The 288,358-nt window shown below is 33.2% G+C and overlaps 3 protein-coding genes across 6 annotated transcripts; 2 read left to right on the top strand and 1 right to left on the bottom strand.

The window, feature by feature from the left end:
* Window positions 1-87,876: 87,876 nt before the first annotated feature.
* On the top strand, window positions 87,877-155,778 carry LOC118180502 (uncharacterized). Of its 3 annotated transcripts, none has more exons than XM_085821607.1 (4): window positions 87,877-88,033; window positions 125,383-126,738; window positions 131,550-131,779; window positions 155,260-155,778. In XM_085821607.1, the coding sequence occupies exons 2-4, from the start codon at window positions 126,408-126,410 to the stop codon at window positions 155,647-155,649; spliced, it is 951 nt and encodes a 316-aa protein (XP_085677733.1). In that variant the 5' UTR covers window positions 87,877-88,033; window positions 125,383-126,407; the 3' UTR covers window positions 155,650-155,778. The 3 variants fall into 3 exon arrangements, with proteins under 3 accessions (XP_085677733.1, XP_085677732.1, XP_085677734.1); XM_085821606.1 differs by lacking the exon at window positions 87,877-88,033 and adding an exon at window positions 108,848-108,977; XM_085821608.1 differs by lacking the exon at window positions 87,877-88,033 and adding an exon at window positions 108,934-108,953.
* Window positions 155,779-160,506: 4,728 nt separating this feature from the next.
* LOC118200642 (F-box only protein 21-like) lies at window positions 160,507-250,517 on the bottom strand. Of its 2 annotated transcripts, none has more exons than XM_035372606.2 (12): window positions 250,168-250,517; window positions 222,949-223,191; window positions 216,663-216,787; window positions 215,821-215,979; window positions 214,307-214,449; window positions 209,304-209,437; window positions 205,905-206,043; window positions 202,724-202,903; window positions 192,962-193,090; window positions 173,499-173,569; window positions 169,446-169,603; window positions 160,507-161,696 (listed from the first exon to the last, which is right to left on the bottom strand). In XM_035372606.2, exons 1-12 carry the CDS (start codon window positions 250,359-250,361, stop codon window positions 161,527-161,529), a joined length of 1,845 nt encoding a protein of 614 aa, XP_035228497.2. In that variant the 5' UTR covers window positions 250,362-250,517; the 3' UTR covers window positions 160,507-161,526. The 2 variants fall into 2 exon arrangements, with proteins under 2 accessions (XP_035228497.2, XP_085677731.1); XM_085821605.1 differs by lacking the exon at window positions 250,168-250,517 and adding an exon at window positions 225,878-226,907.
* A 24,072-nt stretch (window positions 250,518-274,589) lies between these two features.
* SmD1 (small ribonucleoprotein particle protein SmD1) lies at window positions 274,590-275,328 on the top strand. The gene has a single exon (XM_035374208.2). It carries the CDS (start codon window positions 274,708-274,710, stop codon window positions 275,059-275,061), a length of 354 nt encoding a protein of 117 aa, XP_035230099.1. The 5' UTR covers window positions 274,590-274,707; the 3' UTR covers window positions 275,062-275,328.
* Window positions 275,329-288,358: the final 13,030 nt, after the last annotated feature.

The following is a 288,358-nucleotide window of genomic DNA, read 5'->3' as shown; positions in this document are numbered from 1 at the left end:
AAATCATCAGAAATCACCTGGAAAGCCATATCTAAAACTTAGTGTTATCCAGTTTTTCAACTTGAACGTTCAAGATTATCATTTTCACTAATTGCATATAATTTCAATAAAAAAAAAGTGAAAAAAAGCATAATTTTGCTTACCTTGTTTTCCACCAAAAAAATACACACATTCGACCTATTGTTTAACCTGTACATCTCGAACTGAATTCCTGGGAACATGGAAAACTGGGCCCATAACCTGTTGTTTGCTTTTCTTAGGTCGTTAAGATTTGCTTACGTAGTGTGAAATATGGTTGCTACCGCGTTACCTGCTTTGTAAGTAATTCTCAGTCTCCCCAAAAACAAAATAACAGTTATGATATACAATTGGTAGACTTGCAGAACTTAAATTATAATTTAAAACATTGCAGTCCGCAAGGCCTAAGTATCACTGCTACATCAATTGCAGAACTGATATGAGTTTTAACTTTAAAAAGTTTGTAGTATCAATTATCAACTTTAAAACCTTACAATATAAATTATTTTGAAAGAAACATATAACGCCTCCATAAATTCAGGAATATTGGTTTTGGCTAGCTTTCGAACTTAGAAGACTGTTTTCCATGCAGCGTTCGCACAGTGTTATCCGGAGTCAGCAACCAGTTCAGCATACTTCACACTACTCATTTTATTTTGTGTGTGGCTTGGCTGAGTCCTGTAATCTCGGTGTTTCACTTTGGTCCCAATCACATTATGTTTCGGCTACGCGGGACTTGACGTCGAAAGGGACGATTCTCAGAACCCGCTTAATTCCAGGAAACACACGTAGCTAGGTTACCATTCTCACTTACTACAAAGATTTGAACGCCAAACAGTAATCGATTATCGCTCAAATTGGGATCACGTGATCCTTCAGAAGCAGAACTTTCGTCTTATTGGTTGTCTCTACCCAAGACATTTTCGGTGAGATTTGAAAAAATCCCGCGTAGCTGCAACATAGCTTCCGTGGCTAGGCGGGACTTCACCTCCAGCCAGTGCTACCAGAAACTCTTTTTCTTAGAAAAGTCCCGTCTAGCAGTGACTATAGCCATATGTGATAACCTCTTTACACACATCACATAGCAGAAATATCTCCTAACCTCAAAGTATTTTTGTTTAAGTAAAACGCAATTAAGCTGTAAACTGAAGTATTCTAGAGTCTAAATGAAATCAAATCCAGAATCGTTTTTCAACAGTAGGAGCTTTTACGGACTGAGCTACACAGGACTAGCAACAAACTCTTGACATTTTGTACATAGCAATGAGATATGAATGATATCCATTTTGACATTAAACTTATCTGTACTGAAACAATTTTTACAGCTTGCTGCTCTGGAAGATCAATCTGTAATTAATTCTTGTAAAAAAAAAAAAAAAAAAAAAAAATCATCGCATTCGTATATGCGTTCTTCAATAGTATAAACAGTTAGCACGTACATCTGGGAAATCGGAATATCAGCGCTTCGAATCCTGGAGAGAATACAATATTCCCACCCCCTTCGAACAACTTAATAATCTCTACACTGGCGCCCGAACTAAAATGTGGTAGACGCATACTCATCACCACTTGGATTTGTTCGACTGAGCCTCTTGCCTTTTTCTGCTTGCCCTTTAAGTGAGTTAGAATGCAAGAAATTATTGCATTTTCCCACATATGTTCTTTTGGAGTGAGTGTGTCCAACCGACAAATTGGAAAATCCGCTGTTCGAATTTCGGCGAGGAAGCAACTGATTTTTCACACATTCTCTTTCATATAGACTGATAGTATTTACAGCTTTACCAAATCTAACCTAAGAAATATGAGGTAATTTGCTTTTCAGATTTAAATTAACATGTTAGAATGAATTTCAAAAACTGAGTTTAATTCCTACAGCAGAATATGGTGCAGAAATTATAATACGAGGAAATTTATCACCTGCTAATACCGTAACCTTAAGTATATTGGTGATCAAAAGGATCAGTACGTATATATGAGTATTTTATAGCAAACTCAAAGTAGAAAACTTCAACCGCAAAAATATTCCAAACTTGACGAAGACGGTGGCTCTAAGCTGACTTTAGACTTTAACGTTTGATATTATTGAAATATCTAAAGCACCTTTTCAGTGTCTAAATTAAAATCCCATTGAATATATCTGGCAAGAAATGGAATATAAAATTCTGAAACAAAATATTTCTTTAAAACAAAAAAAACTGAAACTAATAATACAAGATGAATAGAGAAAAAATAATTCAGAAATAATAAGAAAGTTCCTTTTAATATGTACCGAAAAGATTACAAAGTGTTTTGAAAGCTAGCAGCAATCAATAAAATGTTAATGAAAATATTTAAGAGAGTTTTTTTTTAATCGGATAAAGCAATAAGTGTCTGATCACCCTTATGATATGAGTTTCTCTCTTAAAAGAGAGCATATTAATTTTTAAGTTCCATATTTTATTTGAAGGAAAAGTATTTATAAAAATAAGGCAAGATAAGCACATGCTTCAAAGAAAATCTCGTTTAGTAATTTAAGCTTAATGCATCAAACTTTTGACATTATTTTTTAAACCTGAAAGTGTCCAATCACTTTCATGAGACATTATGTGTATGTTTTATAACTGGTTAACTCTTTTATTTATGAGAAATCTCGGCTTTTCTTTTCTCAAGTATAATATTCCTGAACAGTTTTCATACGTCAATACTAATTAGTGCTATAATCTATTTTCTCATACTGTAGCATTTAGGGAAAATAAAGAAGAACCAGGTGAATTTCCTGCGATTATAGTTCTGAGATTTTCTGAAAAAATAAACACTAATAGTAGTGGCAGCAATAACTATCAGTAAAATTAAATTCTCGCAGCACCATAATAAAAATCAGTTTTTCGTCACAGTCACTGAAAAGACAATTTTCCCCTTTACATAACTATCTCTTAGAGATGAATTTTACTTTATCTTTATAGGATGCAAAACTACATCTGTGAAGCTAATGAGACGATCTATGATAAATACTAAATTCAATATACAGCGGAACCTCAAGATACGAGTTTAATTCGTTCCAACATTGAGCTCGTATAGCGAATTTCTCGTATCTAGAAACAAACTTCCCCATTGAAAATAATGGAAATCTAGTTAATCTGTTCCGCACCCCCACAAATATCAACATAAAAATAACTTTTTCTAATAAATAACACTGGTAGATAATGTAACCGTAGTTTACCTTTATAATAGCTTCCTACACCGACCTTTTAACTACTTCTCGTTAATCCACACCAACAAATGCTTCTCAACATCTTCTAGGAGTTTTGGACGGTGCTTGGAAGTAACGGTAACTTCTTTGGTCACATCAAGTTTCTTGATTTCCACACACAAAGATCACAAATTTCCATTTGAAAGTCGCACTTATTTCAATTTCCATGGGGTTGTTTAACAATGAAAGTTTTGTTTTCAGGGAGTCAAAATCCTGGAATCTGTCCTGGAACTCTTTCTTGATATCAGTAATTACTTCATGAAACATACTAAAATTTGTGTCATTTTCTTCTTTCATTTGCTGACTAAATGGGAAACGTGCCGTTTTATTTGCCTTCAGTGCAATTTGCATTACATTAAGGTTTTTGCGAAAGCCTTCAATAAGTTCATAAAGCTGGGATATATTTTGTTTTATGCCTTGTAGTTTCAAGTTTGTAGCATTTAGATGGGATGTTAAATCTGTCAGAAAAACAAGATTATTTAAAAACTGGATTTCTTCCAATTTTTCTTGATACTCATGCCAGATGTTTTCTTTTTCGAGGAAAGCAAGAATTTCTTTCCTCCACCCAAAACACTGTTGCAGACAACTTCCAGCACTTAGCCAGCGCACTTGACAGCACAATGAAATGTCAGCATACTCAGCATCCAAATTGTCCACAAATGCAATAAATACTCTGTGTCTCTGGCTTTGCCTCTCCTTATTTACGATATATATACAGCAGTTTTCATTGCCTCACTGAAACTTATAATTTTTTCACAGAGAACCTTCTGATGAATAATGCTGTGGAAAAACAAACAATCTATTTCTTTTTTCTTTACACAGTCCTACTCACCCAGTTCTATGACCAACTATTGCTTTAGCTCCATCTGTTGCAATGCCAGAGCACTTCCCGAAACCTCCATACTTAGAAACGACATTATCCAGCGCGTTGAATATATCAGTACCTTTGGTGCCAGTTTCTAGCGATTTTAATTCCAACAGTTCTTCATAAATTTCAAATTCTTCATTTATTGTTTTGACAAAGATAAGGAGCTGGATGATGCCAGCTATATCTGTGCTGACATAAAGAGCTAGAGTAAAATTCGCATTTTCCCAAAATGCCCTTGAGAGTATCTGAAACTTTACTACCAATATCATTAATTCTTCTGCTTACTGTCTGATGGGACAAGGACTCTGTTTCAAAATCTCTAGTTATCTTATTATCTCCAAATGAAGGTGCCATTTTTATAATACATCTTTTAATAAACTCACCGTCTCTTGAAGACATTTTACTTTATAATTACTTTTTACTTTACAATTTATTCTGTTTATTATTATTTAAAGCAGTAAGAAGGGTCTTTTGGTTTCTAAATGTTTAATTAACATTTTCTTTTTCCAGTAAGAAGCGCAAGTGCCAACAAAATGAGCCCGCGGGTTGGACCACGCTGGGCTAGACTATTTTTATTTTTAATAAAGTGGTCTAACAATAATAAGTTTTGGCTATGTTTTGTTCAATTCATATTGGACTTATTTTTGATAATACATTATTAACGTTCTGTTATTATTATGAAGTTATATTCATTATTAATGATTATTCATTATTCATAATTAATATATTCGTGATCCATAATTAATATTAAGTTCTATTAATTATTATATATTCATTATTCATTATAAAGTTCTGAATCAAAACTAGCTCTCTGAGTGGCCTGGGTTTTTGGATCTGTTAAGAAGACCTGTATTTAAAGAGCTTTTATTAGCTAAATATGTATATTTACCTATTTTAGTCTGTATTTTCATAAACTTACATCCATCAAGATGGCATTTATAGGTAGGTAGGTAGGTAGGTAGGTGACGGAAGACGGGGACGCCTGGTGGCTACCAGAGATAAACAGGCATAGATGGCATTTATATTATTAATTAAAGTAAGGAAGAAAGATATCTTAAATTATAAGCTAATATATAAGAAGTGACAAAAAAATCTCATGACCGGATAAAGGCGGGCATGGCGCTTCAGAGGGCTGGCTAAAACATATTCCTAAATATTTTAACTATGTATATATTTTTATCAAATGTTAGAAATAAAACCGACATAAATTTGACAAAATTAAAATATTTTGTCTTACGTAATATGTTTTATGTTGTTTTGTGAATCCTGTAACATGGTACAAACAAAGCTGATTACATCATAAGATTTCTAAATGCATTACATTAACACGGTATGCCATGTATCTCGTTTGTACCGCAGTCTGAAGCCATAAATTGAAATAATTTTTGGATTGAAAAGCTTCAATAATATTTGGTTTGGTCTTAAAATTGTGTACATACATTTATAAATCTAAATAACAATTAAAGCCGAAATAAAATTTATGGTGAAATTTTAATAAAGCTGTATTAAAGCTTGAATAAAAATTTCGCTGAAAATAAAATTACGATTTTAGCTACCTCAATTACGTCCAAAGGGGCGTTTTTTAACGATTTGTGAGTTACCTTTATTTTATTAAATATCATGTTCTTCGCACTTAAACCATAAAATTAAGTTCAACAGCAATATCGCAAAATAATTTTAAAATAAGCATATCTTTAGAATTTCCGATACACAGTTCCGCGCGCTGGAAATGAAAAGGTTTTTCCTTCCCCGGTAGAGAGTGTTGTCATTGCTCGTTTTCAAATCGTTGAGTTTATTAATAAAAAATTCGTTCAAGCTTTACAAAATAGGAAATAGATAATAAAAAAATTCCATATTCCAAATTTCGGCTTCCAGATGCCCGTATTCGGATGGAAAAGTACGTTATTCAAAATTGTATGGCTCTAAGTACCGTTGTTTTATCACAACGCGAGAAACATACATACATTTATGCAGATTCTTCATTATTTAATTTCTTTAAACATAATGCAGGGCGATAATATCTGGTGGGAACAATTTGAAAAGTGAATCGGACAATTATAGTGAACCAACGCAAAATGCCAAAAGCGAAATTAATAGTCCTTCAGGGTAAATTACCCCTTTGGACTAAAAATATTTGAAGCATTATTGAGTTTTAATTAATATTAATATCTATATTCAAAAGCAAAAAATAAAATATTTTGTTGCATTTCTTTCTATTTAATATTGAGAGCATAAAATTATATTGTTAAAATTTTATTATAAAAAATATACAAATGCTGTTCTCATATTTTTTAGACGATTTCGCTTTGCTGCTAAAAAAATTCATCTGCTTGGAATTTTTTTTTTACTGAAACTATATTTTTTGAAAGTATCAGTTATCTTCTGCTACTTAACATTTTTTTTCCCACGCAAAATGTTACTTTTAAAGAAGGAATGGATGGAACGCTACGTTTGTATTCCTTCCGAAGAAAATTATTCCTGTCTAGTTATTGAAAAACGTTGTGAAAGCCAATGGTTTTTTTTATATCTAAAGCTACGATAGGTAATGTAGTCAACAGCAAACAAAAAAATGATAGTATTTAGTTTCAAGTGGAAAGATTGTTCCGAATTCGTATCCAAAGAACAAACGGAATGTTTCGAATCTCGCAAAAGTAAGACCTTTAATGTTAAAAGAAAATCCGCCAATTCAAAGGACAGTTGCAAAATCGGTTAAATGCACAGTGTCAACTGTAAACAAAGGGAATAATGCTGATTTGAATCTTAAAAAGGCAAAAAAAAAAAAAAAAAAATAATATGTGTCGTGTTTCTCCAAGATATATCGCTAAGCGCAAAAGTACTCTGCAGAATTTTGTAAGAAATAAGAAGCATTTATCCGAACAAAAATGGATAAATATTGTCACAATAGACTAAACTTGGGTGTAGTTAAATGACTGCAATAAAAAGAGATCCATTTATTATCATCAAAGAGGAGAAAAAAATTTTTAATTTTAAAGGAACCTAAAGAAAGTTTTATGTAGCTGGTTTTTCATATAACGGCAAATTAAAAATAAAGAGAGTGGAGAAAAATGTTAAGCTCAACTCCACATATTATCAAAAATATAGTTTATATCCAATTTTCAAATACCTCTTTCGATACAGCAAAAAAAGCTTTATTGCCTTAAAATTTACGATGCATACAGATAGTGCAGAATACGAGTTGTCAAACAGAGCATTTAAATCATTAAAATTTTAGGTAAAATATTTCCGTAATTGCAATGAAAAGCTTCTAAAATGTGCGAAGAGCCTCCGTACTGCTTTTTAAGTAAAAAGACAATTTTCTTAATTCCGTGAATTAATACTGCAAGATTTAATCTTACGTAATGTTTTATCTTTTACATTTTCAAACATTAACAAAGGATCAAAGCAAACTTTTACTTTTTATCACGTCCTCGAAAGTTATCACTTCTCCGTCACGAGATTGCTTCAATGCAGGATTCTGTCTTCTGTCTTTATATAAATTATCTTTAGTGATAACAACTGAACAATATTTTGTTTTCTTTTGTTTATTTTAAAAATATGTGTAAAGAGCAGATTTTCGGAAAACGCTTGCGTCTGAAAATTGTCTATTAACTGTGATTATTTTGAGTTCCGTAATTATATTTTAATGCAAATAAGAGATTTCAGTGAATAAGGTGCAAAACAAAGAAAGCTTTCCCATTTTAAAATGAGCGGTCACAGATTGTAAACAGTAAGCTTATCTTTAGCAAAATGGAAATAATAATAGTGAATGAAGAATAAGCGAATGAATCACATCCCCAGATTGTACAAATTAAATTTATCTCTAGTAAAATGGAATAAATAAAAGCAACTGATGAGAATGTAGCGGAAAATGATCAAATCTAACTAACTCTACAACGAAACGAGGGAGGATAAAATAATAAGTTATAATAGGATTATAGAAACATATAATTACTATGAATCAACCATCAATGCAAATAAATACATAAAGTCATATGACATAAATCAATAAAATATTATACATCATTAAATGCATTCGATACGAATCTGTTAGATAATTCACTGTTTTAGAAGCATAGGATACTGATGAATTTTTGTTATAGTCAATTATATTTCTATCATATGCGATGAATATGGATCAAACGAATTTGGAATGACATGACAGATATCATAAAAGCTTTCAGAGTCACACGAATACCGAACACCTACGCTTAAAACCGGGGGTTTATTAGCCATCTGTGTGATAAAATGCAGCAACTGCCGTATAAAATATGCAAAAAAAATTTTAACGCTTCTTGTGGCGAGATTATGTACCCAATAAATGATATAGTGAGATGAATTTTTAATGATCTTAATCGCATTGTCAGAGACATTTTAAGATTGATATAACCTATGTTTTCTATCCAGTTCACATTCAGACAACGAAAACATTTCTAACACAAGTCGCCACCTAAAAGAAATCGTGTAACATAACGCTTTCGATCTGGCAAGCCTTGACATCTGAATATTCAAAAGACTTTAGAAACTGTATTTTGGAATAAGCCTTTGTTATTACATGTCAGAGCACGTGTTGTAGCACCATTAAAGAGTTAGATTGGCTACCATAAACCTAATTTTTCCACTAGAGTGCAATATGCACCTACGTGTTTATTAAAAACTAATGTGATTTTTAATACTGAGGCAAACATTTTACTATTCTAAGCTGAACAAGTTTGTTACTGCTATTTTTAATAATCAAGATGATTTCTGTGTCACGTCTTCATATATTTCATTTTGCAATAGGATGATTCGCAAAGGTATATTGATGCGAGAAACGTGAGCAGTATTTATGTGCACCTATGTACAGTTCTAGTATTTTTCAATAAAACTTTATAAATTTAGTACATTCAACAATTCATTATGCTCCTATCACTGGGCCGCAAGGTGAGTATGAATGATCTAGAACAGACACATCATACTCATGATCTTTAAGTGGCCAAATAGTCATCAATGAGCAATAAGGTGGACCGCAAAGAAAAGAGTCCATTTTCCTATTTAATTATGCATTTAATAAGTGAGTAAATACATTAAATCTTACCTAATACTGTAGTTCTGAAGAATATCAAAGGCAAACTCCCTATGGGTATTATTTCTTTACCGACATCTGGCATCTTCTTCCTACAACCAGCTTTCGAATGCTTGGAGACTTGTCGCTCGCACAAAAACTTTTAAAACTGAGGTCAGACGAATGTTCGTTAACTTGGATCTCGCTGGGAATCTGTTCCTCTTTATAAAGGAGAAATGTTGTTCACATCGATATATACTACCTAACATGGAAATCACATGTCATGCAAAGTTTTGGCTTTCTGGGAACCGCGAAAGTAAGTATTTGTAAAATTCGAGTATACCTACTTAAAATTTTGCTTTAGTGTAGAGTCGCATTGAATTTCTATCAATTCCATCCATTGGCTAGCACTTTCTCAGTGTCAATTAAAATAAGGACAGAAATCGGGGAAAGCTTATCTTCGATATATCTGATATCGAGGAACTATCTTCGAGTTCAGTGTTCAAACGCTTAAGATTTTAGAGGCTCGTTTTATACAAAACAGGTTATATTTTATTATTATTATTTTAATCACAGCCTTTTGCTGTACTCTCTTTATTTCTGTGATCCTCGATTTACTCCGAGAACCACAGAAAAATAATTGGAATGCCGACCGAATATTTCGTTTTGAAATAAATAAGATGAGTACGATTCTCCTTAGGAACTTATATTGTAAAAATAGAAAATTGTGTAACCTCTGGATAAGAGAATACTTTGAAATATCTATATTTTTGACATATGATAAATATTTTTTGTTTTAAAATATTTCCTATATGTTAATAAACTACCAAAATGCTAGCATAAAATATTTAAATAAATTATAACAAAAAATTATAGTATGTGCCAAATAAATTTATGTCAGCTGCCCGATAGAGCTAGTGGTTAGTGACTCTGAATGCCGTACCGAGGGGCAGAGATTCGAATCCCGGAGAAAGCATGGATGTTTGTAAACGTATAGTATCTGCGCGGCAAGGGGGCATTCTAAATAAGTGCGAACCGAAAGTCCTTGGTGGTGGAAGACCTCGAACCCGTCCTACCCCGGGGTGCTCTCCATCAAAATTGGGGACGGAACAGAACAAAGTCGTGCTGTCACCTGTGTGGTGCCCATGTGTGTGACTCAAAGGCAGCTCTAGGAGCAATTCTGGATGGAAGCTCCCTGATCTTCAATGGAATCTACTTTCGCCTAGGTGAGCTTACAAACTTAGATAAGGTCTGCAATCTTCAATTTTGATCAATCAGTTTTAATTGTTCGGTCATCCTTGCTGAATTATTTTAAAAGTTGGGAGTATAACTTGGGGTAAAACTTGAATTATTAAAGTTGGGGTTTAAGAGACTGAAAAACATTTCGCAGAAGGGGCTGCTATCTTCGAACATGGCACTATTTGAATAGGCTTTAACACAGATACGACAATAATGCTGCGTGCGTAAGGGTTTGTAATAGACTGCATGCACACAGATCCGCCGTTATGTTAATAAAGTGTATTTTATCGAAAGAAATACTTTATTATCTTGTATCTTTGTGGAAAGTTTTGGAACTTTCCACAAAGATAGTCGTACAACATCACAAAGTACAATCAGTAGTTACATTTCAAACTACTGGGAACGTTAAACACAAAGCACTGCAGAGCGCAGCTAAAGAGAAAGCTAACCGGAGATATCTCAGCAACATCTGAAACTAGATTCTCTCTCCGGCCTTGTATAGTTTTCACCCGGCCACCAAGATATTTCTAGTACTTTCTGCTTCTTGAAATTACCGGAAAGCGATATAAAGGTCGAATTATGGTTACAGCTAATATAGTGATCAATTACATTTATTCAATTACAATACCTATTACGGTGATACAGGGATCAGACCAAAATGTTGCCAAATGGTCGCCAAGTCTGGCTACTTTGGGCGATTCCTCTACAAATGTAGCTACAAAAATTTGTCACCAAATCCGTTACCAACTTTGCGATATCTAGCCAAATAACCGAGATACCCATTTACTCAATGTTAAATTGACTTTGCCCTGTATTCTTACTTTTCCGGCATAGCTTTTCTCTAGATTTTCAATTTACATTACACAAAAAATACAATAATTTCACATATAATTGCACTAAAATCATCTGTATGTACAAAATTCGCAACAATAACAACAATAGTATGATTATTTGAAATGTGTAAGATATTTAGAAAATTTTATACAAATAGTTTCGAAACTTTAAGCACGGGTTTCATTTATTTTTTGTTTGACCATTCTAACCACTTCATTTGTGTGCTGTAACTTATAAGATATTTTCTCCTCATTTATAGCATGCCTCCGCGGTGTAACGGTAACACACTCGGCTCGTATTCGAGAGGTCGAGGTTCGAGTCCCGGAGAGGATATTGCTCATCTTTCACATCTCCTGCTTAAAATAACCTAATGACTCTACAAACTATTAATATAACAATGTTTTGGCTTTGGTTTACTATGTAATAATTCTAATACGTCAAGGATGACGCGAGTAAAAATCACAAAAACTTAACTAAATGATAAATGCGAAATAAGGGCAGTTACAAGCAATGTTACTAAGTGGAGATTGTTATAAATTGATAGTTTGCGAACATCTTGTCTCTGTTGTTATTCTATAACTTTAGTTTTGATGGAAGATCGAAGGTGTTAAGCCTAATAATGAAGAAGACGTTTGCCTAACAATAATTCTCGTTGTTGCTGTTCTTAGCACTGTGCGCTTCTTTATATTTTTATCAAGCTTATTCATTATCACATACAAATTTTTCACTTACCTCTTCTTTCACTCGAATTCCGGGTTTCGGCACCAGAATATGTATTAACTAATTCTGGTTACTATCAGAGAGCATTAATTCCAGAGGTAAGTGATCATTCCTTCTCCTTATTAATACACACATTTTATTTACAATATAATACAATGGTTACAAACATTATGGTTATTGTTAGGCAAACGCCTTCATCATTATTAGGCTTAATACCTTCGATCTTCCATCAAACTGAAAACAAGTTACAGAACATCAACACAGGCAAGACGTTCGGAGCGCCAGCTAACGGCGCAGACTATCAATTTATAACAGAGATATAATGTACTTATTCTATGTAATTAACACCTCGCTGAAATTTTGATAAGATGCTTTTAAAAATTTGAATTTTCAATTTCAGACCATAATACCGCGTTTAGATTGACGAAACTAATCTATATAATTGTTTTTCATATCATTACTGAAACACATGATATAAGCCATTTTGTGAATATCTTACCACAGCATACGAAAGCATACTAATTGAAACTTTTAAATACAGCTTTCATCAGTATATTTCATTTAGTATTTTGAAATGTGTGTTTATTAATCATAAATGCACATTCAAATCAATACATTTTAACTTGTGTTATTAATATAACACACTTTAAAGTTTATTGATTTGCTTTTTTAATTAAAATTGTTTTCCTTAAAATATTAAAAGCTTTAAACTCTGAAAAATATATAAAGCAAAAGTCGAAATAAAAAAACATTTGAAACAGAATTACAGCCATAGAAATGTTTCTAATCTAGTATAATATTATTTAATTTCGTGTTAGATGCTAAGAAGTTAGATCTAGGATTAATGATTCCATTTGTGGCGCAATATTTGAAATTAACATAATCATAAGTAGCTTAGTTCTGAAAATGGTTTGTTACATCAGTTCTAAAACACATTAATTTTAAATGAATATTTTAGGATCTGAACCTTGTTATTTTAGAAAATTAGAAAACAAATATTTCACTGTAATATTTTTTTTTTTTTTTTTTTTTTTTTTTGTCTTTAAACTAAACTAAAAAGCTGTAATATAGTTAAGAAAGATAAAAATGTCCGTCTCAGTCTCCTTAATTAATCTTATTTAGAAAGATCCTGTACAGAAACACATAATCTGTTTAAAAGAAATTCGCATTTGCATTAAAAGTCACGATTCAGCTGTATTTCTCAGTAAAGCAATTATTTTCTTATAAGTACATGAAACTATATTGCCAGAGAAAATGTTCCTAAAAGAATGCAAATTTTTATTGTTACATCTTAAAATGTGCAATTGTTTTTCCTTAATTCGACATGCAGATGTAAAATTATTTTTGTAGTACCCTTCAATTTAACATATTTAACATAATATATATTAAATAATGCTATAAGCTTTTATTATTTTCTCGCACTTAAAATTTCTAAATATGCTTTTCTTTCCAAGAAAGTCATTCGCTCCAAAATATGAAAATTAGCTGCTGAATAAAAGCAGTCAAAAGAAACGTGGATTTGTATGAGTGTGTTAGTAAAAATTCCAAATATCAAAGTTAAATATATAATCAATGTATCGGAAATTTGAAAAATTCCAACCATATGTGTGAATATCTGGTTGTAACGAAAGGTTTCCGCCAAAAAAAGTTCTTAATAAAGTTTAAACAAAAAAGATGATAGTAGTGAGTACTTTTAGTGTGGATATGTATCACTACCCAAATCTATGATTTTCTGCCAATGTTTTGGTAGTTTTTCAAAGCCTTAGTCCCAGACACTTGGTAGCCGCCAGTCCAAAACCAGATCAACCTCATTTCGGATGTCCTGTGCAGATTGGTAGATAGCCCCAGCAAAATGTAGATGCAGGTGTGAAAAAATGTAGAAGTCCAAAGGAGCTATGTTGGTCTTTATGATGGGTGTGGCAAAATAGCCCATTTGAGTCCGTACAGAGTCCAGCCGGTTAATGCAGACACATGTGCGTTATCTTTATGGAACATTAGCTTTTTGCGCCGGAACTCAGTTCGACGTTTTTCCTTGATAGCAGCATCAACACGGACTAGCACCTCGCTGTACACCATACTGTCGAGGGTTTTACCTTTTTTCAGTTATTCTTTGTGGATAATAACACGGCAATCCCACCAGATATGAAGCATGATCCTTTTGTTAGTCAAATTGCGGTTTACGAAGCTGCCGATAGGCTCATCACGCGCAGACCAAACCCCTTTTTCGACTTGTGTTGTTTAAGTAAATCGACTTTTCATCAGAAGTGACGAACCGGTCCAGAATTTTGCCCTTGTGTTGTTATTCGAGCAGATTAGTGTAGGCCCGAACATGTCTGTCATCTGCTTGAGTCAGCTCATGCGGCACCCAGCAAGTGAACTTGTACGTCACGTTTATGCAATGGATAGCTCGACTATGGACATGGCCATTAACGTCTAACTCCTCAGCAAGCTCTCGAGTGGTTGCATACTGATCTTCTTCCACAAGTTCTCGCAGGCGGGCATCATCGGCGTCAGTAGGCCGGCCAGAGCGCTCTGCTTCTTGAACGTCATAGTCCTTGTTTTTGAAATGTCGGTATCAAACCTTTACAGTGTCATATGATACAACATTAGCACTTAAAGCTGTACTAACGATTTAGTGACATTCTGTAGCTGACTTTTTGCAACAGAACTGAAAGTAAATGATGGTTCTAATCTGGTAGCGTGATAGTTCCATTTCAGACACCTTGTACGTAACGATCACGATTTTTTTTACAAATTTCCCAACACAGTGTTCTAAAGCAAGTCTCTTTCTTCCAAATGCCAAAAATCGTTCGACAAAATATGATTAAACACGTCAACGCGAACTGTTTGCGTAGACGATATTTGTGGTGGCGGGAAGCTTTCGTTAAATCCCGATCTCTCTCTCTCTCTATATATATATATATATATGTAATTGTTTCAAAAGAATAAATTATATAAAATATATATATTCAAACTCAGAAGCAATGAGCAGGAAATTGGAGGCGAATGCAGATTAAATCTTCAGTTTTATTTTCGGCAACATGTTGCGGCTACACACAAGTCGGCACATTAAATGTACCTGTTCCAAAAGGCTTACATTTTTGATAATTTTGTAGCAAGAAAGCAGCAGTAGACAGACAGCAGTCTAGCTAGGCCAAAGCGTGAAAAGCAAGTGCGTAATGTTCACGATGAAATCTCAAGTCAGACTGAGTTAGTTTTGGTTTTCAAATCATTTTGATTGGACAGTTAATATTGTTGTGAAGTTATTATTGGCTGCTTGAATTTTAGTTCAATTTACATCACCAGAATTACGTAAGAGTCATATGACATAGATTTTTCTCGAAATGACGTAGTGCAAATAGATGTTACTATTTTTAGAATAGAGAAGAGAAATTAATTTACGCTACTAATTTAATCTTTTACAAATATTCTTTATTTTTCTTACATATATATATACACATATATGTGATATTTTGATATTTTGGCAGTCGGGCCCTCGCATGAAGCTTGGCATGAAATAATGACACAGAAGAAGTTAGCTGTTTTGATTCCACATCTTTATTCAATACAAATGGTAAATAATTATTCGTTTAGATTCTCCAAGATTACATACGTGAAAGTAATTTAGATTAAATAGGATTAACTTTAAATTTACTGCGTCATACTATTCAAACAAAGAAAGACAGACGGGAAGAGCGGCAGCAAAAATCTTAAGTGGCAGGAGGAGAAAAGCAATTTCGTGAAAAATGGCGCGAACTCTATATCTATAGTAGCAGTTACATAACATGCCAGAATATTCTCGAAAGTACTGGTCTAGGGCGAAGATCCTGAAATTGCGGAAAGTTAATTAAAGGTTGCCTGTTCGCGTAGAGCAAAGCCATCGTATCTTTTATATTTTATATCTTTTCATGCATCCCGGAAACTGTTCTCGAAAAGCTTTATCCTCAAGAGACATCCAATTCCCAAGAGTTTTTTTTATTCCTTCTTTTGGAGTTGGAGCTGTATCACTTTTATTTGGAGTAAACATCAGCAGGATCAGTCCGAGCCAGCCAGCCAGCAGTTTTCATATTTCGGAAGAGGCGTTATCATGCCTTGTTTCAGCATCAAATTTAAAAAATAATCATTCTCCGATTCGCTCCCATCACAGACATGAAAATGTCTCGCTGGCAAAGGCGTGCTTTGTCTTCTACATAATTTCTAACTCTTTCATTGAGCTTACTCACATCTCCATGGACAACACTTAAGCTCCTAGATCCATTTCCAATGCATGTCATTCCATTTAGTATGGGTCTCATTGGTTATCCATTATCAAAGATTAGAATTCAGCTTACGGATTCTCCAAATGTTGTTGTTTGCATGAGAATGATGACACGAATGGTTTCTACTGTTCTCAAATTACATTCCGTAGATCAAGGCCCACCAGCGGCCGAGCGGTAAAGTCGCTGAACACTGGTAGTTCGGTCCGAGGTTCGAATCCCGCGAACGGGCTGGCTGCATGGGTGTTTTCGTGGTTTTCCCCATGTGTAACGTGTATACGAGCCAGTTTCCCTTAGAAAGTCCTCCACGAAGGCATCCCTCCCCTTAGGCAGATAGCCCTAGTGTGCTTTGCCATAATTAAATACACCAACACCATTCCGTAGATCAGCCACCTCCAATGAAAAATCCCCCTGTAAACAACTAGGCATGTAATCCACAGAAAACGATCATTGCTCACATCCTAGCTAATGGGAGATTTCAATGCTGCTTTGAATTATATTTGTATCCCTGAAGATGTCAAGCTCTGGCCATTTACAGCACACAGAATGAAAGATCACAATTTCGTTACTTAGACCTTTACACACTCATAAATCTCATTGTAAATATCATTTTATTTAAGTTTACACATTTCAGTTCGTTGTTTTTTCAGTACTTTTCTCACTGATATTGCAAATTTATTTTATTTATTGTACAGATGTAGTTTGTATTTTTCACTTCATTATATATAGTTCACTTGTCTGCTCAAGGTGTATTATGTGTTCCCGCTCTGAAAAGACTTTGCTTTACATGGCCGTTGGGCCCTCTTTACTTCCTAACTCCGATTTCCTGGCTGGGATATAGTTGAGAGTTTATAATCTGATCACCTGAGGGATTAGATGAACAGAGCTTGTAAAAGCCTGTCAGGCTACATAAGCAAAAGCATGTCGCATTTAAGCATTCAACTACGTTATTCTTCCCTTCCCTAACTGCTGCTCTGTCCACATCGCGTCGCTTTACCGTTGCTTAACTTAACAGGTTCTATGTTCCTCCTTACTTGCTTTGGGAACATTAAATGACCTGACTCGGAACAGGGAGCTTACTAAAGTTATGTTCAATAAATGTGGGAAGTAGACAAGATACACAGGAAGGGTATACGAAACCCTTTATTTTTCTCTCTTTACAATGATTTCCGGACTTCGGAATACAGAGACCAACCACTTGTGGTCTGAACGTAAGAATATAAAAATATTAACTAAATTCTAACTAAACTAACTTTGGATTAATAAACAAGTGTCTACTCGATTGGCCGTATATTAACAGAAAGGCCGTATGTAGTACAGAGAATTGTTAACACTACGATACGTTTAAAATTATCAAGAGGATTAAACCTCTGGCCTGGAAGGCAACCAGCAACCGAGTAAAACTGCTATGGCAAGCGGCCTGCTCCTAATCACTCCTTCCTCTCTCTTGCTTGGAACTTTGGAACTTTGCGGTTATACTGGCTTTCAGCAGGAAATTAAAGTCCTGCTCTTGCCAGTTCCTGATGTGATCCCATGTGGGGCCTGACAGAGTAGAAACCTGAAAGAAATTTTCTCTCGTGGAGGTAGAAGTGTGCTGGAGAGAGAAAAAGAGAAAAAGAAGCACTTTGCTCCTGTACTGCTACATCTTGGATGGAATCCGCCAAGCAGGGGCCGGAGAAAGAAACTTCGGATGACCTGTGTAGGATAGCCCGAATACTAACTGTTCATTCGTCGGAGCCAGTCACGTGGGAGGTCACCCTCCCAGAAACTGATCCCGATTGATGCTGCTTGAAAACCAGAAAACTGGAACTTAGAATTCTGAACTCAAGAGGTGGGCGGCAAATGCGCGGAGGTTTTTGTCTTCAGCCAGGATTTCGTAGATAAGAATGTCCGTGAAATTAGCGGGATTCACATTGATAATATTATTAAAAAAGTTGTTGTTTATTCTGCTGAGGTAGTTCTGAATAGTATCTATTTTCAAGTCGGAGTGGAGAGTCCTATTCCGAACATAGTAAGGAGCTTTTGTGATGATTCTTAGCACCTTATTTTGAAGCACTTGGAGTTTGCTAATTTCGTTTGCTTTGTAGTTTGCCCAGGCTGGGGAAGCATACGTGAGAATGGGTCGGATGACAGTTTCATAAATCCTCTTTTTCAGTCTGAGGGTGAGGTTTTCATTCTTTAGGAGAGGAAATAGCCTGAAAATGATCCCGTGTGCTTTTCCGCTTACTCTAAGCATATGATCCTTCCAATTGTAGTTCTTGTTAAGGGTAACTCCCAGGTAATTAGCTTTATCAACTGTAGGGATGATTTTGCCAAAAAGTTTAACCTCAGTTCTGACCCGTTTCCTCTGTCTGCGATTTCGAATGAGTAGAATCTTGGACTTTTCTGGCTGAATGCACGTTTTCCAGCGACTGCACCACCCCTCAATAGCAGGGATTTTCGCCTGAATTCTTGACAAGGCATACTCTGGGTTTAGAGACTTGGTGGCTATCGCTGTATGATCAGCGTAGCTGGCTGCGAGAACATTTGTATCCTCGGAAAAGCAAGGGAAATCGTTGGTATAGATGATGTAAAAAAGCGGGCCTAAAATTGACCATTGAGGAATACCTGCGTAAATATTTTTGACACATGAAGTTGCATTTCCAACTCCAACGGTGCAAGTTCTATTTTCAAGGAAGGACTTGATAATGAGTATCAGATTTCTGGGGAAACCGAGATGAATTAGCTTATAGATTAGCCCTGGATGCCAGACGCGGTCAAAAGCCTTTGCCACGTCTAGCATCAGGATAGCAACACTCATTCTGTTGTGCATAGCCGCGCCGATGAACTCCGTGAGCCTGACTAACTGCGTTGTGGTCGAAAGTCCTTTCCGGAAACCGTGCTGGTGATCAACGGGAAAGTCCAAGTTTTCTTGCATTCTGAGATAAATAATGCGTTCCAGAATCTTGCTTATGGAGGACAGAAGGCTGATGGGTCTAAAGTTTGCCGGGTAATCCTGTGTTTTCCCTGGCTTAGGAATCATCAGGATGCTTGCTTGCTTCCAGAAAAGCGGGAAGTAATTTTGATACAAACATGCATTGAGAATGCCTGTTAATTTGCATACGGTCTTAAAAGGCATGTTATTCAGCATCGAAGGAATTTGGAATGAACTGTTTAGAAAGGTGTTCCGCAAAAAGTTCCGCTTTGTCTTGATCGGAGTAAGCAAATCCGTTATCGCATTTAAGCAGTTTTCTGGCAGAGCAGGGGCGTTTTAGTGTCCTTGTATGACGCCAGATGGCGCCAGGTTCGTTGTTGATCTTTTCCATCTTATCCTGCCATAAGCTAGAACGATGGTCCTGAATCTTTTGCTTGATTTTCCTATTAAGCCTGTTAATTTGAGTTTTGATAGCAGGATCCCAGGTGAGATTAAATTCCTTTCGGAGATGATTTCGAAAGCAGATTATTTCGCGAATATTGGCAGGAAGCGTGTGCTCATGTCTAACACGGTCAACCTCAGTCGTAGCTAGGGACTTGGCAGAATGCAGGTACGAAGTAAAGTCTGTTATAGCACGTTCAATATCCGAAGTGCTTTGTAACGAGTCACAATTAAAATCAGTGGTCATCAAAGTATTATGATAAAGATTCCAATCAGTATGCTTAATTGGCGGTAGGTTCTTAGCATTTTCCACTCCAAGGTAAGCAAGCACAGGTACATGATCAGAAGACATGTCACATGTTACCGTAATAGCCATAGGAATATTGAACGTCGTAATAAAAATATCCAGAATGTCAGGCCGATGGTTGAGTATATTTGGCCTATAGGTAGGCTCATCCGGCACATGCAGAAAGACAGGATAATTACACACAAAATCATGCACTATGCGTCCATTATAATTCGAGTTGCGGCATCCCCAGTCGAGATGCTTGGCGTTTAAATCGCCACCTAGAAAGGTAGGGGAGTCTGAGTTAATAAGTCTATCCAGAATTTCAGCACTGAGCTTGTTCCCTGGGCGGTTATACACCGCACAGAAAGTGACATCCCCAATGTTGGGTAGATTCACCATCACTTTAACACTTTCCATTCCATCACAATTTTCTGCACTTTTCAGATATGAATCAAATGTCTTTTTAACATAAATGAGCACTCCGCCACCACGGTGGTGGAGTCTGTCACTACGGTAGCTGAAGTAATTGGCTATTCTTAAGGAGTGCGAAGGGTTAGCATGGGTTTCTGTAATTAAGCAGATGTCTACGTCATTTTGCTGGATAAATTCATGAAGTTCCGGTATCTTGGAGGTAACGTTCTGCGCGTTCCAGAGCAGGATCTTAACAGGAGAACTTTGCCGGGAGGTGGGATTATCCATGGTTGGGGGAAGCTGGCCTGACTGTGTCCTCTATCATAGAGGCGGTAGGAATTGCCTTCGCTACATCAGCAAACATAGAGCTGGCTGTTGTGAGCTTTTGAATTACCGCATTAGCTTCGTCGAGCTTTGCTTGAAGCTCACTGAGTTGTGAGAAGGTTGCTTGTGGCGCCATCTGTGGGGGAGTAGCATTACTATTGTTGACTACTCTATCTGCATATGATATGCCTTTTTGCACAAAGGATGAGCGAGGCTTGGGGTAGAACGAACAACCTTTAAAACTGGCAGTATGAGGAAGTCCGCAATGACAGCACTTTGGTGGCACATCCTTGAGCTTGGTGCAGTCACGAGACTCATGCCCCTGACCACATTTGACACACCGTGGTGCGTGACGGCATTGACTTTGAGCGTGGTAAAAGTCTTGGCATCGGAAGCACTGCGTGATACCGCGCCTACCTCAGTATCTTTCAACTGTTATCTTTAGCCTCATAAGATACTTTAGATTATTAAAAATGTCTTTGGTTTTCTCATTCCTTTCTAGCAAGATCAGGAATAGAGGCATGAGGGCAATTTCAGGACCTTTTCGGCGAGACATTTGTACAACCTTTTTAACAGCGTATCCTTCTGCAATGAGAGCATCTTGGATATCCGTAACTGGGGTGTCAATCGGAAGGCTACGAATGACGACTTTGATGTTTTTGTCTTCAAAAAGCTGATATGAATGAAATTTAATCTTTTTGTCGTCAAGGAGGTCCGTGATGTTACGATAAGTCTCACTGGAATTGACTTTGATTTCAAATTCATCTACGGCTTTCATCTTTGCATTAAATTCACTGTAGCCGGAGTTATCCAATAGATCAGTAATATCCTTCCATTTCCAGTTTGAATCCTTAATGACAATCGGCGGAAGCTTCGAACTTCTTTTCGGAAACTTAAATTCTTCAGATACATGAGCATCACTTATTTGCCCAGCCGGGCACGTGACCTCATCTGTATTTCCGATAGGCCGCACCATGCTTTCCGTCAGGGACGTACTTGCAGCCGGCTTCTCGGAGGATTCACTAGATGGCTCCACTTTAGCGGGGCTACTGGCCGCTACTTTAGATGGGTTTGTGGAGGAGATTTCATTCGGCTTTTTGGATGAATCATCAGCTTTTGCTCTCTTGCTTGGCAAAAAGCCACAACTTAAGTACTTGGCGTTCGCAAGACAAATTTGCATAAATAAGTTAAAGCTTTTAATTCTGGCCGGAAGTAGAAATAAGAAGTGATAGTAAAGATTTAAAATAAAATAAACGTTAGTAAAACTTAAGATCCTTACAAACTGCCTTCGGCATTTCTTTTTAAAAAGCCAATGTACATAGAAATTTATCATATTTCATTATGATTGAATCATAGAAATGTGTTGGATTTCATTATGATTGGAAAATTATCTAATGAGAGATTTTATATGCCTGGAAATCCGCTGTACATATTGTGCTATAGTTTCTTTTCGTATTATTTAAATCAATGCAAAGATTAAAATGTGTAAATAAATGGAAAAAAAAAAAAAGCTTACTTTTGAAAAAACAACAAGCAATCCAGATAACTGAAGTTACAACCGACTAAAATTCGAATTAGTATTACTATTTGCTATCGCTACTGTTGAATTACTACTACGATATTTTACTGGAGTAATTTACTGTTATTATCTCTGTCTTTTTCGCCCCTTTATTTGTAATGTCGGTTTGAAACTCTGTAGTTTAACAGTAAATTAAATTTAAATTTAGATACTACATTAAAGAAAACTGCTAAAACTTTCTATATTTAAACTCACTTCTATAATTTGGCATGTTTTCCTGTATTTCAAATAGTTAATTTGGCTGTCTTTGATAAGTTGCAAAGTCTGCAGACGATATGTATTATCAATTTTAATTCGCAATCTTGCACGTCTCTATTTTATTTCAGAATCTAGTTTAGACCAAGTTCTGATTGCCATTTAAGCCAATAAGACCTGTGGTCTAAGACCTTCAAATTCTTTTGTAATTGCCATAAAAATCTCGTATTAGTTTTAAATAAAAGTCAAGAAAGCAAGCCTCAGAAGGCTTTAAAGAACATTGTGCTTATTCTTCTAGTCTCTCTTTAATAGCCCCGTTTCAATGATGCCAAATTTTTAACTCAAGCTTGTGATTTTTGTATCGTTTTATTTATTACATGCAAGATGAAGCATATTTGATAAAATAGCAATGAACATAGAGTGAAAATTAAAAACAGCAACTGCTCGGTGCAATTATATTGGGAGCGAAACGTACTTAAGATGCTGAATCAGCTCTCCAGATTTCGAAAATACTTCTCCCATTTCAGTCGCGATAGCCACTACGGAAATAATGCAACTTCAATTTCTTTAACTTTGTTAATTCTGCTGCTTTAAGAAATTGATTAGTTATTCCCTTTTCTCTTGTATAATAAGAGATTTTGAAGCGTGAAGAACAGAGAAGAAGCAGGTAGGAAATAAAGTAACTGGATAAGATTAATGCTACGTTTCTCAAGAGAACTAATTTTATCAGAGAGCCGTTTCATATGAAGAGTATTTTGCCGCAATCCCAAATCATTAGTTTCACATTTTTGCTTTACATTTTGCCTTCTTTCAACGTACTCGTTTTTACGTTATGCGAGATATATACATACGTACGTACGTTCATACGCACAGACGCCACGAAAAATTCTCTTCAGAATTCATTTTAAAGCAGTTTTATAATTTTTTTGGAGGAAGAGTCTTTTATTCTGTTCTTACGTACAGATGTCACGCAAAAATATCGTTAAATTGCTTTCGATAACGGTCAAAATAGATATTTTCGTTGAAATATGCTGCCCGAAACTTTTCGCGATTACAATACTTCCTTTTTACTTCGTACAAATAAGTAAAAAGAAAATCGAACTGCTATTCGAATATATTTTATTTAAATTGTATTGAGATAAAGAACCTCAAGACTGAAGAGTTTTAATTACGTATTTCTTTTAATAAATTTTATTCATATCTTCGTTATAAATATGATTATTTAAATTCTTACTCAAGAATGAATAGCCGTAGAACGTTGAAATTTTGTAAATGGGACTTCTATAACATGTAGCTGTGTACCTCCCTTTTTGGCTGCAGTGGATCTTTTGCTTTAAAAGTGATTGAATGATGCTGCTTTTATGTTTCGGTTTCGGTTTTTATGCCTTTAGTTAATTTGCATGCAAGATTTTTAGAACTATTATCAACAATTTAAAAGTTGTTTAAGTGCGGCTAAGCCTAATAGAGGAGCAATTTGTTTACATTTGAAACTTATCAGAAGAGTGAATCAAGTCAGTTTCTGCACCTTCAGTATCTTTTTGCTGAATGGGACCAAAACCCACATAGCACAAAAACATCCTTGGGATATCCCGAGGATGTTGCTCGCGGGATATGCGCACATCCTCAGGACATCCCGGAATATTCCGCGAACCTCCTAAACACCTCCTCCCGAGTGCTTAATGTCACATCCCGGGATATCCTCAGGACATCCTAACTAAGTCCCATTGACAGCGTGCGGGATGTTATTAGGATATGAACTCCTACTTACTACATCCTCAGGACATCCCGGGATATCCCACTAACCTCCTAAACACATCCCATTACATCCTAAAAACATCCTATCTATGTCCCATCGACAGCGTATGGGGTGTTATTAGGATTTAAAGTCCTACTTACTACATCCTCAGGACATCCCGTAATAACCCAGTTTCCTCCTAAACTCATCCTCCCTAGTGCTTAATGTCACATTCCAGTATATCCTTAGGACATCCTATCTAGGCGCCCACCGACAGCGTATGGGATGTTATCAGGATTTGAAATACTAGTTACAATATCCCTTTAACCTCTTAAATACATACTCTCAACTGCTTAATGTTACATCCCAGTATATCCCCAGAAATCTTCTTTATATTCCAGTGAAAGTGTGTGAAGGTGTTGTGATAACCTGAAACTTGCTTATTTTCCACAGACAGTCTCAGGTCCTCCATCTGTGGTTACTATGGAAAATAAGAAATGTTAAGAATATTTATACAATTTATTTTCTAATTTGAATTTCAATTTATTTAATAATTTGTAAATATATCTAAAACTGAGCAAGAGACTTGAATTGAATTATTAATACAAAATATTATAAGAGAAAATTTTGCTTTAAAGTATTAAAAATCTTTCGATCATTTTTAACCATTCAATAGCCCAAAACTGAATTCTTCGATATATTCATAATTAAATTATTCTACAAATTCAGTTCTGACTTTAGTTAATTTGTATTCAAAATTCAATAATAAAATTAAGCATTTAATAACCTTTAAGTAGTGGACCAGATGTGTGTAAATTTTGAAATTCTGAACTTAAGTCGGTTATGTTGATTGAATCATTATTCATGGCTACAATATGATTAAACAGTTCATGAGTTCGTCTTGCTATTTGCTGTAATGGAGCGGAAGATTTTCTATTCAATTTTTTAGTAAAAGATATATAGCTTTCAAATTTAAATGCACTGTAATTATCTAACGGCCCAAACATTTTTACATCTTCGCAAATATGCAGTAGGCCGTGAACATTATGAGCCATATACTGTTTTTCATAATAAAGCCCAAAATTTACTACGAAGAGTTTTAATAGAGACTGTGCGTATTCATCAATTGCCGTCTGATTCTGTATTTTACATAAGAGTCTAATCGAAATATGAAGTAGTAAAAAATGATCATGTAGCTTTTTGTTAAATTAAAAAATAAATAAATAAAAATAAGTGGGCTAGTGTACAGTAAAAATTGACGGTATTTTGTAGCTTTCCAGTGTTTCAATTCTTTTAGAGTTGGTTCCTTGGTTTTCTTGCAAATTCAATTGGTACATAAGGCTTTAAAAACTGGTCATAAAAAAAAAAAAAAAAAAAAAAAAAAAAATTAGTTTAACATTTTTATGTGGTAATCGTGCTTGTAAGGTGCCTCCGCCTATCCTAATAGTAATCATTTTTTGTACTACTCCTAAGCACACAAGGGACATAAAGTCTAACGGAATATTTATTAGTTCTATATTTGGAATATTCCTTAAAATGGGATAATCGTTTTGGTAATCGTCATCAGTTAGTTCTTCTTGAGACATAAAAGTTCATATTTCGAATCACAGTTTGAAATGGAACTTAAAGAATATTTGCTAGCGCGAAAATTCGACACAGTCCTTTTTCATAATTAAATACTACTTCATCTTCTGACGAATCCGATAATATACGTTGATTTATTCTGCTGTAAATCCGTCTTTTAGATATCTGAGATAATTTTTTTTTTAGTTCTGATCATTTTTGTAGAATAAAGGAAACATTTAAAAACTTACTTTTCACACTCTGTCAATGTAACGCTTGCAAGCGTCAGCAAGTCAGTTCGTAACTGAAAGAGAATTTGGAACGACGGCTATTAACGTTTAGCAGAATAGCTGAATTCTGGAAATCAGAAAGTAAGTACGTGTACTTTCCACTTTGTAGGGTTCTTCAAGGATATCACTATTACGGAGCAATTAAAACCGTTGGGGGCGTTTTGAGACTTTGTTGTGAAGAGGGAGGGGATGTGAAGGGATGTTTCCCTTGTAGGGGGATACAAAAGAAGGGAAGGTCTGACACATAAATCTGCCACGTTAACAAAAGAGAAATCTTCTTGGGGCATCGGCTACAGAAAAAGTGCTCAGAGGTGTTACATTCTGAGCGGAGCTCGGTTTCTCAAAAGCAAAGAAAATTTGAGAAGCAGTTTTACGACCAATGATAATGATGATCAAAACTTTAAGATTTTCAACTTCAATTGTTATTTATAGTATAAAATAAAGTAATAAAACTGCTGAGTTTAAAGAACGCGTTTAATTTAAGAATTAAATCATTTTAATTTAAAGTTTGAACATATATTTAATCCGTTATCTAATTTTGAGTTTTCATAAAAACATTTAACTTTGTGTTATATACCTTGAAGAAACGTGTTTACTGCATTTTCTGGATGTTACAAATAAATTAATAAAGCAGCAATTATTGTTAAATTATGAGGAGTCATGTAGCATTGTCGGCATAACGTATAAGACTGCAGAGCGCTGGATATATTTTTTCGCGCTTTGTTTAGCAAAGACCGAATATTTGTATGGTTAAAGAGGTAGCAAAGTGAGGTTTGAGGAGAGTAAGAACTTAATGTTAGTTCTTCCCATTCTCAAACCTTATTTTCCTATTACAGAGAGGTAAAAAATAAGTTACTTCTTACCTCAGTCGCTTTGAAAAACTAATTCTCATTATTAAAGAACTTACCAGAAAATGAACGAAGAAACTGCAATGAATTTTTTAGCCCAATAAAATTATTCTTCTGTTTATAAATTCAAATTAAAGCAAGTTAAACCTCGTACAGACTAGTTTTTAACTGCGTCTGTAAACTAAAATTTCGTTTGTTAAAAAAAAAAAAAAATATTGTTACTTATTACTGCACAGCACTAAACATCATTCATTACTAATATAATAGTGTAACAGATCAAAAAGTATTTTTTTTTTCTTTTGCAGTTTCAAAGTATAGTTATTTCTATGCTAAGAACTATCGATGAATTTAATAGAATACTTTTATAACTTGATATTTCTGATTAGTGCCTTAGAGACGGGTAAGTGATTATATTGACCGATTGCCGTACAGAAGGGCTCAAGTTCGAATGCCATATAAGGCATAGATGCACATCATGCCCATCTGTTCATAGGATAAATGTCTTCGTAAAAGATTTTCTGAGTTAACCTGTAACGTACATAATATTTGTGTTCAAAGATATTAGAAAAGTATCTAAAATAATGTTTACAAAATATATTACGTAGCAATTAGAATTTAATCGTAAACACACTTTCAATATGAAACTCAAAAACGGATGAAAACACGTGCCTATAACTTGTAAGAAAGTTCTCTGATCAATAGGCACTGTGAAACAACAACAAAAATTTGAAAATATTATTACTTAATATTTACAGCCAACATATACAAGACGAAATCCAGTGTAAGCATAACAATTAAATTTTCATATGCAGAATAGGTAATCCATAAAGTAAGATTTCGATTCTTATAACATGACTTGCGTGTGGTACAAGGTTACTTTAATATTTTCAGATATGAGCTTCCATAAAAAGTACTGAAGATATCTGAGAAACAACATTCTCAGGAGATCTTCATATATCCCGGGACATTACGACTTGAACAGGACATCCTTAAGATGTTGATTTACGATGTCCTCAGGATATCTGAAAATCAACATCCTGAGGAGATCTTCATATATCCCGGGGCATTGAGACTTGAATAGGATATCCTCAGGATGTTGACTTAAGAAGTCCTCAGGATATCTGAGAATCAACATCCTCGGGATATCCTAACTGCTTCCCGGGAGATTGCGACTTAAATAGAATATCCTGAGGATGTCTTGTGTTATGGGGGAAGTAAACTAAAGTTTTGTGTACTGAAAAATCTGCCTTGTTTCCCGCTAGCCGAATTGCTTGTTTTTGTGTAGAAGTTTTAATTTTAATTGCAATTTTTTACTTTATTTTCTGTATTTAGTGTTTTATGTTTTTTTTTTTTTTTTTTTTTTTTTTTTTTTTTTTACAATTTTTAATGAAGATGTTTTGATTTTTATGTATTTTTGTTTCGCCGCGAAATGAGAACTGAATTAATTGAAATATATCTCTAATTGAAACTGGATGAAATAAGTTTTTAAATGAAATGCAACAAAACTGTGTATGATTTAATAGGCCATGTGGTGTACGCATCAGACTTTTTAATTGTTATGAATTTACCAAGGTGCACTGCATATATGTCGCAGTCAGTAATTGTTTTCTATTAGTGCACTTTGTTACGCCCAGGCATAACATGACATAGATTTAAGATAGCTTTGCAAATGAGTAGTTTGTTACCCATAAAAAGAAAGAACGAAAAATTGCACTCTCAGATTTGTTTTTCATTAAATGAAAATTTAAAATTCAGCTTTAATTAAAACCTTTAATATTAATAAAAGGTTTTTTTCGAATTATTATTATACTTAAATGAAAGATTCAAGATTTGATTTCAGATTTCAGAAAACTTAGGATTCCCTCTACGTCGCACCTCTATTATTTTCACTCTATTTCTTATTCAACTTTTTTTAAAAAAATACTTCTTGGAAACGAAATAAATCTAGGAAATGCCGCACAACTAAAATGCTTTTCTTGATAACTGGCAACTGGATATTTGTTTGACATTTGACACTCTCGGCCAGTCTTACTGCCTGCTTTAGTAAAATAAGTAGTTTAATTGAAAAACAGAGCTTTCTTTAAATCGCATTCGTTGGGTCGTCCTTTGAGCACGATATTTTGGTGGCTTCTTGCTGTTTTTTTACCCCATTCTTGAAAATCCGGTAAAAAAAATTTCCGGTCATTCTCTAGAAAAGTATTTTCTTGGCTTCTATGAAATTTCCTTTTTAGTGTGTTAGATAATCTTTCGAAATCGACCCCAGTCTTGTCTTGACTTTCAGTTGTTACTATTAAACTTGGAGGAAGCGTATAAAAGAATGGCAAACCAATATAAAGCCGTTTCTTAGAAAACCCGTGATTACTGGTGCAGATTTTCAGTCATTTCCAATCAAAATAAAATCCAGAAATATTTGATTTGTACCAAACAGTCATTACAACTTCTTTTTACTGTTACGTATATCGTGCTCTCTGAGTTTGTTTTACACAATTTTAGAATTTTTTATTTCTAATCAACTCAATTATTTAAAATTAGTTGCCATTGGTAGAGAATTTTCTCTCACTGTCATCGATTAAGCTTCTCATTGATTAATTGTCATCGACTAAGCTGACTCGGATCATTGCTCATCTTGTAATATCATCGATCGATTTTCAAAATTTTTCGCCTTTTCAACAAAGAAATCATTCTGCGTAGAAATGGCGAAATGTTTCAGGCAAATAATGCGAGTCGTTATAGTACATCATTCTTCGGTTTGAGGGCTAGACTATCTGGTGGTATCTAGAGTATCTAATTTCCTTTACCTACAGTAATGTTATCATACGGTTTGATGAAATGTTAGCCATATATTTCTGGCTTTTCTTTGTGCAGTTATACTGCAACAATCACTTTTTTAATGAGTATTAAGAGGCTATCGATAATAGAGTACCAAGATTTATCATCTGCTCTGAATTTCGGAATTGATTTTTTTTTACTTATTAGAAAGATTTTGGCATCTATTGAGATAATGGCATTATCATCGGCCATTACTAACGTGGTTGATCATATGGCCGTATCATATCAGGTTTGTTTAACTTCAATTTCATCGTTTATTTCACAAGTAAACAACGGAGACTACTTTTTAATGGCTTTAGTCTGCTTTTCGTCTAAAGAGATAAAAATCAAGTAAATAGTAAAGAACATCAAGTAAATAATTCTCAGTTGATATCTTTGGCCATCTCTTGAAATGCGCGGTGTAATCTAGATTTCTAGTTTTGCGTTTGGCGCCAAAGAATACTGGTTTGTTCACCTCGAGCTGTCAACAGGGATGGAGGTCACATACGTGTCACGCGGGCAAAGTTCGACGTCTTTCTACTACGCACGCTTATTTACTACTTGCTGCGTACCGTGTTCATAGAATTATTTGCCTACTACATGCGTACTCCGTGGTCGTATATGAATGGCATATTTTATGATGTTTCCCGCTAAATCCATGACGTAAAAAGTCAAGACATTAAACAAAACAAAACAAAAAAATGTAGCTGCTAGTTTAAGCTCTTATTTCTATTAATTGGTTGTTGGAAAAATAAGAGAATCGAACCCCATTTTTATTGCTTGTTTATCGTCTTGTTTAAAATACGAGCTGACATGTTCTGTGTTGTTAAGAATTTCTTTTTCATCCGATGTTCTTTGACAGTCTCCTGACTAATGTTTTATGTTTTGTTTTAAGCTCATTTAAAAAGGGAAAAAGATAATAATTTAAAATTGCTTATATGGAATTGCCGTCAGACAGTCAAAAACATTTCTGTTTAATTTATGAGAAAACGAAGATATTTTTTTCATTCACGTATGCCAGTTTCTGAAATTTAGTGCAGATGATAAAATTCTTCGCTTGTCCTCATAGTCAGAAAAATAAGAGTTACGTAGTTAGTGGCAAGGAACTTTAGGTAGACACTTCAGCTCGTTCACCTATTTGTTAAATAAATAAGCATGCATGCATGTATGAAAATCATTTTTTTTTTCAAAGACGATGCAGGACAAGGAAACTTCGGCTACTTTAGAGTATACCTTTCGTTTAATCTTGTTATTCCAAAGAACTAATATTCTTACAACTCTTTTTAATTGCTCACAATGATCCAAACGAAACGAAGAAACGTCTTAGGTCCAAACGAAGTCTGTCTTTTTTGAAGGTGACCTTAGCGAGTCTGTGATGCTTACTACCTACATTTATTTGTGGTCTTCTGGTCACTAAAAGAAGTTTCGCTGCATTTATTAACAAAATATACGCTGCGTGGTTGCAATTATTCCTTGTAAGTAAAATTCAGTTAAGATTGGGAGCAGGAGGGGAGAAAATGATTATTCTAAATCATAGGCAAAAATCTGTCTTCATTCTGCTTAACTTTATACTCGGATCATTGCTTATCTTTTAAGGTGTTTCATATATTTCTAAGTGCATTATTTCAAGCAATAATTACCTCTCAGATAATTAAAAGGTATTGTAAAAGGTTCTGTTAAAAGGTATTGTAAAGCAAATGCTATGAGATGCGCACTTAAGAACGTAATAAAGAGTTTTGGAATATGTATTGTTGAAATGAAGGGTAAAAAAAAAATCTGATAAGTATAATTAAAAGAATTATTTCCCTTACATTTTATAATAACTCGGTTACAAGTTTTAAATAATACTTAAAAAAAAAAAAACTTATTTTATTCCCTTTCAGAAATGTTCAGAGAAAGTCAAGTACTATTTAATACCTATTTAATTATTAGGAATTAGCGAAATACTTATTTAAAGTATTTCGCTAATTCCTAAAAATTCTCTAATTTAAAATGAACCGAATAGAGCATTAATTATAAATTGACTTACATTTTTCGATTTAAAAGATGCCTCAGAAGCCAAAAAATCATGTCATATTTAAGAAAGTATTTTAGGAAGAAGCTCTATAAATAGAAAAGAAATAATGCATAATTTTAATATTAATAATACAATAAACTTTGATCTTAAGTTTTGTACCTTAACCGAATAAAATTGAATTACCTTAATTTTTTTTTTCTAATGTAATTAACGAAAACTTGAGAAAATATTTCATTCAAATTAAACCATTCTGAGAAAACTGTCCTGTGAAAATTATAGCATTTAATTCCGTTCAGAATGAAATGTTGTTTAAAAATATGTTGTTTTATTATACTTAGGACTCTGAAGTATTGTAGAAAAAGAAAATATATACATTTATATGTATATTTACGACGTAATTACAAAATATTTACACCCGAACGCGTCAAATCCCATAGAACTCAATGGTAAATGACCCAATGTTTTGGTCACCACGTAGGGATCGCCGGTGCTTCAGAGCAGGGTACGGAGAAACTTGTTTAGGGCGACTCCATCTTACTTCCTACCTCCATGGCAGATAGCCGTCGAGGCTTTGCCATAATCAGAGGAAACAAACGAAACCAACCTTGCCAGGCCTTTATATTCACGACAGTTATTAGTCCAAGGCACGTACTTTCCACTTACAAAACGTTTCAAATGATGCAAATTTTCATATTTTGGCATTTCAAAACTTAAAAAATCTGATGTGGACATTTTATGATTTCCTTGTACGGCGTATTACATATATACATTTTTTGCTGCACTTCATTTAAACTTATTGCCTCCAATTACTCTAACTTAATTAGCTGATCCTTCAAGGCAAGTTGAAAATAGCATCAAGAACTGCAAATTTTGAACTTTACCCCGCTCAGGTTTTTTTGTAGAGGAATCAAACTTCTTATATATACATATATATATATTTCTTTTCATAATAAGCATAAAACTTTCCCCAATATATGGGAACTGGGAGACAGCATTAAAAGTTCGATTTCGTTATTTGTTCAAAACTATTTTTTCTTAATTTCACGTTGCCAAAACATGAATATTTTTGTCATTTAAAACCCTTCTGTAACTGGAAGTATATGACCAACGATTTCTAAAATAACAGCCGAATAAGAACTTTTAAAATCGGGTTTAGGATGTATATAAAATAATGCGGATCAGTATAAACGTATAAATATTCTGAATGAAAACCTGAAAGCATATGCAGGAAATCTTAGCATACATGATATATTTTAAGTTCTATCAGGATAACAATCCTAAACGTACAGACCTAAATGTTAACGTTCTCTTATGGATATTATACGACTGTTCTGAAATTATCAAAGCTTCTCCACATTCTCAGGAGTTAAATTCCATCGAATACGCATTGAGAAAAGGTTAGAGAAACACGAAAATTTCTTCAAAATTTCTACGGAAAGAAATTCTTTCATAGGATTGAGACAAAATGGAATATTCTTACACAAAAAATTACTTGGATACATGCCAAAGTGCAAACAAAATGTAATTTTAGTAAAGAACATCCAATGAAACTTTTGAATGTCCCATCACTCTCATGTTTTTATTAAATATAAATTGTTTATTCAAAAAGTCCGAATACTTATGTGAGTTCCTATTTAGAGTTTTCCGAAAGAATAATTTTATTTGCCAAAAACATTTTGAATACTTTTTTTTTTTTTTTTTTCAAAACAAGAAGTTTTGAACAAGATAATCGAGAGTTTGTGTGGAAAAAAATAAAGTCATTTCACTGGTATTCAGTAACTGATATTTGCAAATAAAATTAAAAATTGCAACTGCCCGAAAACAAATATGAGCCACTGTATCAATTTAGAAAACGGTTTCTGATGTTAAAAGATTAAGTGAAGAGCATTATATTTGCAGATTATAATGAAAAATATTGATTTCTATAATTTGTTATCAAAAGTAAATTTTGCTATAAATTAAAGAATGTCACACGCTAATACATCACACAAGGATAATGATTTTGAAGTTCTTTTTCAGGTACAACAATAATTTTCTTCCCGTCTGCACGCTCTGATAAGGTCTATGGTAAAGTACTGACGCTTTCCTTAACAGGTTAAATGAATTTTATTTCGGCATTTTGCGTTGGCTCACTATAAATGTCGGTTCATTTTTCAAATTGTTGCCACTAAATATTAGAGTCCTGTATTATACTTAAAGAAGTTAAATAATGAAGAATCTGCATAAATGTATGTATTTTTCTCGCATTCTGATAAAACAACGGTACCTAAGAGCCATCTAATTTTGAATAATGTAATCTTCCACCTGAATATAGGCATCTGGAAGCCAGAATTTGAAATTTATTTCATTATCATTTTTATTATGAATTTCATATTTTTTAAATAGTTTAAAAATATTGTAACACTTTAACGAATTTTTAATTAAAAAACTAAACGATTTCAAAGCGAACAATGGCAACACTGCACATGGAAAAAACTGTTTTTATCTCCAGCGCGCGAGACTCTGTATCGGAAATTCTAAAGATATGCTCATTTAAAAATTATTTTGCGATATTGCTCTTGAACTGAATTTTATGGTTTGAGTACGAAGAACATGATATTTAATAAATAAAGGTAACACGCAAAACGTTAAAAAAACGCTCTTTTGGACGTAGTTTAAAATCTGAAACCTTTCAGATTTTCTCTTCTTTTTCTTGAGTTGTTGCTTAGCCCGCGATAACTGTAGTGATACTCTGGTGAGGAGCCGTAGTGAGGATAAGCAATTATCCAATTGTTTATCTTCACTACTTACCTCGTGACTTGCCGGTTTCCAGGGTAAAATTATTGCTCTATCATTTATAAAAATTAAAATATTTCAAAATACATGAGCCGTTTTCTTTGAAAGTAGTGTAAATATTGTAAGGTTTATGTAAAGGTTTGTATTTGAATGGTTTAAAAATATTGGTATATGTTAATATGCTCATTTTGTGTTTTTTTTTAATATTAAATTGATTTAAATTTATTAATGTGATCGGTTTTAAAGTATTAGTTAAAATAAATTTATACTTTTGATGACCTCAAGTGGCCTTACACAACTTTCAAAATCAACAAGTGTGAAAATCATACATTTATAAATTATTAAATACGAGATTTCAATTGAATCAAACCAATGCTTTAAGAAAATTTTTATTAAATATGTCGAAGAAAAAAATAAAAGGCTTTTATTTCAATATTTCTTTTGGTAATGCCATTTAAATTACTTTAATTACAACTGTATATTAATATGTGCCATTTTTAATTTTTATCATTATCAGAAGTCATGATGTATTGGAGGAATATAACGTAATGTATCTCTCATACCTTTTAATATACTAATTAAAATGTAGAAGAAAATGTATAAAATTGAAAGTTTATTTTATAAATAGCTACCTGAATCATGTCGGATTCGAAGTTGGAATTATACGTTCCGAATGTTATATAATATAAAATGCACACTTGTTATAAAATTAACAATTAGTAATTTTAAAGGTAATACGTACGTATTTACTTCGAGTTAAGTGAACAAACAGAATACATTACTAAGTTTTATACTCTACAGTAAACTGGCGAAGTACAAAATTCCAATGAACGAAAGAAAATTTCTATGTATTTACAGTGTTGCCACACATAAATAAACGAAGAGATTTATATAATATAATTTTTAAACTAAATATCGTATCTCTGCGAAAAGTGAACTTTCAAAATAATTATATTTGTAATCTCATTAACTACGTAAATTTTTATTGACAAAATGATGAAAATTTTAAAATATTTCTGGGGGGAATTGTTTACAGATAAAAAGCTCATGTCAGGTTGCATCCATTGTAATCATTAACTAACTTCTTAGCAAAAATGGATTTACACCACTTTCAAAATAAAAAGGCTCATATGAAAATTGGTATAACGATTATAAAATACATAATGTGTAAACATGATAATAAAATGATTTATAGTAAACTGCAGCGAAAATTCGCAGAGATGTTTACAAGAGATCTACAACTTTTCATTTTTTCTTGGCCTTTTTTATTTTACTTTTTTCAAATAATAAAGAAGAGTTCAAGGGAAATATCTATCTAGTAGATGCTTGAATCGATATCATAAAGTTTACAGTTTTCACACGCTATTCTCATCCAAAGTATGAAATCTTAGAAATCTCTGGAGAAAAAAAAATGTCCATCACCCTGTTTATCAACCAGTTATCAATTAGATTTTATATTAAACTAGCTGAAGAACTCTTTAGAACGTTTTTTAGAACTCGCTTACTCTTTAGAACAGTGTAGAAACTTTAAAGTAGAAATTAGGTGGGCTCTCTACCAGTTTTTCGAGAATATTTCGAAAACGGTGAGAAATAGGCCTAAGTGGATGGTGATTTTTCGAAAGCTCATTTCTGAAAAAAGACATAACTGATGACAAAGCAAATACCATTTTCTACTAAAAATGATTACATAGCGTCGTGTTAGCTCTTCGATGTTCTACAGTTTTATTCCAGCTTGGTAAAATTTTGCGTAATTCACCTTGAAACAAAATAAGAAGAAAATTACTGTCTACCTGAGATTTCGAAGAATCTACCCCTCCCTCCTCCCAAATGAAGCCTCTTCACTGTGTGTAAACTCTTAGCAACGCCGGACACTTCAGGTATAACGTGGTGTCATTGGTCATCGTTACAGAGCGTTGCAACATGGAGGTAGCGTTGCAAGGATGAGGAGGTGAGGGGGAAGACTGCTTAAGAGGAAATAGGGGATGGTGGTGGTGGTGGTGGTGGAGGGATGCACTCGAAGAAGAGTCAATAAATGCTTGCCACCCGTTATTAAGGACGTGGTGGGGAGCGCTTGAAGGAGGTAGTCGGGAACTTCAGTATATCCCGTCACTTTTATGTTTAAATTGTGTCTTCTGCGTTAAAATTAAGCCTTTGAGTATTAAAAAAATATTTAGCACCTGAGTGTAGAACGGATGTTACAGCTAGTAACAGTATATCATATTCGAAGGTGATCTGAGATGGGTTTTTCTTTTTCTAGAGGATGTCTGATTACCTTTGAAACTGGTACAGGTGTATTGAAAGTCTATACCAATCTATGATTGCTATTTTGTCTAATTTAAAAAATTATTTCCTAAATTTTACACGTTTTAAGTGAACTAAGTAATACACACACTAAAAGCAATAACGATATGCATATTTAGCTACTTAATAGTATAATCTTTGCTTCACTTGCTTTGCCACTTTCCAGTGGCTGACAGGATAAGACAACTGAATGCTGGTATTTAAACCCGGGTTCGAATCACTGTGATCAGATCTCTGCACTGATGCGTTCGTGGTTTTCCCAATCAGTTTTTTTTTAAAGCTCTCCAGCATGCCTGCTCTTAGAGAAACTGCTTTCGCTTGCTTTGCCATAATTCATACGTGACTGATAAATAAGAAATTGATTAAATAAACTTTGTTTGCAATTACATTGAACTGTAATGATATTTTCTTCTGTTTGAGGTTTAAAATTCTATATTCTTTTACATTCATGTCTACTTGTGATCACACCTGTTCTGTTTCTTTTAAATTTTGAGGGTTCGGGAGTAGTACCAGACACTTTTATTCCACAATAACAACAGTTGTGGATTCTGTATTTAAGTTTGTCTTGACAAATGGAACCTTTGAGTTATTTCATTCATGTCATTATCGGTGCATACATATTTATAATTCCAACAAATATTCTCTCTAAAAAATGAAGCAATTTACTTCGGAAACCAGCCTGCACTGGGAGCCATTAAATAGATAACATCGTGAAAAATGCATCCCATTGGCTCAAAAAGCTCATGATCTAGCAAAGCATGTTAAAGATCAATAACGTAGCGCACGAGTAAATTTAACGTTTCAAGACAGAAGTAAAACATAAAATTATCTAAGCAACAACCTTGTGTTTGGCATAGATTTTATTCAAGACTCTGTCGATTTCGAGGACAAACAGATACAGGTTCATCAGCAAAAGATAAGGAAAGAGAAGAAAAGAATCTTTGATGAAGGAAGGATCATCATAAGGATAGGGTCCCTGATGAAGAGTGACTTGCACATGTTTGCCCTCGAAAGCGATAGAGTCTTGACTAAGATCTATGCCAAACAGAAGCTTGCTTTGCCTAATTTTATAGTAGCGCTTATTAAAATCAATTTCCTGACTGTGTTGTCAGAGGAAGACTTTTTTCCATTGGCGTACACTTAGACGACTTATTCATGGCCACTACCAAGGCTGGAAGTGGTGGCCACTTTATTGTGGAAGCACCTAAGAGGTAGGTCACCGTTACCTCTTATCAAGGACGGATAATTACAGCCGTGCCTTTTCCAGAATTCGAACCCGGGCCCTTAGGCCCCCCCCCTAACCACTATACCGTCTGGACAGCCTACCAGCGAAAGTAAGTACTGGAGTTTTGCTTGCTTGTATATCTTATTCATATAAAGATCGAGTATATCCTGTCGAAAAACATGATAATAATGAGAGAAGACTTTTTTAAGATTTGATCGAAAAAGAATAAAATTTCGTAGTAGAATTTTCTTCGAATGTAGGATTTCGAAAATGTGAATTTTCTTACGAAATCATCTGTGATTACACTAAAAAATCCGACCACAAAACTGAGAATATGGTTTCATTGTATAAAGAATACACCAATGTAAGGGACTTCAAAAAACCTGGGACTTGTATATCAGGGAGACCAGAGAACTGATGCATATAACACATGCCTACAACCACATTAAACATTTTATCTCAATAGATAGGTCTGCTATATTACGATTAATATCCGCTACGCTATAGTAATCATTTACAACTGCATTGCATTTTTGTTATTCTGCTATGGTTTTGTTTGTTATCGACGATGCAACACAAGCGTTTGCTGTTGCAATGAAGTATAGATAAGCAAATGCCATCGCTTCACCTTGTCAGATTCCCGCTTCTGCATGTAGGACTAGATGTAAAAAGATTCGCTATTTTAGTGGTACCACAGGTAAAAAGCTCAGTGAGAAATGCAAGCACCTGATGTAAATTGACATGTATGCATCTGATGTTAAGACTAAGATACAAATGGATTACGGTACAAATAGGATCTGGTATGCATTATTGTAACGTAAAGAAGATATTTTTCACAATGACTTCAATTCAAACAGACTAACAATCAGACCTTAAATCACTTAATCTGTGGCTGAGCTTCAGGAAATCCTTGTGCGATTTATCAGTGAAATACGTAGATGGATGTATGTTTCAACCGCCTGGATAGCTTCCACTTTGCACTGCTGATATTTCCCAGAATGAAATGAAAAAAGTAAAATAATTAAGCTATTCGATCAAATTGACGTATTTATACATGAAGTTACACATATTACGTTGAAATATTTGCAGTTACCGCAAAAGGTAAAACACTCTGCTTAAGCATATCATTTATAACTGACAAAACTGACTCTTATGAATTATTGATATCGAATGAAAAGATATAATTCCTTTTGGAAGGCAAAAGGAAAAAGGAGGTCTTCCTCAAGATGAATTATTGATTATCAACTGAAAAGATGTAATTAATTTTGGAAGGCAAAATGAAAAAGGAGGTCTTTCTCAAGATGAAGTATTGATATCAAATGAAAAGATATAATTCATTTTGGAAGGCAAAATGAAAAAGGCGGTCTTTCTCAAGACTTTACTACTGCTTAAGCCAGAGATGGCAAACCTATGGTAAGCGTACAAGTACTTCGGTGACACGCTGTATGTATATTATTAAATTACTTTTATTCACTTACGTTCACTGAAAACAACAATCTTCTCCAAGAATAACGGCTAACAAAGGCAAATTCAGAAAACAGGGCGAGCATGGGCGCCATTATGACATTTTAAGGGATGGAAGGGTGACAAGTACCTTTCTCCACAAAGGAAGAACCCAAATTAAATTGTAAATTATGACATAATTTCAGTTTGGGTTTCTTATATTTGAATATGAAGGTAGTATGCAACAAACCTTGATGTTTCGAGATATAGCGGAATGATTTTTTGCCAATCTCCTATAAATATGTCAATTCAGATAATTTAATTTTCTAAATATAACAGTTTGAAAGAGGGACACGATAAAAGACATCTATACCATACAAAAAAAATGAAGTTTAAAATAAATTTCACTTAAAAAACTTTATATTAGAGCAGTAGTTCTCACACTCTGCCAGGGAGACAAAGAATAGTTTTGAAAATTAAACATTTTTATGTAGTTTCGATGTTCAATGTGAAAAAGAGTTCGTTATTATTGAAATCATTACTGGTTATTGAAATCAAAGCAAGATAATTTTAACAAGTGGCATACTGGGCAACTGAAAATAATAAACTGTAATTTAACTGGCACACTAATCAAAAAGGATTCGCCATCCCAACCTTAGGCCGACAGGCTTCTCAGGTTGTAGGGAACCTCAAAATTCATCTACAATTCTTCATAATACTGTATTTTTGTCAAGAAACCAAGGAAAAGGAATACTGGAGGGCCCTGAAAGAATTCTATGGTTGAAATCCCATAGCGTCATAATCGAGTCCTGGTCTTCCCTTATCATGAACAAATCATTTTTCACAAGTTCCTACTATGAAAAAGCCAATCATGGAAAAAATCTAACGACAATTTCATGAAAGTGGATATAATTTTAACGAAAGTGTTAAAACTAATGAATGTTTTGATAGCTCGAGAAATCAAACAGTAGAAGCTAGATACTGGTATTGTTACATCTGAAATCTTATACTGATATGATTATATTTGATCATTTATTCATCTACACTAATATGAAAAACATTATGTAAAATATGCCTAATCATCGCATTTCGGTCAGGATTATGTTTCAAAATATTTTGTTGTTTATTGTGGAAAATCCGTCCCAATTTGCGTTGTTCACGTGCTTCTGGCATGATGAGGAAACTTATTCTGATTCCTTAACAGATGTGAAAATGATAAAATAATTTCTTCTCTGATTTTCTGGAAAGCAATTGGCTAATAAGGAATGTGGTGGAAATCTTAATACTGTTAATTACGTGTAACTCTTATTTTTAGTTCTATTGAAGTGAAGGGTGACATTGAACAACAGAAAATATTATCAGCTACATGAATTGCAGAGATAAATAATGTGTTGACAGTCCACATTTCATATACCTAGACAAACTGCCTGTAATATGTAGGATGACTGCGCATTTTCTGTGTTACTCTACATCTTTTGCTTTCATCAAGCATGTTTTCCCATTTTTTTACTCACGTTACAGCTACGATATTTATCTCTTGTGGCACAACTGCTATTTGAACAACTAGGCTGTACTTCACGCAATATTTTATTTCAATTTCACAATTCACACTTTTCGATGAATACATTGGGATTACTTCTTTTGAGAGTTTGACAATTTGAAAACCTCGAAGACAAACTGCGTAATCTATAAGTAGAGGGAAAACTTACAAAAATATAAATGTCAGGAATGAGTAAGATACATAGGCATATTTTACCTTTTAGTAACAGAAAATGCATACAGATCTAACACAAAATGTTTCATTTTTGACGTCTAGTGTCAGCATAATACTCCAACTCTTGGTAATGACTATGATACCACTAATCTAAGGAGCACTACCAAAGGAGAATTAATGTATTTAAATATACGAGGGTTGGAACTTTAATAGTGGCAACACAGCTGAAAAAACGCTACACAACAAAACCAAAGAATATCGCGTATACCACACGTAAACTACATACCTACCTTACCTCTCAGCAAAAAGACTCGTCCTGCCAGCGACACGCGCATGCGGAGTGACGCGAAGAATGGATCTTTGTATTAGCTCGCGGTCTAAAGTAAGTGTTGTCAGGATGTTTTCAAAACAAGAACAACGATGTTGGATAAAAATTTAATGTGCCAGAGGTCGTACAGCACGACAGTGTCATCAAGGGCTTCAAAAGGCTTGCGAGAATCTGCATTGCCTTACAGAACCGTAGCAAGAGGGGTGAAAGCATTCAATGAAGGACGCCAAAACGTGGCAGACATGCTGCGGCCAGGTCGTCCGAGTGTCAGCGATGCAGACGTGCAAGTGTTGCCGCACTAATGGACAGTGATCGCCGCCAAACGATTCGTCAGCTGGCCAGACAAACAGGATTAGCGGATACGACTGTGCTGCACATTCTGAAGGAACGCCTGTCCATGAGAAAAATTGCTTCACGATGGGTTCCACATCAGTTGACGGAAATGCAGAAATGGCTACGATACGATGCTGCCCGAACCCAGCTGGAGCGCTATGAGCGCGAAGGAGATGCTTTTTTACGCCGTATCATTACGCTGGATGAGACTTGGGCCCGATCGTACCAACCAGAACTGAAACGCCAATCAAACGAATGGCGTCATCACGGGTCACCACGACGTTCGAAATTTCGTCAGAACCCCAGCAATGTGAAAGTTATGGTGATTCTCGTGTACGACTGTGATGGTGTCATCCTAACGCATACCGTTCTCCCACAGCAGACCGTCACTGCGCAGTATTACTGCTCATTTTTGCAGCACAATCTCCGACCAGCTTTGAGAAAAAACGGCGACACTTTCTGCAAAACACTCCTCTCATTTTGCATGATAATGCTCGGCCGCATGCAGCGCAAGCTGTGACTGATTTGTTCAAGCGATGGGGCTGGGAAGTGCTTTACCATCCACCATACTCCCCAGATCTAAGCCCTTGTGACTATGACTTAATTCCTAAGATGAAGGAACCACTTCGTGGCACTCGCTTCCAAACTGTTCCTGAGATTCTTGCGGCAGTAGACCGGTCCATTCAAACTATCAACAAAAGAGGCGCTGCTACAGGTATTCTGCGACTTCCACATCGTTGGAAACGGGTTGTACACAATGCTGGCGACTATATTGAAGGACTGTAAAACATGGTGACATGAATCACTTTTGTATTCCTTGTAAATAAATAGTTGCCACTATTAAAGTTCCAACCCTCGTATATTTAAGTATCGACCACCCTAAACGATATAGTAGTTAACAGTGACAGTTTCTGTATCGTTGAGTGGATTTTGAATCCTAGAGAAGGCATGGATGTTTGTAAATGTAGAGTGTTTTTAAGGCAAGAGGTCATTTAAAAATACAGTCGAGCCGAAAGTCCCTTTAAGAGGCTATCGTAGAAGGGAACAGGCAGAAGACACTTGGATCAACCTCAGGAATGTTTCCCATCAATATTGGGAGAGAACTGAGCAAACTTGGGATGTCACTTACAAGATTCCCCAAGCATTAGTCAAAAAATGCACGATTTTGCATCTTGGCCTCTATGAATTTGTGGTGATCATTTCGATTATCCATCATACAGCTGAATTGTCGCAGCATCAACAAACATGTATTCTCTCATTCTGGAATGATCAATGTCTGATCAATGATTTTATATCTCTTTTTAACCCTGACTTTTGACTATTTAAAAACATTTATATAGTTTTTTAAGGCTAGGACTTCAGCATTTGTCACTTTAAAAGTAGTTTTTCTTGTACTCTTGTCTTTTAAAGGATTCGAAAATAACTATGGATTTAATATGGAAAAACACTTTAATTGCAGATATTTACAAAATTTAGAAGCAGATATTAACAACGATAGAGTTTTTTTTAAAGCATAAAACTTAAGGGGGCTCATACACCTTAAACCCCTTATGATCTTCGAATATGTGACTGTAGCAAGAATTGGAATATTTTATTTATTTTAGAAGAAATTACTTCCAACTATCTACAGCTGACTACATAATGTAGCTGCTTTGGGAACTAATAACCAGAAAACTAAAACCAGTTTGTGTTGCTACAAATATTTTTGTAATTTAATCCGATTTGTGACAAAATTTTTCGTCCTGTTTCCACCTTGCGCGCATGATATTTTAAAAATGGCTAATGGTACATACTTGAAATTTGATGGAATTCTTTATATGGGCACTATTTTCTAACTGAACCAAAAATCTGATGAATATTTTAATATTAAAACATTTTATGCACGAAAACATTAGAGATATTTTTAATAAAATACATTTTATAAACTCAACTCCAAATAAAATAAAAATTTAAGATGAAATTCTTAGAATTTTTGGTACACAGTATTTTCCAAATGTTATAAATGCTATATATTAAATATGGAATTAAATTATGCAACAGAATGTTTTAAAATGTGCGCGCAAGGTGGAAACATTACGAAAATTTTTGTCAGAAAGCGGATTAAATTATAAAAAAATATTTGTGGCATCACAAACTTTCTGATTACTATTTCAGAAAGTAGATATAGTATGTAGTCAGCTGTAAAAAGTTGGAAGTAATTGCTTGTAAAAATAAATAAGTTATCATAATTCTTGCAACAGTCACATATTCGAAGATCTTATGGATTTTAAGGTGTATGAGTCCCCTTAAATAGAGTTGAGTTGTAGCTAGTATCACTAAAACAACCTCCCACCTTGCAATTTGTAGGATACTTATTTTACTGTCAATTTCATCTAAATCAGTTGTTTCACTGCTAGGAATACTTTGCAAGAAACAAGTGGGGGTTAATGGCTTCAGATCTTCCGAATTGTGTTCAATATATGTAAGTGGCCTAGAGTTTATTGTAGCTTCGCAGTCACATAGAATAGTTTCCAACACTTCATAGTCAAGACTTTTCCTGCCCAAAATTCTTCTTAGCATCTCTTCCAACATTCTAACTAATTGCTTGAACCAATTAAGTTTGTACCGTTGCCAGTGTAGATTATATTTACTCTACCTCTTCGAGCAAAGAATCTTCTTAAAGCCATAATAAAAACTTGAAATAATAATAATGTAATACAGTCGTCCACATAAAAGGATTCTTCGAGTCGACAAGCTGTTTGCTTGCTTTCATCCGGAGCCTTCTCTAGATGGTATACTATACTTCTAGTAAACTTCTAGTATACGTCTAGTAAAAATGGACTAGGAGAAGTACCAAATACCACTCTACAATGTCGGAGAGTGATTATTTCTTCTCGTCTTGATAATTCCTTCCACCGCAGAAATTAAAAATATTCCCTATCCTCTGGATTCAAACTGATTTGCAGAAATTCTTTAGTGATGTCTGATGTTACGCCAATTGCGTTTTTCCGAAACTGCATTATCAATTTGGGTACGAACTCTAATAAATTTGGCCCTTTTTCTAAACAATTATTCAAAGAATTTCCTTTGGAATCTTTCGGCGCATCAAAAACCGGACGAATTTTTGTTGTTGTTACACCAGTTTTTATCACAGGATGATGTGGTAAATAGTATCCCTTTTTCTCGTCTTTATCTATAGTTTCAATAATTCCATCCCGAGTCCACTCATTAAACACATCATCGTATTCTCTTAAATGTCCAGATCTTATGAGATTTTTAGTAGTTGACATTAACCGTTTAGTGGCTAATTCTCTATTCGTTTCTAATTCTGGATGTCTACATGTGGCTAATTCTTTATTCGTTTCTAATTCTGGACGTCCACATTTCCATGGCAAACATACTTCATATCTTTTGTCTTCGTTTCTTTTAATAGTTTTACGTAAAAAATCTACCGTTTCATCATCGGTTACCTGCCTTGACTTACTTCTGCAGGACATCTATGCTCCATAATTCCGTCAAATCTAAATTATTAGCATATACAGTACGCTCCAAAGATTTTCAGTAGTTTCTTTGTTTACCTTGAAGCGTCCATCCAAGTTTTGTTTTAATAGCTACCAAATTATTATCAATGGGCTCAATTCTCCCATCAATAATGCGCCAAGATAATCTGCTCCTATTAATAAACCTATTTCAGGCGCATATTTTCCTGTATCACTTAAACGTATATTTTTCCTTTTCAAAATTGGATAAATATCAGGATTCTCTACGTGTGGAATTGCACCACATATCTTGTTTTCGTCCAAAACTGAAATAGCTTACTTGAAATTTGAACACAAGCTTTGTAATGTAATATTGTAGACATTGTGGGACTCTTATTTAGTTTCACTGCCCCTTCCCAAAGTTTATGACTCATCATTTCTTGATCTGCAGGTTTCAATCCTAGTTTTTCCGCAATATCGTTTCGTATGAAAGATCTCTGAGCACCAGTATGAAATAATCCGCGAACGATTCCGGACCTGTCATTATTGATGATTTTCACCAATACAGTTAACAATAACGTTGGAGAATTTTTTGGTGACACAAAAGAACCTGTGCATCCGATTCAGACTGTTTTTTTTTTTTTTTTTTTTTTTATTGATTTACATTTGGACACATAATGCTATGGTGTTTTTTCTTGCATACAATACACTTTAAATAAGCTTTGCAGATCTTAGAATTGTGTTCTGATTTCAAACAGGCGAAACAAGCCCCCTTTTCTTCAATGCTTCCCTTTTCTCATCCAGTGACATCTCGGCGGCCTTAAAGCATTCTGAGGTATTATGAAACGACTTGTTACAAAACAAAAAATGCTTCTAATTTTTCTCAGCTCTTTGCTTTTCATTAGATACAATACAAGCTGCAGTGGGGATTTTTTTCTTTCGTTTTAAATTTTTCAAATTGATCTTTCGCAAACCCTGATCGAGCAAGTTGTAACCGCTCTTCACTTTCGAGTTCCAAACGAAGAAATTCTGATAAATTTCCTAACATGTTCATCTTGTCTTTATTTTCTACACGGTTATTTGTGCTTGATAAGAACCCACTCCTTGATAAGAACTTCTGTCAGAGCTGATTCTACTAAAGGATATAACATTGCTTCATATTTTTCAGACATTACCCCTAAAGTCTCTAATGCTCGCAGCTGAGTCTCCAGTTTATCATGAAGAACCCGCAAAGTAAAATTTTCGCCACTTTTCGATTGCGTTAAAACTAGATTTAAAAGTACACGAACATAAATTTGAATTAAGAGTTCACCTTTAGCAAAACGAGATTTCAGCTTTTCAATAGTATTATAATAGTTTTCGCCAAATGGTGGAAAACCTGCAACTAAATCTCTGGCCAATGAACCTTCTTCAGTTGCTTGTAAAAGATACTGAAATTTGTCATCTGCATCAATGCTATCATCATCATGAATTTTTTTAAATTGTCCCCAGAATCCTAGCCATTTTTTAATATTACCATCAAACCGTTTCAATTCTAACTTAGGAAGACGGAAATTTCGCTTCGTTTCATTTACTACACTGGAAATATCGCCCTTTCTTTCAGTGTTTGATAACATTAAATCAGCTTTCGTTTTCATAGCAACCCACTGATTTCGATAGCTTTCCGTTAAATCCATATCATTAGAAAATTCATCTTCATTAAAATTTTCCATTTTTAGCCACGTTACTTTAACTCTTTCATCTAACTGAAATAATCTGTCAGCTTTATCATTAAATATATTAAATACAAATATCAAATCAATCTTACTTACTGCTTCATCTTTTAGAACAATTTCCAATTCTTTCAAAGAAGTTGTGAAATATCGCCTTAATTGTGTTCCTTTCCGTTTAAAATTATTCATAGTCCTGTCCCTGGGACTCCAATATTTTAAAGGATTCGAAAATAACTATGTATTTAATATGAAAAAACACTTTAATTGCAGATATTTACAAAATTTAAAAGCAGTTATTCTTACAAACAACGATAGAGCTTATTTTTAAAACATAAAAATTAAACAGAGTTGAGTTGTATTACTCAAACATTTGTCCTTTCAGTGATATTTCGAAAAACTGCCAGCCATCTTGAGTAAAACAGCCTGTATAGTCTTCATGCTTGCTGTATCATTTCGAACATGCAAAGTATACCCTAATCCATTTAATACTTATTGATAATATTTAATAAATAATTTCAGTAGTACTTTATATATGTTTTATATAAACCCTAGAACTAATGAACATCTGTTTCATTATTTCCAGGAAATATTCGAAGTGATAAAAGAGACAAAATGGCTAAAGAAGTAGCTGTTCTGATATAATTTACATTTCTTATTCAGTTGTCTGATCTAAAATCTTGTCCTTGGCATTTACTAAACACATAGCTCCTAATGTGTAGTAAATTTGAAGATTATAGTTAGGAATGTCATTCATTTGGATCAGGGAATCGTTTATCAAGAAATAAAAGAGTCACTGAAATAGTTCTGGAGACGACAGAGCTGATCCTCTTGGTAACCAAAGGATGTTGACTTGGACAGTCTTTTTTTATCTGTTATCGCCGTGTTTGCTCCATGGTTAAGAATGCTACTGATAAATCGATCATCGGGCAATACAAAAGAATGTGAGTTCGGATAAAATTGAGCCCAACTTATTATCTATTGCTATTTGGAGCAGCAGGTTTCAATGTTTCTACATAAAAGACTTTGTCCTTTTTATTCACATGACTGTTTGCAATAACTAGAAAACTACTAATCACTAATAGATAGTCGCTTCACTTGACTGCCCCTTGTATTTCTTTGGAGGCTACGGATTTTAAATTTCTTCTGGCTGTGTCAATATCATTTGTTCAAATGCCATTTAATTATTGTCTACTGGTTCATAGAACTGATTAATTAGTGACTTGGCCGTAAAGAATTTCTTGGTATACAGACTCCTCCTCCTAACGTATTATAATAATAATAAATAATAATATATAAAAAAATCTGAAAGCTTTCAAATTTTATATTACGCCCAAAGGGGGGTAACATTTTGTGTGTTACCTTTATTTATTAAATATCGTGTTTTTCGAACTTAAAGCCTAAAATTGAATTCAACAGAAATATCACAAAATATTTCAAACAGCATATCTTTAGAATTTCCGATAAACAGGTTTCGCGCCTGACGAACTGAAAACGAACTGATCTGATTTTATTAAATTATAGAAGAACCTTTTCAGCTGAGATTTTAGCCTTGAAATCCTCCATTCTGAAGATTTACTTAAATGTAGTGCTTCTAATCATCATGTATGGAATTGGAGCCTGGGGATCCAGGGCTGGGGAACTGGTTAGATTACGGATGAAGTTAGACAGTATTCAGAGAGCTTGGGGTTTAGCTTTAACCCGATGTTTTAGAACGGTGCCTACCGAGGCCGTCTTTGTGTTGGCTGGGCTGCTTCCTCTCTCAATTTTATACGAATTTTATTATGAGAAATTTTTATTTAGAACTGGACGAATGGAATTGAAAATGTATGAAGATTATCTAATTACAAAGAATGTTTTTGAAAAATTTAATATTCATTTAATACATCCTTCCAATAGATTTGGTTTTGTTTTTGATAAATGTAATCCAACTGTTGATGTGTTTGATATTTATACAGATGGTTCTGGGGTTGGAGGGAGCGTAGGAATTGCCTTTGGTTTTTTTTACTATGGAACCGATGTGGATTATAGAATGTTTAAGTTGAATATATACAATTCAGTTTTCAGGCAGAAAGTGAAGCGTTCAAACAAGCCTTATTATGGATTGAAAATACCTTGTTTATACCCACGTCTGTAAATATTTACACTGACTGCCTGTCACTTCTCCATGCGCTCTCCCGCCCAGACAATTTCAACCATTAATTGTCGAAATTAAGAGTCATTTAGAAAATTTGAGTTCATATTTAAATATTAAGCTACATTGGGTTAAAGCCCATATAGGCTTTATTGCTAATAAGAGGGCGACAGCCTGGCCATGCAGGCGGTCTCAAATGTCAGTGCAATGGATATTGAACTAACAGGTTCGAAGAGAATTGCAATTCGAAGAATGAAAAAAATTTACGTTAACAAATGGAAAATACATTGGTTCTCTTCACCTAAAAACAAAGGATTTATGGAACTAATTAAAATCACAAATAAAATGAAATGCATGAACAATATTGATGTTGATCACGTTTTAACTGGACATGGTAGATTTCCGTTCTATTTCAACCGATTTAATCTGCAGGAAAATAAATTATGTAATTATGGCATTTCGTGGTTGATTGTAGTTTAACAGCCCCTATTAGACAGATTTTTAACATTACTGATTTTAATGTAAGTGTCATTAATTTTAAAGTTTTTAAATCATATTTTATTGCTCTAATGAAGTTTATGAATGAAAATAGGGCGCTAGTAGGAATCTTCTGTTAAAATTGAATTTTGTATTTATATGGGTTTTAGATATCTGTGGTGTTTTATGTTGTGAATTTCTGTTTATGGATTTTTTTGTTTGTTTGTTAGTCTGTAATTTTGTGTTAGATATGCTTATTTATTTTTGATTTAGTATTTTTGTTTGTTGTTTGGAGGTGGCTGGGTTACTGGCTGCCCTCGTTTGTAGAGATACGGGGCCCCTTCTTTTGAGCTATGGGGACACTCGTGTCCAGGTGGGCTGAAGAGTGAATCCAATTCTTACAATTCTTACACAGTTTTTTTTTCCGTACAGTGTTGCCATTGCTCGTTTTGAAATCGTTGAGTTTGCTAATCAAAAATTCGTTAAAGTTTTACAAAATATAAAATATATAATAAAAACAAATTCCAAATCTGGGCTTTCTAGTACTCACATTCGAATTAAGGACTTCGTAATACAAAATTTGTATTTTCTATGTACCTTTTTTTTTCACATTGCGAGAAACGCACATACATTCATGCAGATTCTTAATTATTTAATTTCTTTAAATATAATGCAGGGCTCTAATATTTGGTGGCAACAATTTGAAAAAGGAAACGACGTTTTATAGTGGACGACGCAAAATGCCAAAACGAAATTAACAGCCCTTCTGGGTAAATTGGCCCTTCGGAATAATAATAACCTATTATAAAATAATTATTGAAGTACACAAAAGTTTTATGAGACCCGCGAAAACATTTCAATTAGGTATTTCTTGCAAGTATGGTGTTGCAAAGAATTCAAGATTTTAGTTTGTTGTCCAAGTTCCATTGTTTTCATTTCTGTTAGAAACAAAGCAGAATAACACATCAGAAAGTATATAAATGGAGCTAACTGATTTACAGTATGATATGAAGCTTATTCAAAAATTTGAATATACAGATTTAATTAAATTTACTCGTTCTTGTCAAAAATAAATAATCTCAGTTACGAATTTTTATATTAAAAATAATCGCTTTGTATCGAAAAACAGACTGTGTGTTGGGACTATGTGAACAGATTCTTTTTTCACAGCTGAAAATTAATGAAAAAAAGATTCCGGTTAACCTTGATGTTTTTCATTGACAATCCATTATGAAGATAATTTTAGTAATTTCTCTCCAATGTGGAGATTCCACATTCGTCCCGCTTGCTCAAGTCCATTGATTGACTTTTCAGCTTGCAAACTTTGCCGTCGAAAATTATAAAACCTTCTGGTTGAGACATGAAGATTTCTTCATCAATTTTTCCGTTCAGATAAGCTGTTTGAACATCCATTTGATGTATTTTCAGGTCATATTCGGCAGCTAAAGCGAGGAGTGTTCGTACAGAGTTGTAGCGAACTACGGGTGAAACTCTCTAATAATCTGCATCTGGTCAGGATAAAGCTTCTTCTATAGTTTCTGGATCCGTAAAAACTTCAGAATTTACTAAATTAGCTTGCTTTTGCTAGTAGATTCTTGGTCTACCCGGTTTTCCCGTTTTTAGAAACTTAGGTCTTTCTAGTTCCTTTTCTGAGCAATGACTTTCAATTGCGTTTCCTTCGGCTTCTGCTTTCCCTTCATTTGACATTTCAGAATTTTCTTCAGCTGGAACAAATTCTATGAATTCCTGTTCGCTTTCAGTTGAAGTTTTCGAGCTTGTTTCAGATTGCGGCAGTTCCAAAAATCATCACGACTTTGTGTTACTTCTATCTCCAACAAGTTAAAAGATTTAATTTTTATAATAAACTTCTCTAGAAATCGGAATTTTCAAAGAAAACGAGGAAATATTTTAGAAAATGGGACAATGTATAATTATTTTTGTCATTCTATTTCGATATTTGAAAGCTGTTGAAAACTGAGTGTATTCTGAGCATTGGATATTTGTCTTTAGTAAGTACAAAAGAGAAAATTATTATTTGAATTTGAAAGAACATAAATGATAAGATTGTTCTTTGAAAACGAATTCAATTTAACGGCAGTCGCAGATGAGAAGAGCAAGAAGTTGCGCAACCTGGAAATTTCATGATATTGAAAAATATCTGTTAGAAATAGAGACAAATATAAAATTATTCAAGACAAATTTTGCGCAGTCTTCAATTATAATTCAGAATTACGAACAATATTTAGACTTCAGCAATGAAATCGCTAACACTATTTACACTTCGTCTATGAATTGCAATATTCGTGCTGTGGATTGTAGATCGTCATTTATTACCAGGCACACAAAGCTTTGTGCAGAGGCTTTCTTATTATCCTACTGCGTCGTCAAAATGTGGAGAGTAAATTTCTGCGTAGCAGAAGAGACCTAAGGACTTAAGGCGAAAACTGAGCCCTAAAAACACAGGAGTACCTAGTTCCTGTTTCCATCAGGGAAAGTTCAGTAAATTTTAGAAATGAAAATTTCAGAGGGGTTGTTTCAAATGCAACTCTTTTGTTTGCTGCTTTCAGGTAACTAGTATTACCCTTGGCAACGAGACAGCTTTTATTAGAAGACAAGAACTTAGTAATAAATATAATCTATTATGTTATCTGTGGGAATTCCTCTAATATTTTAACGGACAAGTTTCTGGATCGAAAATAACGTTTCTTTGATTTCTTCAGCTTCAGAAGGTTTTGCAGGAGTTCAGTCACACGATTTGATTTAAAAAAATCAAATTTCAAAAATCAACAAAGATTTCGTCAAACTTTTCATGATTTCTGCAGTAAATTGCGGTGAATGTTCTGTGAGCTTTTTGAGTAATATTTTGGGAAAATTCTTCTAATACTTTAACGGCCATAAGACCAACCTTCAAGTTTTTGGATCGAAAATTACGTTTCCTTGATTTCTTCGGCTTCAGAAGGTTTTGAAGGAACATAGTCACACGACTTGATTTGAAAAAAAAAATCAAACCTCAGAAATTTCTTCAAAAGTTTCTTGTCTATTCTATATTACTTGTGACAAATGTCCCATGAGCTTCTAGCAAATACTGGAAACATTCCTCTAATATTTTAAAGGATATAAGACCAGCTTCAAGTTTTTGGATCGAAAATTACGTTTCCTTCTTTTCTTTAGCTTCAGAAGATTTTGCAAGATCTCAGACTTGACATGAAAAAAATCAACTCTTAGAAATTTCTTCAAACGTTTCATGATTTCTGTATTACTTGTGGCAAATGTTCCATAAGCTCCTTGCGTAACATTTTGGGAAAATTCCTCTAATATTTTAATGGCCATAAGGCCAACTTCAAGTTTTGAGACCAAAAATTCTGTTTCCTTAATTGCTTTAGCTTCAGAAGTTTTTGCAAAAGCTCAATCACACGACTAAATTTGAAAAAATCAACTGACCTTAGAAATTTCTTCAAATGTTTCTTGATTTCTGTATTACTTGTGGCAAATGTTCCATGAGCTTCTAGTGTAATACTTTGGGAAAATTTCTTCATTTTCAGAATTTTTTGCAAGAGTTTCATCACACGACTTGAAAAAAATCAGCTGCCTTAGAAACTTCTTCAAAAGTTTCTTGATTTCTGTATTATTTGCGACAAACGTCACGTGGGCTTCTAGCGTAACATTTTTAGTGCTTTCATTGCGAATTATTTCAGCGACTCTTTTTTTCCTATACGAATATTTTTACAGGAATTAAAAGATAATTTTGGGGCGGCTTAAAATATGGTACAAAATCTGTATTTGAGGGAACCCGCAAATTACTTCATGATTCCGTATAATCGTTTGCCTGTTTTTTCATGAAAATAAGGAAAATGCATCTTGGAGAGCTAGATATTTAATAAATAAAGTTAACGCACGAAAACGTTAATAATAAGAAGACTAAAAAAAGAAAAGGATTTGTAAGCCATTTTACTAAGAAAATTGAACACCGATATGTTAAACTGAGAAAAGACTGAAAAAAAACAGAAAAGTGTATGCAAAACTTAACGCTGCATCGGGAACTCTAAAGGCCAGGTGCTCTTAAAAATTTTATGATTTCGCTGTTGAATTATATGTGGCGTAAATGTAAAGAAAACGATGCTTAATAATAAAGCTAAAAGGACCCCCAAAATGGGTTAGCCGTGGTGAATATAAGAGCATATTCGTAGATTGAGAACTCAGTGAGATCGTAAAAAACATTAACAAATCCTTTTGGACGATCACTTAAATCTGAAAACTTACAGATTTTTTTCTTGCTCTAAACTTTGCTTGTAAGTATGGATTGTATTTGAAACAAAATAAAAATTGTTTTTTGCCAAATTAGTAATAAGTGCTCTGTATGCATTTCCATATGTTTCTTAAAACACCAGTCGTGTTTTTTATTACTTAAATCAGCGATTCTGAACAGGTGGTATGCAAGAGCAAAATAGTTGGTACGCAAAGAAACAAAGTATTCATTCAATTCAAATTCAATTCAAAATTCACCATTCAATTCAAAAATCTCGTGAAAAAAAAAGAACAGTTGATAGAAATTTCCTGTGACCGTACTCTAACAGAAGATTTAAAAAATACCACTTGTTAACTTTTGGCTGACCCGAAAAAAAAAATAAAGGCATTTCAAATAAAGCTATTAAACTTTTATCCCCCTTTTACAGAACCCATTTGTATGAACAAGGATTTTCTTCCATGTTATATTTGAAAAATAAATACAGAAGAGAATTAAAAATGGATCCTAATTTCTGGTTAAAACGAAGTGAAATAACAGAGATAAAGAAACTGCTCTCCCTTAAAGAAATTTCACACTAAATTTTAGACTTAAAGTATTATACTTAAATTTTCATAATTAAAATGGTAACCAATTTTCAATCGAATATTTTTATGTTTGGATATTTAATACGAGTAGGCAATAGATTGTACAAATGGCAAAATATTTGTTTTTAATATTTTTATTGAGAAAGTGGAAAATAATCATTGTAAAATTTGATGGTGGTACTAAGCTTTTGCAATTTTTGTTTAGATAGTACGCTGACTTAATTAATGTTATTTATGCCAAGTTATTTCGAATGATCATTTGGCAATACGAAAAAAAAAAAAAATTAGCCGTTTCGCTTAAACTCACTTGCCTAGAGAACTGTAGGTCAAGTCCTTCAGTTAAAATGCCCTCTTTCCTGTTATTGCGATGAGCAAGTTGGCAACACCCCAGAGAAAACTGTCTCAAGAATTATAAGGCTTCTTTAAAGATAAACTTCCTTGTTTTGCACCCTGTTTGCGAGGCTTTGTGACGGCTTTTAATCTAAATCTGAAACCGAAACAAATCACGAATCATTTCTTCAACAAAAGAAAGAAGGAAAACATCACGAGACGCGGTTGATAATATTTTTTCTTTTTTACATGACAACGGCGAGGAATGAATGCGTGTGTTTGCACAGGTGCTTATTTTTATAACGTCTCACAAATCGCAGAATAAAATGCGTTCACGATTCTTATAGCCGATAAGCTATTACGTACATCCTGTTTTCGAATATTTGACTCACAATTTTTAAATATTACTTATGAGTCTAGACAATGCTCTTTTTTTCGCTATAAATAAGCTAAAAGGCAAGAATGCAGGTGAAGATCAAATTATATGCAAATTATTGCAATTTGGGGAAGGTTCTAAAGATGTGGAAGATTAAAAAATGCAAAACGCATTATGTAATAGATGGTATACATCGTTATGTAATAGATAGTGCCATTCTTCTTTTTCTTCTTCTTTTTTTTAAATGCTGAGAATTCATTTCTCGACCTTTTTATCTCAACAGACGTCTTTTGAATACAGTTCTTGTTCAGAGATTTAGAAGAAAATTTTACATACAGACTTTGAAATTATAATTTCAAGAAATTTCACTAATTATTGCTTGAGGGTTGTGCCAAATATTTAAAATTTAAGGATATTAGTGGATTAGTAATTAGTATTTCTTAGAGATAAATCTTGACAATCAACAACACCCCTCTAATACGACCACTTCCATGGAAGACCAAAATCATCTCCATACGTGAATGTTCATCTTACAAAAGTTCACTACACATCAAACACAGATTGTAGAATCAACACCTACATTAACTGCGTGCTTGTACACCTGCTGTTTATTTGCAAATGAAAGCTTCATTAGTACACCTACTTCTCTTTTACATGAATTTGAATTAATACGAATTCAAAACCATTAACATGAGCAGGCTCAAAGCAATTTCTAAGAAATTTAAAGCGGAGAAGGATTCAATGATCCTTCGTTTGAAAATATTGATGAATTGTTAATCGAAAAAGCTATATGTGAAGATGAAATATCAGTGTTCGTCTTTCAGACTCCTAATCCTGCAAAACATAATGATCTAGTTCTGCATGCATATTTAAAGAGAGAAAGTCTGAAACTAGCCAAAAATTTGGGTAATAATTTCGTCAAACATGACCCTAATGAGGAGAAAAGGAACGCATTTGGAATTACAATGTAAACTGCAGTTGTGACAGTTTGTTACAGGGAGTTACATAATAGCCTAAACAAAATACAACAAGGATGAATTGAATTCGTTCTGAAAATCGTGAAACCTCTGAGATCTCGTATCATAGGAGACTCGTACTGATTTTGCTCAAGAGATGACAGAAAGAATTTAATTAATAGAGGAAGAAGACAATGTTCACACCATTTCAAATGATTAGCAGTGATATCCCAGTCAAACACATATGTAAGTAAATATTTTTAGCCCAAAAGGGCTATTAATTTCGTTTTGGCATTTTGCTTTGGTTCACTATAAATGTCGGTTCACTTTTCAAATTGTTGCCACCAAATATTAAAGCCCTGTATTCTATTTAAAGAAATTAAATAATGAAGAATCTGCATAAATGTATGTATGTTTCTCGCATTGTGGTAAAACAGCGGTGCCTAGAGCCATCCAATTTTGAATAACGTACGTTTCCACTCGAATATGGGCATCTGGAAGCCCAAATTTGGAATTTGTTTTATTATCGATATCCTAATTTGTAAAAACTATAACGAATTTTTGGTTAACAAGCGAATTTCAAATCGAGCAATGGCAACACTGTACGGGGGGAAAAAGCATTTTTATCTTCAGCGCGCGAATCTGTGTATCGTAAATTTCAAAGATATGCTCATTTTAAAATTATTTTGCGATATTGCTGTTGAACTGAATTTTATGGTTTAAATGCGAAGAATATGATATTTAATAAATAAAGGCAGTACACAAAACCTCTTTGGGCTTAATGCAAATTTGAAAGCTTTCAGATTTTTCTTCTTCTTTTTTGTCAAAGAGTTATAGGATTCTCCACTGTGTAATTTTAAGTTACAGTTAAAAGTGAAGAATCTTAAGAACCAGTAAGCGAATAATCGCTTGAGCTCGTCTGAAAAGAAACAGACAGCAAGATAGAAGGGTAAAACAACCTTTTATTGTTTTTCCAATCAAAATTTAACAGAACTCCGTCTTGGAATTGTACAATAAAGCCGACACTTAGGCTTCAACTTAAGAAACTAAGAATTAAACTAAACTAACTTTAACTAAAGAGATATAGCCGAAGCTATCAAAATTCTAGCAGAGTTGGCCCCTTAACGCTAACTGACTGCGAAGCTATCGAGGGCCTAAAGTACGTTCGAGTGTAATAATAGCTTACGAGAGAGTAACTTAAAAAGGCGGACGCGTGCGGCCAGAATATCTGGTATCTCTCTCACTAAGACAATAGAAGTTTGCGGTTAAATACCCCTCTTCCTCATTAGCATTCAGACGTGATTCTAAAACTACGTTCTGGCCGGAAGTGGTAAGTTGAAATTAACATTCGATAGAAAAGGAAGTTTAACTCAAAATTTAACTGTTAATAAAATTAGCATAATACTTTCAGAGTGAAAATTGAATTAAATCTTGTTATGTATAAAGCAGATATTTTTTTGTGAGGAGGGGGATTACGGAGAATTTCTTTTCATTTAACGTTCATTTACTTTAACACATATTCGTTGCATATTATTAAAGGTATGTTTTGCTGAAACAAAATGATAAGCGCAAAACGAATACCTTCAGATAGTTTTTAAATTTTTTTATTCTCACTTCTTACATCCCGAATCAATCTTTTCTGTTCTTCCATATAGATATGTTTCTGACAAAGTATGAAATGCTGGCATTCTATAAAATACCTAGGCATTTCATAAAATGCCTGGTATTTTTAGGCAAAGTATGAAATATTAGAATTATTATACTTAGGCATTGTAGATTATATAGAATGGCATTCTATAGAATGATGAATGTCTTTAGGCAAATTTTGAAAAAAATAGTCTTGATAATGCTATTATTTAAAAGACATTCATTCCTCAAAAACAAGATGTTATTTCGGAAAAATAATGAAAGAATCCCATTAAAAATATTTATTCAAAATACATAAAGAAAAATAAAATCTGTACGAAACAAAATTTATGTCTTTCTTAATAAGAAAACAAGATTTTCAGCAATTAAAATTAACTTACTTGTTGGTACACTTGAATTACATTTTGAATTCACTTCATTACTTTTTTCACAAAAAATAGATTTCCTATTTCGGCACTTTGTTTTAAACATAATACTTCACGAATCCTTGGCCACTTTCATTGGATTGAGCAAATGCAACTAACCAGAGAGGAATTTCGGAGTCAGGAATATCTTCAATTCTAAACAAGTCCTCAGAACATCAAATGAAATGTAATCTCGTATATAGTTGTTTGAAAATTCTTTCAGAAGTTCCAATTCGTTAGAAACTATCCTCTGTCACACTCATTTCAACTGCCAATATATTGCACGAATTATTATATACTTTTCCTAGGCACTGTTTATATGAAGATGTATTCCTTACTTTGGCGGTTTATCATTTGGCATTCTATAGAATGCCTAAGCAGTGTGTAAAATGTGCAATCGTTTTATACATTCTGGCCAGTTTTCGGAATTCAATAAGATGCTTAGGTATTCTATAGAATGTCGGATTTCATACTTCGCCAGTAACGTATATAATGTCTATCTTTACATGAATTCTTTCCATGTGTAGGTGTTTACTTCTCTGATATTTGTTTGATAGAGCTGTATAATATTTGATTTTTACCTTTGTAGACCGAATTAGATACCGACGAGTCACCTATGCGAAGGCATTTTCTGCATTACTGATGCCTTTTATTCCACTTGATCTTGCATTTGTTCTTAATTTTTATGCTCGCATAGGAAATGGAAGTTTTTAGCATCAATGTATAAGGAATTCTTTCCTCACATGCGCTGTTGTGGTGAAACAGCGAGCACATCGTACTTGTTATCCGAAGATCCCGTGTTAAGCTCTAGACAAAGTTTTTGTTTATTATCAATTACAGTAGAATTCAAATTATTCGAACTAGCTGGGAGCGGACTCCATTCGGATAATCAAAAATTCGGATAACTAAAATTTTTCCGAAGAAAAGGTCTACGTATACTTTAATTAATTACTACATGTACTGTATGCTGAAAATGGTAGAGAAAAACTATTTTTAAGAAAAAAGGGTTTAATTAATTAAAATGAAAAGGCAACACTTACGTACATGTTATATAACCTACTGTACGGTACTTACAAGTGCTGAAAGTCATTGTTTGTTTAACTTGGTCAAAGTCAGCTGTTTGACTGTCTTCATCCGTTTTCGGGCAGCCAAGTCGCTCATCCGTTTGACAATGAGAAGTTGCATGTAGTTACATTCTGATTGACGTTCCATCCACTTCAACGCAATTTCAAGGTCGGCAGACGCTTCACTAGCTGATGATCCCGTGTGTGCTTCAACTTCGACATTAAAGTCACCTTCTTCCTCGACACTTTCTTCTTTCACATTTTCAATAAGTTCATCATCATTTAGAATCTGAAACCCATGGTCTGACGAATCACATACCATCCATTCTGCTGTATCCTCAGCGCTAACTTCTGAACATCCAGGAATTTTCAAAAGAATGTTTCTTAATTCCTCAACAGACACGTTATCCACATCTTCTCCTGTTTCTTCCCTTTCCTTCTCTTGAGTTTCCTTTTTTCTTTTTCTCCTTTTCCTCCTCTTCTACAAATGATTCTGAAAAATTCTGAAAGCGATTCGGATAATTCGAGTTACAGGGCCGGATAAAGGGCGATTGGAGCGATTGGGCCCGATCGGGCCCCGTATTTGATAGGGCCCCGCGTTACCATCAAAATGAACAAAAAAAAATTTCGAAATTTAAAGCAAATTGCTTTTGACGATAATGGATAAATTATTAATTATTCGAATAATTAAAAATATATTTATTTGAAGTTCGGCTTGCTGGATGAGATTTATAATTGTGTTTATTATTATATAATATATACTTTATAATATAGAAAGTTGATACCCGTAAAAGTTCATGTCAAATGTATTGAATTTAATCGGGATAGTCCTATATTAGAGAGATTTTGCAGTACGTGCGTGAACTACTTTACGTACGTAAACTACTATGCAGGTATATGCACGCGCATCTAGTACCAGCGAGTGGTGGTACGGTTGCGCTGGTACGGTGGTGGTACAGTAGCCAGTGATGGTACGGTTGCGCAACCGTACCAGCCAGTGGTGGATGTATAGCTAGTATCAAATGTCATTTGTTTCTTGCATTTGTAGTTCGCTATTCTTCTAATCGTTATAATTATTAGAGTCGTATTTTGTGATAGATAGGTAGCAATTATGTCGAAGTGAAGACGCAAGGAAATTAGATTTTCAAACAATTTTAGAAGAATTTACAGAACAAAAACTTAGAAATATGTAAATTTATGTATTCATATTCGGTGATCTAAATTTATATTCAATAAATGTTTTTATATTTTGAACATTTTTATTTTTTAATTTATGTAAAAGTTTACCTGTCTGATGATCCATGACATTTGATATATATATATATATATATATATATATATATATACTGAATTTGAATTTTAGCCCCGCAAATAAAAATCCGATTGGGTCCCGCACCTATTCGATCCGGGCTTGTCGAGTTATACTGTATCTTCCTCAAAATCTTTTTTTCTGCATGTTTGATATTCCATCTAAAGCTATGGTAGTTCATCATTGATTTGGATTTATAAATTGGGGGTATTCCCTCCCAGTTTCATTTAAATGTAGCCGGAACGTAAGTTATTAAAAAATCCTTCCCAGATGCTGTTCTGTAATATCCAGAGCATCGAGTTTGTTATTGGAAAGTTTCATGTTTGTGTTTGAGTGAGAGAATTCCACATTTTTTAGGAAAAAGTTTTCAAGAATAATATACGGTTTTGTATAGATTATACAATACAGTAAACCCTTGACAAACGCGAAGGTTACGTCATTAATACATTGCCATGGACCTTATAAGAAATAGACTAACCCAAATGGGTTTTCTCCCTCGTCTGAGGCGTTCCTGGCTGTCACCTTGATCACATCCGGAAGAGTAGGGACGACTTGCAGAAATTTAACAGTGGTTGCCTATTGCAGCGTGTTTAACTGTCAAGAAAAAGCTGGTTGTAGCGCATCATTTCACAAATTAGAATTTCTCCATATTTTTATTTTTGAAATTGAGATTGATTTTTAAAAATTTAGCATATTTATCAAGCATAGTTAACGTTCCAAATAATTATAAAGCTATTGCATACTTTCAGGGCTGGATATTTTTTTAGCTTTTCCTATGCTGTAAGGAAATTTGTAACTACTTCTTTTAGAAAATAATATTTTAAATCTGAACTAATAAAAAATTTCAAACAAGCAATTTTCTCTCGCAATTTTTATGCTTCTTATTGGTGTAAATAAGTAAAAAATACTAAAATATTAAAAATCGAATTTTTAAAAGTTTTGTTTAAAATTCTAAATTGTGCTGCTTTTTTAAAATTACAGATGAATATTATAGCACAATTTCTATAAAGGAATTTTATTGCAATTATATTTCAAATTACATCATAGTAATAAACACTTTTGACTCCTTAATAATTTTTATACATTTAATTCTAATATTAAAATTGTATTTAACCGTAATAATTAATTTTGCTTGTATTTTATAGTGATTATTTTTTAAATTTATTTTTAGTTCTGCGTAAGATTTTTTTTATTTACTGTTAATTTAATTTATTAACCCAAAGGGGCGGTAGCCTAAAAGGGCTGTTAGTTTCGAAGCGGCATTTTGCGCTATTTTACTATAAATGTCCGTGTCTCCTTGCAAATTGTTGTTACCAAATATTATCGCCCTGTATTATATTTAAAGTAATTAAATAATGAAGAATCTGCATGAATACATGTATGTTTCTCGCACTGTGACAAAAACGACAGTATCTAGAGCCATCAAATTTTGAATAATGTAATCCTCCATCCGAACATGGGCATCTAGACGGCCGAATTTCGAATTTGTTTTAATCTATTTCATATTTTGTAAAACTTTAACGGAATTTTTGATCAACAAACTCAACGAGTTCAGAGAGAGCACTGTACGGAAAATAAGTTTTATCTGCAGTGCGGAAATTCTAAAAATATGCTGTTTTCAAATGTATGTGGTTTACTGGCGAAGAACATGATATTCAATAAATATAGGTAACACACAAAACTTTAAAAAAAAGGTTCCTTTTGGGCGTAATATAAAATCTGAGTGCTTCTAGATTTTATTTCACCTTTTTTTTCCCCTTCATTACACTCATAAAATTTTGTGCTTCGAATTTTATAACCTACTAAAATAAATATTCCACTTTAATGTTAATAAGTTAATGATGATATAATCAAATAAATGATTGTTTTCTAATGTTATTATAGTTTCGGAAATCACTGCCTGAAAATTTTCATTAAATTAAAAAAAAAGTTATCATATCTTGTTTAATTTTACCTTATTTATTTCAAAGCATCACGTACTATCAATCTTATTTAATTTTACGTTATTTGTACGTAAATTAAGTTAATAAATTTTGTGCCTGGAGTTTTTACCGTGTTATCAAGTAAAGATGTTTGTACAAGAATTACGCGTGATAAAATGCGCGAAATGCAGTAAAAAGTGCTTTAATGAGATATATTAAATCCTATTTCGAAAAAACTGTGGCTTTCATAATCTCATCATTATACAATGTATCACATTTAATAATTAAAAAGAGTTATGTGATACAAACGCCATAGGTTTCAGTGTTAAAGTAAACCAGATCTTTCCTACTCTTTCTTGCTGACATGTCGGTGACGCGCGCCCCGCCTACTGGGTTAGTCTATCTCTTATAGGATCCATGTACATTGCGGGTACAGCAAAATCGCGTTCCGTAAAATTAACTTTCTATGGGAAAAAAATGTGTTTGAACCGTTCTTCTCTAAATACATATGCCAGCTATCTCTAAAAGTATTTATTAAAGAGCACAGAAACAGTTAAAAAAATATATATCAAAACAGAACATACACCAGAACGAAACACCTAACATTTAGAATTAACGTTCGAGTCACGGAGACTTAGATATTGGAGAACCTATCGTCATCGCAGCTGGAAATCGACTGTGTAAGTTGTTTTCGTCGCCACTCAATGGTGTTCGATAAAATAGCTCGGTTACATCCAAATAGTTCTGTTTACAGCGTTTTAAAGATGTAATGCAAATGAAGAAATTGTGTATAATTTTAATAAACTAAATAGTGTTGTAATTAAAAGGAAAAAAGAAACAAAATGTTAATTGAAAGTTTTATTACTGTTTAATGAATATGTGACACAATTATTTTTTTAAAAAAAGCTGATGCGTTTTGCTTGAGACAATGACTGACTCAACAGTTTTAAAAGTTTCGCAGTAAAAAGTGCAGAGTTTTTCATAGCCCCTCTTAGAGTATCTTCTTTCTTTATTTAAATCTAATGCAATATCAGGCACTTTCTATGCCTTTTTTAACAATTCGTTTACCTCTTATAAATTTTAGACACTTTATCGTCATCTTCATTATCACTGCTTATGATGACGTAATGAATGGTTTTGTTTGAAAAAATTTCAAAAGAAACCAACTAATGTTATTAATTTAGTTTTGTGGTTAGTGATTTGATTGCACACAAATTCGTGCATTTCTATTAATTCATCTATTAAACATTTTCAAATTCATCTATTAACCATTTACAAAAGTTTTAACATTTTTTTATGTTTAAATTTGAAACCATGTATGCTTTTAATTTCTTTTAAAGTAGGAATGGGATTTTTCTCGTCCGGGCTAGAAAAGGAAGTCAGAAGGAAAAATTCTTCTTCAATGGAAAGAAACAAATTAATTAATTCCACATTTTATTCATATTTTTGATTTTTAAAATAAAAAAAAATTTACCGTATTTGACGGCATATAAGACGCACTTTTTTTCCTAAATTTGGTCTCAAAAAAGTTACCTGCGTCTTATACGTGAAGGACACAGTCTTATACGTGAAGGTAATTGCATTCAATAATTGTTTATTTGGCTTTTATGAAACGTGAGAACTAAAAGAAACCACGCTATTGAAACTTTTTTTCCTTGTGTGTGGCCGTCTAAATAAGGGTGCGTCTTATATGCTAGTGCGTCTTACTATATGCCGTCAAATACGGTAATTGCATTAATTTGGTCCTACATCTGTGATTTAATTTAATTAAGATTTGTAATAAAGTTAATAAGATTTATTTAGCTTTTTTTTTCTGTTTTCCTAATTTCTTTCAGGAGAAAAAAATATTGCTTTAAAATGTTTATAAAAACTTTATATTTAAAATGTTTTTTAAAAAATATTGCTTTAAAATGTTTAAATTTTTTATTTTATGTAACACAAAATAAACTGAAATCTTGAAAATGAAATGTACGAAAAAAAATTGTGACTATTTAAATAATAAGAAGAAAAAATATTGAATTATTACGTTATTTTTATGAATCAATTTAAATATTTTGTACCATGAATATCAACAGCATTGATAAAAAATAAAGGTGAGGATCTCCTTGCGATGTTTTATCCCGCATCTCCAATTTTGTAATATAAACCCTGTATTTTTGAAATAACTACTCCTGCGTATAAGATGGTTGTATATTTTTGAAGAAAATTTAATTGTGTAATTAAAAGGTATTATTGTATGGTCGTATAATTTTAAAGTAACAGTATACTTTTATTTGATGTATAAAACTAAGCAAACATATTTTTAAAGACATATTTTATTTTCACTTTTTACTTCCTTGTACGAAGTAAATGAAGTATTGTAATCGCGGAAAATTTCATGAATCATATTTGAACGGAAATACCAGTTTCGACTGTTCCCGAATCCATTTAGACGAAATTTAATTTTCTGCAAATAACAAAGTCTAACTTTTAATGTTGTGTTTGTGTGTGTATTTAATTATGGCAAAGAACACTATGGCTATCTGCCTAAGGGAAGGGATGCCTTCGTGGAGGACGTTCTAAGGGAAACTGGCTCGTATACACGTTACACATTTTAATGTTGTCTCCCAATTCTTGTACTTACATCTGGGACTTCTTATATTAGTTATGAAAAAGTAAAATTAGAAGATTGACGCTCGTACGACAACTGGATATTTAATTTCAAATACCCAGTTGTCGGGACTGGGATATTTAATTTCAAAATTTGTAATTTTTGATGCCATTTTCAACTTGCCTTGAAAGATAGGATAATTAGAATCATTCGAGGAAATAAGTTTAAATGAAGTGCAGCCAAAAACATGTGTTTAATTTAATAGGCCGTACAAAGAAGTCATGTGCTTCAGATGTTTTACAATTTCACACGTCAAATTTCTTTAAATATATTTTCTTTTAATCTTTTTTTTCTTTTAAAAGTTAAAAGGTACAAGTAGTAAATTAACTTCATTAATTTTAAACATTAAGTATATAATATGGTTAAGAGTTTCAGAATAATAGTTTAAGATAAAATAATATCGTGTTATAATTAAACTAGTGTGATAATATTATATCAGAAAGAATTACAATTCAAACCTTCACGAAGTATCTTCTCTAATATGAAAATGAATTTTTTGCTAATTATGTAATTACTTAAAAATGAAAACCGTCTCAATTTCTCAATCGTCTCAATAATGTCTCAATTTGCGATAAAGAGAACTAACTATCAAGCCACAATTTCAGGCTTTAATATCAAGAATATTTGCAGTTATTTCGATGCCCCCTAATAAGTTCCTATGATGGTGGAAATTATAATTTAACTTTCAAATTTAGATTATTACGAATATGCAGTAAATTCAACCAAACTTGATTAAAATCGTATAAAACTTTTTGACGCCTTTTATACAGTTTCGTTTAAAGTGAATAAAAACAGGAATTTTTTAAGGCCAGTTTTATCCAATAGATGGTAGCATATGATAGAAAAACGAGAGATTATAATATGCACTTCAGTTTTAAAGACTGGCATTATATTTTACCTCAATTTTAGTGTGTTCTAAGTGTTAATAATAAAAATTATAATTAAAATAAAGGTCATGTTTGTATTTTAGTTGCACTATGGATTTACTGAACTACAAACTTTGGCCTAATAGAACTCATTTGCATATTCGGTAAACTCGATTAACTGGGTTGGTTTTTTTTTTATTATTCACACCTAACAATTATTTAAAATAATGCAAGTAAAAAATAATATTCTATCGTTTAACCTGCCTGATTTGTGCAAAGATTACATAGTGGAAAAAACTTAATATTTTTATTTTTGTGAAGCAAAATCGAAACACACAGTTTTAACAAAATTAAACAATGAAATATTTTTTTTATTTGCCTAAACTTAACTTCTATGGCAACAAAAATAGAACAAGAAAACAGTTTTTATTTATTAAACCACAAAACTAAGCGCATGATCTTGCTTGTATTTTCCTTAAACTAAATTTAAATGAAGAAATTATTTGTATTTGTAAGAAACCGAAAGCACATTTTTTTCCTTCTCAAATAAAATTAAATCAGATATAGAGGTTAATCATAGAAGCTTCCCTGGTATTTAAAACTGTTGTTTTGAAATAGTAAATGTCAATAACTAAATTAATTTCCTAGTCATATTTCAGCAGGCTTGGAAAATGAATTAATTTTTCTCTTTCAAAATCTTTCAAATTTGGATAATTTATCTTCGTATCGAACAATTTATTCCAACATAAAAATATGATGTGTGCAAAACATGACTTCCTTGTACGGAATATTAAATTATATGCATTTTTTCTTGCATTTCATTTAAACTCATTGGATTTAATCTACCTCGTCGATAGCGCATAAACCACATTAGAAAAAATGCACTCTTAAAAATTCACTATATTTGTTTACCATAGCGACACTCTGGCGCTCTATCTGGTCTACCATAGCGACACTCTGGGTTCACTTAACAGCATTATATTTCATTCATTAACTCAGAATGCACAAAATTTATATCATCTTAAGAATTGTCTAATCGTTGCCTATTTAAATACTATAATTCTATTTAAATACTATAATAATTTATTTTAATACTATAATTCTATAATTTAAATACTATAATTCTATTTAAATACTATAATAATATAATTCTATTTAAATACTATAATAAATCAAAAACGATGTATAAAAGAAATTAAGCAAAGAAAAAGAAAGAAAGAAAGAAAGAAACAGTTTTTCACAGACGACTCAGTATTTCTCATTCAGTTAATTCAGTTCTCACTATTCAGTTCGTGACAAGGCAAAAATACATAAAAATTCAAAATGTCTGTATTGAAAATTATGAAGTAAATCTTAAACACTTATTTCCTCGAATAAATTTCAGAATGGATTAAGCTTGATTTAATTCGCAATAATAAAAGAAGGCGTTATCTTTGTTGTTGCGAAGTTTAGTTTCTCTAGATTGGCAACAAATCTACTATTCTGCTGTTTCAAATGTAAACAAACAATGGCCGCCATGGCAAAAATTGTTAGGCTTAGCGGCACCTAAACAACTTTTAAATTGTTAATAATTCTAAAAATATTGCATACAGATTTATTAAAGGCATAAAGACCTTATCCGGAAGATAAGAACTACATAAATCAATCATTTTTAAAGCAAAAAAATGCACAATTTACAAACATATAAGAATAAAGAAACTGAGATCACTGAGTCGAGTAACAGAGTGGATATATATATATACATATATTTATATACTTTCGATATGGCCGATTGCAACCAAAATACGAGGTGCACATCTACATGTTATAGCAGTCCTATATACAAAATTTCAACGTTCTGAGGCTAATCGTTTTTGAGTTATGCGAGATACATACGTACGTACGCACAGACGCACGAAAACTTCTCTTCAAAATTCATTTTAAATCAGTTTTGAAATTTTTGGGGGGGGGGGAAAGAGTCCTTTATTCTGTCCTTACGTACAGATGTCATGCAAAAACATCGTTAAATTGCATTCGATAGCGGTGAAAATGGATATTTGCGTTGAAATATGATGCCTGAAACTTTTCACAATTACAATACTTCCTTTTTACTTCGTACAAGGAAGTAAAAATTGTGTTTCCTTTTCCCTATAGTTTACGATTAATATTATCTAGATGAGGCATAATGTCTACCACGAAATAAAATTTTTGGATCTACTGATTGTCTGTTAGCTCAGGATAGCCAACAACTTTATTTTTCCCTAATGGTGGACCCTAGACGTTTATAGACGTTGGCCACTACTAAAGGCAGATGCGGTGGTTACTTTCTCATGGAGGCACCTAATAGATAGACCACCGTTGCCTCTTATGAAGGGACGGACAAGTTACATCCGAAATTCGAACCCCGGCCTTTCAATTCAGCAGTTAGATTCACTAACCATTTTCCCCTTTAAGCGGCATAGCCAATAACCTTCTCGACGATAAATGCTTTAATTTCTAATAATAAAGAAGTGAAATGTTCTAAAACGTTTCCTCTTGAAAGGACGGGCAAATCACATACATGCTTTCTCCGGAATTCGAAGCCGAGCCATTAGTTACGGCAGTCAGAGTCACTAACCACTTTCTCGTCCGGGAAATATTTTTGAGGTAATTTATGACAGACTTGTTTCTAGAAACATCATTTTAATATTTTCCATTGTTTACTTCTCATTAACAAAGCTCGGCAGCAAGAGACTCACATGATCATGAATTTTTGCCAGATTGGGTCGCAGACAGAGACTTCAAGAGCTTCGACACTAAGATTGTTTTCGATTGTCTAACATATTATGTCTCCAGGCAAAAACATTGACTAGAAAATTAACAATAAAGGCTTAATAAAGTTATTAGAAGACCATAAAAATGAACTCAACAAGGCAGAACTGGAACAAATTCAGAATCAGCTACACAAGGCGATTGGAAGAAATTTTTTCAAAAGAAGAGAAAGGGCCCTAGTTCTTCCACGTGAAACTTGTACAAAGTCCATTTTTTCCCCAATGGCAGACACAAGTCATCATTTAGATGTTGGCCACTACTAAGGTCAAAGCCACTTTATGGAGGCATCTAATAGGTGGGTCACCTTTGCCTCCTTTGAAGGGACAGATAGTTACAACCATGCCTTCTCCGGGATTCGAACATTGCTCTTTAGTTAGCCGGCTCCCCTCACCATTATACCATCTGGGAGGCATGTACAAATATCTTTATGTGAAAATTTTACACCTTACCATATTTGTTGTACAAAGTATAGTAAGATGCAAAGTTTTTACATAAAGATATCCCCTGACAGAGCAGGCTGCTAGAGCATTAGCATTTTCAATAACTATCGCAGTAGAAAGTAGGCAATTCCTTGCATAAATATTGAGTGAAACAGAACCCGCTGAGACTCAAGCAAAGGGGAGTGGCGCTTAGAAACGAAGCAAAAAATAAAAGAAGATGCCCCATAAAGACAGTTAGTTACCTGTTGTTTTTGTGAAAAGGAATTCAAGATCTAAAATAAGACTCGGCTATCTATGACCCGCGGATACCAGAGTGATCCATTTTATAATTTCAAGTGATCCACTTGAGTTCCGAAAAACAAAGTACAATGTATAAAAATAAATTCTAAAACATAAATATGAAACAAATACTTGAAGAATAACATACATAAAATAACACAGAATAACATACATAAAAAATTAAACTGAAAATAAATACTAAAAAAAAAAATTCTGAAAGGTTTCATATTTAAATGGTCGCTCAAAGGGTTAAGTTTTTTCACTCTCTCGCTGTGCTACCAGTCTGCTGTTAAGTTACAGTTAGTTACTGTCACTCCTACAGCCCCATTTTTTTTTTTTTTTTTTTTTTTTTTTTTTTAGCTTTATTTTGAAACATCATTTTCTTCGCACTTACGCAATATGCAATTCAACAGCAAAATTACAGAAACTTTAAAAGCAACATAGCAATATGCATTTAGAGTTCCCGATGCAGTGTTAAGTGTTGGCATACATTTTTTGTTTTTTCAGTCTTTTTACAGTTCATCATTTCAATGTTCACTTTTCTTACTAAGAATGCTTTACAAAACTTTTTATTTTCTCTCTATTTTTAACCTATTGTTTACTTTATTTATTAAATATCACATTTTAGGCATTTGCGCCACATAAAGTTCGATTCAACAACAAAATCACAAAATATTTAAAAACAGCATAGTTTTAAAATTTTAGATAGTCAGTCACGCGTGCTGGAAATAAAAATGTTTTATTCCATACCTGCTCGTTTTGAAATCGCCGAGGTTTTAGTAAAAAATTTGTTAAAGTTTTATAAAATATAAAACAGATAATGAAATAAATTTTAAACTCAAATTTCAGGTTAGGGTGGAGGGAAAATTTGATAGCTTTAGATACCGCTAATTTTTTTAACAATGCGAAAGATGCATACACTGCGCACATTCATGCAGATTCTTTATTATTTAAGCACTTTAAATATAATTCAGAGCAATAATATTTGGTGGCAAGAATTTGAAAACTGATTTAACGATTTTAGTGATTACAGGCAAAATGCCTTATAGAGACTAATAGACTAACAGTGCCCATTTGGACTAACAGTGACATTTTTGTTTGTCTACAGAGTTGCAGTAACGAATATGCATTTTTTGAAATAAAAAATTGTAAAAAAATTCTGAAAGTCTTGATTTTACATTACGCCCAAAGAAGCGTTTTTTAACGCTTTGTGTGTTACCTTTATTGATTAAATATTATGTTCTTTGCACTTAAACATAAAACTCAATTCAACAGTAATATCGCAAAATAATTTTTAAATGAGCATAGCCTTATCATATACAATCTCTCGCGCTGGAGATAAGAATTTTTTTTTTTTTTCCGTACAGTGTTGCCATTGCTCATTTTGAAATCCTTGAGTTTGTTAATCAAAAATTCGTTAAAGTGTTATAAAATATGAAATAGATAATAAACACAAATTCCTAATTCGAATTTAGGACTTCCAGATGCCCATATTCGGTGAAAGATTACGTTATTCAAAATTGGATGGCTCTAGGTAGCGTCGTTTTATCACAATGCGAGAAACATGTATACATTTGTGCAGATTCTTCATTATTTAATTTTTTTAAATATAACGCAAGGTGATAATATTTGGTGGCAACAATTTTGAAAAGTGAAAGCGACATTTAAAGTTTTCGACGCAAAATGCCAAAATAAAATTAATAGCCCTTCTGGGCTAAAGCCTTTTGGGATAATAATTTCAAGGAGAAATCGATAAGATTGGCAAACTGTCTTGGCCATTTTGTCCGCATTCGGTTCAACTTATAAATGGGAGCAAATATTTTCACACATGAAATTTATTTTAAGTAAAAACAGGAGCACCTTTACCAGCGAAAACCCAGATACTTGTATTCGTCTTAAGAGGACTAACTATAAGCCAGACATGAAACTGACGTCATGAATTCAGTATCAGGGAAGTCATTGATATCAAAGAGAAAAATAAAGTTCATTCAGTTATGTGTGTTTTTACAATAATTATAATTATAATTTTAATTTTTATATTTAAATTTTAAAATATTTTGCAATTATTTTCTCAATAAAATTCATTTTATTACTCATAAAAAAAGACTTTTTAAAATAAAAATACCACTGACCCCGGAACATCTTTTTAATACACACATTTTAGTTGATTTTGACCCGCCGCCAAAGAATGTTGCCGACCCCCTTCACTTAAACAATAACATTTTCCTCGTCAATTTTCATTTGCGTCATTCACTCTCCTTCATACACGTATACAGTATATTTTAATCTACTCGTACTTTATCTATTTAATATAGTGTTTATATTCTTTTGTCTTAGATTTAACGGTTTTCCATTCGTTTTGTGTAATGAACTTGTGTTCAAAATGCTGTTGTAATCTATATATAGAATGTTTGTTTGTTTGTTCACTTACTATAGCTGTCGTAACCAAACCAGTCACTATTTATAGCTATCGTAACCAAACTTTCTACAATTCTTTTCTGAATTCTTGGAAAGGTCTACGTCCACTTTTTCCAAAAAAAAAGGGGGGGAATTAGAGATATTAATTAAAAACTCTGAAAACGCTAATTCTAGCCCTCATTTTCCCAAGTGGCAACAATCGCGCACGCTGGAGGTAAAAGTGCTTTATTTCGGAAAGAGTTCCTACTACTCGCTTTCACATCCTAGAGTTTGTTTATAAAAAATTCCGAAGTTTTACAAAATCTATATATATAAAGAAGAGTGTGTGTTTGTTTGTTTGTTCGAGTAATTGATTTCCGATCAATTATGATCAATTTTTTTACCACATTTAATAAACTAAAGTTGAATATAGGTGAACTATTGGATGGAACTTAAGCTTTTACGACCATTTGATTAGAAAGTCGAAAATCATTTAAAACTGCGTGCTATTGTTGCTGATATAATGAGAGATAATTAATTTATTTTTCTACGGAAATTTTTTATGTGTGTTCCATATCACATCAGACTGAAAAATGTATGACTATGAATCGTGTTTTTTGCATCGTTATTACAGAAGGATTGCAGCGGTATCGTTCTCTCTGTTGTCAGATGCATTACTCTCAGTCAAGCTAACTTAACTGGCATCGGGTACTTCTGGTAGTGTTTAAAAAAACAATCTTCTGTGTGTCCAGGCACGTATTAATCCATTTTACATTAATTTCTATGGGGAATATTCTTTCAGTTTAGGAGCATTTCAGGAAAGATGGCTCAGAGTTTACAATGAAGGCAGCTGGATCTCACAAAGTCGTTTTTCAATCAAAGATGAGTTTGTTATTGGAGAAAAACATTTTAAAAGTTTGTAAATCAGGCTTTCACTGTATTTTGCTTCATATGACAATGTGTTAATGTTTATGCGTTAAGTAAAAAAAAAAAAGGAAGAATTTCAAACAAGCATTATAATTAATTAGTAAAGAGAAATGATAACTGAGAAAACCCCGAAATGCGGCGATGTTTCATTTCCAAACACTATTACCTTTTTTAAATGTTTTTCTCTAATAACAAACTCATCTTTGATTGAAAAACGACTTTGTGAGATCCAGCTGCCTTCACTGTAAACTCTGAGCCATCTTTTTCAAAGACATTTAAACTAGCTGCGTGGTAAATCGAAATGAATGCGCAGTTCTTGCTTTGACTGAAACGAAGTAAAATTCTCAAAGGCATTCAGAAATTGCCTTTAGGACGCAAATCTTACGTGAAGGGGATTATATTTAAGGCACCTGTTTAAACAGTACGAGAGAGATGGAGCTTTTTATAGAGTCAGCTTCCAAAACAAATTAATTCAGTTTAGGAAAAGCAGACGAAATTCTAAATAAAGCTATATATCTCTTATTCTAGCAAGTATTAAATCGTAGGCGACGAACATTTCTTTAATACACAGGGGATAAATATTTCATAGTCACTCTACTAAATTTTTTATTGTTTTAACTCTATTTTGAATGATTATGCAACAACAATATACATTTATTGTTTTAAAAAACTCTCGACTGTTTGCTGCTCAAGATTTATATCAATACATGCAATTCTCGTATTCTAAAGCTTATCTAAATCGACTGAATTGAATGCATAAACTGAAAAAATTATTTTCCTTCTTCTAGCATTAAAATTGATTGATGCGGGAATGAGGACCATCGGCTTATGAGGTTTGCAGTAGGGTAGGCCATAATTAGTTTTATAACTTAAACAACAAATTAATTAATAGTTAGCCCAGAAGAGGTCTATTAGTCTCGAAACGGAATTTTGCGTTGAATCACTGTAAAGGTCGAATCACTTTTCAAATTGTTGCCACCCAATATTATCGCCCTGTATTATTTTAAAAGAAATTAAATAATGAAGAATCTGCATAAATGTACGCATGTTTCTCGCACTGTGAAAAAACAGCTGTGCCTAGAGCCATCAAATTTTGAATAATGTAATCCTATATCTAAACGTGGACATCTAAACGTGGGAAGCCCTAATTTGGAATTTGGAATCCTCGAAAACCAAATTTTGAGTTGTTGTTTTTAATATATAAGCCATATTTTTTAATATTTAACAAATTTTTTATTAACAAACTCAACGGTTTCAAAGCTAGCAATGGCTGTACGAAAAAAAAAAAAAGACATTTTTATTTCAAGTGCACGAGACTGCTTATCGGAAATTCTAAAGATTTGCTGTTTTTAAATATTTTGTGATGTTACTGTTGAATTGAATTTTATGTGGCTTGTGTGAATTTTATGTGCGAAGAACATGATATTTAATAAATAAAGGTTATAAGGTATTTCTCCCACCTTCTTAGCATGCCTTCGTAGTGTGGTGGTCTGCACGCTAGGCGCATATTCCAGAGGTCCGTGGTTCGCTTCCCGGCGAAGGCGTTGCTCATTTTTCAAGTCTCCTGCTTCCAAAATACCTAATGTCTGTACAAGGTAACACAAAGAACGTTAAAAAAATGCCTTTTTGGGCTATATAATATCTGAAAACTTTCAGTGTTTTTTATTGTATTTTTAACTCAAAAGGGATATTACTCTTGAAACACGATTTTGTGTTGATTCGATTTAAATCTCGTTCACTGCAAACATACCGTTTCATTTTTCATTCGAGTCTGTCGCACTCGATAGAATGTAAGATATTTACCATTCAAATTGAATCTGTCTGTTGTCAATTAACAAACTAAGCTATTGAAATGCAACGAATGCAATCTTGAGAATATTATTCCTTTATTTTTCAATCGAATTGATTTAAATAAAAATGCATACAATTCATGATATATCTAATTAAAAATATTCAATATTTGTATAGAATTACTTCACATATTTTTTTCACTTTTTCATATACACAGAATATTTGTAATGTTTCCATATTAGTCTAAATGCATCGTATAAAATGTTCCGCCTGGGACACCTCTACTGATGATCTCTTCTGATACTTTATCTTTCTGGGCTACCGTTAAAATCTGAACCCTTTCAGATTTTTTCTGTTTTGGTTTTATTAATTTATTTATTCATGAATTATAAACACTTAAGCATTTTATTTTGAAAACGTTTATCACTAAGACGAAAAAAGAATATTGTTTAATTTACTTTGAAAAATTACGGTTATAATACAGTAATTCTTTAAAATATTTGGAATGTGTCTGGTACTCCAAGAATTTGCCGATTAGTTCAAAACTTTTAGTGACAAATAATAATTCTTTTAAGATATTTTTGGTTGTCGCATCATTTTCCAACTTTCAAATTTTAATTGGTCATTGCGATCCCTAGGTATAACGAGCGCAGCTTTTAAATGGCAACTATTCGGTAGACAGCGGCAAAATATTCTTTCTGTAAATTAACAAAAATAAAAAAAAGATCAATACATTTCTGCCTCATTTGAGAGGAGTCGACCCTGATCGTAGTTGATTTAACGTGACTTTTGCCAGTTTTGTGATCTTTTTTTATGTATGTATTTATTCTTTTATTTTCGTTCTTTTTTTCTAAAACCTATTTATTTTTCTCTCCGCACTTCAACTGCATATAATAATGCATACATATTTTAGCCAAAAAATATATAAATTATTTTATACTATAATTATTATAACTAATTAAATAACTGCAATAATCATTTGTTATCTTATAATTAATTATTATAACTAATTATTAAGAAATTTCTTTTTCCAGTGTACGTTAATGTACGTATACTTTAGTTCAAAGATTAAAAAAATATATTTAAAAAAATCTGAAAAGTTTCAGATTATTACGGTCTCCCAAAAGAGTTTGCTATGGTTTTATTCCCTCTTGCTAACCTCACAGTCTACCAGTCTGTTGCTACACTCATTCCTACTCACCTTTTTCTTTTTTTTTTTTAGTCCAAAGTGGCTTTGTTTCTGAAGGACTATTGTTTTCGTTTTGCGATTTCATTGAATCGCTATAAATGTCCGTTTCACTTTTCAAACTGTTGCCACCAAATATTAGAGTCCTGCATTATATTTGAAGAAATTAAATAATGAAAAATATGCATAAATGTATGTATATTTCTCGCATTGTAATAAAACAACGGTACATAGAGACATCGAATTTTGAACGACGTAATCCTCCTACAAATATGGGCATGTGGAAGACCAAATTTGGAATATGTTTTATTATCGATTTCATATTTTGTAAAACCTTAACGAATTTTTGATTAACAAAGTCAACGATTTCAGGGCGAGCAATGGCAACAGTGTACGGACAAATAAGCATTAGAATCTCCAGTGCGCGACATTGTATATCGGAAATTCCAAAGCTGTGCTCATTTTAAAATTATTTTGCGATATTGCTGTTAAATTAAATTTTATGGTTTAAGTGCGAATAACATTATATTTAGTAAGTTAAGGTAACACAGAAAAAGTTTAAAAAAACGCCCCTTTGGGCGTAATGTAAAATCTGAAAGCTTTCAACTTTTTTTTTGGGGGGGTGGCCTTGTTATTATTAACACGTTGACTATCGCTCGCATTCTACGTGGATTTCCCATGGCGACAAGAATCTTTTATTATGCGATGTATATTATGTTGAAGTATTTGCAGAAGATAAGGTCAGCTACGTAATTGTATTTTAAGTATTTTTCGTGGTGAGAAACACCGGTGACCCCCGAGCCGCTGTAAACCATTTTTGAGATTTATTATTTTTAAACCATTATAGTAATGGTATTTTTTAAAAACCTATCATTATCGATGTTTACTCTAATTATGTATTTTACTATTGATCGCGTCATCGGTCATCGGTGGCCTCCTCGGCGCTGTAGCCAAGTCGAGTGCCACTACCGGTGACCCCCACGCAACGCGTTAAATTTTCGCGTGTTTACTTTATATATTAAATATCACATTCTTAGCGCTTACGCCACATAAAATTCGATTCAACAGCAAAATCACAAAATATTTAAAAACAGCATATTTTTAGAATTTGCGATACACAGCCTAGAGCACTGGAGATAAAAACGTTTCTTTTCGTACTTTGAAATCCTTGAGTTCGTTAATCAGAAATTCGTTAAAGTTTTACAAAATATGAAATAGATTCGAAATTCAAATTCGGTCATCCTGGCGACCATGTTCGTGTGGAGGACTACGTTGTTAATATTTGATGGCTGTAGGTATCGGTGTTTTTTCACAGTGCGGAAAACATGCATACATTAATGCAGATTCTTCGTTATTTAATTTCTTCGAATATGATATTTGGTGGCAACAATTTGAAAAGCGATACACCGTTTATAGTGATTGAACGCGAAATGTCGTTTCGAGATTAATATCCCATTCGTGATTTAAGTCCGTTTTGGGCTAATAATTATTAATTAAAATATTATTATAATCATTGTTTATTATTGAAAAATTATTATAATAATAATTATATTAGTATTCATTCTAATAAAAACTTAGATAAAAATACATTAATTAAATAATTATAATAACAATTTTCATACAATAATAGTTTTTTTATTACTCTTCAAAATTACGTATATATATATCAAAATTAAGCTTGAAAAACACTCATATTTTTACCAATATATAAACAAATATATAAATGCACAAAATAAGGCACAATTAATTATGTATAATTAATTGCATTATTAAATTTTAACTATTAATTGCAGTATATTATACAGAACAATTAATTATGTAGGACAATTAATTGTATTCTAATATACAATTTGCAATTAGCAAGTTAATTAAAAATTATCTTTAATTACTTTAAAATAATTTTCTGCCTCCTTAAATCTATGCTCTTTGAACATGAAAATAAGGAGGGGGGAAAAAAAAAAACAGAAAAAATCCTTACTACAAGATTTATGTTCAATCCACACTATTTCGTTAATAAATCGGTCCGAATGGTGCAAGCAGTTTGAGCTCATGGTCGCGGTCGGCGCGGTTAAAAAACTATAAACTAACTGTAACTGAACTAAACTGCAAGTGAAATTTTAGATGCTATATTACTTGCAGCAGTATAGGAATTACATCTGTTGAAGCAATTTGTCATTAATATCCATTTGGGAAATGCCACAGTTTTTCAAAGTTGGATGTATCCACTTCTGGATCTTCTTGAATTTTAACCTTTAATACGTTATCTTTAATTAGCGGTCTTTTAAACAGCCGTCTAATTCCATTGTAGCATATCTCTTTTTGACTTTCCCAGAGCTATTAGCTTTTACTCATGAAATTTTTTGCATTGGCTTTTACACAGTTTTGTATCGGCTTTTACTCACAAAAGCTATTTAAGGACAACAAGACAATAGTAAAAATTGTCGGAAGTTATCTCGCAGTTCCATAAAGATTTTCGTCAGTAATTAATAGTATAATGCGTTAACGGTATCCTCTAGGGGAAAAAATTCTAAAAAATTTTCAGATTAATTTCTAGCTTTCCCCCCCCCCCAATATTCAAATTTTAGCTTTGCATTTTTTCCCCCTAAAGACTTTCTTTCTTCAGACTATCAGATTGGAAACGCGTATTCTCGAAACTTAAGATTTTAAGAAGGTGAAGTTGCGTTATATCTGCGCATCCTGATAATCGTACTGGAATGCAGATTATATTGTTATGAATTTTGCATATATGTAAATAATTTTAGTGAAATTATATGTAAACCTGTAGTATCACACGTATAACATTAAATGCCCGAGAGTGCAAAGTTCCGCCGGAAAAATAAGATTACCGAGGCAAGTCCATTTTAACATTGAAGTAAGTGGCTATCTCGCCAAATTGACGAGACAACGCCAAGCTGGGGATGGTTTTGGCGATAATTCCCGGTCCCTGTATAGCTATAATTGGTCTAATTCCTTTGTAATTGTTACTGTATTCAGTATGAAATTGTTACTGTTACTGTAAATCGCTTCTCGGCCTTTTGGCTAAGAAAAGAGAGTGTACCTATTTGAAACTGTAACTTTATACGCTTACCGGAATTTCGTGAAATCGAAGGTACTGGAAATTTCTCGCCGGCTGAAGGAAAAGTATATAAAACCAAAGAGGGCATCAGCTCTTGTTTTTAGTTCAAAGCTGAGTTCGGAGTATTGTGAGATCTCCACGCGAGCGTCGCTTCTTAGATGCGCTTTGCATTGCTTTGTGTTTACCGTTCTTAGTAATTCGAAGTGGTAACTACTGATTGTTATCCATCATACCGAGAAGTGCTGTACGAGTACTTTTGTGAAAAGTTTCAAAACTGTAAACTGATTCTTTTGGGAAATTAAATTTTGTCACGCTATCACCGGTTTTATATGCATTCAATCAATTACGAACCGTTACGAAAACAACGATGTGATTCTGCATTAACGACTATCTATTTCGTTGGAAAATTTTCAAGATCAAATATTTTCGTCGTGTTCACTCCAGCAAAGCATTTTTATTACATATATAAAATGAAATATATCATTTTAATTCTAAAAGAGCTCTTAATATTGTCTTTAATTAGCAAGCTCTTGATTTAGCATCTATTTTAAAACACCGCGTAACGTTTTAGAGAAAATTAGCCTTGTGAAAAATTCTCTCAAATCTTCCAGCTGTTAACTGGGCGCAATATCCACTTTCATGACTATAGTACGCAAGAGAGAATTCTGTAATTCCTTAAAATGTTACATTTCTGTATAATTTAATATGTTTGTAGGATTCTCCACTGTGTAATTCTGAGTTACTGTTGGAAGTGATGAATCTTAAGAACTGATAACCAAATAATCGCTTGAGTTCGTGTGGCAGGAAACAACAAGATAGAAGGGTAAAATAACCCTTTATTATTCCAATTAAAGTTTAACAAAACTTGGAGTTGTACAATAAAACCGACACTTAAGCTTGAACTTAAGAGACTAAGAATTAAACTAAACTAATTTTAAAGAGATATAGCCCAAGCTATCAAAATTCTAACAGAGTTGGCCTCTTAACGCTAATTGACTGCGAAACTATCAAGGGCCAATCTACCAAAATTTAAATGAATGAACAATGAACAACAATCTACCAAAATTTAAATGAATGAACAAAGTACGGCCGGGCGTAATAATAGCTTACGAGAGAGTAGCCTAAAATGGCGAACGTGCAGCCAGAATATCTGGTATCTCTTTCTCGCTAAGACTGTAGAACTTCGCGGTTATATACCGCTCTACCTCATTAGCATTCAGATGTGCTTCTGAAACTACGTTCTGGCCGGAAGTGGTAAGTTGAAGTAAGAATCGATAGGAAAGGAAGTTTAACTCAAAATTTAACTGTTAATAAAATTAACATAATCCTTACATTTTAGCTTTAACTGGTAAGTTTGTTTTCTTCTCAATATTGTTGGAAAGATTAAAGGCCTTTTTCTCGTGAGATTCATGATTTCCGAAGAAGCCATCAAAGATGACCTTCCGGCCAGACACTTCCCCATCAGTTTCGGGTAAAACAGTTTTCGGGGGGAAAATGGAGATACTATTGAAAAACGACCGAATATATCTATTGGAAGTTAAGGTAAATGAAGTAGGAAAAGCAAAATTTAAATGAATGAACAAAGTTCAGTGGCATCTTTGCCATAGTCATAAAGATGTCTTCTTCGCCATCTGTGTACTTGGCTCTTTCGCTCTCTGTGACTACATACTGGAAACTATGACTAGCTTACTGCAGGCTCAAATATATCGATGTAAATTCAGAACAATACCCAAATCTAATATCGAGAAACAGAAACAGTGCCAGTTCCAAAACGTTTCAGTCAGCTGGTTAGTCAAGAGGCGAAATCCGCTGACAAAAAACGAAATGTTAAGAAAACTTTATATCTTCAATTCTATGTTTTTCATACTATGAAGAATCAAAATTTACTTTTTATACATAGTTTAAAAGAAATTTTTCATTGAAACTATATTGCTGGCACTAACGAGTCAAAATATAAATTAATGTTTCCTAAAAATGTAACACATCTCACTACACATAAAGAGGTCGTCGTGAAAATTATAAAAATATGTTTCTTGACAATCAGATTGCCCCTTGATTAAAATCTAAAAGACATATTCGGAAAAAAAATTCTTCTTGAAGATTTCAGTGAAATTCATTGCCCTGCATGCAGAACTAGGAACTAGATGTTCTGAAAGGTCAGTTCTGGTAAATCTCAGAAGCCGCAGTACGATTACGATTTGCGTCATCTCGACGAACAGATTTTCGGTCACCGGACTCATACACAACTATGATATCAAATAAAACATGAAACCAGATGTAAACAAACAGATATACTTATCTGAAACCTCGAAATATCAAGACCATAATCTTCCGAAAGTCAACCTATGTCATCATCTTGATACAAGTTTCTTGGAAATTCCAAGGATGGGTTGGGAAATGTTTCGTTTTCTAATACCTTTTAAGGGATAACTTGTTCTCGAAATGTGGCAAAAATGAAAAAGAAAGATAGAAGTAATTTTGATAAGGAATGTTAATGAAAAAAATATGATTTTTTATTACCACTTTAACAATCTTAAGCGCAAATGGGCAATAATATTTAGCTAAAATGGAAAACAAAAGTATTGAGACAAAAATCAAGTATTCATAAGTGATCTGCATATCGATAACGCGTCGTATAGTATTCATTTATCTTTTCTTTAAAGTAAAATCTAAAACAAATGAAATAAAAATTTGGTACCGCGTGAAATACGACGTAATGAAACGTATTATGTAAACAAATTTCCTTCCTATTTCCTATGAAGCAGGAAACGCTTCCCTTCAGACACGCCATAGACTAAGATAATAAGAAAAAATATTTCCTTAAGATACGAAACAACGATTGTAAAATGTAAATAAAAGCACGTCACCGACAGCATTATTGTCAAATGTCAACATTATATCATGAAACTCAAACAGGATATTGATGGATAAGTTAGAAAATGAGGCATTTAAAACTGTTTGCATTTATTGCAGCGTATACGGCTGACAAAAGAAAAAAGGAGAAAAAAGAAAAAAGAGAAAGGAGAGCAAACAATTGTCTCCTTCATAAATACAGTCCTATTTAAATAAAAAAAATTCTAACTAAATAAATTATTGACCAGAGTAGTTATTCTGCCATTAAAAGTTAACAGTTTGACATAAAATTTTAATTTTCCAAGTAAACGAACCTCTAACTAAATTAATATTTTTTTAAACACGTTTGCTACCGAAGTTGAAATGGTGCATCCGTTCACATGCGCCAAGATCTGACCTTCATTTTTAGTCCCAAAGGGATTTTAGCCCCAATGAGTATCGCAATGGCATTTTATGCTGAGTCACTATAAATGGTACATCACTTTTCAAATTATTTCCACTACATGTTATCACCCTGTATTATATTTAAAGAAATTAAGTAATGGAGAATCTGCATGAATGTATGCATGTTTCTCGCATTGTGATAAAATAACGGTACCTAGAGCTTTCAAATTTTGAATATCGCAGTCCTCCACCGATCATGGACAGCTGGAAGCCCAAAAAGTTGAATTTTGTATTTTTTTAATTTAATTTATTTTTTATGTTTGTTTGCTTCATATTTTGTAAACCTTTAACGAATTTTTGATTAACACACTAAACGATTTCATAACGAGTAGTGGCAACGCTGTACGGAAAAAAGTATTTTTATCTCCAGCGCGCGAGACTGTCTATCAGAAATTCTGAAGTTATGCTGTTTTAAAATATTTTGTGATGTTGCGGTTGAATCAAATTTTAGGTCCTGTACGCCACCTAAAATTCTTACGTAAGCGCCAAGTAAGTGATATTTCGTAAATGAAGTAAATACAAAAAACGTTAACAATAAAAACAACAACAAAAAAATTGTAAAGCCATCTTAGTAAGAAAACTGAACATTGATATGATAAACAAAGACTGAAAGAAACAGAAAACTATATGCCAACACTCAACGCTGCATAGAGAATTCCAAACGTATACTGCTATGCTGCACTTAGAATTTTTGTAAATTTGCTGTTGAATTGTATATGGGTTAAATGCGAAGAAAATGATGCTTAATAATAAAATTAAGAACAGAAAACAAAAACGATTAATAGGAGTGGTTGTAACAGGAGACTGATAGACTGCAAGCTCAGCGACAGCCTAAAACACCTTTTTTTTTTTTTTACTCTTTCGGGTGACCATTTAAATTTGAAAGCTTTCAGAACTTTTTTTACGTTTTTGATTACTTTGTGGGTTTTTTTTTTTTTTTTGTTAAATATACATATAACAGATCTTTCAAATTGTTCAGAAATATATAAAACAATAGTTTAAAACGAACCCCAGTCTGATAATGAAAATAATACCATTTTCAAATTTTGAATCATTTATGTTAAAGTTTTAGCACAGCAGTTTTTTTTCTCGAATCCCCAATTCCGGTACTGTTTCCAGAAAATAAATTCTAACGACTTTTCCCGCTTCAAATAACTTTTACTTCGTATAAAGTACATTGTGAGTTTAGAAGTCAAAATAGAAGTTCTCTATTTTTACCTTTTGAAAGATTTCTTATTTATTTAAGAATTTACATCTATTTTTACTTCCTTGTACGAAGTAAAGACAGTATTGTAATCGAAAAAAAAAAAATTGTGTATCATATTTCAACGAAAATAGCCATTTCAACCTCTCTCGAAACCATCTGAGCGGTGTTTTTGCGTGACATATGTACGTACGGACAGCATAATGGACTGTTTTTGAAAATAAAGGATTGTAAAATGGATTTAAAGTGGATTCAGAACAGATTTTCTTCTTGACAGATAGTACGTACGAACGAGTATAGTAAGAACGAGTAGCCGTAGAACAAGTAGTTCTCACATAATTCAAGAACGAGTAGCCGTAGAACGTTACTTGGATTAGAAAGTGTGCATATTTTGCTTTAAAAGTGATTGAATTATATGGTTTTCATGTTCCGGTTAAGGTATTTATGCCTCTAGTTAATCTGCACACAATATATCTGTAGAATTATCTACAATTTAAAAGTTTAAAGTGGCGGATTAAGCCTATCGAACGGCCATTTGTTTACATATGAAGCTCAGTAGAATAGTGAATTAAGTCAGTATATGAAACTGTATATGAAGCTGAATAGTGTATTAAGTAGAATTAAGTCAGTATATGAAGCTCAGTAGAATAGTGAATTAAGTCAGTATATCAGACCTTCAATGTCTTTTTTGCCGACTGGGAACAAAAGAAAACTTTCAATTTTGTTACACAGGGAAAAATGTATAAATGGTTTTGTAAGACGAAATGGTTTTACACTGAAAAAAAAGTTTCCAGTACTTTTTTTAGATTGAAATGTTTTGAGAAACATTTAACAATTAAAATGTCTTTCTTTTTCTATAATTTTCAATATTTTACCCCACATTTTTTATTGTATTTATTAGAGTGATCTTCATAATTTTAAGGATCGATTTTGCAATTAATGGTTAAGTTTATGAGAAAATATAAAAGCTCATTTATATGTAGAAACATATTTATCGAAAAAATGCAAACTGAGAAAACGCAGTTTAAAAAATGTAAACTCTCATTAATTCATTTAAAATTTCTTAAATATTTTTATTACGTAATTTTGATGCATATATATATGAAATAAATCCTTTTAATATTCAATTGGTTAATATAAACATAAATTTTTTTCAGAAACCTTATCTGTCCAGAAATATTGCAAAAATCATAAAAATTAAAGTATAATTTTCCTTTACTTGTTTTTGTTTTGTAAAAAACGTTCAAAACAACATTAATATATGAATTAAATATATTTTCTAAAACTTTTGCAATCAATATTAATAGTATTAAATTTTTGTTTTATTCATTTTTTTTTCAAAAAGTAAAACTTGAAATTTGAACAAACGTAAAACATTTTATTTAAAACCCCTCAGCAGCATATATGATATCTTCTCTTATTTAGCCATATGATGTCATATATAAATTGCATTTTAAATTAATTTAGGCGTATTTTTAATTAATTAAAGCGTTTAATGTTTGTTCCAACTCGGTTTTCAGTAATGCTACAGTTAGGAACTTTATCACTTTCTTTAATTACGCCACTTCTATCTGTTCATGTCTTATCACAAATAATTTCAATTTGTGAAGAAGTACAATAAAATTGTCTGATAATACACATAGTAATATTTTCTGAGCTGAGTATAAAAAGGAAGGGAGAAAAAACCTGCTAGTTCAAAAGTGAAAAAAAAAATTTTTTTCGTACTTCAAATAGTATTTAAAGTAAATCAGTTTGTACACATAAACAAATTTTGCTGGTAGTTACAGACATATCTAATTACATTTCTCTTCTTCTACACTGATTTTTGATAAGTAACTGAAACAATTAAAAAGTAAAAGAAAATTAACACTGAGGTGGTTGGGGGCATTTTAGAATGTCAAAGTTTCTAAATGCCTTTTTATACCATTTATTTTATCGTCAGATCTTAAAAAATTTCTACCAAGTGTAGTAAGTGTATTAAGGTATTTTTAGCAAAATATTGGGAAAAAAAAGAAGTCTAAAAGCTTTTAGATTTTATACTACGCCTAAAGGGGCGTGTTTTTTTAACATTTTGTATGTTACCTTTTTTTATTAAATATCATGTTCTTTGCACTTAAACCACATGAAATTCAATTCAACAGCAATATCACAAAATATTTAAAAACAGCATATCTTTACAATTTCCAATGGACAATCTGGTGCGCTAGAAATAAAAAAAAAAAAATTATCGTACAGTGTTGCTATTGCTCGCTTTGAAATCGTTGAGTTTGTTAATCAAAAATCCGTTAAAGTTTTACAAAATATGAAAATGATAATAAAACAAATTAAAATTCGGGCTTCCAGTTCACCATGTTCGGGTGTAGGATTACGTTATTCAAAATTGGATGGCTCTAGGTACCGTTGCTTCTTCATAATTCGAGAAAAATTCGTGCGTTCATGCAGATTCTTCATTATTTAGTTTCTTTAAATATAGGGCGATAATATTTGGCGGCAACAATTTGAAAAGTGAAACGGACCTTTATAGTGAAAATACGGAAAATGCCGTTTCGAAACTAATAGCTTCTTTAAATCCAATACCAGAATTTGCTAAAGAAGTTTCCTTTTACTTGTTATAGTTCTTTGAAACGTCAATAAAAGCAGATTATCTACATTACAATATTTCTTGGCTACATTTTCTCCAGTCATGTTCGCATAATGCCTGGGCGTTTCTTACGCCAGCTATGCCACTTGCTCAACAGGCAACAAAACAAAGTTTGTGTAATATGAATGAAGTATAGTTGGCGTAACTTGAACAACTTGTCTTCACGGATATATTTCCGGAATGTAGTTCATTGCATTATGAGCCTATTCAAGTTAATGCTTAATATATTTAAGATGTCCATGTGATTGTTTTTGATAAAACTAACCTCTTTTTTCGTGGTTCCACAGAAGATTTGCTTTTATTATGATTAATTTAATAACCTGCTTTCTTCAACAGCAACTGTGTGAACATTGTCATTTTTTTAAAGAATCTTAGTATGTAAAAGAAATTGAGCTGTCAAACCAACTACGCTATTCATTCAAAATTCTGTCTTCTAATATTCTTATTTCGTCGGTTTGAAACTGAGTTCGGGCGTGAAAAAGAAGTAAGTAAAATTCGTTTATATTAGGTTCATTTTTGTTAGCTTGTTTTGTAATTTATTAAATGAGTAATTTCACATTATATCCAGCTAGGCTTGATTAGTATATGTAAAAATATTTATGGTGTTAGAATTAACTCCAAGTGATGGTTCAGCATTAAAATACTCATTCTTATAATCATTAAATAACATAAATTACTCACATCATTCTGGTAAATAAATTACTAATACTCATTACTTGTTTGGTTTGGGTTATTTAATTACGGCAAAGTACTCGAGGGCTGTCTGCTTAAGGGGAGGGATGTCTTCACGGAGGACTTTCTAAGAAAAACTGGCTAGTATACACGTTACACACGGACAAAACCACAAAAACGCCCAAGCAGTCAGCCCAGTCACCTGGATTCGGAACTCGGGTCGAACAACCAGTGTTCAGCGACTTTATCGCGCGGCACCTGGTGGATCTCATTTCTCAGAATACTCTTTCTGATAAATAAATGACTTGCATGAGATAAATAAATGACTTGCATGAGATAAATAAGTGACTTCCATTCATATTTCTAAGGTGGATAGCGACTATCATCACGTGAAGGGAAGTGCTTGGTAGAACACGAGTATAAACTAAAAGTTTACTCTTCTTTAAGAACTCCATACTAATGAACATTTTACAGTTAAATCTCTTAAAAGTTAAAGTTGAATATTTATAAATCTAATACTTACCTGAACTTGAACACTACTTAATAAAGCGATGAATAAAATTAAAAAAATAAAATAATTATTAAAGGAATTCAAATCCCACTTCATGAAATGGTTCTGGCGGGAGTTACCATAGTTTCCAGTTATGGCGGTAAGGGAAGAGTATCCATTATATATCATATCTAAAACATTCGCTATCTTATGTTCAAAGGTTAAAACTACATGATTATCATAAATTAGTAAATAACATTAAAAAGTGAAATGCAACAAATATGTTTACCGTATTTCATTTTACGGCGTAACTCTCAGTTTTAAAATATATTTATCCCAAGTGCTGCAATCTCTAAAATTGCTCCCAACTGCCTAAAGTTGAACAAATAAAAATTCTACGCTTTCGTTACTAGATAACTGAATCTTATTTTTTCTACAGAAGAAATATCGAAATTCTTGATTTGCAATCAGATCTAATTTGTTTTCCTTCCTCAACTTTTCTGCTTTAATACAGTTTGAAATATCATTCTCATACTGTTTATCTTACAAAAACATCAAGCATCAAGTAGAAGCCTTAGTGTAGAAATATTTGCACGCAACTAGGACGTAAAATTACGAATCTTAACATTACAGATGGTGCATTAGTAATTTCCTACAGATAGATTATAGGAGTCAGAAAAGTGAAGAGTCCAGCTTGTAGTGATGGATACTTTTGTGGTTTTACAGGCAACAGTATTATCATTCCTCGTCCCAATTTTTTTCCCTTATGTCTGATGCTTGCTCGAGGAACGATAATACCCTTGCCTGTAAACCCACAGCCGTATCCTTCACTACAAGATGGAATCTTCACTTTTCTGACTCCTAATAACCTATTTATAGGAAAACAATAATACATCATCTGTAATAACTGATAAACTTATATTAAAATTCGTAATTTTACGTCATAGTTGGGTGCAAATTTTTCTACAGTGAGGTAAGTATCCAGACGTTTAATAAATTTAAACCCCGGACTGCATTTAATCTGTTATAGCATGACCCAGGTACAGATAAAGAGGAGCGGGAAACTTGAATTTCACCTTACAGGTGTATTTGTGCAGGTATAGTCCAAGGTCCGTACAGTGAAATGCTTTGAGATTTTTTGCTTGATAAACTAAAATTGGCTTCAGTTTTAAATCACAGTTTTTGAAATATCGATAAAAGTCTTTAGAAAACTGAATTTTTAAGAAGTGTTCGAAATCGAATTGTGCGAAAATCCTGGGCTGCCTACATATGGTATCATTATTTCGGCAATGAGTGCTCTGAAGAGCAATGAGTTGCTTTATATATCATATACCTATTTCGAATTAATATTGCACTAAGTTTTTTTCGGAAGCACTACCCATTTACTTACCAGAACCATTTTCAAATTTTATCAGCTACTGATATGTATGGATATGGACAAATGTTAAAAGGCCACGGTCCAGCCTAAAGATCTTCCCAATTTTCTAAGGCCACAGTAAACCGGGATATTTGACATTCCATGCACATTTGCAGCTGATCTGCAATAACTTTCTTTTTATCTTGTTTTCTACCTTTTACCTTAAAACTATAAAGTGATATTATTGAATGCAAATAGTTCTAAAAAAAATCCTTAAAAAAATCTTAGACTGTAAACTTTTGCTTAAGGCAAATGGTACACAGAATTTCGTTTCAAGGGATTTGAACCTACTGTGGAATTATGGGAAATGAAAAGGCTGATAAAGGAACTTTCGTAATGCAACGCATTAATCGACCGCTTTCGTTTTATACGACTAAATTGTTTGTTAACCTGACTCTTAAGAAAATTCTTAATTTCTTCAACGTGCTATGGATAAGAGATGGAGAATTCTTAGGGGAAAGACAACTTTCATTCCCAGTTTTCCAAGCATGAGAGCGGTAGCTCTATTTAGACGTTTGGCCGGACATGATTGTTTTCGAGACTGCCTCTACAGAACTGGAGTGGTAGATTTCCCAAACTGTGTGACTCCAATCAGCCTATGATTTTTGAACATTTAAAAATTGTATTGCACTTTCTCCGTATGAGGACATTGTTAAAAAGTACTGGACGACCCGCGAACTGATGGCTTAAGCGCTAATGTTTGGCATTTGTAAAATAAAATAAATATTATTGAATGCTCTTATTTGTTCAAACATATGCAGCTATCGTTCTGAAAGCCGGCCTTGCTCACATAACTTTGCTAACTGAGCAAAGTCGTACTGTCATCTGGTACCATGGCTATTTCCAACGATAGGCGCAATCTTACCTCCTTCACACGATGGATTTCGTGGATTTGCTCTGATGTCAGACGAGCGAGATTAGTCATAACAACAACATAAACATTGTTAAAGGTATCACTGGCTAAATTTCGTTTTCCCTTCAACTTTTCTAATTATACTACCTCAAGTGCAGTCATCTAAATATTTTCAAATGATCACTTTGTTGTCTGCAACATGAAATGGACCTCACTCCACTTTTGTAGCATTCATGCTCGTCGTTCGATAATTCGGAGAGAATTCATAAGACTTGTTTGTAAGTTTATATAATATGATGCCAGTTCAGATGTCCATGATTCCCAATTCTGTATATGCATCAGCCTCCTGCTGTTGGTCTATTTTTATGTAAATTGCTACAGGTTGCTTCGTTTAATTTAAAACTGTAACTACTAAAATATTATTATTATTAATTAGGTTTTGCACACTAATGTATTTTTAATAGAAATTATAGAAGATTTACTAAATAGTATTCTGTTTTTATGCGAATAGAGTAGTTAAGAAGAGAGAGCTCTAGATCACAGCAAAAGTTCTTCTCTACATAAAAACCACAAATCTTTACAAAGCGCCGGTGCACAGGAAAAGATTTATTTACCTCAGTTTCAATATAAATTTGAGTTTTATTAAGTTGTTATTGCATTTAGAAATATTACACTACAGCAAAGTACACTAGAACCAAGGGAAGAGGAACCTTCGTGGGTGACTTTCTAAATGAAATTTACTTGTATTCATGCTACATACGGGGATGATCTGAAGTTGGGTCGATCAACTAGTATTCAGCTATTTTACCGCTCGGCCGCAAGCAGGTAGCCTTCTTTTTTTTCTAACCTTAATATAATGTTAAATTAAAATAAGTTAAAATATAAATTCAGACTTATTTATGCGATACAACGTGTATTATATAAATAATATATATAGCCAGTATGTAGCTAATAAAAATCTCTTACCAGTGTCTAGGTAAAGTTTTAGTATTTATTTACTAGCAACAATTTCCATTTATTTTTTTTGGGGGGGGGAGGGCTAGCTTGTGAATGTTATGATTATTTTTAGCTGGGAGAGGGGGTATGATGTACACAAGAAAATGAAAATGAATCCCTCAGGAATCAAAAAATTGTTGAAGTGAAAAACTGTCGATTTCGAAAAGAAGAGAAACCTATTTGAGATTCCCGTCGAAAACGAATAAAGATTAATAGAAGATCTACGCCACTCTACGGCTGCATTTATTCCCTTCTAATTTTAATACATATGTTACAGTCAAAATATGAAATCTGGCATTTTGTAGAATACCTAGGCATTTTATGGAATGCCGAAACCTGTCTAGCAATTTATGAAACAATTAAATAACTCACACATTGTCTAGGCATACTGTAGAATTCCGAATGATAAACCGACAAAGGATGAAATACATCTCTATATTAATACAGTACCGAGAGGAAAAGTATTAAGTAATTCGTGCAATATATCGGCAGTTGTATTGAGTGTGGCAGAGAATAGTTTCTACCGACTTGGAACTTCTGAAAGAATTTTAAAACAACTATATGCGAGATCACAGCTTATTCTATGTTCTAAGAACTTGCTTAGAATTGAAGATATTCCTGATGAAGAAATTTCTGTCTGTGCAGCTGCAAGTGCTCAGTCAATGTAAGTGGCCATGGATTCGTCAAGTGTACGTGTAAAACAAAGTGCCGAAATATGAAATATCCTTATGTGACAAAAGTTATGTAGTGAATTCAAAATGTCATTCAAACCAAGTTGCAACATATAGGTTAATATTAACTTCTTATTTTTTGTATGAAAATTTTGCTTTTTTTTAAGAAGAAAGAAAGGCATAAATTTTGTTTCGTATAACTTTTCTTTATGTATTTTGAATAAAAAATTTTAATGGCATTCTTTCATAATTTTTTTCAAAATAATATTTGTATTTTTGAGAAATGAACGTATTTTAAATAACAGCGTTATCGTGACCTTTTTGGTCATACTTTACCTAAAGAGCATGTGTCATTCTATAGAATGTCTAGGTATTATATTCAGTGTCTAGGTAAAATATATAATAATTCTCATATTTCATGCTTTGCCTAAAAACGCCAGGTATTCTATAAAATGACTAGGTATTCTACAGAATGCCCGCATTTCATACTTTACTGATAGCACATCGAATAGTATTAAAAATCTGATTTGACGATAAGTATTAAAAATCTGATTTGATATATCGCATTAAAATATAATGGCCGTATTCTTTCCCTAATAAATAACTAATAAATAAAAAAAAGATCGAAACATAACATATATTGCTAATAGCATCACATAAAAATATGCTTATTTTTAGTAACATATTTTTATGTGATACTATTAGTAATATATGTTATGTTTTGGTCTTTTTTTATTTTTTAGTTCAAAGGGGCAATTTGCCTAAAAGAACTATTGATTTCGTTTTGGCATTTTGCGTCGATTCACTTTCTGCGTTGTTTAACTTTTCAAATTGTTGCCACCAAATATTATCGCCCTGTATTATATTTAAAAGAATTTAATGAAAAATCTGCATAAATGTACGTATGTTTCTCGCATTGCGATAAAACAACGGTACCGAGAGCCATCCAATTTTCAATGACGTAATCTTGCACCGAATATGGGCATCTGGTAGCCCTAATTTGGAATTTGTTTTATTATCGATTTCCTATTTCCTAACACTTCAACGAATTTTTGATTACGAATTGAATTTTGATTTCAAAGCGAGAAATGGCAACACTGTACGAAAAAAAAAAAAAAAAAAAAACATTTTATCTCCAGCGCGCGAGACTTTGTACCGGAAATTCTAAAGATACGCTCATTTTAAAATTATTTTGTGATATTCCTGTTGAACTGAATTTTATGGTTTAAGTGCGAAGAGCATCATATTTAATAAATAAAGTTAACCCACAAAACGTTAAAAAAACGCCCCTGTAGACGTAATTTAAATTTTTAGTTAGTTTTATTCATTAGTAAATAATAAACTTTACATGCCGCCCTTGGAATATTTTCCCTGATAGTTCTGCCCACAGCACATCTTTGTTGCGGCCAACTAACGGCTGAGCAGTAAAGTCGCTGAACACAAGTAGTTTGGTCCGAGGTTCGAATCATGCGAACGGGCTCGGTGCATGGGTATTTTCGTGGTTTTCCATAATGTGTAACGTATATACGAGCCAGTTTTCCTTCGAAAGTCCTCCACGAAGGCATTCTTCCCCTTAGGCAGATAGCCTACGAGACTTTGGCTTATGGCAATGCAATATACGTCCTAGTAAATCTGAAATGTAGAACACTTCTAAATTAAGAAAAACGGCGTTTTTTATGTCAGTACCTTCGGGTGTTTTTCTTTCGATCTACGTTGTGCTGTTAGTTTATGTTTTATATTTTACTTTATAGTAAAAAAATGTTAAATTTTTTAATTCTACAACATTTATTGAAATAAAATACGATAAATGAAAAAGCTTCGGAAAGTTCAGAATCTTCAGAATATTTTTTTACCCCTTTTTAGGGATTAAAAAATAACTTTACATACACTTATTGCTAGAAATATATACTAGAAATAACTTTATATACACTTATTGTGTTGCAATCAACAGAATTCTCAACTTACTGAGCTTATAGGGGAGACGATAGAGATAAACAAATTTTGTCAGTACAAAGCAGCATTTGAGCAACAAAATATATACTTTGCGTGAGGGTGCCCCGGATCTTTAACATCATCACTTGTTAAAGTTTCAGGGCACCTGGAAGACTAAATTTCTGTTATTTGTTTAAATGTTTAGTGTTTAACTCGTGAAATAATGCCCTATATTTACTTTGATTCAAAGAGATTCTGAAAAAAAAGTATAACTCGAAACTGTTACTCAAATACTTTTTGTCAAATATTGGAGAAAATGAACATCAAAATTAAGAGCTTTAATTATGCACATCATTCACTGAATTTTATTCGCATCTTCTCAATAAATAAAGTAGATATATATTTGGAAAGTACATTTTAATTTTTTTCTTTTATTTAAAAGTAGATTTCAAATTTTGTGTGTATTAAAAACTTTCAGTATTAACTGTACTTGTTTTATATTATTTTACTTAATTTTTATTCATTTATTTTATTATTTTTATATTTAAAATTTTATTTGTTCGTTATTTTACATTTTATTATTAGTTTATTATTTTTATTTATTCATGTATTATTTTCATTTTTAAATTTTCATATTTTATTTGTTATTTTTAATTTTATTATTAGTTTTTGCTTTTTTTATTTATTTATTATTTCTATTATTATCTTCTTTTTCATTTTTATTTTTATTTGTTTGCTATTTTTATATTAAATTTTATTATAAATTTTCTATTTTTATTTATTTATTTACTTATTTTAAGGTAAAATTTTTGTTATTCACACATGAAAGATTCAAGAACATTTTAAATTTTAGATTCTGATTCGAAAATTTAGGAATCATTGTCTCTACATTTTAATTCTTTTAAAGCTTTGGAAAGGAAGAACCGCGATGACATTATATTATACAATCGCAAAATGAATCATAAAACGTGAATGATAACAACTGAAATGCACATTTTTAACATCCGTTCTCCACATTAAGTCTGAAAAACAGGGAACACTTCAATCACGCTCCACGCAAGTAACTTCCGCTTACTCATCTAAAAATTAAATGTGCCTAAAATAAATTACTTGACGGAAAAGGGAAAGTTAATGAAAGTGCCCAGACGTGACTTTACACGACTACAGAGCCATCTCTTTGTTAAAAAAGGAACCACTTCAGTGTCTGCAGTATGACGTCATACTTCCGCCTCTCCTTCCTGTGAGTCAACTGCAACATTTGGCGGAAGTTTGCGAAAATTGGCGTCGTTGCATCGAAAATTGAGAAATCTGTTTACAATTAATGTGACGTACGAAATCATTGCTTGTGCGTGTTAATTTAAAAAGAAAAGAATGTACGGTTCTCTGGAATAGTTACATATTTAAGCCCTTGGGTTAATCGATGACGGAGCCAGTCAAGGCTTAAATTTGTAAAATTTCAAATGCCAGAAAGCTAGAGGAGCCAATAGGAGCAATGAAAAAAAATAAGTAAATAAAACAATAAAAGAGGTTTTAAAAAATTCTGGAAGGTTTCAGATTTTAACGGTCAGCCAAAAGGGTTTTGTAAGGTTTTTCACGCTGTCGCTGAGTTCATAGTCTACCAGTCTGCTGTTGCACTCACTCCTGCTATCCCATTTCTTTTTTTCTTTTTAGCTTTAGTAAGCTTCATTTTCTTGGTGTTTACTTTATTTACTTTACTTGTTTACTTTACTTGTTTTCTTATGTGTTTACTTTATTTATTAAGTATCACGTTCAGGCGCTTATACCATATAAAATTCCATTTGATATAGGACATACTGTTTCCATATAAAATTGAAACAGAATTTCCGATAGACAGAATTCGCGCGTTGGAGATGAAAATACTGTTTTCCGCACAGTGTTGTCACTGCTCGCTTTGAAATCGTTAAATTTGTTAATCAAAAATTCATTAAAGTTTTACAAAATATGAAATAGACAATTAAACGGATCCAGAATTGAAAAATCGGTATTCCAGGTACCCATATTCGGCTGGAGGATGACGTTATTCAAAATTTAATGTCTCTAAGTACTGTCGATTTTTTTAACAGTGCTTGAAAAATTCATAAATTCAAGCAAATTCTTCATTATTTAATTTCTTTAATTATAATACAAGACAATAATATCTGGTGGCAACAATTTGAAAAGTGAAACGCCTTTTATAATGTTTCAGTGAAAAATGCCGTTATTGCGGACTAAAGTTCCTTTTGAGCTAATAAATAAGATAAGTAAGTAAAAAGTAAAATTTTTATTTTAAATAATTAAAAAAAATAAATAAATAAAAATCTGTAAGGTTTCAGATTTTAAATTACGTCCAAAGGGGCGTTTTTTAACATTTTGTGTGTTACCCTTATTTATTAAATATCACGTTCTTCACACTTAAACCATAAAATTTAGTTCAACAGCTATATCGCAAAATAGTTTTAAAATGAGCATATCTTTAGAATTTCTGATACAGGGACACGCGCTGGAGATAAAAATGTTTTTTCTGTACAACGTTGCCATTGCTCGCTTTGAAATCCTTGACTTTGTTAATCAAACATTCGTTAAAGATTTACAAAATATGAAATCGATAATAAAACAATTTCCAAATTTCAAATTTGGGCTTCCACATGCCCATATTCGCAGTAGGATTACGTCATTCAAAATTCGATGGCTCTATGTACCGTTGTTTTATCACAATGCGAGAAATATACATACATTTATGCAGATTTTTCATTATTTAATTTCTTCAAATATAATGCAGGACTCTAACATTTGGTGGCAACAGTTTGAAAAGTGAAATGGACATTTATAGTAAACCAACGCAAAAGTGCAAAACGAAAACAATAGTCCTTCAGAGACAAAGCCCCTTTGGACTGATTATAATGAAAAATTTGAATAGGCTCAGTATTTAACCGTCTCCAGAAAGAGTTCTTTAGAAGTTTATATGGTTTATCGATAGAGATGGCCCAGGTGGAATAGCGAAATGTCTTATAGGATGCTAGGTGGATATACATTTAGACTAACATGGGAACGTCATATATCTTCTGTTTATTTGAAAAATGAAAAAAATAATAACTTTGTTCTAAAAAAGTATTTAATGCTTATAATTAGATATATCGTGAATTAAATGCATTTCTATTTAAATCAGCCGCACTAAAAATTAAAAAGAAATAACACACAGGATGTTCGTACATTTTTTAAACAATTTTCATTTTATTTACAGAAATATTTTACCTAAAATTTTTGTGTTTTAAATTTTCTCTTTGATAACCCTTATTATTCTTCACTATCTTTCTACTCTGTAATTTCCAAGAAGCCTTTTGTATCATCGGAAGAGGTGTTTTATCCCATTCCTCTTGAACAGCTTTTCAAAGTCTGAGGAGTTCCAAAGTATAGGTAAACGTCTGGACAACCAGCTTCTTAAAAGTTCAAAAGCTCAAAATTCCATGGGTGAATTGAAGGATATGAGTGAAGTGTAAGGATATGAGCCTTTGATACCTTTTCTTGCTCCATTTCTCCTAGAAAATTTACAATGGATTTTGATGTGCGGCTGCTTGTTTTGTCTTGATGCATTTCTACTGGTCGATGGCCCTGTGGGTGAAGAAAAGTACTTCATATTTGAAAATTGAATATAAAATATGTTTCTGACACTATGTGTAATTGATCTTAACATTTTCTCCACTTTCTTTATTTTTAATTTGCCACTATATTAAAAGCCAGCAACAATCATAAATTAGTTTGAAAAACTTTTTTTAAATTCTTTGAACCATGTTTTAAGATTTTTTTCTTCTCTTTTAGGATAATAAATGGATCTCTTGTTATTGCTTTTTATTGCATTTTTTATTGCTGTCTAAGATTCAGCTATTGCGACAACATTTTTCCATTTTTGTCCGGATAAATGTTTCTTATAAAGAATTGTGCAGAGTGTTCTGCGTTCCGCTATATGTCGTGGAGAAAGACGATGCACATTATGCTTTTTAGCCTTTTTAAGATTCATATCAGCATTCATCACTTTGTTTACAGTTGACGCTCAGCATTTTAATTATTTTGCAACTGTCGTTTGGCTTAGCCGATTTTCTTTTAACACCAAGGATCTTACCTTTGCAGCATTCGAAACATTCCCTTTTTTCCCTTGACAAAACTGTCAAGTAGCAGACGATAATTTATACTTTCAAAATTATAGCTGCAGTTAAAAAATTCAAAACAGAGGAATTTTTTTATACCAAAGCAAAATCGTCTAAAACATGTGCGAACAGCCTGTTAAGAACTGTGTCAGTTAACACAACCGTGTTAACCAAAGGACAGTTGCAAAATAACTAAAATGCTGAGCGTCAACTGTAAACAAAGTGATGAATGCTGATTTGAATCTTAAAAAGGGTAAAAAACATAATGTGCATCGTCTTTCTCCACGACATATCGCGGAACGCAGAACACTGCAAATTCTTTAACTGTGTTGTTAAATAACTCAATTTGTTAATCAATAACAGAGTGATTAAATTGGAAAGCTAAATACACACGCATATATAAGGCGAAGCCATAAAGTCAGGCTTTCACAAACTTTAGGTAGTACAGAATAATATTTTGAGAAGAACTGTAAATGCTCGTTATCTGATAAGAAACAAACTGATCCAAGACGACTTGCAAATCGATTCTATAGACCACCATATTACTAAATAAGCGTTTCTTCAAAACTAAACATAGTTGGGATTCTGCAAATTTTTCAGATGTTCTTAGTTACCAAATCATTTCAGAAGGTACTTTAATCAGACCATTCGCTTCTCGCCATGCTTAAAGACCACAACTTCGTAACCTAGCTTTGATCCCAACGTTTACTTGTTTTCTGGCGCAGCATGACTTTCGTCTCGCGTCACTTTCAATCTGATTGGCACACATGCAGTAGTGGAGGACAATGGTCTCCCCACTTTTATCTCACTTTCTTGACCCTTCTTAGAGTTTCGCCTGGTAGCTCGTCAAGTCATGTACCCTCAGAGGCTTAATTTTCTTATCTAGCTTATTATGCCCCCTTCTGAGGCCACATAAGCAACCTCATAATCCGTATCCATGTCCTGTATTTGGCCACTGCCCTAAGCTTTAAAAATCTTGCGCCAAGATTTATAAAAATCCTTAAGCTTTCACATAAAGAACAAATATGAAACGTTCGTGAAAAATTTGATTTGAATAAGAATACAGGATATCTTTTGTAACATTCCTCTTATGAATATTAAAATATTGCTGCTTGAATGCAACATTATTGCTCATCACGCTGAAGTATAAAATAGTATCTGATATATTTAGCAGTTGCTTATTGTTATCGCCTACAAAAACATTAAGATCACTTCAATGTGTAACTATTGTATCTTAAGTTAAAGAAAACAAGTAATCATAAATAAACAGCTCTTGAATGAAAAGGTAATATACGAATTTTTTCACATCCAAACTACAATTATAAAACCGTAAATAAATATATTATATGACTCAAAATCTGAATGTTTTAATTAAATGATATTCATTATTAAAATCCTAAAAATTAAACTTTGACTAAGAAATTTAGTGATCCAAACATCAAAGATAGTGAGCATATATTGCAACTCTGAGCAAATATCCGAATGTATGTTGTAACTCTGAGCAAAACAGTCTATCTGAATACGGCAAAGCACGGAAGGTGTATTCGCCTAGAAGAAGTAAATCCTTCGAGGAGAACATTTTAAGGAGAGCTAGCTTGTATTTACGTTACACACAGGGATAATTTTGAAAACGCCCATGCAGTCAGCCCATTCGCAGGGATTTGAACACCGGTCGAACAACCAGTCAGCTTTCTTACCACTCTGTCATTAGTGGAGCCAAGCCAAATGGAATGTACCCAAAAATACATATAAATTGTAAACAGGCGAGCATGTGAGTTTCCGAAAGAAATCATAATCGAAATTAGTCAGTCCATAAAAGACTCTGATCTTAGATACATTACCTGAGCAAAATATAGCTCTGATCTGTCTCTGAAAGATAAGATGCTAGAGTTCTGATAGGTATTAAGCGTCTGAAGGGTATTTCCAAAAAGTGCGAACAGACAGTAATCGGTCTCTGAAAGATAGGATGCTAGAGTTCTGATAGGTATTAAGCGTCTGAAGGGTATTTCCAAAAAGTGCGAACAGACAGTAATCGGCAACCGGGGTTATTTTAAAACCGAAATTGTCGAGCTTCGTAAAGATAGAATGAAGATCTATGGCCATGAACATGACATCCAAACCTGCAGCCCGGTACACCAGCCCTAGAAGACAAGTCAGCCCTAGACGATTACATTTACAGCCCTAGACGATTAGTACATTTGGCATGCCGTACAAATAAAAATATTGATAATTCAACGCATTACGTGGCTTTATTTCATTTTTACTTCTGAGAACAATTTAGCTGGAGCTCTTGCTTATGTCGTCTATGCTTAGAGCCGGCCCTCTGAGTTCCATTTTGGAGTTTTCAAGAAAACGTAAGGGCTTGGATAGTGTGCGCTATCGTGCGGAGCATAACCTAACGACGCAAACGTCATATTCCAATTCTATAGCTAGCTGCGCAGTGCAGGATTCTTTGTATTGCCTCGTGTCGGTTACTTAAATGCGAATCTCTGTGATTTACAGAATGCTTTTGTGGAGAAGCATGCCAACGTTATCCAGTGAAGAAGCGCCGAGTTGTGGGCTCAAGTCCATTATGCTTCTTACCAAAAGTCTGATAGGTTATTATCGGTCTTGCTACGACAAAACAAGGCATTGACCGATGCGTGTTGACTGCCCTAAAGTAGTTAGATCCTAAAAGTTTAAATCCTAAAAATTTATAAAAATGCATAAGTGAATAATTGTTGAGCAGGCAGGAGACAGACTTATCAAGGGGAAGTTGCCTCCAAACCTAACTCTTCAGTTATTCAATTCGTGTTTCGTCATCCATGTACGCAAGGATAAAAGGAAAATTCAAAACCAAAAGTAAAACCAAATGTTGTGAATTACTAAAAAGAAATTTAAACAAGTGGAATTTAGAGAAATTAGAAAGTAAAGACTAGAATAATTAAAGTCAATTTAGAGTAGAAAACCAAATATTTTAGAAAACCAAAGTAATTTAGAAACTCTCGCCTACAAAAAACTTACCCGACACGAATTATGCAAATAAATAAAAAAGAAACTAGATACTTTTTATAAAAAATACATAAATAATACTAAAAAGGCAAGTAAAAAGTAAGTTTTAATTTGATTTACCAACTATATTTGTATTTGGAGAGTGGAGAAGCATGCCAAACAAGTGATGTTAAGTAGTGTGTTTCTTTTAACTTTATAAATAGAGGTCGCTAATATAAGGTAAAGTTGAGTGTAAAGCTGCTATCTATTAAATCTATTTTAAAAACCTATTTCGTAAACTTTTAATTACGGAATAGGTTTTTTTGCTAACTGTGAAGTATTGTAAAAATATATAAAAAATTGTAAAAATGCTAACTGTAACGTAACGTGAAAAAATGGTTGTAAAACATTAAGGAATGTAAAAAATCGAAAATTTTTTTGAAATAAAATTAATTTTAATTTTGAATTTTTTTTAAACAATGTTTTTAATTAAAGTAAGAAATTTATTGTAATAGTCTTAATTTATTAAAACTTAATTTCAACATGTTTAATTAAAACTTACTAAATACTGGCCAAAAAGTAAGGAAAATTAGAAAAAGATAAAAATCTTCACTCAATTTGGTCTATAATTGAGACTTTTGAAAAGAGTTGGGCCCTTCATTAGTAAAAGAAAAAAATCCAGTATTGATTATATGCATTTTTACAAATATTTAGAATAAATATTTACAAGATAATGTTGTAGAAACATTAATAGCGTAGATGTTGAGGTCCATAATGAAGAGCAAAGTTGGCAGCCGAGGCAGTACAAACATTCATTTTTATTTAAATAAATATATTGTTGCGACAGGAAGAGGACTACAAGGCAGTGTCTTAGCGACAACGGAGGTAGAAACAAAGTGCGCAGTTATTAAATATGGAAGCTCGTCAAGAGCATCTATATCAATCTAAGATTGCTTTTCAAATTAATTTTAAATCTTACATTGGTGTGTTTCTTTTCTAGTTCCATATAAGATCATTATTATACCTTCCACGCAACCTGTCAAATTAGCGATTAAAAATTTTAATCTAGTTTCTAATCATTTCGCTCCTGAATCATTATTTTACTTTTAATTATTTATCTGATCAGTGCAGTTAAAAATATGATAAATTTATAATATAGACACTTCATAATTTTTTTCCAATAAGTTTAACATTAGTGTAAGTAATGTAAGATATTTCTAAAGCTACTATATTAGATATCAATGCAGAGTCATTTGATATCATAATAGTATCTCCAATAGGTATAATTTGTAATGCATTTAATTTAAGTGACCTATATTATAACTAATCGATAATTTGTATGAAAACAAGCATTGCTATCATAATTATTAAAAAATATTCTTCGTGCCATATTGTAACCTGAAATTTCAGTTCAGCACTAACTTTTGTAATATGGTAGAGGATGGAATCCGAAAGTTTCATACAATTCTTTCATACTCTACTTTCCCTTCAACTAACCTCTCGAGAAATCTCTCGGAGTGACAAAATTTTAGAAAGAAGAGGAATTTAGAGCTGTATCTAATTATTTTGTATGTATATCGTGTCCATCACAATTGGGTATAAGTTTCTGTTTTCCAGGAGATTAACTATTTTAAGCATTGTGAACTATTACAGCCAATTCAACTTAGAGCGGATTTATTTTATTAGCCGGCAAATTGGAATATACTAACTGTAATGAAAAATTGGTTGCAGTATTTGAAACATGTTCATTTATATAGTATGATGGATTGATAACTATACTAACTGCAATGAAAAATTAGTTGCAGCATTTGAAACATGTGCATTTATATGGTATAATTGATTGGTATATAATATGTACTGAATAATTTTGGATATTTCATGTTTGTTACAATTGGGAATTGGTTCCTGTTTTTCTGTAGATGTTTTTAATTATTTGAAGAAATTGGGCACTATTATAGCCATTTTACAAGAATGATTAGCTATATTTGAATAGTATGTGTTCTTATGTTGTAGGAATACCTGCCAATTTGTATAGATTGAAATTGTTTATTTGTGCTATTTATAATTGTATAATAGAAATTTATTATTTTAACTGCCATGAAAAAATTAGTTGCAGTTTTTTTTAAACATGTACATTTGTAGTATGTTTGATTGGTAAATATTCTAACTGTAATAAAAAATTAGTTGCAGCATTTGAAACATGTGTATTTTTATGGTATGATGATTGGTATATAATATGTGCTGAATAATTATGTATTTTATGTCTATTTTAATTGGGAATTAGTTCCTATTTTCTATTAGACGTTTTATTTTAGAATATGTGCTTTATATTGTTGGAATACCGGTCAATTTGTATTGACTGGAACTGTTTAACAAATCTGTAGTTTTGCACAATTTAGAATTGTATTGAAAAATTTAAGAATTAGTTTCCTTTTTTTTTTATCATCTGGGAGCCAAGTCATTATTTACAAAACATTTGCTTCTGTGGATAATAGTAAAATAGTGTACATATTACAATGAAATTCCCGATTGCAATTTCATGTTTGTCTTGTGGATAATTGCGACATAGTGTGCAAATTGCTATGGACGCACATAATGAGGTGTGCTAACCGTTAAGGACACGAAGTTATGATGTATCAAAGTGGACAAGTAGTATTTACTTGAACGATGAATTTAACAAAAGTGAACATAGAATAGCCTACACAACATCATATACTTTGGGCTATGGAACTATCAATTGCCTGAACTGATGTGACTGGCTTACTCTGTGGATAACTGCAAAAATAATACGGACACACATCATTAGGTGTGTAACTGATAAGAATATGAAGTTATGATGTATTGAAGAAGACATAGGTTTAAAAATTGGTTAATATATAAGTTCCACTCTCCACAACATAGATCCTATCCATGACAATGTAATTATTAATTGATCGTATATTTATTTTCATACGGATTATTATGTAACAATTATTGTATAGATGACACTGTCAATTTAGCATTGTAATATTACTATCATTGATTCAGTGAATGCCGCTGGCGGTGGATTGTAGATTCTTTTCCGTCGCATGGACATATAACTCTGATTGGTGTATAACCTTAGGTCGGAGGTCCATGCGACTGCGTATCAGTGTTCATATTGGCAAACACTATTACAGTCACAAACGGCTTCATAATACGAAACCGGGAATAGAATTATATGCAGTTAAACACTGCTTTATCTATGGACAGTGTAATTTAGTTTTTACGAAATCTGTAGAAAGGTAGTTTAGAAAAAGATGTTTCTAGGCTTCACTTTTACAAATACTGACCTTAGGCATATTCTTCTAATTTCAAATAATAATCTTCTTATAATAAGAAGCATAGAATTGAGGAAAATAAACTCACCTCTCTGATTGGAAAAGCTGTTAAGTAAAATAATTCTACTGACTATAAGAAACCCTTATAATAAAAATTTCAATTTTTTAAATCTTAATTATGATTTAATTAGCTGAATAATTGCAGATTTTTACTTGTAGAATTAGAAGATTACAAAACCGGCGGTGTTTTCTGACATAAAAAAAATTAATCCTTTTCATAGGCAAAAGTTTTTGTTAGCCTCAGCGACTTTTCAAAGTTTCGTCTTTTTTAAATGAAACGTATTTTCAAATACGTAAAAAAAAAGGAGAGCGAAATATTACGCAACCAGGAACAATGTTTGCTTTAATTTTTCTTGCAGCTGCTAGATTCAGAATTATTGCTGCGCAGGCACAAATATTAACTGCGTGGCATATCTTTGGGATCGCTATAAATGATTTGGACGTCCTGCAGCCTATTGTGTACGCAGAAGTAAAAGTACCTATGCAGTTTCAGAAATTAGTGCGCGGCTGGCTGCAAACGCTTGCAGTTTAGAAAGAGCACTGATCAGCAAATTATTATTCAGTAGACCGAGGTATACAATACCTGGCATTAGAAACTTCCACACTCATAATATAAAGTTTTTTTAAATTTACCTATTATTTGTATTATAATTTACAGCAATTATAAAAAAAAATCTGAAGGGTTTCAGATTTTAAATTACGTCCAAAGGGGCGGTGTTTTTTAGTTCAAAGGGAACTATTGTTTTCGTTTTGCGATTTGGCGTTGAATCACTATAAACGGCGAATCACTTTTCAGACTGTCGCCACCAAATGTTAGAGTCTTCCATTATATTTGAAGAAATTAAATCATGAAAAATCTACATAAATGTATGTATATTTCTCGCATTGTGATAAAACAACGGTACCTAGAGCCATCTAATTTTGAATGACGTAATCATCGTAAGAATATGGGTATGTGGAAAACCAAATTTGAATTTAAAATTTGTTTTATGATCTATTTAATATTTTGTAACATTTCAGCCACTTTTTGATTAAAAAAAATAACGATTTTAAAGGGACCTATGGCAACATTGTACGAAAAAAAACCTTTTTTATCTCCAACACTCGAGACTCTTTATCGGGAATTCTAAATATATAAGCTCATCTTAACATTATTTCCCGATATTGATGTTGAACCGAATTTTATGCTTTGACCATGTAGAAAGTGATATTTAATAAATAATGGTAACCCACAAAACGTTAAAAAAACGCCCCTAAACTGAGCGAGATAAAAAACATATGCACTTGCTCAGTTCATTGAATTGCTGAGCAATGGTCTCTTATTTTTCCCAAAGGTAAAGATTTGATGCCACAAGATTGAAAGCAGCTTTCAAAATTTCCAATTTACCAGATCACGTGTTGAGTAAATGTAATGATGCGAGACTGCTCGTGACAAAGAAAGATTTGTGCGTGATCCATTTAGAAATCGACAGAGTTTTAATTAAAGCCTAAGCCAAATTCAAGATTGCCTAATTTTATGTTTTTTTCTCTCTTAATTTTAAGCTATAGATATACTATATAAAATCAAAATTTACCAATAAAATTTAAATTTCAGTCACATTTTAAATAATATGCGTTAAAGAGTACATTATTACTTAAAATTTGATTAAGTTATAAGGTATTTCTTCCACTTCCCTAGCGTGCCTTCGTGGTGTAACGGTAGCACGCTGGGTCGGTATTCCAGAGGTCCGTGGTTCGATTCCCGGCGAAGGCGGTTGCATATTTTTCATCTTTTCTGCTTGCAATTAACCTAATGACTCTACAAAGTAAGAGCCCAATTTATGGAACTAGAGGCTCAAACTTATTTTTTTAAACGTAGTATTACGTTATCTGAAAAGTCGTGACGCACTTTTTTCTATGTTCCTCAAAGGTCCTTTTAGTGCCTGTTTTGTTTGATACATTTTGCTTTCTTTTAATGAGCTACGTAATTCCTGATTTACAAAAGAAACTAGCTTTATCACTGAAAATCTGAACAAGGTGCTAATTTACGGACTTATCCGAATTAAATGATATACTACGAAAGAAATTTTGAAGAGAGCGAAACAAGTGAAAATCTGAGGGCACAGGATCTCGCGAGTATGATACGCGTGGCAACACTTTTCATCCAAACTCCAATAATTTTTTCAAGTGATCAAACTTGTGTGTGGTCTTGTTTCCAAGCTCCTACCAAAGAGCTAACAAATCGATTCAAATATGTGGTGTCACGAACTGGACAGTTTCAACGAATGCATTTTCCAGAAACTTCTACAGCTCATTAATCGTGCAGGAACTGCATTCCATCCCGATAACGCGAGACCATACACAAGTTTGACCACCTGACAAAAATTAATTGGAGTTTGGGTGAAAAGTGTTGCCAGGATTATCATACTCCCCTGGTCCTGTGCCCTTGCTTCGCTCTCTTTAAAATTTCTTTCGTAGTATTACATTCAATTCAGATGGGTCCGTAAATCAGCATCTTGTTTAGATTTTCGCTGATAAAACTGGATTCTTTAGTAAGTGAAGAATTATGAAGTTTATTAAAAGAAAAAACAAAGTTATCGAACAAAATAGGCAATACACTACTGACTGCTCAGACCTTTGAAGAACATAGAAAAAAATACGCCAGATAGATTGGTGTATTTTTAAGCTCCATAAAATTACAAATTCTCCAGCAGTTTTAAAAATTTCTACAGATATATTTCTAATCTATAACATTGACAGAAGAAAAAAAACAATAAAAGCGAAATCTGCCGTAATAAACATTTTCTAATAATATACTTTTCTAAAGTGATCAACCGCCTATTTTAAAAGAATTTGATGTGGCCACCGCATGACTTCCTTGTACGGCCTATTAAATTATACACATTTTTTGCTGTACTTCATTTAAACTTATTTCCTCGAATTATTCTAGCTTAATTAACTGATGTCTCAAGGCAAGTTGAAAACTGACATCAAAAATTGAAAATTTTGCAATTAAATATCCCGGTCAATTTTCCTCTTGCGGAAGTTATTTCTAATTTTACTTTATCATAACGAGTACAAAACTTATATATAACCAAATATAAGTATAGGGAACGGGAGACCGCATGAAAAGTTAGTTTTCGTTATTTGTCAAAAATTAAATGTTTTTAAAAAATTTGGCATTGCCAAAAACATGAATAGTTTCGTCATTTAAAACACTTATGTAACTAGAAGTACAGAGGCTGTTCACACATTTTTTAGACGATGTATATTGTATTCACAAAACTAAATTACACAAAATTCTTGTGTTTTAAATGTTCTATTTGACATCCCTTATTCTGAACTATCTTTTGACACCGCAATTTCCAGGATAATAATGCCTTTTGAAGTGGCAGAAGAGGTATTCTATCCCATTTCTTCCGAACAGCTTTTCTGAGTCCTGTTAGGGTTTGAGACAACGTTTAGATAATGCAGTTTTTAAAAGTCCGAAAGCACAAAAATCCATAGGTGACACATCGGGAGATTTAGTAGGGATATCAGTGAAGGGTATGGCCTTGATACCAGTTTTTGTCCCATTTCGTTTAGGAAATTTACAGTGGATTTTGATGTGTGATGCTGTCCTGATGATGCTTTGTCCTGATAGAGTCTCACAGATTGATGGCACTGCTATATAACAGCATGCTATATAACAGACGTAAAAGTGCATGTTATGTAGCTTACTGTACTGTGTTTACAACTGTTGAAAGTCATTGCTTGCTGAACATCTCGGTCAGAGTCAACTGTTTGACTATATTCATCCGTTTTCGGGCAGCCAAGTCGCGCTTCCGCTTGACAATGAGAAGCTGCATGTGGTCATACTCGGGCTGACGCTCCATCCATTTCAAAGCAGTTTCAAGACCGGCAGACGCTTTACTAGGTGATGGTCCCGTGTCTGCTTCAACTTCGACATTAAAGTCATCTTCTCTCACACTTTTAATAAGTTCATCATCATTTACAATTTGAAACCCAGGGTCTGACGAATCACACACCATCCATTCTGCTGTATCCTCACTACTAACTTCCAAACATCCAGGAATTTTCAAAAGAATGTTTCTTAATTCCTCAAGTGACGCGTCATCCTCATTTTCTCCTGTCTCTTCCCTTTCCTTTTCTTGAGCTTCTTTTTTCTTTTCCTTCTCTTCTTCAGTTGATTCTGCAAAATTCTGAAATTCTGAAAGCGATTCGTATAATCAGCTATTCGGATAGTCTGAGTTCGGATATTTGGAGTTGTTCTGTATTTAATTTCTTTAAATATAATACAAGGCTCTAATATTTGGTGGCGACAATTTGAAAGGTTAATCAACACAAAATGTCAAAGCGAAATTAATAGTCCTTCTGGGCATTGCCCCTTTGGACTAAAAGGTGGGCAGCTAACGAAATCTGACTTTTAATACGATCTCCAGTTTCGTATGCTTATATATTGGAAAGTTTTATACTCGTTACGACAAAAATTGAATGGGCGATTTAATTCCGAAAAATGTGCAATTTTTTATGTCAGTTTCAAATTGCCTTGAGGGATCGTTTAATTAAGTTAGAATAATTCAGGAAATAAGTTTAAAGAAAGTGCAGCAAAAAATTTGCATAATTTAATTGGCCGTAAAAGGAAGTCGTAGGGTGTCCACATCATTTTTTCTTTATTTGGAAAAAGGAATAAACTAAAAATAGTGATTTATTTACTCATAATGCTGCGCGCAGTACATATTCAAATTTTATGTCGACTACAAATAAGATAGTTTATTTTTATAACTGGAACATAATGTAAAAGTGGCAATCGAAATAAGTATATAAAATTTCCTGATCGTAAACCAGCTAATTAATAATGACATTGTGCTTTAAAATGTGTTATATTTTTGGCATATTTTGACATTTTCAAAGTACCTGACCCCTTACAAAGCTGTTAAATTTAGAATTTAAGCTAAAGTGTTTGTTGGATGTTTATACCGAAAATCATAATATTCGATTCAACATATGCTCCTTTTTTAAAACAGTTTAAAGGTTAGTTATGACATAATATCAGTTCAAACAGAAATGAAAAAGACGTTTAGGCAAATAAGAAATACTTTTATTTCTAATTTTGTTAAAAAAATGTATTTTGTAATTTGTTCCTTGTTGAAATAAAATGAGGTAGTGGTTCCACTGAAACTAGTTATTCGGAGTAAATTTTAATGAATGTGTAAAGCCGATGCAATTTTGTTATAAATTATATCGGCTTAGAAAAAAAATTAGGTTAATTTTCTGTTTATTTACCATTTATATATCACATCTAAACAAAATTTTGTTATCACAATGTAGCGAATGTCAGCGTGTCTTATGAAAATTATTTTTGATCCTAGTGTGGTGTGTATCAATCAATACCTGAACTGTACATATTTATTTCAAATCTTTGGCGAAAGAATTTGGCGACGAATTGGCTTCCGTTTTCCCACGGTAAACCTGTGGTCTGTCAAATTTACTGTGCGAGTGATGTTATGTAAATAATGATAATAGGGAAGAACGTGAGTTGTTCGCTCAAATTAAACACACAATGTTGCATAGGTAACGCAAGGTTTTGAAGTACAGGTAGTTTTTATGTAATTTTTATTCATATTTTTGTTTGTCAGGGTATGTGGAGTATATTTAGAAATAGAATTGACCTACATAAAAAGAAGGGGCAAAAAGGTAGAGGGTTGGTAATTACGGATACATGTTAAATGGGCGTGTCGATTATGCAATACAATAGAATAAATTCGTTTTCTTATTTAATTAATCTGAGGTGTAGTAAATACATTTATTTTTGTTTATATTTACATCTATGTCTGAAGCCATAAATAAAGAAATCTGCATTTTTATTCGTCCACTTTTGTTGCAAATTGCACACAATTACTAAAAATAAATGTTTTATAGCCTACATTTTATTTATATGAAATAAATAGTTTTAAAAATGAAATTATTTGTTTCATGTTTCGTAAACTATGAATGAATAATTTTGTAATAAATCCGTACATTTTTATTAATGAAAGTTTTTGAAATTTGTTACACATCGTCTGCTAATGTTCCTAAATGGATTATACAATAAATAAATGAATTAATAAGTTATATTTCAGTTATTTGATTTCTAAATTATATGTAACAATTCGCATATTTTTATTGCATTGTTAAAGTAACTTCCTTTAGAATATCATTAATCACTTTCGTAAATAAACGCTTTTTCAAACTTCAGTTCCTATTGCTAGTTCTTAACAATTCTGATTGTGATTTTCATAAATTTTATGTGAAAAATCACATAAATTAAAAACAGATGAATTCAAAATTTAAAATAATTCTTTGATAATTACTAAATAATTATTCCGATATAATATTTAGGAACCCTTGGCATAAATGAATACATTAGTGAAAGAAAATGTGTGAGTTTGATTTGGGTTAAACTAAGAACATCTTATAAACTACTGTATAATTTTTTTTTTCGGTATAGAAATTATATTTTCCCCTTAACTAGATAGAAACGAAATTGGAATTTTTCAATAATAAATAAAAGTCTGACCGTTTCAGAATGTAGCAAACGATCTACTAAAAAACTGTATCATATTTTACTATATTAACAATGTGTTGATTAATGAAAATCATTTAGAAATCATCTTTATTATAATAACATAAACATTCGGTTTTCCAAATTCCATAACTCGGAAACTATTGATCCAGACTGCTTTTTCGTCTCGCCAAATAAAACTAATTTTTTTTATTTATTTAGAAGTTATTATTATTATTATTATTATTATTATTATTATTAGTTCGAAGGGCGTTAGCCCATAACGGCAGTTAATTTCATTTTTGCATTTTGCGTTGGTTCACTATAAATGTCGTTCACGTTTCAAAATGTTGCCACCAAATATTAGAGCCCTGTATTATATTTAAAGAAATTAAATAATGAAGAATCTGCATAAATGTATCTAATGTTTCTCGCACTGGGATAAAACAACGGCACCTAGAACCATCAAATTTTGAATAACGTACGTTTCCACTCGAATATGGGCATCTGGAAGCCCAAATTTGGAATTTGTTTTATTATCGATATCATATTTTATAAAACTTTAACGAATTTTTATTTAACAAATTCAACGATTTCAGAGCGATCAATGGCAAAACTGTACTGGGGGGAGAAAATTATCCCCAGCGAGACTGTGTATCGGAAATTGTAAAGATATGCTCATTTTAAAATTATTTTGTGGTATTCCTATTGAACTGAATTTTATGGTTTAATTGCGAAGAATATGATAGGTAACACACAAAACGTTAAAAAAACGCCTCTTTGAGCGTAATGTAAAATCTGAAGGCTTTCAGACCTTTTCTTTTGAGTAGATTTTTTTTGTATTTATTAATACATATTAAAATAACATGTATTATTTTAAATAATAAAAGAAATAATTTCGTTCTTCAGTTTTGTGCACAAAAGTCTGTCTTATTTCCTAGAATAAAAACGTTCTATTCTATTGCATAATTTTCATTATAACAAAATATGACAATCAAAGCAGTAAAATATACCCATTGCTATAAATACATATTTGGCTTACAGTAAAGCGAACAAATCAGTAATTAGGAGTTTTAGAATATCTCGATATGATGTAGTCCTACTTGATCAAATATTTGGATTAGCTATATTTTTATCGCTGTTTAAAATCCATTTTATTGCATACTTTCCTGAAATAAAAAATGTTTACGTGTCTGAAAGATATATTTGAAAGATATTCGCAACTGTAGAGCAATTACTTGCGTTCAGTACTGTTTAAAATTTTTATTTGGAACATGCATCACTAACTGTAATTATTTAACACTTTTGAAACTTCTGTCCTTCAATTAATCGTAAAATAAATCGCAGAATAATCACAAAATGAGTACAGATAAGTGATGGACTCAATACAGAAGTGAACTTTGGCACTGATTCACATACGATAAATAAGGGTTGCTATTACATATCACTAAATAAAAAAAAATATTAAATGGTGTCAAAATAAAATTTATACTCTGGATCACAATCAATCACAACTTTCACATTATCTGAAAGTTGTGATTGATTGGTACATCTGCAATATAGAAAATGAGTCGCCATCAAAATGTCGAAATCGAATATTTAAATGAGAAATATTTAGGCATATGTAATTAAAAGAATTAAAAATACATGTTAAGTAAACTAATAATGGCTGGATAAGTAATTTTCTCTTTTATTTATTTATTTAAATAATTTATTTATTTTGATAATAATAAGAAATACCTGTACATATATACGGTATTCCATAAACCAAATAGGTATTTTGATGTTTCCATACTTTACGTATGTACAAATCAGAGCCAAAACATGCTAATATTTATCTTCTCTTTTTAAATAAAAACAAAAAACTATTATTGCAGTCTATTAACATGGCTAATCCAAACCTCGACCTACAACTCTCCTTGAACTTCGTGTTCGAGAGAAATGGGATAAAATGCTTCTTTCAGTGCTACAAAAGGCTTTTGGAAATTACGATGGAGAAGATAGTGAAGAATAAGAGTTATGAAATAGAACATTTAAAACACAAAACTATTAGATACAATATTTTTGTAACTATAATGAAGATTATCTGAAAAACGTTAGAACAGTATCTGTATTATTCCTTGTTTCTTCCTTGAGCCATTGCCCCAACGTAATAAACTTTCCTTTTCGAGAAATTATCCAACCAAAATGATGATGATATGTGAATTCCTACATCAAGCACAGCATATTTGTCTCATGCTGGGTAACTGAAGTCAGTTATCCTCTGTTATGCTCTTAGTTCGCATTGCACTATTCTACATGCTCTAGTCTTTGTTGAGCTTAAAGTATCATTTTTACTTCCTTGTACGAAGTAAAAAGGAAGTATTGTAATCGCGAAAAGTTTCAGGCAGCATATTTCAACGAAAATATCCATTTTGACCGCTATCGAATGCAATTTAACGATGTTTTTACGTGATATCTGTACGTAAGGACAGAATAGAAGACTCGTTTCCTCCAAAAAATTATAAAACTGCTTTAAAATGAATTCTGAAGAGAATTTTTCGTGGCGTCTGTACGAACGTAAGTACGTATCTCGCATAACTCAAAAACGAGTAGCCTCAGAACGTTGAAATTTTGTATATAGGACTGCTATAACATGTAGACGTGCACCTCGTATTTTGGTTGCAATCGGCCGCACCAAACGTATATAAATATATTTATATATATATCCACTCTGTTACCCGGCTCAGTGATCTCAGTTTCTTTATTTTTATATGTTTGTAAATTGTACATTTTTTGCTTTAAAAATGATTGAATTATGTTGTTCGTATCTTCCCGTTAAGGTTTTTATGCTTTTAGTAAATCTGTATGTAATATTTTTACAATTATCAACAATTTTAAAGTTGTTTAAGTGCCGCTAAGCCTAATAATTTTTTTGATGGCGGCCATTGCTTGTTTACGTTTGAAAAAGCAGACTAGTGGATTTGTTGCCAATCTAGAGAAACTTAGCTTCGCAAGAACAAAGCTAACGCCTTCATTTATTATTGCCAATTAAATCATGCTTAATTTTTTCTGGATTTTTTTCGAGGAAATAAGTGTTTAAGATTTACTTCGTAATTTTTAATATAGGTATTTTGAGTTTTTACGTATTTTCGCCCTCTCGCGAAGGGAGAACTGAATTAATTGAGTGAGAAATACTCAATCGGCTGTGAAAAACTGTTTCTTTTTTGTTTTGTTTGATTAATTTCTTTTATACATCGTTCTAGCTTTATTATAGTATTTGAGTAGAACATGAGGCAACGATTAGATAATTCTATTCTTTAAATGATATAAATTTTGTGCATTATGAGTTATAATATGAACGAAATATAATACTCTTAAGTGAATCTAGCGCCGGAGTGTCGCTATGGTAAACCTAGAGTGAATTTTAAAGAATGCATTTATTCTATTGTGGTTTATGCGCTGTCGGCGAAGTAGATTTAATTCTATCCAATAAGTTTAAATAAAATGCGTATAATTTAATATTCCGTACAAGGAAGTCATGTGGTGTACACATCAAATTTTTTACTTATAATATTGTTACGTTTTTCTTCTGACACCAGTTGTTGCGTTTTTCTTTTCTGACACCAGGTGTTACGTTATTTTCTTCCTTCACGTTCGTACGGGGTTCGTGAGGATTTGGAGTGAATAATGACAATACTACTTGATGAAGTATCGAAACATACTTTATTGGCCAGTATTGTCAGGACAGCTCCAAAACACGTTTTTACAGTCGTCGATGAACTACTGTAAACACGATGATCAACGACACAGCCTCTAGGTTATCAGGCTATCACGGTGGAGACAGCTTCACGGTAAAGCATTAGAGTACAGCTCCAGACTCTGCTTGGTCGTTTCGAAACTCCACGTACTCTCGAATCTCTCCACGCTACAACTCGCGATGCACTCGACGACACTCAGAGCACAGCTCCCGACTCTTCGGTTCAGTCGTTCCGGAGCTCAACGTGCTCTCTCGACGATGCACTAACCGCGATATACTAAAAGACTCCTACGGTGCACTCGACGACCCACTCGGAACTCGCTGCCCGGCTGTCAACTGGATCGACTCCGCACTGACTAACTAGAGACGCACTATCTCGCACTCCAGACGAGGCACTCTAACTCGCCCTCTCGAAGAGGCACACTCACTCGATGATGCACTCGCTGACTGCGGATCGGCAGGATTTATATAGCATTCTGCTTGTGTTCGAGAACATTCTGGACTAAACCAGTAAGAATTCGCTCCAGAAGGTTCTCCATCCTTCCATGGCATATCGCCTATTTGGTCGCCAAATGTTGCAACCCTTCCGTCCTTTGCCATTTTATGGCAGCCCTAAAACTGCTTTTGCGGGGAAGCTATCTCACCGCGCCTGTACATTTCGTAACAATATAATTTTATATAGTAGCTTCGAACATTTCCACATTTAAACATAATACGATTATTCTGTTTAACTGACATCAGTCTAACTGAACTCTCTCAAAAAAAAAAAAAAAAAAAAAAAAAAAAAAATACAGGCGAATATAACGACTCAAATTGCAAAAAGTTCCGCGCACAAACCACGTGTATATATAGCTGCTCCATCATCCACATTCGTTGCCATATTCCCCTCTCTTTTCAGCTCAGGGTGATTGGCCTTGCCAAACTCTCCGACAGGGCTCTATCGGTAGCTCTACCCAACCGAGCACATGCAGGACAGTGTCTAAGGGAAGGTATGCCTTCGTGGAGAACTTTCGAATGGCAACTAGTTCGTATACACGTTACACATGGGGAAAACCCTGAAAACGTCCATGTAGCCAGACCGTTCGCCAGGATTCGAACCTCGAACCGAATTACTAATTTTCAGCGCCTTTACCGCTCGGACGCCGGTGGGCTATAGTTTGGGGAATAAACAAAAATATAAGTAACAAACTTAACACTACTTGCAGTAAGAAGGCTGTAACAAACATGTAAGTTACTGATTGAAGAATCGAGCATAAAATTTAACATGTTTTGACATAATCGGTCAATGCAGGTTAACTTTTCTAAGTGAAATATGTGAAAATGCGTAAAGTAAACAATAAATAAAAAAACAAACAATTTCAATTAATTACCAACTTTTCAAACATAATTTCCTTCTTTGTGAATCATTTTAGCTATTACCCTTTTAAAATTCTCGAACGTTAATTGGTGACTATCGTTTTTCTAATTAGCGGTCTTAAAACAAAATAAAAAGTATTACCGCAAGTTATAAATCAAACCAACTAATGATGACAAGGTAAAAAAAAAAAAAAAAAAAAGTTGTAGAAAAAGACTACTGATATTATTTTCTGTCAATCGCAGGAAAAAATAATTCGCAGCCTTCATAAACTGAATTTTTTATTCTTTCATGATGGTTTAATGTTTGCACTAAAACTCAAAATATTTGGAATTATAAGGAGCTCAAATTAGAAAAGAAGATAATATGTATGTATTTGAATATCCAAAGAGCTCATTAATATTTCAATGAAAATACTTATTAAATCTTCAGTGCACTTAGTGGTTATTGTAAATGCAAGATAAGGTAACCCCTTACACCACATTTGCAATTAACCACTATATGCAGTTAGATGGTCCATAGTTTTAATTTCAGCGAGGGTGAAATTAATTTTTGAAGTTATAACTCGCTTTTTATAACTTTCTTTCTGGACCATGAACTATGTAGTTTAACCAACTAGCAAATGGAAGACCTAATATTTGAATCCCGTCGGGAAACCAGGTTGACTTTCCAAGTTACACACTTCTAAAGGCCTTATAACTTCTACGAATGGCTTTCGAATTCACAATGTAGTGAATTATGATTTTCCTTCATATAGATTTTCTCTACTAGATCTGGCCACTCTATCCACTCTTTATGTAGGAAAAAATGCAAAGAATTATCGCAACCCCTTGCGTACTTTTGTAGTGTAAGTGATTAACATAGAGATATAGCGCCCCGAAGGTAGTTAACCAGCCCCGTCAGCGTACGACATGAAGCACTAACTCGAGGTAAGTTTGCTTATCCTGCTGGGTATTATATAACAGTTAATGTGTTTGTTTAGCTCCCAGAGCCGAGATTGTTAGGGTACAGATTGCAGTCAATACATTAAACCATTAAACCAGGAGTCCCTAAGCATTTTAGCTCGTTGGCCCCTTCACGAAGCTTCGAGGACCAACACCTAGTTAGTTCATTATACCATGGTGATGCAATTCTGATGAATATGCATGTTTGTAAAAAAGGCAGTGAGATTTTTGCGATTGGATCTATGCCGCTATGATAACACGAAAAGACGTTTCCACGCAGTTTCGCCTACCACAAATTTCTTAAAATTGCTTAAATATTTGCAAAAATAGTCTTGTCTTAGAATATCAAAAATGTCTTCGGTTTGCAGTGTAGATCTGTAGAGACATTAGGTCATTTTAAACCATGAGATGTGAAAAATGTGCGGTTACATCCCGAAACATGTTGGAAGGAAGAAGAAAGTACCTTATATACTTCCCCTTTTAAAGGATGACTGGGACTTAGAGGACCCAATCGCCAAATTTTAGTGGTGTTGAATTATCGTCCATAGTTCGGGTGCCACTATCGAGACATTATTATTATTATTATTGAAGCAGGAGATGTGAAAAATGTGCAGTGCCCTCGTTGGAACTCAGACCCGGACCTTTCGAATACGCTCCAAGCGTGCTACCGTTACACCATGAAAGGCATACTGGAAGGAGGGAGAAACACTTTATAGCAGTGTTTAAGCTTTTAAGCGGATTTTCCTCTCCGTTGCAACAATTTATTAGCGCATTTTGTTTACATTTTGATCAGGTGCAAATTTTCGCTCGTACGTATTTCATATTTTTGGAAAGTTTTGTGTGTAAAAAATTCTCCATCATTAAAATAAATTACAACATATGCAGAACAAAAATTAAAATTTAAACAAAACCGCTGCTGAAAATTTCTATGAATTAACCTAGAATACTGTTATGAAAGTAGGTAAAGATAACACACGGAACCTTTATTCTCGTAAAAAGTACAGTGGCCATTTTTTAATAGAATATCACTGTATCTCACTTATTGCAAACTTAGAAAAGGTTTCATAATGTTTATAATATGCTTTAGAAAGAACCGCCATGACAGACATGACAGACCGCCATAACCGCCATGACAAACAATGAATGTATTTATAAATTGGTTATTATATAACTGTTAATGTGCATTTACCTTGCTTTTTAAAAAACTTTATAAAATTATTTTAAAAACTTCAGTGTGTGGTTCTGATAACGACCCAGCCCGCGGGCGTAGTTTGGAGACCCCTGCATTAAATGACGTCAGGAGAAATAAAAAGTTATTGGCAGCGAACTTACGGTGAAAACAGCCAGAAGTTGGGACACCGCGGTTCGAATCCCGCAGATGGTACAGTTGACTTTTTTTTTTTTGTTGCTTGCTCTAAAAAACATAGGAGTCTCTACAGTTTTACAGAGTATACCAAAATAACTGGAATTATTTTTAAGGAATTTTATTATACCTTACACTTGCATGTTTCAGTCATTTCGAAGTGCTGCCCACCAGCATTTATACTCCTTTCTCAACACTGTGTTCATTACTGGAAACATAAAAACAGCTCTGGAACTCTTGGAATATTACTGAAGATATGAAACTTATATTCTTGTATCTGTACCTCATCCACATCACAGAACAGCGTTATTTTTTAATGCATTGATTTGCTTTTTTAGAGCTTTCCCTTTTTATCCATGGAAATAGAAAAAGAAAAAAAATCGTACTAAGCAAAAATAGTTAGGGAGTAACTTAATTGAGACACAAGCTTTACGTTATTCTATAGAGTCCTTAGTTTTGTTTAAGAGCAGAAAACATTAAAAGTCATAGTCTTCGCTAAGATTCGAACTCCGGACTTCCTGACTGCTAGTCAAACGGGTACTTAAGTATTATCGCAACCAACATGGCGCAATTTGGCGATTTTTTACAGATGAAAAGGTAAAAATGAATTCTGCGATGTAAGTTGGTGGCTTTCGCGCCTTTTTTTTATTTATTTTTGGTTTAGAAAGATTCCTATCGATATTCATTGTAAGTCAGGAAATATTATCAGCATATAAAAGAAAACGCACTTTATCAATTTAAAATATGAATTTTAATTATTAATAAAGATTGTGTCATATAATAACAAAATAAAACACGTGCTTTCTTAAAATCTTTCTGTAGCTTTTATTGCGCTGTTCTTTTTCCGAAGTACACAGTGATCAGTTTTTGCTTAAAAAAAATCGGAAAGTCTCGGCTTCATATAACCTTTGATAACACCGGCTATCGAGGAAACTCTTTTCCTCGCTATTCCCTTTAATAAATTTTCAGCATAATTCCGTATTTTTGCAGAAATTTTACTGCAGTTTCTTCCACTGCTGGCAAATGACACAAGCGCATATTTAAAACAAAATTTACACCACAATTTTCCACCACATATTTTAAAACTAAGTTTAAACTTTGTTTATAAAAACCGTTGAAAGTTGGAATACAGCAAAAAAGAACGCATATGAAAATGGCGGTGTTTATTGACTGAAAAATTATTATGAGCATGGTTGCCATAGCTTGGTGCATTCTGAAAATTTGGTGACTTTTGCTTGGGTGCCTGCATAAATACGTAAGTACTGCCAGATATGTTTTCCAACTAAGAGAATTCGCACAATTGACACTTTGGTTTATCTGAGCTAACGGAGTCGCTTTCATATGTCGACTAGCTTTGCTATACATAAAGTTCAAATTTTTCAACTGAACAAAAACTCAGTTTTTTTCGAAGCCTTGGAGCAGCGTAATCTGTGCCAGATGTCTCTATTAGCTAAGATAAACCCTAGAGTGATCTGTCCTTAACACCCCGAAGGCACACGATAAGGAACGAGAAAACTCCTCATACAGTTTTCACCTGAGAGTTGTCAGACGGTGGGAGTTTCTTCTGAAATATGAGCAATGTTTTGTCGATGATCCATATTAATAGCATGTAGCATGTTTTCGCTTCCTTGTGTGAAGTAATGTAATCGTTAAAAATTTCGGGTTAAGGATTTCAACGGAAATAGCCATTTTGACTGTTTCCGAATCCATTTTGATTATTTTTTTACATGACACCTGTACGTACGGGCAGAATAAAGGACATTTTATTCCAAAGCGGACTGGAAAATGGATTTAAAATGGATCCAGAACGATTTTTTTTTTCATGACGTCTCTACGCATGTGCGTACGTAGGGTAAGGTTGCGCCTTTAAAATATTAGGCGTAACATCACGCCAACTGCGCCTCTTCAGGCAAAAGGAGTGACCCCTAGTCAACCATATTGTTACATAATAAGGTAAAGTTCGTACTTATGGTCGCAGACAGATACTTTCAATTACAGTAGTGTTTGAAGTTACAAAAATATTCATGTTTTAACAATGTCAAATTAAAAAAAAAAAAAAAAAATCTGAAAGATTTCGATTTTAATTTACGTCCAAAGGATCTATTTTTAACGTTTTGTGTGTTACCTTTATTTATTAAATATCATGTTCTTCGCACTTAAACCATAAAATTCAGTTCAACAGCAATATCGCAAAATAATTTTAAATTAAGCATATCTTTAGAATTTCCGATACACAGTCTCACGCGCTGAAGATAAAAATGTTTTTTCTGTACAACGTTGCCATTGCTCACTTTCAAATCCTTGAGTCTGTTAATCAAAAATTCGTTAAAGGTTTACAAAATATGAAATCGATAATAAACCAAATTCCAAATTTCAAATTTGGGCTTCCAGATGCCCATATTTGCAGTAGGATTACGTCATTCAAAATTGGATGGCTCTAGTTACCATTGTTTTATCACAATCCGAGAAACTCACATACATTTATGTAGATTCTTCATTATTTAATTTCTTCAAATATAATACAGGGCGATAATATTTGGTGGCAACAGTTTGAAAAGTGAAACGGACATTCAGAGTGATTCGACGCAAAATCGCAAAAACGAAAAGAATAGTTCCTCAGGGACAAAGCCCTTTTGGACTAATAATTTTCCACAAATCGTGAAATCTAAATTTTAATGTGGTCTCTTGGTTCCTATATTTATGTTTTGGGAAGTTTTATCCATTTACTACAATATTAACATTACCAAAAATGTATAAGTTGAGGCCTTTTACCCAGTGTTGTCGTCATATACTATCTGAAATGCTACGCTTTAACTGACAGGTTTTTGTTGATCTGATTTATGAATACAGGCGCAAAAAGAATACTAACTGCTCTTTATTCATTGCAAACAAAGCCAAACGTTTTTATATGTATACTGTGGAAGAAAGGCAAGGTTACACTGTTTAGCAGAATGGTTTTATCTACGGGCTTTGAAGAAACATTTGTAGTTTTGATTAGACATCTGGGCAAGCTAATATTTTATACGTTAGCTTAGTGTTTTAACAAGGAATGGGCGCATTATGAATTCTCGCGTTAAAAAAAATGAATAAGCCAGGTGTAGATGAAATTGCAGGTCGTTTAATTATTCTGCTGACTGCTTTTCCCTTTTAATGATTTCTTTAGTGAAATTTTCTTTATAGTATGTCGTGATAAATTTTGTAAGTATATTTATTTGTGTACAAGAAAATATTTTTTTTTTCGGAATTGCATCATATTCTTATTTTTTAAACCATATAGGAGTTCAGCTCCATTAATGGAACAGTTAGCCAATTTATATCAAAATTTATAAAATATATATAAATTGTTTCGAATTTAATTTAAATTTTGGCCTTATTACATTGTCTATTATCTACTTATTTTATTACATTATCTCGTGATACCTCTCTGAAGAGCTGGTACGATAGTATGTGACACTTTTTATTAACCGAAAAGTAGCGTTAGCCCAAATGGACTATTACTCTAGAAACAGGATTTTCTGTTGAATCACTATAAAAAGCTGTATCACTCTTAAAATTGTTGCCATCAATTATTATCGCCCTGTATTATTAAAAAAAAATAAATAATGAATAACCGGCGAAATATATGCATGTTTCTCGCAATCTGAAAAAACGGCGGTACTTAGAGCCCTCAGATTTTGAATAAAGTAGTCCTGTACCCAAACATCTGCTCTTGGAAGCCCGGATTTTTAATTTCAAATTTGTTTTATCATCTATTTTGTTTTATTTTGTAAAACTTTAATGAATTTTTGATTAAATAACTGAACGATTTGAAAGCGAGCAGTGGCAACACTGTACGGAATAAAACGGTTTTTATCTCCAGTGCGCGAGACTGTCTATCGGAAATTCTAAAGATTTACTGTTTTTAAACATTTTTTTATTTTCTTGTTAAACTGAATCTTATGTATCGTAGGTGCGAAGAACTTGAGTTCAATAAATAAAATTAAAACACAAAATTTTAATGATTAAAAAACCAGAAAAGGTTTTGCAAGCCATCTTGTTGAATTGTATATGACGTACGTGTGAAGAAAACGTTGCATAAATAATAAAGCTAAAAAGAAAAACAGGGTTTAGCAGGAGTGAGTGCAACAGGAGACTGTTAGACTGAGAGCGTAAAAAACTTAACAAACGCCTTTGGGCGACCATTAAAATCTGAAAACTTTCAGAATTTTTTTTTGTATTAAATTTTTTAAAAATTCTTTTGGGTATTCTTTACTATTACGTTTTGATGTAACAACTTCCGATTAATTCGGAAATTTTATAAAAAAAAGTATTTGTTATTTTCATTATTCGTGCTAAACTGACTGCTGTTTTAACAATTTGTTTAACTCACGAGTTCATTTGAGTTTATTTCTTTTTAGTCCTCTTAACGTTGTAGAGTCATTAGATTATTTTTATGCGGGAGACTTGAAAAATGAGCAATGTCCTCGCCGGGACTCGAATCTGAACCTCTCGAATACGGTCCGAGTTGCTAACCGTTACGCCACGAAGGCATGCAGAAAAGAGGGAGAAAATACTCCCTTTTAAATACTTTTTCCTTTTTTATTTCTTTTAAACGGCGACTGAGGATTATAGGTCCAATCGCCAAATCCTGGTGGTGAAGAATCATCATCCACTACCTTTTTTTTAGTTCGGGCACCACTGTACATTCATTAGGTTTATTTGATGCAGGAAGACGTGAAAAATGAGCTATGCCCTGGCTGGAACTCGTATACGCGCTGAGTGTGCTACCGTTACACTACGAAGGCATGCAGAAAGGAGGGAGAAAATAGCTTATAAGATATGATATATGTCTAATATTTTAATTGAGCTAGAAAGTAATTGTATTTTCAAAAAAATAAAATGGCTACTTATGTAGCAAATGCAGGAAGAAAATATTTTCGACACATGACAAGAAATTGTTCAACGAAGTAGAATTCGTTCCAGTTAAGCGAATCAAGTCGAAAGCTGAAAATATTTTTGCTCGCATCGCGGACATTGTTTGTTGTACGGTGTTTCATTTAATTGCAATTGACAAGGAACTGAATAACTTAATTAACACAGCAATTATGGCAATTTTATTTCTCAAAAGCAGGATCATTTGCTTTCCAAACTAAATCATTTACTACAATATTATGTAGTATTTATGAGTAATGAATACTTCCGTTAATCTCTGTCTTGCATTCCTTCATTTCTGGTGCCTTTGATACCACTTTTCCACGATGTTTTCGGTCAGGTTGCTGTGCAATTCTCAATCCATTTAACTTGCCCTACCTGCTCATAAATCAATATTAATGGGACCCCCTGCATGCACCACCAGAGATGGTTTCGGTATACCTGAGGAAAGGCTGAGGGATTTAGGAGACTTCTGTTTATCTATTAAGCAACCCTTGACGTTGTTAGACGTGCGGCTGCTCATCTGAATTTCATTTCAAAACAATTTCAGTTTCTCCTGTCGATGTTTCGACATTTATCATAGAGATTCACACACGTTCTTGTCAATTATATGAGGCAGAAATTAATATTTCTGCAACTGTTCAGTGACATTAACCTATCTGAATTGCAATACATTCAAAATTCTGCCACCCGGTGTGACCGCGTTCGTTGCACTGGCTCTGTGTACGACTAAAGCTCTCAGCAAAAACAATTATTTATGCTAAGTAACAAATCAGGGATTAATAGTAATCAGTAATAAACAGCAAAACTGATCAGTTCACAGTTCTCACAGCCACGTGAAACAATAAAATGATTTCCTAAAGAATAAGTTCTTTCTCCGATTCTTTCTGCAATAAGAAGATAAGTCAGTTTTTCTTAATCAATAAGGAATGAAAATGAAAATGAAAGCTTCTTTACTAGCCAACAGCGAACATATATACTAAAATTTCGGGAAAACAAATCCTACTTGCAAAGTGAACTTCAAATTTTTGGAGCAGAAAACACGAAATATCAACTATCCCTGAATTCGAGCCATAGATCTTTCAGTCACTAGCTGAATGTGCTAATTACTTACACCATGAAAGCAGTGTGGTTCAATTCTTTAGATTCTCCCTCACTTAAAGGGGAACTGGGAATAGGCGTAAAACCCAGCCGAATTATTCCAGTTGGTAATGTAATAACATTATAGGTTACAGTTTAATTAAATATGGCAAAGCGCACGTAGGCTCTCTACCTAGGGAAAAGATGCTTTCGTGGAGGACATTTTAAGCTAGCCTGGCTCATGTTCAAGTTATATATATTACATACGGTGAAAATAAAGAAAACCAGCCATGCAGCAATGACTTGAGTTCAGAAAGGGATCGAGCTCCCAGTATTCAACAGTCAGTCAATCGATGATGAACTAGTGTTCACCGTATATTAGTTCCACCGCCAATATAGAGACCGTAATGAAATTCGATGCCAGGAAGGATGAAAATTAACTGTGCTCACCGGAATTTTAACTACGAATCAACCAACTGGTAGCTAGACATACTAAATTTAATACTGCACCAACTTTTGCTAACTGTAATTCTGCGCCAATACGTACTGTAATACTGTACCAACTTTTCAAATAAATTACTAAACTTTCTAGCTTCCTTTTCTTCATTATTTAATTTGCAGATTGTTTTAAAATTATAAATTATTTATCTATTACTTTGATATCATTTTTACTCCTTGTACATCGTTTCCCATTGATTTTTTGCGGATCTTAAGTAAGGCTGTACCCTTTCTTCTAGAAACAAATACGCCGGCTAGCTCTAAAAGTATCTATTGACAAAGCACAGAAACAGCTACAAAGAAAATATACCGCAAAACAAAAATACCTAAAATTTAGAATTAAAACGTTCGCGTCTCGGAAACATAATGTTAGAGAACCAATCCTCATTGCAGCTGAAAGTCGACTGGCTTTTAAATTGTATCTCGTTGCTACCAGATGGCGTTCGATAAAATAGTTCGGTTACATCCAAATAGAAGGATACATTTATTAGATTCTTAATTAGGGCAATTCACTGCTAAATGCAGTACTGTTATTATGTGTAATATACTGCCTTTTATTTATTTATTTATTTTTTTTTATTTATTAGTCCAAAGGGGCAATTTGCCCAGAAGGACTATTAATTTCGTTTCGGCATTTTGCTTCGATTCACTTTCTGCGTAGTTTCACTTTTCAAATTGTTGCCACCAAATATCATCGCCCTGTATTACATTTAAAGAAATTAAATAATGAAGAATGTGCATAAATGTATGTATGTTTCTCGCATTGTGGTAAAACAACGGTACCTAGAACCTTAAATTTTGAATAACGTAATCTTTCACCGAATATGGGCATATGGTAGCCCTAATTTGGAATTTGAAATTTATTTTATTATCGATTTTATATTAATAATCCGAAATTCTAAAGATATGCTTATTTTAAAATTATTTTGCGATATTGCTATTGAACTGAGTTATATGGTTTAAGTGCGAAGAAAGTTATATTTAATAAATAAAGGTTAAAAACGTTAAAAAAACGCCCCTTTGGACGTAATTTAAAATCTGAAACCTTTCAGATTTTTTTATTTACTTATTTTTTACTAATGCTGCAAGAATCCGTTTCGAGGATTCATTTTCATTTCATAAGCATTTCGCGTTATTGCTTGGCATATATCACTCATTTGCATTATAATAAATATGCCTTTGGTCTGCAGAAAAATATAACCCAATTATCTGTTTTTAAAAGCCGAATGTTCTGTGGTTTTAATTAGTTCAAGTAACTGGAATTCTATAGCAGAGGCATGTCGAGGGTACGATAAGTGAGGCAGTTGCTAAAATTATCAAAATTAATATATAGTAATACTAATAATAATAATCTTTTCTACAGATAATCTTTGCTATCAAAATTTGAATATTGCGATTATTAGAAGAAAATTATCATCATGCATTCATAAGTTCAACTTTCTATGCAGTTTTATAAAATAATCACGTAATTCTGCTATTTTATGTACATAAAATATTTTTATACTGTTCTTTGCCATTTTTTTATTTATGATTATTCTGTTAAATCAATTAATATTTCTTCCTCTTGCAGGGCAATGTTGTTCTGTGTCAATACAGTTTTCATCTTTTGTAAGGAATGTGTAAAAGAACGATATCGGCAGGAAAAAATAAAATGATTCCAGAGGACATTTTTAATTATTTCTGAGAGAGATCTTTTGAAATTATAAATCTGTTTAGAAATGCAAGCTTTAACGTCATTCACGAAGAAATCATACTTTATTTGGAACAAATAGCTGGTAAATGTATTCGAAGGTGTACGAACAACCTAAGAAAGAGCAACTGATGATGGTGCTTAATATGCAACCCACTGCTAGTCGCTTCACGACGTCATTAAATCCTTAATATCGTTCACGTACAACCAAAGTTTATGCACAAAATTGAAATATTCTTCGCATAAAAATTATTCCATATAGTTTCAGATGTAATAGCCATTTTTAGCATGGAAAAGCTGCTTTCTTCAAGACGTACAAAATATATGTGATAAGGACAGTTTAGATTAGGCGACATTTTCGAAGAATATGGATGCTTAAGAATTTTTTTTAAGATAAACGAAGTTTCTTATATTTTATGTATACAACTATTAAACCACTAGGAAAACTGTTATTTTGAACCAGTATTTATAACTGTAGATTATACAAATATTCTAAAAATAAAATTTCATCGTTTCAATTAATTATTGAAGCTAAAAAAGAGAATCTTTCCAAATTTTAGAATTATATAAATAATAAATTTCTCAAGAAAATACGTATAACTCTTGAGATTTGGGCTCAGAATATTCTTTATTATATTTCTGTTGCTGGATCGTGTGCATATCATTTTATATTTGATCTTTCAAGCTGCACAATGGTTCTTAATTAGTTTTGCTTTAAACAGCGAATTAAATGATTTTGACGATGATCAACAAGATATATACTGCACACCACTGCCATTTTCAAAAGTTAAAAACACTGTTATAAATGCATAGATTAATACGTATTTTATGTACGTTATCTTTAACGTCATTTATGAGCTTTAAAATTAAATTATTCTAGAAATGCATTAATAAGACGATACGAAATGGTAGCCCTGCTATTATTCATGTTTGCCACTGTGGTGGCATTGATATTATTTGACAAATATGAGGAAGAGCATGAAGTGCAAAATCAGAATTCACGTCCCTTCACGGAAGAACCTCGTGCAGAACGAGATTACAGCACATGCAGCATCTTCACGGTTCTGGGCTTCACCCGAGATGAAGTGAGATCATTCACAGCTTTTAGGGACCACTTCCGGAGCTATGCTGAAGTGACCGGAGCTATGCGACGAGCGGGCCTCGATCGTATGCGACTCATTGTGGGCATCGACTTCAGTGCCAGTAACGAGTGGCAAGGCCGCAGAAACTTCAAAGGTAAAGAAAGTAAGAGTTATGAAAATATTGAATAAGCAACTCACAAATTTCACATCTTTCTTAAATTTCATTCTTAAAATGTAATGCGTCATAATCACAGTTATGAAGTGCAAATTGTCTCCAATGCTATATTATGCCATGCCATGGAGTAATCAACAAGTAATAAAGATATGTTTGGATTACCATAATCGGTGATTTTGTAATTCGCCAAAAGTTCCCAGCATCTTCTAGTACGTAATCGCTATTTCAGTTATCTCCTAACTTCAATCCACTGGCGACTGCAGAACTACTGGTGTCTTCACTAGTCAAGCTCTCATCTAATAACAAATTTTATTCAATGAACTAAATTTTTATCCCATATATATTTTTGATTATTAGACATGTTACAGTAGGGTTAGGCATAACATTTTTAAGAACTCGTAAAACTCAGTTTACTTAATTTATGAAGAAAGTACAAGTCTATGATTAAATATGGGATGACTTGGGGATCCCCTAAATTCAGAAGTCTTACACCCGGGCCTTGTGGGCCTGAATAGAAGTCATATTTATCACACGAGGGGTAAAGTTCGAAGTGACTGCAGCCCCCAACTGCATAAATGAGGATCTAAATTTATAGGGCGTTTTTACTTTCAAGTGATAAGGATATTCAATTAAAGTACAACATAGTATTTTCCATACATCAGGACTTGGCAAATTTAGTTCTCTAAGTAGACGTTGACAGTCGGCCTATGATCATTAGCTCACTGAATACTTTACGTATGTAGTACTTACGTTTGTAGTATGTGCACATATTGTGTGCCTACCAGAATATTTCCCATCTGCTATGCTGCCTATTTCATATATTTGCTCATAAGTAGCCAAATCTTCGCTCTTGCTTCAAAAGGTCTGCAAGTTTACTCTCAAATTTAGCTTGAATGATACCATATGATAATCCTATTAAATCTGCTGCAACAAAAGCTGTTCTTTCCTCTGTTATTACCATTCTACGACCGCTTGACATTTTAAACAAAACTGACAGGAAAATGCTTTCACAAAACTGGATCGAGACCTTGTATTTATTTGCATATTTATCGACTGGATTAGTCTTCTCAATAATTTTGTATCTTACTTTAGTTTGGCCTTCAAATATGTAATGTTAGTGTACAAGAAACTATTCTCTAACCAGTGCCCTTGCTTTTTGGCCTTTTCTCTGTCTCCCGTTCCTTTACATTAATCTTTTCCTCCGGTGCAAAGGTATCTAACATATAAATGTAGGGAATTTAAAATACATGAAAACTGTAGCGTCAATTAATGAAAAGAATCATATTAATTTGCGAAATCATCTGCTTCTAATCTTAATCTTACAAGGTATTAGATCTCTCAAGGACAACCGAGATGAAACAAAAAAGAAAAGAATGAAAATAAAGCAATTTCTACTGAGTTATAGCATTTCGCAGCACGCCGCAAACTTCAAAACAAGGCTTATTAAGTTGTACGTGCATCCGCAATATTTGCAGCTACTGATACGCAAAATATATTATAGCTATGAGTTTCGAAATAAGTGTGTGATAAAGCACATATTTGACAAGTAACATACTTGTTTTATGGCCGTTACTGTTGCTTGAATAGAGTATTATTGAGCATAGACTTATTCAACTGTATATCAGATAGTGGAGTAATAAGTGTATATCTTTCTTCGTTCAAACAGTGGTTTTAAAATCATAAGTGGTTTAAGCCGAACTTCTTTAGCTAGGCAACCAGACTTTGTTACGTCAGGAAAACTGGTTTAAGGATTTTGCCTTAATGTTTTAACTTTTCAGCTTTGTGCCACTTGGTATAAGAGTCGACCAATCACAGCGAAGTAAACACCGGTTACCGTTTCGCTGAATCCACTACACATTTACACATGCGTAACTTTCCCTTCCCTGACTGGCTATGCCTTAAACCCTGTTAAACTGGTGTAAATGGACCTAATGACTTTTACGTCTTAAACTTTCAAGCGTTATGACTACAAAACCGTCATCTAAAAGAAGCTCATTGCGCGATTAGCTAAATGCCTTACAGTCCTGATATTATGGTGCAAGTGTTAGTAACGGAGGTGATGTAAAAGTACTTCAAAGTACTCTGGCGAACGCACTGCGTACGAGATGTTTGGCTTGATTTCGCAGTTAAATTCATAACAACAGTTTGCCGAAAATACAAAAACAACATCAGACAAAGTATTACACATTATACCGGCTTTTGAATCAAGTAATACAATGGAGTAAAAAGTGGCACGAAGTAGTGAACTTATGTACATTAGTTCCAGAAGGTGGGTATTCATTGCTGGCATTTTAAATGCAACGCATATTTCTTTCACCTTCTTCAAATTACTGTTTCATTCCCTGCAAAAACTTATTATATGTGCGCCACTCTTCACTGAATCAAATGCTGTCACTACCTGCTCGTGGTGCTTGCATCGACTTTGCCATCTGCCGTCACATTAGCACGTTAGAATGACATTACGTGTGTGACATGTGCAACAGAGATTACGTATCTAGATTGCCCTATACTTCACGGATACACTAAGTTAATTAAGTAAGTCTGTGGTTGTAAATAGAGTAAGCGAGGACCCAATTTTAAACGTCCTGTTCTGAGGTTTCGGGCATTTGCTAAATGTCAGACACGCATCTATTATGTTATTCACATATTTGTCCACCCTTGAAAGTTTCGTGGTGGTTGTCATGGGGAAGTCCAACAACATCCATTGTTAGAACTTAATACAATAAGGTAAAGTTAGTTACAGAGGGATGGACTAATCTCGAATTTTGTGAATTTTGAAAAAAATTCGAAATTCGAAAACTAGAATCTTACCCCTTCTTCCGTCGTTCGTATCTTTCAGATCATAATGTAAAAAGCTATTAAACATGTTACCCAAAATTTTGGAAAGATGGTGTTATTAGGAGTTCAGAAGAAGCACTCATTAAAACCCAAGAAAGAAAATCCGGTCAATCTTAGGGAAACCTGGTTCCCTAATATCCCCTAGTGTAACACTAATCGTCCCACTCTTTATTTTCTGCGGAGTATTTAGTATTCCATGTTTTTATCTGTATTAAATCTTAAAATAATCCTCTAACCCTTACACCCGCTTTGATTCAAAAAGATTTTGGAAAAATATGAGCATCAAGACTCAAAAGTTCTGATTAGCTACTACATTTGCTTAATTTCATTTGTAGTTTCTTATAGATATATTTTTCATAACCTGTATTCTTAACTTTTTCGGTCCTGCTGGTGATGTTTTCGGCCTTCAGTATATACAGATTTATTTTAACAGTAGTAGAGACTGTTTTTGTTAGCATGATAGTATCCTCGGTAGTTCACATTGCGAATGGAGAATTATTACAATTCATTATGGCAGTCACAAAAAGTTTAGCGTTTTCTGGACTCACTGGTCAACACACCAGCGAGTCCAGAAAACGCTAAACGACCGCATTCTAAGTCCGGCGAGGCTGACCGCATTCTAAGTTCTAAGAAAGTCCGTCTTCTAAGTCCTAGGAATTCACTTGTTCCAGCAGAACGTCAGAAGCCCCACGTAATTCCTATACATGATGTAAGATATAAAAACATTAAATACTGGTGGATATAGAAAGAAGAGCAAGAACAGCGTTGTAAACTGGAAACTTGAGGAGGACTTTCCAGAATCCATTTTGAAAAATGGCAAGTTTTTTTTAATAAAAAATAAAAATTATTTAAAAAAATTCCATGTAATATTTATAAATGTTAGTTAATCCATGTGTATATTTTTATGAATTTTAAATGATGATGATATCTATATGATGATATACCTAATGATGGCAATTGCGACGACACCCTAGCTTTTAGAACTCAAGAAGGAACTTGTTAATATGTTACAAGAGAGTTCTTCTAACAGCTATAAACAATACTTTTAGATCGGTGTTTTTTTTGGGGGGGGTGTCTTAAAAATATTCAGGGCTGAAAGGGTTAAATTTGTTTTTGCTAAGGGCGAAATTTCAAGTTTTTTGCCTCAGTTAAATTTTTTCGAGTTAAATAAGTTGTTCCTTACTCTTATGATTATACTATTATGAAAGATTCGAGGAATTTGAATTCGAGAAAAAGTTACGATTCGTTCCATCTCGATAATTACGTAAATGTTTTTTGCTTTAAATCTCATCTCATTCACCTGTATATATAAAACATTAGAAACTGCAACACATTTTTACTCGTATCAGTTGGTCTTTAAATAGGTATCCATTAGTATACTAAGTTTATAGGCTATTTCTATTACGTTCTATTCAGTATTCTTACTTTGGTTTTCTGCTGTTTGTTACAGAAATAAGCAGGTCTTTGCTTGCGTAAAATCTGGATTTAATTTTGATTGGCCTGCGTAATTTTTTGTACGGCTTAGCTTCATTTACAACTCTCTACCTTAAAATAATACTTTAATTTAAAGTATCATTTTAGTCCTAATATCAGAGCCGTCTTAGCTAATAAATTAAGCTAAGAATTTTACAAACTAACTCTAAAAAGTTGTAATTTGTCGAATTAATTTAGTTGGAAGTTCAAAGTTATTGAATTATTTAGTTGTAAGTTAATCGAATTCGTGAAGATTGTAAAGAGTTAGCTTACAAATTGTTGCTTATTTTACTAGGTCTAAAAAAAATTGAGTACAACCAAATTACAACTTGCAGGAATTGGAACATAACAGTATCATAAAAAAAGTCAGTATATTTTTTAGCGATGCCTGTTTAATTTATGGTATTCCAGTTTTCCTTTTATAAGTTTAATGGGAACATGGAGAAAAAATTAATTGAACTCTTTTATGCATTTTTCAGGTGAATTGCTCCATTCACTGAAAGGCAGTGCAGTCTTCAACCCTTATCAGAAAGTATTACATATGTTAGCTCCAGCTTTGTCACCTTTCTTGCACAATCAACCTATTCATGCTTATGGCTTCGGTGACGTCAGGACTAAGGACTATGACGTGTTTCCTTTGAGACCTTCAGGATCTACATGCCCCGATATTGCCGATGTATTAGATGCTTACAATCACAGCGCACGAAGAGTAAGTTATTTTGCAGTTGATAAATTAATATTTACGCCTTCTGTTACATAAAATTGCGCAATATCGGTATTTCTAGTTTTTGACCGTAATGGAAACTCCCACCCCACACACACATTGTATATCGTTAAAATTTATAAGCTGTAGAAAGCAAATCAAAATTTTAAATTTAACGTGAGATGATTGTAAAAAAGCTATTAATGTATCTAGATTCTAGAATCATGAAATTTCTATATAGGAGATATCCAGAAGCACTAGATCAGAGGAATATTCGAAATGTCTTTTTCAACTGAAATCAGACTTTTATTTCTTCTCATAATAGAAGAAATATTTATACAGACACAAAAAAAGTGATAAAAAGGGAAGTAGACTAGATAGGTTATTGATTATAAAAAAATGATACATGAGAAGTATGCCATCACAGAGAACTTTTTAGGGAAAGCGAAATTATAAAATACGTCTGTAATGAATTTAACTAGATATGCTGAAAGAAATTATTCTCAGTGCTAGTGATCTCTGACTTAAAATCAAGACTGGTTGTGTAAAAGCAAATATCTATTTTCCAAACACTAGAAATATTAATAATTAGTAACTACACTTAGGGGCAGATGGACCTATCGGGAATTTGTCAAAATTTCCTAAGGCGCTAGTAACTGTGACACTGTTTTCTTTCCTGATATCTAACCCTGTCTTTGTTATTTCGTTGCAGATTCATAACCGTTTGATCTATTTCTATATTCCATTGTATAAAAGTAAGAAATGTTCATGTTCCACCACCGGCACGACTCCATAACCTATTAAGATGGCGGCACGACTCCATAACCTATTAAGATTATAAAGATGGCGGCACTTTTATGCAAGTGGGTAAATGTTCGCCATGATAAAGACCTTCACGTGGGTATCCCAGCAGCTTTGATGAGGGTTGCTTTCTTCGTGATACCGAATTTCAGAGAGTGCCGGCACATTTATGGCTTTATGTAAGGGTATCCTTGTGTCTTGGCGAAAGCATGTCACCTTAAAAAGTTTGCCTGCAATTTTGTGCAAACTGCAGATTGTTCGCCAAGACTGAGACTTGCTTTACTCACGATATCGAACTTCATAAGTGTTCCGGCACATTTGTGCCTTTATGTCTTGGCGAGCAATTGGCACCATGGAGTAAAATGTACCGGTACCTTGGGGACCTTTGCGTCCTTGGTTTAATATGGGTTACTCGAAAAACACTTTTTCATGCTGCCCGCGCTTGTTAGACCAACGTATCCACCCTTGACTACACTTGTAACACCTTTACCCAGAAAAGAAGTGAAGACAAACTTCGACATACCAGTGTGTTACATAAATAATTCCAAACGCTTCGCTCTTAAATATGAAGACGATTATATCGAATAGTCTTTTACAGTGAAAATTAATTATAAATTCCATGTCGGAAAAAAAATAGATATGCACTTGTATTTTGATGGTGCAAAGGTCAACGGATACTGGAAATCCCGTGTTCGACTGCTCACGACGCCAGGTTTAATTTACACTTCCAGACATCCTAATGCTGCCCACATGTGGCATCCAAACGAGAATGGTAAACGATAACTTGTCATCAGACTTGAATTTGTCGAATGAGGTTCGTCTTCCCTATCCCAATGGATGATGTAAAGGCATTTGTTCTTTGCCCTATTAATAATGTATTACCTAACACTGTTATCATATATGCGATCTTGTGGTGCATTATAGTGCAGAAAATGATTGGCACTTACTTACATGCGTAGTCATTCAGACCCGTCTTCAACTTTGGGTAAAGGCATTACATATTTGTTCAAAAAAATTTGATGTGACAAGAAGAATTTTACTTTAAAGAAATCAATATAGATGTTAGTGAGCTCCTTTCCTTAGAGAAATCCATTACGTATGTTATTAAAATTCGTTGCCATGGAAAAAATACTCATACTAATGATTTCAGAGAGAATTCACACAGAAACATATGCTCAAGACGCTGTTTCTCAAACTCTGTTACGTGTACGCTTAGAAATACGAGAGAAAATCTTTTTGAGCGATACTAGGTAAAATAATGGAAAGAACCAAGTGGGTAACTGAGAATATTATTCTTGATTATCAGTAAAATTTATTCATTGGTGTTGTCAAACTTCAACTTTGCTTTCTAAACATACTTAATCATGTTTTTACAAGCCTTATTTAGTTCACTCATGTTGGTTGTCGCTATGGTTAAGAGTTTGTCATCGATTTTTAAATTACTTCCCGATAAATATGGGAACCACGTTTTATAAACACGCTGTTTATGGATGACAATATAATGCGGCGAAGCAATGTTTACAAAATTTGATTTAAATTTTTCAAAATTTATTACTGAAACGATTTTATACATATATCTTCCTTTAAGGAAGAACTTAAAAATCTCAGAAATCCGCTTTTTGAACCATTGATTAAAGCGGAAAAATATCTTTCAAATGAAACTTATGTGAAATTGTTAAGTTAATATCTGATTTTTTTTTGCCGAATTTTCGAAATTTTCTGGATTTTTTCCTACTATTTGACATCTGGTAAGACCCGCATAACGCCTGAGGTCGCTGAGAGCGCCATTCGGTACGTTAAGTTTGTTGATGGAAGATGTGACGCAGTGATAATGTGAGATTTCAAAGATCGTGATATTATTACATTTAATTAAATCAATTTATATTTTATTGATTGTTGATTTATTGAAATTTGATGTAATACTATGATTACTGAATCACCCCACTATTGAAAGCTGGATTACCACTGAATCTGCAAACCACCGATGTGCATTTGGTGCATCGGGCGGGAATTCGGTAAGAGAATCTTTATTGAGTTATTGAAACTGAATTATACCTGGATAGAAATTAAATATGGCTGAAAATCGGTCAAAGTCGAAGAGGAAACGCACATCCGTGCGTTCGATGTTGACGAAATTAATTAACAAAATAGAAGTAGTTATCAACAACGAAAATGAAACAGTTGATCAGTTCGAAGCATTTTTGGAACAATTAATCGGAAAAGAAATTGACTGAAATTCTTTAAATGATGAAACTTAAAATCTTTTGAGACAATATCAGAAGATATAGAAGCTTCAGAAGAAATGAAAGAAAAAATAATTTTTTGGAAATCGAAACTTCGTCCTAAAATAAAATAAAGAAAATAAATTCTGATTCTATCCAAGTTGATACAGTTTCACAAGACATTTAGTTGATTAATAATGAAACTGAAAATATAAATATAAAATTCTCTAAATTACATATTAGTAAATATCATGGTAATTATTCTGGTTGGTTAGATTTTTACAATTTATTTGAAAGCTCTGTTCATAATAATCCTAAATTAAGCAAAGTTGATAAAGTTAATTATTTGAAATCCTATCTCGGTGGTACCGCGGCAGCATGTATTAGTGAATTTCCTTTAAGTGATGAAAATTATGATAAGGCACTTGAGTTATTGAAAGAAAGATTCGGAAATAAAAACATTTTGATTAACACTCATTTGAGTGTTTTGCTGAATTTAACTCCCGTCAAAAGTGCTAACGATGTTATAAGTTTACGAAATTTATATGATAACGCGGAAACGCAGGTCAGAAGCTTGGATTCTTTAGGAATTACAGATGACAGGTGAATGCAGAGCCCGGACGGCTTAATATGACAAATCGAGTGTCGTCCGGTACCCGCACCTATCTAGAACAACCCAACACTCGCGGCTTCCTGAGAGGGCTGCATCGGGAATATATTAATGGAGAATATGAAGTTTTGACGTGGCCAAACAAGAGCGTATGCATATAGGCTTCAGTATACAATTAATAAAAAGTTTCATACATAGGTACATTGGCTGGTATAGGTACATTGGATACAGGTGAATCATATGCAAATTTATTGACACCAATTTTAATAAAATTAATTCCTTCAGAATTCGTTTTAGAATTATGATCGCATTCAAGGCCACAAAGAATTTGACTTGAAAACTCTTTTTCGATTCATTAATAAAGAAATACGAAGCCGCGAGAGACCCTTTCCAACTAATAATTATAAATCATCTAATCAGCGAGTGCACTTATTTTCTCCGCAAGAGAAAATAAAAAGAAAAAAATTCTACTTCCGTTAGACATAACTCTTCAAGACCTCCGCGAGAATTCTCCCCCCCCCACACACACGCATGAATTCATGGCGTCAATTGGTAATGTAATTTTTTTTTTTTTTTTTTTTTTTTTGTAGCAAAGGTCATAAATCAAAATCGTGCTCTACATTTAAAGCAAATGAAAAGAGAGAGATGTTAAAGAAACAAGCTCACTGTTTCTTATGTTTGACGCTGTCATATAATCGAATTCTTTGATCAATTCATCTTTGTCGGTTCGTTTTCCATCCACTTATAAATGTTATTAGTCAACTCTATTTGCAGGAAATAAACTGGGACACTTATGCAGGTTTAACAATAACATGAGCTATATTTTAACTTTGTAAATACAGTTTAACTTTTCACAAAGTATTGCTTTTATTCACATTACATCAAACGCACAAGTAATACATTGCATCTCTCAGCTCTTAACAAAAAAAAACAAGCTAACTCTACTCTCGGAATACAGTCAAACTAATTTCAAATTTTTTTTTTCACGAGCATGCCGTTCTTCTCGCATCAAGCACGTTTCTTCTTCTCGTCGCCAGATTTTCTCCTCTCTCCTTTCAGCTATAAGTCGTTGGCTTTCAGCTATAAGTCTGTTCTTCCGGCATGTTTGGTCGGTAGCATAGAGTATGTGCATGACACGCCCCTGCCAAGAATGAAATTGGTCCTTTCTTTGGGACGTATTTCATTAATCAATATCCAAGAAAATTTTCTGTACATTACTTTTACACAATACCAACCTCGTACAGTATTAAATAAAACAAAACAGAACAAGCAATAAATTAATACAATCATACAAATAAATAAAGAAAAAGAAAAAAAACAATCAAATTATATTAATCATATCATATTTGATCCAGACGTGAGAGTGCATCTGCACTTTGGTGCTGGATCCCTGGCCTATGAGTAATCCGTAATCGTCAATTTGGGACTTCGAGGAGTAGTTTCATTCAAATATCTGTGAGGGTTGTGATCCGTTATAATTTCTACCTGAGCCCCATAGATCCATTTATCAAATTTATTCAGGCCAAACAAGACTGCCCAAGCTTCCTTCTCAATGCTTGCCCAATTTTTCTGAGTTTGAGAAAGCTTTTGACTTGCAAATGCAATAGGACAATAGTTACCACTCTCGTCTATCTGGGTTAAACAGCAACCTACCGCCAAATTGGATGCATCACAATTCCTATATTTGGTGTGGCCAGAGATATCACTTGGCACAAAGTATCCTTTAATTTGTTAAAAGCATTCTGTTCCAACTCCCCCCCATAGAACAATATTGGCTTGCCTCTTCTTCGTCAACTCTGTCAATGGTGCCGATATTTCTGCGTAACTGGGAATATAAGATTGATAAAATCCCATTAATCCTAAAACCGATCTCACATCTTTTTTTGTGACTGGCCTGACGAGTTTTCTAATTGCTTTGACCCATTCTTCATCAGGACCATGCTTGCCTCCTCCAATTATATGCCCCAAATATTTGATTTTTTTAGCTGCAAAAGTACATTTGTCCAAACGTACAGAAAATCCTAATTTTTCTAAAGTTTCCAGAACCAGAGAAATGTGTTTCAAGTGTTCCTCAAATGTTTTCGAGAAAATCACCACATCATCTATATATGCCTGAGCATAATCACTATGACTCTGCAAAGCACAATTCATTTCCTTCTGGAATGTCCCTGAGGCTCCTGATAAGCCGAAAGGCATTGTTCTCCACTGGTACACTCCATTACATGTTGCAAATGCAGTCAAAGGTTTGCTCTTTTCATCCATTCGGATTTGCCAATACCCTTTCCGTAGGTCGATGCTTGTCAGCCAGTTTGCTGCACCCGCCACAAAAATCAATTCTTGCATGTCTTTCATGGAAAATGTTGGAGTTTTCGTTACAGCATTCAATGATCTAAAATCTATACACATTCTAACTGTAGCATCTTTTTTCGCCACACAAACTATAGGATGAGCAATTTCTGACTCAGAAGGTTCAATTAATCCTAATTCTAGCAACTCACGTATCTGCTCATCTACTGCTTTGCGGTATGCCATGGGTATTCCATAGCAGTGGGGTTTCTTCCTAATAGCAGTAGGAATAAGTTCGATTTTGTGTGTACCTACTCGTGCTGGTTGCACTGGACGTGTAAATAATGTTTGATATTTCCTCAGTAGCCCTAAAAGTTTACTCCTTTGGACTGAATCTAAATTAGACATTTCTAATCCTTCCAGAGATTCAGAAAAACTCTTTTCTCCCTTGTTGACAGGTATAGATTCAATTTCCCCAAACTCTTCTTCCCCCTCCAAGATAACATTTACTGCTTGGGATCTAACTACATAAGGTCTAATCTTATTCTGATGAACATGTCTTTTGGTCCCATCGGGCATTTGTACTACAAATGAGTGAGAACTCTGTTCCAATATATTTGCAGGACCCTGCCACCTAGCATAAAGCTTGTTATTAGAATCGGGAATCAAGACTATCACTTTATCTCCCACCTTAAATGTTTTTATGGTAGACTTTAAATTATGATAGTGTGCTGTCCTCTCTTGTTGAATTTTAGCTGTGAGCTTTGCCTGCTCCGCTGCCTTCTCAAACCTAGCCTTTAGATTTTGTAAATATGTATAAACAGGAGTTGCATCTAATTGTAAATTTTCATGTTTCCCTGTCCATGATGATTTTAATATCGACAGAGGTCCCTGAGGTGTCCTGCCGTACATGAGTTGAAATGGAGCCACCCCAGTTGTTGTGTTGGGTACTTCTCTATAGGCCCACAATACATAAGGAATTTGCAAATGCCACCCTCTACCTTCTTCTCTGATGACATGATGCAACATTCTTTTTAAAGTACCATTAAACCGTTCAACTAATCTATTAGCTTGAGGATAGGATATCCAGGGGTCGAAAACTTAGGACTGGCCCCTATTCGTCTCTCAAATTCTTGAGTCAAATCTGCTTTAAAATTTGTTCCATTGTCACATGCAATTACATTTGGAATACCCGTTCTTGAAAAAATATGTAATAACTCCTCACAAGTCGACTTGGCGGAGAGGCTAGTTAGAGGTATTGCTTCTGCCCATCTGGTATGCTGATCAACTAAGCATAATATATACTTATGACCCTTAGAACTGGGAGGATCAATCGGACCTATCACATCAATGTTTACAATTTGGAAGGGCAGATCTGGTCTCGTTACTGGGGTGATTGGTGTCCTATCAACAGTTTTAATTGGTCTAGTCAACTGGCACTCTTTACATACCTTGCAAAATTCCTGAACGTCTAACCTCAGACCTTCCCAATAAAAAGAGTATCTAATTCTCTCCAAGCTACCACAACTTTGTCCTCTAGGATATTATTATCCTGATCTTTCTTTACCCAGTTTACCCTGGCTTTATCCTTTTCCTCATTTCTGTTATACTGCCTAGAACCTTTAATCTGAGGACAGTGCCTTTTAAAATGTGAAGCTGAACCACATACAAAACATGTTAAAACTTTAACGTTCCGTGTGGTTTTCCCTATGGTTTCTGACGTATGCCGACTGCCTCGTCTTTCTTCGACCTTAGTTTTCTCACCTACTACCTGATTTAAAATCTTAGTTTCACAAGCTTCCCTACGTACGTTGTAGGACTTCCCTTTAGCCGCAAAGAATATGTCACACTCCTTTCCAAGCTCTCTTGGCTTGAACCACGAGTCTCCCTGCCTTATACCTATGTGTACTGCAGTTTCCGTATCAAGGGTCTGGTAGATTTTGTCCGCTACCACCAACTGATTAAGACCTTCAAAGTCTGTCACCCCCCCTTGATTTCACATAATTTTCCCACATGGCAGTAACTCTAGTAGAAAACTGGCCAAAGGTCTCTTCTGAACTTCGTCTTGCCTTTCTGAAATTCTCCAGGCATACATGAGGTGAGGGTTTAAATTCTTTCAACACAGTTTCCTTCATTTCCTCATAATTCCCATACTTGTCCTCGCTTATCAATGTTAATAAATTTGCCGCTTTATCTCCCAAAAGGTAAATCAAAATTTTGGCCTTATACTCATCAGGGACACTTTCATTGACATAAGTTCTTTCTAAACTGGAGAAGAAATAGTCCCAGCCATCTGCTTTACTTGGAACCTTTACTGTCAATAATCTGATTGTCCTCGTTAACTCTTCTACTGATCTTTCCTTCCCATTCTCCCCCCGTTCGGGTGTAGTACTCGTATTCGAGTAACGATCCTGGCAATCTACCTTATACTTCTCAATGGCAATCCGCTCCTCTGCCTCTAACTTTAGTTTATATTCCCTTTCCTGCCTTTCCTTCTCCTCCTTTGCTTCCCTATCTGTAATGATAACACTCAGAAGATCCTTTGCTACTTGCTCCTCATAGCTTTCACTAGCAAGAATCTTTTCCCTCAAGTCCAAAATCCTAAATGTAGGCAACACTTCAACACCAAACTCTTGTGCAAGGGCGACTAGATCAGCCTTTCTAGATTTGGCCAAAAATGACATTATACGACTTCATGTTCAGCTTAATTAAAATAACAAAAAATTAAAACTAAATTTCCTTACATAAAATTATACATTAAGTTAAATCCTTAACTGCTGTTGAATCATAAACACATAGTATCTGCATTAAATATGCACAACATCCAAATACTCAATAAATAAAAAAAAACATGTATGTTTATATATAAGCATTTGAAAATTAATGCAATCATATCTCATAAATAAAACACAAGCATTACTTAAATTAATGATCATTCACTCATATAATAAAAGATAAATGCACTTGCAAGGTAATTCAAGTCTTATATGATAATCACACAGATAATTTTTGTCTTATAAAATACTTGTTCACGTGTACCTTTACATTAACAGCAAATTTTTCATAAACACAAAAACATAAATAAATCACTTAACGAGAGAACCTGGTAGAAGATAACTATTCCACTTAATAAGCTTCGCAGCATTCGTAAGGAGTTCACTTGAGCGTTTTCCGAGTCGACAAATATACATCCCACCGCTGCCACCACTGTCATATAATCGATCCTTTGACACTTTCATCTTTGTCGGTTCGTTTTCCATCCACTTATGAATGTTATTAGTCAACTCTATTTGCAGGAAATAAACTGGGACACTTATGCAGGTTTAACAATAACATGAGCTATATTTTAATTTTGTAAATACAGTTTAACTTTTCACAAAGTATTGCTTTTATTCACATTACATCAAACGCACAAGTAATACATTGCATCTCTCAGCTCTTAACAAAAAAAAAAACAAGCTAACTCTACTCTCGGAATACAGTCAAACTAATTTCAATTTTTTTTTTCACGAGCATGCCGTTCTTCTCGCATCAAGCACGTTTCTTCTTCTCGTTGCCAGATTTTCTCCTCTCTCCTTTCAGCTATAAGTCGTTGGCTTTCAGCTATAAGTCTGTTCTTCCGGCATGTTTGGTCGGTAGCATAGAGTATGTGCATGACAGACGCCAAAGCACAGAGTTGCAGAATGTTTGAGAAAGGAACTGTGTCCTAGCTGCAGTAAACCTCACCATGTCTCAATTTGTTTTCGAAATCAAAATAATCCACAAATTATTTCTCCAAAAGGAGAAACCGATAATGACGTATCGGCGAATAACGTATCGGCAAAAAAGAATACTATGTTGCAAACATGTTCAGAATTAATTGATAATGGAAAAGAGCAGGAAATTGTTAGAATTTTCCTGGATAATGGTACACACCGCTCCTTTGTTTTGTCAGCTATTTCCAAAAGGTTTAACTCTCCAGTTGTTGGAAAAGAAAGCCTTTCCATCTGCACATTTGGTGCTAAAGAAACGGAAATCAAATCACTTAATGTAGTTAAACTTAAATTAAAGTTTAGAGATGATCAAAATTTATGCATAGAAATTGAAGCACTGAAGACAGAACATATTTCAGGCACACATTTACCGACTCCCGATAAAAATATTGAGAAACAATTTAGACGTTTAAAAAATGTACAACTAGCGAACTGTTATGAATTTAACAATGAAGAAATATCAATACTAATAGGCGCAGATTACTATTATGATATTATCGCTGGTCGAATTACACGTCTAAACAAACCACTGATGCGCAACATCTATGATTTTAAAATTTCAACATCTAAAATAGTATCGGTTAGAAAGCTTTGAAATTTTCGAAGATAATATAACAATCTCTTCGCCCTCCTTTTAAAAAATTATTAAAAAATATTGATCGTTTAATTTTCTACATTCTAAAAAAATATGCTACGATATGAAAACGATGGAAGAAATAGCGGTTCTCCAGGTTGACGACTATCATCTCGTTACGTCACATAATTTTTCTTGCTTTCCCTTGCTGAAATTGAACTTACCATAGAAGTCTTCTGCTATTTTATAAATGTTGTGTACTCCTCCTTTTTACTACCTGGTATGAAAATTTTCGGACATCGTATTTTTACGAAATGTCAAGGAACGGTAAGATGGCTTCCCCGCAAAGCAGTTTTAGGGTTGCCATAAAATGGCAAGGGAAGGCAGGGTTGCCACATTTGACGAGAAATCGTCCATTTGGCGACAAAATTGGCGATATACCATGGACGGATGGAGAACCTTCTGGAACGAATTCTTACCGGTTTAGCCCAGAATGTGCTCGAACACAAGCCAAAAGCTGTATAAACCCTGCTGGTCCGCAGTCAGTTAGTATCGAGAGTAAGTGCCTCGTCGAGTGCGAGATAGTCAGTATCGAGTTGGTGTCTCGTCTAGCGAGTCAATCTCTGCGGAGTCGATCGAGTTGACAGCCGGGCAGCGAGTGCCGAGTGGGTCGTCGAGTTCACCGAAGAAGTCTGTTAGCGTATCGCGGTTAGTGCATCGTCGAGAGAGAGTGTTGAGCTTCGGGAACGACTGAACCGAAGAGTCGGGAGCTGTGCTCTGAATGTCGCCGAGTGCATCGCGAGTTGTAGCTTGGAGAGTCTGGAGAGTACGTAGAGTTCCGAGAACGACCAACCAGAGTCGCGAGCTGTACTCTGGTGCTTTGCCGTGAAGTCGTCTCCATCGTGATAGCCTGATAAACTGGATGCTGTGTCGCTGATCGTGTCAGCGTGTTTATAGTAGTTAATCGACGACTGTAAAAACGTGTTTTGGAGCTGTCCTGACAATACTGGCCAATAAAGTGTGTTTCGATACTTCATCAAGTGTTGTCATTATTCACTCCAAATCTACGAACCCCATACGAACGAGAAGGAAAAGAAAAACGCAAGAATATTTCTACGAAAATATCCATTTTGACAGCTCTCGAATCCATTTAAAAGAATTTTTTGCGTGACTTCTCTACCTAAGAACAAAGGACTCTTTTTTCCAAAACAGATTGTAAAATGGATTTTATATGAATTCAAAAGGGATTATTTCATGACGTAACTCAGAAACGATTAGCTGTAGAATGTTGAAATTTAGTAAGCAGGACTACTATAACACCTAGTTGTGCACCTCCTTCTTCTATTGCAATTGGCAACAAAATGTATGTGTATATACATACCCACCCTGTTACCGGGTCGGTGAGCTCTGTTTTTTAATTCTTGTATGCTGGTAAATTGTGAATTTTTTGCTTTAAAAGTGATTGAATTATGTTGTTCTTATGCTTCGATTAAATTTTTTATGCCTTTAGTTAATCTGCATACAGTAGTTGTAGAATTATCAACAATTTAAAAGTTTTTATTGCGATCCGCCTAATGTGACGGCTGTTTGTTTATTTTTGAAATTATTAGTAATATAGTGCATTATGTCAGTTGGTGCGCCAACTTCAGTTTCTATTGCCGAAGCAATACTTCTCAGTCATACAAAGAGTTCCATGCGGAGCCTGGTATTAAAAAATTTCTTATTGAGTTTCCTCTGAGAGAAGAAATAAGAATTCTTTTTGCACTGTGCCGAAAGTTAAATTTAAATTGCGCGCACCGAAAATTTTGTCTTCCTGCCCCTTAGCTGAATTGCTTGTTTTTGCCTAGAAATTCTAATTTGAATTGCAAAAAAATTCTAATTTGAATTTGAGTTTTTATGTATTTTTGCCTTAGCGCGAAATGAGAACTGATTTGAATGAATGAGAAATATATCGCTCAGGAAATTGAAGGAAATAGGCTTAAATGAAGTGCAGCAAGAAATATAATTTAATGGGCCGTGTAAAGGAAGTCATGAGGTAGGTGTCCACATCAGATTTTGTTATAGATAGATTTTGCATTTACAATTCATCCCATTTTATCAATCTCAAAAACAACAGAAGACTTCGGAAATAATTATTGAAAAATTATGTTACTGATAAATTAGGAAAAGTATTCATGGAAGAAGAACAATACAGAAAATCTGGGCTCGATTTTCTTCGTTAGCATTTAATGAAAAATTCAAGCATAATATGCAATAAAATTTTTATAAATATGAAATGATTATTCCACAATTTAGAAGTTTAAATATCATGTATAGTACCGCAGAATAGTTATTTTGCTGTAAGCATATTAGAACAAAATATTGTTGCGTGCGTACGGGTTCGTTATGAAATGAATGCACAAGTCCGATGAAAAATGAAAAAATTATTATCACAACGAAAATGCTTAAATTTTCTCAAATTATCATGCAGTATTACAATATCTCACAGTAGTTATCTTTTAACTACTCAAATGTCCAATAGAACGTAATTCAAAACAGCTAAAGAAAGCTAATCCGCGAATTCGCTACAATCAACAAGAGCAGTTTTCTAAACAACAACAAACTAAGCAACTACTACGAACTGAGATGTTTTCCTCCTTTTATAAGATTTTAAAATCACGCGCTAGAATTTTCTAGTACTTTCTCGAAATCAAAAAGAGATAAATTTTTTATTTAATGCACGTGCTCTTGTATTTTCACTTTTCCGGCTTAGCTTTCTTTTAATATTCGTCACGCGCTGCACTGCGCGAGAAATAAAACCATTTAATTTATAATTGAACTAACATTAGCTTTTTAAATACCAAATTCGTAACACTGCCCCCTTCCCAAGGACTGCACGTCCCGGGCAGTACAATCCCTGCACAGGAAGCTAAACTTACAACTGTGGCATAAATGCATTAATAAGCATTACATTACAATAATAAACAACATGAACAATAAATGCAATAAATAAAACAAATCAAATGCTATCAAATACAAATCAAATACAAAATGCAAATCAAATACTAAATACAAATCAAATCAAATGCACATTTAAAAACAACAAAAGGACCATGGTCTTATACTATTTACAATTATTTACTTTACGTACTATGACCATAGTAATGAGCTAACCTGTCGTAATGAACGACTTTAGGTTTAGAGTTCGAAGACTTATGAATCCGTATTCATAAGTCATTCAGCCTGTTTAGGACTGTGTACGACGTCATTCAGCCTGTTTAGGACTGTGTACGGGCCATCCCAAGGTGACTGTAATTTCGGACAAAGTCCTTTCCGTCGAGTGGGATTCCACAACCAGACCTTGTCTCCTTCGTGGAATTGATGTTCAGTAGCTCTTGTGTCGTATCGGGTCTTCATCTTCTCCGTCGCCAAGTTGACTCGCTCTCGTGCAAAGTTGTGCATCACTTCAAACTGAGCCTGGAGATCTTGAGTATATTCCTCAGACGATGAAGGAGCATCCGGAGGGCGGCCAAACAATAGATCACAAGGCAGACGAAGGTCAAGACCGAAGAGCATCTGTGATTGGAGAATAGCCGGTAGTCTCTTGGACAGCACTGCGGTAAGCCAGTAAAAAGAGTGGTAATTTCTTGTCCCAGTCCTGTTGGTTTCTGGAAACCACTAATGAGAGGTTATTAAGGATGGTTCGATTGAACCTCTCTACCATGCCGTCAGACTGGGGATGCAATGGCGTCGTTTGAGTTTTGTCAATGCCGAGTAGTTTGCATAGTTCTTTGATTACTGCCGAAACAAAATTCCTTCCCTGATCGGAATGTAACTGAAGAGGCACTCCGAACCTGGAAGAGGCACTCCGAACCAGTGCTGTATCATTACCTCAGCTACTGTGACAGCCTCTTGATCAGGAATAGGATAAGCTTCAGGCCACTTAGTGAAGTAATCAATGACAACGAGTATGTATTTGTTGCCATCAGCAGTTCATGGCAGAGGTCCCAGGATGTCAAAGGCGATACGTTCAAAAGGCACCTCTACGTTGTAACGTTGCAGCTTGCCTCGGCTGCGTCTCCTCGGTCCTTTCCGACCTGCACAAGCACCGCAAGATCGGCACCACTTTTGCACGTTATCCTTTGCATTATTCCAATAAAAGCGCTCACGAACTCTCTACAAGGTCATCATTATTCCAAAGTGACCTCCTGTAGGGCTGCTATGTAATTCTTTAAGGACATCAGGAATGCGGGATCTTGGAAGTATAAGTTGCCATCGGAACGTCTTCCCATCATCCGATTCAAATTTCCGCTATAAGACGCCGTTTCGAATGTGAAGTGAATCCCAGAGTGCCCAATATTGTTTGGTTGTAGGACTGCAGATAGAAATGTCCTGCCAGGTAGGTTTTCTGCTTGATGACTCCATTAAATCAGTTATGGGTTTAATGTTGCGGTCTTCCAGCTGGTCTTTCCTGACTTCATCATCACTCCAAGGTTCTCGATCAGCCGATGTTGATGTTGTAATTTGTCTTGCGACCGGAGTCAGCAGCTTCGAGCCTGGAACGATATCGGCAGCTTTCTTGGCAAGGTCTTCTAGACAAGGCGTCGGCGTTTCCGTGTGATGATCCCTTACGATGACGGATAGTGATGTCTTATTCTTGGAGTCTCTGTATCCACCTGGCTATTTGACCCTCAGGATTCTTGAAATTTAAAAGCCAGGTCAATAATGCACGATCGGTGCGGAGCAGGAATTTTCTGCCGTATAGATAGTGATGAAACTGTTCTACAGCTTTGACTATGCCGAGCAACTCTTTCCTGGTGACACAATAATTCCTCTCCGGTTTAGACAGGCACTTGCTCCAGTACGCCACTACACGTTCTTGGCCGTCTATTTCTTGGGACAAAACAGCACCGACACTTTCATTGCTCGCGTCGGTGTCGAGAATAAATGGTCGGTCGAGCTGAAGATATGTCAGGATTGGAGCAGATGTTAAAGCCTCCTTTAAGTTGTTAAATGCATCCTCGCATTCTTTTGTCCACAAGAACTTTTGGTTGCTCTCTGTCAGCTTGTCAAGGGGTCTTGCGCTGGAAGAAAAGTCCTTCACGAATCTCCTATAGTAGGTGCAAAGCCCTAGGAAGCTTCTCAGCTGATGGACATTTTCGGGACGTTTCCAGGATTTAACCGCTGATACCTTTTCAGGATCCGCGCGCAAACCTTCTGCAGAGATGACATGTCCCAGGTAAGTCACTTCCTTTCGGAGCAATTTGCATTTAGCGGGACTCAGCTTCAGATTGGCTTCTTTCAGTTTCTGAAGCACCTTCCTAAGATTTTCTAAATGTTCTTCAAAACTCTTTCCGGCGATTATGATGTCGTCCAGGTATATCAGGCAGGCTTCGTAGGAAAGGCCTTTCAAAACAGTCTCCATAAGATGTTCGAATGTTGCCGGCGCATTACACAGTCCAAACGGCATCATCTTGAATTGCCAAAGCCCTTGTCTCGTAGTAAATGCCGTCTTTTCTCGGTCTTCAGGCTGTATTTCTACCTGCCAATACCCACTCTTTAAATTAAGTGTTGAGCACCACTTGCTTCCAGAAAGAGTGTCTAGAATGTCGCAATTCTAGGAAGAGGGTAACTGTCTTTCTTCGTAACCTCATTCAACCGGCGATAGTCGACGCAAAATCTTGTTCAGCCGTCTTTCTTTCTGACTAGGACGATGGGAGATGCCGATGGACTTGCTGAAGGCTCGATGACATCGCCTTCTTCCATATCCTTTAAAAGTGTTCGTACCTCTTCCTGTTTAGCAAAAGGTAGACGTCTTGGATTTTGCTTGATCGGGAGATGATCGCCGGTATCGATTCTATGTTGTGTCAAACTGGTTCGACCCACGTCAGAAGATGAGCAGGAGAAAACAACTTGAAGATCTTTAATGACGCGATCGGCAGCATTCTTCTCTTCATCGTTTAATTGCGCATTCTGAAGTAACTCTGATGTAATGCTTTCTGAAGACACGGATTCTTGGATGTCACTCTTTCTTTCAACGGTGGTTACTGGAGTACATGCTGCAACCACTTCATTCTTAATATTTCTCACCTTCTCAGTTACTTTGGCGACTCTCACCGGGATAACCGTTCTGGATAGGTCGACGAGTGTTGAGGCTACTAGTACTCCTTTTGGGCTATTACAGTTATTTGGATATTCTATGATGCCGTAACGGAAATTTCTGTTTTCGGCTATGGATCCAGGAAGTAAAATTTCTGTTTTTGCCGGTATTGTGATATTGTCTTGTGCTATGATTTTATGCACAGATTTAACTTCTTCATCATTAACTCCAAATAACGCTATGTCCTCAGATGTAGAATGCAATTCGTTATTTTTAAAGTCCAAGGAAAAATTGTATTTCCTTAGAAAGTCCAATCCGAGTAAGCAAGAATCAGTGATATCTGCTACATATACCGTGTGATGGTAAGCGGCACTTCCAAACGTGATGTTAACATTTACTTTTCCATCGATGTCGACCGGACACAGTCTGTAGGGTAACGCAGGGCGGCGTCCAGATAAGTTTGCTTCCCAGTTGTTGAGCCACATCTTTTCGGATGATGGTAACGTTGGCTCCTGTATCTGTCGTCATATTGCAGGGAAATCCATTAATATGTCCTATTATGAAAAGTCCATTACTGCCGCCTGTCACTGCAGAAATCTGAAGCGCTTTAATCTAGGGCTTTTCATTATCTGGCAACCTCCGCCCCGCGAGATGGCCACTAATTAGTTTCCCTGCTGTTTGTTAGGAGCGGTCTTAGTATTCGTGCCCTGGGGTGTTCTGCAGTTTCGTCGTATGTGTCCTTCAGCACCGCAGTTCCAGCACTTTACGGTCGGTTTCTTGTCACCAATATTCCGTCTCAAGGCGTTCAGTTGTTTAGTTAAATCGTCTAGACGAGCAGTGACTTGATCCCCTGGCTCCTGGACTTGAGCAGCTCTGACTGGATGGCAGTCTCGACGGGTGGCTTGCTGGGCTGCCTCAAATTTCATGGCGTACACTAAAGCGCTTTTCAGATCTTTAACATCCGCCATTCGCAGTGCTTTCTGTATTTCAGGGTCCCGGATGCCATCGACGAAATATTGCAGGGACAGGATTTCCCTTGTTTTTGTCGGGCACTCCGAAAAGGCGTGATGTGACAGCCTTTGAACATCCGTGGCGAGCTCCTGAAGTATTTCGGTGAGCTTCTGTTGACGGGATTTTAATTGGAGCCTAGTCTTTTAAACATTTCTCGCCGAAGCGCAGCTTCAAAGCGCCGGATACAGCTTCGAAATCTAGCCTTTAATTTTCGGGAAGCGTCTGCAGGATGTCCGCTGCTTCTGCTCTCAGAGAAGCGGCGAGATGACAAGCCTTAGTTTGGGAATCCCATCCATTCGCATCCGAAACGATAGAAAATTGTGTTTTATACACTTGCCAGGATGTCTTCCCATCATATGTGGATAGCTTCAGAGATGGACGAGCAGGCATCGGTAAGAATTTAAAACCCTCAGAATTCCTTCCTTCTGTCGCTGTGCTCTTCTTTAAAGTGTCAACTTCTTTGGCAACAGCAGCAGAAACCCTTTCCTCAATTTGTTGTTGGACGGCAGAAACTCTTTGTTCAATTTGTTGCTCTACCGCAGAAACTCTTTCTTGAATTTCTCCAACTTTGTCTTCAACTCTATCTATTCTTCCTTCCATAGCTTCGAACTTGTTTTCTATTATGCAAGTAATTTCTCTCTTCAATTCCTCTTTAACAGATTTCATCTCTCTTCTAACGGATTCTTCCATTTTTTTCTGACTAGTTTCCATCTTTTCTTTCATTTCTTCTTCTCGCGCTTTCATTTCTTGCTGGCCCGTTTTCATTTCATCTTTAACGGAGTTGACGGCCCCTTCCATCTTTTCTTCGAAAGCAGTAAATGCAGTCATCATTTGCCTGAATTGTTCTTCTATCGCTCTTGTAATTGGCATTCAAAATCCCACTTCTGACACCAAAAATTGTTGCGTGCGTACGGGTTCGTTATGAAATGAATGCACAAGTCCGATGAAAAATGAACAAAAATTTATTATTATCACAACGAAAATGCTTAAATTTTCTCAAATTATCAAGGAGTATTACAATATCTCACAGTAGTTATCTTTTAACTACTCAAATGTCCAATAGAACGTAATTCAAAACAGCTAAAGAAAGCTAATCCGCGAATTCGCTACAATCAACAAGAGCAGTTTTCTAAACAACAACAAACTAAGCAACTACTACGAACTCGAAATCGAAATCGAGTGAATGGTTAGGCGGCATTTAGTAGCCTCTGCTACTTTAACCGTCTCTGCTGGAGATATGCCCTAAGGCATTGGGAAGAATTAAAAATTAAGGTGATTTACACCGCACCGACAAAGGTGAAGCAGGAACATGTGCTAATGCACCTGAGTTGGTCAAGTAGACTTTAAAGAAGGAGGGTTCAAGTATCTGGCCGCCATACAAGCTGTGATGTATCTTCAGTAGTTGAAGAAAGATGATACGTCGAGGCCAGTCACGTGGGTGGTCACCCACCCAAGTACTGACCCCGAGCTCTGCTGCTGTAAACAGGGGAACCTGTGTGTTGAAAAAGTAAAAAGAAATCGTAAACATAGTGAAATTCCCTCAAATGCTTCTAAGCTGGTGATTACTCTTCACTTTCAGCAAATCTCATCAGTGTCATGGCTGCTTTGAACCCGGCAGTAAACTTCTCAGCCGTGGTTTTTGCAGCGCGGATCTTCTCAACGTGCTCAACCATACTGTTCAGAAATTTTTTGATTTTAGGATCTTGGATCCAGTTTATGATATCCTTGTATTCTGTGGGTGGGTTTTCCAATTTTTTCTTTACTCTGTCACTGTAGAGAGGTTTAATCTGGGTTTTACTGCTGTCTTCCTCTGTTTCGATGAATTTCGGAAAATCTGCCGGCGTAGGGATCTTAGCTGTTGGCTTCGCCTGCTGCTTCTTTGCTTCATATCGCTTCTTGTACACGGGGCAACCCTTGTATGAACTTACATGCGGTAGTGAGCAGAAGATGCACTTAGGTTTTTCTACTTCACTTAGCTGCTCAAATCGATTTTCCGTCGTAGCTTCCATTGGAGCTTCGTTTTCTGATACTTTCGTGGTTTTCTTAGGAGAAATCCATTCTTGTTCCCTGCTGTCTGTTCCTCTTTCAGTTATCTGCCCTGGATAAAATTTTTTCGTGAATGTCTCTACATCCATCTCACCCTTAGGTCTTTTATGAAAGTAATTGCAAATTACGTCAAATCCAGATTTCGCAATCTGGTCCCGGATTTCTTCTTCAGAACATGACTTGAATTTTGGAATGTCCTCATCATTTCCCATTGATAAATCTTCTGGTGTCTGTTCATCAGTAGCTTCTCCATTCGGTGTTTGAATGTCTCTTTTTTCCTTACCAGGTTTAACATCTTCCTTCTTACTTGGTTGTTCGCTTTCCGTATCTGACATAGCTTTCGCCTTTTTCCCTTTACTTTTCTTTGGCCATAAGGATGAAATCCTCTTTCTTCAATGGATAGGTCTTGTTGGTTTTGGACGAACGCTCGCTTCGGTAGTCCTCTTCATCAGAACTATCGAGTGGTGTCCTATAAAAGGACATTTTTCTTCTTCGGTTTCGCAAATCAATGACTTATTTATAGACACACAAATTTTTGACAATAGCGTACGTTTAGAACTCTAACTGAATTGCGATGCGCTATCGACAAGAATGCACAAAATTTATGGCCGTTACTACGAACTGAGATGTTTTCCTCCTTTTACAAGATTTTAAAATCACGCGCTAGATTTTTCTAGTACTTTCTCGAAATCAAAAAGAGATATTTATTTATTTAATGCATGCGCTCTTGTATTTTTTATTTTCCGGCTTAGCTTTCTTTTAATATTCGTCACGCGCTGCACTGCGTGAGAAATAAAACCATTTAATTTATAATTGAACTAACATTAGCTTTTTAAATACCAAATTCGTAACAATATACTGTCTTTTGCTTAAGCCTGGAAAACTGGAATAAGTACTTTGATTGCAAGTCATCCTTATCACTCCATGATAAAGGAAAACGGAGAATTTTCTCGTATAGGGAAATTTGAATAAACATTATTGTTACGAATTTGGTATTTAAAAAGCTAATGTTAGTTCAATTATAAATTAAATGGTTTTATTTCTCGCGCAGTGCAGCGCGTGACGAATATTAAAAGAAAGCTAAGCCGGAAAAGTGAAAATACAAGAGCGCGTGCATTAAATAAATAAATATCTCTTTTTGATTTCGAGAAAGTACTAGAAAATTCTCGCACGCGATTTAAAAATCTTATAAAAGGAGGAAAAGCTCTCAGTTCGTAATTAGTTGCTTAGTTTGTTGTTTATTAGAAAACTACTCTTGTTAATTGTAGCGAATTCGCGGATTAGCTTTCTTTAGCTATGTTGAATTAAGTTCTTTTGAACGTTTGAGTAATTAAAAGATAACTACTGTGAGATTTTGTAATACTGCATGAATATTTGAGGAAATTTAAGCATATTTCTTGTGTTAATAATAAATTTTTGTTAATTTTTTTTATCGGACTTGTGCATTCATTTCAAACGAACCCGTACGCACGGAACATTATTTTTTTTTTTTTTTTTTTTTTTTTACCAAATGTTAGAAGTCCTGCATTATGTTTGAAGAAATTAAATAATGAAAAATCTGCATAAATGTATGCATATTTCTCGCATTGTGATAAAACAACGGTACATAGAGCCATCGAATTTTGAATGACGTAATCCTCCTACGAAAATGGGCATGTGGAAGACCAAATTTGAAATTTGTTTTATTATCGATTTCATATTTTGTAAAACTTTAACGAATTTTTAACAAACTCAACGATTTCAAAGCAAGCGATGGCAACATTGCACAGAAAAAGCATTTTATCTCCAGCGCGCGAGTTTCTGTATCGGAAATTCTAAAGATATGCTTATTTTAAAACTATTTTTGGTATTATTCCGTTTTGAGGACCATAAAAATAATTGCAGCGAAAATGTATGCGCAAAAGCGCCAAATCTAGCAAACGCGCCCATTTAACAGCGCGCCAAATCTAGTGTACGCGCTGATTTCAGATTGCGTAAGTTTATATAGTTCTATATTTCTTAATACGCCATTGAAATACTAGTTTAACTTTTGAATCCTTTCTTTATTTTAAATACTTTTTTGATATCTTATGGATTTAACAATTTGGGAATTGCCTATGAAGAAAAGTTTGCAATAGAATTTTGGGTAAAGTGCAGAATCACCCACTGCTTGACGCGTTTTTAGGAATTGCACATACTCGGTATCCATGTACACATCGACCTATTTTCACTTAAAACAAATTCCCAGAATTGCACAAAAATGGCACTACGCACACCCTTCACTTTACCTACTGTCTGTCTATGGTAAGAACAGCTCTCGCCAGTTTGTCTGCAGCTGTCTGTTGCCGTAGAAATGAGGCCTGACCCATTTTTCGTAGGAGTGTCTTGAAGATTTACTTCTCAGTTTGCCACCTCGGCGCATTTAAAGATGATTTGGCGATATTAACATTTTGTTTTAGTTTCAAGTAGCTCGTTAACCCTGATATCCAATTTCCATCCATGTTTCATCGATGTAAACGATGTTGCCCTGAGTTTCCTCATTTTGCGTAAATAATTGTTCCTCCAAAATACAATGTGAGGTCTTTCGATAAGGATTTTTCTTTTGTTAATGCATTTCTTCCAGCGAAAATTCATTGAACGCAAAACTTTGCACAAAGAGTCTTTTTGCCATGGGAAGTCTAATTTTTTGCCTCAAGACAGGCAGTAATTTCCGCACAGATGGCACTTTCTTTTCTTTAATGTAAAAGTCTTGTATTGTCTGCCGTATAACGCATTTGTCAAAATTGTCAATTTCGCACTTATGATTAGCAGGGCTTTTACGTTTCTTTCCAGGTGTATAGAAGTTTATTTTCACCCATTGTTCATACTTCGCGCTTAATTTTTTTAATTGTATACTCCGATACTGCAGTAGCTTGCGATGTTCTTTTCAAAACTTGAGGAAGAGGAACTACTAGAGTTCGCCGAAGCTTCAGAAGCGCAAAATTCTGCGACATTGTACACGATTTGACGTGCTTGAAACTTTAAAGGTTGCCTTTCTTAAACTGAAAGTGCATTTTAAAAAATTGGCGATTAACAAAGCACTACGAAAAATCAAGCTAAATAGAAGCAAATTTGAACAAATACGAGTACAAAAGATATAACAATGAGAATAAAAAATAGCCAATAGTAATAATATAAGATGCGAAGACCAGCTTAAGAAAAGATGCGTGCAGCTGGAATGAAACCAAGAAGACGAATGATAAACTCTTTTTCCCTCAGCCAACAGTTGCCAAAAACAAAATAACAATAAAGCAACCCTTGGTTCGTCCCTATTTGAAATATACTAGCCCTGTTGCTATAGCGACCGCCACCAGCCAGACACCGTGGCGGGTACTCTTCTTGCCGTAGACAGACAGTATGTATACATCGACCTATTTTAACTTAAAATGTAAATGAAAATTGACAAAAATTCAATTACATTTTCCCTTGTAAAAAACGAGAAACAAATAAGTGGGCGATTCTGCACCTTACCGAGAATTTTTTTAAAGAAAAGGCATCATTCATTATAGAAAATTATGTTTGAAGAACCAACGAGATGAAATTATGCTTTAGCGATAACTCGGTAGCGAAATAGCGATGCAGGCATCCATTCAGTTATGTTTAGTAATTTTTATATAAATTATAATAATGATCTGAAATAGTTACTTACTCTTATGCTTCCATTCAGTATATAAAACAATATTCATTTAGTTACACACCATTTTGTATATAAATTATAATAATAAAAGAGTATTATATTAAATAAACCTTTCATCTAAATTAAAATATCAATCTTTAGATGGTTATTTACTATTGTGCTTCTTTCTTGCGTTAGGCTTGCCGTAATTATTTTTGGCAGTACAGGCATCAACAATAGTTTGGCGATTTTTTACGGCCCTCAAAACCGAGTAGTACCCTATTTTGTGATATTGCTGTTGAATTGAATTTTATAGTTTAAGTGCGAAGAACGTGATATTTAATAAATAAATGTAACACACAAAATGTTAAAAAAACTCCCCTTTGGACATAATTTAAAATCTGAAACCTTTCAGGTTTTTTTTTTTTTTTTCTTTTCTTCTTCTTTTATTTATATTTTTACCCCCCGCAGGTGCAACGCAGCGGTCCTACTAGTCTTGCTCCAATCATTCGGCGTGCTACTGATATCGTCAAACGCACACAGGTGTTCCACATTTTACTCATTATCACAGACGGACAGATGCGACCAGAAGATACCCCAACGCGCCATGCACTAGTCCAGGCTTCAAAGTGTGCTCTCAGCATTGTCGCTGTAGGTGTAGGAGATGGCCCCTGGAGGGCTCTCGAAGAATGGGATGAACGCGTACCGGACCGACTTTTCGACAACTTCCATTTCGTAAATTATCACAGAGTTGTGAGATCAGCCAGAAATGCAGAAGCAGCTTTGGCACTGCATTCTTTGATGGAAATTCCTGACCAGTACCAAACGATCATTAGATTAGGTTATCTAGAAAAATTCTGAAACAATGATAATAATAAAACAGTAAAGTGATGCCTGTTAATCTAGTCTCAATGTCGTTTGTGATGAACAACGAATGTAAACTGATGTTTTAAAACTGTTATTTATTAATAAATTACTTTCATTCTTAGGTCTAGGTTTATGACCTCAATATTTTAATTCTTTATTTGCAGCAGCTGAATACTACTTAATGTTCATTTTCTGTAACATTAATGTTAAATAGGGGGGGGGGGTTAAAAAAGAAAAGAAATGGTTCCTAGCTGGATTAGAACTTAGCGCGTAATTTATTACTTTAAACCAGCGCTTCAATTTTTTCATTCATAACCCCTTTTTATCATCGAAATTTTTTCTCAACCTCAGGTATTAAATGTAATATAAAGATATAAAAATAAAAACTTTTCCACAAGAAATTTATTTCTTTTGTAAATAATATACATATAAAAAGCAGTAATTTGTTTCAGATATACAAAAATTAATGAAGAAAATCAAGTTTTAATGAGGTGATTGGGCTTGCTTTTTGCTACATAACAAATTACATCTTGGTGCAATACTTGACACTGCTGGATGTAATGCATCTTCAACATTTTGAATGTTATTTGGATATAAACCGAAAAAGTCTCCGTGTCACTTATGGCTCAACAAATTCCTCTTGGGCTTTATATGGCAGGTGGTTAAGCTCACTAATTTCAATAAATGGTTTATGAATCCAAGACACCTTTTTGAAATGAAAATTCAATATGAAAACATTTTGAATGAATAATTTACCACCGTGTTCTTTTGTTGTTGAACCTCTAATGTTGATCTTTTTAATAATACTTTCAATTTTATCATTCTGTAAAGGGGTCATTTTAGATAGGGTCATAGAAGAGTCCGGTATAGTGTAACAAATATTTATTAACAGGTTTAAGTTACACACTAACATTACATTTAACTTTAAGAAAAATTACAGAGCAACAGTCTGGTACAACCTATCAAGTGGGAGCCGTGGCTTTTACTGAAGTGCTTCTCTGGCTACTCACCAGAGGGCAGCCTTGTTGTCACAGTTAATCCAACAGTTTATGTTAAAGGATTGGTTACAATTCAAAGTAAATATATTGCTTTTTTTTCCTCCTTGAAGAGACAAGCTGAGATCATTTGGTTTCTCAAAATATGATAAATAGCGCAAGTTTCATCGAGATAAGTCATTCTAAAAAAGAGCAGCATGAGATTTTTATTCAATTAAAAATGTGATAAATTTAATCTTTTGCAAATAATAATCTTCTTAAATTTCACCCTCCTGGCATTAATTTTACTTCTGCGTGTAATAATAAACTACTGTATTCAAAGTCTATGGCTTTTAATAAATTTTATAATTTCAACAGCATCCTGAAGTACAATAAATCTTCATGAAAGTAATCCATTCCTGAAAGCCGTTCGTAAGCCAAAACAATTTTCCCTATTAACGTAAAATAGATTAATTCATTCCTGGGTCACACATGATTGCTTACTTAAACTTTACAAACAGTACTTTACACAGAAATTCATAAACCAAAGCCAATGGAAATCATCAAATATAAAACAAAATAGGTAAACACAACATTAAAGACATAAAACATACAAACACTTTATTTAATTTCAGTGTACCTATACAAAATAGAGTGGGCAGCATAAGTGTAAAATGATGTGGAAGATATTATCTAGACGTGAAATTCCCTTCCAAAAATGTACCAGGTTGCTGTCTTTAGGGAGGATCTGTTTTTTAACTTTTCTGTATCTCTAGGTGCCACTTCGCTATGTTTGAGACTCGTTGGGCTTCTGTTTCACTCAAAATTTGCCCAAAGTGATTTGTTGTTACATATGTTTTAAAATATTATTTAAAACGTGTGTGTTATAAAATATATACATTTTAAGCAAAGTGAGACATGGTATTCTTATTGAAAATGCTTATGCTGTAGCTTGTTACTGCTTTATCAAGGTGAAATCTTTACATAAAAACCTTGCATCTAACCCCGTTTTGCGCAAATCAGATCATTTTTCTTTCTTTCTCTTATCTGGACATTTCTTCCAAAATCGCCTTTGTTGCTGCTTCTGAAGTTGTAGTTGAGCCCATTTTGTGATCCTCTAGTATCTTCAATGTTAGTTTCCTAGCCTGTAGTTTTGCCTACAAACGCATATCATAATAAAAAAGTTATACTTGCGTAAAGTCTCTGCTTTCACCCCGATCTGGTCCAAGTAGACTCCATAGTTCAGTAAGTTACTTGATGCCAGACTATGGCAATGAGAATTAAGCAATGGGTTTCCCATTTTTAGTTTTCAAAAGTCCCTGAGTGTTAATTATGTGACAGAGGTTACTTCAAAACACTTTTGAAAATCCCATGTTGCTGAATGGTGTCTCGAGTGTTCATAACTCAAGGCATTGTTCATCAACCGATTTTTTTTTTTTTTTTAAGATAATTTATTTGTAATCGAATTGTTCGTGATCCAAAGTTCCACTCTACATCATTCAATTCTATTGATATTTTTTTTTTCCATTCTAAACATTAAATTTTAAAAAATTCGCCACCTTTGCTAAATATGACCTTTTGTATGTTCTTCCAAAATAAAAATTCTTCACCGATGGCTTCCTGGTAAATGTATATAACATATACTAAAAACTGAGCTATTTTTGAAATTTATGTTATTTCTTCCATCTAAATTACAGAATTGGAGCAGTCTAGTAATACGTTGCAGGAGTTGGTTGATAATTTCAGAAATTCAGTTAGTGAGTGTCGTTTGACAAAGGATTTTTCAGAATTTCGTTGCTAGATTTACTTCTGTGAAATATGTAACATCAATATTCGTTAGAAACAGTACACAGTTTCCATTAGAAAGTCTTCCATGAAGGCAGACAACTCTTGCACTTTGCCATATTCAAATCGTTCTATCCTAAGCGAACAGGCTGCATTGTTATTTTTCCAGTTGTAGTGTCAATATTCGTTAGAAACAATATAGAGTTTCCTTTAGAAAGTCTTTCATGAAGGCAAACAGCTCTTGCACTTTGTCATATTCGAAAAACCTAACTTAAGTATCCACAGCTGAACGGCATTATGGAGATATTTAACTGGACAGTATCAGACCATTTCTATTTGCTTTAAGATATAGACTGGAACTAAAACATTTTCATTAATCTTGCTAGCATATAGGAGTGCTGCTCATGACAGAACTGGATTTCTTCTAATACAAATGAATTTTGTCCATGATCTTCATCTGCTCTTCAGATGACCGCTGGACACACCTTCTTCATTTAAGCTATATTTGGAAAATCTGCAGTGTCTTTAATCATTTGACTGCTACGCGGTGCAAAAGCGCTGCGTTCATTTGTCTCGAAAACCGCAACACAGCGCTTTTGCACTGCTAGTTTCAGTGTGTCTTTGTTGCTCCCCGTGGGTATGAACGTAGTCTGACCTCACGCATATTTTGTAACACGAGTGCATTCTAAAATAACTGCATTGCAGTTTTCGAGACAAATGAACGCAGCACTTTTGCGCCGCATAGCAGTCAAATGGTTAAAGGACATTCATCAGTTCATCAGAAGAAAGATCAAAACTGTGACCAAGAGGATGAAGACCAGATATAATGCCAAGTTGATGGACAGAGAATTCAAGGAAGAATATCAAGCCTGATTATGGAATCACTGGATCTTGACCAAACTACAGACACTCTGGGAGAGACCCTTCTGTGTACTCAAGAATCTGAATGACATAGTAGCATGTCAAAATCGTAAAAAACAACCTTATATTTAGCGTAGGTATAATGAAACACTCAATCGATTTCGAGGGCAGCTAAAGGTCCCTCCTCATCAGGAGAAAGAAATACATAGAAAGAAGAAAATAGGAATCACAAAAACACGTGGTGCTTATCAGCACTGCACGTGGTTATAACTAGATTTTTAATCAGAGTTGCACTGGCCGCCTACTTTTACTGAGCCAGGCTGTCTTATCAAGCATAAAGAAATATTAGCGAAGTTAAAATAGGGAGCGAGGGGCAAATGCACATTACGCTCAAAATCTGAACTTCAAATAATGGAAAGCAACCACTGAACAAATTTTTATACCCTCTGGTAGTACCAAGTGCGAGGAGGTAACGCCATCTATCGGCAAAAATAATTGAATTAAGACCGTAGAATTTTAAAGGCATTAGGAAGGACTGGATTGGACTTCAAATCATTAACTAAACTTTCTAAATCTTTGTGAATGTGAAAAGCCTCAAGAAAATCCAATTCGCCTATGGAAGAAGCCTTTTGGATGATTTTTGCAGACCCAAAATCAAAATTATGGTTAAAAGTCCAGCTATGATACGCTATTGAAGACTTGTTAATTTCCCCTTTTTTGACATAAGATTCATGTTCCTTGATACAAAACTTCAACGCTCTTTTTGTTTGGCCAATATATCTTAAACCACACTGACATGATATACTATAAATTCCCCAAGAATTCAAGACAGAAACGCAATCTTTTAGAATCGAAGGGTGAATTCTTGATAATCCTCTAATTTATATTTGATTGGATAAGTCACTTATAACACCATCATTCCAGGGCCAATCAATAATCAATCAGTATTCTAGGGCTAATCAATTTTCTTTCAGATTAAAACATTTGCATTAGAGCTCATCATTCAAGATTTGGAACATCGTCTAGGTAATTTTGCCTCTTGAGTTTTATATCTTTCAATGTAACAGGCTTTTAATAGTTACATGCAACTTATTCCAATGTTAAAATTTCCTTTGGTAGATCATAATTTACTATAACATATTCTTTTTAATGGGATAACTTAAAAATTTAAATAAATTATTGATTTGATTATATATAGCAAAACAAATCTACTTAAAATTCAAGACATAACTCAAACCAAATATTTCCTTTTTATTCAATATACATTAAGAATTATTACAGCTTCATTAATTACTTACATAGACAAATCTCAAACCATAAATTTCTAAGGCAATTCTTTTTGCTCAATATTTATAATCAAAAAGGATGTTATTAAATCTTTATTACATATTTCTACAAAGTGAATTACAAAAGTAAACATTTGATCACACAAATCAAATTACATATTAAAAAAAAAAAAAAAAAAAAGAGACAGAGAGAGATAAACAAGTTTTTTTATTTTATTTATTTATTTTTTCATTTTCACCACTCATATGGTTCTTCACTTTAGATCAATTTATCTTTATTGTTTAACATATCTCTACAATATTTTATTTCCAACAAAAATAATAAAATTAATATAGGAATACAATCTTAATTCATGTTATAAGATGAAAAAGTTTAAGCAAATTCTACATTCATGTTCACATATTTATGTCACTGCTATATGAATACTGTTAAATCTTTAACGCATATGAGATACTGATATTTTCTTTTTGTGTGTGTGTGTGTGTGTTATAGGCATATTAAAAAAGAGTTCAACAATTATTTTGATAGATTAAGATAATTCAAGATATCTTCTTTAGTTTACATATAAAAGATTCATAAAACAATAAAATGTCTGTTTAAAAAGTTTTAGATTTTCTTGTTTAATTCTTGGCTATAAAATTTAGCTTTGCAATATTATTATACTGCAAACACAAAGGTAATATTGATTGAAAGTTTGTATCAAAACTACACAAATGCATATATATTTTGTTTATAAATAAATTTTAAAAAAACTTACCGCTTTAAAAAAATTCTAACAGAATGCCTTCAATGAATGATATCTAACACTTAAAACTGTACAATATATATATGAATGCACATCAACTATGTTACAAAATAACTCCATCAAAAAATGAAAGCTTTGTATGAAACAAAATCACTAACCTTACCAATTATACAAAAACATTTACAAATTTATTTTGTACTTCAACAAGTTGTTCTTAACTTATGAGTCTTTGATAGAACTTAAGATTTTCATACGAGCCTCACCATCTTGAGGATACTCAAATTCCTTTTGCTTGTTTGGACGATAATAATTCTCATGGTATGACTCAAAATATCTTCCAATTTCAATGTGTGTTATCTCTTCAATCTCATTGTCTATTTCCAAGTTTTCTGTGAAAATTAAAAAGAAATAAACTAATTTAAAGTAACATGGGTAATAAATGTTTAATAATAGCATGTTTAATAATTTTCAACATCTATAAGTAGTTTAATTGATGCATTATTATAGAGGAGTAATATACACATTCACTCAGCAACAAATTCACATGACAATCTTAAAATTATACACCTATGCACCTTGATGCCTTGAGATACTTGAAGAGCAGTATCTGATTAACACTCTGCTACTGATCAGCAGGATCTTGGTGTTACAAGTAAACCTGACACAGGGTTCATAGCTACATTTTAGTTAAAAAAATAAGCACCTATAAGCACTTTTCAAGAACATTTTAAGAAAAAAATAAGCACCTGTCTAATTACATTATACAAAACTGCATAACCTTAAAAATTAGACTTGTAATTTAAAATATGAGAAATGCAGTATTTATTAAGAAAGAATAAGCATTACCTCAACCATGGAAAATAATTACTTTTTTTTTTATTTTAAATAATAGTTCAATTTACAGAACTAGTTTACAATGAGAGGAAAAAAAAAAAAAAAAAAAACTATGCAGAACTAAACTATAGTACAAGATTTAATGATGAAATTTCAGTTCAAAACAGAGAAAATAAATAATAATAAGGCATATTTATTGTATTCACTAGGAACCTAATAATAAATACAATTTTATTTTTCCACTCATATTGATATTTAAATAATTTTAATCTAAATTCTGAACATTTTCTAAATTTTCTTTGTATATCAGTTTTCTCTTAACAGACATTGCAAGCAAAGTAATTTAAGTAAAAAAGAGGAACATTTCTGAAATCAGAAGACAGAAATTTGCTTTATGCAGTTATCCTTTAACAGTAAAATCTTAACTAACAAGCATACTTGGAAATTGGCGAATATTCGGACAGTCGAGCGTAACTTGAAAAAGAGGAGCGGAGGGGGGTGGGGTAGACTGTAGGCCCTCTTTAAATTTTTCCGCTAAATAAATGCTTTTGACATTTCGATATGCGCATCATATAAAAATAAACCAATGGAACAGAAAAATATTCTGCTTAGCAAGCACAGTAAAACTCTTTTAAGTGTTCATAAACAAATCTCAGACAGAACATCAAAATTAATTATCTCTGCAAAATATTGCAAGCGTTATTGCGCAATACGTGCGCCGTAATTCTTCCCTACGTGATAGTATGCAATCGGAATCAACAGCTGCCGGTATTGGGAGAATAAAGAACTAAATAACTGGGGTGTTTTTCATTCTAATTTTCAACAGACGGCGTTAAATTTTCAGAATAGAATCATTCTTCGCTTGGGTTGACCGCAGAACTTTTAGTCCTATTCAATCCAGATTGGAAAGTGACAAAAAAAAAAAAAAAAAGTCCGTTGCTTGTTTTGCAGCGAACTGTAACAGTTTCAATATTCGAGATTTTGCGGAGAAAGAGGAGAACCTCCCAATCTTCGTACTGTATAATGTATTGGCCAAAAAAACAAAATTATTTTGACTATTCGATTACTTTCCCTTTATTTATTACTTTCGCATTTCTTTGACCAATAGAACGACGGGCACCTGTCTGTACTCTTCGTGCACACCAAAGGTTATGTTAATGCAGAGAAAGGGGAAAAGCTATTTCCGGGAGTATGATTCACCATCTGACATTCCATATTAGGAAGAAAAGTTGTTTATTTAGTAATGGCTTTGGTACCGGGAAAAATAGCGCGTTCATTAAAAAAAAAAAAAAAAAAAAAAAGCACTAAAAGCAAAAAATAAGCACTAAAAACCAAAAAAAATAAGGGCTTTAAAGAAAAAGTAAGCACCTATAAGGGCCTTTATATTTTATTTTCAAATATAAGGACTTATAAGCACTTATAAGGACCGCTACGAACCCTGCTGACAGATAAATGCCAGTGTCGTCATATTAGTGTTGTGTGCACCGCTGGTGAATAAATAATGCTATCATGTGCAAAACAGTGAGAAAATATCAATGTTACCACATTAGTGTAGAGATCAAAATGACGCACGACAGAACTTGGTAATGATAGTGTTGTATGCAAAACAATGGAAAAAGCATCATGTTGTCTAGTTGGTGTCGTGTGCAAAGTGTCACACAGTGGCTTACAGTGACATGCAGAGGAATACAAGAAACAATTTGACAAGATGGCTGCAATCTTCCTTGATTCTATAGAATGTTAAATGTATTTCTAAAAATAGTCTATTCTACAGCCACTTTCCTGGCTCTACACAACACCAGACAGGAAAACAGATGTACTAGTCTTCTTGTGTCATGTTCAGTAGAATCAAGAAGGTAGCATCATTATTGAACCTTACTCCTCGATCAGCCTAGTGAAACGAGTGGAAGTTTCACAAAGTATATACAAGATGGATACACGAGGGCTTAATACCTGGAATAAAACATGTATAAATGCTTATTAAATTCATCAATATAAGGTTGAGTATAAAGTATTTCTCCATAGTATCATCACAGAAAATGAGCACTGGGTAATTTCTGAGTAAAGAAACGTGTTCCAGGATGATGATGGGGTTTGTTCATTGCAGTGGCTGCATGTGTCAAAGAAACTTATTTCTTGTTGTAACTACAAGCTTGTCAAGCACAGACAGTTTAGGTAGAGACTAAGTTGAACAGCAATATGGTAATTACTTCAGTGTTTTCATATTCTGCAAATCAAAAAATTCAACTTTCCAGCTGAATGCAGTAATATTTTTAGCATGCATTATACATTTTGTAATGCTCTAGTCTTTTATATCATGTTTAACCTTCGGCATTTTAAACAACAAATAAACAATATCATTATGATTACCTGCAGACATTTTAAATAATAAATAAACAATCTTACTCATGGAAAATCAATTATCTGATAAGCAAAATACCTAATTACCAAATTTTTTAGATTCACTATTACAAAAGTTTTTACACAACTTACCTTTATAAATTGTTTACCTGAGATTACAAATATTACAGTACTATCATTAAATAAAAACTTTCAAATAACAAGCTAAATCTTGACTGTTATTCTCTCTTCTTGCAATGAGGGACATGTTATTTATAAGAATATTCAAGTATTCAGGAACTGTGCAATCTGATTTTGAACTAAATTTTGCTATTTGGATTCAGTAAAATCTAGCTCAAACAAAAAGTAATGGAGTTATTGATGATACTTCAGACAACATCCATAAATTACACTGCTAATAATATTATCCAACAGTCTGCTTTATGCTGAGCAATATGGCAACCTTAGTCGCTGTTTCGGATTCTTCTGGAAAGATGCAATTTTTTATTTTTATTTTTTTTTCAAGTGTGTCTAAAAGAGGATGGCGACGAATTGTTTTTATTATTATTTCAGCGTCACCAGTGAACCAATTAGAGCGAACACGTCTGCACAGCATAATTTTTTATAACTTTTTCCTTTACTAAATTCTTGAGGTAACATCTGCTCTTTCCATGTTAAATTTTATTACACTCTTCATCATGCATAAGCTAGATTTTTCAAGAAGTACAGTAAGAACAATCCAAGTAATGAAATTCAGTTTGTTTTGATTCTTTACATCTCTCTGTCATTCATTTCTAATTATAAATAATAGTTTTAAAAAATTTAAAGATTTAATTTTACTTTTCTGGATTTATGAAAAAGTAAATGTACTTCATATATATATATATATATATATATAAATGTTTAAATTATAAAATTAAAAATATATATATATATATATTTTTAATTTTATAATTTAAACATTATAAAATTAAATGTTTAAATTATATATATATATATATATATATATATAAGCCTATTTATTTATTTATCATTAAAGACAAAGTAAGAAATTTAGAACTAATGTTTAGAACAAAGACGAAAATTTTGAAATTCATAATTAATAAATTTCAAATAATGTAATAAATACAACAAAGAATTTAATAAATGTGAAAACCAAAACTTAAAAAAAAAATTCTTTAAAGAAATTAAAAGAAAACAGAACATAATAGAAGAGTACTTCAACTTCAATGCCACTTCATCAGGGAAAAGGAATATTGAAATCAATTGAATTCTCTTTTCTACAAAAATCCTTGCTTTTCTGCATTCATAATTGGCCGACAAACCATTTCAATATATTTTAAATATAATAGTTCACAGTATATAATAGTCTTTCAGGGACAAAGCCCCTTTGGACTAAAAATCACAATTTTACTTTTAAACATATATCACATATTCCAATGTATTTTAAATGTTAGTGAAATTATAAAACTTAAATGAAAAAAAACAAGGGAAAAAATCAATTAGAACTTGTATTTTAAATAAAGAGAATTCTATTTAATTTTGTTAAAAGAATTGAAACCAAAGTGAATAATAAAATACTTCAGGTAAAAAAAATAAATCAAAATTTTACCTTTAAACATATATCGCATAATTCAAAGCATTTTAAACTTTAGTGAAATTATAAAACTTAGTGGAAAAAAATGTAATTGTTTTTCATTAGATTTCAATGGAAGCAAGTAATCTGGACTGTAGTGACTTACAGGTTGCCATTTTAGCTTCATTGGCAAAACAAAAAAACCTTGGAGAGAAAGTAATCGCTCAAAAGGCTAAAATTTGGAACATACGACGGACTTTTGAAACCAAAAGAAAAACTTCCAAATAATTCAATGAAAATTCTTTAAATTTTTACAAAGAAAAAGATTACAATATTAATTGAGAGAAAGTAAATTGTGACTCTTTGAAAAATGGGAACAAAGAACATCATTCAGTTTAAAACTTTAATTAAATTTTAAAAACAATTATTCTATAAAAATTAATCATAAAAAGTTGCCTAAAAATTGGTCAAAAAGTTTTTATTAATTGTTCTGAAGATTTGAGTAGAAAAATCCAATTTTAGATTTTTTTAAATTAAAATTACAGAAAAAGGTAGAAAAAAGAAATAAATGAACTGTTATTAGAAAAGTAAAAAGTCTTCATGTCATGGGCTTAAGTAATTATAAGTAAAAATAAAAATAAAAACCTATAAACCCTTTAAAAAATCCTTTTTATCCTTCTGTTTTGGAGCTTTCAGATAAAAAATTCATACTTTTATATAATTCATACTTTATTTTTATAATTATAGGGTGTAGACTACTCCAGATCTCTTTAAAAGACTATTAATAAATTTTAAAGAAATTTCATTATGTTTCAAAATTTTGGTGAAAATTATAATTTCTTCTTTTTGTGTTTTTATTTCACTGCAAACTTTTTTAATTCTGCTGATTTGATTAACCTTCCAGTACGCACGTATGTGCAAATTTATGACAAATTCAGTTTTTAATGCACATTTTTCGCATATCGAAGCTGAGACGTCTGACGGTCATTTCTATTCCTCCTTTCTACCCTTCCCCACATCATGGAATGTGTCAATAGGAAGTCACTTGACTTTTTTTTTAACTGAGCTTTTGTGCTACGTGCCAGCTTTTTCATAAAGTTTATGACAGACGCGTGCTCGTGGGTGAAAATTCAGAAAATATTTTTTTTCTCAAATATTTTGTAATTTTGTGTTATTAATTGCTGTGTATTATTTTAATTTGAATACATTTGGTTCTGTAAATTTTATATCGGATTTTATATCGGTTTTCATGGCAAACCAGCTGATTTTGCTCACATTCTTCAAGAATTATCTGATGAAGAAAAGGAAAAAACAAGGAAACCTTTGGATGGGAGAACAATAGCTATTTCCATTCCTTATTTTCTTTCCAATCCTTGTTTTCTTTTATTCTTATTTTTTAGAAATAAATAAAAATATTAAGGTTAGTTTAATGTGCGTTTTTGTAACCAGTAAGAAGTAAATTTCCTTGCAGAAGTAAGTAATGCTAAACTTTTCCTCCCAAAGTGTTTTCCTTTTTTATTTGACTATACTTGCCTTTGATGAATATTGAAATTAGCTTTGATTTTAAAATATAATTATTAAATAATAAATTAAAAATTTTCTATAATGAAATACATCATTGCACTTGCATCTCACTAACATAAGAACTTAAAAATAATTTACTTATATTTGAATGTGATATCATTTGTATTTTGCAATAAGATTAACATTTTATTTCTTAACAAATTTATTATCAATATTCACTCATTTCTGTCGTTTTTCGTGCCAAAAACGGTAAAAAATAACATAAAAAATATGACGTGTCTGCGCTCATGTAAAATTGCCCAGTGCGTGTGCTGGAAGGTTAATAACAGTATTTGCAATAACTTTTTTAGATATGTTGGAGTTCCAACTTATGAGACGCCCAACAGCGGCAGAGCAGTAAAGTCGCTGAACACTGGTAGTTCGGTCCGAGATTCGAATCCCGTGAACGGGCTGGCTGCATGGGCGTTTTTGTGGTTTTCCACATATGTAACATGTATACAAGTCAGTTTCCCTTAGAAAGGCCTCCACAAAGGCATCCCTATTCTTAGGCAGATAGCCCTAGTGTGCTTCGCCATAATTAAATAAACCAAACCAATTTATGATTTTTAGTAGAAAAATTAAAAGATTTTTTTTTTTACAAAAAAGTTTCATTTCTGCAAGATGATGAACACTTAGATCAAGATATACTATTTCTGTTTGGTCTTTATTGATCTAATTTCGTTTTAAACATAGATGTTGCTGTTTTCAATGAGATTAAAAATGCTGAAGGTTAGATTCAAAGGGAATGTCGTCAATATATCTATAAGTGTGTTCAAATTTACTGAAATAGATAGCAGAAAGGCTCTTTAGGAATTTGTATTCTTTAGAAAATAGAAATAAGTTACAAATATGAATATAATATGAACTTCCCATTGGAATTCTTTGCTTTTACAGCTAAAGAATTTTAGAACATTTAGTATTGTATAACGAAAAATGTTTTTCCACCTAAGTTTTATAATTTCACTAAAATACTTTGGATTATGTGATATATGTTTGAAAGTAAAATTTTGATTTATTTTTTTACTGAAGTATTTTAATTATTCAATTCCGGTTTCAGTTCTTTAAACAAAATAGAATTCTCTTTATTTAAAGTACAAGTTCTAATTGGATCTTCTTCCTTGCTTTGGGAAAGGGCTGGAATTTCTGGGTGAACTATTATAATTAAAATACATTGAAATGATTCATCAGCTAATTCTGGATACAGAAAAGCAAGGATTTTTGTAGAAGAGAGAATTTAACTGATTTCAATATTCCTTTCCCCTGATGAAGGTTTTATTATGTACCCCTGGTTTTATTATGTACAAATTTCCTGTTTTCTATATTTTTTCCTCTTTGAAATGAACATTTTCTGTTTTCAATTTTGTAATTTTCTTTAATTTGCATTTTACCAGTTTATTTTGTTACACACAGAAAATAGATTTAACCTTCAAATACTTAATAGGGCATTTTCTTTTTCGTTCTGATTTTCGAGATTTTGATTTATATATATATATATATATATGTAAATGGTGCAAATTATCAAAATTCTACTGTATAATTCCATACTCATAAACAACAACAAAAATGTCAAACCAATTATGCACGACTTCATATTTTTTCTTGGTAATTATTTATGAGTTATTATACACATATCCAGATATGCAGAAATAATGGCAAATAAAATACCCCAAAATTGGTGGTGAAACTTCATAACTTCATTTGGGCACATTCAAGGCAATTATCTCAATATAAAAAGTAGTTTTTGTGACTATTAATGTATATTACAGAAATGAAACATTTAAAAATAATACATTCAATTGCAGCAAATACAATAAGGAAACTGTACCTTGAGCAGCATATCTGTTTGTTCCATCTTCTGCTAAGACATGATAAAATGGTTGTCTATCTTTGCTGGGAAGTTTGTATACACCCATTTGCTTTATCCAATCTCTACTGGCAACACACTCACTATCCCAACCATATATGACGCAGCGATAATTATACCTATTATTAAGAATAAAATTTAAGCAAATGTTTCTAAAAATATGTAAGCATAGCTGCCAACCTTGAAATATGTAAAATCAGGAGTTTCTGGGAAGTTTTTGTACTGTGCAACATCATTTTAAAAGGATTCAAAATTGATTTAAATTCACTATACAACATATGATATTCAACTGCTTATAGTATAATTCTGATGTAGGGCCAGTGCTAGTCTTTTTTGCTGCCCAATGCAGTCTATGTGGGTCCTCTATTCGGCTACCCAGTGCTTTTCTAATTTAAAAAAAATTACTGCCCCTAAATTCTGCTGCCTGGTGGAACAGCACCAGTTCTAGCACAGGCCATATTCTGACATAAAATATATTAATATTTAATTACATAGTCTAACAGGGTTCATAGCCACATTTTAGTTAAAAAAATAAGCACCTATAAGCACTTTTCAAGCACATTTTAAGAAAAAATAAGCACCTGTCTAATTACATCACACACAACTGCATAACCTTAAAAATTAGACTTGTAATTTAAAATATGAGAAATGAAGTACTTATTAAGAGAGAATAAGCATTACCTCAACTATGGAAAATATTTTTTTTTGTTTTTGTTTTTAATTTTAAATAATAGTTCAATTTACAGAACTAGTTTACAATGAGAGGAAAAAAAACTATGAAGAACTAAACTATATTACAAGATTTAATGATGAAATTTCAGTTCAAAATAGAGAAAATAAATAATAATAAGGCATATTTACTGTATTCGCTTGGAACCTAATATTAAATGCAATTTATTTTTCCACTCATATTGATATTTAAATAATTTAAATCTAAATTCTGAACATTTTCTAAATTTTCTTTGTATATCAGTTTTCTCTTAACAGATATCGCAAGCAAAGTAATTTAAGTAAAAAAGAGGAACATTTCTGAAATCAGAAGACAGAAATTTGCTTCATGCAGTCATCTATAACAGTAAAAGCTTAACTAACCCGCATACTTGAAAACTAGCGAATATTCGGACAGTCGAGTGTAACTTGAAGGAGCGGAAAGGGGGTAGCCGTTCTTTAGATTTTCCCGCTAAATAAATGCTTTTGACATTTCAATATGTGTATCATATAAAAATAAACCAACGGAACTAAAAAATATTCTGCTTAGCAAGCACAGTAAAACTCTTTTAAGTGTTCATAAACAAATCTCGGACTGAACATCAAAATTAATTATCTCTGCAAAATATCACAAACGTTATTGCGCAATACATGCGCCATAATTCTTCCCAACGTGATATTACGCAATCGGAATCAACAACTACCGGTATTGGGAGAATAAAGAACTAAATAACTGGGGTGTTTTTCATTCTAATTTTCAACAGACGACGTTAAATTTCTGGAACAGAAACATTATTCGCTTGGGTTGGTAGACCGCAGAACTTTTAGTCCTATTCAATCCAGATTGGAAAGTGACCCCCCCAAAAAAAAGGTGAGAAAGGGGAGACCTCCCAACCTTCGTACTGTATAATGTATTGGTCAAAAAAATGAAATTATTTTGACTATTCGATTACTTTCCCTTTATTTAAGCCATTTTGAATATTATTCCTTAGAAAGCTAATTTGTGTTAAAACACAACCATTTTTGGAAGTTTACTATACTTCAGCAGTTACTGCAACTACGTTATTATAAACATTCATACATATGCTCATAATATACCCATAACGATCATAATAAACACGAATATGAAATGACCAAGCGGAACGAGAATGCAAATTATTAAGATCTTGATAGAAATTCAAACGTGTGTAGTATTTGGGTGGGAGGAAAAGAATGCCAAATGTAGCGGAATTTTCTACTGTTTTCACAATTCTTTGACCAACAGAATGACGGGCACCTGTCTGTACTCTTCGTGCACACCAAAGGCTATGTTAATGCAGAGAAAGGGGGAAAAGCTATTTCCGGGAGTACGACTCACCATATTAGGAAGAAAAGTTGTTTATTTAATTTCGGCTTTGGTACGAGGAAAAATAGCGCATTCATTAAAAAAAAAAGGCACTAAAAGCAACAAATAAGCACTAAAAACAAAAAAATAAGGGCTTTAAAGAAAAAGTAAGCACCTATAAGGGCCTTTATATTTTATTTCCAAATATAAGGACTTATAAGCACTTATAACGACCGCTACAAACCCTGTCTAAGTTTTATGTCCTTTAGCTAATTTCATTTTGTAATTTTCTTATGCTTTGAGAAAACTCTTGAGTGAAAGAAAACTCTTAGTGAAGAAAAGCTTTATATTATCAAAGTACTTTTAAATATACTGAAAATAAAATTATTTGCATTGTACTTTTCATATTTGTTCCGAAATGGGGATCTACATGCTGACCTAAAATAAAATTAAATACAAATATTCGTTGATTAAATATTTGGATGAATCTTCATATTTAATTTTACAAATGTCAACAATATGATTAAGGCAATTCAGATCAACTAAAATTCAATGACAAAAAAAGTGCTAAATACCACTAGGAATGGAGGACGGTGAAATTTGCACAATTTAAGCTTCATTAATTCAATAATGAAACGTAACTGAAAAAAACATATTCTTGATTAAAGGCAACAACAACAGCAGCAACCAAAGAAGAAAAAGGGGGGAAGATTCGGTGATCTACTGCGAGACCGAGAAATGCGTTGAAAAACTGAAAGTCTCCTAGTAAAACCAACCGACAGAGCTGGCAGCTATGCACAAGCATACAGCAAGGATTTACTCACAAAATATATTTGCAAGCCTTAACTTTTATTTAAGATAATAAAGAAAACATTTATTTAAATAACTCTTAGGAATAGTACGATAAAAGCATTTATTCATTCCGTATATTATTATATACATACATGCTTGTAACATAATCAGATTTCTGTACCTTCAACTATTTCTGAAACTTTATGTTGGACTTTTTTGATAATGATATACAAGGATCATACATAAGAGGAATATGGTTTTCAAACAGACTTTAATAGATCAGATAAATCAAAATCTAGAAGGACAATACCAAAACTCAGTTTAAGAAAGATCCCAATTATAGTACTATACTTGGAAGTGACTGATTAAAACTTCTATGCAATTTTTAGGTTCTTTTCTTGTTACCCAACTCTAACTTGTTTACATGTGCTTTTCCGCAAAATTCATGATATTTAACAGATATTTTAGTTCTAGATTTTTTATGTGAGATTTTTAGCAGTATTTTCAACCAAACTACACTGCCTTTTATTTTACTTCACTAACCATGCCAATGCTTTACAGTTTTAACAAAAAAAAAAAAAAAAAAACATCCTCTCTCAACATCAGACTGATTATGCAAGAGATCAAGCACAAATTTCTAAACTATAATATATCCAAAATTCAAAAATGTTAAATCAACATACTTCTAGATTGCTTCAACATGACATTTTTTCAATGAATTTGGTTAAAAAAAAAAAGCTTGAAAACGTATTAAGTAAATCAATAAATAAATAAACAATTTTCAATTTATTACATAATAAAACATTTTAAAATTAGTAATTAATACTAACTTAAAATAATTATTATATAAATGGGTCAACCATCACTGACAGGTAATTGTAGACTTTTCCATAAAAACATAATATAAACATTAATTGGTTTCCTGTTTTGCTCAAAGAGAAAGATCATTTCCCAATAAAATTTAGCAAATTGGCATCTGGAGGATTTTTAATGGTGACACAAAACTCCAGCATGCACTCCTAGGATACTAAATAATTTAGCCTTCAAAAGTAGTGATTTGTCTTAAATGCATAATACACGATAAAGAATGATGTTTCCATTTTCTTGAACACCTCAAACACTCTCATTTCATATGACATAAATTACAGAAACAATTGAATCTATTTTGAACTAACTTTCAAAGAACTCACATCTTATGCTTCATTATCATGCCAACAGCAAATTTTACACGGTTTTCATCATCTCGTGTCTGAACTTTCACCTAGAATGAAGAAAAAGATTTTCTAGAATATGAATGCAGGGTATACTCTATCATCATTAATATACAGGGTTGCCACTCAAACAGGAGAATGAAATTCCCTGACTTTTCCAGGTATGTTTCGAGAAAATTCCAATCTATCCGCGTAATGTACGTTGGCTGTGCTAAGAGGTAAATTAATTATGGTATTACTTGTACTGTGTAGCAAATTCACTTAATTATTCAATAAATCCCAGAGGACATTTATTCTTAATTATTCTTGGTACACTTTGTTTGATAATTTTGTTTACTTTTCTGCTTAAAAAACTTAATAAAATTTAAGATATATACATTGGATAACAACTGTACGTTTTGTTTAATTATTACTCATGATCATCCCCAGTTCAACACGAGGCTAATCCGGTTCTTATAAATCACAACGCAATGCTAAAAGTTAGGTTAGATTTTAGGTAAATTAAATTTGTGTGAGGTGTATTCTTAAAAGGCACCTTAACACTTGAAAACACAAATATAATTATAATAGGAGTTGTTTTCTCCACTGAAGATTGAGATTAGAATCTGCCCAATCAGGAATAAAATAAGGCTTTTTTTGCAGACATTCTGCAGCTAAACGAAAGAAAGAAATCTATTTAATGATATTTTTTTACTAAATTGAGGTATTTTATATTTATTTCGCAGCATACACAAGGAAAAAATATGTGCATTAAATTTCGTGATGTCATCATACTGCTAGAATTAATTTCAGGATTATGCCAGAGAAAATTTCCTGAAATTTGGAAATATTATTTACTAATGATAAATAAATTTAGAGGGAAGAAACAACATTAAATGATATGAATAACATAAAAATAAAGATAATTACTTAAAAATTTAATTAGAATAATCAACGATATTTTAGCGAATATACCGTATTTACGCGAATCTAATGCGCATCGTTTTTGGCCAAATGTAGTATTCAAAATTGGGGTGCGCATTAGATTCGATGGCGCAGTAGATTCGAGTGCAAAGTTCGCCGATGACGTCAACCAAATTTCTCGACTACATTTACCGTTACATTTATCGTTGACACATTATTGCATAGAGGATACAACCTGCAGAGTACGTAGTCACGAAATGGAGGGCAAATAGAGAAGAATGTCATATGACGCTACTTTCAAACGTAAAGTAATTCTTTATGCTGAAAAAATGGCAATAGAAAGGCAGGGAGAGAGTTCAATGTAGCTGAGAGCAATGTTCGCTTGTGGCGGCAACAGAAATTGGCACTGTTTGCAACTAAAGCTAGTAAAAAGAAATTCACTAGCCCTCGCAAAGGAAGACACCCTAAAATTGAAGTAAAAGTTTTGAAATTTGTATGTGAAAGGAGGAAGAATGGACAACCTGTGACTAGTGACACCATAAGATATAAAGCAAAAGAGGAGGCTGAAGTTCTTGGATACCGAAACAAGAGTTTAAGGCTAGCCGTGGATGGGTGGATCGGTTTATGAAGCGGATGGGTTTATTTCTAAGACGTCGTACAACAATATGTCAAAACATTCCTGCAGATTTTGAGGGAAAACTACTAACATTTCAGTGGTATGTCATCACACTTCGGAAGGAAAAGAATTTTTTAATGGGGCAAATTGGCAACGCTGACGAGACGGCAATTTGGTTTGATATGCCTCGTAACTACACCATTACGGAGAAGGGGACTAAGGAAGTTATCACCAAAACTTCGGGATGTGAAAAACAACGCGTAACAGTGATGCTGGCAATAACAGCAGACGGGTGCAAACTTCCCCCTTTCTTAATCTTAAAACGGAAAACACGCCCTAAAAACCCTAAGAATGAAAAGCTGTTCCAGATGATGTCCTGATACGAAAGCAAGAGAAGGGGTGGATGACGGAATAATTAATGCTTGATTGGCTCCGAAATGTATGGAAACGCCGTCCCGGTGGGCTCTCTAATCCACCATCAATGCTTTGTCTGGACGCATTTCGTGGTCATCTCACCGACGACGTAAAAAAGAAGATGCACAGCCTAGGCAGTGATCTTGTTATCATTCCTGGAGGGGTGACGTCTGTGTTACAACCCCTGGACGTTAGTATAAATAAACCTTTTAAGGGGTACGTTCAGGCGGAGTACGAAAAATGGTTTTGTGAGCCAAATCGTGTATTGACCCCGACAGGAAAAATTAAGCGTGCTGCACCGCACATTGTTGCACACTGGGTTTCTGCTGCCTGGAAAAGCATCGAAACACCAATGATTGTGAAATCTTTCAAGAAATGCTGCATTTCAAATTCATTGAATGGCAGTGACGATGACATGCTCTGGAACGCCGAGTATGACGATGACGATGATGAGGAAAGAAGAAATGAATCTGCTTCTGACGAAGAGAGCTGCGAGGATTCCAGTGATGAAAACATTAGTGAATAAAGACGTTTACTATTAATCACTGATTGTAGAAACTGTTAGCTAGATAGAAATGTTACGATTTATTTCATGTTCATATTTTACGATAGGTACCGTATAAACGGTATAGTGCTAATTAACAATGATTGTTTCACATGACAATAGCCCACTAATAGGTTAATTCTATGTTCTGCTACTTTATGTATAAATCCATTGTTGTATAAAATATGGTATCTAAATTTAAATAAAATTATCATACCATTAATTGACAGTTTATATACAAATCCATTGTTGTATAAAATAAGATTCAATAAATTCCTCATATCATTGATGCGCATTACATTCGCCGACAAACAATTTTTTTATTATTTAAAGTTTTAAAATGGGGATGCGCATTAGATTCGATGGCGCATTAGATTCGCATAAATACGGTAGTTATATTACATGGTTATCCCAGATGATTGAGTACTATTTTTTTATTTTACTGCAAAATGACAAGGTATTTATTAAAAAAAAAAAGAGAGAGAGAGAGAGAGATTTTGCGATAAAATCCTAGTATATGATACGGCCTTCGCATGATTTTGAAAACTGTCGCCATGAACAAAATGACCCGTTTACTGCTCATCATCATGTCGCCAAATCCCGCTGTACCGTACATGGAGATTGTTCTGACCAAAGAACGTCTATGTAAAAAGCGGAGGGAAAATTTGCCAAGGGATTTGACAACGGAATTGCCAGAATTTCCCTCTCCGGATGTGTACAGGAAATTGAGAAACACGTGTTAAGAAGAAACGTTCTTTGACAAAAAAGAAAACTACGAAAATCCGTTTTTAAATTATTGCGAAAAATCCAAGAAGAAATGCCTTCCCCCCCCCTCAAAATTACTAATCCACGAATTAATTTACTTGCGCCAAAAAATATTTTCTTTTCCTTTAAAGACATTTTAAACGATATTCATTTTATGAACTCTTGATAATGTGACCTTTGAACTTCGACAGCGGTTTCGAGCTTTGGCGACAGATATATCGCGCATGCACAGCTGTTTCCCGCTATGATGGAACTGAGCCACGTCTGTTGCAGAGAGGTTTTCCTTCTTTACAATACATATTTTTTTAATTCTAACCTTCATGGTAACGTATACTAGGATTAAACCCATTTTGTTTTATACGAGAACAGGTACTTTCTTTAGTTCATGCACTGCACATGCGATTCTCGAGGTTACTGGAAACCAAAACTTGCGGGAAACTTGCTTTGCCTTTCTAAAAAAGACAATCGAATTGGAGCTGCGAAAATTGGCTCTATGCCAGCAGCGCGAATGACACTCACGTGATACACAATTCGCCAAAAAATGTGATCTCTTCCGACATCGGCGCAAAATTCGCCTTTTTTGGCGGGATTGTTGTATGAAATTCCCTGACTTTTCCAGATTTTGACTAAAACACTTAAATTCCCTGATTTTTCAATGAATTTTTTGGTCAATTTCCGAATTCCCCGACTTTTTCCGGTTTTCCAGGTAGCGTGGCAACCCTGAATATATTTTTTCCCCTAAATACAGCAAACAATAAATAACTGATTAAAAATCATCTTTAACACATATTCATTTTTCACAGTCTACACATACAGTGTGTAGGAGATGAACAACTAATTAATTTTAAAACTCATTTTCATGTTTGATAAGTTAATCTTTAGTTAGGATTTCAAGGATTAGGGGATATTTGGACATTACAGTGACAAGCTCTCTCTTTCTGTATTGATGCATGCTGTTGAATTTAACTGAAAATCACTTTTATAACCACTGCCAATCTTGTTACCCAAACTTAAAATTGTCCCCTTTTACAGAAGTATATGTAATGCTCTGTTAACCTTTATTACAAGCTTAAGTAAGATGGCTTAGATCATTCACATATGATTACTTCTCAAGTAATTTATGCAGCCTGTGAATATATTTGAATTAGATATTTGTTTCAAATATGGTGCTTATACTTTTGGGGATATAAGATATGGATTGAGGTTATGTGTATGACTGCTATGGAAAGAAAAATTTGATGTGTGCACCACGACTTCCTTGTACGGAATATTAAATTATACACATTTTTTCTTGCATTTCATTTAAACTTATTGGATTGAATTAAATCTACTCCATCGATAGCGCAAAAACCACAATAAAATAAATGCACTCTTTAAAATTCCAGGGTTGCCACTCAAACAGAAGAATGAAATTCCCTGACTTTTCCAGGTTTTCCAGGTGTGTTTCAAGAAAATTCCAGTCTATCCGCGTAATGTACGTTGGCTGTACTAAGAGGTAAATTAATTATGGTATTACTTGTATTGTGTAGCAAATTCACTTAATTATTTAATAAATCCCAAAGGACATTTATTCTTAATTATTCTTGGTATACTTTGTTTGATAATTTTGTTTAGTTTTCCACTTAAGAAACTTAATAAAATTTAAGATATATGTATATTGGATAACAAATGTATGTTTTATTTAATTATTACTCATGATCATCACCAGTTCAACACAAGGCTAATCCGGTCCTTATAAATCACAATGCAATGCTAAATAGTTAGGTTAGATTTTAGGTAAATTTAATTTGCGTGAGGTATGTTCTTAAAAGGCACCTTAACACTTGAAAACACAAATATAATTATAATAGTTGTTTTCTCCACTGAAGAGTGAAATTAGAATCTTCCCAATCTGGAATAAAATAAGGCTTTTTCTGCAGACATTCTGCAGCTAAACGAAAGAAAGAAATCTATTTTAATAAATTGAGGTATTTTATATTTATTTCGCAGCATACATAAGGAAAATATATGTGCATTAAATTTGTATTAAATTTGGTATGTCATCATACTGCTATAATTAATTTCAGGATTATGCCAGAGAAAATTTCCTGAAATTTGGAAATATTATTTACTAATAATAAATAAATTTAGAGGGAAGAAGCAACATTAAATTATATGAATAACATAAAAATAATTACTTAAAAATTGAATTAGAATAATCAACGATATTTTAGCGAATATACTTATATTACATGGCTAGCCTAGATGACTGATTACTATTTTTTTATTTTACTGGCAAGGTATTTATTAAAAAGAAAAAAAAAAGGTTTAAAAAGATTTTGCGGTAAAATTCTAGTATACGGTAAGGCTTTGGCACGATTTTGAAAATTGTCGCCAAGACCAAAATGACCCGTTTACTGCGCATCAAGATGTCGCCAAATCCCATTATTATTCTAACCAAAGAAAGTCTATGCAAAGAAGAAAAGGTTCCATACAAGTAAAATGCTATTACGCCGCTAGGATGCGGAGGGAAAATTTGCCAAGGGATTTGGCGACGGAACCTGGCGGCCAGAATTTTCCTCTCCGCGATGTGTACAGGAAATTGAGAAACACGTGTTAAGAAGAAACGCTTTTTGACAAAAAGAAAACTACGAAAATCCCTTTTTTAAATTATTGCGAAAAATCCAAGAAGAAACGTTTTATCAAAGGACGTTTCTTCTTGGATTTTTCGCAATAATTTTAAAAACGGATTTTCGTATTTTTTTTTTTTTTTTTTTTTCTCTCCCCTGAAAATAACTAATCCATGAATTAATTTACTTGCGCCAAAAAATATTTTCTTTTCCTTTAGAGTTTAACCACTTGCGCTAAGACTAAACTTCACGGTTGCGGTGCCGTGCGCTACAATATAACAAGCGGTAAAGTGTCTCATTTACGCCGCTCCGCATCTGCGAGTGCAATCCAAGTGTAACTTGAGAAATAAACAATCTCGTTGTTAGGCGACGTGTGCACCATGTTATTTTCATTTTTGCGATAAATGCTTATCGACGTGTTCACGTCGCTCGCGGTTTGAGACAAAAGCATCTTGACGTGCGTGGCACGTCTTTTTAGCGCAAGTGGTTAAAGAAATTTTAAACGATATTCATTTTATGAACTCTTGATAACGTGACCTTCGAACTTCAACACCGGTTTCGAGCTTTGGCAACAGATATATCAGACATGCACAGCTGTTTTCCCTCTATGGTGGAACGGAGCCACAGCCACGTCTGTTGCAGAGAGGTTTTCCTTCTTTACAATACATATTCTTTGATTCTAACCTCCATGGTACCGTATACTAGGATTAAACCCATTTTGTTTTATACGAGAACAGGTACTTTCTTTAGTTCATGCACTGCACATGCGATTCTCGAGAATATTGGAAACCAAAAGTTGCTTTGCCTTTCTAAAAGACAATCAAAAATTAGAGCTGCGAAAATTGGCTCTATGCCAGCTACCTGAATGACACTCACGTGATACATAATTCGCCAAAAAAGTTACCTCTTTCAACGTCGGCGCAAAAATCGCTTTTTTTGGCTGGATCGTTGTATGAACTTCCCTGACTTTTCCAGATTTTGACAAAAATACTTAAATTCCCTGACTTTTCCTGGTTTTCCAGGTTTTCCAGGTAGCGTGGCAACCCTGAAATTCACTATATTTGTTTACCATAACGACACAATGGTGATAGGTTCACTTAACAGCGTTACATCTCATTCATTTTATAACTCAGAAAACACAAAATTTATATCACCTGAAGAATTATCTAATCGTTACCACATGTTCTATTCAAATACTATAATAAATTTAAAACAATGTATAAAAGAAATTAAACAAACAAAAACGTTTCCCACAGACGATTCAATATTTCTCATTCAATTCATTCAGTTCTCACTGCAAGGCAAATATACATAAAAACTCAAAATATCTATATTAAAAGTTGCTGTGAAGCTTAGTTTCTCTAGATTGGCAACAAATCCACTATTCCGCAAAGTTTCAAATGTAAACAAATATGGCTGCTATGGTAAAAATAATTAGGCTTAGAGACACTTAAACAACTTTTAAATTGTTGATAATTCTACAAATATTGCATGCAGATTTACTACAGGCATAAAAACCTTAAGCGGAAGATAAGACAACACAATTCAATCATTGTTAAAGCAAAAAATGCACAATATACAAACATGCGACGGAGGGCGTGGGCACCATGCCTCTACCATTGAGGTTAATTGGTATAGCGCCATGTCCACCTATATCTAGAGTTTGGCTAGAGCGTGGTGTCAAACAAACGGCTCGCACTGAGCGTCCAACCCAGCACCGGATTCATCCGAAGGACAGTCCCACGGACCAAAGCGCCCTCCGGGAATTCACTCTCACCCAACTACTCGGGTCACAGAGTGGATATATATATACATATATTTATATACTTTTGCTACGGCCGATTGCAACCAAAATACGAGGTGCACATCTACATGTTACAGCAGTCCTACATACAAAATTTCAATGTTCTGAGGCTACTCGTTTTTAAGTTATGCGTGATACATACATAGGTATGTACATACGCATAGACACCATGAAAAATCTTCAAAATTCCTTTTAAACCAGTTTTATAACTTTTGGGGAGAAAAAGAGTACTTTATTCTGTCCTTATGTACAGATGTCATGCAAAAACATTCGATAGTGGTCAAAATGGATATTTTCGTTGAAGTATGATACCTGAAATTTTTGCTATTACAATACTTCCTTTTTACTTCATACGAGGAAGTAAAAAAGAATGAGTAAACTGGAGAGCTCTTTACCACTGTATGTTTGTATGCTAGGCCATGTGATTAGGGTAAGATAGAAGAATTTCCCCATGTTAGTACAGTACAATTTAATTCCGCCATCTGATAATTAGGGGCACTTCAGTATTATGAAACTTCTTTTTAAGGTTAAAAGTGAGTTATTTAGTACTTTATTCAACTTATTGTAATTACTTGATGTCGGTCTAAAAAGTATAACCAATAGATATTTTCTGCGTATCTTTGGATTTCAGACAGAAAATAACTATAAATTTGAATTTTTTCCTTTGTGTTATTACTTTTTATGCATGTTTTGATAAATATTAACTGGAAATTAAAATGTTTACTTTTTCAAACCTTAAAAAAAATGTTCTGGCACATCAGTTGCTTTCAGTTCTAGCATCCCCCTAACATGCAGTATGAGTTTGAGGTCACTGGCTTAAGTAATAAAAATGCTTTAATGACACAATATGCAATCTACTGCTCATAGTCAGTTAGTTGTTTTGATGGCAACAATAAAATTGGCTGCTGTTTTAATCAATGCCCCTGACATTTTATCACATGTTTGAACATTGAATTTTTTATTTCATAGAGCTATTACTATAGAATTATGAAAGTAATGAAATTTAGAGTACCATACCTCATGTATTTCTGTTATTTTGCATAAGCATGGCGGAGATCCATTCATAAACGTGATGACTATTTTTTGGCCACGCTACGCAACATTCATAATGTATAAGGCTGAATGGTTCACAAAAACAGCCCTTTTAAGCAATACTTCTGCTTTCATTTAGCAAAATTGGAAGGAATTTCATGGAATTAAAAATTGGATACGTTATTAAACCAATTAATGAAATCATTTCCATTTACTTATCATTATTTGTATTTTCATTCTTTAATAGATTGTTCTAGTGGTACCATATAAGAAATACATAAATTAAAAAGTGGCAGATAACATACGACATCATTAAAAATTTTTATTTTCGTACTTTAATAGATTGTTCTTGTGGTACCATCTAAGAAATACATAAATTAAAAAGTGGCAGGTAACATACGACATCATTACAAAACATTCAAAGAAATTTTTGGAATACAACAATGAAATATTTGCTCTTTTGTGAGACAAGGATTTCAGTGTGTATTTGATCTCAAGGATATTACTAGTTGCATTTGATCATAAGTGTATTACTACATGTATTTGATCATAAATGTATTACTATATGTATTTGATCTCAAGGATTGTATTTTTCCAATTTACACTTTCCAATTTACACTTATATCCAATAATTTAGATGTATATGGACCTCCCCCAATACAAACATCTAAAATGGAATATATCTTAGAATTGCAGGCTCCCACCCAAGACTAAAAAAAACCATGAAAATGGCGATAAAATGCGAGATGTGATTTTTTATTTTATTTTTAATTCTCTTATTACAGCAACTGCTCAGGCAGTCGTTTTTACTCCTGAATTATTTTTCCCCCATCTCATAAGGTTAAACTGCACTAGGATTTGGAAACTCAGTATCAGGAGTAAACAGAGACTTTTCTTCAGTATATGCATTGTCATACCTGTGAACCAAGATTGCACTCTACAAATAATAATAATAATAATAATAATAATAAATTAAAATTAAAATAAAAATAAAATAATAATAAAAAAAAAAAACACCACTTTGGGTTAAAAGAAACGCAGAGCAATTTTTTATCAAATATTTGGACAATTTCTCAGATTCTTCAGCTATATGATAAATCACTATTTGCACATAAGTGTAAATCCTCTATAGCTTTCCTGCATCAGCAAGAACAGATCATAACATGAAACTTTCAGAAAAATGAAAAATGGTGCTCTTCATCAGGACATTCACAAGGATATGCGAATGGTTTACTGAATTTGAGATTTTTTTCAGTCATGTGGAAAATAAAGTCAGCGAAGACCAACTGAAGTATGAATGCTCCATTTACAAGAATGAGAGGAACACTCCAGAGCATAAAGCACTGTTTCTTGTAAGTTTCAAATATGGACTCAGTTAATCAAATTCATGTAGTGCAGAAAGTATATAGAAATCCTTTATCCTGTATTTTCAATGTACTTTGGAATAATTTTTAAATCATGAACTGCAGATCAGGAAACAAAGGCAAATGTAAGTTTTTGTTGACATTTAATTCATTATAATAAATCCTTAGTGAACGTGAGGAGGTTATGTCATTAAAAAATTGCATGTATGGCAAAATCTCATCTATCGAAAAAGCATGTTAAGTATAGTTCAGATTAAGGAAGAATGTATAAATTACACAAATCTAAATATTACTGTAATTAAAAGGGAAAAAATGTTAATTGAAAGGATTTTTATTACTGCTAAGTCAACAGGTACATGAAACAATTATTTTATTTAAATTATTTTATTCATTTATTTATTTTGAATATGTAGTGATTTTTGTTTGGAACAATGTTTCATGCAACTCATTAAATGTTTCGCAGTAAAGAATGAAACATTTTGAAATACGTCTCACAAAATGTCCTTTTCTTCATTTCTATCTATCTTCGTTAACTTCTCGTGAAAGGCTCTTTATCTTCTTCCATATCGCAGCTTTCACTAACTGCTGGTGTTACAAGATCATGCAGCTTTTCATGTCATACCAGAATTTTAAGTCAACTAATTCTTTGATTTATTTTTCTTCCATATTTGAAAATTCTTTGCTATTTATTTTGCAATGATTTGCTTGGTTTCTCTTTCCGATGGAAATCCTTTAAAATTGTCGACAACTTGTGGCCAGAGCTCATGCTAGCAAACAACATTCAACACTGTTGATGAATTCAGTTGTTCCTATGGGAATTAAATCATTTCTATGCAGCAGTTTATGTTTAACTAACTTTCAAAATGCCATTAGCGCATCATGCTTTAGTACCATGTCTTGGAGCACTATTAAGAATCAGGAGCAGATTAAAGTTAATTTTTTGATGTTTCTAAGCAATGTCAGATTTCTTTAATGAACGAATTTTCAAACCAGTCATTAATGAGGATTTTTGGAATCACGAATGAATTTTTAAATTTTATTATTTTTTTGCTTTTGCCCAAAATTCTTCAAAAGCTGCCTTTTTGAAAACTCACCTAAATATCCTCTGTTCTTTCCAGAATGTTGTTCTGAAAAGAAACTTTCATTTACAAATGAAAACTCCACCTCCATTCATATGCAAGTGAAATTACTTCAGAAATGAATTATGAATCCAGGTAGTTGAATAACAACTGTCTATTGACAGACATGTTCTGAGAAAATAAAGAAAGAAGAGCACTACGCTTGACAGGATGGATGGTAATGGTTTAGTTGGAAGCCTGATTTACTTAAAATACTACAGCATTAAATTTTCAAAAAATGTGGCATAATTACTCCTTTTAACATATTAAACAATGAATATTAAAAGGAAATGCAGATAAAGGCTGCTTAGAAAAAACATATTTAAACATATTAATGGTTTAAAAAATCTAATTTTGAAACACATGAAAAAGAAAGTGGTGAATAATGTATCTGATGATAATAAATGATTTCCAGTTTGCTTGTTAAAACAAATGCTCTTTAACAAAAATATTTGAGCCATTTTATTGTATTTTTGCAATTAAAATCAGACTGAATTTAAAATTACGTTTTGCACCTGATAGAATCTCAGAATCAAAGAAGCAAGATAATTTTATTTAGCATCATGGCTGGCACCAGAGCATGTGCAGCCACACCACACAGCCAAATTGAGTTGCAGTTTGTAGAGAATGGCAAAAAAGTGTATCACCACACCTGCATAGCACTATGCAATTCTCACAAATATTAAGCAACAGTTAAATTATTCAGAACTTATGGCCAAGAGAGGAGAGGCAAACAATTTTTCAAATGATGCAATATTGATAACTACTAAATCACTTTGAAAAAGAATACTTTTTTGATTTTTCTTATGCAATATAGCATGGTTGACTAGGTGCATCCACAGATGGCAACAGCAGTCTGAATGCTTCCTTATCTTTTATTTCTCCCCATAAAAGGACAAATGACAAAATGGCAGAGGCCATAGCCTTGGTCAGGTGACAACTAAGTGAAGAGAGTCACAGTGTGATGATTTTGGTTTTAAAAGAAAATCATACAGTAAAACTCCAATAATCTAGCAACCAATGGTTTGACACAAATGATATGGATATGAGCATATCATTTGGAAGAGTACAGTAACACCTTCAAGACCAATATTATTACAGCTGAATATTATGTAGTATAGTATAGTCCTTTGGAAGAAAGCAAATATTTTGATAATATTGCAATTAAATAATTCAAAATATTTCAAATAACTCTCTCATCACACTTTCTGAAGATGAAAATTTCTTAATTTAAGAAGCCAAAGATTAAGCAGTTATGAAAAATGTCACTAGTGTCAAAATGGTAGGTAGAAATGAGAAATGTTTTTAACTAATATCACTTGCCGCAAGGTTACTGAGGCATAAATACATTTATGAAATTTAAAGAAATAATCCTGATATAACTGAGGAGTTAATGAATCTTCATATTTTCCTCAGCAATGTTTTGACAAGAAAGTAGATTTCAAACTATGAAAAGTCTTCATGCAACATTAATACCAAAACAAATTAAGTAAGAATTTTTAATTATGCATTTTATTCTGTGGTTCATCTTCTAGTCTGTTTCAAATCATTAAATGTATTCATAGAATTATCCTAAGTAGAATTTCATTTAAAGTTTCGCATTTAACAAAAAGTGAAATTACATTTAAAAAATTGTTTCTACCGTATTATCTCTATCCCATATTTGATAATTTTGCATTACTGAAGTCATTAACTTGCTGGATTATCAAACTTGTACTAGAGTTTTGTAAATAAATTGTAATTGGCTGTGCTCCTTTTATCAGGGTTTTTCTTCTCAAACCATTTAAAAAAAAAAAAAAAAAAAAAAAAACCTAAGTTGATCATATCGAAGACTGATTTCAGAATTTAATACCTGAACCTAAGATTTTGAAATATTTCATCCATGAATGCAACTTCTTATTACAATTCATTCACATATAATGTATGATTCCAGTCAGAAGAATAGCAATTAGAATGCAATGCAATTCTTAATCAAAGATAAAAAAGGTGGATAAGATTTCTCGATATTTCTTCCACAAAAATGGTACTCATATCCGAGAAAATGGATACTAACAATCCCTTATGTCTGACAACACTTTCTTAACTGATACAACTTTTTCTTGCTATTGTTGATATTTTATTATGATTTATTTAATTTCGCATCATCTATACATGAACACTTTATTATGAGTGAGTGAGTGAGTGAGACATTATGGCGCAAAACCAAAGATGATTATAGTGCGCCAAACACGAGATGGGGTGACTACAATTGATGAAATTAAAATACAATAAATAAAAACAAGTAGACAAATGTATCAAATCCAGAGGATGAAGTCATATAAGAACAAGTTAAAACCACACATTTAAAATTTAAGATACAATCTTTAAAACAAATTACATTAGGTGATAAAAGCCACTTTCTTTCAAATAATAAAATAAATTACAATTGACCTCTCTTCCGATTAAACGGTCGAGAGGTAAGTCACAGCTATTAAAATATTTCTGGCGAAGACTAATAAAACATAGGCACTCAATTAAAATATGACGAACAGATAAACAAACATTACAATTAAAACACACAGGCTCATTCTCAGCTTTTAAAAGGTAGTTATGTGTCACTCTAGTGTGACCCATTCTGAGGCGAGTCAAAAGAACTTCCTCCTTATGATTTCTAGTTGATTCCCAATGCTCAATTCTAGGCTTTACATGTCTTAACTTGTTTTGAAGCTTAACATCCCAAAGTTGCTGCCATTTTTTTCGGATCTTCTCTTTGACTACACAGCAGATGTCTCCAAAAGGGATGAGGCGACTGGACAGATCAACAGCACATTTCGCTGTGATATCTGCCAGCTCATTCCCTTTTATTCCCACATGGCCGGGAACCCAGCAGTACAGGATATCATACCCACGGCTCGTTAAGTTTATATGTAACTTCAGAATATCCACTATGACTGGATTTTGAGTACGGGAAAAAGCTTCTAATGATTTAAGCGCACTACAAGAGTCTGTATAAACTATAAACTTTTTGTGGCAGAGCCTTGAGATGTACAAAAGACTATAATATATCGCAGTTAGTTCGGATGTTAAGACAGAGAAAGCATGGTTCAAGCGTCTGCCCTCCATGTGATCTTCAATTACAAATGCCATTCCGACATGATCTTTTGACTTTGAACCATCTGTATAGACTGGAATATAACTGCTATATTTGTGCCTGTGCTCAGCGAAGAGTTGTCTGTAAATGATCTCGTTAGTGCTTGCCTTCGCATGATGCTTAAAAACATTAAGAAACTGAATCCGTACATTCTCCCAAGCTGGGATTTCAAAATTCTGCACTGCTTGGGGGCGTATATCAGAGAGTGAAAGTTCCTCAATGACAGGACGAACTCTTAAGAGAAAGGTAGGAACACAGGATGGACGTGTTTCAAATAATGTGTTACACTCATTATCAAGTAAGCACAGCTTATTGGGATGTTCAGGTTGGGATAGAATATGAAAATATTGTAAAAGGGACAATTGCTCACGCCTCAGATAAAGTGATAATTCGTTAGAGTCAACGTATAGGCTCTGTACAGGAGAAGTCCTGAAAGCTCCTGAACAAATCCACAAACCTTGATGGTGAACAGGATCGAGTTTTAACAAAACAGATGAGCGAGCGGATCCATAAACCACTGAGCATCATAGTCCAGTCTAGAGCGGATAAGTGCTCTGTAAATGCGAAGCATGGAGCAACGCTCTGCACCCCAGGAGGTTTTCGCCAACACTTTTAAAATATTTAGTGTTTTTAGACACTTCTTTTTCAGGTTTAAAACATGAGAAAGGAAAGTCAATTTCTGGTCGAACGTCACTCCTAAAAATTTTACTTCGGGCGCAACTGGAATAATTGTACCATTTAGATATAACTCAGGTTCAGGATGGAGACCTCGCTTCCTACAAAAGTGTACGCACACAGTTTTCTGTTTCGAAAAAGTAAATCCCTGTTTGTCTGACCATTCTTGGATCTTATTCAGAGCCATCTGCAATTGCCTCTCTATGTACCTCATGTCTGCTCCTCGACAGCTAATCTGTAAATCATCTACATATAGTGTTCCCAAGATGGTGGGAGGAAGTTCTTTTAGTACAGAGTTTATTTTTAAACTGAAAAGCGTTACACTAAGAACACTGCCTTGAGGCACACCCTCTTCCTGTTGAAAAACATCCGAAAAAACAGAGCCAATCCTTACTTGAAAAGTTCTAGCGTTCAGGAAATTCTGAATGAAAATTGGTAGGTTGCCGCGCAAGCCACTCTCGTGAAGATCGCGAAGTATACCGTATCTCCATGCCTTATCATAAGCTTTCTCTATATCGAAGAAAATTGAGACAAAGTGATTTTTTCTCACAATGGATGTTTCTAAGAGGAGCATGTTATCTACGGTTGTTCTCCCCTTTCGAAAACCGCTTTGATAAGGCGATATAATATTATTCTTTTCCAAGAAGTAGACTAGGCGGCTGTTTACCATCTTTTCAAACAGTTTGCAAACACAACTGGTAAGAGCAATTGGCCGATAGTTCGAGGGATTCCTTGGGTCTTTCCCTGGCTTGGCAATAGGAATGACAACAGCTCTCCTCCATGCACTGGGAAAAGTACGCTCCTTCCACACTCTATTGTAAAGAGCGAGAAGGGCTTTCAGTGACTTATAGGACAGATGCTTTAGCATTTCGTAATTTATGCCATCAAAACCCGGAGAAGACCTATGTGTCTGCAATAAAGCTCTCTCTAATTCCACCATAGTAAATGCTCTATTGTAAGGCTCAGATTTGGAAGAGTTGAATGCGATGGGATTTAATTCCGAGTGCTGCTTGATAGTGAGAAATGCAGGTGAATAGTTTCTGCTTGAAGAAACGGCAGCAAATGTCTCACCTATAGTATTTGCAATTTCTTCTATGGAGCTAATCACTCGGCCATCTTTTTCCAAAAAGGAAAGTGAGTGGTCCTTATATATTCTGCATGCTTTTCGAACTCTTTCCCAAACCCGCTTACTAGGCGTGGAGGATGTAATTGACGACACATAGGAAATCCAAGAATTCCTTTGGCTCTGCCTCCTTACTTTTCGTGCGTTTGCTTTGGCTCTTTTAAATGCAATGAGGTTTCGCAGAGTAGGATATCTACGAAAAATACCCCATGCTTTTTTCTGTTTTTTCAGTGCTTCATGACAATCGCGATTCCACCACGGTTTCGAATATTTCAGTATTTTTCCTGATGTTCTAGGAATGGAAAGCATAGCTGCCTCAATAATAGTATTTGTAACAGCTTCAACAGCATCATCGATATGCGCATCTTCTACCATTTCATCTGTGAGCTCTGCAATGGAAGAGAAGAGTTCCCAGTCTGCCCTATCGAGTATGAATCGAGGGGATCTCGACATGGGGTTTGCTCCTCTTCGTGCAAGAGATATAAAAATGGGATAGTGATTGCTGTTGTAAAGATCATTTCCCACACTAAAAGTGCAAAATGGCAGCAGAGATGGTGAACAGATGGCAAGGTCGAGAGCGTGGAATGTCCTTGAAGGCTCGTGGAAGTAAGTATTCTGCCCATTATTCAGGAGACAAAGGCTATGATCTTCGATCATCTGCTCAATTTGCCTTCCACGGCAATTTGTATCTTTACTACCCCAGAGCGGACTATGGCCGTTAAAATCTCCTATTATTATAAAAGGCTCAGGCAGCTGCTCTAAAAGATCATTTAAATCTTGCTGATCAATGTGCTCATTAGGAGGCAAATAAAGAGAAACGACTGAAACTACAATATGAAAGTTTACTTGTACAGCAACAACTTGGAGAGAAGTCGTCAAAGGAAAGGAACTTGAGGGATAGTCCAGTGAGGTTAGGAGACATACACCTCCACTGGCACGCTCACCTGCAAGGTTATCCTTCCTGACGAGAGAAAATCTCCGAAGTTTTGCATGTTGATCTGGTTTCAGATTTGTCTCTTGTATTGCGAAGCACATAGGATGATAAGTATTGATCATAGCTTTGATGTCAAGGAAATTTCGGTGGAAACCGCGACAGTTCCATGAGACGAGGGTGGCCATTATGATTGATGTTTGTTCTTCCTGTGTTCCTTTTTAGTTTTGCGCGGGAGCAGATGTTCAGGAATTTCCAATCCATCCTCCACTTCCATACTGTCTGAATCTGCGGATTCAGAAATCGTTTCATTAACAGAACTATTGCTGGGACTTCTATTTTTGTTAATTGGTTTTCGAGGGATATGTTTTGGTGTGCTTTGAATAACTATTTCTTTATTTTGTACGACATGTGTTGCATTTTCCTTTTTCTTGTTTGCAGATTGTTGGGTTTTATTTGGTGGAGTCTGTGTGCTTATGGAAGTTTGAGTGGCTATAGTGCGGGTTGATTTCACGGCATTGGCATATGATTTCTTTGATTGAGGCTGCGTGCTCTGAACTTGTCTCCTGGCTTCGGCATATGAAATGTTCGTAGAAACTTTTATGGTCTGAACTTCCTTTTCAGATTTCCATTTTGGACAAGACCGAGAAAATGCTGGGTGATCACCCTTGCAGTTAACACACAATGGCGCAGCGGTGCAATTTTCACTATCGTGGCCAACCAACGAGCATCTGGAGCACGTAAGGTGCCACGACAGGATGTCTTAGAGTGACCAAACCGCTGGCATTGGAAGCATCGCATTGGGTTGGGAATATATGGTCTTACGGGACAGTTAAGATACCCAGCCTTTATATTCTTCGGCAGATCAGGCGATTTGAAGGTCAGGATCACGTGTTTCGTGTCAATCAACTGACCTTCCTTTCGCATCTTGATCCGCCTAGCACCACAGACATTTTGGTCAGCTAACTCGGAGACGAACTCTTCTTCTGAAACACACAGAAGGTCGATCTCTGAAATCACGCCTCTACAGGTATTAAGTGTTTTGTGTGCTGACACTGTTATAGCTACTTGTCCAAGTTTGGTTAGATGTAAAAGTGAAGCAGACTGGGTGGCCAAAAGGGTATCAATGAGCAAGTCTCCAGAACGGAGATGCTTTATGTTCCTTGGCTCACCTACACAGGAATGAATGTATATGCTGACCAGGAAAGGAGACATCTTTTGCAATTCTCCAGAGGCACTGGAAACAACAACAAAGCGCGGACAATCAGCAGATTCTTTGGCATTTGCATCGGTACGGATCTTCTTTGTAATGGATTTGTCACTAACTTCAATATCTTTGGTATTTTCATCAGCACGGATCTTCTTGTTAATAGATTTGTCGACAATTTCTATATCTTTGTTGGTATCATTTGATTCGGGTTTTTTTAAAATAAAAAGGGAAGCCATGATTGAAAAATATAATATTCGGGTCCGACGGCCCCGCCCACCACGGAGCCCAACAAGGGAACACAGATTCCTGTGTTAGGGCTAGCCGGACCTATACGCAAACTGAAGCCCCACAGTCGGCTTTCCCGAAAGCAGGTACTCCCGAGAGCTTGACCCCAAGCCACTGACACAAGGACTAGTGACCAGCCGATTGACACCCGTGAGGACGACTAAGGTGCCTCCCGTTTAGCTGAAGCAGAGGCCAAAGTAGTGTGTTGGGGACAGTACCTCGCCCCTCAACTACCAGGACCCTCCTTTCCAGCGACACGGGTCTCCACGCACGGCAAACACGTGGGCAGTTTTCTCGCCACTCGAGAACTAGAGACAAGGTCTGTTCCAGTCTCTCGTGACGAGCCCCAAACACCGTAGAGAGAAACCACGAGGGAGAAGGGAAGAAAAAAAGTACCAGCCAAGAGGAGAGGAGACGGAAAAGAGGATAGATCACTGGGGCTCCAGGATCGTGACACCCGTCTCACCAAGAAGATGATCCCCTGAAGGGCTAGGGTACCTCGGGATTGCCACACCCGTACTCACAAAAGTGAGCCCCCTGAGGGCCACTTTATTATGAAAGTGTGTAAAATATTTCTGCTCCTTATGGCAATCTGCTTCAAAATGCATATAATTTTTTAACAAAATCATCAATTACTCTATAAGTGTTAAAATTTTACATCTCACTGTCACAACTGCATTAATTTTGTGATATACAATTCGGTGAATCACTAAAATGTTTATGGCAATAAATAACTAAAATAGCATGCTGATTGTATTATTATTTCAGATATTTATTTATAATTTTAGCACCAAAAATCATTTCAAGATGCTTCGTTTAACATATGATTCCACGAAAAAAGAGAAATTTCAAGTGATGTTCCTTATATTTAATGATGCTTTAATAAAACATAAATAATTAATAGTATAAATATCAATACCTTTTCCTTCAGTTGGTGCATTTTTATCTTTTGTGTTTCCATTGTAGTAAGAGCTGACTGATGCATATAACCTACAATGCCAGTTGACAGTGGATCATGTGAAGCAATTTCTTGCAGCAGAGAGATAACCTACATAAAATTTATACACTGTTTTATTATTATACCAATTTAGTCAATATCTACAAAACACAAATAAAAGGCAACAAGTTTCAGTTTCTGAATCAAAAAAATGCTAGACAGAAAACCAGTTGTTTTAAAACCATTTTAAAAATATGAACAAAAGCTATATTTGATTTCAGTTTAATAAAGAATAAGAAAACTCAAATATCTACAATAAAAAATACTATGCATGAGAAAAAAAATTACATCATAAAACAGAAAAGAAATTAACTAAAATATACATTATTCATCACCATTAAACTAAAATAAAATATGCAGGACAGTAAAAAAGTCTCAAATATCCTATTAAAAATTAGTCTTGTTTATCAAACTAATTAATGCACACATTGTGCTCACAAACAGTAGATTCTCCTGCCATACTTGGTCAGTTTAAAAATCATTAATAACATTTCTACGGATGCTATTCTTATTTACTCTGATGGTAATAAAGATAAACAACTCTGTGAGTTGTGTGGTACTCTTGTCAAGTCTCCAAATGGAATTATTAAACTAAAGGAAAGATATAATTTTCAAGCCATTCTAACAATTATTTAAATGCTAAGTTTTAAAATCATTAGACCACCTTTTCAGATGTGCAATGTTTTATTTATTTTTATGTACATAGAGTATCTGAAGATAATCTTCAACCTTTATTTCCAATTCCTTCTTTATTTTGAACAAAAGCACTTAAATATCACTATATAACATTATATGTATCTCAAGTCTTTCCTGATAACGAGTGTCCTAAAATAGACTGACAGTTTTCAAATATTTATAACAGGAAAACGGTTAAGGTTAAAAAAACAATTCTTGCAGCAAATTCATGTGACAGGGCATAACTTTTCCCTCCCAGAGTTCCTGGTTTTTAGTTCAAAAATTTTCTCACAGATGGCACTGTAAGCCCCTTCTACTGTACTTTCTAGTTTTGGTATATGCAAATCATCAAAATATGCATCCGAGGAAGGGGCAGACATTTTGACTTGAAAGGAGTGTTATCTGTGACTAGAGGAGCGGTTGACAGCTGAACAGCAGATTTTGCAGGAAAGTGTTGAAAATATCACATTCGTAGAAGGAAAGGATTTTCCTTACATTGGAATTCCACTGACTGGGGAATAAAAGAGTTCAGGGCAAATTCCTAGTTGCTAATGGTCCATAGTATAATACAATAAAAACATGGAGATGAAAAAGTCAGAACTGTTGGATGACAATGATTGGCTACCGACATTTTGACTAGTGTTATCTGTGACTAGAGGAGCGGTTGACAGCTGAACAGCAGATTCTGCAGGAAAGTGTTGAAAATATCACATTTGTAGAAGGAAAGGATTTTCCTTATATTGGAATTCCACTGACTGGGGGATAAAAGAGTTCACAGAAAATTCCTAGTTGCTAATGGTCCATAGTATAATACAATAAAAACATGGAGATGAAAAAGTCAGAACTGTTGGATGACAATGATTGGCTACCGACAACAGAAGAAAACGAGCATATCATTGAAGAAACAACTGCATGCTTCACTAGAAAATCAGTCAGAAAAACTTGCAGCAATATGTCAATTGTGCAAAGTGGCGGCGCATAAGATAATGCATTAGTGTCTGGCCTTGTTCCCATACAAAACTCACACTGCAAACGCTTCAGACCATGCAAATGCTTCAGAGAAAAGAAGCATATTTGTGAATGAAATACTGGAAATGATTGATAGTGGCAATATTGATGTGAACTCTACATGGTTTTCAGATAAAACATATTTCCATCTCAATGGATTTGTAAATAAGCAAAACGGACAAATTTGGGAAACTAAGAACCCTCTTGTATATGTTTCATAAACATTCTCAAAAACGGACTTATGAGCAGCTGAGACCTCACTGGACTGCTACAGTTTTTAGTTTCTTATAGGAGTATTTGGATAAACATGGAATTGCTTTAAATTACCCATGCTTCACTGGAAAATGAATAGAATGGCCACCGTATTCAACAAACTTGAATCCATGCGATTTCTTCTTTTGAAGTTGCTTGAAGGATGGAAAAGTCCCCTAACATTTTTCCAGAACTTTTTGCTTTTTTAACCTTAACCTTTTTCTATGTTATAAATTTTTGAAAGCCATGAATTGTATTTTAGAACACCCAATATGTAAGGCTGTGCCAAATATGCACACTTCAACCAAATTTTAGAGATAAAGTGTAAGAAATATGGCACTAAAAACATCTGTAGTTAATACAATTTTTAAAAACTTTTTATAAAATTTTATACCTTTAATATTATAGTTAATATTTAATACAGAATTTAAGATTTCAACAATATTCTCACCAATATACACTCAAGAGCCAAAACATTGCCCTACATTTTGCAATGAAAGCGCCTGGATGGCGTGGAAGGCACGTGATCAGGTGGAAGTGGTATTTAACTGCTGCTGGAGAGTCTGAAGAACCATTCTTTTACTTACTTCTGTGAGTGATGGGAAAGGCTGCGGATCTAAGCGACTTTGATAGAGAGCAGATTGTAATGGCTCGAAGGCTCGGAACAAGTATTTCCGAAACTGCACGAGTCGTGGGTTGTTTTTGATCTACAGTTGTTAGTACGTAAAGTGGATGAATGACGGTGAAACCAGCAGTAGACGACATGGTGTTGGACGTCCACATGCTATCAAAGAAGAAGGTCGTCGGAGATTGTCTCGCATGGTGAAGCAAAACCGGAGCCAGACAGTGGTTCAGCTGACAGCCGAATACAATGCAGGGCCAAGTAGAAAAGTATCGGAGCGCACTGTTCAGCGGACACTGTTGGATATGGGGCTACGCAGCAAACATCCCACTCATGCGCCTTTGCTGACCAAGCGTCATCGACGACTGCGCCTGCGCTGGGCCCGGGAACATCGCGACTGGTCCTTGGATCAGTGGGAGAGATTTGCCTGGTCAGATGAATCACGGTTTGTCATTCATCATGCCGATGGCCGTGTCAGGATACGCCGTCTTCCAGGCGAACAGTTGCTCCCTCAATGCACAGTAGGTCATACACAGGCTGGTGGTGGAAGTAATATGCTCTGGAGGATGTTCTCTTGGGCGTCTCTGGGACCCGTGGTTGTGGTAGAGCAGACCATGAATGCTACAGTGTATCTGAACATCATTGCGAGCCAGTTGCACCCTTACATTGCCTCTGTTTTTCAAGCTGGAAATGGAATGTTCCAACAGGACAACACCCCGTATCACAAAGCTACAATTGTGTTGGAGTGGTTTCAGGAACATGATGCTGATTTCCAGTTAATGTCCTGGCTGCCTAACTCAACGGATCACAATCCGATAGAACACATTTGGGATGTCATGGGACAGCAGCTCAGAGGTCAAAGACAATCAATTCGCAATATCTCGGATTTGCGCGACCGTTGCTACAACATCTGGTACAATCTGTCTCCGGCCATCTATCAAGGACTTGTGGCATCCATGCCAAGGCGGGTTGAAGCTGTGTGTGAAGCGCCAAAGGTGGCCCAACTCGTTATTGACAGGTGGTCATAATGTTTTGGCTCTTGAGTGTACTTCAACTACAGTCAAAAGTTGTTAATCCGGACTCATTGGGACTTCGGCGATTCCGGATTATCGATTTTTCGGATTATAGATCATGAGTTTAAATCTGGTAAGATGGCATGCAGAAATTATAAAATTAAAAATATGAAACCATAATTTATGAAATAAAGAACAATTATGATCTAAAGGGTATCAAAATTCACAACAACAACAAAAAAAAAAAAAAAAAAAAAAAAAAAAAAGAGAGAGAGAGAGAGAGCTTAATATTTATTTGCTTACTTTATTAAACATTTCTTTCAATGTAAGTTGCTTCGTTTTATGTGATAATAATTTCTCTTTAATTCTATAAACAGACATAATTTCTTCTTCAGTTACAAAGTTGCACTGTTCAAGTCCTATAATTGCTGTGTCGAGAATACCGACTAATTTGTCAATCGAAATGTTTTCGTTTTCAATAACCTCTGTGTCACTTTCTTCACTATCGGAAGGGAATTATAATGACGAGGAATTTGATTTAAATCATATCAAAGACGGAGTACATCGAGAGATGAAATACTACATTTAGTAAGGAATTATAAGCCAAATAAAATAAAAACATCTGCTCTGAAGATAAGGATAATGCTGACAGATCAACTTCCAATTCATTGCGCGCCGCGGCATTTCCCCGCCCCCAGAGCAGCGTGAAATTGATAAACAGATTTCGGAATGGTTAGAGAAACGAAGGATATGCCTTTATCCATTTTTTGCAGCAATTCCACTTTTTGTTTAATGGACTTCGAAACATACTTTCGCTTTGTAGATTCTTTACATATTAGTAAATATATATTGGAAATTCTATTTGACATGATCGAAAGTTTAAGCTTACTTTTATAAAATTGCTCTAACAGTCTGCAAAAAATAATAAGCCGGATCCAATTCAAAGATTAAGGAACAACGCAATCTGCAACATTAACTGAATTAGATAATTTTAGTTTAGCTTATACCGGCCGTTATGATGCAAAAGCAATGTTTAAAGTTGTAAAATTAAACTTTTAGCAAAAGTAGCAATAGAAGCTCCCTAAGGTTATGCACTGTGAAGACATTGAGGACAAAAGTTTTAAACTTAACCAATTTAGTAACAATATATAAAAATAAAAACTCAATGAATAAATTTAATCAATATCAGAAACTTAAAGAAAGAGTATAACATAATCATTATCAAAAAATTACACTTAATTGATCATCCATTAGCCCCAAGGGTTTTTCCTTTACAGAATGTTACACTATTAAAGAATATTTTACCTAATCTCTAAATACTGGCATTCAATACGCGAAAAACATATCACTAAACAGAAATTACGCGGTTTTAATGAAATTTGCTACACTATCAATAAGTACATGCTTCATGGTAAAGAAGGCACCAGGAAAATTAAAATTAAATCCTTGAGAGCACTTAAACCAGCAAAAAGCTGCTCACTGTAGTTACACACGAGAAATCACAATCGCCACTAATTCGGGAAAAACACTTGTGTTGAAGATGCCGCCTTAATGAAAAACAGGATGCCGCCCACGGCAGTCGTTCACATCGTAGCCTCTTTTGATAATCCAGGAAAAGTCATCTTATGGACTGGAACCACAGCACTTATCACTAGACGGCACGCATCTCAATGTTGTCTTCCAATGGGGGCTGGAACGGCACACCACGGAGCAAAGAAACAGGAACCAGAAGGAATGAGCCAGAGTGACGCGAGATACTTATACCTGAAGTAGACATGACGTCATCTCACGGCAACCAATCAGCTATTGGCACGACTCAGCTTTCCAGATGACGTAACACCAAGTTTCGTTTTTTCATCTTAATTAGGCTGGAACAGTCCGTTCTTAATACAAACAGTGGCAGTGAAAAATGAAGTAGAAATAACTATTATATCCCTTTAAAATAAGAACTAAGCCTTACGTAAAAGTTAGAATTATTTCAAGGAGGAGAGATGATGCAGAAAAAGGGTTATAATAGGTCATATTTTCCAACACATTATACGCGCGTGCGTAAACGTATTATGTGCATGCGCACACGCACATTTGCAGCCGTAAAGGTCTTACACGCATGCGTCAACGCGACACATGCACAGAAAGTATGTAGCTTTGAGGTCCGGATTATGGGTGTCTGAATTAACGACTTTTGACTGTATTACATATTTTATAGAGTACTTTATTAACTGTTCCATTTCTTGAAATATTTTTAACTTTACGAATTTATAGCATTTATAAATTTATTAGAATTCTAAGTACTACTCCAATCTCAAGATTAGTTTTATTAACATTTTCCTAAAAATACTTTCGATTCACAATGTTTCTTTAGGCCTTTTAACTTTAATACTAGAAAAAATATTATTCCTATTTAGAAATATTCAGAAATAAACAAATCCATTTGTTGGACTGTGCATAAATTGCAACACAGCTCCAGTAAGGTGGTGTATGCACTAAACGTGCACACACACAAGTCTATAGTAGCAGTAATATGTAGCATATAATAGTTCACTGTGATGAAAATATGCAATATTATAGTTGCATAATATTATTAACTCTCCAGATGCAACAATCAGTAAAATAGTATTTTATACAGTACTTTAATTTCTTTTGACATTATGAAGTCCTTAAATTGTATTAGTTATATTTTTCAACTATACATCAGATACTTCCATGAGACACTTCTGTGGACTTGAGGCTTGGGTGCAAATGCAAATACTAGATTTGCATATGCATCTACGGATTTTGATTAGATATGATTATAGCTATCAACCTTGAAAGATATATACATACGAGGGCTATCCAGAAAGTAGATTACGTTTTGGAATAAAAAAATAAACAAAGTATAGGAAAAAAATTTTATTATATACAGATGAAAGCCACACTCAAATACTACTTTTCTACATAGTCACCATACAAATTAAGGCATTTATCGTAGCGATGTACGAGCTTGGAAATTCCTTCGTCGAAAAATTCGGCCGCCTGCGCCTTCAACCACTTCGTTACCTCTTCTTGCCTTCCATCTTGCACAAAACTTGTGGTAACCAAGCTTTTCGCTGATGATTTCGTGCAACAAACTTCGCGAAATTTGTGGAAAACTCAAAGAAAGTTCCGTTATTGTGAAATTTCGATTTTCACGGACTTTAGCATCGACTTTTTCGAGAAGTTCGGCGGTCACTATGCTGGGTCTCCCACTTCGATCTTCGCCGTGAACATTGGTTCGGCCATTTTGAAATCTTATGACCCACTGACGCACTCCACCTTCAGTGATAATGTTGTCCCCATACACTTCACGAAGCTGCCGATAGATTTCTATCGGTTTACAGTTTTTTGCAGTCAGAAACCTTATTACTGAGCGCACCTCGCAGCTCGCGGGATTTTCAATTAACGCAGACATTTCAAACCGTCACAGTATCTGAACGGAGCACAGCACGAACCTCTCACTAGCACGGCTAGATGCAGACTGAGCTGCGCAACGCTCTGACCCCAAGATGGCCGCGCTAGCCCCGCCCCTAGCGGACACAGACGGAAACGTAATCTACTTCCTGGATGGCCCTCGTATAAATCTGATGTGCACACCACATGACTTTCTTGCATGGAATATTAAATTTAACACATTTTCTGCTGCATTTCATTTAAATTTATTTCATTGGAGATATAGTTCTCATTCAATTATTTCAATTCTCACTTCGCAGTAACGCAAAATCTCAAAATACTTTTATCAAAAATTGAAAATTATAAAACACCAAATACAGATAACAAAAAAATTTTTTTTTTAATTTTACAATTAGAGTTTCTGCACAAAAACAAGCAATTCGGTCAGCGGGCAAGAAGGAAGATTTTTCGGTGTACAAAGCTAAAAGTTTGCTTTTTGCTTTTGGTCCCACTTGGCAGAAAGACACTAAAGGTACAGAAGCTGATTTAATTCACTATTCTGCTAAGTTTCAAATATAGAGAAATATGGCATGTACGGTAAAAAAATTAGGCTTAGCCACATTTACACAACTTTTAAATTGCTGATAATTCTACAACTACTGCATGCGGCATAAAAACTAACCGTAAGATAAGAAAAACATAATTCATGGAGCTGAGTAACAGAGTGGGTATATGTACTTTTTGTGCAGCCGACTGCAACCAAAAGGGGAGTTGTACAACTGCATGTTATAGCAGTCCTACATACAAAATCTCAATGTTCTGAGCTACTCGTTTTTGAGTTATGCGAGATACATAGATATGTATGTACAGACGTCATGAAAAAAATCTCTTCTGAATCCATTTTAAATTCTCTTTGCAAACCATTTTGTGAAAAAGAGTCCTTTACTCTGCCTTTATATACAGATCTCATACAAAAACATCGTTAAATTGCAATCGACAGCAGTCAAAATGGATACTTTTGTTGAAATATGGCACAGAACCTATCAATTTGATTTGAAGTTGCTTTAAAAGGATTAAAAGCTATTTATAACATGATTGTGAAGTAATATTAGTATACTATTTATTGTTCTAAATTTTAATTTATGTTTTCTGGCTAACTTAATTTGATTTTATGATTTTCTTTAAATTCTGTACTGATGAAAATTCAATTTGGAGAAAAAAGCTTTCATTTATCGACTTATTTTTAAACAAAATAAAATCAATAAGCATCAAAAAGGGGTATAAATTTGTAATATACCATTCATAGATACAAAGGAAATCTAAACATTATGTTCAATCTATTATTAAATCTCATAAAATGCTTTACATATTTTACTTCCTTAATCAATAATCGCAATAAAATGATACTATGTAATTTAAATAAGTGTTTTAGTCTGCTCTTGAATGTTTTACTTGCTTATTTATCACATAATGCTACTGGCATAGAGCCTAAGCCTAGATATATTGGCATAGAAATGATATACATATTATTGACCCAATTTATAACGTTTCAATTTTTTCGGCCAATCATATTACATGGCAAAGAATACACCAAAGTTGAAGCAGCTAATGTTTGCTAAACAAATTCAAATTTATTGCAGACAGTCAGTGAGTTTTAATACTTTTGTTGTTAAATAGATCTTCTGTATTCCAGGTCTTGAACTCTCGCAAATGACTCCAGCAAAAAAGGCAAAATTAAACATTGGTAGTGGAAGATCATTTCAAGAGACCTAGACAGAATCATTTGGAGTTATTGAACACAATGGGAAAGCATTATGCATTCTGTGCAAGGAAAGTGTTGTGTGTTGTACATCTAGTGTCAGGCGGCACATTAACAACAACCACAAGACTGCAGCCGAATTTGATGAAGTTGAATGGAAGGTGTTTATTGAAGGGAAATTGAGGAATTATAATTACCAGAAAGTTGGGTTTTGCAATTATTGTTCTAAAACAAACCATCTAACAACAGCAAGCTTTCAAATTTCACTATGCCCGGCAAAACATGGTAAACTGCTCTCCGATGGGGATTTAGTCAAAGAGGTTTTGGGTATGCGGCTAGAAAGGTTCACCAATACTGTTAATCTAAAATGATTAAATTAGACCAAACTGAATAGAAATCAGAAAAATTATGCAGAGCATCATTTGTGGGAAGAGGCAATATTTGTACAGTTTTAAATTTCATTCTGAGACTGCAAGCTTAACTGCTTCTCCCCCTTAAGAACTTGTCATCAAGATTTTCTTCATAGTATTTTCTTTTCCTCTGATATTAAGTGATCAATAATTCTTTTAAAACTACATCTGAAAGAGGTGAACTGCATTAATAAAAATTTAAAACTAGAAGATTTCAAGATTTACCGAAACATGTGACACAAAAGTTTTACCGAGAGAGTTGGCAATTCTGCATAGGATACCTAGACTACTGAATGGGGAAATTAGGAAGGCAAATGCAGTAAGAATGGCAGAAATAAAGTCAGAATAAAGCAGTTGCTTAAAATAAGCATAATATATCATTCACAGAGATTTCTCTCTGTTACCTGGAATTACTTCTCTTAAAGATGTTCTAATAACACAGTTTAAACAGCAGAACTTTTAAATTTACTACATACACTATTTTGTCTACCACAATCAGCTTATACTTGTATTAAAGCAATACAGCCATAAAATACATACCTCAGTCATATTGATTGCCAAATGCATATACACTCTTGCTAGAAGCAGTTTATTCTCCATATCATCAGGACTCAGGATTGATAACAGTTCCAGTGCATCACATAAACAAAGATAGCCTTCACCTACACCGTGTATCTGGCGTCCAACTTCAACTAAGTTCCAGCACATTTGGATGAAAAGCTGAAAAATTTATTACTCTTTTGTAACTACTAAGCAAGCATTCATTAAAAACTTTTTTAATAATTTAAATGCATAAATTTATAAAATATAAAAAAACAGGTATTCTTTCTCATAGTGGTCTCGATGTGATAAAGAAACTGCATTGATGACAGAAGGAAAATTTTCATAAGAACTTTCTGCATCCTATTCACTGTTTCACACACACACACACACACACAGGCAATATTTAGTACTTACACAATTTATTTGGTACTTTTTCACTGAAGTAACATGGTCCTTTCTTTTCTTTTTTTAAAATATTATCACATCACTTATTTAATTTGGTTGTTTTTCTTGGCAACTGACTTCATGATCATCTAATGCTGCACAACTGCAATGGATTTCACTAAGTGGATATATACCAAGAGATCAGTAAGGGGCTACCTTGTTTCTTCAAGAAATAAGTATTCTTCACAAAGAAAGACTGTGTTTGAATAATCATCTTATGCAATTAAAGACATAGCTAAAATGACTATGAAACCTTCACTCTGATTGGGAATAAAATGGTATCCAAACACAAATGTGATTTGTTGGATCACACATTTCTACCATCTAGCAATTTTTGTGAATAAAAATCTGCTTCAAATGAATAATATTTTATTATTGATTGGAATAATTACCTAAGACATCATACCATTAAAACTGATGGCTGCTACAAAATTATGGAATGATGAAAGTTTCCACATAAGGAAAATAACGTAAGTCATGTTCTTTCCTAGAGCGAATTTTTGCAAGATTTTTTTCATGATATTAAAAAAAGTGTGCTCTTGCTGTTGTTCCGACTGTTCAATTTTATTTAGTATCAGGCCAAAAGACGTAAGAAGAGAAATAAGGCAAAATTTACTAACATGGTAATAATGACAAAGTATCCTTTATTTAATATTCACATTTCAAAGCAATTTGTCTAAAGCATCACCGAATGCATACAAAAGCAGCATTGAACTGAAGAAAGTTTTTTTTTATTAAACTATCATATACCACAATGCTGCAAGGGAAGATAATCTGGAACTACTGAACTAATTTGCCATGTGAACACCTTTCTTTTTGCAACTGGTGACACTACACATCTGAATGGTTTATTTTCCAAAATATGAGTGCATGTTATAGCCATTTTCCCTATTTATTTCAGAAAGTAAAATATCTTCCTCGCAGAAAAAAGATATAATGCAGCAAAAACCGAGATCTGGACTCAATGGGGAATTCCAAATTTGGAAATTTTATAGATTTTAGATCATAGTTTAAATCTAGTAAGATAACATGTAGTAATTATAAAATTAAAAACTTGAAATAATTAAGCATTTATTACCTTAAGAATCAAAATTTACCAGATTTCCCAAAACTGCCATGAGAGAGAGTATTTGGTTGATTTTAATGCCAGAATACCCAATCCTTTATACCTGGTTTTATGTACTTTTCATATACTGCCAATTTCTAGGACAAGATGCATGTATGTATACTTAAAGGATATATTTCACACACATATACTTCATTTGTATATGTACTTCCATTCTAAATATATATATATATTTCATCTTAAAGATGTAACTAAAAATATTCTACGCCATATATAGAGAGGAAAATTTCTTTCAGTGTAAGTTAAAGTGCTTCATTTTTTGTACTAACAGGTTCCCTTTAATTTTATAGATAGGCACAATTTCTCGTTTAGTAGCAAAAATTTCTGGATTTAGAACAATACATACAATTGCCATCCGTTAAATGGTTGATGATTGGGGCATTGCCACCACAATGGTATATTTCTGTTATATTATCTTCATTTATTAGTACGTCTTCACATTTCTTCACAAATTCCATTAATAGAAAAATTTTGCTTTTTGTTTGTTCTAGAAAAATTTGTCATGCTCCTATCGCATGCTGAGGAAATTAAGCCTGAAATATATTAGTTTTGTCATTTACTATATTGACATTTATTTCTTGCATATGCTTAAGGCTTATCCAAGACCCTACGAAATAAATTCACACATATGCTTAAGGTGGTACTTTTATATTATGCACCTTCCATGCATTTTGACCAGTTTAACCATAAACAATTTCCGGTTATAAGATTAGTTTATAAATGTCAAACCACACAGACTGCATGAAAGATGATGGCCAATAGATCATCACTCATCACATGGCTAAAAATGGGGTAGCTGAGCAATAAATTATTTATTAATTCAAAAAGCATTAAATGGCCTATGAGTATCATTTACAAAATCTACGTATTTTTACTGATTTTATCTTGTCAACACACTTTGCAAGGCAACTGCCTGAAGTTTGTAATTGTAGCCAAGCATAATGTCAGCATAAAAGGTTATCATGTTGCTTGGTATTCAATTACTGATATTTAAAATAAAAATTAATTTAGACATTGCTGTGTTAATCATTTCTCAAGCTGCTGTGAGTGATATTCATATGGCCATGAAAGAAAAAATAATGAAAGATTATTTTACCAGGTTGGCATATAAGAGTTGCATGATGTCAGCATAAAATTAAAATAAAAAATTTTATGCTGACATCATGCAACTCTTATTCTTATGAGTGAATTTAGCAGTGACAAATTCCAAAAGATGAAAAAAAAAATTATGTAAAAATAAGAAATTCTGTCAGTGGTAAATTTTGTTTTTATAGTTGTTTATGACACTTGGGAACAAACTGTAACTTCTTAAGCCTGAGCAGGCCAATGTTATTTTCTCTACCTTAAGGCAAATATAAAAAGAAAGTATAAAAAAATATAAAAGTATCAGCATCTAATTCCACTAGAACAAAATTTCAACAGTTAAAGGAACGTTAAAAATAATAATAAAGTGCTAAAATACAACAATAAGCTTGAATTACATTTATATTATTAAAGGAATACATTTCGTGTTTTCTGTTACATGAGCTTAAAATACACATCAACACACATCATTAAAGACAAATATTTTGTGTTTATTTCTACATATTTTCAATTACTGCAACATACTTTCCGAGCTGGTACAGGTTCTGCTTTTGTATTCGGATCCTCTCCAGCCTCAACAACATAAGAATCTACATGAGCCCAAGTTCTGAATGCTCCATCTTCTAAAATATCAATGTAAGTGTATGCTTGTTCTCCTTCTAATCTAAACAAATGAGAAGAAAGCTTATTTGTAAAATATCTTATATAAAAAAATATGCGTAAAAATAAATGAAAAAATTATGGAAAATTTAACTCTCATAATTCCATAATATGGCTAAAATATGACTCCTTATATTAAGCAGTAATTTAAATAGCATTTTAAAGCTCCTACCAGCACAAAAGAATTGCAAGTTTTAAAGATATAAATGTTAAAGTAAAATGATTAAGTATACGCTCTTCCTAGTGAATAAAAAAGAAAAGTATTACTACAGTACTATTAATCATAATTATTTACGTTATTAAAATTATTTAATTTCAGAATATAAATATTTCATGCCAAACTTCCAATAACATCCCTTAGATTTATTACAGCTTAAACTTTCAGATAGATGACCTATTAGGTCAGATTAATAAATTTTCTTTTGGTGTAATTTATAGACTTGACAAAGCCTATAAATTAACTGAAAAATAAATAACTGTAAAGTGTATGCATGCAGATAACTTTTTGTGTTATAATGGACACCATGAAAGAAAATGGACATTTTCTCAAATAACCACCAAAACTAATCACTGACTCAAAACTAATATACTTAACACCTTGTACAAGCAACTATTCCAGTCAGCAACTTTTTTGCATGTTTTTTCCTGCTTCTTACAAAATTTAATTGGCAGAAGTTTTTATGTGTGAAAGTAAATCTTCCTCCTTCAACTTCTAACATTGTATCTCTTATGTTTTCATGTTGATAAGTAAATTTCATGATAATTTTCATATTTACTACTACGAGATAAACTACCTTTTTCTTGAATATATATATATATATATATATGTCATAATAAAAGCACAAGGAAAAGACGGAACACTGTAGATGCGTGATTATTTTTTTGAAGCACTTGCAAAACACCATAGCAGAAGAATGGATCTGTTATTTTTTTTAAACACTGAAAAAAAAAAAAAAAATTTAGGATTCACTTCTTTCACATTATTTTGGATTTATCACAAAACGATGATTTGAAGAGCTGAACTAAATTTTCCTAGGCTGCAGGAAACTATTTTACCGGCTTAATTGTTATAATAAAAGCACAAGGAAAAGACGGAACACTGTAGATGCATGATTATTTTTTTGAAACAGCTATCATATTTTGTTATATCTTACATATATATATATATAAAGGGCAGCATATTTGCATATTTTTTTTCTTTAGTCACATGTATCAGAATCTATGTGGCACTAGTACAAAAGGAACAAAAACACATATATAATACAGCAACTGCAGAAACTGTATCAAGAAAACTACTAGAAATTATGTGCAAGAAATAAATGTAGTTGAGAAACATTTCTGCAATGATTTTATTACTTGTAAGTATTTTCTGATAGCTATTTTTTTCTTCCACATGGTGCAGTATTTGCACTAAGTGGCTGTTTTTATTACTTGTGATTATTTTCTGCTCGGCATTTTTTTCTTCCCGATGGGGCAGTATCTGGTGTCTAATACACTTTCAAGGTGTCTAATATAAAATAAAGAATGAAATGGGTTTATAGAGTGAAGAGAATAAAGTCTTTTTTTTTTTTTTTTTTTTTTGGTAAAATTAATAAAGCTGCTTCAGAAAGAATTACATATAACACTAAACAGAATTTCATATTTCCTAAATAAGGCATTATTTACACTCATGTCCATAAATTAAGGATAGTTCGGAGTCACACGGAAATCGAACTCTAAAATAAATATATCACCTGTAACATTCCTACACACATCTTCATGAATCATATGCAAATTTCAGAAAGTAACCAGATGACACCGATGGTACGTTACAATGACGAGAGTGTAAGAGAGTGATATATAAGGAATACAGGCAAAGAAGTAAAATTGTTCGCAGGCGCTTTATAAGCATTTCAGTGCAATAACCGAATAGTTATGACACAAAGGACGCATTTGGATGATTTTTTACGTGGTAGAATTATCGGCCGTCTGGAATGGGGGCGTACCAAACTGGAAGTATCAGACGAACTTGGAATTGCCCAGAGTGTCATCTCCAGGCTTTGACAACGATTCCAAGATGATGGTAATGTGAGTAGACGTTATAGCACAGGTCGCCCCAGAGTTACAACGCCAAATGAGAACCGGTATTTGGCAGTTATTGCCAAAAGAAACAGGCAGAGCATAGCCTCAGACTTGTCTCGTCAGCTCTCTTCAGCCACTGGTACGACAATTTCAAGGCAGTCCGTGTACAGACGCTTAAGGCAGATTGGTCTATATGCTCGTAGACCTGTCAGATGCGTTCCACTTACTGCAACTCACTGTCACCTGCGGTTAGCCTGGAGTACAGAGCATGCATTGTGGACACCGCAACAGTGGGCTTGTGTGATGTCTTCCGACGGGTCCAGGTTTAACTTGTAGTCTGATTCTCGCCGGACTTTCATACGGAGAACTCCAGGTACCCATTACCATCAAGAAAACATCATTGAACGACACCGCTACGGTGGTGCAGGAGTGCTAGTTTGGGGTGGAAGTATTCTGGGTTCCAGAACTGACCTGCATGTTCAAATTGGAACCGTGACAAGCCAAATCTATTGGGACATATTTCTGGAACAACACGTACGTGGAACAACATGTACGTTTGTTTCGGAGTGCCATGGGCGCACAATTTGTGTTTATGGATAATAACTCCCGTCCTCACCGTGCAAACATCGTAAGCGAATGCCTTCAATTGGAGGTTATCACCCGTATGGACTGGCCAGCATTCTCACCGGACTTGAATCCAGTAGAGCACATGTGGGACATGATTGGCTGACAAGTTGCAGCCCGTCAACCTCATCCTACATGTCTACCGGAACTTCGGAGAGCATTGCTTTTTGAGTGGTGTAATATCCCCCAAAGTCAGATCGATAATTTGATACTCAGCATGCCTAGGCATTGTACGGACTATATTGCACAGTCTGGGAGACATACAATGTATTAACAATCATACCAACCATGTAATATTGGTTTCTTGTAAATGGATTTTTTTTGTAATTTGCTCCAGGGAGAAAAAAAATCGCTAATTTTTTTAATAATATCAAACATATAGCCTCATTTTTTTGCTCTTTACCTTTTGTTTAATAAATAAGCTTTACAAATAAGTCAAATTTGTTTTGCTTCTAACTTTTCCTTTGCCTGATTTTGCATTATCCTTAATTTATGGACATGAGTGTATTTATGAGAGCATAGGCCAGCAATAGGAAGAGCGGTTTAAAACTTCTAAAAACGAAATTCAAATTAACTTACTGTGGATGTTCCAACCATTTAAGAAAAATATGTCCAGCCACATTGATAGGAAAACAAGCAATACCAAGTCTTGCCGCAACAGTTTGGTAAAGGATACCTAACACAATAGGTATACCTATTCCCCGAAATATTACCTAAATTAAGAGAAAAATCTTCAGTTTGACTGAACTAACAAACATAGCACATAGGTTCATTTCGAAAGCCTAATGTATATGTACAGTAATGTATTTGAACATAAAGTGATGTACTTTCATACATACAAAAAGATATACTATAAACTTCCACATTTTTTCAGTTTAAGTTCCCCTGACATTTTTGCCACATGTATTCCTGTAGCATATTTATTAAATTCAATTTTTCAGCTACAACATACATTAAACATTCTTGCTTATGCAGAGCAAGAAAATTCTCATTTTCATTGGTCAACATTTCTCTACTTTTTCTCACAATTAAGATGACAGTCAACCCATCTCCCCCTCCCCAAAAAAACCGCTGTAATACTATTGCACATAATCAATAAAATAGGAAGTTTTTGGAAAATAATAAATAAAAGTTTAAATATAAGTACATAAAAACATAAGGTTTTGTTATTCTTGCTTTCAACATAGGAATATAATCATCAATTTTACATGATTAGATTTGGAGAAGAAAATACAGAAAAGAAAAGGAAAGAACAGAAAGGAAAATAAAAATGTGTGGGATAGCAGATAATGCCTAAGCTTTCATAACTTAGTTTCTTCATTTTGAACAAGTGTTTAGTCTTCTGTTAATTATAGTACACTCTCTAAAACATAAAAAGCAACACACCAAAAAAGAGTAATCCAGATGGGACAAAATCTGGTACATGTATTGAAAACTGCATGCATCTGTACATTTATTGAAAACTAAATGCTAATGGTATCATAGGAACTAAATGTTTTATTTGGGAAATCCAGCTACAAAAGGGGAAAAAAAACAATAAACAATAATGCACTGGCCCCACCTCTCGTCTTGATGCAAGCTGTTATCAAGAGCTATCATAGTCAGATGTTATCCTGCAAGACTGCCATGTATGGCAATACATGTTCCAACTGGCTTTAGATCAGCAAGATCAAGGGATGACAGCAGACATTTGTTAATCAGAGCTCAAACATGCTCTATTCGGGAGAAATCTGGGGATTGTGAAAGCCAGGGAACCACTGGAAAAGCATGAAGAGATGTGCGGCCAGGCATTATCCTGTTGAAACGTTAGCCCAGCGGTCTGTGAGAAGAATGGCAAAACTACGAGACATAGAATCATGCCAGCTAGCCACAGTACTATAACAGCATGGATGACAATCAAAGGGATCTGGTAACCAAATAAAATAGCATTGTATGCCGTAACTCCTGGTTGTCCGACTGCACAGCAAAATAGAGTCCCAGCATCTTGTAGTCTACAGAAGAAGGCTAATTTTATTGCTGTTTCAAAACTCAAAGAATTCCTCAGTTTAATGGAAACAAATAGAAAGCTGGAGAATATTCTTTTCAAGCAAAGCCGCACTAACTGAGAATGTCATCCTTATGGGGGGGGAATCTTCATATGCAACACTTTCTTAAAATTAGACAACCATGCATGATTTGAAGCATTTCAATAGACTCTGCAAGATATATACATGTAAGGAAAGAGTCAATTTTGCTTAAAAGCTATGAAAGGCACAAAATGTCCTGTACTTTCTTCCTTCTCATTTGACAATTTAAATATGTTGTACTTTGAGTTAAATATCAAATTAGTGCATCACTGAATCTCCTTTAAAGTTGTTTCTGTAAGATTATCATAAATTTAATTTCGTAAGCATCCGTAAATAAGAGATAAAAATTAATTTGGTTAAATAAATTACGTTAGTCTTCAAAACGAAATACACACTATAAATAACAGGCATATTCCTTGGATATTATCAAATTCAACAGTAATAAGCTTCAACAAGTGTATCAAGCACTTTTCGGATAATCATGCTAGTATTTATCACTTCGGTCACTCTATACCATCTTCTTTATTTTGACATAACTGTAGATATTATCGGTAATTTCTAACAACTGATTTCATGCGACCTACTAAATAATTCTACCTTGTATTGCTTGACCTTCACAACACTTGTGTATTCCTGAATTCAACCATTTGGTTTGCAGTGACTTTTGAAATATTTCTGAACAGATAACTTCATAACAGATGTTTATATAATATTTTGATGAAGATGGTTAAGATGATAGATTCTCTTCATGAAAATACTTCTAATTGATTCCATTTTATATTTATTATCTGTTACAAGAGCTTTTACTCCCATTTGTTTCCAACTTTCATTTCTGCTGCCTTAGTTACTTGTGCTGCCCCCCTTTTCTTTCTAAACCCAATAGTCATCAAATTCAAATTACAGCAAAACATTTAGTATTAGCAGAAACGACATTTACAGCAACAAAGACATTATGAATGTTATTCAAAACATTCATAATCATTGTAATTAATTTACTGTTTCATTAAAGATTACTTTGTCTTTTGCAGTTGTTTAAATAACAAAGCTTGGTACTGACCTGATGAGCTTAAGGTCTGTTTTCACATTCCTTTACTTTTCCAGTTTCAATATTTTAGCAAATACAGCAGCAGAATTACCTTGCAAATGACGAAGTACTCGCATTAAGTTCCATGTCAGAAAGAAAGCCTACCTATTAATTATTACTGTCACTTCATATTTTATCTGATGCTCTCTCATCCTGTATGCTTCAGCACTAACAAATTTCTTGCAGTTGACATATTCTGTATAACCTTTTTATTAAATACTTCCTAAAAACATAAAATCTCCCAAGTGACTTGATAGTATTCTCCCAAGTCATAATATGAATAAATTTATTCTTTTATGATCATCAGAAAATCATGCTGATTTTAAAACAATTATTAATTACTTTTTATTTACAATATATATTTATATTAACACAGTTACCTCTATTAAAACAATTTTATAATTTAATAAGTATTACGAGTAAAATACAAAATTTAAATATTTTTATCAACTTTAATTAATTACATCGAATTTCTGCTATTGGCACAGCAAAACTTACTTTCTGCAAGCAGTGAAATTAACTCTGTGTTTGGCTGCAGATCATGCTCCTGTGTGTGTCAGTTGCTACATTGGTAATTTGACATTCCAGATTCTAGTTTCTTTATTTAGACTTGTAGCTGGATCTGATGCTGTATACCACTACCAAAGACTTGTAGAGACATTAGATATTTTTGAAACAGAAGCGCATGAACGCATTTTTTGAAACAGAAAAATGAGAAATGTTCTCGCTGGAACTCAAACCTGACTACCCAAACAAGATTATACGGTCTATTTTTAGACAAGGTGGATCGGGTCATATTCCTCTCATTTGTAACCTTATATACTCATACTTTTAAAGGGCAACTGGGAATTAGGGGACCCAGTTGCCAAATCTTGGTCGTGAAGAATCATCATTCACTACCTTTTAGTTCAGGTACCATTGTAATGACATAAGGTATTTTTGAAGTAGGTGTGCATGAAAAATGAGCTATGCCCTCGCTGGGACTCGAACCCGGACCTCTTGAACATGCACCAAGTGTAATTAGGGGACCCAGTTGCCAAATTTGGTAGTGAAGAATCATCATTCACCACCTTTTAGTTCAGGTACCATTGTAATGACATAAGGTATTTTTGAAGCAGGTGTGCATGAAAAATTAGCTACGCCCTCGCTGGGACTCGAACCCGGACCTCTTGAACATGCACCAAGTGTACTACCATTACACCGTGAAGGCATGCAGAATGGAAGGTAAAAATACCTTAAATACTCTCCCTGTTAACGAACAAATGGGAATTAGGGGACTCAGTTGCCAAATTCTGGTGATGAAGAATCATCATCCACTACCTTTTAGTTCGGGTGCCACTGTAGTCACATTACATAATTTTGAAGCAGAAGTGCATGAAAAATGAGCAATGCTCTCACTGGGATTAGAACCTGGAACTCTTAAATATGCACCGAGTGTGCTACCGTTACACCACGAAGGCATGCAGAATGGAGGGAGAAAATACCTTATAGACTTACAATATAAAGCACTTCCAGTTCTTCAATGGATTGTCTAGTTCCATTATAATGAAGGTTTTCAATATTTTAATTGCAACTTTACTGTAATAATATTTACAATATCCTAACTGTATTGAATCACTATCATAATCATTGCACCATCTGTTAATGGCAATAAAATGAATGGGAACCTTCAATCTGGATATACTAAACTGATCAAATTTTGTTGAATGATTATGTTCTGAAGTTATAATAAACTCCAGAACATAATCATTCAATAATAAACTCCAGAACACATGCAGTTTATTAACTCTTTGTTATGGACAATTTAAGAAATGAAATATTCCATTGAACACTTCTTTTTCCTCTAAAATTTACAGTAACAGGGGGGGAAACTATGTTTTGCAAATATACTTCTTATTTGCATACTCAATTTTATTCACACGAAGAAAACCGAAGGCATTATAAAGTTAAAGACTGTATTCTTCCTATATAACCATGAGTATTTCTTAGATTCTGAGGTTGTATTATACAAGTTATATAGTGCACAAACCGCTAAATGGTGATTATTACAATAAACAAGCGCCCCACTGCATTTAGACAACTATTTCCCCAAACCCAAAAGATAATCATAAGCAAAGCTTTTATGTCAGTAGATTGAAAAATGAAATACACAATCTGATTTAAAAATACAAATTTCTCACAGCGGACATTTTAACACAGCAATACTAAACACTCTCCTAAAAATACTTTACCACCAAAATCAATAATGCAAAACTGTTTTACAGCATCTATTGCGATTTTTTAAAATGATTTGAGATATGTTTTATAATCTATCACTGATACAGCATTTACATATACAAGCAGAAAACTTAGATTAACAGAAAATTTTTATTTTACGGGACTTTCTGGTCAATATTCATATTTTAAAAATGGATTCTTTAAATTATGCATACCTTATCAATAAAGGTGTATTCTGCACAAGAAAAATCATTCTTACTGCTCTGATAACTTCGAGTTCGGTAAAAGACAGAATTTAGAGATTTCAAAAGGATTTTGCAATCAGAGGGTGACCAAAGTGATTTTTCAAGAACCTCATCTAAAAAAACAAACAAAAAATGTAGCATATACAAAAAAAGAAAAGAAACTAATTAGAAAATTATCACAGAAGAATTTCATGAAATTAATTACAGAATTAATTTAGAAGTCAAGCCACAAAAATCAACGTTATATTTGCAAATTTTCACAGGACTAGTTTCAATGGTTTTACTGAACCATTATCCTCAGCTGTCTTCAGTTTTAGTAAATTATGTTTAGTTCTCTTGTTTCATCAAAAGATGGCACCAGTAGCTTAACTCCTGTCGAGCCATCCTTATCTCATCACTATATCTTATCTCGTTCAGTTGCATTTTGGCAGCTGAGAATGATGGTTCGGCAAAACCATCGAAACTAGTCCTGTGAAAATTTGCAAATATAACGCTGATTTTTGTTGCTTAAATTAACACTTGTTCAGCATGTTACTTTACTTTAATTACAGAATGATTAAACTCCACAAAAGCATTTCAAACCAGCCAGAAACAGGTCTTTTTTTCACGCAGCAAAAATTATGACAATTTTTTTAGGGGTGAGGCTCCTTTAAGAACTAAGTTCTGAATTCAGTATTCTCAGAATATATAGAGCTTATCTGTAAATTAATTTTCAATCTGAAGCTGCATTTTGGAAAATTCTAGGATCTTCTGCTTCAGCTCTTTACATAAACAATGATCATAATATGCTTTATGGTCATTATTTATTATCACATTGTTGTTTTTTTTTGGTACTTACGTATTAGCCCATTGACATGAAACTCTGGCCAAGTTATGACGATTACACGTAAAACTACTTATCATAAAAAATCAGACAAATGTAATTTATTTTAACATAATTACAGTAATGTGTTTGCTTTTGCTAAAAAGTAATTTTGCAGTTATGCTCTATAACATGCATTGTCTTGTTTAATCTTCAAAATCAAGAAAATTGAGAAGTGAAAAAATGAGTTAAAGAAAGTTTTTTGGGAGTTCATTTTACTACAACAATATGTAATTCTACACAACACTGAATACATAAACACAATTACATAATCTGTTAAAACTAAATTGCTCACATTTAAAAATAAATTTTTCGTACACATTAATTTTCAGTTTCATATTCACTTTTACAAAATACAAGACTACTGTAAACAACAACAACAAATAAATAAATATATATATCATAAAATGAAGAAAAATAAACAGCGATACAAAGAAATATAGAGAGACTCAGGGTGACACATACACTCAAGAGCATCACAGAACTTTGAATACTGATTAATTATTAAAAGTATTTTTCTGTTAATCCTTTTTAAAAATTGCACTCAGATTAATGTTGCCCCGATTTAACAGGTAAATTGAGAATTTATGCTAATACTCACATAAATAAATATTGTACTTACTAGACACATGCAAGCTTTCTTTTCGGACTGCTGGGTGATCTGGCAATTTATCACGAATATTAACCAAAGCCATCCTAGCTAGATTATTAATGAAATAAAATGTATCACGTAAACAATCAATATCAGTTGGCTGGCACCACTGTGATATAAGGCAAGCTCCTAGAGGGAAAATATATATATAGCAAAATATTTTATTTTGTCATCCAACATTCTTACAATGGAAAATACATATATATAACAAAATATTTTATTTCATCATCTAGCATTCTTACAATAAGATCTCTCTTATTCACTACTTAATCAATTGATAAAAAAATAAATCATAATTGTAAAGAGAAATATAAACTCCCTATCATTTGACACAACACTGAGTTAAATAATTTGATTAGGTTCTGAATTTTTTATTTGCTTAATCAGCTCGGGAATGCACTTGGGTAATTATAATAAGACAAAAAGTATGCGCAACATTTAAAATTTATTCAGAATTAATTAATTTTAAACAATTGCAATTTTTTCTAATAATTACATAAAACTATTAATAATAATATTATCAATGAATGGTTATTATAATGTATTGCTTATTTTAAAATTTTTGAAATAACAGAAATTTTAAGCAGATTATAAAACTTATAAAATTTATATTTTTCATATTAACTGAGATACTGTGTTCACATATGAATAAAGAGTATTTCAAATATTACCAATAAATAGCACTCCAGATATTTTGGGAATGAAAAGTAATTCTAATCACAAAAATGAATATAACATAATATCACCTTTTAATAATGTAATTTTACAAAATATAAATTCTAATCACAAAAATGAATATAAAATAATATCACCTTCTAATAATGTTATTTTGTTTGATGGACGAGCTAAGAAGTTTCTCCACTCTGTCTCCAACTGAAGGTGACGTACAAATCTTAAGCATTTTTTAGCATAATATTTAATTGTGAGATTAAGATGACTGAAAAACAGGAAATACAGTAAATTAATACTTAGTTAACCCCGAATAAAATTCTAAATGATTAACTCTGAAATGTGACAAGAAAATTTCAGACTCGAGCATTGTAACAACAATAAGAAAAACTCGACAGATAATATTACTATATCTAATTATGTCTACAGCAAATCTGCATTTAAAAAAAAAATATTTTCCCAAGAACATTTGTTCAAATTTTAAAATAAATAAAGTTTTTAAAAAAATTAAACAACATTTTTTAATCACTACTTTAGGAAGTAATTTATTTACTCAACTTTTATTCTGGATCTTAATTATTTTATCTTGAGTATATGCCACATGCAAGTATATTACAATATGAAATTTACTTCAATATTATCTTTTTTCTTTTCCAGTAAACCCTTGCCAAATATGGACTTGCAGAATCCAGTTTCGTGCATACACATTACCTTAATTCTCTTCTCAATTTATCCAATGCGAGCATTTCAATTATTTGCGGTATGCTGCAAATGTATCAGCCATGTTGCAATAGACTTTTTAATGAAAGGTTTGAAAATTCATTTATTAAAGAAGTCAAACATGACTTAGAACAGCAAAACATGAGCTTTATAGTTCTGAGTCTTGATAATGCTCAATACTCTACTGAAGCTCTCATCACATGGCTTCCAAATGTAGAAGTCTTAATTCCTTTAACCAGACATAATTTCCTTTGTGTAAACAATGGTTTAAATCATAAAAACATTCAATGACTATTATGTCAGCCATGTTTACATCTCAGTAAATAAAATAAAAGATGAGGGAAAGAATTAGGTCACTAATGAGATTTTGGAAGTACTTCAACATACGACAAAGCAAAGAAATGATTAAACTCACATGGGAAGATGTGAATTCATGAACAATGAATGCTTGCTGGCATCAGCACTGGTCAGAATTTTCCTTTTCCAATAACGTTAAAGGATTTCCATCAAATGAAAATAAAACCAAGGCAATCATACATATTCCAAAAACAACAGATATGGAAAGATTTTCTGATATGGAAGAAAAAGAAATGAAAGAATTAGTCAAGAATGATGACCATTAAATAACAAACAATGAAAGAGGAATTGTCTGATTTTGCAATGGAGACTGTGCCAAATGAAGAAAGAAGAGGACATTTTATAAGAAGTATTGAAAACTTTGCACTGTTTACCAAGAACAAGTATCAATAGAAACAATTTTAACTTTGCAGAATGCCAATTTGCCTTTAGTACATTAAACTTTGGCTGACAGAAAAGTGTATGGACAAAATAGAATTTTTTTATAATACTGGTTCCATTCATTTCTTTGCTTATACATCCACATGTATACAAACTAATTATGATTTAAAAAAACATATAATATTATCTCCTATAGATAAATTACATGTCATTAAAGAACATTTATGGTACATCAATCAAAAAAAAAATATTGGTGGTAAAAAAGAGAATTTTTTTTATTCAGTGGCATTCAATGTGTTAAAAATCACGAGGAGAAATTAACACAGCATATACCATTTTTCAAAAATATGAATTAAATGAAAAACTTGGTTAGAAACAAATATACTAATATTACTGCATTTCATATTTCAGTTATCGCTCTTTTTTTTTCCTCCCTTTTTGCTATCTGTTCACAGTTGGGGTCCATTGTTAAGCTGAAGTTTGTAGTAAATGTTATATTGATAAAGCTGAAGAGGAAGAAATATGGGAGTAAACACAGTATTAGATACACAACAACTAAACTCAAAGAATTAATACTCTGATCTTCATTAGAACCAAATAAACAAATCTTTGTTGCATTACAATATAAAAAAAAAGTTCACTAGAAAAATAATTACAATAAATTAGTGCCCTTCAAAAATATAAATTTATTCAAATTTAATAGAAGAAATAAAAGATAAAGAAATTCAGGTGGACAAAGAATTAAAAAAATCCAGACAAATCCATACGCATGCATGCATAGTATAAATTGCAGCTAAAATCCTTTAGCCCTCTGAGCGACAAGGGTTTTGGGATCTGTCATGAAAACCTGTATTTATGCAGCATTTATTAGCTGAATTCATATAGTTACTTATTTTAGCCTCTATTTTCACAAACTTACATTCATTAGGATTACATTTATTTACATTATTAAAGAAAGTAAGAAAGTAAAATATCTTTAAGTCATAAGCTAATATGTATGAAGTGACAAAAATTATCATGACAGGATAAAGCCGGTCCATGCTGCTCAGAGGGTTAATAAAGCAAAACTGTTATATTAAAAATAAAAAGGGTACAATTTGATTACATGTAATACTTGTTTTTCAGTATGCCTGTTAAAAAGATAATCATAAACTTTAATCATAAATATTAATTGTAAATATTTAGTTTCATTTAAGAGAATAGAGTTTCAACTAAAAACATTTTCTTAACATTATATATATATTTCAAGAGTTCCAGTTTTATGATTTAAAAAGAGTATATGAAAAAATATGTTTGAGGCAAAACAAAAATATATGTATAAAATAATAAAATAGGGGTACTTCTTTTTAATAACAGTCTTGGTAAGAGAGAGAAATTTGCGTGTTTCTCAAGGAGAAATTATTGGTTACCAATTTGCATACGTGCTCATTGTTTACTTTCGTCCACTAGTGATAACTTCCTTTTTTAAAATATAACAATTTTTCATTATTAAATATTTTATATGTATATTTCTGTCTTCGTGAGAAACGAACGATTATAGAATTTTGTGAAATGAATGATTATAGAATTTTGTGTATCACATGGTTTACGTTTCTTCGATTAATGGAAATTTGTTCTTTTTAAAAATGTACCAGTTTTCACAAATATTTATTATGCTTACTATTTTCTATTTGCCTTCGATAGATGCTATAGCCATAAAATAGAACACTTATAGAAATCAGTGAAATGGCGAAACAAAAACCACTCGATATCAGAGTCATAAGTGATGAAATATGCTTGATACATTATTGGCAATCACTGCTGAACTGCAACCAGCACAGTGTAACTTCAAAAAAAAAAAATATATATATATATATATATATCTGCTGTTTAATATAAATAAATTGCTTACAAAACTGTATTAAATAAAATAATAAATACAAACTTATATTAAATTGCTTCTGTGTATACAAAATAAAAAATCTTAATTCAGAAGTCAAACAACAAAATGAATTTTTGTTGTTTGACTTCTGAATTAGTATTTATTCGGCGTGTTATTGTGTCTTAATTATAAAAAATCTTGTTGTGTAGATATTGAATGAATTACCAATCTAAATTTGTCAGCTAGATTCATTTTCATGGCTTTTTAGACCATTAAGCCTGAATTCTGCCAACACTGTTTCTCTCACCAAGACAGCTATAAAAAAGAACCAAAAAATGATTAATTAATTTAATATAAGGCGAATTTATTAAATGTACCATGTTTGCCAGGCCGATAAAACTTATAAAAGATTGCTTGAATATGGGCTCTAATACTTTCAATAAATGAATGATAAATATTACTCATGTTGGAATAAATAATAAATTTTCCTTTAAACTACCTTTAATGGAACAAATTTAACTAAAATTTTAAATTGTCTGGTTACTACGGCCTACAAATAATAATTCATATTAATTTAAGAATTATGCAGCACACTTATATTTTTATATCAGATTCTTCAAATTACCATATTCTGATGTCATACTAATTATCCATTTGCCCCAAAACTTAAGTTGCTAGAAAAATTTAATACATTATATAGAGATGGAGGACAAAATAATGCGAACACATGTGAAAAAGTATGACATATTTCACACCTGCAGTACAGCCATGCCACCTGCAACAGCAGTCTGCCACATAGTTGAGCGTGAAGAGGAAGGTATCAGTCTCTCAAGAGCAGTCACCTGCAGTGCATGCTTCGATTGAACTGTCTGTGAGAAGTTGAAATGTCAGACATATCAGATTCTAAAGAGGAATGATAGTTGGAGCACGTTTAAGTGGAGCATCGATTATGGAAACAGCAAATCTTGTGGGGTGTGCAAGGAGTACAGTATCAGCCATTATGACAGCGTACACGAAAGAGGTTAAGACGACATCTTCAAAACACAACAATGGATGAAAGTCAAAGCTAGCTGATAGAGATAGACGGGTCTTGAAGCGCACGGTAGCCCGAAAGCACAAGCAATTGTTATCCGAGATAGCATCCAAAATGAACAGTCATCTCCAGGACCCTGTTTCAACAAAAACTGTGCTGCGAAGATTCATGGCAGAGTGGCAATTCGTAAACCCTTGGTGAGAGCAACTAATGCTTTCAAGCGATGCTAATTGTGCAGAGATCACAAAAGCTGGTCCCCACAGAGTTGGCAACAGGTAATATGGTCAGATGAATTGTCATTCATCCTATTTCAGACGACTGAACGTGTTTATGTCTGGAAAACGCCCATTTCTCGTTTTCCAGAATGTTTCATCCTGACTGCCTCTTGCCGACTGTGAAGCATGAGGGTGGCGTCATTACGGTACGAGGTGTGATATCTTGACGCATTCTTGGGTCACTTGTTATTCTGCATAGGAGGATCAGATCCAATCACTATCTAAGCATCCTAGGGAGATCATGCCCAGACTAAATTCTCTGGAAAGCGACCACTTTTTCAAGATGACAACGCCCCCATTCACACTCCTAGTTTTATTCAAGAATGGTTCGAAGAGCATGACGATGCAATTCAACATCTCGCTTGGCCCCTCCTCAGTCTCCGAACTTAAAATATTTTTGAACATTTATGGATATATTTGGAGTCCAAACTTCGTTCCCGATTTCCACCTTTATCCGGACTTTTGGAATTAGAGACCACTCTGCAGGAGGAATGGCTTAATATTCCTTTAAATATTGTCCATGACCTTTATGATCTATCCCACATCGAATTCAATCTGTACTTCAGTCAAAGATTGGTCCAACCCCCTATTAATAAAGATTTTCCATTATTTTACAGGTGTTCCTATTATTTTGTCCTCCATCAGTATATGTGTGTGTGTGATAAAAACAAACTTAGAAGTAATTTTTGAACATTTATGGATATATTTGGAGTCCAAACTTCGTTCCCGATTTCCACCTTTATCCGGACTTTTGGAATTAGAGACCTCTGCAGGAGGAATGGCTTAATATTCCTTTAAATATTGTCCATGACCTTTATGATCTATCCCACATCGAATTCAATCTGTACTTCAGTCAAAGATTGGTCCAACCCCCTATTAATAAAGATTTTCCATTATTTTACAAGTGTTCCTATTATTTTGTCCTCCATCAGTATATGTGTGTGTGTGATAAAAACAAACTTAGAAGTAATGACGAGCAGAATTTTTGATAGCACAGAAGTGTTGATTCATAACAAATAGGAAATTGGAGGCGAAGGCAGATTAAATCTTCATTTTTTATTCCAGCAAACACGTTGTGGCCACAAACAAGTTGGCACATGAATTGTGCCTATTCCAAGAAGTTTACATTTTTGATAACTTTGCAGCAAGATAGCAGGAGCAGATAGACAGCAGTCCAGTTAGGCCAGAGCGTAGAAAGTGTGTTATGTTCAGGATGAAATCTTAATTCAGACTGAGTTAGTTTTGGTTTCCAATGCATTTTAATTAAACAATTAATATTGTTTTAAAATTACTATTGGCTGTTTAGTTCCATTTATATCATCAGAATTATGTAAGAGTCATACGACATTTATTATTCTCGAAATGATGCGGTGCAAATACAAGTTACTATTTTTAGAATAGAATAGAGATGGAAAAATAATTTATGCTGCTAATTTAATCTTTTACATATTCTTTATTTTTCTTATATATATCTTCAAATTAAAATATGTTTTTAATACACAGAATACAAATTCAAAATAAAAGATTAATGCAATATAAACAAAAAATATTTTAAGTTTTAAATTCCGTAAAAAACATTTGTCTAGAAGAACTTATGAAACAATTATGAAAGAAAGGATCACTACAGTATTTTAAAAATTATGTATCTTATTATAACCTGAAAATACATGTTCTTGATATTTAATCAAAAATACAAATTAATAATGAGCTCTTAATAACAACAACTAAGAGCAGCAGTCTTAAAATTTTATAAAATATCTTTCTGAAAAGAGATGATGATTTTCAATGGAGAGATTAATTACCTTTCCGTAGCCTGAAGAATACTATTTATTTCATCTATAATGAGATTGTGATTAATAGGACGTTCTGCACAAAGTGTTCGAAAATTTACAAATGCTTCATGCGAAATATTTTCATGATGATAATATTCCCGTGTCATTTCTTCAAGCCTCTGAGAAATTAATTTTTTTAACTCGTATCTCTGACAAAATTCAAATTTCCAATCTGTGTTTTGTGCATCATATAAACCTGCTAAATGAGGCCACCTACAAGAAATTTACAAATTATATTAGAGATTCTGTAGGAAATAATGTCTTAGTTATAAGAATGAAATTAACAAAAAAAAATTATAAATTAAAACTTAACTACAATACAAATAGAATTAGTTACTTACCTATGGCTATATTACCTGCATAAAGAAAATTAACTAAAAGCATTTATTAATTTATGGCTTATAATTTAATTTTTTTCACTTGTATTTTTATCTACTCAAATATGAATAAGTAAACAAATTTGTTGTTAATCATTTGTATTAAAACCTGAATTATCATGACCAACTCGCACCAAACAGTCATACCAAAATGAATTTTTCATTTCCATACATCTACTAAGCCCTCCTATTCATAAAATTAATCAGTAAAAACTATTTTACTCTTATTTCTGCCATGTAGGTAAGTATTTTAAATTCAGACAATATCAATAAATAAAAATGTAAGTCCATAAATATGATTTAAAATGAATAACTTCTAAAACTGTATGCAAGATAAATACTAAAACAGAGCATATTCATGATTGTAATGACTAATAAAGTTGCACTTCAACATCAACTATCAAGTTATTTATGTCATCATAATCCTGTGCTGGTAGAGAATACAAAAATGGAGGAAAAGGGGACTATTTATTTCAATGATTTTGAAATGTATTCAAGGCAAATGAACAAATAATAGTATAAAAGAAAGTGAAGAAATTTTAGCTTCAAAAACATGTTACTTAGTTTTAAAGCCAGAATTTCAGATTCAAGTATCAGGTTTGCCCAGTTTACCACCTCATGTGAGGAAGATGTGTTTAGCAATTTCAAACTTCAACCTCATATAATCTACAAAATTAGTGTCTACTCAGACTAACACTAGTATACAGAAAAATCAAACTTTGATTAATTTACAAGAAGCAAATAGTAAAATGTCTTATACAGCCAAAGAAAGCGATAAATAGAAATCAAGTTTGCTAACCTTCCAGCATGCGCATATCAGGGTTGCCACTCAAACAGGAGAATGAAATTCCCTGACTTTTCCAGGTTTTCCAGGTGCGTTTCAAGAAAATTCCAGTCTATCCGCGTAACGTACGTTGACTACGCTGAGAGGTAAATTATGGTATTACTTGTATTGTGTAGCAAATTCACTTAATTATTCAATAAATCCCAGAGGACATTTATTCTTAATTATTCTTGGTATACTTTGTTTGATAATTTTGTTTACTTTTCCACTTAAGAAACTTAATAAAATTTAAGATATATACATTGGATAACAAATGTATGTTTTATTTAATTATTACTCATGATCATCACCAGTTCAACACGAGGCTAATCTGGTCCTTATAAATCACAACGCAATGCTAAATAGTTAGGTTAGATTTTAGGTAAATTTCATTTGTGTGAGGTATGTTCTTAAAAAGCACCTTAACAAATTGAAAACACAAATATAATTATAATAGTTGTTGTTTTCTCCATTGAAGATTGAGATTAGAATCTTCCCAATCTGGAATAAAATAAGGCTTTTTTTGCAAACATTCTGCAGCTAAACGAAACAAAGAAATCTATTTTAATAAATTGAGGTATTTTATATTTAGTTCGCAGCATACATAAGAAAAAAAATATGTGCATTAAATTTCGTGATGGTATGTCATCATACTGCTAGAATTAATTTCAAGATTATGCCAGAGAAAATTTCCTGAAATTTAGAAATATTATTTACTAATAATTAATAAATTTAGAGGGAAGAAGCATCATTAAATTATACGAATAACAAAAATAAAGATAATTACTTAAAAATTGAATTAGAATAGTAAACGATATTTTAGCGAATATAGTTATATTACATGGTTAGCCTAGATGACAGATTACTATTTTTTATTTTACTGCAAAATGGCAAGGTATTTATTAAAAAGAAAAGTTTTAAAAGATTTTGCGGTAAAATTCTAGTATACGGTAAGGCTTTGGCACGATTTTGAAAATTGTCGCCAAGACCAAAATGACCCGTTTACTGCGCATCATCATTTCGCCAAATCCATACATGGAGATTATTTTAACCAAAAAACGTCTATGCAAAGAAGAAAATTTTCCATACAAGTAAAATGCTATTACGCCGCTAGAATGCGGAGGGAAAATTTGCCAAGGGATTTGGCGACGGAACCTGGCGGCCAGAATTTCCCTCTCCGCGATGTGTACCGGAAATTGAGAAACGTGTTAAGAAGAAACGTTCTTTGACAAAAAGAAAGCTACGAAAATCCGTTTTTAAATTATTGCGAAAAATCCAAGAAGAAACGTTTTATCATAGGACGTTTCTTCTTGGATTTTTCGCAATAATTTTAAAAACGGATTTTCATAGTTCCCCCCCCCCCTGAAAATTACTAACCTATGAATTAATTTACTTGCGCCAAAATATATTTTCTTGTGCCGTGCGCTACAATATAGCAAGTGGTAAAGTGTCTCATTTACGCCGCTCCGCATCTGCGAGTGCAATCCAGAGCTGTAACTCGAGAAATAAACAATCTCGTTGTTAGGCGACGTGTGCACCATGTTATTTTCATTTTTGCGATAAATGCTTATCGACGTGGTGTTCACGTTGCTCGCAGTTTGAGACAAAAACATCTCGACGTGCGTGGCACGTCTTTTTAGCGCAAGTGGTTAAAGAAATTTTAAAGGATATTCATTTAATGAACTCTTGATAACGTGACCTTCGAACTTCGACACCGGTTTCCAGCTTTGGCGGCAGATATATCACGCATGCACAGCTGTTTCCCTCTATGATGGAACGGAGCCACGTCTGTTGCAGAGAGGTTTTCCTTCTTTACAATACACATTCTTTGATTCTAACCTCCATGGTACCGTATACTAAGATTAAACCCATTTTGTTTTATACGAGAACAGGTACTTTCTTTAGTTCATGCACTGCACATGCGATTCTCGAAAATACTCGAAACCGAAAGTTGCGGGAAACTTGCTTGCTTTGCCTTTCTAAAAGGCAATCAAATTGGAGCTGCGAAAATTGGCTCTATGCCAGCAGACACTCACGTGATAGGCAATTCGCCAAAAAAGTTATCTCTTCCGACGTCGGCGCAAAAATCGCTTTTTTTGGCGGGATCATTGTATGAACTTCCCTGACTTTTCCAGATTTTGACAAAAATACTTAAATTCCCTGACTTTTCCCTGAATTTTTTGGTCAATTTTCGAATTCCCTGACTTTTCCCGGTTCTCCCGGTTTTCCAGGTAGCGTGGCAACCCTGGCATATGCGCAAAATTTATGACAAATTCAATTTTTAATGAACATTTTTCGCATATCGAAGCTGAGATGTCTGACGGTCATTTCTATGCCTTCTTTCTACCTTTCCAACATCATGGAATGTGCCAATAAGAAGTCATTTGACTTTTTTTTTTTTTTTTTTTTTTTTTTTTTAACTGGGCTTTTGTGCTACGTGGCAACTTTTTCATAAAATTTACGACATGTGCGTGCTCATGTTTTAAAATTCGGAAAATATATTTTCCTGAAATATCTTGTAATTTTCTGTTATTCATTGCCGTGTATTATTTTAATTTGAACATATCTGGCTCTGTAAATTTTATACCGGTTTTCATGGTAAAAAAATATGTGCAATCAGCTGATTTTGCTCGGATTCTTCAAGAATTATCTGATGAGGAAAAGGAAACCTTTGGATGGCAGAACAATAGCGATTTCCATTTCTTATTTTTTTATTTCTATTTTTTAGAAATAAATAAAAACATTAAAGTTAGTTTAAAGTGCATTTTTGTAACCAGTAAGAAGTTAATTTCCTTGCAGAAGTAAGTAATGCTAAACTTACTTTTTTTTCTACCAAAGTGGTTTTCTTTTTTATTTGTCTATACTTGCCTTTGATGAATATTAAAATTAGTTTTGATTTTAAAATATAATATTTAAATAATAAATTAAAAATTTTCTATAATGAAATACATCATTGCATTTCCATCTCAAACATAAGAACTTAAAAATAATTTACTTATATTTGAATGTGGTATCATTTGTATTTTGCAATAATAAGATTAATATTTTATTTCTTAACAAATTTATTATCAATATTCCCTCATTCCTGTCATTTTTCATGCGAAAACGGTAAAATAATGGAAGTCGTAAAAAATACAACGCGTGCGTGCTCATGTAAAATTGCCAAGCGTGCATGCTGGAAGGTTAAATAAAGGGGGGGACAAATAGAAGGATGAAACTGCAAACTGGCCTTGACAAGCCATAGCATAAGTTTCTTAGAAAGTATGGAATTTGATATAATTTACTGAAGGTAAAAGATGGAATTTTCATCCTGAAATATCCTCCAAAGAAAACCAGAAAGCAATGAAGACAAAATAAACAGCATACATAATGGTCGCCCTTAATTTCATGAAAATGTTACAGTTTCCATATTAATGACTGACTGACATAAATCATTTTGCCTGCACTGCAATGTAAGAAATATAGATAAACCAGCTAGTGAAGATATCAGAACCATACTCTAAAGTTAAAAAAATAGTTAAAAATAGTGATAGCGCCAGTGAAAGCATCGGTTTACTCACTTCACTTGACTATTCAATTTATGTCATTACTTTGCCTTTAGGTTGTTGCAGTAAAGGTCTATATCAGACATATATTTAATTTATCTGCCACCTACTCTAAATATGCACATTGATCAGCAAGATTTTTATGCTGTAATACAGCAGATGCCTGAATCTTTTCTAATTATATGTGATTTGAATGGCCACAATCTATTATGCAGAAGTACGGAACCAATTTTTCGTAACCCAAACTGAATAAGTAATTAAATGGTCACCAACCTTTTGTTTTATTGCACATTTATGATAAATAAAACTCCATATGATAGTCGGCCATCTAATAGTCCTCCTTCTGGAAGCCTCTATCCATAATACTTTTGTCAAGAGAAAACATTTAATTTCTGCCTTTATATGCAAAAAGCCTATGATAAGGCCTGCAGGTATGATATTCCGCAAGACCTTTAATATTGGTTTTCGTGGTAACCTATAAATGTTCACACAAAGTGTTTTTAAGGGCTAAAGATTTTCAGGTGAAGTTTACGTTTGTCCTCTCAAATGTTTTCCTTGAAGAAGATGGTATGCCTCAAGGCTTTGTCCTATGTCTGAATCTATTCAACCTAAAAATAATTTAGTTCTAAAAGAATGTCTTCTGACAGTGTTTGGAACTTTATATTTTTACGAATTTTGTACATAATAATGTTAGTGAATTTATATGCATTTTTTTTTTTTTTTTAAATAATGTAACATGAAAATCTAAAAAAGCGAAATTTGCCAGAAAAGTAAGAATACAGGGGCAAGTCTATTTAACGCTGACTAAATATCTATCTTGCCAACTTGGCGAGATATCTCCAATTTGGCAACGGTTTTGGAGATTATTATTTGTCGCCAAATTTGACCAAAAATTATCACCATTTGGCAACATTTTGGTGCAGTCCCAGTATCAACATAATAAGCACAGTAATTAAATAACTATAATTGATGTTCTGTATAGCTGTAACTGTAATTCAGCACTCATAAGCCTTCCAACAATTTCAAGAAGCAGAAAGCATTAGAAATACATCAGTCGCTGGGTGAAAACTATATAAGGGTGGAGACGGCATCTGCCCTCAGTAGTTGTTAGTTCAGAGTATTTTTAGCTTTGCCTTTCAGATGTGCTTTGCTTAAGGTGGGTTTAATGTTCTCAGCAGTTTGAAGTGCAACAACAGAATGTACTCTATGACACTCTGAATGCCTGTACAAATATTTTGGCGGAATGTTCCAGAATTCTGATATGTTTCTTTTGATAAAATGATTTTATCAACTTATCATCAGACTTATGTGCATTTAATCTATTACAAACCCATAAGCATGCAAGAATATATTGATAACCTTTAAATAAATTGCCAAAATGCCCATACACTGACTTCAGAAAAATTGGCTGCCAATGAGTTCACGAATGTTGTCTCCAAAGTCAAAACTAATTTCAGAACTTATATGATATGGGATGCAATTAAACAAAAATTACAGAAAAAAGCAAGTATTGCAAATAAATAAGCATTAATGTTAAAGATGAGAATCACCAGTTGTTCCAATTAGTGTAATTGCTGTTAATCTAAACATTAGACAGCAAATTAAAGTTACATATACACCGAAGAGCCATTACATTATGACCACATTGTTAATAACATGTAGGACTACCTTTAGCCCTCTAAACTGGCAGCATCCTGTACGGTATTGACTCCACAAGTGCTAATAGGTAGTCTGAAGTATCTGGTACCAAGCGCTCACCAAATAGTCCTGCAATTCCCGCACATTGTGAGAGGGTAGCATGGCAGCAAGAATTTGGTTTTCCAGGTGGGACCACAAATGCTCCATTAGATTAATGTCAGCTAAATTTGGAGGCTAAGACATGACATGAAAGTCACTGGAATGTTCCTCGAACCACTCGACCTTAATAACATGGTGCATTGTCCTGCTGGTAAACACCATCCCTTGCCGGAAATACTGTTATCATGAATGAACCTGCTCTTCAATGATATTCATGTACCACACAAGGGAATGGGACTATTTGCCTCAGCCATTTTGCCGTCAAGACATATTTTTCTTTACACGACTGCATTATATCTTGCCGTATTATATTGATTTAAACTAATAACTCTGTTTAGTTTAATAATTTAATTTGTGTACAGTTTTATACAAATACACCACTACACATGACATATTAATATTAAGAGAGTAAGGAGCTGACAAGATTTCAAAGTAATTCCGTTTTCCATTCAGATTTCATAAAAATGTGAATTTCCTGTTTGTATGAGTGATTTCTCTGAACTAGCCGATTAAAATTTCAAGACATTTTGATGAATCATGTAAATACTGTACCCGCATTATTTTAAAATTACTAATATAACTTCTGTTATATCAGAAGTTTAGCCCCGGTTCTCTTTGATACTGACATAATTCTCCAACTAATTATGTGTAATTTCTTTATATCTCATACTTGTAAATAACCATATACATTAAAAGCAAGTAAGGAGTTTAATAAAGTAAGCAAGTTTATTAAGTATACAAAAGGTAAACATAATTATTAAACTAAAATTTAATACGAGTATAATACGGCAAGATAAAGTACAGTCATGTAAAGAAAAATATGTCTTGACAGTAAAAAGTCAGTCCCACGCACAGACGTCAGGGATTGTTCTATGGGAATTATAGGTTCTAATGGGCTCCATGAAAACATTGCCCTCACCAGGGATGAGCAAACTACAGCCCGTAGGCTAACTCCAGCTCTCCAGAAGGTTCTATCCGCTCCGTGAATATAATTTAAATTTGCTGGTCCAAGGTTAATTAAAAGAAAATATATATTATATATCCATCTCCTTTTTTACTTTGTTTAAATATTAATTTTTCTTTCCTTTTTACAAAGAACTAAGGATCTTTTTACTTTCTCTATTTTTGTTCTCCATAACATAAATCGACGGAAATAGCAAGCACAGATAGCTTTCAATCCATAGAGTGTTAAAAGTGGCACTCGCAGGGAATTTCGATATTTTCTTCAGTCTATGCAATCTGAATACTCTGACGTACTGTATTACATGAAATGGCTTAGTGCGGGTTGTGCCTTTCAGCGAATGTGGCAGCTGAAATACAACACGGTGTCGTTCTTCCATGAGAAACACTGTTCTGCGGAGTGCGAAATGTTAGAAGGTACAGAATGGATTTTGGACTTTGCATTTTTCACAGATCTGCTTTGTCATATGAGCAACTTGAATGTCAAGATGCAAGGAAAAAAACAATTTATCGACGATATCTGGGCCCATATCAAAGCTTTTTGGGCAGCTAGCTAAGAACGACTTGTCCCATCTCATGAGGTTAAATTCAATACCATCAGTAAATGAAGAGAAGTTTAAGAATTATGAAGATGGCTTGAAAAAAACGGTATTTTATGTTCAAACGCAGATTTGAAGATTCCAGTGCCATTCAAACAGAATTGTAAATTTTTACCATGCCTTTCAACGTAAAATGCTAAGCAGTGAGGTCAGATTTGCAGCTTGAATTAATTGAGTTGCAATCTAACAATCATTTCAAACAGTTGTTTCTAAATATGCCAAAGTTAGAGTTTTACAAATCATTATCGAAAGTAAGTTTCCCAAATTTAATATCTCACACCCATAAAATCAGTGCTATGTTTGCTTTATCTTATATATGTGAACAAGTGTTTTCAACTATGAACTTTAGGAACAATTGTTTCAGAAGTGGACTAGTAGATGAGCATATAGCCTCCTTCCTTAGAATCAGTACATCACACTTCGAACATCACTATAAGGAAACGTTAAAAATGAAATCTCAATTTCATTCATTCATCTTATAGAAAATGAATTTTGGTTTTCTCAGTCCACCTTGGCTAAGGTAAGGTAACTTAAGTAATCAAAGAGTTGAACTATTTTAGATCCTTGTAGATCAGCAAAAATGTGGTGAGTGTTGCATCCAATAATCAAAATGAACTTCTTACAGTTTTCATTCCTGGAATAAACTCAAAAGTGTAGTGGCATGGTGTCTTCAATTTATGAAAAATGCCAGTTCTTCAACATAAAAAGTTAAAGGAATTTTAACTGTTTCAGAACTTAACAGAGATTCAGATATTATAAGCACACTTAATACAAGAAAGTGAATTTAAAGTTGAAATCTCGGCATTAAGAGCAGGGAAAAACATCAGCTCTAACAGCAGAAATATCTCCTTAAATCCATTCTTGGATAATGAAGATATTCTACATGTTGGAGGTAGGCTAAGGAATGCAAACATACCCGAAAATCAAAAGCACCAGGTAATTCTTCCTAAGAAACATCATGTGACTGAATTAATAGTTAAGCATTTTCATGAAGCTCATCTCCATAATGGAACAACACTTAGAATTTCAGCTATCTGGCAGAAATATTAGATAATTAACTGCAGAGATGCAGTAGGCAAAGTTATTAGAGACTACATAAAATGTCTCAAAAATTGTACGAATACTGCATCTCAAATAATAGTCCATCTTCTGACATCGCAAGTTGTGTCAAATAGAGTTTTTTCAAAGTAGGCCTTGATTATGCAGAACCATTAATTGTGAAACCCCGCTAGGGGAAAGGGGTGAAGCCAACCAAGTGCTATATATGCCTGTTCATATGTTTTGCCACAAAGGCAACACACTTGGAGGTTGTATCTTTTTTCTGAAACCTTTTTAGCATCATTAAGAAACTTTGTAGCCCACTGGGGCAAACTGCAGATGATATTTTCTGACAAAGGGACTAACTTTTTTCTGACAAAGGGACACTATGAAAGACCACTAGGAAACAGGAACAAGAATAAACAAATTAATAAAATAATTGATTATTAGGATAATTTAGTAATTAAAATTTAATAAGTTATTAAATAAATGGTAAATAATTAAATAATAAAATATGTACTGAACCTTAAAAAATAAAAGTACTGGACCTTAATAAAATACCAATCTCCTGTTAAGCCCTGAATATAATGTACTACTTCAAGGGGATGATAGAAATAAAGACCATTCCTTTTTCCAGCACACCAATGAAAAACGTTAAAATGGGTTAAAGCATCACTAATGAGACTAGACAGAATGCTATAAAAGCAATAGAATATATAGAAAATTTTAACAGATAATATGTATTCATGAAAACAAAAAGAGAAAAGTCCAACATACCATCTGATGACAATCTCTTGTCAATATAATTCTAACTGTCTAGCAGAATGTGACAGGGGAACAAATTTTCTCCAAATCCAAATATTAGCTAATAAAAAGGCAACAAATGACAATTTTCATCGCCTCCATTTTTCATTACATCTTTCCAAAAAATCTGCAGGTGCTCTTTTCCAAGGTAAGACACTAACATTGGAACAAAAAATTTACCCGCTTTTATAAATTCATCGTACTTTCAGAAGAATAAGACTTTGACATATAAGTGAAGGCTTTTCTTTCTTCAATTTCTGTCTAAAGGTTTGTTTCCCAAGAAAAGAGAGGCATGCATTCAGAAGTTAGAATCGATTTTTTATGTAATTTTATTGTCAAAAGTAAAATTTTCAAGATCAAATTTTTGCTGAAATTGTTGTTCAGTTACAGAGAAGAAGTGCCAAAGCTTTTTTACTTAGGGCTCAAGTTAGAATTACAATTTATTCCCAAAATTACAAAGTACTGGAGCTGGTTTCTGGCACAATTTAAGCTCTGCTAGGATCTGATGGAAAAGTGAAAGTAGTGGACATAAAAACTATGAATGGTGTAATTAACACTCCATCAGGCACAATATGTTTCAGAACATGTTTGGGTGCATTGAGCCAGAGGCATTTCTCGATTTACTAAACTTTTTTTTTAACATACAGTACAAAGTCTTTAATCCGGACTCATTGGGACTTCGGCAATTCCGGATTATAGATCATAAATTTAAATCTGGTAAGATGGCATGCAGAAATAATAAAATTAAAAATATGAAACCGTAATTTATGAAATAAAGAGCAATTATGATCTAAAGGGTATCAAAATTTACAAAAAAAAAAAAGCTTGATATTTATTTGTTTACTTTATTAAACATTTCTTTCAATGTAAGTTGTTTAAGTTGCTTCGTTTTATGTGAAAATACTTTCTCTTTAATTCTATAAACAGACATAATTTTTTGTTCAGTTACAAAGTTCCGCTGTTCAAGTCCTGTAATTGCTGTGCCGAGAATACTGACTAACTTGTCAATTGAATTTTTTTCATTTTCACTAACCTCTCTGTCACTTTCCTCATGGCTTTATCCATTTTTTGCAACAATTCCACTTTTTGTCTGATGGACATCAAAACATGCTTTCGCTTTGTAGATCCTTTGGCAGCTCCAGAATGGGAAACTCTTTTTGACATAATCGAAAGTTCAAGCTTACTTTTTATAAAATTGCTCTAACAGTCTGCAAAAAATAATAAGCCAGATCCAATTAGAAGATTAAGGAACAAAGCAATCTGCAACATTAACTGAAACAGATAATTTTGGCTTAGCTTATACCATCTGTTATACATTAAACACGCATGCACATGTGTAAACACTGCGCATGCTCAGAAAGTGCGCCGCTAGACCATGTTATGTTGTGCTTGTAAAAACTGCTAGCGCGGCAGTGAACCTCGCCCACTTTGCCTTTAGCTCGAGCATAGGATGTACGAATTTTAGTTCAGTTTCTGTTATTTTATTATGTTATGATAGTTGTGTTTAAAATTATGGTGTGAGTTAATGAAGTTATGTTTAACGAAACAGAGTCATGTCTTTTAAGGATATACACCAAGCCATAACCTCCATGCACCATACCACCAAAAATCGCCTAGGGGCACCCATTAATATATTTTTACCAACAATTTTTATAGTTAATTTAAATTGCTTTAAAAGGAAACAATTTATACTAAACAAATTTTGTAAAATAACTAACTAGTTGTACAAAACTTAATTATAGATTTAAATTTAATTAAAATTAAAACATAAGTATAATCTCTCATTCATCCGATTCATTAAGAGATATTTGTTGGTCTACTTCTCTCTTAGAGCATGAAGGACACATGAAAACAGCATATGAGAGGCAGGCTGCTGCATGACACGTTTTGCATTCATATTAGCTTTGTGTTATGCAAGGCCAGTTTAGGTATATACCAAGAAAACTAATAGGAAAAGATTCCAGGTCTGCCAAAATAATGTTCTACGACAAATTGTAAATGCTGAATGGTATGTAAGGAATAATAGAATATATAAAGAGTTAGGCATTGAGTATTGTGCACTCATTAGTGTGGCTCACTTAGCCAAAAAATTTCATGAAAGGCAGCAAAATATTGATAATCCCAATATTAAAATCTGTGATTAAGACTATAACAGTTTGGAAAATATGGATCGGCCTATGGCCCAACTAAATGTATGAATCATATTATACGCAACTCTAATAATTTGACATATGTATTTATTTTCATTCTTCTTTTTTGTTACACTTCGAATTTTCTGTCTGCATTCTCACTTTTGTGTATGTTATATAGATGGTATACAGTCACCAGTTCCTCAACATTTTTGCTCGCACTAATTTAGACAGCAACTCCATTGTTATTAATACGTTAACAAGTATTCCTATCTGACCTTAACAAAATTTTTTTTTAAAAATATTCGATTTATCTTTTGGTTATTCTACACCACCTTTCGAAATGATCAAACTGTTCTACAAGGGGTAGAGCCTTGGCTCAAGCACACTGGACGGTTATTCTACACTACGAGTGTCGACAGCAAGTTGTCGGCCACCAGATGTCACTGCTAGTAAAAAACAGGTCTGCCCGACATCCTATATTCTCCGAGTACGGAAGTTGTCGAAAGCGTGTGAAAAAGTGTTGCTGCGTCGTCAATCAGGGTTGTGCGGTTGACATACTAAGTAGACAATGGTTTTGTATGTGTTTTCGCCGCTGATTTTTTCATATTTAAACGAAGAATACGATCGTAGATCTCTGAATTGGTGGCGAATTTATAGAAAATATATTGATGCTTTTGCTCTGCCAAAAGATGTTTTCATGGCATATTTCAGATTGCCAAAATTTATAGTTATTTTAATTTGCTATGAACTGAGAGAGTATTTGGAGCCACATTCAGAAAACAAGAATGGAATTTCTACTGAAAGAAAGGTTATACTATTCCTGAAATTATGGATATAAATTGTAATTGTATGCTTTAAAAATGTAGAAGGTAATAAGTTTATCAAGCACATAAACCTTCTTCATTTAATACAAATATAGACATCCAATAAGCTTCTACTCGATTTATGTACAGCAAGAATTACATTTACTTTAAAATCTAACAGTTGAATACCTTACGAATAATACTGTGAACACAAAAAGGAATGTCATTCATTATTACGCGAAATTCACACTACTGTAAAATAAAAATTAAAAAAAAAAAAATTATAAAACTATAAAATAGCTTTATATCTTTTTCAGTAGCTGTACTACTACTAGTGTGATACTTTTAAAAATAAGTTTTAGCCCAGAGGGGCTATTAATTTCGTTTTGCCATTTTGTGGCGTTTCATTTTTCAAATCGTTGCCACCAAGTATTATCGCACTCTATTATATTTAAAGAAATTAAATAAATGAGGAATCTGCAGAATGTATGAATGTTTCTCGCACTGTGATAAAACAACAGTACCTAGAGCCATGAAATTCTGAATAACGTAATCCTCCATCCTAATATAGGCATCTGGAGGCCCAAATTTGGAACTGAGAATTTGTTTTATTATCTATTTCATATTTTGTAAAGCATTTATGAGTTTTTGATTAAGAAACCCAACGATTTCAAAGCGAGTAATGGCAACATTGTACGGAAAAAAGCATTTTCATCTCTAGCGCGTGAGACTATGTATCGGAAATTCTAAAGATATGCTTTTTTTAAATTATATGATATTGCTGTTGAATTGAATTTTATGGTTTAAGTGCGAAAAGCATGATATTTAATAAATAAAGATAACACGAAAAATGTTAAAAAATGGCCCTTTGGAAGTAATATAAAATCTGAAGGCTTTCAGATTTATTTATTTATTTATTTATTATTATTATTGCACGTGTGTGTGTGTGCAATTTTATTACGTTTTAAAACTGGTTTCTAAGTGAGGACTTTCTAAGGGAAACTGGCTCGTATACAAGTTACACATGTGGAAAGCCATGAAAACGCCGGCCAGCTCGTTCCCGGGATTCAAACCTCGGACCAAACTACCTGCGTTCAGCGACTCTACCGCTCAGCGGCTGGTGGGCTTGTTAGTAGAATTATACTGCATTATTATTGCATTATGCAATAAAGTAACAATGCTATAAGACTGAGGGTTTGTTCATGGAATAGTACTTTTGTAACCAATTATAGTATTAGAAAATCATTGTTTCTTTGCAAATTAAAAAAAAAAAAAAAAAAATTCCTGTTCATAGCATTCTTATTTTTATATTGTAAAAGAGATATTGATTATTATTAGTTTTCTATTTAAAATGTGTCGAAACAATGGTTTGGCAAGGACTTCAACTGCAGGAGACCTACACTGATTATTTTTACTTTAGTACTTGCACTGTGAAAATATTACTATCTTTTAATTATTTTCACAGAATAAAATCTTTTGAGAAGGAAGAATATTTAAATTGAGCAGTTCTTATATATATAAAAAATTCAAATAACAGCAATATAATATTAAAAAAAAGGTTTTAGTAATTGTGTGACAAAAATTGCAAAACGAATTAATCACACATACAGGATAGATTAGTTTAATTTTGGTTATACATTTTATATTGAAAAAATATTTTCTTTCATGTTAATTATAGAATAAATTATTTAAAATAAAGCATTTTGATGCATGTGTGATAGTTGAATGTAGCAGCAATCGGCGATACTGTAATAGCGAATGAATTTTATTTCTTTTCCTGAAAGAAATAATTTTCATAGAAAAAGAAAATAAAAAAAGGGGAAGAAATATTAAGAAAGAAATATTTTCTTTCTAATTTCTTATTTAAAGAAATATTTTTCCAATAGTAACTGTAAAATTGCGGGAAAACAGTTTTAATGTAAGCATGGAAAAAAAAAAAAAAAAAACCTTAGTTTGCTTTTAGATTGTAATGCTAATTAATCATATTATAAATTTAAATGATTAAAATTGTTTATTTCTAAAAAGATTTGAAGTAAGCTTAATTCATTTACTTTTATCTATTTACCATTGCTTTCGTGGTATCCCATATCACTCTTTATTTCTTAGCTCTAAATTCCTGCGTTGTTTCCTGAAAAAAACGGAATTTTCCTTCACATAACACATATTCTGCTGCGTGTTGGTCATAATACTGTTTTGTGCAATTTTTTCGAACTACAAATGCAGCGTGTGAGTTAGTGAAATAATGGGAGAATATTCCTAGAACTTCAGCCAGCGCACACTATAAATTTCGTCACTCGTCTGTTCTGCGATTGGTCTAAAGCTCCTTGAAGCCTTGTCCCCTTTCAGTAAAGTTAAATGGACCCACCCGCCCACCAACTGAGGACCACAGAATGGCTTTCTCCGATAAGTTGTGATGGGGGCTGTCCATACTGGTTTTTTTCAGTCAATATTTTTCGCTCAAGTTGTAGACAGATCCAGTGATCATAGAATAGGCATCCTGGTTTCTCAAACACCATTCTACAGAGAGAGATAGCATATTAGCTTAATCTTCTTTTACGAGTCTCCAAACACCATGTTTCACATTTGCATCTCTTTGGAGGTACCTGTGGCTCATCATAATTTTGAGGTTGTTCTTGGTTGGAAGCATATCTCTTAAAATTTTGTTGCAAGTACACTGGTAACCCAATAGACTTCAGACTTCATTGAGCAAGTTGTCCAAGCACAAGTTCATAGACAGTTGTTTTATGAATAACCTTATTTAAGAGCTCTGTACCCATTACCTACATGTACGATTTGAGAATTGATTGATGTTTAACACTGTTTTACATCAGTCAATAATTTACAATATTACATCAGTCAATAATTTACAATATTTAATGTTGTAAAAAAGATTATCATCGACCACTGTTTTACAGTCCAAGACACATTATGTGAACCACACATTTTATCTACAATATCTACTCCTAACTTGGTTTCATTGAAGAAACTCATTATTTCTGGTTTCTGTTTTTCGCAGTAGAAAGATCAGCAGCTTGGTCATCATGCAATGATGATATAAGAAGGACATTTTTGTTTTTTCTTCGTATGTAGGACACCAAAACATTACATCACTACTGAATTCAAAATTACTGGAATGTTGTGGTCTGGCTTTGTCCCCCCCAAAAATCAGCATTTTCTTCAATGTCATTTTCTTTGCATCCTTCTCGTTCTGTCTCTGATCACTCTTCACGCTCCTCTACACCACCTTCTGAATCAATATAGCTTTCAACATCAAGTCTTTGACATCCTCATCGTTTTCATCTGATGCCTTCAATAAATGGTGAATTTCTTCAAGGTCTTGAGGGTTTCTCAAATAAAACATTTTTTGATACTTTGAAGCTGAGTCAAACAAATATTTATAATGCTTTTACGAAAATGTCTTTGTCAAATTTTGTAATAAGCAATATTTTGAATTATTAAAACATTTTACAATTCATGACATAATCAGGTGCAATGTGCTTGAAAAACCAGAGCCCAAAAACATACTCTGTTTTGTAGATAATCATAAAATATTTTATTATACGAAACTGTTAACAGAAAATGTGATGCAGTATTTAAAAACTCACAGAAAACTTACATGTCAAATTACAATGTAATCGGGTGCAATAAGCCTATTAGATCATTTCATCTGCCAACTAGAAATGTAGAAATACAGGGTGTTTATAAAGTCCCGGACCCATTTTGATGTTTAATAACTCATAAAATAATAAAGATAGATTAAAATTAATAACATAAATGGTTAGAATGACTAAAAAAGTTTTATGACCCTTGTCAATGAACTTCCACGTGTGCCCCCTTCGTCGCACAGAGAATATCAAGTCCATATTCAATTTCACGCCAGGTACCGGCAAGCATGTCGGCATCCACAGAAGCTATTGCAGTTGTAATTCTGGTTTTTAGGTCATCAATGTTTGACACTTTCCTCTTGTAAATGCTGTCTTTACAAATCTCCAAAGGAAAAAGTCCAGCGGCGTTATATCAGGTGATCTGGCTGGCCAAAGAATTGGACCTCCTCGCCCAATCCATTATCCTGCAAAATGGTCATTCAAAGAACTACGAACAATGGTACCCCAATGAGGTGGTGCACTATCTTGTTGCAAAAAGACATGTGGCTGAAGCTCTTCTAGTTGTGGAAATACGAAGCTTTCCAACATGTCTAAGTATATGACTGATGAGACCGTCTTTTCTGTAAAAGAAAGGCCCAATGACTCGGTTGTGCATTAGTTCACACCACACATTAACCTTTGGGGGATCCCTTTATGCCTCACAGTATTAATGGGGGTTTTCAGATCTCCATATGCGCACATTATGGCAATTAACAATACTAGAAAGATGAAAGGATGCTTCATCGGAGAACATTATGCACTTCAGAAATTCACCATCATCTATCCTCCTTAGCATATCTGTTGCAAAGGCCATCCTCCTAGGCCTATCATTCGGTTTCAAAACTTGAACAATTTGAACTTTGTATGCATGCAGTCTTAATGTTTTCTTAATAACCTTGTACACCGTCGAAATTGACATATCCAATTCTCTTGCCACTAATCTCACAGATCTTCTAGGATTGTGTAAAAATGTCTCTCTGACACGCTCAACATCAAAATCACTTGTGCAGGGACGTCTGGAACGTTTCTTATCTGCGACACTTCCGGTTTCTAGAAAATTCTTTTCCTACCGCAAGATGCTGCTTTTGGATGGAGGATCTTTTTGGTAAATTCTTCTGCAATTTCTCTGTGTTTGTATTATGGATTTTGTTTCTATGAACCACCAGAAAATCTGTGCTTTCTCTTGTGGTGTTGCATTCTCCTTAATATCCAGTCGAATAAAACATCACATACAAATGTACTAGAACAAACACATCAAAAGTAAACATAACATTGCAATAGTTGCCAAAAACAAAAGACAGAAAAATGCAATTAATAAGCAGACGATATTTAGAAAAGTAAAGATATTTAAGACTGGAAAATGAAATTATCCACACACGCAGACGATATTTACAAAAGTAAAGATATTCAAACCTGAAAAGGAAAATATATAAGTTATTCCATCAATAAATGCCATAAGTTTGTTTATATCTTCATTATTTTATGAGTTATTAAACATCAAAATGGGTCCGGGACTTTATAAACACCCTGTATATTCATTGACTGGCTTTATGACTGCCAGTGGCACTAGAAGAGGGTAAGCTAACTAGATGGAGAAGGAGAGATGGTGTTTGAAGGAGGCAGGGCAAACAAAAGTGCTCGAGACGTGCCTAGCAGATCAAATGTGCCCAACAGGGTATTAAACGTCCATAAAAAAACTTTGGGCAATCACTATTGCCATTTTGTCAACATGAAAATTAATGACAGTAAAATTTTATTCTTAATTTTATATACTTCATTGTTTTAGTATTTTAGTTTTGTAATAACGTTTTGTGTTTTATTGTAAGTAACTTAATAATTTTCTCTTCCAGCTTATGATTTTAAAATTCATATTTTAACTTTAAATTTTAAAGTGTAACTTAATATTTGTTCAAAATCCTTCTTATTAGTATTGAATATTGCGTTATAATGATTGTAAATTTTAAGTTTATGATGAATAACTGTTCATCACAGGCTAGTATATTGTGAATTATGAGATAATATATGTGGCGCTGTTGCACTTTCGTTAGTTAAGCCTTGTAACTCACCACATTGATGCATATCTTGTAGTGTCAAAAGACAAATTTTGTAGCACCATTCTTGAAAATATAAGTAACCCATGACTGTTAAAGATCAATCTTTATCCATATAATATTGTGTTATCGTAATAAATGTTATATGCGAGTTATGTGAATTACTTGGAATTACACCATACTTTGAGGTAGGTCAAGCTCCCTCACTCAGGATTTCTAGGATCTGAAGTTCAAGCAGGAAAATATCAACCTAGTAATGTAAATTACAACACCATAAAAATGTTACCTTAACTGTGAAAATAAATATTACAAAAAAAAAAATAATTCAATACTTGAAAATAAAAAAACATGTGAATTTTTTTTTATTCCAATATTTAAAAATCAGAATTGTATGTGTATTTTGAAAAGGGAGAGGAGGAGGGGGGAAGAAAAATGAAAATTTGATCTTAAAAAAAATATATATATATATATATAAAATTGAGGCGTTAGCTTTTAAAATCTTAAGAATTTAATTTTGAATTTTCATTTGTATCATTTATTTCATTTACTTTCTTATATGTTTGATTCATTCTGTTTTACACGTTTTTGAACTCTTTCCACCAAATTGTAAATTATTATTAGATTTTTAAGCTTCATTGCTTATTTATAATTTATGCCATTATTCTTTTAACCCTACCTGTATGTTTTCAAAATTTGGATATAATTTTGTTTTTCAAACACTGAAATAAAAATTGACATATAGTTTTGTTTTTGAAATCAAATCTACTCAAAATGACTTTTTACATTTGCCTATTTTTTTTACACATATAAATACACATAATTTTTTTACACACACACACAAATATATATATAATCGAAACAGAAATTGTAAAGCTAATAAGTAAAGACAAGTAAGCTAAGAAGTACAGCTTAAAAATTTTTTCTGCAAAAATATACGAAATAATAGGTAGAAACATTGCAGCGATCTTGCTAAAAAGTTACCAGGAGCTGTAGCTCCACGAAATAGTTCAATGATGTATTACTAAAATATTAACAAAGAAGAAATTTTTTTTTAAATATTAATCTGGAAAAAAAAACTGCTTACACGCAAAATAAAACTGTTAAAAATCAATGTTGGAAGACATGCGAATGCACGAAAAAACTAATCTGACCGTTGCGAAAAGTGAAAAGTTAATACACATAAAAATAGATTGACGGAAAAAAATATTAAAACATAAAATGCAAAAATTATAATAAAAACATAAATTGCAAAATTACAAAAATACAATAATTACAAAGCGGAAAATGGTAAATTAACCCACTCGAACCCTCAACCAGGCTTTTCAAGGGAAAAATAATTGGGTGTCGAACTAGGCCAAATACCATTATGCGTTTCGCCAAAACAGACCATTGAAGCTCAGGTCAAATTAAGAAATTTTGCAAAATTATGAACATTTTACTGACTGCATTTATTTACTTGAAATGACAGAGTTAGACACTTTTCATTTTTAATATGCAACTTGTAATTAGCTTATTAATCAACAGCAATGGTGCCAACCTAGTGAATTTATTTCTAGACCTAGAGATTTCCGAGCTCCAATGGCATATTCTAAAAACATTCTATGGCATAGCTTGAGACAGATGCTACGTTACTTGACCTTGCATTACTGTAAGCCATCTTATAGAAAGGGAAGCAATTTTTCAGCTTTCTATCATCTTAAATGTCAATTTTGTTTGAGAACCATTTAAAAAAATAGACAACTTTCATTTTAAAAATACTAATCACAATCAATCAATAGTAGATGTGAAAGTAAAGAACTAGCATGGATCTGGCACACTAAGATACATTCAAAAGTCGTTAATTGGACACCCATAATCCGGAATGATCTATAATCCGGACCTCAAAGCTACAAACTTTCTGCGCATGCGTCATTGATGCATGCGCGTAAGACCTTTACGGCTGCGAATATGCGTGTGCACATGCCCAAAATACGTTTACACATGCGCGTTTAATGTATAACGGACGGTATAAGCTAAGCTAAAATTATCTAATTCAGTTAATGTTGCAGATTGCGCTGTTCCTTAATCTTCAAATTAGATCCGGCTTATTATTTTTAGCAGACTGTTAGACCAATTTTATAAAAGTAAGCTTGAACTTTCGATTATATGTCAAATAGAATTTCCGATATATATTTACTAATATGTAAAGGATCTACAAAGCGAAAGTATGTTTCGAAGTCCATTAAACAAAAAGTGGAATTGCTGCAAAAAATGGATAAAGGCATATCCTTTGTTTATCTAACCATTCCGAAATCTGTTTATCAATTTCACGCTGCTCTGCGGCGGGGGGGGGACGCCGCAGCGCGCAATGAATTGGAAATTGATCAGTCAGCACTATCCTTACCTTCAGGGCAGATGTTTTTATTTTATTTGGCTTATAATTCCTTACTAAATGTAGTATTTCATCTCGATGTACTCCGTCTTTGATATGATTTAAATCAAATTCCTCGTCATTATAATTCGCTTCCAACAACGAAGAAAGTAAAGTAAACAAATAAATATTAAGCTTTTTTTTTTGTAAATTTTGATACCCTTTAGATCATAATTGTTCTCTATTTCATAAATTACGGTTTCATATTTTTTATTTTATAATTTCTGCATGCCATCTTGCCAGATTTAAACTGATGATCTATAATCCGGAATCGCCGAAGTCCCGATGAGTCCGGATTAACTACTTTTGACTGTATATGTATTTTGTTTGACTACTGAACCACTGAATGCTGTAATTAATGTTATGTAAATTAACAATATTGTACATTTTAAAAGTGATTGATGTCGACTTATAGTGATCTTAGAGTATTTTGAAACAACATTATTAGCAAATGGTTTTTCCTATTATTCTCCGGATCATTTACGTAAAAGCAAACTTTGCGTCATCTGACCTAGTGACCGATTTCAGAAGATGATATCAGTGTTTCTAACTGGAAATATTGCACTGTTTTCATTTATGTAATCTTTTTGTATGTTTGGTAAAATTTTAGGAAGCACTTTCGGAGAGAACCCGGTGAATGTAAACAGTGCCAAATTTGGCGATAATAGTTAAAATCTAGTAACCCAGCGGATTCAACCTATTCGCTTGTTGCAACCATTCATCTTGCGTCCATTTTGTTTCGTTATCACTGTGGTTCTTCGCATTTGCAGATTTCTATTATTCTTCTTTTATTTATTACTTTTTTTTCTTAATTTTTTAACAACGAATAGATAGAAATATTTTCGTAGATCCCGGTTCTCGGTTCGGGATGAAAGGAAGAAAATAAAGCGGGAGGGGTGAATGCTAATTTGTAACACGGCTGTTCACGTTGTGTTCTTAATTATTAACAGCTGTACGCACGCAGAACCAAGAGGTTCGAAACGCTCAAATAATTCGTTTTCGTACTCTGCAAAAATGTGCGTTTTAAATAATTAAGTAATGCTTTTACTTTTATTATTGTTTATTGTCACCTAAAATTATGATAATAAATCAATTTTTATGGCGTAAAATTGTAACAATATATTGTTAATGCTTTTCTTACAATAACCTTTCAGAGGATGGCAGGTGTGACATAAATAGATTATTAAATTTTAATAATAAATACTATTTATTACTGATTATCTGTGACAGAATAGTTTGATGTATTCCCACGGTCATCAAAATTAGCAAACCACTGCTGGTGTAAGGAATATAGTTCAAATGACTCTTGAAAAGTAATGAAATGTGTAATGTTCAAGTTTTATTAACAATGCTACTGAAGAAAATTTGATTACTGTTGAAGGTTATTAGTATTGTGAAATAAATTATGAAAAGGATGGGTATTTGTTTCAATGTAAATTGCTTTAACCTGCATGCAAGTAACTTAAAAAAAAAAATTTTAAAAAAATACTGAAAACTGTTAATCAGAGTTCATACACATTTCTGCACACAGAAATTAAGGACCATTAATGAAAAAAATTCAGGACCTATGAGTAAACGCGAACTGAATAAATTCAATTAAAAATATTAGCGATGCCTGCATTTCACATTTGTAATACCATCCTAAAAATAAAATAGATCCATAAGTAGTATGTATTATTACTAAATATGAATTAACAGAATTATTAATAAGTTTGAAAATGAAATAAACTTTAAGTAATTGATCAAGTAGCATTAAATATTTTACACTTATAATAGTTGGGCATATTTGAAAGAAGTGACATTTACATTTTACTAACTTTATGTAACTTTTTTTTTTATGTCTCATAATGTCACATACTTGGTCAGGCTAGCGGTTTAGTAAGTAGCAGGTTGATTTTATATCAAATGGCATAGGTTAAAATGAGAAGTATCATAATCAGCAAAATTCATAACAAAAGTTAATAATTTAATAATTAATTTCTGTTTAAATTTAATACCAATTTATTTCCGTATATCACGTTTAACCTGTTAGTTTTACATCTACATGCTTATTATCTGTGAATTTTTACTACCATATGCTTAATATATTGTTTAGTCTGCTAACTAGAATTTACATGCACTAAAAATCACGTTTACGACTCGCCTCAGCGTCGATGAAACGCGAGCTTGGCGAGTATTTTAACGGCGCCAAAGGGTTTGCTCCCGAAGCGCCAACGGGTTCTCTGCGGATGAAAACCCAAATTTTACAATTGGCTGCCCCTTGTTCTGTGGCGATTCTTTTTTGATGCCAAGATCGGCGCTAGGAAGGCACAATTTCAAGATGGCCGCTACGCAAAACCAAAATAAGAAGTCGGCTCTAGTGTAGAATTGGGTGCCCCTTCAATTAGTGAGAATTTTTAAAAAATTTTGGCAATGAAACCTCATTTCTGGTTACCATGATAGTTTTAACTTTGTTTTAGCATCCTGATTTTATTTAAATGAAAATAGATTGATGTGTACATGGACAAATTTAAGGCAGTGCGCAATGCCTAGTTTGTGCAATCGTAGGATTTTTTTTAAGTGAAAACAGATCGATGTGTACACGGACACAGAGTTTGTGCAATTCTTTGACTTCTTGGTAAAAGTTTACAATTGGGTGCCCATTGTTCTTTGGTGATTCTTTTTTGATGCCAAGATCGGCGCTAGGAAGGCACAATTTCAAGATGGCCGCTACGCCAAACCAAATCGCACAAACTCTGTGTCCATGTACACATCGATCAGTTTTCACTTAAAAAAATGGTAAAAGTTTACAATTGGGTGCCCATTGGTTTAGGTTTATCCCAAGATTAAAATATGGTTTTTCTTCTTCAATTGCACTACAACCTATCATAAGCCAAGGCTGTCTCAACAAGCTTTCTCGTACGGATCCGATCAGTCCCTGTGGTCGACCAACCATTACCCTATACATTTGCAAAGGTCACCTTTTTAACAGGGTTCAAGTTGTCGTATCTAAAATTATGCCACCTAATATGACAAGAATTAATGACTCGGACAATATTAGGTTGTTTGTATCGGTGAAAATGCAGAATTCCCCCTGCTTGGCACGTTTTTAAGAATTGCACATACGCGGTATCCATGTACATGTCGACCTATTTTCACTTAAAAAAACATCCCAGAATTGCACAAAAATTACATTGTGCACACTCTTGACTTTATGCATATACAAATTGACCTATTTTCTTTTAAAAAGTCAAAGAAAATTGACAAAAATCCAATTCTTCTTACTCTTGTAAAAAGCGCCAAACAAATAAGTGGGCGATTCTGCATTTTAGCCATTTGTATCTTCTATATATTTTTCTTTCAAAGGTTAGAAGCCTTTCTTCCTCTGTGGTTGATCTTTACATTACCATAACTTGGCGATTTTTTGGCGAAAATTTGGCGATCAACTCCCCTACAGCAACCCTCTATTTTTTTTCCCCCGCCGCCATTTTGTCTTCACGAAGTAAAGACATGTTTCTTTTCTTCTTATCTACTGAACACTTCTTCCAACAATCTACTAGCCGAATTACACTTATGCTAGAAATTTTATCAAACAAAACTGCTTAATCATGACAAATATTCACTGCAAAATTCGGAAAAAGTGCACAATACCATACACCTTACGCGTTTTTCAAAATAACACATACACATAAACCATGTACACGCCGACTTATTTTTACTTAAAAAAACATCCCAGAATTGCACAAAAATGGCATTGCGCACACTCTTCACTATATCCATGTACACTGCTTTTTTCTCATAAATTCGAAAAATTTCACGAAAATACATGACAATTTTCTCAATCTTTAAACCCGGTAAAAAGAACATATATGAAATTACCTGATCGCGAAAAAGTATTTACCCTTTACAAATATGAACATTTCCACATATAAAATAAATAAAATATCCAAAAACTTTTACCTCTAAATCATCTATTACATTATACACGTCACCAACGAATTCATACATGAAGCATTACAAATATTTAGTATCAAATATTTAAATTATTTCCATGCACGTTTATTTCAACTTAAACGTAAACCAAATTCCTACAAGCATAAAATTCACAAAATAACTATCATTTCATTAAAATATCACTGAACCATGTACACGTCGACTTATTTTTATTTAAAAAAACATCCCAGAATTGCACAAAAATGGCATTGCGCACACTCTTCACTATATCCATGTACACTGCTTTTATCTCATAAATTAAAAAAATTTCACGAAAATACATGACAATTTTCTCAATCTTTAAACCCGGTAAAAAGAACATATATGAAATTACATGATCGCGAAAAAGTATTTACCCTTTACAAATATGAACATTTCCACATATAAAATAAATAAAATATCCAAAAACTTTTACCTCTAAATCATCTATTACATTATACACGTCACCAACGAATTCATACATGAAGCATTACAAATATTTAAATTATTTCCATGCACATTTATTTCAACTTAAACATACACCAAATTCCTACAAGTATAAAATTCACAAAATAACTATCATTTCATTAAAATATAATTAAATTCAAAAACACCACTTAAAATATACATGAGCACATACATTCAATTAATAAAAATTACCTTACAATCCTAATTACTTTAAACTAAATCATTGCTAATAACAATTTTCCCAATAATACCAAATTCCTTTCCACCTTACATTTCCAACAATGCATAAAAATAATTAAAAATACTAACTTACCTAATCTCCTTCAGAATCTTCATTACGTGGCGGATACACTTTTCTTCATTCTCTTTCAGAATCTTTAAAATCATACTTATCTTTCAAAGCAAGATACCAAGTAAAATAAATAACATAATAAAACATGTTTATTTCTCTCTCACACAACCTTAAAAAACATTTCTTACTATCCTTTTCAATACCACTAAATACCCATTTCGAATTCACTTTACTTACGGCCATGGGATCCAAAAATTCACAAACACTATTTCACACAACACAGAATAAAGCCAAATACAAAATTTCCAGATTTTTTCCCGATTTCCCCCCTTTTCCAATTAAAGAACCGTAATTCGTCCATTAATATCACATGACATATCCCATGATCTCTCATTTCCCCCACACAAAATAATGCGTAATCGGAACTCAGTACTGCTCACATTATTACCAAAGTCCCAGGTAGTAACCTTTATCGCCTCCAAAATGTCGCCAAACTACCAGTTACCGTAATGTAAAGATCAACCTCATCTGTTTTTGTTAATGGGCAGTATTTTTTTTTTTTTTTTTTCAAAGATTAGAAGTCTTTCTTCATCTGTTTTTGTTAACGCTCAGCATTCACTACCATACAATACGATAGGTCTGATAAGAGCCGTAAAACGATTTACTTTTATCCTGAAGTTCAATAATTTAAATACTAATAAATTCTTTAAACATCTATTAGCTCTAAATTATCTACTGCCAAATTCAAGTTTAATATTGTTATTGTTAAGAGACGACCTGTTTACATCTGCCAATCATATGGATGTCATCACCATATGCTAGTAACTACATAGATCTCTGAAATACGGTGCCTCTATTTAAAATTTTGGGATCTCTAATAGCATTTTCAAGGGTGATATTCAAAAACATGTGAGCAAAGACATCACTTTGTCTCAACCCTCTTTCAGTGTACAATGCCTCTGATAGATCAGACATGATTTTAAGTCTGCAATTTACTCTCTTTACAGTCATTCTGTAGGAAATCCGAATTCCAGTATAGCTTCAAGCAGCTTTTCACGGTATATGCTATCATAAACAACTTTAAAATGTATGCTTTTCTTATCACTGTTTAAACTTCATTAAATTCGAAATTTAGATTTTGAAATTTTATATTTGCAAACCAAGTTAGTAATTAATGAAAAAAGGTAACTTTACACATGGAATTTCCATAACTGTGTCTAATGCATGCAACTTTCAAAGTACAAAGGCATCATTTTGGCCTGCCAAATGTAAAACGAAACAAAGGGTTTTAAATAACTATGCATCAGTTTACCATATCATTATGACGCATTTTAACAGAAAAATAATATTCGAATTTTTACCAAGCAATAATTCTTCAATTTTTAAAGTAATTACTTACAAACTGGCTGTTTCTAAAATCATCATATATGTTAACTTGGGAAGAAAACTATAATATTTAACAAATTTACACTTAATTTATCACACATATACTTACGTTAGTTTGTACTTGTTTTGCCATAGCTTGTTACTCTTGGCAATACAATTGAAAATTCGACAAACTGAAGATAATCTACAAATATCCTTAAAAGATAATTCGTCACAGTTCATAATGTATTCAATCATTTCGAAAGGAAGGCTGTCTATGCCCATTCTTTTTGATGCTAACTTTTCAGACATTATTTCATCCATTTCAAGAATGGCAAATTATTTCGTTTCTTTTAAAATAATGCAAACAGAATGGCAAATTATTTCGATTCTTTTAAAATAATGCAAACAGAAACTACGACGTTCTTTCACATCATTGAACTCTCGAACGGAATTCGTTGTTGACAGGTTATCAAGAATTCTTTGCAGGTTATCTTCACGAGAAAAAAGGGGGGAAAAATGGGAGGAGTTACGAGATTCTCTGGGTTGCATGAAGATCTACTAATAACTTTCTCGCCAAGTAATTTGGCGTCATTGGCTCATTCTTATTTCTGGAACTGTGGTTGAAGAGTGGTCTGTTTTTGATCCGTAAGTATGCTAAAATTCTATCGTAAATTTTTAATACCTTGTTTTCCAAATTTACATATTTTGCTTGATTAATTTGAAGTTGTTTGTTTTTAGATGTGCGCAATGGCAAATTTCAGGTTATTCGTCAAATAACCAAAGTTTCTATTTCTCTGGTAAGTGTTTGCTTTATATCTTATATTTATTATTAAATATGAAAAGTAATTTTTGCATGCGTATGTTTTTTCATGCTCATTTTCTGTTTTATGTGCTGGTAGATTTCTGGCCGATTACCGTGTTTTTAGATAAATGTGCCATTTTCATTTAGGTAGTGTAGAGATTACTGTTTCCATTTTTTTTAAGTAACCACGAAAATTCTAACACATGTAAAAGCTTTACTAGTAAACTTTTGATTGAGGATATTTCAAGTAAATGTGCCATTCTTACTGAATTTGTGTAGAAGTTGCTCTTCTTTATGCCTTTTTTGAGCCAATATGTTAATTAGTTGTATTCTTTTAATGTGTTGTTTTGCAGATTAATGCAGTTTATTTGACAGATGTGTAATGCTGTTTGTTGAAAAATGCATTAGAACCAATGATGGTAAGATCTTAGCCTAGCAAATTGGTAAAATATTACCTACTCTTAATTACTGAATCATATTGTAGGATAAAATCTGCTGTTTATGTATGAAAATTTGTACCTTTATCTCTGATTATGTGGTATATGCCCAGAATTTCATTATTAATGATTGATTCATTAAAATTACTATTTTTAATTGTCTACTTTGTTTTGTGTTGCTGCTGCTAATTCTGCATTTTTTTTTTTTTTTTTTTGGAGTAGATATAAAAATTAATTCTTGTTTTTTCTTTCCCCCCCCCCCCCTCCATGTCTCTTTTTATTGTGCTAGTAAATTTCTGACTGAACTCATTTCAAGTTGAATGCGGTATTTTCTTTAGCTCATGTAGAGATTCATCAAGTTTTTGCTGGTGAATTTTTGAGAAAATTTCAAGTAAATGTGCCGTTTTTACTTAGTTTGCATAAAAATTGTTCTTCTTTATGCCTCTTTTGAATAAATATGTCAATTCTTGTTTGTATTATTTAATATGTTGTTTTGCATATTAACACAGTCTATTTAACAGATTGAGATGCGATTTGTTGAGAATATTCATTAAAACCAATGCGGGTAAGTTCTTGGCCTAACAGATTGGTAAAAGATTTTCTGATCTTAATTACTGAATTTTTTATTATATTCTAGGATAAAAGTCTGCTTTTTACGTGTGAAAATTTTTATTTTATCTGATTATGTGCCAAATTTAATGATTCTAGAAAAATGCCATTTCTGTGTGTAGCTAGTTCGTTGTTGCTGTTCATCATGCAGTTCTTTTGAATGTGTATCAGTTTGAAAATTTATTCATACATGTGTATTTTTCTCATCCATTTTTGCTGTGCACTTTTCCTGTGAATATTATTTTTATTTAGTCTATATAGAATTTGCTCTTTGTACTTTTTTTGAATAAGTATGATAATTAGTTCTTGTTTGTGTTATTTTAATGCCCAACAATTCACTTTCGAATGTTTGTTAATTATAGAAGCTAATTTTACTTTCTGCTTTCAGTTTTTAACTCTGTACCTTTTATCCAGACATAAATAACATCTGCCTTTTCATTTCTAAACTTAAAATATCGCAGTCGGGAAAAGGTTTCAATTTGAAAGGTAGTAGTTTTTCTAATTGCAAGAATTTCTCTTCAGAATTATAATTAACATAAGCTGTGCATTCTCTGCTGAGTATTTCATTTTTCGAAAAGTCTAGTAGACCTTTTAAATCGAAATTTTAATCTTTAATTTTTTGGATATAATTAAGAACGAATTCATTTGGAAGCAATTTAAAAAATAAAGGCATTAAAATATTTCTGTATAAGTCAGTATATTTTTAATGTTGCCATGCAGTGTAAAAGCATCTCTACTTTCTCCAAGAAGTCTTGCTATTTTTCAGATTTCAAGGTTGACTTCTGTGCCTTGTTTTGCAGGTTAACATGCTTTATTTGATTGCATAGAAGTTAACTTTTCGTAAAAAGGCCTTAATTATAGTATCATTATTGGTAAATTTAAGGCTTAAACAGATTGGTGAAATGTTTGACCTTAACTACTGAATTCTGCTAATTATATGGGATATGCCCATAATTTAAATTTTCTCCTAGTAAATTGATCAGTTGGAACAAAATGTGAAATGAATTTATTAAAGAGTATGTTTATTGCTGTATTCATAAATTTCCAGCCATGCATATCATTTAATAATTATTTGTTTTTAGGATAAAAAAAAAGTAGTAGCAGATGGTCCTACCAATTTGAATAAATATGGAATTTAGTTTTTAATAGTTTTATTTATTTCATGTAATTTATGATATTAAAGTATAAAGGCTATGCTCGTGGATTTTCTAGTAAAGGCAAGTTTCCAATCAATAGCAGTTTTTAGTGGTTGAGCTATGTATCCAGCATTTTTTTAGTATGAAGACTAATCATACTAAAAAAATTTGAGCATTTTTTTCAAGTAAAAATCAGTGTGTTATAGCTGTGCCAGTATCATTCTGCATAATGACAAATGTTCATTAAATATGTTAGTGACATTTAATTGGTTTTGATTATCATGCAATACTGAAACTAAATTCAGAATTTCATTATTGACAAAAAATTTTTTTTAATTCTGGGTATGAATGTCTGAGCATGTGTGTAAATTTTAAGTCATTCTGGATTTTCTTTCATTTGATTAATTTGTTAAACTTGCTGTTATCTGTGAAAAATTTTCCTATTGAACTTTACCTTTCATTTTAGTGGCACAGGTGATAATAGATTTTTAACCCAACAAAAATGAAAATTTCCAAGTGTGGCTATAGAGAGTGCTCAAGTTCATAAAATAACTTCGTTTTTCTTTATCATCACCTTTCTGTACGAGAAGCTTTTCTGCAGCATACATTGACCACCCTTTTTCTATTATAAGAATACAGTCAGAAGTCTTTAATCTGGACGTCCATAATCCGGAATGATCTATAATCTGGACCTCAAAGCTACAAACTTTCTGCGCATTCTCGTTTAATGTATAACGGACGGTATAAGCTAAGCTAAAATTATCTAATTCAGTTAATGTTGCAGATTGCGTTGTTCCTTAATCTTTTAATTGGATCCGGCTTATTATTTTTTGCGGACTGTTAGAGCAATTTTATAAAAGTAAGCTTGAACTTTAGTTTATGTCAAAAAGAATTTCTGATTCTGAAGCTGCCAAAGGATCTACAAAGCGAAAGCATGTTTTGATGTCCATCAAACAAAAAGTGGAATTGCTGCAAAAAATGTATAAAGGGTATATCCTTTATTTCTCTAACCTTTCCAAAATCTGTTTAGCAATTTTACACTGCTCTGCGGGGGGGAGGAACATCACAGCGTGCCATGAACTGGAAGTTGATCTGTCAGCACTATCCTTATATTCAGGGCAGATGTTTTTATTTTATTCGGCTTATAATTCCTTGCTAAATGTAGTATTTCATCTCAATGTACTCTGTTTTTGATATGATTTAAATCAAATTTCTCTTCATTATATTATGGATACACATCAAATAGTTTTCTGATTGCAATTTTCTAATTTCGACTATGCGTAATGTATTCTTTACGCATGCGTGCGTTGAAATGTTTAATAAAGTAAACAAATAAATATTAATTTTTTTTTGTATATTTTGATACCCTTTAGATCATAATTGCTCTTTATTTCATAAATTATCTTTTCATATTTTTAATGTTATGTTTTCTGCATGCCATCTAAGCAGATTTAAATTGATGATCTGTAATCCGGAATCCGGAAGTCCCAACGAGTCCGGATTAAAGACTTTTGAGTGTAGTAATTTTAGAAATTTATCTGCATGTCTCCTGTGGACTTTTATTTAATAGATAACTAAAGCCAGTATGGAAATTAGGACATTTTTTATATTGAAGAATATTTCATTGCTGCCTACTCTCCTTTTTTTTAATTTTTAGTCTTAACAAAGGAAAATGTTTCTCAGAAATAAATGGAATGTATTTAATTAAACTTAAATTAGGCAAATTCCATTCCCTCAATCTCTAATGATTTTCAGAATTTTTAAATTCTATTTCATTTGAATTGTACTTTTTCTTGTTACATTTTATTGATGTTATTAAATTTCATTTGGTCAGAGTTGTCTTAATGTGTAGTCATTTCTAAATTTTTATATAAAGATTTAGAAAATGGAATTAGCCAAAGAATATAAGAATTAAATGTTAATATATTTTACAACAGAATTGAATTTCAAATAGTTCAATAATCTAGTCCATGTAAATTTGAACTGAATTTTAATTTGATTTTTCTATTAATTCATTACATTTATTTAGGCACTTAGAATGTGAACATGGTAAATAAAATGGCAAGTACCCATTCCTCAGTATATTTTGGTGGGGAAAAACTTCTGAAATTTATGTTCAGTTTGTAGTAATATTATTCAGTTAACTTCATATTTGTTTAGGAATTTCACAGGGTGGGTGATCTTCTGTGCAAGATACTGAGAAAATTTTGATATTCTTTATGCTAAGAATAATTTCAAGAATTAATAAATTTGTTTTTTTATATGATAGACTGATTATTCAAAGTAATATACACCAAGGTCACCTTGGATGATCAAGAGCTTGTATCATACATGCATATTAACTGTTATAGGATAGCTATGGACTTTGGTCCTTCAAATTATTTTATTAATATATATACAGTATTCAAAGAACTACAAAAGGGTGGAATGTAGTGAATAAAACATTTTTGCTTCTGATAGAAGTGTACAATTGACTGAAAAGTGTAACAGCCATCATTAAAATTCAACATCATTTGAGAGATCTTTCTTAAGTATCGTACATACTCTTAAAAAATGAAACTGTATATATAAATTTCTGGAATAATGTAACATATTAAAAGAAGATAAATTATGTATTGAAGTGAATTATGCATTCAGTATTCCAATAAATTTTCCATTTTATACATTCTTAAATCAATATAAGAATTATCAGTATTTTTAAAATCATTAGTGTAGGTGTTTTAGGAAAACTTTGGTTTAAATTCAGGCTTAGATACTAAGAGTTCTGTTTTATGAAGCATAAGTATCTTAATATTTGTTTTGCAATTAAGTTGAGCTCAAATCATTAAATGTGAATGACATAATAGAAAAAAAAATCAGAGTTATTTTAATGACTGTGATGATGATATGTTATCTCTTATCACAGGAAAATACTTGGTATTTTATTTCAAGAAAAAAAAAAAAAAAACCAGCTGGGATGTTCTGTGGAGCAAGGTTTTTAAATTTTTAAATCCTGTTCCTAGAGCAGACTTGCTAGTTCTTGGTTGTAGGTAAAGTTCAAATGGTATTTTAAGAACCTGAGGCTTAAAAAAAGCAGGGAATAAATAAAGGTTTATTTTTTATAGAAAAATTCATTTATATTTCATTAGTAGTTATTATATTGTGTGGCTATTCAATTTCTTCACTAAAACATTCTCCAGTACTTACATATTATCTCATCGACTGTGAAAGTTAGGGAGAAGCTACCAAATTTCTGTTAGTTGTTCCTGTGGAACTCTGAAAACCTGACCCATTTTTATTTAACAAAAAATCAGTGTTCAACCTGCTTTGTAAAAAAGCTTTCATCAATTTCTATTAGTTTGTTTTGCCTTCCTGATTTTACTTGAAGCTCTGTTTAGAATGCTATGAGTGCAGACTTTCTGCAGGTAGTTTACTGTTTTGTTGAACATATTGTATAGATTACACTTTTTTATGTGATTCCATAACTTTGAAAGCAATCTGCTGCTGTAGAAGTGTTTCCTAATTAAATTATTTTTAGCTTAAAATCGTACTGCATACTGTCAGGGTCGGATTTATGTATAAGCTACACGAGCTATAGCTGGCCCAAAAATTAAGATATAGTATAAATAATATTAAAATATATTACAGTACAAAGTCCATTATCCAGAATGATCTATAATCCGGACATCAAAGCCACAAACTTACACATGCGCTTAAAGCCAGTAAAGCGTTTACCCACGCGCAACTTCCGATAGCGAAGAAAGTAACAGAGAACGTTATTGAAAATGAAAAAATTTCGATTGACAAGTTAGTCGGTATTCTTGACACAGCAATTACAGGACTTAAACAGTGGAACTTTGTAACTGAACAAGGAATTATGTCTGTTTATAGAATTATAGAGAAAGTATTAGCACAAAAAACGAAACAACTTGCATTGAAAGAAATGTTTACTAAACAAATAAATATTAAGCTTTTTTTTTTGTAAATTTTGATATGGATTAGATCATAATTGCTCTTTATACCATAAATTACGGTTTCATATTTTTAATTGTATAATTTCTGCATGCCATCATACCAGATTTAAATTGATGATCTATAATCCGGAATAGCCAAAGTCCCGATGAGTCTAGATTACGGATTTTGTACTGTATAACAGACTTATAAAGGGACCCATATCTCAAATAGCTTAGGACCTTATTAAGTCTAAATATGGTTCTGCATACTGTTAAGCACGAAGTTGGAAGCAAAATGGTTTGTATATTTCTCGCTGCTTCTGGAATGGGAAATTTACTTTTGTAGTTTTTTTTTTTTTTTTTTTTTTTAAAAAGTTTTAAACAGCTTTCCTGTATTTTCTTGTTTCCCACCTACAACTCCCTACCAAAATGATTTTTCAAAATCCCGTTTTATATAAACGAGGTGGAACCAGTATTTAATAAGAAGCCTCAGGGAAAAATAATGACCACATCAATTTTTTTTCTTCTACGGAAGTTACTTCCGTGGAAGAGCTTAATTAATGCGTGTCTTCCTTTCTGGCCACGTCATTGCTTTAAGCTAAATCTTACTACGTTCAGCCGTATTGTTACGTGCCTGTTTGTATTCGCCAGTGAGGTTTAATTAAGGGCCAACTCTGTTAGTTATTTCTGTACAGCTTTTTCTAGTTTTTAGTTAGTTAGCATTAGTTTCTTATTTTCTATCTTAAGTTAAAGCCCAAGTGGAGACTTCATGTAAGCCCAGGATTGGCCAACTGTAAGTGGTCTCAAGTTAAATAAAAGGATATTTAAACCCTACTTTGGACTTGTCGCTCTAGACTTTTAGAAGTCAATGAATAGTCGCTACACAATTCTCAAGTATTCTAGATACCAAAGGCAACCAATTTTACTAGAATCTTGTATCATTTATAGTGGAAAATTATATAGATCAGTATATAACTATTATGAAAATTTGAAAGCATCTGCAAGAAAATTGGAATGCAAAATACATTCATGTTTTATCAGGATAACGATTCTAAACATGCAGCCCTAAATGTTCACATGTGGTTTTCATACAACTGTCCAGAAGTTATCACAACTTCTTCCTTCATTTAGTCTTCAGACTTAAATCAAATTGAACATGTATTGAGTGAGTTGGAGAAAAGAATAAGTAAAGTAACATTTCTTCAAAAGTTCTATTTAAAGCTATTCTTGCGAAGGAATGGAACAACAGTTACTCAAAAAATATAGATAAATGCATGTGAAAAGTGTAACTTTAGCTAAAAGATATCTAACCATTATGAGTATTGAATGTCCCGTTATTTTATTAATTTATTTTATTTTTTTATTGACTCTTTCTTCAAAGTATTCGAATACTTATATGAGTTCATTTTCAAAACATTCTGAATATCTTTTCTTAACCAAAAACGCTTAGACTTTTTTTTTTTTTTTTTTTTCAAAATAAGGAACAGTAGTACATGTGAAAGAAAAGTCATTTTACTGATTATTATTAACTGATATTTGGAAATAAAATCAAAGAATGCAAGTGTTACAAAATTAATTTCATAGGTTTTATAATTTCATGAGTTAAAACTGATATTTTAAATTTAAAAATACAAAAACATGAATATTTGTCTTATTCAAAACATGTTTGTAAGTGCAAGTATATATGTTTAAATGGCTGGCAGTTACATAAGGCATAAGAACTTTTAAAGACATACGATATGTTAAACTTCATATCTCAAAATAATTTACATTAATGTCATAGTAGAAAGACAATTTGACTGCACTATATGTGATTTCTTTAGGGTAATTAAAGAAAATTACACCACATGTGCTCTTTCCCACCTTTCCATCTTATTTTGCAAATAAATTGAGCAGAACGTAATTTTTTTGGCCATATGATACCTTCGGTATGACATACCAGGCTCTATCTAGTAATGCTGAAGTGGCACTTGTAGTAGTTCATACAGGAGAAGGAAAATCTCGTAGAAGATTGAAGGGGGAAAATTGATCACAATCAGGCATACTGGTGGTCCTGGTACGTACGATGAGACAACAGTTCAGTGATTCTTAACACAAATTGATTTTTATGTTATAATGTAACCTGCTTGTAAACAAGATTTTTCTGAAGCACAAAATAAATATAACAGCACAGAAGGGCTAGAAGTATGTTGTCCCATAAGTATGTTGATAAGTATGTTTTTCATTCGATCTTAGCCATTTGGTTAGGTGAACGGATCAACAGATCATCATGGAGAGAGAGGAGGCTCTCTCTCCATGATGGCTTTCAGAAGGACCGAGCAATGGTGTTTAAATCATACTATCGAATTACATCCATCTAATCTTATGCTTATTATGCAAAAACTAGAGGAAGAATATTACTCACTTAGAGATGTTCCCAATCAGTCCGAGGAATAATTAGCTTATCTTAATGATCTCAAAAATCAAATCGCAGCACTAAGCCAGTACGTTATTGAACTCAAACTGAGGATGAACCCACTACAGTCAAAAGTCGTTAATTCGGACACCCATAATCCGGAATGATCTATAATCCGGACCTCAAAGCTACAAACTTTCTGCGCATGCGTCTCTTTGACGCATGCGCGTAAGAACTTTACGGCTGCGAATATGCGTGTGCGCGTGCGCAAAATACGTTTACGAATGCGCGTTTAATGTATAATGGACGGTATAAGCTAAGCTAAAATTATCTAATTCAGTTAATGTTGCAGATTGCGTTGTTCCTTAATCTTCGAATTGGATTCGGCTTATTATTTTTTTGCAGACTGTTAGAGCAATTCTATAAAAGTAAGCTTGAAATTTCGATTATGTCAAATAGAATTTCTGATATATATTTACTAATATGTAAAGGATCTACAAAGCGAAAATATGTTTCGAAGTCTATTAAACAAAAAGTGGAATTGCTGCAAAAAATGGATAAAGGCATATCCTTTGTTTATCTAAACTTTAACGTTTGTTTATCTTTAACGCTGCGGCGCGCAATGAATTGGAAGTTGATCTGTCAGCACTATCCTTATCTTCAGCACAGATGTTTTTATTTTATTTGGCTTATAATTCCTTACTAAATGTAGTATTTCATCTCGATGTACTCCGTCTTTGATATGATTTAAATCAAATTCCTCGTCATTATAATTTGCTTCCGATAGCAAAGAAAGTGACAGAGGTTATTGAAAACGAAAAAATTTCGATTGACAAATTAGTCGGTATTCTCGACACAGCAATTATAGGACTTGAACAGCGGAACTTTGTAACTGAACAAGAAATTATGTCTGTTTATAGAAGTAAAGAGAATATATTATCACATAAAAAACGAAGCAACTTAAACAGCTTACATTGAAAGAAATGTTTAATAAAATAAATAAATATTAAGCTTTTTTTTTTTTTTTTTGTAAATTTTGATACCGTTAGATCATAATTGTTCATTATTTCATAAATTACGGTTTCATATTTTTAATTTTATAATTTCTGCATGCCATCTTACCAGATTTAAACTGATGATCTATAATCCGGAATCGGCGAAGTCCCGACGAATCCGGATTAAGGACTTTTAACTGTAATTACTCCCAGCTACCATGGAAACTAATAAATCTACCGAATCTACTAACGCTAAAATTAAGCGTAAGAAAAACATAACGGATAAAGAAGGTTTTACTACACCTCGCATAACACATAAACGCACTCTTTGAAACGCAGAGATTAATGAGCCAGCACAGAAAAATAAATTCCAGGAATTAAATCTCGAAGAAAATATGTATTCTACTAACAAGCAGGGTGATTTTATAACCCCAACAAAAACGGCAGGACATATCCCCCTCCCACTGTCCTAGCCGACTTTGCAGGCGACTGGGACAAATTAAAAGATGCTATTGAAGAAAAGTTACAAATCAAAAAATTCCGCGGAAATTTATCCGGTGGAACTCTTAGCATCAGAGTTTACGACTCTGAACATTACAGAATGATCATCGATTTTTTAGATAAACTTGAACTCCCCTACCATACTTTTAAAATGAACATCGAGAAACCCATTAAAGCTATAATCGAGAAACTGCCAAAGACTGCTAATATTGAACGTATCAAATCTGAAATAAAAGAAATGGAAATACCCATCCAAAAAAACCGTCAAATCACTCATGTTATTGAGGGGAAAATTATCCATTTACCTGTATACTTAGCTGAATGCACCCGCAATAAAGAAGGTAAAGCTATATATGACATAAAGAAATTAAGAGGACTCGACGTGTTCGTGGAAACCTTACAAATCTCGCCCTGGCCCCATGCAATGCCATAAGTGCCAGCGGTACGGGCATACACAGGATCGCCGCAAATACAAAGCATGCTGTTTAAAATGTACAAAACCTCACGAGACCTATACTTGCTCCCAAACAAAAAATGATGAAGATAAACCTCCAGTCTGTGCCCTCTTGCGGAGCAGATCACATTTCTTCTTTTAAAGGTTGCCCTAAGTACCCACTTAATATACAGAAACAGATTGAAGAAATTAGCCAAAATAGAAGCGACGAAGAATCAATTCCATTACGACAAAAATGAATTCCCGGCCTCAATCCGAAGGAGATCCCTAAACATAGTACTGCCTGGCAACAGCCATCCAGAGATGAAAACCAACCGAAAGGATAAAAAACTAGCCAATTAGAATTTTATGAGAGGTTAAAGTTACAAATTAAAAATTTCTTCTAAAAATTTTAAAATGCTAAAGGAATATTTGAAAAATTAGAGGTCCGCATAGCCGTTTTTGATTATCTGTCAAATATTGATTATGAATTTTAAGCCGATTCATAATATTCCTAATCTTATTTCAGCTACCAAAAGCTTTATAAAAATTAATTTCTTCAATGCTAACGGTATCCGTAAGCAACAATCTCAGCTCATCTCTTATTAGGGGATGGATAAACATGTAGTGGTAAAGGCTATCGGGTTGAACATCACTTAACAAATGATGATCTCCGATCTCCGACTTCCAAAAACATGACATTGATGTCATGTTAGTCAATGAAACACATCTTCGAGCTCGTGACAAATTCAGAATTCATGGCTATCAGAGAGGATAGACCCCCACAACAGAGGAGGCGAAAATGCTATCATAATTAAAAGCCATAATAAAGCCACTAAATTATCAAAAAACGTAAAGCCAAGGCTTTGATAATATCTCAAATGAAGGGCTACAGGCACTGCCTAACAGATGTATAGTACTTATCACCAATATTTTCAACGCATGCATTCGTCACTGCTATTTTCCCTTTCAGTGGAAGCATTCAATAATTATTAACATCTTGAAACCTGGAAAAGACATTAATTATGCCAAAAATTATAGACCCATCAGCCTGTTACCGGCTCTCTGCAAAGTTTTTGAACGTGTCATCAGTACAAGACTTACCAAATTGGCATTGATAGGAACCAATTTGGTTTCCGAAAGGGACACTGTACTACTCATCAGATACTCCACCTGGTAGAATTTATCGCCCAAGAATTTAGAAAAAAGAATGGAGTAGCAGCATGCTTTCTCGATTTTGAGAAGGCATTTGACCGAGTCTGGCATGCTTGGCTTACTCCACAAATTGTCAAATTTCCTTTTGCCTAATAGCTTCATTAAACTTACCTACTCTTATCTCTACTGTCGCACGTTTCAAGTAAAGATGTGGAGAAATTCTCTCATCAAGAAAGAGATTTTCCGAGGCGTCCCTCAAGAGTCTGTTTTAGTACCGAAATATTTTAATATTTTTATAAATGACATGCCTGTCCCACTACACTCAAGTATTTATAAATATGCGGACAATACAGTTATCTTAACCAGCTCTAGAAATCCACAAAATGGTCTTGACAAACTCCAAATGCAAGCTAATCTAATCAACAAATATTGTGAAATTTGGAAAATTAAACTTAACGCAGAAAAATGTTGTGTTGTTTTATATCGCAGATATAGAAAAAAATTTCCAGTTAATTCCAATATTAAAATAGATAATTCACCTGTTCCAGTAGCAAGCTCATATAAATACCTAGGAGTGCACGTCAACAAAGCTTTAAATTTCAAGGACCATATCCAGGATACCATCAATAAAGCTAATGCAGCATTTATGTCTCTTTACTCCCTGCTTTGAAGGAAATCTAAATTAAATCTGAATACTAAGAGAAATCTTTATATCACCCTCATCAGACCAATTCTACTCTATGGAGTTCCTGTATGGGCAACTGCCGGATAAATTGAACGCTAGAAAAGAAACGTTTTACCTAATAAGATTCTCTGTAGCATAACAATTGCACCTTGGTTTGTGCGGAACGCGCAAATCCATAAGGATTTAAAGATTCTCCCGATTCATGATCAAATACTAACTACAGCACACAACTTCTTTGAAAAACTGAAAAACTCACAATACCTAGCCATTAAAGAACCCACAGATAAAAAACCGCGAACTATAAATCATAATGCATTATGCTGGTAGTGTACAGTGTATATCTTTTATTTCTACTTATTTTACGTATCTTATTACTCTTCATTACTCAAGATCAGTTTACGTTATGGACTATGCTCTGACAAAGCTTATGGACTTTGATTGCAACTTATATTTCTTACCTTTTATTTTCATTTAACCAAGAATTCATTTAGTACTGTGTAGTGTTTTAAAGCAAAGACTTTGCTTTCAGTGAAAATTTTAGTTCGCGGTCTTATGACTTCTTCACTCGCTATTGGCCACCTCGCATCACGTGGTGTTTACTGTGCAACTTTAAAGAAATTATTTTCTAGCATGATTACTTAATTTTACTGTACCCAAATTGTGTTTCTGAAGAATAAGGACATTATTAAATCTTCAAATTCACCTTTTTTTTTTTGGAACTGTACAGACTTATTTGGGATACAATGAACCTCTGGTTGAGGGGATACCTAGTGATGGGCAACTTCGGTACATTCTTGTACCCGGTACGAGAGTAATGGGTACAGACAAGTACCCGGTACAAAATACCCGTTACTCAAGTAACCGTTACTTTGAAAAGTACCGAAAACCGATTTCAAGTACAGAGTACACAAGTAACGATTTGGAGTACCGAAGTACTGGAGTAACGGTTTGCTGTACCGGAGTACCCTAGTAACGGTTTATTGTACCTGAGTACCCTAGTAACGATTTGGAGTACCAAAGTACCCTAGTAACGATTTGGAGTACCGAAGTGCCCTAGTAACGATTTGGAGTACCAAAATACGCAGCTAACGATTTTGCGCTCTGAACGAACTCTGCCACGTCACCACGTGTTTGATTTTATCTGTACGGAGTAAGATTTTGAATATCAGAAAACATGTCAACTACGGAAGTGTCTGAGGAGCAGACCATTCATGGACACAAGGAGCGCAAATCACCATTTCGCAAATACAACCAGATACTACTACTGTCCTCGTACCAAAACCGAAGTGAGCTGAACCCTCATCGATCCTCCAGTAACGAATACCGAAATACCGAGAAGAGACGCATATTTTCGTTACAAAGTAACGAATACCGAAAAGCACCCGTTTCGGTACAGAAGTAACAAATACCGAAAAGTACCCGTTTCGGTACAGAAGTAACGAATACCGAAAAGTATCCGTTTCGGTACAGAAGTAACGAATACCGAAAAGTGCCCGTTTCGGTACAGAAGTAACGAATACCGAAAAGTACCGATTTCGGTACTGAAGTAACGGGTACTTGGATGTACCGATTTTCAGTACCCGTTACATCTAAGTACCCTTTACAAAATACCCGGTTCGGTAGTACCGACTCATCACTAGGGATACCTGTATTTTAATGGATAATAAAGAGCGAAATAATGAAATATATCATTATTTCGCTCTTGGGGACTCGCATGCCATGGCTGAAGCTATGGCAGCGGTATTATAAATATAACAAACTTGCTAATACTTCACGGACATAATTGATGTTTTCTAAAATCAATGTTTTTTAGGGTACTTGAAAAAAATCTTTATTTAACACGCGGGTGTGTAATCTTTGTTTAACACAGTGCCACAGCAAAATCTGGTAAAATAGTCTGTCGGATCACTTTTTTAATTCTAGTGGTTTCGTGTCTTTTTTATCCTAAAAATCAGTTCAGTACCTAATCTGAATATATTTTTATGAATATTTAATAAATAGATAAACAAATAACAGGCTTAAAATATAAATCCTATTTATATTTTAAACAATAAATTTATTACATTTCAGTTCATTGTAAATTAACACAAGAGTTCTATGTCTCAATAGGAAAAATTGGTAAAATTAGACAAATACTGTATTACAATACAAATAATAAAACATAATACATAACCAAAAATAAATAACTTAGTGAATGTGTAAACATCTTAAAAAATATCGATAGTCTTGTATTCTTTCAATAAACAACACAATCCCATTTAATTATAACTTCGTTGTTTTACTTCATAAACAATGATTACTTATTGCAGCAAAATCTATATTAAAATCAGATAATAATCTATGAAAAAAAGCTTACAGAAGCCGAAACCAAGAATACGAAGAACTTTCTGAATGTAGAAATAATTTTAACCATATAAATTGATCCATTTGTGAAGCACCGATGACTCACACAGCTTCAAACAATACAAAATTTGAATCACATTCGATGAGCATGGCTCCGAAAAGTAAGGCCGCTATGAATCATCGATGATGTACATGGCAGTCAATGTCATAAAGTGCATGTACAAACTCAATTACTAAAATAAAATAATTTTTTAGCTAATCGTGCATAGTTTAATATCTGTACAGCTTAAAAAGAACTGTGTAAACTGTTTCATTTGACTTATGAATAATTTAATGGGCAGATTTTTTATTACGCACATTGGTGCTACATAAACTGCCATAATAAATCAACAAAACTAAGCTAATGTTTGGTCTTCATGACAGCTGGATGTGCTAGTCATGAGAACAGGCAAAGTCCAAATGCGATAATTCTTTATATCATGACCTGCATTCTCAAATATAATTTTTTAAAACTGTTTTCGATAATTCAAATAATGTTATATACCAAGCTCGCAATGCCAAAAATTAAAAAAGTGCCAAGCATATTAAAAAAAAGTGTTTAAATTATAGCCATTTAAAAATCTTGTAACTGATAAATATACGAAATATTCAAAGTTATTTAAAATTTATAAAAAGTATTGTCAGTCTGTTATTGAACAGTTACATTATTTCTTATATTTGTGAGACGAAAATGCATAGTTTCGAGAGATTCTTAGATTCAATAACGGTAACTGTTAAGTTAGCTTTAAAAAAAATGTGGATATTGTCTTAAATATGATTAAAAAAATGGCATAACATTTGCATCATATTCAAATATCACACGAAATAATTTTAAAAAAGTTTCCCTTTATTTAATTAACAGGGCATAACATAAAATCATTCACAAATATTCAAACATGATGAAATCGTTCATCACCTTATTTGTGACGGAATAAAACAAAATGCAGTAAACTCTCTAGTTGCGTCCATCTCTGAAAAGAATAAAATATTTCTAAGTCTAATATCGGTACTGAAAATCACTTTCGCACAAGATCGAAATCATATGGAACCTTGAGAAGTAGATAGGATCACCTCAAAAACAGGTAAGATCCTGAATACTGTTAATTTTTAAAAAAGTTGAAATAACTTAATTTTTTAGAACTATCCTGAAACTAAAAGCGAAACTAATGATATATTATTTCAATTAGGTGTTGCGTTGTTTAGAATAAAGACATAAATATAGGAGAACTTCATTAATGTTTCTTAAACTTTCTATTTACACAGGAGTTCATCTGTCAAATTTATTGTAAATCACTTAAAATCGCTGAATATGAATTATTTTAAAATTACGCTATGAATATACATTTATAACAGAGAAAGGAATGTGACATTCCAAGTCATTTTATGTCTCATGATTATCAATAAAGCTCTAAATAAACATTGGTAAAGTAAATTAACATCTCTCTAAGATCTAATATGAGGTATGGTCTTTTCTACAGCCAGACAGGTCATGTAGCGTGACGGCATACTAGACAGGACGCAGATGAAGAGCCCCTATGGCAGTCGGTCTCATTCCTGCAACAAGACAGTTTTCAACTCCAGGATGGTTCTTGGAAGGGGGAAAATTGCCCTCCTAAGAGGGTCCCAGACATGCTTTATAGGGATATATTATTTCAGTTAGGTGTTGCGTTGTTTAGCCAGGTGGCGAATATCCTCACTTTCCAGGTTACTGTTGACCAGCTGAGCCCTATGTGGACGAGCTTTGTCATCCATTAACAGGAACACTGGACCAACTGCGCTCCTGAAACATACGATCTAAGATTGCCTCTCTATACCTCATAGAAATCAGAAAGACTTTGTCAAACACATGAAGGGGGTGTGGGGCCGTTCAGCATAATACCTATCCAATTATTACACCTCCACCACCGTAATGATCCTTTCCCATGATGAGGGGAGGGATGGTATTGTGTTCCAGGCTCTTTCCAGATGCAGGCACACTAAGAATCAATGGCCAGGCATATCTCGGCTCGTGTAAAAAGCACGCACTGAAGTCTGTGTATTGAAGTGAGCGGAACGCAAATAGCAGGTCTTTTGGCACACAGCCCTATCTCATGAACCCTTCAGACAACTGTAAACCGCGAAACTCGGATTTCAGCGGCAGCATAGAGCTCAGGTGAGAGTTGTGAATCTGTAGCATTTCTGTGTCGCAGCGCTGAAAGAGGCAAATAGTGAGCTTCAATCGTCGTTGTGGATTTTGGTCGGCTTTGGACCTTGGTTGTGGATCTTGGTTGAACTTTTCAAAGTCCTGAAACTGTTTCCATAAATTGCTGACGACACTGGGTGTCACATTGAGCTCTTTAACTACCTGCGCTTCTGATTGATCTGGCGACAATCTACCGTTAATCGCCGAGCGTGGCTTTGAAACAGGCATGTAACTAACTGGTTTTTACTCGAATCTGGGAGAACTCTTCTAGGCCAATGGCTTTATACATACACACCGTAATCGGCGGAACTCTATAACAAATTACTGTGGCTACCATTGCATTTAACTCTTTGATTCCATCGCAGAAGTGGACGCTAGTCCGAACTGGTGATAAAAAATTTTCCAACATGTAGATAGGTGATTTACTGTAAAGTGGTGCCAACTAGTGGTTATAGTAGAACACATGAAATGGAGGGATGAAAAAATCCTCGAAATCTCTGATATACACAGCAAAGGGGCAATGAAATAAGAATACAAATGAAGTATAATATAATTTAGATATTAAAAAAGGAGATATCAAATATACAACAATATATACAGGTGCAATCACAATGCAGATTAATATCCAGTATTGTAATGAATTGTTGAAACCCCTCGTGCGCTGACATTCTTTTCATGATCATAGCTCCGCAGATACGCACATGTACGATTACGTATTCGACTCTGAATATTTGCATAATTCTTTCGCGGCATAATTAATACCTTAGATTCAAAACTTTTCTTAAAAATAAACATAATTTGCAAATTCTCTTAATTTTGCCCACGAGTGACTTTATGAAAAGTTCATTGAATTAAATTCAGTAATTTTTTTTAATTCCTTGTGCTATAGTCATTAAGTTTGTCAATTAAGGATGCAAAAATATCATTTCAAAAAATTAATAGTAATCAAAGTGTGACATAATTCATGAAATTTTTCATTAAATCAGGATATTGTCAAGTCGAGGTTATTTTTACTTAATCATATTTTAGGAAAATGCTGAAACTTTAGTGTATGTTTCCAAACTGCCCAGGTCTTTTATGCATGCAAATAAAAATATTGTTTTTCTTTTTTTATTTTAATATAAGATAAATTTTCCCGATTTCATACACTTCAGATCAAATTAATAAAATAAATTGTTAATTCAAAGTTGAAAACAGCATTCAAACTCTGGAGCTTAATGAAATGACGATTCTCTTTCAGTATTGTCAGTGTATGGTGTCTAAAACACAGGACTAGTCACCTGGTGAAGTACAGGTGACATAATTTTTAGAATTCAGGAAGTTACTTGATGGCAAAATCTTGAAGATATATAGATTACATTGGGAAGCCAGTCAGAACGTTCTCTTCCTTTTTTAAACCTCTTGCTACTGAACAAGGAACAAAATTCTTATGCATATATGACATGTTCTTGTATTGCCTTCTTTATAGATCTTAATAAATTTTAAAACAAATTGCAGTTATATTCCTTTGAAGAATTCTATCTCTTAATTATTATAAAAATCAAAATGAAATAAAGATATAAAAAAGGATGCTCATTATTTTTGAAGTTTTAATGTGAAAGATAAATTAAATATTACACTACACTGAATTATAACTTCTGAAAACTGGCAATTACAGTCAAAAGTCGTTAATTCGGACACCCATAATCCGGAATGATCTACTAAAACTTTCTTCGCATGCGTCGCGTTCACGCATGCGCATAGGCGTTTACGGGTGCGCGTAAGACCTTTACGGCTGCGAATATACATGTGCGCATGCACATAATACATTTACGCATGCGCGTTTAATGTATAATGGACGGCATTATCTATTTCAGTTAATGTTGCAGATTGCGTTGTTCTTTAATCTTCGAATTGGATCCAGCTTATTATTTTTTGCAGACTGTTAGAGCAATTTTATAAAAGTAAGCTTGAACTTCCGATTATGTCAAATAAAATTTCCGATATATATTTACTAATATGTAAAGGATCTACAAAGCAAAAGTATGTTTCGAAGTCCATTAAACAGAAAGTGGAATTGCTGCAAAAAATGGATAAAGATTGATTATCTAATCATTCCGAAATATGTTTATCAATTTCACGCTGCTCTACGGGGGAAAGGAAACGACACGGAGCGCAATGAATTGGAAGTTGATCTGTCAGCACTATCCTTATCTTCAGGGCAGATGTTTTTATTTTATTTGGCTTATAATTCTTTACTAAATGTAGTATTTCATCTCGATGTACTCGGTCTTTGATATGATTTAAATCAAGTTCCTCGTCATTATAATTCGCTTCCGATAGTGAAGAAAGTGACTCAGAGGTTATTGAAAACGAAAAAATTTCATTGACAAATTAGTCGGTATTCTCGACACAGCAATTATAGGCTTTGAACAGCGGAACTTTGTAATTAAACAAGAAATTATGTGTGTTTAATAGAATTAAAGACAAAGTATTATCACATGAAACGAAGCAAATTAAACAACTTACATTGAAAGAAATGTTTAATAAAGTAAACAAATAAATATTTAGCTTTTTCTTTTTGTAAATTTTGATACCCTTTAGATCATAATTGCTCTTTATTTCATAAATTACGGTTTCATATTTTTAATTTTATAATTTATGCATGCCATCTTACCAGATTTAAACTGATGATCTATTTATCCGGAATCGCCGAAGTCCCGACGAGCCCGGATTAACGACTTTTGACTGTATTATGCAGGAAGGATGATAAATACTTCAATAGAATAACAAAATGTAGCCCAATGAAGATTCAAGAAAAAGATTAAGAAATGCTCATGTTTTTTATTACATTGTTCCTTAAGCTAAAAAAAAATTTAGAACTACCGCGAGTGATTTGTTTTCTCATAAGCTCAAGATTTGATTATCTCTGAAAACAATCATCTTGCAGAGGTAAAATGGCAGTATCGAATTAAAAATTCTAGTGAATCCAAAGTAAAATGAAATAAGTTTTGTACACACACTGCAGTTAAAAAAAAAAGTTGTGGTTGGATAAAAATAACACTTGAGCTACATACGCGGCATTAAACTGACATTTCAAGTTTAATAATTAAACGCAAAATCAAAATTTTATGCATGCATACACACACACAGGGGGGAGGGTAAAGATGAAACTTATTTGTTTATTTTTATTAACAACAATTTATCCTTGCACTGTAATACATAAGAATTATAACTATCTCTGCCATATTCACTAAATGGAAAAAAAATGAATAAAAGTTTAGATTAGGATATTTGAATACAGCAAAGAACACGAGAGCTATCTGCCTCTCCTAAGGAAAAATGGCTCACATTTACGTTACACTCAGGAAAAACCATACAGCCAGTACTTTCACCTATGATCAAACTTCCAGCATTCAGCACTCTTAACTACTCAGCTACATGTGGGACTAAATCAATAATCAGAATTAATATTTAGATATTCTATGACTTGAACCTAAGTATAATATATAGTGTTCATTAAAATGTTTTAAATAAATATAATATATATATATATATATAAACTTAAATGTGTCATTTACTGATATTTTATGTATGAAATACATGTCTTTTAGAAAAATTTTAATTGCTTAGATAAGGAGAAGTCTTTTGGGTAAAAACAATCAGTATGTTGGGGTTCTCCATCCACACATTAATAGTTCAAAGCACATTGAAATCATTAGAAATGGGCTAGCCGTAAAGGTGGCTTTGTGGTTTTTCTGGATCTTAAATAGAATACCAGCCATAAAGGTAATTTTTATCTTTAGATAGTTAAGTCACTGTGTGCTTTTTCATAATCATTAAATGTTATGTTACAGAAATTTAGGTCAGTTATCTAATTTGTGATTATATTGCTCAAATGTGTAAAGCTTAGTTAAAATTTTGATGTAAGCACAATATCAAGATACCACACTATCTTGAACTTTTAATTATATCAGTCTTTGGAAGTTTTAAGGTATTTATTTTTTAAATGTGTGAGTACTAAACTAATACATATGCATGTCATAATACATTTTAAGCTAATAATGAAATGCAAGATCATCACAAAGAAATTGGATTATTTTTATAATTAAACTCAGAAACATTAAATCCTTATTTAGCATTTTAATGTACATTTTTGAATAAGAAATTTGATTGTACACAGATCTAATGCTTTTTTAGAATGAATTATAAATAATTAAGGACATCAGCATCTCCTCAGCTGGAAATGGAACCAAAATTAACGAAACCACAGCACTAACAATTCTGTTATTAAATCAGCTATTAAATAGCAAATATAATTACTAATTTTTCAATAATTTAAAGTGATTATAAAAATATTTCACATTATAATATAAATGTTTCTCCCTACAAAATGGCAAAAGCATTAAAATTATTGACTAGCTTTTGAACAATTAAATACTATGTGACGTCATTAGATTATTTTGAAGCAGGAGGTGTGAAAAATGTGCAATGTTCTCACAGGAACCCTGGAACTCTCGAATATGCATCGAGTCTGTTTTCAATTACACCATGAAGACATGTGGAAGGACAGGAGAAAAACTTTATTTTATAACTATCTTACAAGTAAATGATCAACAAACATTTTGAAAGGAACAGAATACATCTACAAAGAAGATATTAGGACAAACTGGTAATATTTGAGTTGATCTTCATTACTAAAATAACCTTAAAATACAAGTTCTAGTAACCCAGTAGAAACATAAAATCATTATTTACCATCTTAATGTACATTAAAAAAAAAAAAAAAATTAACTATACAAAGATCTAATATTTCCTTAGAATGAATTATAAATAGCTAAGGATGTCAGCATTTTCTTGCCTAGCACAGGAACCCATAAATTCAAGAAATCAGTGTTACCTACTCTGTTATTAAATCAGTAGCATGTTAAAGTTTCAATCTTTAATTTGCACAGATTTAATCAATATATATACTAATTTTTCAATAACTGGAATAAAATCTTTAAATCTGTTTATTTTTATGGAGTCAGTCAACAGTTTATTTTTGTATTTCTTATATCAAGTGCCCAGAAAATATCCAGTATGATCATTATGTATTAGTTTCTATACTATATTAACTTATTAGTTGTATTTTGCTGTTTAACTTGAAGAGAAAAATTAAAAAATTTAAATAAATGATAATTAGCTTTTAGTTGCCTTTCATTTTTTAATTAATCTCAAATCAAACATAGTTCAGTTTGCTTTATAAATGAAGCTAGCTATTCAACAGAAAATTCTTCAGCAAAGCATGTGAGTGCTATTTGTCAAAAGGGAGGAGTGCTTTTGTGGAGGACTTTCTAGAGGAAACTGGTTGGTATCCACGTTACACATTGGAAATTTGCAAAAATGCTTATGTAGCCAACCCTTTCGATTGGAATCCAACTCAGGTCAAGTATTCAGTAACTTTACTGCTTGGCCACTGATGGGATCCAAATCAAACATATGTTTAATTATTAAAATGAGCTATTGAACAGAAAATTCTAAAAGAAACGATAATTACTTATCCAAAACAAAAGTAACATAAATTTATCCAAACCATTTTAATTTGCTAATTAAAGGAGATTTAAACAGTTTATTTATAATTTGAAACCATGCAATATGATTTCTTAATTTTTTACAAAGTTTAACCATATACAACATGATACACCATTTACTTATTATTAACTAGTTGTATGAGGTGCATAGAAATTTGATGAAAATCTCAATTATAAAGTATAATTTATATATCACAATGACAAGTTTACATAAGTAAGTTGAATCAAGGATATTTTGTTGTTGCATATCTGTTACAATATAAAAACAGATCAAATTAAATTAAGATAAATTAAAATTATTAAACATTTATTAATATACTTGTTTTGTGTTATAAAAACCTCCTGAAATCGGTGTAGAGTAATAGCTATTCTGATCATTCACAATTTACGAATTTTTTTTGAGAAAAGATAACGTAAGTTCAAAATTATAAAAGATCTAACTATGAGATGTTAGAAAATAAAATTAGGACTTATATTTTGAAACTACATTTGTTCAAAGATTAATAAACCATGCTTCATATTGAAAGACTTTTGATGATCCTGATAAAAACTTAATTCAGGAAATACTGAAAAATTATTTCAGTGATACGAATTATTGTTAGAGTATTAAGTGATTAAAAAATATTTCAGAGTATACTGTAAATGCTTCTCCTTATAAAACAGCGTTTAATACGTTAAAGCATTCAAATTAGTGATTAGCTTATGGAAAATTTCTGTCTGCATACGAACAATGAACAAAAAATTTCAGTAAAGAACAAAGAAAATGCGCGAAGATCCCAAAATCACGACAAATTAGCGATATTTCAGTTGCTCTTCATTACTATGACAAACTTCTTCTAGTAACCCGGAGCCAAAACTCTTCATCTGAACGTCATGCGTGATTGACATTCATTATAACCAATGAGAGGGTTCCATTTAGTGGGAGGAGCGAGAAGAGGTCCGGTTAATAACGTGTCCCCTCTCGAACTTACGAATAACTGCATATGTATTGCCTAACAGTGTAAAAATTTATGATAAATAAACAAAGATATTATTTTGTGCACTTAATTTAGGAAATTAGAATTATTATGTTAATTAAAGTATAAAATAATTTATCATTTTCAAATAAAAGCTTTTATTTTATAACGTAATTAACTGCATTATAAACTTAAATCTCAATATTTGCATCAACAAAATCTTTGTAAGACTTAATTCCGAATGCGAAAATTCAGCATTTAATTAAACGAATTTTTATACATCGTTATGTTTCAGATTAAAATACGTCTTATTATTATTATTATTATTATTTTAACTTTCGAGTTATTGTTTATCAGGCAAGGTAAAAATGGCATTAGGAATACTTTCAAACCTCACTGTAACTTTAACCACTATATTGTAAAGCATTTCTTCGGCGCTTTTTGTAATTACCGGTAATTGTGTTGAACCTTTCGTATATACTTTCCTGTATATCTGTGTACTTGTTCTTAACATCATGAAACTTGTCCGATTCTTAATGAAGCTGAGTCATGAGACTGTAACTATAGAATTAAAAAATGGTACTCAGGTACACGGAACGATAACTGGCGTGGATGTTGCAATGAATACGCATCTGAAAGCTGTTAAAATGACAGTCAAAAACAGAGACCCTGTTCAATTAGAAACGCTTAGCATTCGTGGAAATAATATTCGCTATTATATCCTTCCAGACAGTCTTCCTTTGGAAACACTGTTAGTTGACGACACACCGAAAGCGAAAGCTAAGAAGAAAGAAGCTGCTGTTGGAAGAGGACGAGGCAGAGGCCGCGGAAGAGCCCGTGGACGTGGAAGAGGCAGAGGTCGTCGATAAATTGTACTCGGAGATTGTGAAAACATTTGTTATCTATTTCTGATCATTGTTCACATGAGACTGAAAAACTGACATCAGTCTGTTGAGATCCATGAAACTAAAATGAAATTTGCATTAAATTACACCATTTGACAGTTTTTACAATGAAAATTCTTGATTTTTAAATTATAGCATTCTAGAATATAAGTTCATTACATCCAAAGTTTTCGAAATGTTTTTTAAAAATATATGTTCATTGTCTAAAATAAAGTATACATTTTTGCATCATTTTGTAATTTAAATATAAAGAGTGGATAGAAACATTAGTAAGGCATTAAAATGTAGATTGGATTTTTACTATTGTGTTCCCATACATTCTTTTTCAAATCTATTAAAAAATTTCAGCAAGTTTAATGAAAATTTAAGTTGCATGTTATTGTGATCAGTATTAAGTGAAACAACAGCAGTAAGTATTGATTCATTTTGCATTTCTGTTTAGTTAAAATTGAGAATTTACTGTGGAAATTTAAGTTTTGAAAAATGAGAATATAACATTTTTAGGATGCATATACATTAAGCTTTAAGAGGTAAAATCCTAGGAGAGCCCACACCCTTGGCGACAAACCGGGAAAGTGCAGAATCACCCACTGCTTCGCGCGTTTCTCAAAATCGACAACTTGAAAATAACAAGTCAAAAAATTGCACAAACTCGGTATCCATGTACACATCGACCTATTTTCACTTTAAAAGACATCCCAAAATTGCAGACTCCCTTGACTTTGTCCATGTACACTTCGATACGTGCCATACAAGTGGGCATGCCAAGGGTGTGGGCTGTGCTAGGATCCAACTGCTTTAAGAGCATTATCTTTAAATGTTCTTTTAACCCTCCAGGTTGCACAGCTGTTTAGTTCCTACTCATGAAACCCTGTATTTAAGTGGCTTCTATTTGCTAATTTTTTATAATAGCTTATTTTAATACTTATTTTGTTGAACTTCCATTCATTAAGATATATTTACATTATTAAAGAAAGTAAGAGAGCAAAATGTTTTAATTTATAATATAATTTACACCAAGTGATGAAAAATCTCATGACTAGATAAAAGCAGTCATGCCACTTGGGATTAAAGCATATTTAGTGAATATAAAATCAGTGAAAATCCATTATTTTCTAATATCATTCGTAGTATTTACCTTTAAATCTGTCACTGCTTGAGAGGTAGTTTAAAATTAAATGTTTCCAGGATAAATTTTATAATGACATTCATGGGGATACTCAGACAACCGTCACTTGTTATAAAATTTAACGTTATATTTTTTTATAAAAAGCTTTATTTTACATAGATTTGTATTTGGGAAAACAGAATATGAAGATTAACTGTTTTATGGCCAGTGATGATGCAACATATTCTGCCAAATGTGTATTTTGTCAAGCTTAAAGTCTTGATAATACTAGTAATTGTATAGTAAATCTTTACGGGGTGAATTTGAAAAAGTGGGCAAAACTTTATGGAGTTACAGAATGTACCCATACAAGCAATATTTGTCATAGAAAGTCTGGGCAGAACACAAAAGGCAAGCCACTAGGTCACATTCCCATAGGTTGGCCACCAAGATCACTGGATCTCGTGCTAGGACTTTTCGGATGGGGCCATATGCAAAGACTATTCTACGATTGCCCTCTTGAAACCAATATGGATCTAGTGACCAGGATTGCCGGCAATATTCAGGAAATACCTCATGTCTTCACAAATGTGCGTCAATCTCTGTTGCACAGCTGTGAAACTTGCATACAGCTGGCAGAATGTCTTTTGAGCATGTATATCAATTACATTCCTGTTAATAAAATGTTTTCTGTAGTATCTTCTCTCAATCTTGTGTTAATTCTTTAAATGTGACAGTGAAAAAGTACCTTTTAGCTTCTCGCCACTTGCTTTCTGGCCATACATTCTATGACGAATACTGCTCGTATAGCTATGTCACTCCGTAACGTTGCCCACTTTTTGAGATTCATCCTGTGTATCCCAGATCCATTCTGCATGGAATTCTAGAAGGAAATATTAATATCTAACCTGAAAATTTTAAAACTGGTGAAATTTGTTATCAGCTGTATTAACTATTATACAGTATGACAAACTAGAGATCAGCTTCAAGTTCACTTCATGAAACTGTACTCTAGTACAATAGTTTCTATTCAAAACTGAAAAGTTTTGAATTATATTTTAATATAGTTTTTCATTCAGACTCTTGTGTATTTAAGTAAACCATTTCTGGTTGTCCAATTTTACTTAAAATTAATCAAATCTTTATATGAATGTAGAAAGCTTAAATATATAAAATTACTGGAAATTAAGATAAGAGTTATCATAGATGAAAACATTATTATGCTCACACAGAGAGATGGATATCATTGTAAAAATAGTAAAAAGTGTTTTAGAAACCCTAATATATGCTTATTCACTATTGAATCTTTGATCAAACACATTACTTCCCATACTTATGTATACAGTTTGGCAGGAGGTAGTTACGAAGGCAGATGAATTTAAAAGTCTTGATCAGAAAGATCGGAGAAATGATGAGCCATTATGTTATATTACTATTACCATGTTCTTTATCATCAGTATGACATGATAACTGTTACTCCAAAACATCTTTAACTTTCATATAACCTGACAGAGTATAAGATCTTTTAAATTGTAACTAGTTGCCTAATATTTAAATTAACATTGTACATCACGTGCCTTCGTACAAAGTATAGTTTTTATGCATCTAATAATAAAAGATTTTCACTAAATAAGATGATTGTTATTAATCAGTGTGGCCATATATTGTTACACTGCCACTGTTATGAAAATACTGGAAGGAAAAATTAAAACAACAGCTGAAAAACACTCATCTAATTTGAACGATTTTGCAGCTAAGAACATGAAACATGCACAAGACCTTTACTTCATCGTGCCTGACATATTTCAAAATGCAGAACTGCCCATTTCTGGGGAAAAAAATGAATTTAGATATGAATAAGGAAATGTCATAAGCTGGGATAATAGAAAAAACAGTAATAAATTGTATGGTCACCTGACTGAAATGTATGCTTTACTGAATACGTGCTTTTCCATGCTGTATATTAGACTGTGGAAAAGTTCCTGTGGTAATGACACCTGCAGCAGTATTTATGATAAATAGTGCCTTGAAGCTCCTTGAGAGTGGTAAATGGGGGCTGCAGTGATGCAAGTCAACAACTAATAGTCTTACTTTAAAATAAGAACTTCAAAGTTATTTTCCACCATCCAACTAATAACATGTAAATAAAAGCTGTAACAGATAATTTTTTCCCCTTTTAGCGTGTTTCACTTAATGAAAAACACATGAATGAAGGTTGACTTGAATTCTGACAGTGTCCTTGAAGTGCCTATTTTAAAGTAGTAGACTAGCTCATTCTGCATGTTCCATTGAATTATATATTCAGAGAATATGCAAGCCACTGCATCTGCTGGGTTCCTTTGTTATCAAGATAATCAGTCACTAGAGCAGTGCAATGCAGACAAACACTGCTGTCTATTAGAAGGAAGTTATTGCCAACTGCACCCCTAAACAACTTCACATAAAGATCAAGAACCTTAGCTTAGTATATTTAGCCACACTGGTTAAAATGCATCATTCATATTGATAGCCATCCATATAATTACACTACCTTTGTACTGATTCTTTCATGGATGTTTATATAAGTTTTGTTCTCTCCAGATTGTAGCACATCTAGAATTATTCTGCAAACAAAAACGAGTCTCGCTGAAAAACAGAACTTAGCTTCAGTCTCTGCAACCAGATACATTTTGCAGCCTGAGTTAGTGAAACACAAATTATGAATTTCCTTGGGTTAATCTTTGGATTATGGTAACTTGGCGAAAATTTGGCAACCAACCCTGCTACAGCAACCTTCTACTTTTTTTTTTTTTTTTTGCCGCCATTTTGTCTTCACGAAGTAAAGACAGGTTTCTTTTCTTTTTTATTTACTCAACATTTTTTTCCAACAATCTGCTAGCCGAATTATGCTTATGCTAGAAATTTTATGGAACAAAAGTGCTTAATCATGACGAATATTAACTGCAAAATTGGGAGAAAGTGCAGAATTGCAAACTCCTTGCCGTGTTTTTCAGAATGGCACATACACAGTAACCATGTACACGTCGACCTAGTTTTACTTAAAAAAAATCCCAGAATTTTTCTCATAAATTAGAAAAATTTGCACGAAAATGCAGGAAAATTTTGTGAATCTTTAAAGTCAGTAAAAAGGACATATATGAAATTACATGATCGCGAAAAAGTATATACAGTCAAAAGTCGTTAATTCGGACTCCCATAATTCGGAATGATCTATAATCCGGACATCAAAACTAAAAACTTTCTGCGCATGCGCAGAGGCGTTCACGCGTGCGCGTAAGACCTTTTACGACTGCGCATATGAGTGTGCGCAAGTGCAGAATACGTTTTTGCGCGCGCATTTTATGTATAATGGACGTATAAGCTAAATAATTATCTATTTCAGTTAATGTTGATGATTGCGTTGTTCCTTAATTTTCGAATTGCATCCGGCTTATTATTTTTTGCAGACTGTAAGAGCAATTTTATAAAAGTAAGCTTAAACTTTCGATTATATCAAATAGAATTTCCGATATATATTTGTTAATATGTAAAGGATCTAAAGCGAAAGTATGTTTTGAAATCCGAAATCTGTTTATCAATTTCACGCTGCTCGGCGGCGGGCGCGTAATGAATTGGAAGTTGATTTGTCAGCACTATCCTTATCTTCAGCGCAGATGTTTTTATTTTATTTGGCTTATAATTCCTTACCAAATGTAGTATTTCATCTCGAAATGCTTCGTCTTTGATATGATTTAAAACAAGTTCCTCGTCATTATAATTCACTTCCGATAGCGAAGAAAAGTGACAGAGGTTATTGAAAACAAAAAAAATTTCGATTGACAAATTAGTCGGTATTCTTGACACAGCAATTATAGGACTTGAACGGCGGAACTTTGTAACTGAACAAGAAATTATGTCTGTTTAATAGAATTAAAGAGAAAGTATTATCACATGAAACGAAGCAAAACTTAAACAACTTACATTGAAAGAAATGTTTAATAAAGTAAACAAATAAATATTAAGCTTTTTCTTTTTGCAAATTTTGATACCCTTTAGATCATAATTGTTCTTTATTTCATAAATTACGGTTTCATATTTTTAATTTTATAATTTCTGCATGCCATCTTACGAGATTTAAACTGATGATCTATAATCCGGAATCGCCGAAGTCCCGACGAGTCCGGATTAACGACTTTTGACTGTACCCTTTCCAAGGATGAACATTTGCACGTATAAAATAAATAAAATATCCAAAAACTTTTCCCTCTAAATTATCTATTATAAATGTCACCTGCGAATTTATGACGCAAACATTAAAAATGGTTGCAAATACTTAGTGTCAAATATTTAAATTATTTCCATGCACGTGTACTTCTACTGAAACGTATTCCAAAATGCTACAAATATATAATTCACAAAATAAATATTTAATTAAAATATAATTAAATTAAAAGAAAGTGCAGAATCGCAAACTCCTTGCCGCATTTTTAAGAATGGCACATACACAGTAATCATGTACACGTCGACCTATTTTCACTTAAAAAAACATCCCAGAATTGCACAAAAATGGCATTGCACACACTCTTGACTTTATCCATGTACACTACTTTTTCAGAAATTAGAAAAATTTGCACGAAAATGCAGGAAAATCTTGTGAATCTTTAAAGTCAGTAAAAAGGACATATTTATGAAATTACGTTATCGCAAAAAAGTATATATCCTTTCCAAGCATGAACATTTGCACATATAAAATATCCAAAAACTTTTTCCTCTAAATTATCTATTATAAACATCACCTGCGAATTTATAACGCAAGCATTAAAAATGGTTGCAAATACTTAGTGTCCAAATATTTAAATTATTGCCATGCACGTTTACTTCTACTGAAATACTTTAAAATAATTTACAAAACCACTATCATTTAATTAAAATATAATTAAATTAAAAAACACTACTTAAAATATACATAAACACATACATTAAATTAATAAAAATTGGCTTAAAATTTTAATTACTTTAAACTAATTCATTACTAATAACAATTTTCCAATAATCGCATATTAATTTATTTATTCCTTATATTTAGAACAATGCATAAAAATACTATCCTCAAATGATTAAAAATACTAACTTACCTAATATTCTTCAGAATCTCAATCGTATTCTTATGTGCGCCTGTTTCAGGATCTTTAAAATGATACTTATGGTTAACAGCAAGATGTTGAAAACCTTCATCCTCCAAACAGACATCCAGGAATCAGATATTATTATTGTACCCGATAGAATATACTGCTTAGGTATACTTAATAAAGCAATACCCGATAGAATATACTTAATAAAGCAATCTTTACTTCTATCTCGCACAACCTTAAAAAAACACTTATTACTACCCCTTTCAATCCCACTAAATACCCATTTCGAATTCACTTTACATAGGGCCATGGAATCCAAAAATTAATCAACACTGTTTCACACAACACAGAATGAAGCTAAATACAAAATGCTATAAAGTACTGCAGATATTTTTCCAGATTTCCCCTTTTTCCGATTAAAGAACTGTGATTCGTCCATATATGTCACATGACATATCTCATGATCTCTCATTTCTCTCAGTTAAAATAATCTGCAATTGGAACTGGGTACTTCTCACATTATTGCCAAAGTCCTAGGTAGTAACCTTTATCGCCTACCAAAATGTCACCAAACTGCCTGTTACCATATTCCAAAGATTAGCCTTTCCTTGCCCTCTTTCATGGAGCATGATACATCTAGTTAGTTGAGCTCCTGTAGCTACAGTAGATTCCTTTGCAATAACATTAGTAGTGTATTTCTATTTGCAACCATTGCCAAATAACAGTCCTGAATGTCTATTGTGGCACACTTTCAATTTTGATCCGGTTGCTTGCATAATCAAATATTTTTTAACTTTTCAGATAAATTACACTTTTGGCTACTTTAAGTCTTTACAGACTAGCACAATCTGTTGCCTTCTCAACAACATGCTCTACTTTTCACACGAGAAGATCTGTATGACTCTTTATTACTATGACCTCTTCCACTTGTAGAACATGAACCCATTTGATAGTTAATGGTTTTGACATTAAAAATGGTTATAGGCAACATCACTGCACCCATCTACTTTAGGAGTTTCCTATTGTAATCATTGCACTAACATCAGGACACATAACAGTGTGATTTGGTTACTGAGAACTCTCTTAAGGAGAAATAGATTTGACAGATGGTGACATGGTATGGGGAACTGGTAAATATAGACATTTTAAAACATTTCAGAAATATTTGTAGAATGAAAGTAGCTCTTAATACCAAAAGTGACTAATTTCCATATGTATGTATTTTACGTGTATGTAGCATACATATAAAAAAACTACAGTAAAATGTGACCAGGCTATTATTTAACAATAAGCAAGGTATACCTTGTATTTATGAAAAGATATATGTAAAATTGGATATTGAATTCTGGTAATTGTGCTATCTTTTTAAGAGGAAGATAGTTTGACAAAGGCCAAACTATAATGGTGATTGAAAAACAGCATTTCCCACATGAATGAAGATATAAGGTACTTTCAGAACAGGCTTCAACATCAGAACACGTATAGGCACAAGTCCTGAACATGATAAAGAACATTCACTATGCCTTTAACTTCAACTGGAGCGAAAGGCTTCAATAAATTGCCACTACAATTGAATTCATGCTGAACTTTGCTTGAAATCTTTACAAATATTAAATCAAATATAAATTTTACATTTCTTCATAAAACTTTTCCTACCTAAACAAAGTGAAAAAAAAAAAAAAAAAACGTGTGGTGATTATGTTTCATTCATTGGCTTTCCCATCATCATTAAAAGCACACACATATCAAAAGAAAACAGAATAATTAAGGTAATATTAGCAAATGTAAATTCAAAATATGGCTAAATATTTGTGTATGGTTTGCAACTCTATCTAACGACACAGGACAATTTGCATGGCTTGTTTTGCACTAGCTATTTAACTTGAGCATAATAACTATATTACTATGAATATTTTTTAATTCTGATGAATTTTGTTTGATTATAGAGTGTTATAATGTCAAAAGTGTAGTTATTTATTCGAACTGAAATAAAACAACATGCATGATAAATCACCCCTAAAAAATAAAGAAATGCATGACTCTACCACTTTTAAAATGTCCAAGACCATTTTTGTGAAGTAGTCATGCTTCTGATGTTAGACGTAGTGGTACTGTATAACTGGCAAAATGGATATCTGAATTTCAAACTTAATGCAAAATTTGGTGAGTGGTACTGACAATATTGAAAAACAAGTAGCATCTCAAATACCTTGAATCTTAGTATAGATAAGAGTATATCAGAGTATGAATGAATGAATCAGCAATTAACTGTATTATGTGGAACTTAACACTGGAGAACAGCAGTTTATTGTCTTAGATTTTTCACTTGTTTTTGACTAACTTTTGGCCTTTGAATACAAAAATAGCCTAATTTTTTGTTGTTCACATCAGCTTTCTAAGCTACAGGATCCCCTCTTTGTCTCAAAATTCATTCAAAATATACATATAAAGGGAAAACTTATTAAATATACTAGTAACAAAGAATAGTTTAATTCATACAAACAGCTATATATAGCTCCTGCGAGTTGAATTTTATTCATACAAATTGTAAAGTTTTTTTTACCAAATGATAAACACTTAGGTAAAAATATTCACTTATGGCTTTTTCTGGAATATTTAATCTGTGGACATTCTCGCTTGATGCTCAGCAAATTATACATGTACACTGCAGCAAAAAAAAAAAAAAAAAAAAAAAAAGGCAGAGCATTTCTATCCATTATACTGAGCCGATTGATGAAATTAAAATTTGAGTTTTTCATGTCTCGAAAGCATGACTTAGAATATGTATTACTTTGTTTTAATATAGGTATTTTGACACAGAATCACACTTTTCCTGAAATGACATGCCAATGTTTTTCCATATTTCTATTCTATGACTCAAATTATGCCAAGTTTTGCAAAAATCGCATGAGTAGTTTTTAAAAAATTAGCTCTCAAAACTGTAGCTCCTAAATGGTAATTGAATTTGATATATATTTACTAATAACTCTTTTTTATTATTAAACTTATTTGATTCTTCCTTTCACATATTGGAATTTAGGTTCATAACAAATAAAATTTGTCCATTTTTTATTATTTACTTTTAAAATTTATTTTAAAATAATTTATAAATTTTTCGAAAAAAAAATTTGAATCATAACCTATAAAATTTTTACCATCATCTTAAAGTAGGTATATTTTTAAGCATATCTGCAAAAAATTAGACTTTTTTATTCAAAATTTCCAAAGATATTGAATTTATATATTGGCGTGTTTTGAAATTTGGCATTTTTGTTTAAAGTGTTAATAACATCAAATGTGGTTTAGGCACTTTGTTAAAATTATTTGAAAGTACGAACAATGTTAAAATTATTTGAAAGTACGAACATTTTTTTTTAAATTTAATGTCTATTTTAATGTCTAATTAACGTTTTTCATAATGTAAAAAGGTAGAAATGAAGTGACTTGCTTGTGTGAAATGAAGTGACTTTCCGTTCCTGCAGAAATGAAGGGAAAGGAAAATAGGTTGCCATATATTAAGTTTTTTAACCCTTTGAGGGGCGGTATATAAAATAATTTAAATTGTGGTAAAATTTTGCATGAACTATAACTTATGGACCCTAAAGACACAAAATTGAGACTTAAAAAAAATCTAGAGCGAAATCCTAAATTTTGAGAGTGAGGGGCGCCGGTATATCTAAGACATTTTTTTCAGGTAAGTGCCAATTGTTAATTTTTGATTTTCAAATTAATTTTGCATACTTTTGATGTGCATCTGTAGAGATGGGTGCTTGAATATAGTTATGCAAGTCTGAAGACAAAAAAAAAAAAAAAAAAAAAAAAAAAAAAAAAAAAACTTTTAAAATTTCGGTAGAAATTAAAATTTTAAAAATAAAATTTGTTTTTATGCACTTTGATGATGCAACCTGGCTGAATATACTTATGTAAAATATGGGTAAAAAGCTTTTGAACTTGATTTAAATTTGATATTATTATTTTATAAAAAAAATTAATAAATATGACACTGCATGTGTAAATCATATCATGCTGTAACTGAACTAGTATAATATTACAAGGAGATATAACAGCCAAAAATATTTTTAAATTAAAATTGAAACACTAGGACTCAGATGAGAAAGTATGTTGCATTTTTGAAGTCATATTTTATGCTTTAGATAATATGTAAAAAAAACCATGGTTCATGCTATGATACGAAGAATCGCCCCCCCCCAACATACACACACTTTAGATTTTCGAGGACCATAAGGGCCTCTTTTTTTATTTTTTGTAAATATATAGGTTGTAATATATCTTTTTGTTCAGGAAGAAATGCCATTAAACAACTTTATTATTTTATACACCTGAAAGCTCTTATTTCGATTTTCAACCACTTTGGCCTCCTAGGGGTTCCTTTTCAACTTTTGGATAAATTCTAGTTTGCATCTAAAATGGGCCTTAGAAATATTTTCCCTCATTTCACAAACTGTGAAATTTATTTCAAAAACAACTTAACCCTAAATTTCTCTAGTGTTCCCTAGTCTTTCATCTGAAATTAACAAAGATGATAAGAATAAAAGCATGCTTTCAAATCAGCAGTTTTTGTGATTACACAGGGTTCATACACATTTCTGCACACGGAAATTAAGTACTTTTAAGGACCTATTAGCAAATGGAAACTGAATAAATTCAATTAAAAATATTATTCTATGCCTGAATTTCCCTTTTGTAATAATAGATCTCTAAGTAGTATGCATTATTACTAAACATGAATTAACTAACATAATTATTAATAAGTTTGAGAATAAAATAAATTTCATGCAGTTTATCGAGTAGCATTAAATATTTTACACTTCTAATAGTTGGACATATTTAAAAGAAGATAAGTGACATTTACGTTTTATTAATAGTTAGCTTAATTATTATTTTTAAAATTTTTTTATTATTATTTATTATTTTTTTAATGTCTAATTTTGCCACATACTTGGCCAGTCTAGAGGTTTAGCAAATAGTAGGGAGATTTTATGTCAAACAGCATAGGTTAAAATGAGAAGTGAGATCATAATCAGCACGATTCGTAACAAAAGACTGAATGTTGTCCCTCTGCTGCTTGTCTATAGAGAGACCTGCTGATTGGAACAAACCTGAAAGGCCTGATGTAGGCACAGTTGGCAAGTGTTGAAAGTTCATCAAGCTCTGCTTAATGCAGTTAATGTCATAGCTTTGTGTAGAGTTCCAGAGGTTGTAACCCAGTTAATATACTTTAAGGTTCCAATAAGCCATTAAAGCGCCAGAGGTGATAAGTTGTTTTATATATAAGTCTCAAGTAGATGCAAAGAATAAGTTTTACTTAATGGTGTTGATGGTTATTTGATGGGTTCTCCACACAAAGGATTTGGCGATTGGATTCCCTAAAAACCCCAGTCACCGTTTAAAAGGGGAAGTATATAAGGCTCCCACCTTCTTGGTGTAGTGGTTTGCACACTGGTAGCGGTATTCCAGAGGTCCGCAGTTCGATTCCCGGCAAAGGCATTGTTAATTTTTTATTTTTCCTGCTTTCAAAAGTACCTAATGTCTCAACAAGCCTTCCCAAACATTTTGGCTGGTTTATATCAGTTTTCTTCTCTTTATCTATCGATCTTTTCTGACAATAATTAGAAATTTGTCTCAATATGCAAACCAATGTTCTTGCTAGTTTCTGTGTGCTTTGTCTCCTAACTTGTCAACCTCTCCACAATGTACCTATGAGGGTTTACTTGATCTGGTAAAAGTTAAATAGTTCCCCCCCTCCGATAGACGTGAAGCAAATTATCACTGTATCTGAAAATAACTACAATATCAGACAAAGAACTTAGAACATAAAGGCATGTTTTGATGCTAACAAAGTCAATTACAGCTCACAGTGACGTAATTAAACAAGAACAGTCAAATTCAAACTAAAAATGAGAACTAGTGGTCAAAGATAATACATTTTAATTTTAATTTAATATGTCTCAGTAACTCTATCATATGAGAAAACAGAAATGGGAAGTTATAGTAAAGGCTGAAATGATAAACAATTGGGTAATTTACATAATAATAACTGCACATATCTTTGAAGAATAATTTTCTTTATGTATTCGGTTTCTTTCTTCAACGTGTTTCCTTTTAATTTTAGAATTTTTGGATTTAATTAAGGATTTCTGTTATTCTAAAAAACACTAAATACATTTAGAATGTACAGAAAAAGCGGCTAATTTTATTTCTATAGTAATGTGAACATTCAGAAGAAATATGAAATATATATGGTAAAGGCCAGTTACACAGCAGGTGTGGCAGAATTTTTAGAATTTAGTGACACACAGAACAACAAAATCTAGAAATGGCAAAACTTTTAGAATTTAGAGCAGGCATTGGAAGCAGAATTTAGATAGGCACTAGGCAGCAGAATTTAGGATACACAGAGATTGCATCAGGTGGGAAAATGCATAGCACCAGCTCTGTGTACGATGCATTTAAGACACATTAGATCAGTGGTTTCCAACCTGTGGGGTGCGCCTCCCCAATGTTGCAAGGGGGGCATGCAGCTGTTTCCAAAATATCAGTTTCGAATACAAACCAAAAAAGTCGAATAGGTGTCAAAAAAATGAATCAGCAGTATACGTAATCCACAATCCTCGTCGCGAATTTTTCGGGCACAAATGCTAAAACATCCCATCTGTTACAACTGGACTCTGAACTCCCAGCGCCATCTAGCGAACTTTAGAATTAATTCCTAAGTAAAAAACTTTGAACTCGATTTGCTTAGGAGGAGACAGTCGAACTGCTACGCAGTAGAATTGGAACCGCTTTGTATCTGAAAGCACGTTTAATCATCATGGATTTTAAGTGTAAATCAATTATAACTGCATATATGTATATAATAATAATAATAATTTTATTGTGATCTCTATAGAAGGATGTGCCTTAAATTTAGTTCACAGTTTTGACGATCTTCATGTCGATGGAATACTCGCCGCCTGGATTCCAAAAAAGGTAAGAAATATTTTTACCTTTATTCATTTGAACTTTGTTGTTACACCATCCA

Source organism: Stegodyphus dumicola, chromosome 8 (assembly GCF_044657685.1).
Source record: "Stegodyphus dumicola isolate Sdum_Otavi_A_Nest chromosome 8, ASM4465768v1".
NCBI lineage: Eukaryota > Metazoa > Arthropoda > Arachnida > Araneae > Eresidae > Stegodyphus > Stegodyphus dumicola.
The sequence above is the reverse complement of the archived record's forward strand: the minus strand, read 5'-3'. Positions and strand labels throughout refer to the sequence as shown.

What these genes read in the sequence shown, in the direction of transcription:
- SmD1 (XM_035374208.2), top strand. Translation starts at nt 274,708, where the DNA reads ATGAAACTTGTCCGATTCTTAATGAAGCTGAGTCATGAGACTGTAACT.
- LOC118180502 (XM_085821607.1), top strand. Translation starts at nt 126,408, where the DNA reads ATGGTAGCCCTGCTATTATTCATGTTTGCCACTGTGGTGGCATTGATA. An exon ending in AGGCCGCAGAAACTTCAAAG is followed by an intron (nt 126,739 to 131,549) that starts GTAAAGAAAGTA and finishes TGCATTTTTCAG; the next exon opens with GTGAATTGCTCCATTCACTG. An exon ending in ACAATCACAGCGCACGAAGA is followed by an intron (nt 131,780 to 155,259) that starts GTAAGTTATTTT and finishes TACCCCCCGCAG; the next exon opens with GTGCAACGCAGCGGTCCTAC.
- LOC118200642 (XM_035372606.2), bottom strand. Translation starts at nt 250,361, where the DNA reads ATGGATGAAATAATGTCTGAAAAGTTAGCATCAAAAAGAATGGGCATA. An exon ending in AGAAAGCTTGCATGTGTCTA is followed by an intron (nt 214,450 to 215,820) that starts GTAAGTACAATA and finishes TTGTTTTTTTAG; the next exon opens with ATGAGGTTCTTGAAAAATCA. An exon ending in TGCACCAACTGAAGGAAAAG is followed by an intron (nt 173,570 to 192,961) that starts GTATTGATATTT and finishes TCTTCATTCTAG; the next exon opens with GTGAAAGTTCAGACACGAGA.